A 249,767-nucleotide genomic window follows, 5' to 3' on the forward strand; every position below is an offset into this window, starting at 1 on the left:
TTTTGGCGAGTCTATTCCGTTACTTTATTTCATCCCGGAGATATTGTTCTATTTCCTCGATTTTTCTGAGTCTGAAGACCTGCCCTTTATCCTGTTTGGCGTTTTGCGCAGGTGCGCTTGGCAAACTCGGATATAGTTTGCCGATATCACCCATTTATTCTATAAGGATTTGCATGGTTATACCAATGAAAGTGACATTCTTCTCATGATGAAAGACGTCAGTTAACATGAACTCTAGACGATCCGTGGAGCCTTTCAGTGGAAGGTAGACAGGACTATCAAAACTCAAGGTCAGCATATCTCCCCAGGCATTTAACTTCTTAGTAGGAAGTAGGGCCAGAATCTTCGATTATTTCCCATCCAATAAGCAGTCGTCTTCATCCAACTGCGGGCACACAAGTCTCAATTTTTGGTAAGTATCGGTTCTGTATAAGGCGTCATAGTCACCCTTCGTGTAATACTTCTTACTAGGGTCATAAGGCAGGCCTAAAAGATCTTGCAGTGGTCGATGAATCACCACCGTGTACCGGTCACTGACACGGAGCCTACAGTATCCATTTTTTAATACAAATAGGGATATCTTACCCTCTGTCCGGCCATTTACAATAGTCGCGATATCCTCGATTTTGTACAAGCCGTTCATAATGTCGATCCGGGTCAACCTCTGGTCAGGTCCCACTTTTCGGATTGTAATGTCGTTGTTGCTGTACAGATTCAGCCATCCGGGCCTGATACTGATGGATTTCAGGGCTATACGAGTGTCCTGTCCCAAGTAATCTTCGAATATAGTAGGTTTTTCTATATCGGTAATATAGAGTTGTTTCATCTCTTTCTTGTTAGAAGAAGAGGATGAATATTTACTTATACAATCCGAGAGCCAGGTACAAGTCTTGGAGCACCAGGATCTCTACGTGGGTACAGAGTCCCATACTTCCGTGGTATTTCCGGAGTTTACCAAGTATGCTATAAAGGTTCCAACAACCTACCTCAATGACCCTGTTCAACTGGGTTGGAAAGGACAGGCGTTGGACTACTGGAATATCCAGGTTAATTTCGCCACCCATTGTGCAACGACGGCCCTAGGCATATGTGCCAAGCACATGACAGCCTCTGTAACCCTCATAAACTGGATCTTCAAATTTCATGTCTATTATCACATGCGTCGTATCTTAGCAAGAATGAAAGTACCCATGCCCTATGACGACGGCTTCGAACAGTATAAAAACCCCTACTCAACCTTCGGGTATGCACAGGTATGCAGCGAGTATGGCGCAGATAATAATAGTCTGTATAAATTCAAGACTGTCATGTCATCGCTGACGAATGGCGGATGGTGGCCCCAGGTTGATGGGGATTGGGAAAAATTCATCATGCCTACAAGTCAAGGTCTACCCTCCGAAGGGTTGACCAAGCTAAGCGAGAGTATTAGGGCTTACGTGGTCTTATTGCTAGGATCGCAGGCAGGGGCCAAAGCATTTTTAATCGGGAGCGACGCGGACAATTACACGGCCAGGCAAATTCTACTACAGAAGTTCGAGCCCATGGTACAGCGTCAGGAGAATGTAAGTTGGGATATTACTGAATTTCAAAAAGTACTACAATATGCCCGGACCCCGGTGAACTTCGCGGTGGTGCACGGCGCATACGTGCTACCATCGGACATGAACCTGCGCATAGGAAAAATCGTGGGATATAACAATAACATTCTGATTGCCCCGGCAAACGCAATTATTGGTATCCAACTTGACCTAAATAACAAGCCCATTGTTGGGCATGCATATGCCACACCCCCCAAGCATACTGCCAAAACACCTGAATATATACCAACAAAGCATGAAACACATCCTATACCCCAAAGCATACAACGCCTCCTATACATACTCCTGATCATACTATACAGGCTATACCATCCATACCTCCAAAACATGCTACATCGCCTCATATACCAAAGCAACCACCACAAAACCAGCATGAGGATACCAAGAATATTATGATAATAACAGGGGTCAGCCTCATCCTTGCATATCTATGGCTTAGAAAATAGACCTATTTCACGTATAGCACGACAAACCCGGCAGCGGCCGCGGCTGCCATGTACAGATGCTTGGCCGCATATTTCACGATAGTTGACGCTACCCTCAGAAAGAAGGATACCACCGTACAGATGATACCGGGTAAGGCAGCGCCTGCCTTGCCTGCCAAATATTAAAGGAAGTTCCTAAGCCTTTCAAGTTGCTTCTCCACAACGCCTTTTTCACCACTTCCTGCTGCACCTCCTCCTGTAGCACCTACCGCCGCACCCCCTCATCCTGTAACGGCAAGTACAATGGTGGAAACCAGTAGACCGATAGCAGACACTATGCTGGCTATAGTCAGACCCTGCTTCCAGAAAAGGGTTTTAAGTTTCTCCAGCAAAGGCATATCATCTCCGGCAATTTTCATCAACTCGGACTTAATATTCTTCAGATGCTTAAGAATCCCGGAGGAAAGCAGACCATGTCTATCCAGTGCAACCTTCCTATCCCTCTTTAATTTATCAATCTCCTTCTCAAGATCGGTGATGTCCTGAAGCCTGCGCACCCCAGGCTTCTGCTTCTTGAGTTCTTTCAGTCTGCCCTCCTTTTTATATATTTCACTACCATATTTAATAATCTTATCCTTCACTTCCTTGATATTATTCTGCAAGGTTTCAATTTCGAGTTTCAATCCCCCTATATCAATATCCTCCTCATGGTCGATGCCGGTGAACGAGGTATCTATATAACCCTCTAAATCATGCGCAAAATTTTGAATACCGTCAATTGTGAAACTGAATTATCTCACCACCCATCAAAGGGGCCTTCTCTTCATCCTTATTCACAAGGACATTAACATCCCGGATGAGATTCTGGGCCTCTGCCCTACTACCTTTGTTGGGTGTTTGGTATTTATCGAAACCTATCGCTTTCATACGCTTACTGCCCAACCTACCCCAGAGCTGTTTAATAGTTGGAAAGGTACCGTTCTCCAACGTGAGTACTTTTTCCGGTAAGGTTTCTTCCCCCCTCACAACCTTTTTAATAATAAGTTCGTCATTCTCCCCAATTTTAAACATATCCCTATGTATCGCATTAGGCCCATCATCCAGATTAGCCATAAGATATGAGTAAAGATCATTAACCTTTGAACTAAGAAGATCGGCCCTGGTCTCCTCCGTACTCAACCCCGATCGCCTACGCGCACCTCCCTGCTGCTGTCCCGGAGTTGAGGTGCCGGATGCTCCGGGGAGTTGCGTCGATTGTTGTGTATCTTCCTAATCACCTTTATCGTCCCTACCGATGTCCTTCTCATGTGTAAAATCATATCCCGGGTTATCAGCCATTTATTACAACATTTTCCTCTATATATAATAAACAATGAACATATACGGAAGTCTGGTGGACCCCTATGCAGAGAACAAGCAGCTCCTGGGCATGAAAAGACGTCGGCAACGTGTCCAGATCTCGCGTACACCCTCAATCATGTGTACGTCGAAGAACGACGTCATTATCCCTGGTTGTCTAAAACTCCTATTTGATCTGGGGATAACAGGAACAAACGCAACGCGTACCATCGTCAGCAATATAGGCAAAAGTCTGGTAAAAAACCTACGTATTACCATGAACGGCAAAGAGATTCAGAACATATCGGATTAAAATATCCTGGCAGTCTATAGGGATCTCTGGCTGCCGAAATTCGATGGGGACAACAATCTTATTTTGCAGGGCATCAATCCAAACGACGGAACCATCAGAGCCCTGCAGGTAAGTGCTAGCGGCCACGTGGGGGCTGATGAAGAAAAGGCCATCGTTGCGGCCTATGGGAACACGTTTCCCATCCCTCTAGGCAAAATATTTGAATTGACCCGGGATTTCCCATTCTACCCGGCGGATTTATATGACCGCCTCCACTTCATCATAAATGTCGCGCCCTACGGTGACGTGATTAAAGATGGAGGAACGGCAGCCTCGAGGAGCACAGCAACCAAGGCGGCCGATTCTGCCTACAAGATCACTAATATTAGGCTGGAGTTCGACAAGATTACCCATGAAGTTCTGGCAAGTGCCATGATGTCACGGTTGAGATTGCCAATGCCCTATAAACGCATCCTGAGGATGAAGGTTATGAATATAAAAATAAACGACACTTCATACAATTTACAGATTGAGGCTCCTCCCAAGTCCTTCAAGGGTGTGCTGCTTTTGTTTACAGACCCCGGAAAATTTAGGGCTTACGCAGTCGTTAATGAGGTGTTCTACAATCCAAACATTAAGAAAATCAGCGTCATCGTTGAGGGTGAGCCCAATAAATTATATTTGCATGCCATTCTTCCAAAGGATCATTTGGAGCAGATCGTCAACATCTTCGGCTCACACGACTCAAGCGTCAGAATTGGGCAATTCTTCAACGAAAGGTATGCGTTGTTTATCGATTTCAGGACTTCCCCTGACGGAGTTTTGCATGGTAGCGGGAGGCCCCTGCAAAGGCTGAGTGATGGCATAACCCTGCATATCACAAAGAAAGAAGATGGAACTGGAGATTTTAGGTGTTACGTGTAACCTGTTACAGGATGCGCAAATGAATATCTTGGATGGCAGATTGGACCGTGTGGAGTATTAAAATAAAGAGACATGGCTACTATAGCCGTCATCATCGCGGGCGCCGCAATAAACGCCCTAGCATTCAGCGGAACAAATTTTCTATTTAGCAAACTTGCAGGACACGGTGAGGCGGAACGGAAAAGACATCAGGAAACGGCAGGCTAAATTGGACTGGTTCAACGAACAAAGAGAGATGCAAGTAAAGGCGAGCAAGAGCCTTCAGGAGCTGGATGATAGTATCTATCAATTCTACATCAATTCGGATAAAAAAGCACCGCAATTGAAGGATTTCTACGTACCTTCCAAACAACAACAAGATGGTGAGTTAACGTTCGTTCTTGGCTCGTTGTCCCTGCTAGGGTTCGTGGCTTATAAATACCTATAGAAACGTTTTTCTGACATATAATAAGCATGTCAGAAAAATCATCACATATTGTTACAGATGAGGAGGCGGAAAAGCTTGGCAATATCTACTATACCACAGAACATCTGTGGACCGGCCACAAAGCTATCGGGTTACTCGCGAAGGAGAGCAGTCTCTCCAAAAAGAAGGTTACTTATTGGCTATTAAGGCAGCTCCTATGGTTGAGACATATCAAGGGTCCAAAGCGTATAGACTACCCCCATTTTACCATTACAACACCGAATGAAATGCACCAACTCAATCTGTTGTACATGCCACATGACAAACTATATGGTAATACGTACAAGTACATTCTGACAGGCATTGACGTTGCCTCAAGATTTAAGGTAGCGAGACCCATGCGCACAAAGAAAGCCACTGAGGTAGCGGATATGCTCAAAGATATTTACAAAGCCGGACCTTTACGATACCTCAAAACCTTCCAATGTGATAACGACAGCGAATTCAAATCTGACGTAACCAAGCTATTTGAGGGTAAAGGGGTGGAGATTAAACGGGCTACTACCAAATATCACCACACGTTTACGGCTTTCGTGGAAAACTATAATAGGCTCCTTGCGGAAAGGCTCTTTAAGCCTCAAGATGCCCAGGAGCTGGCTTCCGATGAGACTAGTAGCACATGGGTCCGTCAAAAGCCTTAATAATACCAAGACTGCCATGATAAACATGAAATCAAACAAGGCCATCAAGCTCGAAGAAGTACTCGCATAAGGTGAAGAATATCCCGGGGAAAAGCCTCTGCCCGAGGATGGCCTCTACCTCTATCTTCTACAGCCCGGAGAGGAGCATGATGACTCGAAAAGACGCGCAACCGATGCTTTCTGGAGTAGGAAAATGTATAGACTGGATCGTATGGTAGCAGGTAGTCGGAAGAACTCATGCTTATTCCCCAGGACGTTCAGGTACCTCCGGAGCATGTGAAGCATTGGTAGACCCCCTCAATTTTACCTATAATTTTAACTACCCGCATGAGTAGTTAAAATTAGTGTATACTTATGACATATCAATGTCAAACATTCCCTCGAATAGATTACGCGTATCACCATCAGGTAGCGTGAATTGGTTTATGTAACAATTCTCGGTACCTAGGGCATCGTCCCTGAATCGGCACCAGGCATGTACGGCATTCGGATCGTCGCATTCCGGTTTCCTTACATTCATCTCGGGGTACATTGCCTTTGAGGTGCTTATTCTTGCAACGAGTTGCCTACGCTGGCATCGGATCATATAGTACCTATGCATACCTTTTTTCCATGCTCGTGGGGGTTGTTTTATCAACGACACATAGCACTGTATCATATTGATATCGGTGCGGAACATGCCTATGCCGTAGTTCCGAGTTTTCTTGTTTAAGGGCACTAAGTTTTTCATCCCTCATCCCCGAGTACCAGGAGTTGGTTGTCCCTGTCCTCAATTTCATCGCCGAGTATGGCCAATGCCCCATCCCTGTCCTCTAGTGCTTGACGCTGTTCTTTAATTACATCCTGTAATCTTTTGACGCCCGCCCTGGCCAGACATCTGATGACCCTTACGGCCTTTGGTTTTCGGGAACGACGAACAATCTCCAATGCGTCGTCCAATGTCACAAAAGCGTCATACCTATTTTGGTCTCCCTTTAGTGGTTGGTTACTAACCTATCCTATCTCATGGCGCAAAAGGGTGGAAATATCCCGATAGGACTCCGCAATCTTTTCGATGCCCAGGAAACGTCCCAGATCTGCCGTTTTTAAATAGGGGCTGATCTTGGTTGTTGGATAGTGTCTCAATGGCTCCTGCGTTATATCAACGTAAGCCAGAAGTTTCCAACATGCTCACTCAAGGATTTTTTATGCTCTAGGTTGTTCCAATCTCACATACAAGCATGCATGCTTGGATTTTTTCAATTCGGCCTTGATATCATCCCAGTTGGGGATCATATTGGTTTCCTCGTCTATCATTTTCATATCCGACCGCTCATGAGGAAACCAGAGGAAGAGCTGTTTCCTTTGACGAGGAATGTTCTTGGGAATGGTCGTATATGACTGTGTGAGTATCTACAAACCATGCCTACGATGCCTACCTGAAATAGACAATTCAAGCAAGGGCTGCCTTTTTTTATCTACGCTCTCGTTGGCTATTACGTCTTCCACGACGAAAAGACTCTCCTCACCCGCCAATAATGAGGACAGTTTCGCTACCCAATCAAACAGCTCATTTCCTGGGTCTATCAAGAACACGTATTTGTCGCGCCAGAGCGAGGCTCTTTCAAGATAGGTACTTTTCCACTGAGCCCGCTGTAATGCCTTGGTGACCTCAGCGAGCGTGGGAGAATTAAATGTCTCCTGATATCTGAATCGTACCTTGCTATGTACGTGCCTCTCGAAATTTTGCCAGGTATATCCTTCGGAAAATTCGGCCTGAATATGGTTCTGGAGTATATTTATTAACTCATGTACTGGTTGCATATAGATACGACGTCTAGTGTGACCTTTGAAATCCTCCTAAAATCAAGCCATGGAATGCATGTTTTTGTTAGTTGACCCCCTTTGCCTGCCTTGAACTGGTTCAAGGGGAGGGATTTTGAACAGCCGGAACATTTTTTGGCCTCTTCCATATTTCTATATCCCATTGAGATATAGAAATAATATCATGCGGTCTAGTTTGGGGCTATTAACGATTTCTTGTACCACCCTTGTTTTATCGCGTATTCGTCAAGCAGTATCGCTGTACTCCTATAACCAGCTAGCTTCAAACCATCCTCCATATCCATCTTAGCACCTGGCCTGGGAACCCCCAGCGCCTTTTTCTACCAATGGCTATCAGTATCGTGTATGAAACGATCCTGACAGACTCCCACAGGGCGTCAATAATCATGGTTTCCTTTGGACCCATATTTTCATCATGCTTGCTTGTCATTTATTAATTATTACTTTTTAGCAAAATTCATTGCATATTAGGGATGTCCTGAAGCTGGGTTTTGCTCTGTTGGGGATCTGGTGCGGGGTTTTGGGGTTTGTTTTTACCCCTTTTAAACATATACCAGACGCCTACTCCTATAACAAACACGGCTATCGTTCCGACTCCATAGATGTAGACACAGTCCATCGACCGTACGGTACTGGCCCCAGAAGAGGCTTTGACTGCAGGCTCTACAGTAGCCTCTTCTTGCTTCATTTCTTCCTTCCTCTTCTCCATAAGTGCCGCAAACTTGTGCCCCTGCGCAACCCTCCCGGATGCTTCGGTGGCTTTGTAATTCCTCTCTATTCTTTCTGTTCTTCTTCACTCATTTATCTTAAAGCACTGTCTCATCCACCGCCTCCTTCACCACCTCCTCCTGTTTTTTTTTGCTTATATGCTTCGCTGTATGGCCTGCCACCAGCAGCAGGACTAAGCACCTACCGATGGTGCAGTATACGAGGATACCAAGGTCCGTCATGGAGTCCCGGATTATGGGATCTTCCTCTATATCTCGACGTAATTCATCTACATTGCCGATGTCGACAAGATTTCCCATCAAATTTACATACAGGCTAATCACGTGAGTAGTCAACGCTTTTGCAGTCTTCTCTCCCTTTTCGTGGAGTTCTCGCTGTACATACTCGGTATGGACTTTGTCGATGGCCTCCTCTGGGGCCTTGTCAACAAACCTTTCTGTGCACTTCTTCTGTAGGAGATGTCCCTTGCCTCTTTCAGCACCTGACGCTTATCGATTGGTTTCTCTATCTGCTCATAGGTTTTGTCAAAGACTTGTGCAACATCAGACATCCTTTTTATTATACGTCGATAACGAAAAAGTATATAAGCCATCATGGCATATGGTAGGAGTATAGCGATTAGTAGGCATATGTCCATTTTATTCCCCCGTAGACGCTAGGCGGTAATGACCTCTGGCAAGCGTCTTAAACTGGTCCGGTTGTACGATCCGCTTATCATCCGCCCTGTTGAGTGCCACTTCGATACCTCTTGGGTGTATACCTGATGGTCTTTGTTTTGAATTAAAGCCTGGCTCTTGTAAACGTCAACGCCCTCTTCCAGGCATCGCTGATAGTCGTCGAAAGTGATTGATTTTTTAGTGACGCACCGCTTTACACCCTTCGCTTTGCAATCACCGCCCGTGAGGCTCTCATAGGCATAGAGTTTTGCCCTGAGGGTTATGAACTTGGTCATAATTTTGCCATTTAGCTCATCCTTTATAAGGCCTACCACCTTCTTGTTTTTCCCTATAGGAAGAGGCCTCCTATCATCCGGATTATACGCACTAGTATCGAAACTTCAACATCCTGTACAATATCTCTATAAAAGTCCTCCGTTTGTATATGGTACACAAAACTGTCTGTATTCATGTAACAGAGCTGTATTTTAGAACCATATTTGTCCTGCATGTAGCTATAATGGAACTCGTACATGACCAGCTTCGATATATCCAGGATGGCCTGACCAATGTATGAGGGCTTATTCATCTTCACTTCGGTCTTGCCCATTTCAACGCCCATCAGGTGCTCGCTGAACCTGCTTCCACCCTTAAAATTTGGTTTCATTGCGAGTTTCGTGTACTTTTCCTCGTTGGTAACCAGTTGGATGTTGCGGTGATTTCTAATATTCTCCATGGTCTTGCCAACCACCGAGAGGTTCATGAGCTTGTAGAAGTCTTTCTCGAACTCGTTCTTCGCGTTTGTTCTCAAATCGGTGTTGTGATCGATATAGCCCGCCAGCCATGCCTTCTGATTAAACCGCATATCCCTGCGCACTTTCTTCAATTTAAGCCCATGTTATATAGCCTCATTTAATGCCCTAATGTATACTACATACTTTCGCTTATTCTCCTAATTCGGTACCAATTTCTCTACCCTATGGACTATAGTGCGCTCGGGTAGGAACGGCAGCTCGTTATGTTTATTGTGTAGCTCCTTGGGGTAATCGATATCAACCTCCAAGATGTACCCATGTTTGTTCCCTTCAACGAGCTTCTCGATCTGCCTTTCAGTGAATGCCTTTACGTTTGATACCCATTTAAAGCCGTCTGTGGGCAGATCTTGACGCATTGCCCATCCATACAGGTTTTTGGCATCCAGATACTGCAGGTAGGAGGATTCAACCTCTGAATCGTACTTGTCTCCTATGTACTTATTGTTGGCTTTGGCATACCGGTTTACGGCCTGGGTTATGCTTCCTCCTATACCCTTCTCGAACATCAGGAGCATGTCCTGTGAGGAGCTCTAACTTTATCCCCATAAATTTGAGTGCAGCCTTCCATGCCAAGCCAGGTGCGCTGTAGAAGTGCGCGGGATCAAGCTTGTAGTTGTCCAAGCAGACGTTTAGAAATGTCTCGAATACGTCTGCCAACAGCAGTACGTCTATTGTTAGGTAGATGTCATGGTAGTCTCCCATGGTGACGTTATCACCCTCCGGGGTAATGACATCCCATACCTCTTTTGCGTATCCCATACCTCTTTTGCGTATGCATAGTCATTGTCGCTGATCCCCTTCATATTCAGCTTGCTGTAGAAGGGCTTCTTGGGAGGTAGCTCCGACTCCTCAAATCGCTGCCATCCATCCATGTATTCATACGGATACACGCCTTTTCGGAGCATCAGTCTGAAGGTATCATCTTTGTCGATGAACCTTGCCATGGATGGCACATTTGCCTTTACCCGGTCATGATTAAGCTGCTTCGTTGTATTTGAGTCACAATTTTTACAATAGAATTTTGCCATGTACTCAGCGTCTATTCTCTGGAATTCTAGACAGGTATCTGCACACTGTTGACATTTCATACCAGCAGCGTTTGTACCAATGAGGTTGCTTGCCAACTTAGCCAAGCTTGAGGCCATGATTCGACAACTATCTATAAACCGTATCTCTATGGTCTTGTATGTCTCGCCATCACCATACCCCATACCTCCAAGGGGTACCTTAGTTTTAACGCTGAAGCTTATATATTTCTTCGTGTTCTCGGCGATGCACCCAATGTCCTGCGTGTCGTATTTTTCCCCTTATTCCCGGATAAACAGGTGTGCATCATACCCTGAAAGGTTATGGAAGATGACGGGGATGTGGCTGGGTATCTTATATTTAAGATTGCAGCTGTTATGCGCTGCGCACCTATACAGACCTGTATAGTGACAATGGTCCCTGACTTTACGGTTATTCTCACAGCCGTCAAACGGCTTTAGGCAGATGTGGCATTTCGATGCCTCATCGTGTTCTTTTTTTAGGACCTCTGTTAGGGGTTTCTTGTCCTGCTGCGGGTAGGTATAATATAGACGTTTCACCTCGTCCTCCAGATGGTTAACGAACCTCGTCACACAGTCCCCGCCCCTGTTGACTGTTAGGGGATCTGGTACGTCCCCATAAGCAAAGGTACTATAGGTACACCAGCCGGACGGTACGTGCTTACTCAGCTTTTTAGTCTTTTGGCCTCTTGCATCTTCTACCGGGACCAGCAGACTCTCGAAGTCTGCATAAATAGCAAAGGTTAATTTGAATTGCTGTTGGCCATCCCTATAGTATAGCCATTTTCGGCCTCTGTTGGCATTGTGATCTTGACTGCCTCATGGTCCTTGCATTAGCCATGGTGCTTATCTCTCGATTCAATTGTGGGTAAGGCTTGTAAACAATTTAGGCAGAAGTGCATTTTTGCCGTATTTTTTGAGGTATCACTACCCAGGAGCCGTGAGAGATTTTTGACGGCTGTGTAGTGGGTCTTTTGTCATCTGTAAGGAGGATTAGATTCACCTGCTTCTTACGTCCGTTGTGCACCGATCGACGTAGGATATTGATCTTCTTCCCCGTTATATATAGGACGTTTACCGCAATTTCCTTGTTGTTATCCTCGAACTTGCTTATGATCTGGGTGCTTGTAGGGAACTCTATACCCTCCCAATTGTAGTGGTCTACATAGGGTTTCATCTGAGATATTCTATTTGGGTTCTTCCCTATCTCCTCGTGATGTAGGCCGGCGATGATGCCCATTTGAAACACTCCTCATCTTCATTCATCGGGTTAATAATGGCCTTTTTGGAGGCTATCCACTTAGGTGCTTCTATATACGATGAGCCCCTCGTTAGCCTCAATTTGTGGAAGTCTACGTCGAGGTGTAGGATTTTAGATATTGTAAAGCCACTCTGTGGCAGTGCTGGATTTTCCACATGTGTTTTAACCTGGGCAAACATCCTATCTAGCACGTCATCTACGTCGTTACCCTGGAAGACTGACGTCCTGTTGCTAGTGAAAACCTTATTCACCTCAATATACTCCTCATCGTTGGCCTCCCCCAGGTTCGTCTTCTTCTTCTTCTACATAATTCATAGGAATATCCGTACCTTTGCCAACCCCATATCTTCCACCTGCCCTTCAACCAATGTTTTCACGTTTGGTCGCACTATTTCCATTTACGCGTCAACGTCGTCTCCTCCTACGCCGGGAATGCGGAAACTTTGATACATCCTGTTATGAGCATGCTTATGTTCCTGGGGGTAAAATCTTGCCCCAGCCGATTGTAGAGATTTTGGATATCTTCAAGATAGTCTTCCTCAGCCTCTTTTTCCACCTCGTCATGATTATAGAGCCCCCTAACCGTACGTTTGAAGGCTGCATAGGTCATCTTGACCTCCTTCTTCATAGGTTTGGAAGCAGTATCAACTAACCAGTTGTACCATCCCTGCATCTTAGTTTTCACGATCGAGCGATTCTTCGACAGCTCCTGTTTCTCAAAAATATCCATGGCCTCCGGCGTTGGTAGTATAGTCACGGGCTTGACCGGCTTTCGATGTCCAGCCCTTCTGGGTGGCCTCTGTGGTACGTCCGCCAATAGGGCAACCAATTCGGCCTTACGTAGCCTGTAATACCCCGCAAGTCCACGGGTTTTTGCAATATCACGTAATTGTTTGACAGTGTATGAATCCATTTCTCTTTATTATATAGAATTTTAACATCGTCGGAAGATTTCATTCTGCTCAAAACTAACACAGTTATTTCCCCTCTACTCATTTTTTTATGATAGGGACTTCTCACTGTATGATATGGGCGTGTGCGTTTTAGGGAATTGTGCTAGAAATTTTTTGGACCTCTTATTCTGCCTATTTTGATGACGTCACTACATTGTAGTGAATATTAGGGATAAAACCATGGCTATGCAGTGATTATTAGGGATATACCTTGAATTCCATGGCTAAGCATGGTATGGTATTGGATGGCGCTGGATTTCTTGTGACTGACCGTGGGCGTGCGCGTGTGCGTTTCAGGGGCTGTGCCAGAACATACATTTCCCTATCTCTTATGCAATGATTTACTATAAAGATAGCGGATTTTGTTACAAAAACATTGAAAGATAAGAGGATTCTTTACTATCTAAAATGCTAAAAAAGATTGATTAAAAAAAAGTGAGTCAAACAGTAACTTTTAGGAAATATGTTACTTTGGCAGATTTCCATTGTTGACATTTTTCTATTTTAAGTGAAAATAAAGGTTCTTTTCAAAGCATTGTAAAAAACATGACTTTTGCCAACTTAGCTGGATGAGAAGACATGCAGCTAGCTAGCCAGCTTTCTTGCTAACATGAACATAGGCAGACAGAATTGGCCAATACTAAATAAAAATAGATCTTATTTTTTATTTATTTTCTACTTAAAAAAAAGTAGTCAGACCAGCTGAACGCATTTTCCAATTTGAAACAACTGATGACAGCTGACTACTTAACAAAAAGTTTAAAAATTTAATTGGCCTGTCATGTATAGCTAGCTAGCAGACACATCTTGTGCAAAATTTAGCCACGTGTAAGCTAGCTATAAAAATGTCACATTTCAAAACAAAATTTATATCTGAACACCACAAAAAGGGTTTACAGTTGAAAACGTACGAAGCAAAGTAACAAATAACTTTTATGTATGGCAGATATTTTTAGTTATTTTAGTGTATGATCTACATCTTGCATTTGTTTCTTGCCTCTGGACTTATACAAAAGTACTAAAAATGTCATCTTGTGTGCTAAATAAATGGCCCTGGTATATCTTTCTCTTATATTAGAGCACTAGTTTGTCGGATTATTTTTTACATAAAAGTTGTTGGTACTATGATGATGGTACTATGGAAATGAAATGACAAGGTCTTTAAATTTGAAATACTACGTAACAAAGGGGGTTAGATTTGTTACGATGCATTATAAGGGGTAGGGTGGTGGTTTGGTCGCACTATTTCCATTTACGCGTCAACGTCGTCTCCTCCTACGCCGGGAATGCGGAAACTTTGATACATCCTGTTATGAGCATGCTTATGTTCCTGGGGGTAAAATCTTGCCCCAGCCGATTGTAGAGATTTTGGATATCTTCAAGATAGTCTTCCTCAGCCTCTTTTTCCACCTCGTCATGATTATAGAGCCCCCTAACCGTACGTTTGAAGGCTGCATAGGTCATCTTGACCTCCTTCTTCATAGGTTTGGAAGCAGTATCAACTAACCAGTTGTACCATCCCTGCATCTTAGTTTTCACGATCGAGCGATTCTTCGACAGCTCCTGTTTCTCAAAAATATCCATGGCCTCCGGCGTTGGTAGTATAGTCACGGGCTTGACCGGCTTTCGATGTCCAGCCCTTCTGGGTGGCCTCTGTGGTACGTCCGCCAATAGGGCAACCAATTCGGCCTTACGTAGCCTGTAATACCCCGCAAGTCCACGGGTTTTTGCAATATCACGTAATTGTTTGACAGTGTATGAATCCATTTCTCTTTATTATATAGAATTTTAACATCGTCGGAAGATTTCATTCTGCTCAAAACTAACACAGTTATTTCCCCTCTACTCATTTTTTTATGATAGGGACTTCTCACTGTATGATATGGGCGTGTGCGTTTTAGGGAATTGTGCTAGAAATTTTTTGGACCTCTTATTCTGCCTATTTTGATGACGTCACTACATTGTAGTGAATATTAGGGATAAAACCATGGCTATGCAGTGATTATTAGGGATATACCTTGAATTCCATGGCTAAGCATGGTATGGTATTGGATGGCGCTGGATTTCTTGTGACTGACCGTGGGCGTGCGCGTGTGCGTTTCAGGGGCTGTGCCAGAACATACATTTCCCTATCTCTTATGCAATGATTTACTATAAAGATAGCGGATTTTGTTACAAAAACATTGAAAGATAAGAGGATTCTTTACTATCTAAAATGCTAAAAAAGATTGATTAAAAAAAAGTGAGTCAAACAGTAACTTTTAGGAAATATGTTACTTTGGCAGATTTCCATTGTTGACATTTTTCTATTTTAAGTGAAAATAAAGGTTCTTTTCAAAGCATTGTAAAAAACATGACTTTTGCCAACTTAGCTGGATGAGAAGACATGCAGCTAGCTAGCCAGCTTTCTTGCTAACATGAACATAGGCAGACAGAATTGGCCAATACTAAATAAAAATAGATCTTATTTTTTATTTATTTTCTACTTAAAAAAAAGTAGTCAGACCAGCTGAACGCATTTTCCAATTTGAAACAACTGATGACAGCTGACTACTTAACAAAAAGTTTAAAAATTTAATTGGCCTGTCATGTATAGCTAGCTAGCAGACACATCTTGTGCAAAATTTAGCCACGTGTAAGCTAGCTATAAAAATGTCACATTTCAAAACAAAATTTATATCTGAACACCACAAAAAGGGTTTACAGTTGAAAACGTACGAAGCAAAGTAACAAATAACTTTTATGTATGGCAGATATTTTTAGTTATTTTAGTGTATGATCTACATCTTGCATTTGTTTCTTGCCTCTGGACTTATACAAAAGTACTAAAAATGTCATCTTGTGTGCTAAATAAATGGCCCTGGTATATCTTTCTCTTATATTAGAGCACTAGTTTGTCGGATTATTTTTTACATAAAAGTTGTTGGTACTATGATGATGGTACTATGGAAATGAAATGACAAGGTCTTTAAATTTGAAATACTACGTAACAAAGGGGGTTAGATTTGTTACGATGCATTATAAGGGGTAGGGTGGTGGTTTGGTCGCACTATTTCCATTTACGCGTCAACGTCGTCTCCTCCTACGCCGGGAATGCGGAAACTTTGATACATCCTGTTATGAGCATGCTTATGTTCCTGGGGGTAAAATCTTGCCCCAGCCGATTGTAGAGATTTTGGATATCTTCAAGATAGTCTTCCTCAGCCTCTTTTTCCACCTCGTCATGATTATAGAGCCCCCTAACCGTACGTTTGAAGGCTGCATAGGTCATCTTGACCTCCTTCTTCATAGGTTTGGAAGCAGTATCAACTAACCAGTTGTACCATCCCTGCATCTTAGTTTTCACGATCGAGCGATTCTTCGACAGCTCCTGTTTCTCAAAAATATCCATGGCCTCCGGCGTTGGTAGTATAGTCACGGGCTTGACCGGCTTTCGATGTCCAGCCCTTCTGGGTGGCCTCTGTGGTACGTCCGTCAATAGGGCAACCAATTCGGCCTTACGTAGCCTGTAATACCCCGCAAGTCCACGGGTTTTTGCAATATCACGTAATTGTTTGACAGTGTATGAATCCATTTCTCTTTATTATATAGAATTTTAACATCGTCGGAAGATTTCATTCTGCTCAAAACTAACACAGTTATTTCCCCTCTACTCATTTTTTTATGATAGGGACTTCTCACTGTATGATATGGGCGTGTGCGTTTTAGGGAATTGTGCTAGAAATTTTTTGGACCTCTTATTCTGCCTATTTTGATGACGTCACTACATTGTAGTGAATATTAGGGATAAAACCATGGCTATGCAGTGATTATTAGGGATATACCTTGAATTCCATGGCTAAGCATGGTATGGTATTGGATGGCGCTGGATTTCTTGTGACTGACCGTGGGCGTGCGCGTGTGCGTTTCAGGGGCTGTGCCAGAACATACATTTCCCTATCTCTTATGCAATGATTTACTATAAAGATAGCGGATTTTGTTACAAAAACATTGAAAGATAAGAGGATTCTTTACTATCTAAAATGCTAAAAAAGATTGATTAAAAAAAAGTGAGTCAAACAGTAACTTTTAGGAAATATGTTACTTTGGCAGATTTCCATTGTTGACATTTTTCTATTTTAAGTGAAAATAAAGGTTCTTTTCAAAGCATTGTAAAAAACATGACTTTTGCCAACTTAGCTGGATGAGAAGACATGCAGCTAGCTAGCCAGCTTTCTTGCTAACATGAACATAGGCAGACAGAATTGGCCAATACTAAATAAAAATAGATCTTATTTTTTATTTATTTTCTACTTAAAAAAAAGTAGTCAGACCAGCTGAACGCATTTTCCAATTTGAAACAACTGATGACAGCTGACTACTTAACAAAAAGTTTAAAAATTTAATTGGCCTGTCATGTATAGCTAGCTAGCAGACACATCTTGTGCAAAATTTAGCCACGTGTAAGCTAGCTATAAAAATGTCACATTTCAAAACAAAATTTATATCTGAACACCACAAAAAGGGTTTACAGTTGAAAACGTACGAAGCAAAGTAACAAATAACTTTTATGTATGGCAGATATTTTTAGTTATTTTAGTGTATGATCTACATCTTGCATTTGTTTCTTGCCTCTGGACTTATACAAAAGTACTAAAAATGTCATCTTGTGTGCTAAATAAATGGCCCTGGTATATCTTTCTCTTATATTAGAGCACTAGTTTGTCGGATTATTTTTTACATAAAAGTTGTTGGTACTATGATGATGGTACTATGGAAATGAAATGACAAGGTCTTTAAATTTGAAATACTACGTAACAAAGGGGGTTAGATTTGTTACGATGCAATATAAGGGGTAGGGTGGTGGTAAAATATAGCTAATTTGGGTGTTTATTGAATCGTAATTATTGAATCCCTCCCTAGCTGTACAACACATATAAGTGAATAAACGTAAAAGCAATGACAAGAAATGTTTTATGTACGCAATACTATCAGTGCTTCACCCACAACCCAAAGACCAATAAAGTACAAAAACTTGCCTCATCTTAACAATCCAACTTCAACGGTATAACATTCACAGTAACTGTTGGATCCCGGGAAAAGAATTACGATCAGACTGAATATTAAGTTTTCTTTCTCAAACATAAAGTTTCAACTATTACCTAGTTCATCACACAAAAAATATCCAAAGTGAAGGAGGCTCTCCACCAGAGAGATCTGACACACTCCCCCCTTGAACAAAAGTGTTCAACAAGTACTACGTGAAGATACATAAAAACTAAAGAGTATATACAATGTCAGGTTTGCCCCAGAATACGTCGTATAAGAATGCTATTGTCTGCTGCAATCCTTGTGGGGCGTTCTGTTGCATTGTCATCGGCTATAACTGTCATATCGCTGTCTATAATTTTTATACTTTCTTGTTTCTCCTCGTAACTCACAGATTCAACGCTCTTTACCTCTAAGGGATACAATTTTTCAATTGGTCGCTTCATATAGTTAATGACTTTGGTATACGGAGTAAACAATTTAACTATACCTGCACGGACGTTATTGTCCCTGCTCGTAATAAGGTACGTAACCTTTCCCATACGCCAATTGATGCGCTTCTTATCAGAATGAATAATGACTATTTCGCCAAGCTCAACAGAACGACTATGACTTGGTCCTTGTGCGTAAAGCTCTCTCAGATTGGTTATGTATTCGTTACTGAATTGATTCCAAAAATGCTCCTTTAAGGTCTTTATGTACATCATTCGTTTTGAAAGTTTTGCCTTGCTATCAAGTTCGTCCGCATCTCCAGACTGAACACAAGGCCTACATATGTTGCGACCATGCATTAAATGTGATGGAGTGAGCACCTCTTCAATGTCATCGTTATAGGTCTACAGTTAAGAAGGCTTTCAACTTCGCATTAGCACCGTTTGAAGTTCTTCATAAGATATACTACTTCGAAACAAGGCCTTTGTTAATGACCTTTTAACAGATTGAACCAAACGTTCCCAAAATCCGCCCCACCATGGGGCTGCTTCAACTATATATTTCCATTTTACGTTTAATTTAGATAACTCTTCACTTAACCTAAGTTCTTCGTTTTTAAAGCACGTTGCGTTGTCGGAAATCATTAACGTAGGTATGCCGCGTCTGGCTGTAAATCGTTTTAAAGTTCGTATAAACGGCGAGGCTGACTGATCGGGTACTACATCCAGATGGACTGCACGAGTAACAGCGCAGGTAAATAGTGCAACATGTACCGGAAACATTGCGCTTTGATCTTCGTTAAATATAGGTTTGACCATGAGTGGTCCCAAGTAATCCACTCCTGTAGATTGAAATGGATAGCTTGCAGAAACACGAAAGGGGGGTAAGTTGGCAGATTCTGTAGACTTGTAAGCCTTCCCAAACAACCTTTTACAGTAAACACATTTGTTTACAATAGCACGTACATATTTTTGACATTGCAGAATCCAATATTTTTCTCGAATGCGACAAAGCGTGTGTTTCACACCTGCATGAAAGGTTTGTTGGTGGACTCTTTGTATAATTAACGTTGATAGGTACGAGTCACCAGGCAACAAGATGGGATATTTAGAGTCGTAAGGCAAGTTGGCATGCAGAAGTTGTCTTTTGCAGCGGATGATGTCATCTTTGTCAATAAAAAGCCCAAGAGTATTATTTAACTGATTTAAACGGCTTGTTAAGTCCTTTTGACATGTTTTAACCCACAAAAGTTCTGCATGTTCCAGATCTTCAGTTGACAACAAGGTTTGTTTCGATACGTTACCATTAATTCGAGATTTTAGACAATCAATAAATTTAATCTAAAAAATACGCTGTAACGCGCAAAAGTTTGTGCATTGAGCTGAATCGTTTGACGTCAAATATTCGTCGTAGGTTTACAGATGTGGAGTTGATCAGCTCCTCGATAGGTAGAGTTCTTGAATTTATCATGCTACCTGAAAAATAGGGCTGTTGACCTTGGGGTCGAACCCCAACGTCCACAGTCCGTTGTCTAAGGCTGGGCCGTTGATCTTGAAGATGATCCTCAAGGTCCACGGTCCGTTTGCAAATAACAGGACATTCATCAGATAGAACAGGCTCAGTAGAACAAACATTTTTTACATTGTCTAAGTTCTGGTGGGACAGTACAGAATGCAGGGTAGAAAATTTATTAGGAACACTGTTGGGCCGTTGATCCTTGACTGACTGCCCAGGATCAACGGTCCCGGGATTAACACTTGTAATTTTTATTTTATTATTATTTGGTTCTTCCGGCCATTGTAGTTGATCTTCATATATAAAACTAGGTCCGACAGTCCATGTTTGAAACCAATTGTTTTTATTTGCCTTGTTCACACCACGAGATGGTAAATCAGCAGGATTCAACTTTCCGGGACAAAATCTCCACATAGCTGGAGGCGTTAAATCCCTAAATTTTGTCACTCTGTTCTTAACAAATTTCTTACTAGAATTATTATTTCTAACCCAACATAGGGCATCAATTGAGTCGCTCCAACAAAATTTCAAAGCTACTGGAACGGCGCTACCTAACGACTGACTAATGCACGCAATTAAGGAAGAAAGAAGTAAGCATGAGAGAAGCTCCAGTCTAGGGATAGACAGTTCATTGAGAGGGGATACTTTTGTTTTACTACACACAATGCGTCCAACAGAGCGTCCGCTTGATAACGTTCCAATAATGTAGACAACAGCAGAGTATGATCTTTTACTTGCATCACAAAACCCATGCAGGGTGATGTCTTTCAAATCACTTAAAGGATAGTTAGCGAAGTAATAACGTTGCAATCGATATTTCGACGAGATTGAAAATAACTGTATTAACGAATTCCATTCGTCCTTTAATTCCTTACTAAACTCAGTGTCCCAATCGTTTACGGTTGTGCATAACTTCTGGAAGAATACCTTAAACGGTACAACGAGGGGCGAAACCAAACCGACTGGGTCGTAAATCGATGCGATGATTTTTAGGATGTTGCGTTTAGTTAGAAGGACGTCGGATTGAGCTAACTGTTTTTGTCTTGACAGGTCTATTTCCATTTCGTCATTGGCCGTATCCCATTTGATGCCCAAGATTTTTTCATCGGGAGGAGCTGGATCCTCGATTTCGAATTTGGAGATTTGCGCTTGGAGAGTTGGACTGTTAGAACGCCATTTTCGTAAGATTAAACCAGCATCCTTAAACCGTGCTTTTGCCTTTTGGTAAAATGTGAACACCTGATCGCTGGTATCTCCTCCGCCAATGCTGTCGTCGACATAAAGGTTTTCTAAGAAAGCTAGCACAAAGTCAGGGTCGGCACTTTGGTATTTCTTCAAGTGCTTTATAATTGATGCAGCTAAAAGGAACTGTGAAGCGTTCATTCCAAAGATTACACGAGTGTATCGGTATATCATGAGTTAAGGATTTTCTTTTGTTATATCGTCAAACCATAGGAAGCGTAAGAGGTCACGATCAGGTGTGTTGTTTGCCACATTTAAAAATGCTTGTTTAATGTCGCTTGCTACCGCAACCTTGTAGGTCCCAAAACGGATAAGGATGTCCATAAGTAGAGGAAGAAGAGAAGGACCCTTTTCCAAGCAATCGTTGAGTGACGGAGAATTTGAAGAAGCATCGTAAACAATGCGCACCTTGGTTGTGGACTTATCTTCCTTTAAGACGTAATGATGGCGCAAGTAATGGACTTTACCTGGCGGCGGTGGCGGCTCTGTCACCTGCTCGATGATACCGTCACATTTTTGCTGTTTAATGATGTCGTCGTATTGTTGCAGAAGCTCGGCCTTAGCCTTGAGTCGGCGGAAGACTGATGTTAACCGATTTCGGCTGTTTTGGAAATTGTCCGGTATCTGTTCATGATCTTGTTTCCATGGTAATGGGACGGAATATCTTTCTCCATCGAAATCAATTTTCTCGCTGAATTTACCTATGGTAAACGTAGTGTCTACTTCATTTATGTCCTCGACTTGCCAAAATTTCTTTAGATTATCAGTTGACAGTTCGTGCCCTTTATGCGAAAGTAAAACGTTTGCAACGTTAACAGTCGAAGAAGATACCCGCACATTTCCGTTAAGAGTCCAACCAAGGATAGTTTGAACAGCGGTAAGAGCGTTCTCGGTTTTTATAATTTGTCCTGTTACAAAGTTCCAATAATAATTTGCACCTATAAGAACGTCGATCTGTTTTTTGTCAGAGGCGTTGTTGTCAGCAAGGCAAATGTTTGGGAGAAGGGTTTGCGCTAAATCGACTCTTTGGTTAGATAGAGGTGAGCATATCATGTCCATAACATACGCTTCGATTACGGAATAATCGTTAGAATGGGCGTTTTTAATTTTAACCTTTACGACGTCTAATTTTCGAGGTTTTTCAGAGTTGTCGCCAAACACTTTTACGTTTAAAATCTCGCTGCGGATGATTTTTAATTTTGATCGTTGTTTTGCGTTACTTGTGATGAATGATTTTTGCGAACAGTTATCAAAGAGCACGCAACCAGAAAAAACAACGGAATTTTTGTCAGTATTTAACAAGTGCGCATTTGCTGTTTGCAGCAGTGTACTGTCATGGCAACCAACGACGTTCACATTTGATGATTGATTTTGTTCATCATCCTGAGAATGCGGAACCTGTCCATCGTTGTTGTTTTTGTTTCGCTCTCCTCCACCCTTAGCGTCACAGAGGGAGATATGATGTCTTCCCTTGCACTTAAAGCACGTGTTTTTAGAGTTGCAATTTCTAACGAGATGTCCGGATTTTAAACAATTAAAACATCTGTTTTTAGCACGAATGATTTGCTTCCTTGCTGTGACTGTAACTACGGTACACCTGTTAGAATTATGAGAACCCTTACAATAAGAACAGGAGATAGAGTTGACTCGTCCATGCTGCTGTTTCCGAGGGTATCTTTCAGCGTTATATTGCTGAGCAAAAAGAGTCGAAGAAGGGGATGTGGAAGCAAAACCTGTGTTAGGGTCCATCGCACAGCAGCGCTCGCGCCATGAGTTCATTTTTAAAGCAGTTTATTAAGTCGCCTATTTTCCATGTTCCCTGCGGCATTTTACGAGTAATATCAAGTTTAAAATCACCTGGTAGTTTATTCATTACAATAGAAATTAAGACTGGACCATACGCCTTGGATTCAACATCAAGAGACTGAAGATTACGGGTATGCACTTCTATCAAATCAAAAATTGTGCGCAATTCTGTCGTATCACAACTTTTACCAGGTGCGATATTGAGGAGTGCATCCATGTGAGCACTGATAATAGTTTAAATATCGCCAAATCTTTCCTTTAGAATATTTACAGCCACCTTGTAATTGTCAGTTGTAAGCGCCAATCCTTGAAGGCTCAAACTAGCGCTTCCTTAAAGCAGTCCTTTTAAGTAATTAAATCTCAAAATATCATCTAGCATTTCGTTTGAGTGTATAGCGCTCTCAAATCCGTCCCAAAATGACTGGAAGCTTAATGGGTCGCCGCTAAACTTTTGCAAGGTTAATTTAGGAAGCTTCGCGGACTTAGAGAAAGAAGTGGCAGAATGAAAACTACGCGCTTCGTCAGCCGAAATAGTAGACACACTATCCAAATGAGTTCGCTTCAACCAAGATTGAATATTAATTATACCTTTCGTTACACTTCTTTGAAATTCGTAACAGTCCAAACTAGCGTTTTCCATTTCATGTTCTTCATCAATATTCGATAAAATTTTCTCATCCAGATCCTTAAGAATGTTCATCTTTTCGTTAAGAATTTTCTCATTTGTCAAAAGTTCTTGTTCTAAGTTATGAAATGTTTCTGTCGTTACGTTTTGCTGCAAAATAGCATGTGTTTCAGAAAGACATTTTTTAGCGACTACTCTGTGCATAACACGTGATCTTTTCCATGTTTTAATTTGTTCTTCCATCTTTGTGAAGGTTGTGAAAAAAAATTTCTCCGGTAAAAAATGTCCAAGTAAGAAAAGTAAAACCACGAATAACTAAACACGTGTTTGTAAAATATAAATCAACAACAATAAACTTTGGTAAAATCTCCAATCAACAAGAATAATCTTCTGTTTAATTTTAATCACTAAGATTTCCTATATAATTATGAACTAGATATTTTAAAAATTTCCCGGGTCTCGGCACCATTTGTTGGATCCCGGGAAAAGAATTACGATCAGACTGAATATTAAAGGTTCCCTCCGACGTTTTAATGATGCTACCTAATAATGTCCTATTCATATAAGTATTAAAGAAAATAACATTCGTTTTTTACAGAAAAGTTTAGTACAGCAAATAATTGTAAATAAACTTTCAAATTTTGAGCCACCTCACTTCATGCGGCTTTATCATGCTCACGCTTCTTCTCGAACTTTGAAATTCATAATGGCTGCATAATTGACGTCACAAGGACCAAAGAATTATAGGATACCTCACGGGGATATATTCTACTGACTAATTGTGTTTAGAATGCCTTGTTGATATGTTTCGAAGTATTAAGTATTTATGAGATATAGAAGTTCCATTAGCGCTAGAAAAAAATTTTGTTGTTTGCTTAATGCAGAATTATTTGTTTTCTTTTAAAAGCAACACGTTTGTTAAGTACACTGTAACCTGAAATATGGGTTATAAGAACATAAGTTTGATATTTCAGGTTAACATTTTTCTTTTAGAGCATATTGCTATGCTGCTTACCGACAGTTTACGTGGTGGGTTCACAACAGACAAACAGACAGCAAATCTGTGCGAAGGGTCATGTCGTCACGTGCGGAGACAAAAATTCGTGATGCTTATCCAGAGCCTGACGGGGTATACACAGGATATATGGAAGGGCGTGTAGTTCTTGAAAATGAGTTAACATGGGTTTTCCGTGATGCCGAAAATGTATTTTAACTTAATTAAAAAAATAAAAAAAATAAAAAAATAATATGTACAAATCACATAAAATAAAAAGTAAAACAAAATTATGTCATTCGTGAGTATTTAATTAAGTTTTCAAAAATATCCTCTCTACAGGGCCTTTCGTCGGCAGGGGTAATAAAGGCTCGTTTTTTTCCCGGACGGCAATTACAGGTGCCTTTCACCTACCAATTATATTTACCCAAAAAATCACGTGACTTAGTCTTCTTTAGCAACAAGACAGCACATTTTTTTCCCTTTCCTTTTCACCAATCACTAACCAAATCTGTCAAGCATGGTCAACAAACAAATCGAGAAAGAATTATTTAGAGGTAACCCTTTCGTTATAAACAGATCCTTCGTAATGACTGACCGCTTACGCCAGAATTACGATCAGACTGAATATTAAGTTTTCTTTCTCAAACATAAAGTTTCAACTATTACCTAGTTCATCACACAAAAAATATCCAAAGTGAAGGAGGCTCTCCACCAGAGAGATCTGATAGTAACCATCAAAGACATGCTCAAGTTTGAAAAACAGAACAGCCTAAAAGTTAACGTGTTCAGTTACGATAAATAAGTCAACCTCATAAGACTTACAGATGATAAAATAACAATCGACATTCTACTGATATCTACCGAGCAAACCAATTTTTATTGGTTGACAAGGAACTTCCAAAGACTAGTAAAAGCACAGATAAACCACGGCCATCCAAAATTTATATGCAAGAAATGCATCAATTCTTTTCAAGTTAAATCCTAATAATAAAAAACACGTTTAGTCATATTCGGCCAAAAAGATGATAACAGTCGATATGAAGAAGCCCGCTTTAAAGCTAATGTTTACCAACTTCAACCTTGTTCCCAGGGCATTTTGCCTTGTTGATAAAGTTTTCAGGGGTCATAAGACCCTGTGGACGAGGTTGAATTCTTATAGTGCAACAGAGCCATGTGTTTTATTTTTTTTCGGTATAGTTAATATGTTTTTTAAAAGTTTTTCTTTGTCGTTAAAACACTCGTTTTACTCAAGCGGCGCAACGGATGGGTTTCAAAGGAGCCCGTAAACAAACTTGAATAGAACTTAAATAGACGTTGCATAAATGTACCTTCTTCTCTTTTTAAACCTCCTTGGCCTTACAAAGTAGGAGTCAATCGTCAAAAATCTGGAACAACTAACAAAAAGGATATACAGCTATGAAAAAGACCATCCAAACTACGACGACACAAACAAAAGAGGTGTTAGGAAAATTTAAGGATGAGTGTGGTAAAAAAGTCATGAAAAAGGTTTGTCGGTCTAATATCTAAGTTTTATGCATTCGAGTTGACTGAAATGAAAGAAAAAAGGCAAAGGTACTGTAAGAGAACCGTAAGAGATAAAATAGCATGTGGTGCGTATGGAAACTGTATGTTCAAAGAAAAGGAAAACCGACAGTAAATGACCGTCATCAAGAGCTACAAACATGAATGATACACAAGATTGAACAAAGATAAACGAATCATCAGAGACGACAAAACAAATGACAAAGCCTGCTGGTCACCAATAATCCATCTTTTCATTATCTTTCCATGTAATTGACGACGACCAGGAAAAACCTTGTGACAGATAATATATAGCCCCACAAAATGGTTTATAGTATATAGTTCGCGCCATACGCCCTTTTATCCGTAGATCCCTTGGGAAGGTATGAACCCTAACCACTCCTAAGCTTTATCTCTCCCTCACCTGTATATATGTTATTACAACTGTATTGTGTAGTATTGCTATACCACTTGATACGTGTTCATTAATGTATGAAATGTTTCTTTATATCATCGTCATACCCCTTCAAGATATGGTTAGACAAATCACTTATTGCATATTTCTGTTTATATCACGCACGTACCTTATAGGCCTAATGTTATTCTTTGTAGCCATACTCGAATCACGTTTACAATGCACCCACAAACCGACACCATCGGCCGACTGACAATGTTTATCCGTATACTGCGAGACGAGACATGTAGCCTACAACCTATCATTGTATATTCCCTAAAAGACTTACGAATAAACTCGGGATCCGGATTTCGCAATATCCGTACTAACTTCAATATTGGGTGGTGTTGGACTGCCCCTGACAATTCTCAACACACCATAGGCCTTTAAAGGTATTGGATTATAAACAACAACCTTCCTAACCCTACTTTTATCCACCTTCATCGACATCTCACGATAAACCTTCCCAACCAACTCCTCATCAAAATTATGCTCCTAATCAACAACATACGTTCATCTTCTACTTGACAAGAAAATCCTTCGTTAACATAGACGCTCCAACAATCCCAACCAACTTGACGGAGTCACTGAAATCAACTACTTAAATTCGGTGCAAAGACCTTAAAAATACTTTTCAGCAACATCATTCTTAACTTCCCTAACTTCACTCATTTACATTGGAATTTTTTAAACTATTTTTGAACTGGATTGGATTTTTCCTTTACAAGCTTCTGCACCACGACAGACTTCGACACCTCCACATTACGACTCTTTCTAAAATACCAAACACCTTCACACAATAAAACAACAAAACCACAAGCCAAATAAGTAAGATAACCATTATCCCTCTCATATTCTATTTCCCTCTTCTCAATATGTTTCACACCCATCAATATCTCATCCTCTATCTTTCCGATTGAACTACGCAAGTCTCTTCCCCTGTTTCACCCTTTACGAATTCTTTTTCGTTTTTGTCACATTTTCTGTTTGCTTAAAGGTGCAAGATATGTACCAAACCTGTAATACAAGTCACACGTAACTCTCTGCAAAGCTGCATTCAAAAAGGGATCATTTCCTAGATCATCCTCCAACTCACTATCGCCCAAACCAAGAGCATTTAAAACAACATTTGAATAAAAGCAATGATTTCACCATTAAAATCTAGACTCGTATTGCCCCATCGTTTGAATGAACTGGTTAGCATCAATTGGTATTTTATGAATAGTATGTGAGAGATTAGATTTAGTTAGAGATATAGAACGAGCTATACCGCAAACTGCTAGGTCGAGCTTTTAGGCTCGGCCGATGTCAACAGTGAGTGGTACGCTCTGGAGGCACTGCGTAGTTATGTTGGAAAAAACAAGGATTTGCCAATAAATATGGTGTTTTTCCCGTATCTATAATCACATTTAACTACAAAAAAGGCACCTTAACACTTTTCTAAGTAGAATTTGCCAATGCAAAAATCCTGTGTATCTAAAACTAGTGATACGCCTTAAATTCAACGCAGATTCTATTGTAAGCGTTTAATAAGGTTCCTTTACGTCCAGGATCCGAGTTATTAATTTTATCTCCACTCAGAAGTTTTCGCTGAGGCTTGACTCCCCTTTGATGTTTTCACGGTAGTTAAACTACAAATTGCCGCATTTCGCTGATTTTAAAGCTTCTGGCAATAGACACTCTGAACGATTTTCAACATGCCTTGAGGCCTATTAAGGGAACACAAGTTTTGGGAGGAAAGCTTTGACAAGACTTAACGATGTTTTGGTTTAAAATCACTAACGTCATATCAAAATAATTCGTGGAAATGGTGCTAATTATTATTAGTCGAGTATTTATACATGGTATAAACATTTCGGAAAATATTAATAACATAAAATTTTTGTTGTCAATGTGTGCGCAATTACAATTCAAATACAATTCGAATAAGAAAATTCCATGGTTTAATTTGGTGGGTGAAATGGCAAAAAATTTTCACATATTTAATAAAGAAGTTGTCATGCTGACAGGTGTGGAAAATGTTTGTGGTTCTACCAACATGGCGAAAATGACTTATATACTATTGCAACACTATCATGGACAGAAAAATGGAGTTAACGATATCCGTTCTTGAATGATTTTGGATTGTTAAAAATTTATAGTAATTATAGCATAGCAGCTACAAGTATTTTTAAGTTTAATTCAACATTTTGAAAGTTTGAGCCAGAAATGGTTACTGAAAAAAAATTATTTTTATTGCTATTAAACTAATGGGGTTAAATATTTTTCGACTGAATGTTGTGCAGTGTTCATCCTTTTGTTTTTGTGAGTTGTTGCGTTGTAAGTTTGTTTTTAGCTATTATTGCCTCCTTTTCATGTTCTTAAATATTTCCATAGATTAATGAGAAAAACAAAAAACAGTGGCTTTTTTTGGCTCTGAGAAAAATGCATGTATGTTTCTTTTGCCTAGAAAATTTGCATAAAATAAAAAATTTAGATTCACCCTGTGTTCCTCCATATAATGTTTTCCGAGGTATTGCTTCACCTTACCACCAATAACACGTGTAATCAATCTTTCATGTTTCACACCAACACCACAAATATTAACAAAACCTCTGCAGCTTAGCAATTTACTGGACATTCCTTTCCATCTCCTTCCTATATTGATGACTAAACAATACCCTGACTTCTATTTTGTTTTGGAACGCTTCGTTGGATGGATGGGGAATGTTTTTTTAAATAACCTCCTAACATCAACGCAAAATTTTTTTTTTCTAATCGAACATTATTAGGTTCGGGTATGTCCATAGTGTTGTCTTGTATATTTTTCGAACACAGCCATCGTCTCACTTGTTGTTTTTTATGTAGGTTGGTATACTGTTTTGTATCTGGATGCAATATCAACAGTACTCAGAGTGTATTTGTATGTTTTTCGTTTATATTTGTCATGAGGTATAGGAGGTCAGCCTAACTTCGTTTAGTTTTAGAAAAAAGTTATATGACCTCCCTATTTTTAATGACACCCGGATGACGGGCACATGTAATACTGGAAATGTAACTTGTAAACACATTATTGAGTAACTCAGTTTCAAAAATTGCTTCGACGTATCCAATGTTTATGTAAATCCTTTACACTTAACGGGATAACCGCGAATTCTATAATCCTTTACTTTCCCAATCGGATAAATTACACCTGGTTTTCTTGTAAGATATAATATAACTATTCCCCTTATACCAGCAAAACAACTTATTTCACCGGCTCTAGTTTTTTTAACTTAATTTAACTTAATTTCTTCTAACGAGTTTTGTGTCTTTTCTAACCTTCTCTTACCTAAGACCTTAAACAATGGTCTCGGAGACTTCAAATTATCATCTTTATTTGTCAACTCTAACGTACGCTCGCCTTTATAAAACAACCTACTTTCTCTATCTTTAAAACATAATAACGTTTGACAATGGGAACGGATGAATAACCCAACTTATCCCCATTCCCTTTATAAACATCCTCCATCTTAGTTCTACCCTCTGTGGTCTGTTGTGACAAACCCAACGTACTTTCCTCATCCCATTTGTCCGGTATCAGTCTGCAAGGATCAACAGCAAAATGGTCAGCTATATTATCAAGATCCTCATCATCAAAATCCTGCATATCTATTGGTTCATCCATCGCTTTTTTCCTAAAAAAAATAAATAGGAGTTAAAGAAATTTGAAAATTCCACAAGGACCGGAAGAAAAACTAGCAAACTTCAAAGCTGTGCACCACAGTGAATTGAGATTAACATGGAAGAAGTGAGTATTAAAAACATTGCAAGAGATTGAATGAATAAATGCTGAATAAATAACCACTTGGTCAGGTATAAATGCATTAGCATCAGCACCTACAGTCATCGCCTTACCTGCTTCTCTAGCATTTAGATCGCTATGGACAGTCATCGGTCTATCAATTCTACCGGCATCAAAATTTATCACAACATGTGTAAAAAAAAAATTAACAAGTATTCAAACTTGATCGGTAAACTGAACTCTTCTATGGTAATAATTGAGACTCTTATATTACAGTGTTTAGATAACGGTAAGATGAGTAATGATGACTTAAGGAAGATAAGGGATGGATATATTGCGATTAATAGGGAGATAGTAATGTCAATCAGTATTAAGTCAAAAAACGACCAAATAAGGCTGATATTAAAAAGAATTGGCTGCCTGGAGTCAAACTTTATATGAATTTATAAAAAGTGGGAGCAAATTTATTATGAGGTGGTGAGATTTGAAAGGTTTATCGGCAGTGGGTAAGTTGAAAGAATAGCCGATTTTAGCAGGATAATGAGGCCGAGAAACGGTTAAGGAAACAACACAATTCTAATTATATATCATTATCAAAATACATACTGCGACCAAATTCATGTGAGTTGTGGGTCAGTGATAAGTATTTTGGTTATTGGTCTCTTCAGCTGGGTTTGCTATTTATTGTGCTTTTACGTGTTTAGGTGTTTCTGCCGAATATTTGGATAATTGCAGTAGGATGTTAAAGGCTGTTTTTTTGGTGTTATTTGTGGGGAAAAAATTCGTGTTTTGTTTTCGTCGTTTCGTAATGCTCTTCGTCGTGGTGTTTTACTCTTCGTCGTGATGTTTTACTCTTCGTCGTGGTGTTTGATTTTTTGTTGCGTGGTTTAGGTTTCGTCGTATTACTCATTGTGGTGGATCATAATAGTGCAAATTTTATATGAAATTACTATTTGTACTGCCTGCCTTACGAAGTTCCACGAGACGAAAGAAACTGGAAAAAATCATAATCTTTGACTTATACAAATTGTGCGTTTTACAAAAATTTTTGTAGGCTAAATGTTTATGTTATTAAATGTTAAAAAGTTGCATAATTTTTTACCATTAACTATTTCATATTGTGAAATTAAATATTTCATTTGGGTACTGTACTTTATGCACACTCCCAATTTCACTTTTTCTATTTGTTTTTATTAAATAAAATTTTTAAAGCTATTTAATTTTATTCTTTCTACTATATCTGAACCTACTTTCATTTTTTTCTTTTAAAGCTAGTAACTTAAAACGCTTAACCTAAACTTTACAGGCTTCTGTGGTAATTTATTGAAACTTTTTCCATGTAAAAGGAGTATATTTATCATCCGGATGTCAGAAGGGGATATCTCAAAAACGTGTGGGGGTAATTGTTATGAGAAACGTTGATGTTCATGGTGGTGATATTGGGAAATATGAGAGTTTGTTGTAATGTGAGTGGTTGTAAAAAAACATAATCCGAGAGACAGTTAAAAACACAGAATGAAGAACACAAGCATATATCAAACAATAAGGATAATGAGTGCATGCTGATTATTAGAACATTAAAAAAGACAAAACACGAAATTATTGATATAGTAATTTTATGTAAAAAGAACAATTATTTGTCATTAAAAATATAACAGGCCATTATTAGATAAAAGATGAGATAGAGTACTATTTTCCATTATCAAAATTGTTTACAAAATTGTCTTCAAATGTGTGCGAGTGTTAAAACTAAATAAATACAAAATTTAATAAATATGATAATCATATGTATCAGTGTGTAATCACAGAAAAGAAATACAAAATCATAAACTGCTAGTCAGATGTAAAATTAACTATGCAAGTGTAAGCACAACCATCATCTTAAATATCAGTATTATTGTCTGATTTATAATATACTTTACGTATAAATAAATGGTGGCTAGTGTTAACAAACATGGTCACGATTAACATAAACTCCTTTTTTTAATCAGGATAACACTAAAATGCAACGAAAGATTTTTAGAATCATTGGATTTCTTTTTTTTTATTTTTAAAACACACTATGTATTTTTCACGACCAAATTCCCTACCAGGTAATGCTTTTTTTAAAAATTTAACCCTTTAGCGCATTCTATCCAGTTCAATAGACTTGTGCATATAGCTCTTGTGGCTTATTGGCTGGATTTGAAGTAAAAATTTGTGTCTTGTTAGCACGAAGCCATAATTACAGTTACAAATGGAGATCAAGAACATTCACAGCCTGTTTTCCCTGCGTCACCAGTACCTGAGATATGAGAAAAATACACCGCCACGCATTGAATAGTCACAGAATAATGAGGATGATGAATGGGTTGCACCAAATGATTCAAAAATTGTAGAAAAAAAAGCTTTCCTTAAAACCAGGCATAAATTTAACGAAATATCAACAGACTTTATAACTATTTCACGAACAGACAAGCTTATCCAAAACATTCCAATCTATGACAAATAGCGCTGCCAGGAAAGTTGACAACGTAACAATAGAAGATCTCAAAAAGGTCTTTGGCATTATTTTATACTTGAGCATTGTAAAACTACAAAACCGTAGGATGTACTGGCAAAGTCAAACCCAGATCGACTTGATTGCGGAAACCATGCATGTTAATCGATTTGCTCAGATTTTGCATGTGCTGCATTATAACAATAACAACTTGATATCAAATGCAAACAACCAAGACTATAACAAATGCTACGAAGTGCAATCACTGGTTGACCATCTGCGTGAAAAGTTTGTCGGTCGATGAACAAGTGGTCCCATTCTAAGGAACCCTTAATATATAAGTTTTGGAGACTTCCTAGCATGTCTGGTTTTGTGTCTAACTTTAAGATAGATGGCGAAAAGGGTAAAACCTGCTGGTTGCACTGCACCCAAGAGTGTCGGTGAAAGTAGATTTGTTGTTTTACGCCTCTGTAAGGATCTGCAGAAAAACAAACATAAACTGTCCTACACAAAGTATAATGGAGTTTAAAAAGAAGGAACGTGGAGCCATTGCCGAGATCCTTGATAAAAACAAATTACTGGTTTTGACAGCGTGGTTTGAATTGGAGAGTGTGTGCGGTTTGATCGCAAAAACCTTTAAAAGGTAGCCGTTGCTCAACCTGCTGTTGTCCAGATATATAATTCGTACATGGGAAGAGTGGATAAAGCATTTGTCTTTGTACCAAACCGAATATCGAACAAGAAAATAGTATCAGCGAATTGCTTTCCACCTTATCAGTCATAGTGCTGTCAATGCTTGGATAATGTGTCGACCAATTGGAGGAAATGATAGTTATGTCAAGCCTAGATAATGACGTGCCAGAGTTTTAAGTATCTACAAAAGTGTCAAACCAATAATATCCTTGATGATGTGAGATGCAATATATACAACCATTGGCCGATTCTGATGGACATACAACAAGCAATGCGATGGAAGAACAAGGGCTGTAAACAGATGAGTGTGTTCCAATGAAGCAAAAGCAATAATATCCTTGATGATGTGAGATGTGATAAATACAACCATTGGCCAATTCTGATGGATATACAACAAGCAGTGCGATTGAAGAACAAGGGTTGTAAACAGTTGAGTGTGTTCCAATGAAGCAAAAGCAATAATATCCTTTATGATGTGAGATGTGATAAATATAACCATTGGCAATTCTGATGGATATACAACAAGCAGTGCGATGGAAGAACAAGGGTTGTAAACAGATGAGTGTGTTCCAATGAAGCTAAAGCAATAATATCCTTGATGATGTGAGATGTGATAAATACAACCATTGGCCAATTCTGATGGATATACAACAAGCAGTGCGATTGAAGAACAAGGGTTGTAAACAGTTGAGTGTGTTCCAATGAAGCAAAAGCAATAATATCCTTTATGATGTGAGATGTGATAAATATAACCATTGGCAATTCTGATGGATATACAACAAGCAGTGCGATGGAAGAACAAGGGTTGTAAACAGATGAGTGTGTTCCAATGAAGCTAAAGCAATAATATCCTTGATGATGTGAGATGTGATAAATAAAACCATTGGCCAATTCTGATGGATATACAACAAGCAGTGCGATGGAAGAACAAGGGTTGTAAACAGCTGAGTGTGTTCCAATGAAGCAAAAGCAAACTGTTTTTATGCATGAAAAAAAATACCTATTTTTTTTACTATATTCTTTTATTTGATTAGTTATGGCAAATGTAGCATTAGCAATTTGAAACTGTTTTGCATTTTTCTTATAAATTTCATTAATTAAAGGAAACGTTTCTATTGAAATTTGTATTTTCCTAAAATATAACATCCATAATGCACATGGGCCAATGCACTGGACAAATGTTTTAAGGAGACTGGGACAAGTTTTTCAAAAAAAAAATATGGAGATCCGTTCATATGACATTTAAAACAAACCAATTTAAATATCTTGTTCATTAAAGGTGAACACGTTTACTGTAGTAAACTACACTCTGGAGGATCCAATATTAATTTCAAATGTGATGCATAGTATCCCATTGCAACGGAAGTGAGATGTTGAGAGCATCGACCTAAAATAAAGCATGCAATTTGATTGCACATTTTTTCGATGGAACAATTTTATAAGAACAATTGAGAAGCTAAAATGCTACTGATTTTCAATTTTTGTTTAAGAAAAAAAAAGCATGATGAACACATCTTCTAAGCAGAAATTTTCCTAGATTTTCTAGAAAGATTTTGCGAAACTTGTACTTGGATTTTCTACAGCAAATATCTGTAATGCACTGTAGCACAAGTAAGAACACCTCAGGCGGAGTTCAAATTTCCATGTTCTTAAAAAAAATACGATTCTTTCTTGGAAAAGAATCGTATTTTGTCGCTAGTAAATTATTTCGTCAAACAAGTTTTTCCACTGGAGTGCACAATTGCGATTTCTTCAATTATTTTTTTTATTTAAAATAATAAATGGCTTTTCTGAAAAATAACAATGATATATACGGAATGCAATTTTAGCATGAGAGCCAGGAGATTAGGATTTAAGAAATATAATTTGCAATGAATCTTATTTTTCTTGAGCTTACCGATAAATGCTTCAACTCTTTTCTCTATTTTTGGTTGATTTGGATCGTAAATACACCCAGTACGGGAAACCCATCGCAACGCTTTTCTTAATTTGTCCATCCGAAAACAATCCACGACGCCTAGCGTTGCACAGATAAGTGCTTGCTCAGCGAATATATCTCTAGAATCTGCGTCATTCCTCACTTTCATCTTCATCATCTGAGAGTAAATGTTGCTGCCGAATTCATTATACAATTCACCTAGTTTATTCTCGCTCCCAATTCTTTTTACTAAGTGGTCATGGCAACCTAAATAAACATGACAAACATCTTTTAAATTCCAACCATTTGGCATAACTTATGAAACACCACAATCAGGGTCGGATGGAGGTATAAGCAAGATAAGCGCGCGCTTACTTTCAAAATCATAGAGAAAAAGCCCACGCTGGTCTCGTGTGTAGTTTTCCTTGTATTATTTAGGAAGTCTGGTAAGGAAGTTGTGTTTTTGCTTATTGAGCTTATTCAGTGTCCTAAACAAAGTAGATAAATACTTCTCTGAGCAAACAAAACGAAAAGCAACTTTGCTTTCTCGCTTATTAAAGAATAAGCAAGTAAGCGTCTCAAAGTTGATATGTTTGCTTTTTTGCATGGAGAGAATGCGGAGATGAAAAACTACTTTGCTATCGCGTATAAGCAAATAAGCAAAAAAAAGGCAAGGTAGACAGAATTTCTCAACCTTGGCAAAATTAATGTAAACATAAGTCCACTTTGTTTGTGTTTATAAGCAATCAACAATCGATGGACGGTAGAGGTACTGTGCTACTACTTTAAGGTTTCTGGATGTCTTTTTCACTATTTCTTATGAATTTTAGGTACCACGATTTAGTTTTTGGCTAGGGAAGATTATTCTAGGGTAGCTATGCTAGGTTTCTCTCTGCAAGAATATCTTTATTGAATGAGATACTTATTTATTCTTCACTAAACCACTAGTTCAGAATGTGTGCAAACTAAGTTTTCCCACTGGTTTTGTTCTGTATGAAATTTCTGGGCGGTGCTATATTTTGTGAAAAAATGGGTTTGTATAGCTAGTGCTTTGTGTTGTGTTGTTTTTATCCTCAAACCTCCCCACCACACAAATAAATACATCAAATGAAAAGTTGAAGTAGAATACACTCAAAAAACATTCTTAAGTGTTCATGTGGTGGTTCATTTGTTATTTTATACATAATAGCAAAATGCAACATATTACGCTGAACTCTCCAACAATCTCCTAACAATATTTTTGTGCAATGTTTATCGGATGTTGGTTGTGACGTGTACACAAAGACGCAGTCAAGAGAACAGGCGATAATTGAGAAAGCAAAACATGTTTCAAAATCCTTCATTTGGTCATCGTTTATGTACGTTTTATCAATTTGTAATTTTATTGAGGTATGTTGAGTTTTTCATGGAATGTGCACATTTGATTTTTTTTATTTATTTAATGTCTAAACTCCTGTGCTCAAATGGTATGATATTTATGATACAATTTCGTAAATGGTTCAGGTTCGATTCCTGACAGGATTAAACTATATGTGATGCAGGCAGTACCTTTAAAATTTGTGTCACTCTATATATTTTTTAATTTTGTAGCATCCTATTACCACCTATCAAAGGTTGTGATATAAACAAATGGGCAATTTATTCAACACATTTGTTGAGCCCAGGACAGGTGTTGCTGGTATTTCTGTGAAGGTATTTTGGTTTAGCTTGAAGGTTAAGTTTAAAGAATTCCTGTGATTGTTTGTGAGTGATATTTCAGCCCATAGTAACATATGCCCAGTTGAATGTATGGGGGATATTTTGGAAAAGGTGTTCACCATCAGATATCTCTTTACTTAAAACTACATATATGTACACATTTCCATCAATTGATGAAATTTTGAGAATTTTGGCTACAATTCCTGTAACCTCATGCACTTGTGAGAGAAATATCTTTCAGCGTGTTTAAGGACTCAGATGCGAAACACAGAGGAAAGGTTAAGCAGCCTAGGAGTTCTAATGTTTAACAGGTCAATCACTCTGATGAAGTAATAGATGAGTTTGTTAAAAAGAATAAGAGATAAAGGGTTTTTTAAATATATATACTTGGTGATTGATTTATACTGATTGAGTTTATTGGTTTATTTATAAATAGTTTACATGTTTTGTATATTTCAGCTGTATATTTTTCATGTATATTGTTACATAGTGTACTTTTTACACTTGAAAAAGCCTGAACAAGTGATAAATTTTGTTTCTATTAGGTCCGACCATTTGGCGTATTTTAACGCCCATTATGGGTGGTAATTTCCCCAAAAATATTTTTGCTTAGTTACATAAAAATCCTGGATCCGACCCTGACAATATATCATTTTTTCACGACTCTCCTTTTGTATTATTATAACTTCTTATCGCGGGACCAGCAAGAGGTTCAAGGTCAAGCAGAAGAATGTTTACAACTAAATGATTTACCGTGAGTTTCTCCAGATAAAAAGTACAGCGCCTGGTGAGTCAAAGTGTAGCCTGAAGTTTTTTTCATTCTCTCTAACTTTAAGCAGTTGGCTGTGATTTTACATGGATGTTGATTTTTATCGCCAAGCAACAGCGAAATACATTTGTCACTGGCACTTTCATCAAATGTCTTCCCTAAACAATAAAAAACAAAAATTATAACCATAATGAAACAAAAAAAATCTTTATTCTACCGCCCTAATATAAAAAGAAAACGAACATCCGCCATGGGAGGTAGGGGTGGGTTTGTCCAATCACTGCCTAAACAAACAACTAAACGCTACATTCCCTGAAAATTTATTATCAGAATTCTCAAAATGAAACATAAATATTCTAGATAACTTTGTTTTCAATTAGAAAGCGAACATGTTTTTCAAGAAAGCACTTACCCTTAACTACATTCCAAACTAAAGTTTGGTTGAATCTTCTCCAAGGTCTCTTAAAATAAAAGGGGCGATCCATAATTTTTAAAAATGTTTGCACATAATCGCTTGATTGCTTTCGAATGTATTCATATGTTCTTTCACTTACATCATGCATGATGTTGTATAACGCGCTTATTTTTTGATAATAAGAATGGCCGCGGTTGACGGAATTCATTGCAGCCTTTGCAAAGCCTTCTGCCACACGCATTCCAAATAAACCATCCACTATAATTTTTTTGTAGTTTCTCTTCCAAAATAAAATCATTCTATGCAAGGTATTAATTATGGTGTCCAAATCCTGTTCAGTAGCTTGGAAAATTGGATTAGACTTGCAATTAGCTTTTTTTCTACCTTGATCAAAGAAATTTTTCTTCTCGTCATCGAAACGACTATCGAAATATGCATCTCTTGGGACGCTCGAGTAAAAACTTTCCTCGTTTATCTGCTTTTTATAATTATCTTTAACGTTAACAAGCCTATAGTTATCCATGTCTACTTTTCTATCCTCGTCTTCCTTGTCATAGAAGTAAGAGTATTGACGTTTAAATTGACGGAAATATTCTCTTGTGTCCGCGTATCTTCCAGCCAGAATTGTTTTTGTGATGTAAAGACATAAAAGTAACGTTACAGTTTTTGTCGCCATTTTTATGTGTTTTACTCAAAAGCTTCCATCATTTTCTTCCAATCTTATCACAACTTTATGATATTGTCTTGTTAGTAGCTCTCAACAAGTGAATCAATTTTCTGACAATTGCTTTTTATCCACAGAGACAGCCAATTATAGATCAAATTTCAAATTGCGTAAATAAACAGACCTCCACCGCAGGTAATAAAAATCTGAGTATTATACAAGCGGAAACTTGCTCAACTTTAAACAGGTAGTGTGCCAACGTCGCTTTCGGACTTGCGAAAAAAGTATGGCAATGTAAGGAAGGGTCTTTATTAGGAATATCAGAATACGTGTCAAACGTTAAGTGCTACGTGGCTACTACAAATTGTATGTCGTCACGTACGTGATACTATTACACAAATTACTGTTAAAAAGAATTGACTTGGGATGGAGGCAAGTCAGCAATTGAACAGCACGCCTCAGATGAACCTCACATTGACTTGAATAACTAAAACAACTCGTTTTCTTGATTACACGTTTAACAACAAAACAACAAAACAAGAAAAGTGAACACAAGAAACTTATAAACTTAGCTAATTTCTTCGAACTACAAACTTTTAACTTCTTGCTGAAGGATATTACAGGCTGTGTAACAAAATTTTATACTACTTTAAGGTGAGGTGCTTGCTGACGAAACTTTTGCAAAGAATTCCGCTTTTATGACTCAGATTTCATAAAAAACTAGTTAAAACTGGAGTAAAAATTTTGATGAACCTCTAAGGTTTTTTTTCACAAAAACTTCTAATCAGGTACAACCGCGAAAGTGTTTTTGCCCTGTAAAGACGCAAAAGTTCTTCTGCAAACGCATTTTTTCCCTTAAAGTATTAAAAATGTGAATGGCAAGGCATTGGTACAATTCTATTTGAGGTATGCATGAGTAAATCATAGCCTGCAGTCTGAACAAAAAAACGGTGTGCAGATAGTCACGTGATGTTTTAACAAAGATCAATTCAAAACAAGATGTTTATTTATCGAGTAGCAACATCAAATCTAGTTTCATTGATATGTTTTGACCTAACCAAGAAGAAATTTTTTTTAAAAATTTTTAACTTTCTTGATTAGGTAAGGATGCATCTCTTGAACAGGCCTTCCTCATCATGGTCGACAAAGTAGGTTATGTATGGAGGGAATTAAATTTTAAGTAAACTAATGTTTCCGCATAAGTTCGACGGTATCTGAGTGAAAAAACCCGACTATTTTTGTGACAAGTTTATGTCAGCTTTTGCCCGCTTTATGCGAGCATGATTACACAATCAATATCTTAACAAAATCATCGCGTTATAAAATAAAAAGTAATAATAAAATTAATGACTCGTATAAAAATAGCTCAAGAAGCATACTTAACCGACCTATTAAGGAATGGTCGGTCTCGCTCAATGAGCAAACTCTCCTTCAGCGTGACTTTAAAACTATTAGATCCACGCGTTAGAATTTTAAATTTAACAAAAGATGGTGGAGAGCATGAAGGAGAGTCCAAAATATGAGCAGTAGGTTGCGAAACCTTAACTTTGTTACCATACCAGTCAGTGACGAAACTCCATGTGTTCAGACATGCAAACCTTAAAATGGCGAATAGACTACAGTATGTATTTCGTACGTTCAGCAAAAGTAAGAATTCTTTGCTTAGAAGCTGAATAATTGTGCCGTAATTTGGTAGTACGGAACAATTTTGAAAAAATCGAGATTTCAGGACTAGTTGATGATTTGGCATTCTTTTTATGCCTATTTTTGGTATTTCGGCGCTCATCTCATTAGTTATGAGCCAAGCGATAGGAAGTAACTAGCAAGAGATTTCAGATAAAAATCAGTAAACGGAAGCATGCGCAATATGTCTTGATTAATAGCGGATTTCTTTCTTCTTGGCAAGCAAATGTCTCTTTATTTTGTAGAAAAATCGGCAAGACGACTCAAGTGATTTTTTTGTCTCGATTATTACAATAAGCCTTGATTTTGTCCCAAAGTTAAAAGGTTAAAGCACCGAGACACCCGAAAACAAACATGGCGAAATATCAAGCAAGCACATGTTAATGTGCAATGGGTGAACTTTATCTCTGTCTGATGGATATGATTTTTTGATCTTTGAATTAGAGAGCCTTTTCATTGCTAAAATTCGTTATTGATAACTTTGCTTTGTTTTAAAAAAGCCAACAGCATTTTTTGGTGAAAAGAAGTTTTCTTAGCTTAGGAACATAATATTGATATTGTGGCCAGCTAGCTATCTTAACAAAGTAGCTATATATTTTTAATCTACATAGTAAACATTGAATATTTAATTGGAATATGGAACACAAATAAGAATGATGAAAAAGCCTCCAGATTTTTTCAATTTTCTCTAGAAAGAGGATGTTCTATTCACTATATTTTATAAAATAAAAAACTAGTTATATGTTCTTTGTCTAGTGTCAAAAATGTTACATAATGGTGCTGACGGTTCTCTTAATTTCTTAATTTCGATACTTTGTCTAGTGCAATAAATTTGCTAAATACATATATATATTCTATTCCAATTATTTAGCGGTGTCCTTGATAAATCTACATTACAAACGATAATTTTCGGACGGAAAAACTTTCAGATTTTTTTTTGTCCAAAACTTTTTCCGTCCGATAAATATCTTCAACTCCTATTTAATTTTTTTAGGAGAAAAGCGATGTATGAACCAACAGATTGCAGAATTTTGATGTTGAGGATCTTGATAATATAGCTGACTATTTTGCTGTTGATCCTGTGCAGCCTGATACAGAACAAATGGAATGAGGAAAGTACGTCGGGTTTGTCACAACAGACCACAGTGGGTAGAACTAAGATGGATGATGTTTATGAAGGGCATGGGGATAAGTTGGATTTTTTATTCGTTCCCATTGTTTTACTCTTCATCATGGTGTTTGATTTTTCGTTGCGTGGTTTAGGTTTCGTCGTTGAAATTACTATTAGCACTGCCTGCCTTACGAAGTTCCACGAAACGAAAGAAACTGGAAAAAGTCATAATCTTTGATATGACTTATACATTCGTGTGTTCTACAGACCATAAACTGGGTTAAATATTTCATTCGGGTACTGTACTTTATGCACACTCCCAATTTCACTTTTTCTATTTGTTTTTATTAAATAAATTTTTAAAGCTATTTAATTTTATTCTTTCTACTATATCTGAACCTACTTTCATTTTTTTCTTTTAAAGTTTTTAACATGTTAGCTAGTAACCTAAAACGCTCAACCTAAACTTTACAGGCTTCTGTGGTAATTTATTGAAACTTTTTCCATGTAAAAGGAGTATATTTATCATCCGGATGTCAGAAGGGGATATCTCAAAAACGTGTGGGGGTAATTGTTATGAGAAACGTTGATGTTCATGGTGGTGATATTGGGAAATATGAGAGTTTGTTGTAATATGAGTGGTTGTAAAAAAACATATATTCGAGAGACAGTTAAATACACAGAGTGAAGAACACAAGCATATATCAAAAAATGAGGATAATGAGTGCACGCAGGATTATCACAAAATTATTTTAAACGAAATTATTGTTATAGTATAAAAATTAGTAAAAAAAGCCATCAAGAAATCCTTATTCAACAGAAATACTACTAAGCATAATATGTAAATAAATAAGAAAATAAAAAAGAAAGTATTTTTCGCAGTCAGTATTTTGGCGAGAGCAGAGTCACTAAAGTAAACAGGAAGGGATGCAGGATTTTTTTCTCCCTAGGCGAAATGTTGAGCGGAGCACATCTTTTGCAAAAGCTAAACATGGGCGTACTGCTTGGGATTTAGGGCGTGCAATTGCCAATTTACATATTTTGCACTGACATTTTTTTAGCGAGGATCTTTTTAGGTCTGTTTTTTAAGTTATGCAAATCACGATTCTGTAAAACAGCAGATCCGTTTGTAAAATTAAGGTAAAACCTCTACAATCCAGAATTAAGAACAAAATACTATTTTTTAAATCTAGGCTTATTGCGCCCCGCCAAAGGGGCGCACATTTGGTGGACCACGGATATATAGTGTTTGTGTTGTGTATGGAAAAAATAAAATTTCTACTCCCTACTTCGCGGGGGACTTCTGCTTGATCATCCAACCTGGCTCTGATACAACACAAAAATCTTGATCGAGATTCTTTTGTTATGTTAATATAGAGCTTTGTACTTGTAAATGTCACTTCAGCCCATGTGAATTTATCTTCAGGAATAGATTTGTATTTCTCTGAACCACGTTGTTGCTAAACCTGTTAACAGTAAGTAGAAGGATTAATTATATTTTATATGAAATTAAACTCAGAACGGTTCCTGGCGTTGATCCAAAGACCACACTTTATAAATGCATCAAAATTTATAACTGGGAATTTTTCTTGTGCCGTTGATACATTTTTTAAACTTTTTAATAATGCTGTATGTCAATACTTGCATTCTTGTGAAGAAGGATGTTACATGTTAAGGTTGTTATCTGATGTTAAGGTACATTATGATGTCAATTATCTCTAAAGATTTGTCTGCGATAAAAAAAGTCAATTGAGGACAGAACATTTCGGGTATATACAGCCATGACTAAAACTGCTTACATTTTGTTGGTCTTGCCTTCCTGATCTGGCTTGTCGTAGTAGCTTTAGTGATGTAGCTAGGGAGCTAAATACTATTCTTAAATTCTTCTAAAATTACTTTACTAGCTATCAAGCTAGCCAGCTACACAAAATAGTACTTTAATTATCTTTAAAAAAAACTTTGTCCTGTTTTGCATAACTTCACCAACAAGGGTGCTGATAAGCCGCATACGCCGTAAGAAATTAAGGGCGACAGCGTTCTGAAAAAATTCAAGTATTAGCCCGAAAAAACTCGCATAACCCAAAAAATGCCCGAAAAAAGCGACTTCTTCCAACTGTCGGCCGCATTGTATGTTACAAGGAATTGCATTTCGGGAATGCTCTGGGTAAGTTAGGGCGAGTTCGGGAAAATGCGTGCAGTTTCAGAGGACAACCGATAATTTAATTCAAAAAGCCACCAAACTCACCCTTTTATATGCGGGCGTTTGCAGCTTATCGGCACCCTCTTTTTATCATGAGGGGCTGGATACCCGACTCCTGTTCTTTTGAGAAAAATGGGGCTAAAATAACTTCCAAAGGAACCTTTGTGAGGCTACTGCTATCAGGTAAAAAGATATTTGTCCCAGGATTTTTTATATCTTCTGAGGAAAAGTTGTCGAAGCCTGGCAAAAATTTATTGTTGCTTGCACCGAACAGTCAAGGTAAACTTATAATTAGCCAATAACATGATAGTTAGCCGTTGCAGTATAACTATGCGCTACCCACAGTATAATTGTTGTTACAGGCTTCTTTGTGTTCTTCACTTTTTCATATTTTTTCTTGAAATCAGAATAGTGTGTTGTTAAATAATGACATACTGCTACACTGAAACTATTATCTTCTTGGCACAAGCGTTTCTTGTTCCTATTTTTGGTTTTCATTGAAGTACAACTTATGTGGATCTATATAAATATAGATGGCTATGGGGAAATGGATAACGATGAAATGTGTGAAAATTTAAATCAAAAAAATCTATATCGTATAATTTGCTGTATGAGCGACTAATTATACTGTACGCAGCCTATATATAATTATTCTGCATCGGCTAACCATTCTGTTACTGGCTAATTATCAGTTCTCCTTGAGTGCTTAATACCCAGATATTTAGTTGAAAAAAATTGACCCTAATTTGCTTGAAAAACTTTCTTGACCTTACCTAAATATCACAATATATTTTTCTAAGATTTCTTAGAAAAAACTTTTCTCATGAAAAGACCATCAATTTATTAAATTTGACATATTTATTAATTGTGTGTTTACCCTTTTTTGTTTCAACTTGTTGAATTCAATTCGAAATTTCAAAAGTTAGACAAACAAAACAATGACCAATAAATTTCCCCAAAATCAAAAAAGGATAATAAACGATCAAATTTGTTCAATTCAATAAATTGATTTCGACAAAATAAATCCTTTATTGCCCACAGGTTTGAAAATCATGTTTTGCCTGCTTAATATGTTACTTGTTTAACAATGATATCGAAAGCCAGCTTAATAAACTTATATACATATAGTGATATAATATACCTTGTGCATCACATGGCATTGATTTGTATCTTTTTAATAAATTCTCACTTCAAATCAAAGAGAGAGACAATAATTACACAACCTGGTATTAATTCAGTTCCTGGTGAAATTGTATTCTTGTTTCTCATTTTTTTAATGTACTTTCCTTTTTAGATTAACTGTTATCAAACCATGCACCATCAGCATTTTTGATAAATCTTTAACGAGAGAGTAAATTTTGAAGAATTTTATTGGTAAATTAATTGAGTAATAATTCATTGAAATTGAACTTACGGCGCAACGTCAATAACACTACTTTTTTTTTTTTTTTTTTTTTTTTTTTTTTTGACATTTATTCGGGTTCCATTATACAATGGTTCTTATCCCTATAATAACATAATAATAACAACAATAAGAATAAAAAGTTTAGAATAAAAATGATACAAGAAGCATGGAGATCTAGGTTTCAATAAGAGTTGTAGATTTAGGTTTTGTTAAATGGTTGTTGATAGATTAAATAGAGGAAAGGCATAGGCTATAGTTGTATATCGGCGGAAGGTCTCCTTCGACTCTGAAAGACTTCGTTAGAGATAAAACGTTGGCTGTGTTGAAATAAACAGCTCATTGAAACCGTAGCAGCCAGCACTTTTAAGAAATGTGATAACTATATATATATATATATATATATATATATATATATATATATATATATATATATATATATAAAAAAAAAAAAAAAAAAAAAATTCTATAATATAAAACCCAAGCATAGGAAGGCTCACTGTGGAGGCTCAGAGATTTTCGTATGTTTCGATATGTCTAAACGAGATTTGGAAATAAGAAAATCTTGGTAACTTGGTGGAGGTTGAAAAAGATGGAAACTCGGACCCGCGCTTGATAGAGTTGGTTTAGCAGAAATTGATAAGGAAATGCTTATACAATCGGAGAACCTAGCCTTCCCTTGCTAAGGCAATGGCGATTGATTTATCTAAAAAATATTTTTTCGTTTGACTGTAAAATGTTGAAATTGAATTTAGGTTACGTATATTTTTTGGCAAATCATTAAAAACTTTAGACACTTGGTTGTTGAAAGTGCCATTTTCACCAGGTTCAATCATTATTCCATTATCAATAGATCGGAGAGTCCTTTTGAACTTGAGCTTTTTCATAGACAAGTAGTCCGGCCACTTTTCATCGTTTAAAGCTTTGAAACCTGCGATCGAGAGGTCCAATTCACAACGTTGCTCAACAAGAAGCCAACCCAAACTTGTCACATCTTTCAGGGTGCAGTAGCGACGGAGAACGTACCCGGCTGCACACGACTGTACACGTTGGATGCGCTTTTTCAAGTATTGCGGAATTTGAGCGTACACGGTATTGCAATAACTCAGTTTGGAGAGGACAAGAGATTCCGCGAGTGTTTTCCGAACTCTATACGGGGTGAATCTCTTGAACCTTTTTATCGTTTGTAAATTTGCGTAAGCTGACTTTGTTGCATAATTCACTTGAGGTAACCAGGAGAGGTTTTCGTCCATTTGGATACCGAGTATCTTGACATACAGTTCTTGTCTTACTGATCGGCCTTCTGAACGTAGGAGGTAGGATCGATCTGATGGCAGTGATCTGGGTTTTCGAATAACCATCATTTGTAATTTGTCGCTGTTGAAAATCAGACCATTATCTCTTGACCAGTTGCATAGTGATGTTAGGTCTAGTTCAATTGCCTTGATGGATTCGAAAAGGTTTTGTTTGGGACATGATTTGCAGAGGGTCGTATCATCGGCATATTGGATGGAGGGTGTTTGGATTTCATTTGGTAGGTCGGCAACGTATATGTTGAATAAAATCGGGCCAAGGATACTTCCTTGCGGCACTCCGAAGAAAATATTTTTGGTTTGGGATTTTCGGTCATCGACCTGTACATATTGTTTTCTGTTCGACAGATAACTGACGATAAGTGAAATAATTGATTGTCCAAATCCTAATCGGCTCAGTTTGCGTACCAATATTGAATGGTCGATGGTATCGAACGCTTTGGAATAATCGATCATTACTGCGATGATTATGTCATTTTTGTTCATTGCTTTTACAATATCGTCACGCAGTTTCAAGAGAAGAGTGGTGGTGGAATGTCCTTTTCGGAATCCTGATTGTGTCGTGTTGTATACTTTGGATTCGACGAAGGTTAGTATTTGGTTCAAGATTACTCTCTCGAAGATTTTTGATAGGATTGGTAAGATGGAGACTGGACGGAAGTCTTTTGCCACTGTTGGATTCGCAACTTTTGGAATTGGACAGACGCGTGCCAGTTTCCATAGATCAGGGAATGATCTTGTGGTGATGCAACTGTTTATGATGTGAACAAGTGGGGACGTGATGTAGTCATGGACTGGCTTCAGGAATTTGACAGGGATGTTATCATGGCCGCTCGAGCAGTCACTCCGAAGATTTCGAATGATCTTGTTTACCTCTTCATAGGTTGTTTCGTGCATTTGTAGTAACTGTTCGGTATCAAGTGGTAGTGCAGATATGAGCTGTTTGGGATTCAAGGGAACGTTTTCTTTCTCGCAAAGACGAGATGCGAGTGTGGTATAGTGATCATTCAGTTTATCAGGATCAAACTTTATTCTAGCGGTTGGTGGTTTGAGAATCCTGTGGATAGTTTTCCATACTTCCTTAGGATTACTCGATGATAACGATTTTAGAATGAATTTTGACTTGGCTTTTCTGATAAGTTTTTTGTGGTTGTTTCGGAGCTTAACGTATTCACTGTTGTCTCTAGATTTGGTTTTTCGTATCTCTTCGAGAGCATTTTTGGAGTTGTTGATTATAGGGTCTTGCATCCAGGGAGCAGGAGGTCTTGTGAATCTGGTACGTTTCAATGGAGCATGTCGTGATAAACATTCAGTAATCAGATGGTTTAGCATTGATACTTTGTCGTTCGGATCGTCTACTGCGTAAACGATGTTAAACGGTAGTTGCGAAAAGTCAGTAATGTAGTCATTTAGCGAAAAACGTTTTTCATCGCGAATGACTTTGTATCTTGGTTCGAACCGCTGTTTGCGAATGTTTATAATGACGTAACCGAGGTCATGATCACTTATTTCGTCGGTTTTGATGACGTTCTGGTGGATGATTTTCTCAGGTAGGTTCGTCGAGATATGGTCGATTAAGGTCTTATCTTTTCTTGTTGGTTTTGTAACATGCTGCGATAAGTCAAACGTATTCAAAATGTTCATATATGTTTCTTGACTGACCGATTTAGTGAGAAGGTCGATATTAAAGTCACCACAAATGACAATTGGACCGTGCCATTTTGTGTAAAATTGACTCAGGAGATGTTCGAATTTGTCACACCATTCTCTTTTCTCGCCTTCTTTGGAGCTTGGTTGGTATATGCATCCGACGAGATAGTGAGAGTTTTTGTTCTTACCGTTGACTTCAACCCAGAATTGTTCGATGGAAGGATCAATTTTCGGAATATCAGTTCGTTCTTTAAAGGTTATTGATTCTTTTAAGTATATTCCTACACCTCCACCCTTTCTTCCTCGATGGTTACCTTTGAATACATAGTCTGGGATTTGAACATATTTTTCTTGAGTTTTGTTCTGGAGCCATGTTTCTGTTACGCAGACGATATCGAAATTGTAGTCTTCAATCATTTGTTTGAATTCGGTGAGAGATGAAAGAAGACTTTGTGTGTTGATGGTCGCTATTGATGTGTGATTTCGATTATCACGAAGAGCTTTGATGTGTTCGCTTGAAACTTTCCAGTCTGCAGTAGGTTCTACTTCAACAGGTGGATTCTGATCAGTGGATATATTTTGGAAGGGTAGTTCTGAATGCGTGCATTTTGAACAGATCCAGGGTGTTTCCTCTCTGGATGGTAGCGGTTTGCGGTTGACTGTTGTACATGAAGCGTGACAGATGTTCATGCAGGAAGTACACCGGAGTCTCTTTTGATTGCAACGAACAGTTTTGAAGCAGTATTGACAGGGTGAAGGGCCTGGGTTTGGTTCAATATCGGCAGAGAGGTAGAGGAGTAGATGAAGTAAGTGTTTATTGTTTAACTTTCTCGTTTGCAGTTTCGTACCTTGAGCCCATAATGAAGTTACGGTAAATGTTTCTCAGATGCTCCCGTAAGTGGTTTCGTGAGATTCGATACCATTTGAAGTGATCAACTGACACTTACGGATTAGAAGTTGCGAGAGGAAGATTGTAGAGAGTAGCGTCAATCTCAAGGATGGTCTGTTTTCTGACGTTTTTCTCATTTTTCTCTGGAACCGTTGGACGAATTGATGCCAGAATTTCGCAATATATGCACCTCACCTTCGAGCAACTTTTTGAGTACTTTTTGTGTGCAAACGTCAATATCCTATATTAAATTAATGAAGCCATTACAGTGCACCTAAAACTTTGAGGTCAAATAACTTGGAAACGAGGTGGTGACGTCAATGATTTTTTTCCTAGTAGGTAACTAGGGACCAACTGGGACCAATTTGGATAATTTTCCCAAACCTGGGTCCCCGAATCCGTTTCAGAATGGACGGGTTGATGCGTCACCAAAAAACCTTCAAACCCTAATATCTCTGCAACCGTTTGTCAAAAGTACACGATCCTATACATTTTCTTGATCAGCGTTTCAAGATCTATACAATGAAGGCAGCAGGTATACAAATTTCTAAAAAACATTTTGGGGAGTTTGACTGGCCATTGCTGACGTCAGCAAAATTTTGAAACTCTTTTATCTCATTAATCGCTCATCAAAAGCACATGATCATATACATTTTCTTAATCAGCGTTTTAATCTCTGCACAGTACAGGCAACGAATAAACTAAATTTCGCCAAAATTTTTTTGTAATTGCACTGCTGACGTCAGCAAAAAATCTAAAACAACCTATTTTTCATTGTCCTTCTGCCTAAGTGGATTTCTCCACGAGCCTTATCGACTAGTTTATGATAATATTTCGACACATCTTGACTTTGACTTTTTCAAATCTAAACTGTGGCGTAACGAACTGAAGTTATTATATTGCGTTATTGAGTTGCAATTTTTTCGCGTTTTCTTTTTTGCTAATATGTCGCATCAGTGGCTTCCAAAACGAAGATGTAACGTATGAGACACCGTCCTTATTCAGATCATTTTCGAAACTGTCATTCCTTTGAATTTCAAGAGCCTCTCGTACTTTACGGTTAAATCTATTATTATCAATGCACATTGTTTTTGCCGAGTTCCAGTTAAATGCTCCATGACAAATTCGTGAGTGTTCATAAACTCCCGTGTTTACTTGGCCATAATTACAAGCTCGTGAGCTTGTATTAAAACGCAAATGTGTCCTACAAGAATAGAAATTTTTGCCTCTCTGAGCACCGACACGGGAGTCGTCGTGTGTTCGAATCTCATCGTGGTAACTATTTTTACTTTTTTTTTCTTTTTTAAAAAGATAAAATAACTGCGTAGTATGTAAAAAATATTATTGCGTATCTGAATAGTAGAATATGTCGTGTCTAACTTCGTAACAAAAATCACAATTTTATAGACAGCTTTTTGTAAACTTTATTCGCAAGGTTGTTTACGTATACCATACGTCTTGTTTATCATATAAGCATGATGTGAAAGTTTAAAAACTTATATACTTATGAAAACTTATATACTCTCGCACAGGTAGCCATCGTAACGACATAATATTCGATTCATTAGCATAGCGTCTCGAAATGTATCCTGCTGTCACATTTTGTATTCTTTGTAAACGATTTAGTAAGTATTTAGTTGAATATAATGCTGTAATTTCTTTTAAAAGAACGAGTCTTTCAGCTAACATCTTTCTAACTCTCTGTGTTGTGAACCTTTGGAATAACTTCAGAGTCTTTAAAGTACCAAATGACGATTTAACTACACTATTAACATGCTTATTTCCAGTCAACACATTCGTCCATATATAAACCCAACACTTTTGCCACGAAATTTCGTTTGACTGTCCTACCAACCATGATCTATGGATCATGTGTCGTCTAGGTTTAAATTATGCTTTCTACTCGTCTGAACGATGGAAAATATCATGCGTTTCGTTTTTCCATTATTAAACATAAGATTTTGATCAGTAGACCATTGTTGCAGGTCGTCCATAGTTCATTGCTTCAGAACATTTTTTAGACTTACAATGCTGGTATAAAGTTGTATTATCAGCATGCTGCAATGATTGTGATTTGATGTTTTCTCCTAAATCAACAACATATATATTGAAGAAGATTGGTCCCAATATGCTTCCTTGCGGAACTCCAAAGTTTAATGATGATGTTTCTGACAACTTGTCATCTACTTGTGCGAATTGTTTTCTTTCACTGAGATAGCTGTTCAAAAGCTTTATGGTATCAATTGAAAAATTCATGTTGTAAAGTTTTTTCAGTAGAGTCTGGTGATCAACCGTATGGAATTCCTTGGAATAGTCGATAAGAACACCTATGGTTACCTCATTGCCTAATGTCCTCTCATTCTGATTTTAACAGTGTTGTGGTAGAGTGTCCTCGCCGATAACGTGACTGCGTATAATTAAAAATATCTATTGAGTCTATATACTCACAGAGTTGCTTCAATATCACTCTTTCAAATACTTTGGACAAAATTGGTAATATAGACACTGTTCTAAAAGGGTTGTCAATCTTTGTTGAAACGTTAATTTGTCTATACATGTATTTATCACATGAACTAATGGTGATAAAAAATGACCATTTGATGTATTTGATCACCTTTTTAAGTTTATTTCTAGCTGCTTTGCTGATACATAACTCCCAAGAGAAAGGAGCTATTGATGTTCAATCGTGTTGCCATAGCGTTGATGTTTTACGCTCCTTAAAACTAATATGCTCTTTTATGTGAAATCCAACTCCACCTCCTATTTTGTCGAGGCGATTCCAAAAAATAGACTCATATCCGTCTACGTAATTCTTGGACGTTATTCTGTTGATAAAGATTATCCTGTAACCAAGTTTCTTACAAAAATTCTCTACAAAAAATGTAAAACTGATAGGTAGTTAACATATGTGAAAACTCCGTGAAGAAAGATCTTAAACTTTAGTATTAATGGTGGCAATAATAGCATGTTTCCTATGTTCGCTTAACAACTTTAAATGCTTATTTTCATAAGTGCGAGATAAAATTCCGTCCTTTTTATACCGCATTGTGCGCGTCTCCTACTCGCGCAGCTAAGCTACCATTGTGCGTGACAGACACACGTATACGGGTATTATAATATAGACTAGCCGGTAGCCCGTGGAAAAATCCACGGGTCGCCCGTCCTTTATATATCGCATTTCGTGTTCCGTGACATGAATTTTTTCTCACGCACAAACAGACAGACGGAATATGGCTATTATTAAAGAGAAGCCGGTAGCCCATGAAACAAATCCACGGGGTCGCCCGTCCTTTATATATCGCATTTCGTGTTTCCATAATAGAACGCCGCTTTCGCGGACAGACAGACAGACAGACGGAATACTGCTATTATTAAAGAGATATTCTCCCCAGCGTGGAGATGAACATATGTTATACAAAAATTTTATTTCTTTGAAAAAAGTCCTTAAGGGTTAAAAATACTCGAAAGATTTTATTGTTAAGCGTGCGGAAAATTTTGACCTTATAACGGGGTGTTTTCACCGATCACTTTATGAACAACCCGCTTTTAAATTACAGTAATAAAAAATGCTAGTTCCCTGCTTGATTTTCCTCATCTGGGCTTTTATGCATTTTAAACAAGCGATTTTTTGCGCTTAACAAAAAACGCCCTTCACACCTTGTGTAGTTTTAACGCCCAGCTTTGCCAAAAAGGACTAACTTGTTTAAATTCCTGTATCAGCCTTTCATTGCATGTTTTTACTAAAAAAGGTGAGAACTATAACGACAGGCCGTTTTAATATGCATACAGTTTTGTTCTATTTACATCTTTCTCTGTGCATTCTCTTCTTCTGCTGTAGTAATAAAAAGTTCCATCACGGCGTTGTAGTTTCTTTACATAACCACTGTCTGGCCAACGATCAACCTGAAACCAGAATCGTAAATGCAGTACATGTTTTTTAATAAGCAATTGAAATTCCAAAATGGAGCTTAAAGGGGCTACGGAACGGCTGTTGGTTTTCGACTTTAGTGACTTACACGAAAATCGAGTTATTGGCTATTTTCCCGGCATGTATGTAATTTACCGACTCGAACATATAGATATATCTGAAATTTTTAGCCTCCAGGTTATGTTTTCACCCAATATGAGTCTTGCTGAAATAATTCTTTGTAATATATTTTTCGAAAAAAAAATATTGATTGTTGACTGTTCATTGCGCAAAACGCGTTTTCCGGATTTTTAATATACGGGATATTAGGAATGTTAGCATTTTAACCGGTTCGTAGTCCCTTTAAGGATGCTTATAAAAAAGTACTTTTTTTAAGCTCAAAATATGCATAGGTTATGCTTAATAACAAAAAGATTTATTGAAATATGCTTATGAAAAACACATGATCAGGTTCAAAATATATTTACTTGAAAAAAAATTTAATTTTTAAAAAACAGTAATTACAACTTAAATCTCACGCCTATGGATGCTTATGTCTTGCTTATAAAAAAACATGTGATAAGTTGGTTTGCCATGTCTCATGTTGCTAAAACTTGGCAACCATGTGTGTACCCATTGCTTGGACATTAAGCAAGAATCGTAGGTCCAGTTGGAATTATCCTTCAAAAATGTATTTCCATCATTATATTTAGAAATTTTTTTGACAATATTTTTTGATTCAGAAGACTTACCCCATCCTTTTTTATTTCTAAATATTCTTTTTCATCTCTGTAACCGGCTAGTTGAAACCTGTACGCTGAAACGAGACAAGAAAATGTACTCGGATACACTCACTCGCAGAAAATGAGAAATAAAAAGTTTGTCATGAAATATTAATGCAACTAACCTTCTTCGACTTCCTCATCCCATCTTTTCGGTCTTAGAATCGATTTAGGTTGTGGAGATAATGGAAATTTTGAACTTTTTTGTTTGCCATAACCTGAACTTTTGACTCGTGCATATGACATTACGTGAAGCTATACTTGGGCTAAAAAATATAATATTTTCATATCAAATAAAAAGATCATTATTTTTGCGAAGTATTCTTTTTAGGAATTTAGCATTTTCTCGCAATTGTAATTTATTACAGGCTTATTTTTGAATGTGAGACTGTAATTCATATCACAGAGGGTGGCCAATATTTTATCAACTGCAAAAAAAAATTAGCGAGAAAATCTAAAAAAACCCGAAAAAATCCTGTTATCGTACATTCAGCTATTTATAGGTATTTCATTATACGGACACAAAGATTTATAGACTAAAAACCTTGCTATAGTCATATTTAGTTATAGTAGCAAGTAGCAAACTATAATATACATTGGAGAATTAACTAGGTAATACAGATACATTAACTTTTTATAAAACACGCATAAAAGGGGAAAGTAGCTATATGGCTGTCTAAAAAGAAAAACCTTCTCATAGCTAGCTAGCTCAAAGTATTGTCTTAAGCATAAAACACTATAAACAAATCTTTAGAATAAATAAGTTCTCAAAATGCTTATTTTACATCAATAAGTGCAAAATTGTTGAAAGAACAACTAAAATACTCCTCCAGAAACCAACCGTCATTTTACTTTATTAGGATAAATTTTCGCCGGGATTAAATTTCGCGCATTTCGCAGATTTGGGTACTATCCGCGAAAATATGTCCCTTGGAAAATTTGGAAACGGTTATCCGCGAAAATTTGTCCTCGCGAAAATTTTGAAAAATTGGTCGATCCGCGAAATTTCAAATTTTTGTTTTTCTTTGTTTTCAAAGTCTGAGGCTTCATTTTTTGTAGGCCTACATTTAAACCAAGTAAAGAAGATGAAAAGATAAGGGAAAACTAAAAAAAGGTCTGGAATTAGTTGACCCTTTCAAGGATATCGAACCTTTGCTCCCAGCTTCTAATGCAGATGATTAACCACCGAATTTTAGTTTTCTTTCCAGCCTTGCCGATAAACAATTCAAAGCTCCTTACACCCCACAAAGTGAAATAGTAGTACTGGATGTAACAAATGCAGAATCAGCTTTTCAATTAGAATTTCGTTTCGTTTTTTATCTAGTTGTGTTTATTCTACCTGACGTTATAGTTATGTTAAAAGAGCTTAGATCTAACATGCAAAACCACATTTTGTCTCGGTCGGTGTAGAAATAACCAGTGTAACAGCGTTATTCGTCCCCGAACCCTTTTGACAACTTATTTTACTTTCTTCAAAAATTGCTATTATGACTTCATCCGCGAAATTAAATCCCCGCGAAAAATTAGAACATCCCTTATCCGTGAAAATAAGTTTCCGCGAAATGCTAAAATTTCGCGGATGAGTTAAGCCGCGAGATATTATCCCCGCGAAAATTTATCCCATTAACGTAGTTGTTCTACAACAAAACACTTCTTCGTTATTTAATGTCAATCACTTTACTTAGGATTCCCAGTGTGTAAATATATGGCCCGTTGTTGTTGCTATAATACAGGTATTTCACTATAATGGACATACATACGCATACATACATACGATACATACGATAGACAACAAAAAATTAAACTGCTATTCAGTCGCTGAGCAAAAGGTCCCTAAGTTTAAGGGTATGTAAGAAGCTGCTGAGTATAAGAAAAGTAAAACAAAAGGCTGGTTGAGTATAAAATCAAGATATCTGAAGATAAATGTGGCAAATGTAATAAATCTGTAAAAAATGAAGGACTCTGTTGTGACTATTGTGGAACTTGGTACCACCTGAAATGGGAAGTTATAACTAATGAAAAGTTTGCCTTGCTGTAATCTGATCAAATAATACGTTGGTATTGTAAGTTCAATCAATGTTATGTTAAAGCACCCAAGGTTATGAAAGTTTTAAAAGAATATGCTCGTGTTCAACATGAAATCGAACAGAAGGTAACGCTACTAAAAAGTAAAGTAGAGGTTATACAAGAACTTGAAGACCCTAAACATAATCGTAAACTAACAGAGTATATTAACAACGAAATATCAGATACGAAGGAAAGAAAAGAAAAAGTATGCAATGTTATTATTACTAATTCCAATGTAGTTGACAAAACTAATGTAAATGGCGACGATCAAGATAAATTTAAAAATGATTTGGAACTTTTCGTACACATTGTTCACAATATTCTTGAGCAAAGACATTCAAATAGTGTCAGCAGAGAGAGTGAAACAGAAACCGAATGATGTAAACCCCTCAAAAGTGGTTGTTAAACTTGGAAACAAGCACTAAAAACAGAAACTGTTGCGTACTGGAAACACGAAAGGAACAAAAGAGTGATTTTACTCTTAGAAAGGAACCTAAAGGTCGCTTGACAAAAGGAGAGAGAAACTTGAAGATTTGAAGAGGGAAAATAATAACCACAAATCCCCCGTCACCCGACCAACAAAACCAGTGAACTCTTCAAAACCAACTGTAAATATTAAACAATGTGTTACCAAAAACAAAAAAGTTCTGTGTTGATAATGAACAAATAAGCTATACATATACAAAATCAAAAAAAATAAATAAATGTTCTCAAGTTGAGAAAAATTTTGTTTTTGTGAATAATACGAATATACAAAATACAATGAAACTGCAGTACATAGTAACCATGACCCACTCACTTGCTTGCTACTAAATGCACGTAGTATCATCAATAAATACGAAGAATTAAAAGCATATATATATGAAAAGAAACCAGATATTATATTAATCACTGAAGCATGGGCGAATGATAAAATAACCTATGCTGAACTTAAATATAGGGTATGAAACATTTCGCAAAGACCGTACAGATCACAGAGAGAGAGGGGGGGGGGGGGGTTGTATTGCATATGTAAAAGAATCATTAAACGCTAAACAGAATGAAATTTTATCTTCCACACCAAACACTGAATCAATTTGGTTTAATTTAACCACAAGTAAGAGGGAAAACATTAAATTAGGAGTTTGTTACAACTCGCCTTCTAGAACTGAAATTAAAGAAGAAGCCCTGCTAAACATCATTCGAAAAGTAGCAGAAAATGAAATCTTATAATTGTGTGGAGATTTCAATTATAGATCGATTGACTGGCAAACCCTATGTGCACAAAACGATGGTTAAAAATTCCTTGATCTTGTTCTCGCTAGTTATCTGCATCAAAATCTCAGTGATAAGAAGGAAACAACATATTAGATTTAGTATTTTCGACTGAAAAAGAAATGATTTTTGATGTTGAAATTACTGAGCCTTTCGGTTCTAGTGATCGTAATATAGTCAATTATAAATTGCAAATCGAAACATGTTTTCACAACTCACAACAAAAAGTACTATGATTATAGAAATTACAAAAAAAAATGAAACAACATTTTGGAATGGTTGATTGAAATTTTGATGGAAATCCGTAGACCAAATATGGGATACCATTAAGTTGAAAATAGAAGAAGCGGTTAAATTGTATGTACCAAAGAAAAAAAGAAAGTCTTTGGACAAACCACTCTGGTGGAATTATAAAGTGTATCAAGCAAGAAAAAGAAAATTACGCTGGTGGAGGGTCTATAACAATTCCAGAGATTATCAAGACTATGTTAAATATATGTATAAAATGTATAAAAGAGCACTGGACACAGCTACTGAGGAAATAAACATGTTAAAAGATTTGAACAAAAATTAGCTAAAAACATTAAAAAAGACCCCAAAGCATTCTACAAATACGCAAAAAGCAAAATGAAAACCAAGAATACAGTAGGGCCAGTGCAGGACTCAGACGGTAACATCCACGATTATTTAAAAACTGCTAGTATGTTTAACAAATACTTCGCCTCGCTTGTTACAAAAGAATTGTTGACAGAGCTTCCTGAGCCTCACCAAATGTATATCGGAGATACGAAACTTGAGTCCATTGAAATTAAAGTTGAAGGTGTCCGCAACAAACTAAATACATTATTACCAAACAAACCACTAGGCCCTGCCAACATATCCAACTGTACTAAAGGAAATGTCATCGGAATGTCAATATTATTTAAGGAAAGCATTAAAACATAATTTGTACCTAAGAATTGGTTGAAAGGAAACATTACTCCAATTTTTAAAAAGGGATCAAAATGGCTAGTTAGCAATTATAAAAGTCTGACTTCACTAATCTGTAAAGTACTTGAGTCAATCATACGTGACAACTTAGTAGAACACTTAGAAAAAAACAACTTGTTTAAAAGACTCTCAGCATGGTTTTAGGAAAAAAAGATCCTACTTAACAAATCTCCTGACATTTCTTAACAAAATCACTGAATATCAAGATCAAGGCTACCCTGTTGATGTTGTATACTTGGACTTCAGTAAAGCTTTTGATAAAGTTTCCCATAAGAGACTGCCTAAAAAACTCTTAGCACACGGAATTGGAGAAAATGTTACAAACTGGATTGACTCCTGGTTATCTGGAAGAGAACAGAGGGTAGTTATTTCTGGTACAGAATCAACTTGGTTACCAGTGCTTAGTGATGTTCCACAGGGATCTGTTTAGGGACCTGTTCTTTTTATACTTTACCTTAACAACATAGATGAGGACGTAATCAGTCATGTTCTCAAATTTGCAGATGACACAAAGTTATTTTCCAAAGTGAAAAACAGAAGTGATAGAGATCAACTACAAAATGGTCTTAAAACTATGTTTAATTGGTCAAAAGACTGGTGTATGCTTTTGAATTTTAATAAATGTAAATGTCTACACATTGGTTGGAACAATCAACACCATGAGTACTATATTGATAACCACCAAATTGAAGCTGTAGAAGTAGAAAAAGACCTTGGTGTGTATGTTGATGCAACTATGAGTTTTAGTAAGCAATGTACAAAAGCTGTGTCAAAAGCAAACAGAACCTTGGGCGTCATTAAATGAACGTTTGAATGCAAAACCAAAAGCAACTTGTGTATATTATACAAATCCCTAATGAGACCTCATGTTGAATACAGCATACAATCATAGGGACCATTCCTGCAAAGAGACATTGACAACATAGAAAAAATCTAGAGAAGATTTACACTAATGATTAAAGGTGTTGGTCATCCACCATATGAAGAAAGATCTAAACAATGTAATTTAATGTCTCTAGAAATAAGGAGATTAACAGCTGAACTCATAGAAGTATTTAAAATAAGGAAAGGGTACGAAAATTTGAACGCGAATGACTTTTTTGAACTGAGTGAGAATTTACTGACAAGAGGACACACAAAAAATATGAAAAAAGCCTTATTGTATAGCTGGATAAAAGAAAATTTTCATTTGTTCCTTCGGTGATAAATGAATGGAACATTCTACCAGAGAAAGCAGTGTCTGCCACTTCAATAAAGATTTTTAAAAAGTTTATTCAACCACATTTCAAGACTGTTAAAGGGCTCTATACAAGTCAAAGAAGACTGTATGGTCTGCCCCAGTTCTAAAACGACCATAGATGTTGGCGTAATAAAGACCATACCGGTGGATCAGGTAAGCTATCTGGTAAGTTATAACAACGTAAACTGTGAAGAGGTGTATTCTATTCTTCGATCAGACTTGATATTCTTGAAATTTTCTAAACATTTTTAACAAAATTAAATAATTTTAAGTACTGTTTGTTTACTTATTTAATAATTTATTCTCATGCATAAAGGATGTTTATTTCTACTCTTCAATCACAAAGGTACAGGTTTGTGGCGCCGTAGATTAGTGGTTATAGCTCTCGTACTCTGTGCGGGAGACCGAGGTTCGATTCCTCTTGACGGCGATTCCACATGGGCGAGTGAATGTTACCATAGCCCCGGGTTAACCCAAGCCATGTGAGGGAAATTGGGAAGATGGCACACTGTGTGGGCCGTTGGATGTTGCCGGGAGTTGTCTAGTAGAGCGCGGGCCCTAATTGGGTCTGCGTCGCTTAAAATGAGCATTAAATACTCTAGGACTCTCCATCTAAGCCATGGCCCCTCCTGGAAATAATAGACAGGGTATATCCCTCGATATTTGTGAGGCTAGCCATGTAAAATATGCACATCTATCTATCTATAACCACTTAATCTATGGTGCCACTTTAGCTCATGTTATGTTAATTGTGATGACTTCAGTAAACCTTCTAGCTGTCCTGTAGAATGACAGGCACCACTCTGCCCCTGGCCTAGTACTGCTTCTCAAATAAGGTTTGAGAATAAGGCAATAGTAAAGTAAAGGGCAGGGAACAGTAAACTCATACGCTAGATATATATTTGTTAATTACTCCAATTATGACGCTTATTAAAAGATTTTTGTTTTCTGTTTGAAAATTGATGATGTTAACCCGCATCCCAAAATAAGTAAATATGAAAAAACCTTTTTTATCACTTGTAAACCTTGTAGCTATTGAGCTATTGTCCTTTTCCTGTTTTTCCACTCGTAAACTGTTTTGGGCAATCACGGCGTTCTCAAAATCAGAGCTGTTGCTAACGGAACAGTCAGCAAGAACGATATCGACCACAGCTATGGTCACACATCCTGTGAACAGTTAGTAAGTAAAATTTTTTGGTGCGTTCGTAACACAAAACATTGGTCATATCGTATCTGTTCAACCATTATAAAAGACATTGGCGAGTACTACTTGTTGTTTATTTTTCAAAAGAACGTCACAGCTTTCACGATTTTTAATTTTTCCTCTTTTCCTTTTGGGATGATTTTTTAATATGCCATTGACAACCCAGAATCTTTAAGGTATCAGAAAAAGATAGCTAGTTAGAGCATCACTTTAACTTTTATTTTATTCCCACCCTCGTTGGAAGCATAATCACAACTAGAAATTAAAAAAGGTTGCGAAGCATTACGCAAGTTGCAAGCAAAATCGAAACTAGCCAATAGTTGACCCTAGTGCTTTTGTTTCTCTTTGATATAACACGACGAGGTGCTTACATCTTACTGTAGCTGATATCTGGGTAATACACCAAAACTGAATATCATAGACGTAGAAAACCCTGGGGACGAGGTTGTAAAATAAACTCGCCGCGGAACAACAACAACTCGTTGTGCAAAAGTAGTGATTTTTTGGCAAAAATACAATATATATATGCGGAATATTTCTTTTAAGAAGGTACGAGAAATTTAGATCGCGCGAAACTAAACATAAACGATAACTAAGAAACTTCGTAAAACCTCCTTTTCACAGAATTATAAAATTAAATAGATAGGAATGAAACCATTTGCTTATTTATTAGTATGCATTGTTGAATCTGAAAACAAACAATAAACAATAAATACAACAGTTCAATGTTCATTACTCTCTATCTCCCCCCAGTCATTAGGAGATGTGCAGTATATAATGACGATTAAATGTATTAGTTCATAACATAGTCCTCGAAACGAGATGGTTGCTGACGTTCTCTTGTAGATCGACGAACCGGGGACGGATAAGGCGGTGACGAGGAGGCGGTCGGTACATCCAAACGGTTGTCAGCAGCTGGCTGGTCAGGACCAAAGTATGTGTCACTATCATGCGATGCTTGTGGAGGCGGAGTGTTGTCGGTCGGATTTGAGAGGGGTGGTGTAGATCCCTGTGGCAAGTCTTGAGTGGAGCGGCTGTCATCGATGGGTTGTTCCACAGCTTTAGAGGTGATTGGCGGCCTAGAGGCTGGTGGGATTGATCGCCAGGCGTTCATAAGCTGGTCCAATGGTAAGTTTGGCCGAACAGGTGTGAATTTCCGAAGGAATTTACGGTTACGTAGTGTCACCCGTCTTGATCCATCAATTCGAACCACATATTGGTCATGCGGGCGAACTTCGATAATCGAGCCGGTTTTGTCCCATCGAAGAGGATGGAGACCAGTCTGATTTTGGATTCGCACCTGATCTCCCACACAAAGTGGGTTCAACTGCTTAGAATACAGAGACAGTCTCTCAGCGATGGCCATATGACGACGCCTTAGTGCCTTTTCGCGATCTTCAAGGACACTCACCCACGTAGGGTGGGGGAGGTATTTACTTGGCAAGATGGGTACGAAATCCTTGATGGGTCGTCCAAACAAACATATTGCAGGTGATAACTTGGTGGTTTGATTTGGCGTGTTTCTATATTGTAGCATGGCTTTTTGAAATGCGTCTGTGTCAAGGTTCCCATCAGAACAAACATTATCCGTTAGCATACGTTTTACTGTTTTCACACCAACTTCAGCTCGACAATTGCTGTGTGGATACGCAACTGATGATATTCGGTGGTGGACACCCCAGTTACGCAGGAAAGTGGACGTGGAGGATGCACACAGCTCAGGTCCACCGTCTGAGGAGAATTCGTCCGGTATACCATAGGTTACAAATGTTCGGCGGAGGCAGTCGATTAATCCTTTCGCACCATTTCTAGCCTCCTCAACAATCGGCCAATTGGAGTATCGATCAATGCAGACAAGATAGTTGTGGCCGGCATAATGAAAGAAGTCGCCACAGATTTGCTGAAACGGATAATCAGGATATTGCAGAGGCTTCGGCGGAGCTGATGGTTGCGATGGAGCAATACGGTCGCAGCTTTCACATCCCTGACGTAACTTTACGATATCTGCAGATAGACCTGGCCAGAAGATGGAAGATTCGGCCCTCAAGTTCATCGATGTGACACCATGGTGTGCGGCATGATGGCTGGATAGTATGTTAGGCCGTAGGCATGGAGGTATGATGACCCTGTCCTTGTAAAGTGCGACTCCATCAACAGTGGACAATTGATCGCGATATTGATGATATACCTGCAATTTCTGGGGCCACTCCGTCTGGTGTTCAGGTAAGCCAGACTCAATGGTATGAACTAGATCTCGCATTTCGACGTTGGCTGTAGTTGCTTGACGAACATCCTCCCAGGTTGTGGATTTAAGGGAATTCAATGCCGATGAAGCAGCTATAAACGAAATGTCGTCAGGTAATACCAGTTGTTCCGGAGACGGGTCGCCAGATGGATGGCGCGACAGAGCATCTGGAACTCGATTCTTCAGGCCAGGAATATGTTGCATGGTGAAACGATACCTCAGTGTGCGTTCTTTAAGATTCCGCAATCGGTTGTTAGGTATGTCTTCCAGGGATCTGTTTGTAAAGAGTCCGAGCAACGGCTTATGATCGACTGCAATTATTAGGTCCTTGCAACCCAAAACAAAATGTCGACACTTGTCCAACGCATGTGCAACGGCTAATGCCTCACCTTCAATTGGTGCATAACGGGACTCAGCTGGGTGAGTGAACCGACTGCCAACTAACACAACCTTCCAACCACTACGACAACAGAAGAGAGATTTCCCTTCACATAGGCAATGTTTTTGGAGCAGCCAAAAACCAACTCCGTTCTTTGACCAGTCTGTTGCTATACATGTGAGCCTTGACTTGTCAAATATGCGTACACCTTCCTCAATCTCACTTAAGATTTTTGATTTAGAGGCAGCAAATATTTCGTCGAGTTCATCGCTCCATTGAAACGAAGACTGAGGTTTCAGCAATTCGCGTAGGGGTAGCATTTTGTCCGTCATACTGAATGTGTATGCTACTTGGTTGACCAGACCGAACCAGGAACGGATGTCTGTTATATTTTGCGGTACAGGAAAATCGGCAATGGCTCGCATAAGGCTTGGTGCTGGACGGACATTGGTAGGGGTAACTTCAAACCCAGCAAACTCCACCACATCATGGGCAAATTTGAACTTTGAGGGATTTTGAATAATTCCGTTTTTCCCGCAAGTGTCCAACCATTTGCAAGTGTGGAAGAAACATTTCTCGATATCGGTAGCCCATAAAAGAGAGTCATCGGTTACCTTGATTTTGTCGGGAAAGTCTGATACAATGGCGTCAAACCTTCGAGAATAACCATCTCCAGATGTAATGTAGCCCTGAGGTAGGGTACAATACCTGTAGCGACCCCACGGTGTGATGTAAGTTGTATAGTGGCGATCTTCCTTGCAAAGAGGAACGCTATGGTACCCATTCCAAGCATCTGATACGGTCTTCTTGGTGTGGTGAGGTACCGTGCGAACCTGATGGAATGGTGACTGTGTGTGGTGAGTTTCTCTGGTAGCGTGTTTATTAAGAGCCTGAAAGTCAACACAGCGTCTCGGTTTGCCACTCTTTTTTGGACACACTACCATTCTGTGGCACCATGTCACGGGTTCACCAATGGGCACTGGTTCAAAACTCCAAGAGCTACATCGCGGTCTAGGTCGGCTTTTACTTGTTCTTGCCAGTGGATCGGTACAGGTATTGGCGAATGATGTGTAGTCGGCTCAGCATTCTCATCGATCATCAGCTTCATGGGTGGCCCGGACATCAATGGCAGAGGTTGATGTTCGCATACATTGAAGGTGCTGCTTTTATAATAGTTAAGAAGCCATTGCTCCAATCTTTCCCGGTTCTCCTCTGTTGGTGGATATGGCAGTTCGGTAGGAAGTGGTGGCGGTGCTGATCGTTTTGGACATGAACACTCATTAGTTGGATCAGGTACAGTGATGGTATTCGCACCAATCATAGGGAATTCAGGTGATACAATGCCAAGATCTACACAGGCACTCTTACTGAGGTAAAACTTGTCAGAGTCGTTAGTCACATACGTAAACTGCTTCGTTTCTTGTAGTGACCCGTGGCAATTGATACCAGCGATGCGGATGACGATAGCCCCTAATATTTTGATAGATTGTCCATTGGCGGCGTCCATTTTCATTCGGACCGGGATGAGATCACTTTTAGAAAGGTTGAATCGCTGAATCCATTTGTAACCAATGAGACAACTTTGGCAGCCGGTGTCTGCCATTGCCGGTATGGTGATAGTTGACTCGTTAGTACCATGTGGAAATTTAAAACCCAGCTCGCTGTAGTAATCTTCCACGATACGCACGGACAAATCGAGAAACGGTTGTGGAGGAGATGGACTTTTCTTCCAAACATCTTTAGATTTGTTGTGGCAGTGGTGATCAACATGATCCGCAGATGCTGTGTTCAATGAGCATAGTGAGTTGAATATCGTGCTGGATTCCTCGACAACTGCAGCATTATCAGGCTTTCTCTCCTTGTTTTTTCGATCTTTGCTCCTACACACGTGATCAAAATGATGCAGACGTTGGCAATTCCCACACTTGTGATTATATGCAGGACATGTGGATTGACGGGATCGTGATGCGCTAGTGCTGTGGCAGTTTGTTCCGCAGTACCCACATTTTGAACCAGAATCGCGTTTGGTATCACGGTTGGTGTCATTGTCTTCTTTTGGCTTATTGAAGGAGTCTCGTTTACCCCTTCTGTACTGGCTATGGACGGCACCAGCCTGGTGGTGATCGATGAGGCGTGTTGCAGAACGTTTCCCTGCTTCCTTTGTTTCAACGAATTTGAGCACTTCTTCCAAACACATGTCCTGGTTCGTATGTCCAAGAAGCTCCAGCTGAATATCAGGGTCGGAGATACCACGACCAAGAACATCACATAATATTTGTTCGGTATAGTCCACGTCGTGGCTGCACGAGGGGCAGGGAATAACATATTTACATACACCAGCTTGACCTTTCAATCTAGCCCCAAACGATCTTATTGGCTCATCAGGATCTTGATTCATATTGTTTAAGGCAACTCGTGCAACCATAACGTTTTCCTCCCTGACAGCGAGTGATTTCATTGAAGCAAGGATGACATCCTCACTTTTTTCGGCCAACATGCCAGTGGTGGATCGGGTGAGGTCTCTGCGCAACTGCTCGTCACAGCATTCAAGGAGTTGGAGAACAGCATCTCTACCTGTGATTTTGGTAGCGGTCTTGTACTCAATCCAGCGGGTCAGGAAGTATTTCCAATCCTCAGCGGTTCCGGCTAAAGTAACAGTGGGACGTCTCACTCGTTCAATCTTGGCCGTGGGTGATACCGATGTAGGTTGATTCGAATGCGTGGTAGCATGGGTTGTCAGTAGTGCAGCAATGATGACAGCATCGAGGTCTGGCGTGGTGTAGGTGCAGCCAGGCACTGGACAACTAACTGATGGCATGTCGAGGCGTTTCACTTGAAGATTAAAAGATTCAACATAGATAGGAATGAAACCATTTGCTTATTTATTAGTATGCATTGTTGAATCTGAAAACAAACAATAAACAATAAATACAACAGTTCAATGTTCATTACTCTCTATTAAATATTGACAATAATCACAATATTGTCAGTGGTGGCCGACGTAAATCCAACATTGATGAAGCTTTTAGCCCTAAAAATCCATGCAAAGTTATACTTAAGTTAAAACCCTTATTTTGAAAGAAATGCAATGCATCGAGTTGTACAATCCGTAGTGTGCGAAAATGTCACGAATTAAGGGGATGCGCATCGTAAGGTACACTCTTTCAACCGGAAAATAATACTCGGAACACAGATAATAATAGAGACTTTCGGAGACAAGAAGGCGAACGAAGCAGCATGTGTTTTTTTTCACTTAAAAATAACGGCACTAGTTATGAAAACCGATTTCTTGAAGCCAATGAATCTGCTACAATAAATTTTGTAAACTCACGGGAAACAATAAACAAAAACAAACAATCTACAGAAACGAAAACAATTTATTAACTTTATTAAGATTTATAAAACAGCTTCAAGTTTTTGACAGAAAAACAATAACAACGCGGGATGAGGTTTCGCTTTCTTCTTTTTATCTCACGTATTGAAAGATAACATCTCTCGCTCTCATTGTACGCAATCTAAAAAGAAACAGAAAATATTTTTATATAGTATATTATATTATATACATAGTAAAGTCTTTAAATACATTAAAATCCAGTGCCTTTGAGAGACGATATTTAGAGCTAAATTTCTGAACTACAAATATATATCATTTTGGGAAAGATTGCTCAAAAACTATTTACTAAATACAATATGATTGATACATGTTTGATAGAATTAATAAAGTCATGCTCTGTTTACTTTGAGGGTTGTCTTCTTTTGGGGATTGGTAGTTCAGTCGGTAGAGTGTTCACTTCATATTCATATGGGTTCAATCCCATATAACAGCTGTTCCTTATTGAACAGAAATTTAAAGGGTTTTGGTAGCTCAAATGGAAGCTTTTTAACACTCTAGAACCGTCATGTTGTCCCTCCTGGAACAATTGACAGGGTAAATTTATTGCAATTAATGAGGCTAACCACATAAAATATAGATCACTACTTTTTGTGACCAAGACAACAGAATTGAAGGCACTGTTTTCCATTTTGAAAGTACAAATTGTACTTAACAATTTGCTCAAGGTTGCCCTCATACTTATGGCTTTTTTGGCCAGTTGACACGCATACTAATCTACCATACTGAACACAAAAGTTACGAAAAATATAAAATTTGATTAAGGTGTAATATGTGGTTTCACATTCCTAAAGGGTCATTCAAGAGTAGTTTTTACATATCATAACTTAGCAATACCACATTATTGTAAGCTCATGAAACACAATGCAAAAACATAGGGTCAGAAAGAAAATGATGAAGCCCTAAATTTTTTTTTATCTTTTTTAAATATTTTATATATGTCCAAACTTAATCTCACAAAAACAATAATTACATTAACCGTTGCCACCATTATCGAACAAAAGTCCAATTGGTCATTTGTGACTTCACACGTCGTACATAAGCTAACTTCTTGAAAAATTTATTGCTATAGTTTGAGTGTTGAAGAATTTAACAACATGCGAAAGTAGGTAAACAAAGTAGAATTTCCAGGTAAAGGCACCATTTGATAACATAGTTCAGATTTAGAACATATATCAGTAAAAAGACCCTAGTAGCAAAAGTACAAAAGTTTTTAACCACAAATGAGCAAATACCTTAAAGAATTAAGAGGTATTTTCCCATTAGTTTTGAATTGGTGACTTAAATTTATTTCCACGATGCAACAAAAAAAAGAAGCAACTTGAGTTTTATACGGTGGCCCATATATGACATTTTTAATAAAACATTTTTTTTAATTCCTAACTGGCGGCGCTAGTTATGCCGCCAGTTATAACTGTCGCCGCTAGTTATGCCGCTAGTTATAACTGTCGCCGCTAGTTATAACTGTCGCCGCTAGTTACGCCGCCAGATATAACTGTCGCCGCCAGTTATAACTGTCGCCGCTAGTTATAACTGTCGCCGCTAGTTATGCCGCCAGTTATAACTGTCGCCGCTAGTTATGCCGCCAGTTATAACTGTCGGCGCTAGTTATGTCGCAAGTTATGAAAAGACCATGCGATGGAGTGCAAACTCTCCCCCTCTGATGAAACAAAGATGGCGGCTCACGTGGATAAGCACGAAATGCCTTCTTTAGCAGTATCTCCTCCTGATAATGATATAACTGAACAATGTGATCACTTGGAGAGTGTTAATCGAGTAAGTTTTGATAACGTTGATTGATACGACAAATAAGAAAAATATTTTGTGCGCTAGGCAAAAATAATGCTTTACCAGTTTATATTTAGCTACTAGCTAGGTGTGTAGCTAGCTACGCTCTTTAGTAGAGCTATATTGGCTATTTATTCAATTCTCATACCTTTTTTAGCTAGCTATTTACCCGAAGTGATACCATAGTTTTTTTAATTTTGGAATAAACGCTTTTTTAGGTTTGTGCACATTTGGAATCAAGGAAAGTCAAGAAAGAAGTCATAGAAAAGTTTAGGGCAAATAGTGTTAGTGCTTGTTTTTAGCTATAGTTCTCATATTCATATGTGCAGTTAGCTGTATTAATAAGATCCAAATACTCTTTAAGTTAAATTGTGTTCCTTGAAGAAGACGAAGTGACTCTATATATATAAATTGTGTATGCTTTGTTTAGATGGATGAGGGTGCAATTTGGAATTGCACAGATGTCGATCTTGAAAATCTTGGCTTGATAGAACGTGGACACATCATATCTGTGAAAGGATTCTGTATGCCTATGGGGAAAAACAAAGATAAAGAAGTATTAATAAATAGCATCCGAGCTACAGGAAAAGAAAGACTAGAGCCTTCTTTGAAAAAACGTCGTAACTTTAGCACGAAAAATGTGACCTTTGGTTGGATGCATTTTGATGCAGTAAAAAATCGTTATGTTTCGGTACGTTTATCGAAAGGAGGAGGCACAAGGAATACATATTTTTCAAATGACAGTGGAATGACTGATTTGTTAGAATTTGGGAAAACTTTATTTTTTCCAAATGGCTGTTCTATTCATGGGCATTTAAGTGACATGGTAGTACATCTAGGGAATTATAAGGGTGACATTATTATGGATGAAGACTTCAAGCTTGCAAATTATATATACGATAACAAACTTTCAAAGACAAGACTGTACTTGTTGACTAAAGTAAAAAATAAAATACAAGCTCTTTTGGAGGAACTAAGAAGCCCTATTATACCTGTGACTGATGACAGTGATAACAGTGATCATGAAGAGAAGACAGTAATTGATATAGATAAAACAACATCAGAACGCACCAGGAGAGAAACCAGCAGGTGATTTTAATTTAGTTGAGATTTTTTTAAATTAATTAAAACTGAATGGATGTATATATACATTGATTTGATGAATTTTACATTTTTAAGATTTTGTGATTTTTATGTAAACTTGTGGTCTAGGCCTATCAGATTTCGTCATTCAATTGGTTCTCCAAATCTATCATCCTTAACATCATCGCTTTCCACTACAGAAGACAAAGAGCAATCGGTACTATGTTATGAATTAAATAACTGTTTCTTTGCATTACTGTGCACAATTAATGTCTAAAAAATTTATTTAATCATTTATTTATTATAACTTTAGAGCAGTGGTGGTCTGATTGGAAGTACAGAAGATAGAGAACGGCTCAGACAAGAAATAAATGATGCCTATCAGCAGTCATTAGAAATTGATCAGAGGAAAGAGAATCAGAAAGAACAGGAAGAAATAAAGAATCAAAGGCAAGCAGATTTAAAGGAAAGAAGGTTGTCATTTGTTCTACCCGAACCAGGTGTGGATGAAGATCATGTTGTAATTAGTGTACGGCACCCTCACATTGGCAACAAAGTGAGATTATTTAGAACTGGCTCCAAAATGCTAGATGTGTACAACTGGGTAGGTAGCCTTCACGAAATACCAGAACATTTCCAATTGATAGACTATAGTGCAAACAACATTGTAGAACCAGACCAGGAGGTATGTTCCTTAGCTTTAAATATGAATGAAGTTACAAATCCATTTATTTCTGCTGTACAAAAACCCAATGGTGAAAAAGAAACTGAAGAGCGTGTAGAAATTACGCAAGGTGAATGTATGACTCATTTACAAAAGGTGGAAAATTGCAGGAAAATTGCACTTGACAAATTGATACTCCAAGGAAGACATATAACTGTTTCATTTGATAATGTTTTTGGGGACTTAATTTCGCATTATCGCAAAATTGATATACTTTCAGAACGGATTAATTTGTCATTTTCTGAAGACTTCGGGGTTGGTGATGGTGCAACCAAAGATGTGTATGCAAAATGTTTTGATGAATTTTATAAACAGTGTGAAGGAGAGCGTCAAAAAGTACCAATAGCAACTATGGACGAAAATGACCTTGAAACCTTTGGTAAATTAATAACTCATGCCTTTATCCAACATGGACTTTTTCCATTACAAATTTCCAAGGCATCGATCGAATATTCTCTTTATGGAAATGTTGATGATAAAGACCTTGTTTCGACTTTCCTGTTATTTTTACCGGAAAATGAACGTGCTTTGTTTGAAAAATTTAGTGAAGTTCAACCTGTTCTTGATATTCTAACTGAGTATAAAATCTTTGATTCACCAAATGCTTCCAATATACTGGACTTGTGTAAGAAAGCAGCAAATGTTGCTCTTATACGTCTACCATGTTTTGGGGTAAATTCAATTGTAAAAGGAATGGGAAAGTTTTGGTCTGGATTTTCGCGTGAAATGTTCCATTCCATATATTCATGCATCGTACCGAATCCAGAGCGTGTGATAAATTCTTTATTAGTAAACGAATTGCAGCAAACAGAGGCCAAAATTGTAACATGGTTGCATAGATTTATCAGAAATTGTACACCTGCGCAACTGTTTTCGTTTGTTCGTTTCGTCACTGGTTCCCCTAACCTGTGGCCAGATGATATCATTAAAGTTGAGTTTGTGGATCAGGCAAAACAATATATCAGACCAACTACACAAACCTGTTTTAAAATTTTGCATTTACCAAGGCAATATGTGTCATACACAGAACTATCATCGAACATTATTGACAATATGGCTTTTGAAGAAAACTGGATAATTAGTGACAAATTGTGAAAGTTTACTTCTGGACCTTTTACAAGTTTTTCTCACCGACTTTTGTAAAGAATTGTGTTTGGAGATTTTTTTATTGTGTTAAAGATTTTATATTTTGTTGAAAAAGGACTCTGTTATGTTAATATTTAAAGGCACGCAAAAAGTTTTCATTAAAAGAATAAATAATCCGTACAATATCTTGTACACATTTTATCAAACAAGAAAATTCAATATTCTTATGCTTTGTTTAATGTTATCAGCTAGAAAAAGTAGCTTTTAAAGGTCTAGCATCACATTTTCTTGAGTTTCTTCAGTCATTTTAAGTGTTTTACATATATACGTTTGGTTTTTATTACATTTTTATCGTATTTAAGGGAACGTTATACCTTTGTGTGTATATATATATATATATATCTTCTTACTAATTACAGAAACTTCGTTTTATGTTTTACAATAAATTATACATTTCTTCTGTAAGTACTTTAAACAGTTCTTTTGCTTTTTCCGTTGAATTGGGCAAGGTCATCTGTTTTTCATTCATTATTATTGCAAGTAGTTCGGACATTACCTCAGAACACCCAAACAATAATGGCTGCTGAATATGTATTTCGGCCACTGCAAGGTCGTTAGAATTTACTGAACATTTATAGTCCTCTCCACCATCCCTTTCAGGCAAATGATACAGCACATTAGGACGGCCGGCAGGACTTTCCGAATTCCTAACTTTGCGTATGCGATGGTTATTCCATAACGAAACAGTCTGATCTAAGTCAGTTTGCAATAACGTGAGATATGAAAAACGCAGGCAATCTAGGTGGTAATCAATGCTCGTGTCTAGCGTACCTTCGTCACACAAATCTTTAAAGTAATTTATCCAATAGTTACAGCGGTTTTTCCTGAATTGGCACCACCAAGATTCTATGCGCTGATTTCTAGTGGAAGGACCATATCGAAAGCTTTTTTCACCCGAAGAATCATCTTCGCCATCTCTTCGAAAGAATCTTTGTATCCCACCGACAACTACATTCTCTGACCCGCGATCAGCTCGAATGCAACGAGAAGTTGATTGCAGGCGCGTGACACACTTTAGGAAATAGGCAGCAATTATTTTAGGATTATTATTACTTGCGCCGACATTTAGCCATAGTATTTTTCGACTCCAGCCATCAATTGCACCATGGATTGCAAATCCGAATGGCTTTAACTTGTCATAACCATCCATGTGCCAAACAAAGTTAGGACCACGGGAAAAATATTTCCGTCTTTTAAAACGATGCTTACTTCTTTCCTCAACACCGGATGGATCCATAGCCTTCATAGCCATGCGCACGGTTTCTCGATCTACGTTGAAGCTATCAGATCGGAGTTTCTGTGTCATTAAACGATACCCAAATCCTTCCCCTGAGCCAGAAATTTCTCTTTTGATAGCAATCAATACCGAATTTGTAGTGGATGGTTTGTATCGCCTAAACAAATTCATACTTCTTAATACGCGGTTGAGTTGTCTGATCCCAATGTGCACATCATGTTTTGTAAATAAAAACGTTCTGATTTCTTCATAAGATAATCCATCTAAAAAGTACTGTCTGATCAAGCACTTGGTTGATTTACTGATAACCATTCCAAGGATCTGAAATTGAAACTCATAATAAGGTATAACTTTTATAACGACCAAGTCGCAACTAAATAGCACGAGAGTTTAAAATATTGTTTTACCTCCAAAGAATCACCTCTTTACTTGAAGCTTTACTTGAATCAAAAGGCCCCCCACGTTTCCCTTTAGTGTTTACCAGCACTCGCGCATGCGCCCAAACACAAAATCACGTGGAAGGCGTTTAAATGGCGGCATAACTAGCGCCGACAGTTATAACTGGCGGCATAACTAGCGGCGACAGTTATAACTGGCGGCATAACTAGCGGCGACAGTTATAACTAGCGGCGACAGTTATAACTGGCGGCGACAGTTATATCTGGCGGCGTAACTAGCGGCGACAGTTATAACTGGCGGCATAACTAGCGCCGCCAGTTAGGAATTAAAAAAAATGTTGTATTAAAAATGTCATATATGGGCCACCGTAGTTTTAGGAAATATTCAAAAATCGTGTAACAAAATTTAAAAAAAAGGGTTTTGTTAATCATTATGAATTGAATTTTCTTCTTCTGACTGTACCTAGAGGTAGCTATCTAGCTAGCTAGTCAATGATTCGATTGAAGGATGACAGCAAAAATAATTTTCCATGGTGGCCATAGGCACCAAAAAGTAACTTAGTTAGCTAGCTACATCAAATCAAGGAAAAAAACGTAAATATATAACTTTCAAATCATCCATACCTTCGCAACTCACTTTTCTTCTGCTGTATGAAAAGAATACCACAAACATGCCAATTCAAGCTGATAATTTGGTACTTTAAAATTTTTTCTTTTTAATGAAGCCATAAATATAACACGTTTTTGCGCATTATAAACGTTCAAATTAATATAATGTGCCTTCAAAAGCTTTCCAATCCAAGTGCAAATATTAAGAGAAATGCCAGCTAAGCCAATTATTATCAGGACTTGGTATAAACTATGTATTTGTGTTAGGTTTGTAAAATACACGATAATTCAATTTAGCCGATAGCCGTTTTCTGATTGCTTGAGTGTACTTCCCAGTCTTTCGCTTCCGGCAAACGGAAAATCGGGAAATAACGGGGGGGGGGGGGGGGTACAAAGCCTATTTACTGGCATTTTTAGCTACTAGAAATTAAAAAAAAGGTTGCGAAGCATTTCGCAAGTTGCAAGCAAAATTAAACTATCCAATACTTTGTCCCTAGCGCTTCTTGTTTCTTTGTCGCTAACATCTTCCGAAATACATCAAAATTGAATATCATATAGATGAACCCTGGGGACGAGGTAGGAAAATGAACGCTCTGCGGAACAATTCGTTGCTCAAAAACAGTTTTTTTTGCGAATAGACTGCGCGAGTATTTGATGTGCGTGGCATATTCTTTTCAAAATGTGCGAGAAAATTAGATTACGCGAAACTAACAAAAACGAATAACGCGTGTTAAAATTTTGTACCGCCTTTTCCCACAGAATGGTAAAAGTAAAGAGCGCAATAAAAAATTACACTTTTAGCAGTATTCCGAAAGATATGTGATACATCGAGTTGTACAACCCGCAGAAGTTGGTCCTAACGTTAACGATTTCGTAAATGACCTCACAACAAAACAGTAATTTTTTCACGTAAAAATACCGGCAGTAGAAGCCACAGAATCCGCTGGAACGAATTTCGAAAACTCACGGGAAACAATTAAAACAAAGACAAACAAATCAAAACAGTTTTTTAACTTTATCAAGATTTATTAAATAGCTTCAAATTTGGGCAGAAAAACAATAACGGATTCGCCTTCTTTTCACCAAACGCATTAGAAGATTACATCACTCACTCCCATTGTACACAATCTAAAAGAAAAAGAAAACATTTTCATATAGTGAAGCTTCCAGTGCCTTTAAGGGATGGCCAAGTCAATGAAATTGAAAGCACTGTTTTTCATCTTATAAATAATTAAGGCTAATTCGGAAAAGTATAAAAGAAAAAAACTAAACAATTTGGCAACTTTACTAATTTTATACGCAAAGTTCCAACCATACCAACAGTTTCCAAATCTAACAAAATCATTTTAGAAGTGTTTATTTTTTTCAGAATTTGATTGATGCAAGGCCAAGGGAAATTAAATAAGTTTATTGTCCTAGACCCATTTAAAAACATATGCTTCTCATCATTCAGGTTTTTTTTCAACCAACATTAATGTAATCACCCAGAGGAAATTATAATGTCTCTTGTGTGTGTTTTAGAAGCTGAGTACACAAATACACAAATATTACAAGTGCTGAACTTTGGCAATCATATTTTGCAATCAGACCCTTTTAAAAACTATGCTGAACCATGTCAATTATTAAATTCAGCACTAATAGAAAAGCACCTTGGATAGGATTCTTTGTTGGGCGAATAAAATGACTGACAAATGGTTTATCGTGAATGAAATAGTAATTTTTACACAAATAATTTAAAAAAATAATGAACTTTGTTATGTGGGTTGTTCTCAAACACACGTGGGCGGTGGACAAAAAACTGTGATGTAATTTCTCTTGGTCTATTATTCAAAATAAGAGGGTGTCAATAAGCTGCAAACAGCCACAATTAAATTAGTGATTGTCTTCCAAAACCGCCCGCACTTTCCCGAACTTGCCTGGAGCATTTTCAAAATTCAATTCCTTGTAACATACCTTGTGGACGATAGTTGGAAAAAGATGCTTTAAGAGAAAGAAGTTAATAAAAATTAAAAGTTATTTATCAAGTAAATTTTATCAAAAACCATCAAAAACAGTTCTTTTAAGAACTTTACTACCACATAGTTTACTTTATGGTCTATGCCGGTTTTTTAAGGTGAATACTTCAATTTTTTTGCAAAACGCTAAACTTGCCCAAAAACGCCTGCACGTTATACGGCGTATGCAGCTTATCAGCACCCTTGTTCTAAAATTACAAGCAGTTTCGAAGACGTGGTGCGGCTTGGGCATCCTTGAAGTTCTGTTTAATGACAGTTTTAATGTCGTTTTAAACCTTGTTCTCAGGGAGGGTGTACGGAAAACTAATTCCTATTGACAATTACATTGCTGTTGGTTTGATAGCAAAAGTGGATATTTTTTTAATTACTGTAACAGGTTACTTATATAATAAATAAAAAATGATAAAAAACGGTTGGTCAGCTCACTCTAGCGCCCGGAGCTATTTGTTTTGTCTGCGCCCTAGCTACAGGTTTTCCTATATCTGGCTATCAGTTAGGTAGTAATACAGCTTCTCCATATGATTTCTACAAATTACTTTTAATTCTTTTATACAAAACTGAGCTCTAGCTAGCTACCTTTCGTGTGATTAAGCCTTACCTTGATTTGGATAAAACCAATTAAAATTGATAATATTGTATTCTTACATCTTCTTAGAAACAATAAAATAAAACACAGCTCGGCGCGTTATAATTGTACAAATTACTTCAATTTTTCTTTAGGAAAGGGTACCTTACACAGGAGCTTTCCAATCCAACTACAATCTCCAGAAAAAGCACAGCAGCAAAAAAGCTTAAAATACACAAGTAAAGTCGATTAGAAACAGGACTAGCAATAAATTTTTTCAAAAGAAGAAAACCCTTTTAATACTATTATGTTTCATTAAAATACAACTATAATAGTATTAGAAGCAAAATTGCAAAGTAATTAATTAATTATTTATACCATAATTAGCTATAATACAAAGAAATAAGGCATATTTTGGGTCTGTAAAATAGACGTGTCTAAAATGCCGACTACCGTTTCTTGTTCACGGCATATTCCTCTTTGTGTGTTCAAGTTCGGCGGACGTATAATCCGGACTAAAAGACGGGGGGGGTCAAAATCCGGGGGTGGGGGGGTACGAGCCGTACTTATTGCATTTTTTACTAAACTTATACTTTAACCCCTTGGTCCAAACTTATTTGTTTTATTAGAAAAAAAAATACCCTAGCTTTATGTGCAAAAATATCAGTCCTATTTCTTTACGCTGATTTTATATGATTTTTTTTCTATCGAAATTTTGAGAATCTCAATAATTCTCTTGGTATACCTCGCGTGTAGCAAACGTGCTCCACAATTCCGCTTCGCTCGCTTCGCTCGCAAAGCTCAATTGCTTCGCAAAAATTTAACATCTTGGTATACTTAGAGATGTGCATATTTTACATGGCTAGCCTCACAAATATCGAGGGATATACCCTGTCTATTATTTCCAGGAGGGGCCATGGCGTAGATGGAGAGTCCTAGAGTATTTAATTCTCATTTTGAGCTACGCAGACCCAATTAGAGTCCGCGCTCTACTAGACAACTCCCGGCAACATCCAACGGCCCACACAGTGTGCTATCTTCCCAATTCCCCTCACATGGCTTGGTAACATTCACTCGCCCATGTTGAATCGCCGTCAAGAGGAATCGAACCCCGGTCTCCCGCACAGAGTACGAGAGCTATAACCACTAATCTACGGCGCCACTTCGCGTAGCAAACGTGCTCCACAATTTCGCTTCGCTCGCAAAGCTCAATTGCTTCGCAATGATTTTATTAGCTAAAAACATTCTCTACAGCTAGGTATTAAAACCTCCTTTTGATGGCCTAATTATATTTTCTATAATATTTGTGCTATCAGAAGATATAGCGTTTAGTTAACCCAAGCCATGTGAGGGAAATTGGGCAGGTGGCACACTGTGTGGGCTGTTGGATGTTGCTGGAAGTAGTATAGTAGAGCGCGGGCCCTAATTGGGTCTGCGCGTAGCTCAAAATGAGCATTAAATACTCTAGGACTCTCCATCTCAGCCATGGCCCCTCCTGGAAATAATAAACTGGGTATATCCCTCGATATTTGTGAGGCTAGCTATGTAAAATATCACATCTATCTGTCTATCTTTTATGGCCACAATTGCTTGTATATGTAAATAAAAGGGCTGTATTTTCAGTGCTGTATATTTTCAACATATGTGCATATACAGTAATGCTTAAATGTAACTTTACATGTGCACGATATTTATCACCTTCACACGAACCTTCAGTAGCGTGAGAACTTTGGTTGTTATTGTTAACCTATTGTTAGCTAAATACATGAGCTATTTTTGCATGTTGAAAACAATAGAGTTCATGTTTCACATGCGAACTTTAATTAGCTCATGTAAACTTCGTGTAACTCTTTGTTGTATTTAATTGATAGGGATTACCTGGAAAACCGTAACAAAGCTTTAAGTTCTTATTGTTTCTACTTATGAACGGCAACGTATTATCTTTTGTTTTTACATGCGATTTATTATGATACTTTGATTTTGTTGTTTTTACACAAATCAAAATGTTGGATTTTATTTAGGAACCATCTCCACCATCGTTTTACATTTTATACAAATTGAAATAATCATTTCTACGATTCCGTTTTCATGATTTTTGACCGATCTAGGGCGATCCTTTCACATCCTAAGATCCCGCTCTCATGATTTTTAAACGATCTATGGCGACCTTTTCACTTTCTATGCTGCTGTTTTATCATTTTAAACGATCTATGGCGACCTTTTCACTTTCTACGCTGCTGTTTTATCATTTTATAAGATCTATGGCGATGTTTTTGCTTTCTACACTAGAAATTCCCCACTTGAAATGTTTTTTTAAATCACATTTTAAAAGTTTAAAATCGAAAAGCAGCGATAGAAATGTTTTTTTAGATCCCATTTTAAAAGTTTAAGAACGAAAACGCCGATAATGTTTTTTCAGATTGCATTTTAAAAGTTTTAAACTTTTTTAAACTTTTTTTTAAACTTTTAAAATGCGATTTAAAAAAACATTTCTATCGCCGCTTTTCGATTTTAAACTTATAAAATGCAATCTAAAAAAACATTTCTATCGCCGCTTTTCGTTAATAAACTTTTAAAATGCGATCTAAAAAAACTATTAATTACTGCAATTAAAAATTTCAAAAGAGTTCGCGCAAAATAGATTGCTAAAATTGATCTTGTAACCTATTGTGATTAAACAATCGATCGCGTGGGGTCATTGTTTATCAGTGAGGCAATTATTTTCTTAAAAAAACAAAAGCTCTTGCAATGTTATTGTTCTATGTAACTATTCATGCGAGTTTCGCGTCGAATCCTGTTTTCATGATTTTTAAAAACTTGGGAAATGGCAAATTACTTCTTTAAGGGCAAATTACTTTATTTATTTAAATCTTCGTCAAGCAAGTTTAATTTGATCGACCGAAACTAGTATTTAAAAACTACTATTTTTAACCGCATGCACAAGAATCAAGGCACGTGAGTATTAAAACAGTGTTCTCAAAATAGAAATATAAAAAACATGGAAGCAATGCGCAAGGTACAAAGCTATTATACAAAGTTTTAGTATGATCGCTTTGAATTTACATTCTTCGCATAAACATGATTTTACATTAAACACAAAATCTTTAACGTTGTACGCATGTTCATTCCTTTTTTTAAAAGATATATATCTTTCAATAGCTTTCGTGACCGTTAACACTTTTAAACAATAGCATTCATGTTACATGTAAGAACAATAGTATTCATCAAATCTTATTGTTATGACTCGTGCATGACAATAACAATAGAAAGCAATCCAGTTCATGTGTAAACAAAAGATATACAAAGGTTCTTTTCGTAGTCATGACATCGTTACACGACATCGTAAAACTCGTGCACATGTAAAGTTACATTTAAGTGGTACTGTAGCCTAAAAAGTCTATTCATCACCTAACAAGCCAATCCGAAGACTTTTAACATGTAATTTTTAGTCCTGCTAAGGAATCCATACAAAATTTTGCTCAAACAACAAAGATGACCTAACGAGCAACTAAACTCTAAAAAAAGAAGTGCAACCATAGACCTTTTTTAATGTTTACATTTTCCACGGTAAGCCCTTCTGCTTTGCTAAAGAAAATCTTTTTCAGCCCATTTCTTTCTACATATACATTTTTGAGGCTATAAACTATTACCAAGTGTAGATCAATAACTTCTGATTGACATATATTTATATAAAGTTGTAATGATACCTTTGTGCGAAAAAACAGACTAAAAAGGACCTCACTTCACCTAGCACCGGCATCTTTTCGCCTGCCATGCAATTGTTAAAGCCCAAAGGGCTTACCGCGGAAAATGTGAACATTCAAAAAGGTCTATAGACATGGTTATCGAGATAATTGTAAAAGAAGAAAATGAACCTTCAAAAAAGAAGATGATCTCCAAACAAGTCTATGGAAAATCTCTTAACTTCATAAGTGTTTGTGGTTTTTGCTCAAATTACAAAAGTTTATTTCCACAAACTATTCAAAGTTATTCCAGTCACAAAATTATTTTTTGCAAAAATAAATTTCTTTCCTAATTATTAGAATAGTGACCACACCTTGAAAGCTTTCTTTGAAGCAGTTTGTTAATTTCCTATATTTCAATAAGTGATTTAAATTTAAAAAAATAAGGATCACTAATCACAAAAAGTTAAAATTTATATAGAATTGGTTTATGCCAATAAGGATTTTAACAGCTGAAATTCAGAGGGGCTATACTCTACTGGACAAAATGCTTTTAATACCTTTAATATGAGTTATACTCACAGAAGAAAGCACTTTCTTTCTTGTATCAAGCATCATTACTGTCTGACATCGTTTATTGAGAAAAAGGTCCAATCTTTAAAAGGTACAAGCTTTAAATTGAGAATGGTCATTTGACCAGTTTCATCATTAAAGCTTGCTGCCTTGTTATCATCATGATATATTAAAGCGTTCCTTTTTCTGTATCAGTTAGCATCATTTTTACAACCTGTTGCTTTGATATGTTGGCACACTATAGGATAAAGATCATAAAACTTTTTCAAAACACAGAAGAATTGAAGGTGTAATTAAAGGTGTATTTTGATATATGGCAATGATATCTATTCTATTCTAAATATAGTAATAATTTGTCCATATATGTTTATTCCTAGATCATCTTGACTTAAATCTGTTAAAGTATTACCTTAACTTTGTATATAATGGATTTATTTGTGGCATTGGTCATATATACATTGTGTTTTGCTTTAATTTCGATTGGAATTTTGATTGGTAGCAGAAATGAAAAAAGCATTATCATGAAAGTGGGTATTTATGTTCTGATGTTTTCAACAAGCATAAGTGCCTGAAAATTTTATGATGTTGTAGAAACTAAAACTGTATTTAACCATATCGAGACAGAAAGGCAGTTTTAATCAATAAATTCCCTACATTTTGCCCATATTTACACTACAAAAGAAGAAACAAGAAGCCACTTTAAGCCATTGGGCAATGGCTTAAAGATTTTCGTTAGCAGGATAGATGCTATATGATTTACTTCTAGTACAACAAAAACGTGATGCATGTAATGTCTGAAAACAAAGTCAACTAAGGATTTCAGGTAAACACAATGAAAAGTGAAGGCTCAGGTATCATTTGTATTAAAAAACTGATTTAAAAAAAATTGGAAAACTCAGAAAACTGACGTACATGAATGAAATTACCAATTACCTTATCTGTAACAGCTAGACAATTTTTTATAAGCAACTTACTTAAACTTAAAAAACAACTGCACAAGTATAAACAGAAGCAACCAAAAATCAAACTCTAAGAAAGAATTCCCTTCTTACATAAATTATGCATCATAAAATGTTATTGTTGGCTGTGAGATGAACCAAAAATGCAATTGGCCCCTCTCTCTCTCCCCCTCCCCCATGATTAAATGCAACTTTTTAAATAAGATGTCTTTTTTTAAATATTATTTGAGATTTACAATATGTTATTTCACATTTTGCGCAATTCTCTGCAAACAATTTGTGGGAGGAGTACCAATGAATAACAAGTTGGACTTTGTTGGGAATTGTTTACTTTGAATGTGTGTAAATTTTTTCATCTTCTTGAAAAACGATTATCCAGATTTTAAGGAAGGTCGCGTAAGGTAACAGCAACAAGACTTCCACAACCTTCCTCTTTGTGGACAAAAGTTTTGTGAAAAGTTATTTGTGTAAACTTTAAAATACACTAAGTTATTGTTAATTAATTTGTAGATTATTAGATTAGATTATAAATGAGTTTCGACGTGACGTTATGATTTTGCATCGAGAAGAGTGGGCATGCGCACAGGCAAAATATATAAGTAAGTAAGTAACGGGAAGTTTTACCATCCTTAGGGATTCCATCCTAACGGTTGGCTCTTCCTCCCCTCCGACTGTAACTATGTTACATTACAAATTCTGCTTTAAACAGAGAGATAATAGTTCAGAAAAAACAACACGCTTTTCCCTAATTTGTTTTCTTTTATGTACCGCTGCTATAATAAAATTTGTCAAACAAAATGAATGTGATTTTTGAAATACTCACCTGAAATTTGATAGAATGTAAAATCTGCAGGTTCATACAGCAAACAACCTGTTTTTAATTTTGTCCTAATTGAACTCTGCTTGAAACCGACGTTTATTAGCACAAGTCGAAAATGAAGCGGCGACAGTTATAAGTGTCGAGTCGACAGTTATAAGGCGCGGCGACAGTTATAAGTGTCGAGTCGACAGTTATAAGGCGCGGCGACAGTTATAAGTATCAAATCGACAGTTATAACACGCGGCGACAGTTATAATTGTCGCGTCGACAGTTATAATTATTAATACAAGGCTCAAAACTGTGTCAAAACATGATAAAAACGACCACAAAAATTTCTACAAATAATATACACGCTTTTTAAGTAACGTAAGTCATTAAAAGTTAAGAGTTATAAAATAAGTATAAAAATGTATAAATTAGGGGTTAATAAATTAAATATAATAAAAATTAATGTTTTCTACAGAAATTCCCTTGTAACACGTTCGGCACCGTCTTTCCGATAAGGAGTTTTTGTAACTGTAAGTTATAAAGCGTTGGCCAAAACTCAGAAGCGTGTTTGTTATTGCATATCAATTTCATCAAAATTACATTGTCTTTATACATACTTAGTATAATATTTTTTATGCTTGGATATATGTTAACTTGGCATCTTTGCAGCCACAACAATATCTAACCGAATTGACTCACCCAATCAGTATGTCACCATCATATTTAAAGTTATCCTCCCAAAATCTTGGAATACTATGGGAATTCACAACGATGTACTCCCGACTTCGAGTAACATTAGTTTGAATTTTGTCATCATAGAACGTTAAACTGAAACACATACAAGCATGCTGGTCTGGACACACACGTCGAGAATTACTTTCAAAAAATAAAAAAATGTAGCTAAATGTTACTCTTTCCATGGCGACCACTTGAGTTTAAGGAGAAATAAAATATATTCTAAGCATGTCACCTATGGGCCACGGTAGGATACACAGCAGCAAAATAAATTTGCAGTATTTAGCGTGCAACACAGCGCACGCTTTCCAATTTAAATTTTTTTTAATTACTGTTAGTATGAGTGTGATATGTAAAACGTAGACATCTAAAAAACATTGGAAGATATTTTTTAGGGTTTATTAGCACTGATTTACAAACAAGTATTTAGAGAACAAAAATTGGAAGTGTTTTGAGTCTATCATGTACTTCTATGTTTTTTCTTCGACTTTCGCCATTTAGAATATTTTTAAAAATGATTGTGATTCCCAACAGTTACATTTTGTCAAAAGTATGCTATCTTCTTAGTTTTTCAAAAAACATTGTGTTAAATGGCTGAAAATTTATGGAGGAACTGCAACATTGTATATCATGTATATTATTGATTACTTTTAGGTTATGCGTTCCATTATACAGAAAATATCAAATCTTCTTCCTCAACAATCGCAAGCTGTTTTAACATCTGTTTTGGAGTACTTATTTTATACCAGGTGAGATCATATTTTACCTCACTTTCATTTTTTGTTCAGCTCATATTTCAGGTCTGGCTCGTGTTTCATATTTGTAATAAATTTGACGTGGTAAGATTTTTTGCCGAACTTATTTTCTTAATTAAGAGGCCTGAAAATATTTTTTTTGCGGAATAAATATTTATAAATACTGCGGAACTTTTTTTTTGGGAGCGATGTTTGCGTTTTTATTTTTGAAAACTATATTAGGGAAATTATAGCAAGTAAATTATATTCTGTAAAGTTTTACTCGTTTTATTTAATAAAATTATTTCTCTGATTTTCCCTAAAAAGCACAGTTTTCTAGAATTTCATTTTGCGAAAAAAAAATTGCGCATAAATTTCTTTCCGCGAAAATATTATATCCTTATCTTTTTTAATTTAACCTTATATATCCAATTCTGTGTTATACAGAAAGTCATCTAACCTATGTGATAAGCATTTTTATTTGTATGCAAAAGCGATCTATTGGAAATCAGTTGTTGCTGCTTTTAAAATTCGAACGCTGCAAACATTTTCTTGCTTGCGATACCATCATCGGCTTAACGTCCTCCACCATGATAGCATTTGTTAAACAATGTATGACCTGCTTTAGCTCATCTAAACTATTTCTTAGACTGCTATGTCTCATTACCATACAACACCACTTGCGTTTGTAACCTTAAAGAAGGGTACTAAAGCTTGCTTTCCACTGCGGTACAGATCTATTTTATTTGCACAATTTTGTTTTTTTAGAAACCCTGTCATGCAACTAGTTTATGTACTTTTGATGAGCATTGGATATATGTCTTATATGGTTACAGCTTATCCTTACGTGAACGAATCTTTATTCGGACAACTGCCGTTTCTACTCTTAGGCGTAAATATGTTTTTCTTCATCACATGCTCTTGTGTTGATCCTGGTGTCGTCGACAAAAATAACTTTGTGAAACATATTAACCGATTTCCATATGATCAACATATGTATCATGTGAAGAGTTATTGTGAAACTTGCGATATAGAGAAACCAGCTCGATCAAAACACTGCAGTATGCACCCATTTCTTTTATATTTATATTCTAGTTGAGACCTTTTTCTGACCGCTCAATAGTTTGTCATGAAATTATCCTTTGAAATTGACTAGATTTTATGACGCATAAATGTAAATATTCGTTAATTGGGCGTCCAGCGGCTTAATAAATCTTCACGCTTCTACCTTCGATGGCCTTTTTATTTAATCAACCTCATCAATGCATTACAGTATATAACATTTTGTTTTGTTTAGGTGTGTGCAACCAGTGCGTTACAAGATTTGACCACCACTGCACATGGGTTAATAATTGCATTGGAGAAAAGAATTACAAATTCTTTCTCTTGTTTTTATCCACACTTGTGTTGATCACGTTCTTATCAAGTTTTCTTGTTTTAATGGTGTTTATAAACATAGTCGACACGAGAAAACTTTACCGTTCCAAATTTACAGACCAAACAGGAAACGTCTTTTCAGCGGACTTGTCCACCATTATTGCCGTACGTGTATTTACAGAAATTTAAACACACTACTTCCACACGTAACACTGTATGAACTCCCTACGAACCTTTTATGACTCGCTATATGATTTAAAATAACCGTATATTTTGTGGCAAAATTATGATGAGGCGTACAATTTTCTTCTTTGCTTACCATAATCACTGCATTCATTACGTTTTATTGGGAAATATATTGTGATTTACAGGCCAGAAAAGCAGAATAACCTGTAGAGTGTTTGAGGGAAATTTCACCTCGTGCTCATTCGCCGTTATCGCGTAAATGAGGAGAATGCGGAAATACTAATCTCTGCAAAAAGCAAGTTTGGCACGCTCGCACAAAACAAATACGTCATTTTTTGCTTCTGTGGCTGCCACAATAGTAGTTAAAATGTGAAGCATTATAAAGACGATATTTTCTCAGTTTTTTTCCTTTCATTTTTGATTACCTAACAAGTTATTCATAATACTCTATTTTGACACGTTTTCTTTCTCCAAACTGTGTTGTAAATCTGAAGCGTCTGTTTAGCCAAATAATGTTCCGTATGTCGTTGGTCTACGTAAAATGTTTTACGAAGTGAGTCGACCAAAACTTAAACTTAAATTATTTTTTTAGTTTCTGGTTGGCGAGTACAAGCTGATGTCATTCTTGTTCATGTACTTATTTTTGTTATTCATCGTGCTTGGATGTTTCTTTTGTTTTCATCTGTTCCTTCTTTTAACAAATAAAACCACCAATGAGATTTGTAAACAAAAGAAAACTGATGAAACGAGAAGTGGCACGAGTTATGCAAAAAAGATGGTAAAGAGAAACAAAACGAATAAAATGTGCAGAAAAACTGAGAATAAAGCGCACGTGAACTATGGTCAAAGCATGTTTAAGACTTATAATCGTGGCGTACTTTTAAATATATTAGAAGTTTTTTCTAGCTAGTGTGCATTATAAATCTGCTATGACATTTTTTAGTTTACCCTCACTACAAAATATAGTTCAACTTCTTACCAACACGAACTCAGTACATCACGGAAGCAGTAAAAAATAATAAAACTGCGACGAGAAATAGCGTACATGCAGCGGTGGAGAACGTCAGTCGCAGCTCTCCATCAGCTCTTATGCACACTACTTCTTATATCACCTCCCCTGTTGACTACAGTACATCAGTAGTCAACTGAATAAAATAAATATATATAATATAATATAACATGTAAATATATTATATAAACGTAAGTAAAGTACTTGTTCGTTAGTCTACGTGTTTTCTGTCCAACTACTGTCGCTCTTCGACGTGCGCGGCTAACAACATTATCATTCGTATTTGTTTTATCTTCTGCGGGCGTAACTTCAAACCGTATGAGTTTTTGAAAACGTCTCGCGGCCCGTAGCTTTGCCGTCCTTTAAAGTAAGCGAAAGTTCGGCTTCCCTGACAATGTCATCTCGAACAACCACGAGTTTATCGAACCTACCGATTCTCCACTGTCCGCGGGGTGTGTTGTTGTTACTTTTACCAAAGTGAGATTTACGCTGAAGTTTGTGTTCTCGCAATTCGATCAAATACGAATCATAAAATCTGTCCCATATGCCATGGAATAATTTCCGCATATGCTTTGTTCTGATGGAACAATCGCTTGGGTAGGAACAAAAGGGTATATCTATGTGACAATCGTTCATGCGACGAGATAAATCTGTACCGAACATAAAAAGGAACGGTGTCAAAGAGTCGCATAAGTCATCGCTAACATAAATTAAATAAGTCATCGCTAACATAAATTAGGTGTCTTTGATTGATCGCGTGCTCGATCTTGCATAACACTGTAGCAAACTCATCGTACGTGACAAGGGTCTTTAGTAAGGTTTTCTTTAAGCATAGTTTTACAGAGCGCACCAACCTCTCATATAATCCCCCCTTGGATGCAGGTAGAATGAATTGCTGTTTGATATTTCGACGTAACATAAACTCCCGACCTCGTCCCCAGGGCATCTTTTATCTTTTTTGACATCGGGACGGCGATACGAACATGTTCGTCTCGCCGTCCCTGTTATAGAAAAGAGACAACGGGCGCTGGGAACGAGGTTGATATACTCCTTTACAGGTGTCGACTAGAACGTTTTTGCGTTATCACTGATGACCAGATCAAGCCTGCCACGCCTTGTTATGAATCGACGAAAAGCACGCAGAAAAGCAGGTGTTTGTAGACCTGGTGTTAACTGAATTACTCTGCTTGTAGCGCAAGCTGGTAACAAAACATACACTTTTAACGCAAGCAATGGACCCGCGTAATCTAAACCAGTATATTGGAAACTTCTTGCTGACTGCATTTAAAATATTGGTTAGTCAGGTTCCGGCGTTGTGGTTACAGAGCGTCCTTGAAACAATTTACAAGCAATGCACTTTCGCAGCACAGATTTTACACCCTTTCTTCCTCGCGTAATCCAATATAACTTTCTGACTTCGTTTAGATTGTTTTCGACGCCTTGATGTAAAATTCTGTTATGCGCATCAAGGATTATAAGACAACACAAATAGCTTTCACCAAGTAAAAGAATAGGGTGTTTTTTATCAAAATTTGAGCGTTCGTTATTGGCGTAACGTCCTTTCAAACGTAATACACTATGCTGATCTTCAAATAAATTTAAAGACACTTTAGTTTAAATAAAGTTCTTGTCACGAAGTATTTCTTGTTGATGTTCATTAATCCACAAATGTAAGCTGTAAACGAATTCTCCAACAGTTAATGTATCGTTCATAATTATTTCCTCGTTTAAACCTCGTAGTCTCTTATTCAAGTTTATTGTAAAACGTAGAACATAAGCTGTGACTCTTAAAAGTTTTTGTATTGAGCTATACTTGTTTATGTCAATTACCTTAATTAAGAATAAATAACCTCCCCACTTAAAAATGTAACAGGCAATGACAAATTATAAACAATCGCTGACTGATTAACATGAGTAGACCTCTTGTCTAAATGATAGTTCTTTTCATCCTCAAATTTTTCCATTACTTCATTTTCTTCCTTAAGAAATGCTGGACCTTTAAACCATATGCTATCAACTAAATGGGTCAAATTAAATTATTATTAATTATTTGGCCGTGTAGGAATATCAGATGGATTGTTTTCACTAGCCACCAAGTACCAGTTGTAACATCTATCACTTCCCCAATCTTCACTAATCCCTTTTCTACCCATAATTTACAACTATGTGATTTACCCTTGATCCAACATAATGCCACAGTATAATCTGACCATGCCACAACCCTCGATATGACAACCCTCTCACCGATGAAACGCTGAATATCCAAAACTAATATTGAAGACAAATAGTCGGCTAACAGTTCTAACCGCAAGATGGGCAGGTTTTTTTAGGAGCGACTTTAGTCTTCGAAGACAGTAAAATTGTTCTTGTACTAATATTTGTCAGTGTGCGAGCAGAAATAACAGAAGCGTATGCTTGTATGGAACTGTTCGAAAAGGCATGCAATTCTATGGATAAGGTCCTCTCTTAATTCTTGAAAGACGTATCGAGGAAAACGAATACACCGGATATCAGTAAGCTGGCTTAAAAAGACTTGCCACACGGTTTTAATGTTGTCGGAAATTTCTTCGTCCCAATCTCTCTTATCCTTATAAAGGAGCTTGAAAATATTTCATATCTCAGAAATATGTTGGTATTACAATAGCACAGTTACGTAAATTTGAGAAGTTACAAATCAAAGTCAACAAAGCTGGACTAGATGTCACCTTCCTGAAAAATTTAGTTTTTGACATTTCGTCTACCCAACACGAATGACGAAGATGTTAAATTTATCATGATTATGACATTTGTAATATATCGAAACTAGTCAATAAAATTGAATATGAAGGTTAAAAGTGTTTTTACTTGTTTCAAGCTTAAAAAAAGACGCGTCTAATGACAGGTGATATCAGTGCGATAGGATCATACAGTGATGCAACTATACGCAGTATCTTTCTTTTTGCTATGGGTTATGTTGTCGCTTTCTTCATAGAGATATGCTTTTTTTCTTCTTTCATTTTTTAAGAATATGTCGAAGTCAAACACAAATTCGTCACGCCAAATATCCCAATTTATACCCAACACTTTGTTGTAGCCAGACGTTTGATTGTTCATTTGTGTTTAAGCACATGTTGTGTCATTTTTGTCGTCAATGTTGGTATGTTCGTTATCGTTCGTGTAACATTGCAATAAGGGATTGTTGGATTTCCATTTCTTTAACTGAAACCCGCCTTTTAGCATGATATCTTTGGCTTTATGGCAATATGCAACACCTTTGTCAAAGCTATTAGACCCACTCACAGAATCGTCAACATAAAAATAAAGTCCAGAGCAAATGATACAAATGAAGACAGCACGAACCTTTGTTGTTTGTTTATCTTCACAAATTAATGACAGGGTGATGTGGCAGGTAAAATACAGATGCAGGTGGCCTTGCAATTTCATTAACAGGTAATTGCTCGATGATACCGTCTTCCAGGTACTGAATAAAAATTTCGTATTACTGTTTTGTCAATTTTTCGCTTCAATTCACTCTTTTAAACAAATCTTTTCAGCGCTTTGTTGCAATGTCAAAATTTTCTGGCAACATTTCATAATCCGATTTGAATGGTAGTTTTGTTACGTAACGCTTTTCATTGAACTGGATGTCTTTTTCAAATTGATGCTTGGCAACATCGTCTGACCCACCAACCGACTCAATTTAACCAACTGGGTTCTTTATTCCGGGTCATCTACGCGAACTGCACTGCCCTTCATGAAATGTTTAAATGACAATGTATATCAAATGGTACAGACAACCCACTCTCTCTTACATAACAAAATCAACCCAACGACGATTCTATGCCAACAGAACCTTTAGAAACACGAACCAATCGACCCAACATAAATGTCCACATTTATCGTTACACTAAACTCATTATCTGCTAATTCTAAATTGTTAAAATGGTTGTAAGTATTAAATAAAATTTGATATGTTTTGGTTTTTTATAGGAGAACAAACCTGTGGAATACACAACGCTTCTATGTATGTCGATCCTCCGTCATTATTATGTTTCAGATGAACTTCAACGCCGTCACGTGTATGTAGTTTCCTTCGAATTTACAAATGTATTATTTAACAACTTTTTCTTTCGCAATGTTTCAGTTTAAATTGTCTCGTAACTCTTCAATGATGTATGAAAATTGACTTTCTGTATCAAAAATTATACGAACAACTTCATGCTGTTGTTTATTGCTATTAGATACACCAGCCTTAGCCGTTTGACGAAGGAGAGAATTGTTGTTTCTCACAGAAGCATGGGTTGCAGTCGTTTCTCTTCCACCAGATTGTTGTTTTCGGCCTTGGTAAACATTATTCTCTCCCTGTGGTAATTGCTCTTTATTTTCTTCATCTGTGTTGCTATTGTTACGAGGGATCTTCCTTCCTACAAATTGAAACATAGTATCTTAAGGAACATGAAGAAATTAGTGACTTTGTTGTGCAAGCAAAACGTTTTATTTGCCCATCCAATCATTTATTTCAAAAATAGAGCAAAAAATCCATTCTGTCAAAACATTGTCTGATTCTCGTTCCACTAGCTGTAAGGTGCAAATTACCAAAACCAGACATCCAATCTTTTGATAGAAGTCCGTTAATGTGGTATTCCTTTTTGGGACCAGTTCAATGCTACTATCAACGATGACGATGCATTAGCCGATGTGGACAATTTCTCATATTGAAAGAGTTACTTAATCCAGGCGGCATTATCAGCGGTTGAAGGACTGACGTTACCTAACGAAAATTATAAGAAAGACATATTTTAAAGCAACGGTATGGCAATCCACAAGTGTAAACATAACAGCACAAATGGAATTCTTATTGAAAGCACGTTCATTATAGAGTAGCACATTATAGAGTTTTCTCAAACAATTGAGAAAACTCTATAATGATATCGAAAATTGCGTTCAAAACCTCAACTCCCTAAAGAAGGACATTCCAAGTTATGGCTGTCTCTTTATTCCTATTCTTAATGAACGCCATACCTTAAAATAATCATATCCAGAAAATTTGGCAGCGATATTTGAAACTAAGTTCGGCAGTTACAATTGATGATTTACTACTCAAAATTTACATGTTCAAGAAGGAAGAAATTCAAAAGGTTGCCTTTTTGTCAGGGTAATCATTCTCCCTCAAAATGTCGTGTAACTAATGTGGAGGGGCGTGTGGCCACTGTTCGACGATTAGGGAAATGTTTTAGCTGTCTTAGAAGTGGTCATTTAAGCAAGGAATGACCAACAAGTTCAAATGCAACAAATGTGGAAAGAGACTAATTATTTCCTCCTCGAGCTCTTTTCAGTTTTCAGTATCCTTAAATTTACGATCAGGTCATTAGTCTCTGCAGTAAAACAGGTTTCAATTTCCGCATTAAGTTCGTTAATGTTCTCTTCCCGCGATTTTTCTGTTAGGCGCCATAATAAAACTCAAATCAAAATTTACACTGAATCAAACAACTAGAAATGGTAAGGCAAATATAATACACCATGTTGAATCTACCCCAAGTAATAAAATATGATAGCACACTTTACGCATAAAGCTGAACTAACAACACGAGCAAAACGTAACAACAACAGACGTGAAATGAAGAACCCTAGCTCAAAACAGTAATAATCCGACCTCAAACTTACGTAAATTCAACTCAAAACCTGTGATATAAACAATCTCACCTAAACATTCACAATAACAGCAAATAAATAAATATGGAAATGACGTCAAACTCAACGCTAGATAAAACAACAACAACTGTCGTTTAGCTCAATAAAAACAATAACAAAAGTTCACTAAAGTAATTTTTGTAGTTCATACGACGTTGCATAAATTGTAACGATACCTCACTTGTTCTGTTCAGAATGTAAACATATAAATCGCAGTAAAATGGTTAAGCGTATAAGGAAACCATACAAAGTAAATAAATTGTGACTTGTAATAACTTCTGTTCTTTCTTCTGTAGCGGTGGAGACAGGCAAGGTATGCTGTCAGACCTCAAATTCAAAATATGCTTGGAACTGGTTGGTTATTTCTATTAACTCTTTTGCTTTATGGCTACGTTACTTATTCAAACGGAACCATTCTGTGAAGTTTGGAAAGGTGCTTAACCCGACTTTCCGATTTTTTATTTTACCCGACAATCGAAATTTCACGCGTTTTTTTATGCGAATTATGTAAAAACCAGAAAATATGGTACATTTGTTTTGTTTGGCTAACAGATTGTTTAAATTTGATCTAGAACTAAAGCAATTAAATTTTAAAGTTATATTTTAGACAAATTTTAAGCTTCCGATGACATCACGTTGATATCAGCAAACATTTATTGCTGCATTTTATATTTTCCACGACTGACTAAACAAAGTTATATATAGCACTTCAATGTAAACTGATGTAGAGCAACCAGTTTAAGTATTTTTTATTGAGTAAGTGAAAATTCCAATTCAGGCTGGGATATGCTTCTGCCAACAAGGCTTTACGTTAGTTAGTGGAGAACAAGCTAAAAACCTCGTTACCTTGTGAGCTATTACAAGACTAAGTTCAGACAACAGTGTAGTTACGTTGGCCCATATTTGCCACTATTGTAGAGCAGCAGAAAAAGATCACTACAGCGCAGTAAAAAGTACTCTACTGCACAGTAGTCGTAAATCTATTGCGCAGTAGTCACAGTGCAGACAAAACACTTCGTTACGTCAATTATACGAAACAGCAGAGAGCTTGATAACAAGGAAGATATTTTTACATAAATGCGAAAGAAATTTTATATAATTGGTTTGTAAATGTTCATGAAAACTAAATATTATTGTTTCAAACACCAAAACAAATTGTTTCATGTGTTTCGAATGCGTTTAGATGCGATATGGATGTCACAGTAGAGAAAGTAAGGTTTATCTGTTTATAATGATAATCTGATTATGTTATTATTAACGGAAGCCAAACTTTTAATGTCAAATATTTTATATTCTTCTTGATGTACACTCACATTTCAAAAATCTTGTCAAACATTATGGAATGCCGGACAAATTGTGTAAAAACTTCAAAGTCCCGTATTATACTGCGTAATAGTTGAAGTTCTACTGCACAATAGTCAATGTCCTACTGCGCAGTGGACCAAATACTACTGCGCAGTAGAACATGTGCTACTGCGCAGTAGAACTTTGGCTACTTCGCAGTAAAACTTTGACTAGTGCACTAGTGCACTAACTATTCTATTGTTCTTTGTTGCTTACTGCGTAGTAGACGCGTTTTCACTGCGCAGTAGAACGTTGACAACTGCACAGTGAAAACTCGTCTACTGCGCAGTAGTCACAGTTTTACTGCGCAGTAGAAATGTAACTACTGCGCAGTAGAAATTAAATTCTACTGCTCAACATTAATTGGCAGATAGGGGCTTCCGTGTAGTGGCCTAACTAGGCCTTACAAAGAATGTCTAAATATAACACCTATAAAAAAACGCATCTTCACTTCCAAGATTGCCTTAAGACAACCGTGGAAATAAATTTTGTGACGTAAAAAAAATTGTGCATACCCTAAAGGTGTGTAAGGAACAGTTTTCATAATCTAAAATCAAAATGCTGTTGTGTATTAGGATCACTCATTCAGTATTTATAAATAACACATTATGAACAGAATATTTCTTCGTCTTATAATATACAAGGTGCAACTCAAAACATATAGATCGAAAAGACATTTTGCAGCTAATTTGTTAAATTTACAAATTTAAATGACATTAATTTAAACATTGTTCGGCCTAATTCGTCGAAGGACGCACAATCAATTTTTGTTGCGAGTTGAGAAATTCGGAAGGAGCTAGCTGTACTCCGAAATCACTTAAAATGTCATCAGACACGACCATCAATACGGAACCTTGACATTAAATGTTCAAGAAAAGTAAAAAAAAAAGTTATAGCAGTAACTTATTTAGAAAATAGCTAACAAAACTTTCGCTAACAAACATTGGCTGCGGGACAATGGTGAGAAAATAAGATATGACTGTAGTTTTGTCTCAAACGCCCCAAATATTGTCAAATTTCTTAAGCAATTGCAAAACAATCTGCATGGGTCGAATAAATGGTCGGCAATGAAACAATTTCCATGGTGTCAGTTTAAGTCCTATTTACTTAACTGACAGTTACACTACTTAAGAATTTGATACACGGAGCAGATCTAAGAAAAAGACAGAATCTGTTTGTTTTTTAAACTTCAAATGAATATAGAATTAAACAAAATATATACACACTTAAACTTAAGCCTGAAGCTTCGTAGATGGCATGAATCAACGTTAAACACTTTAAACTCGTTTTAAAAAACTTTGGAAATAAAACATTCACCGCGTATAATCTCACCCCGGTATACAATTACTACACAAGTTTTGGGTGTTTTCCCCGAGTAGATAACAGTGTTTGGGTGGGGGGGGGGGTGCAAAAACTCTATGGCTTATAAAAACTATTTATACTGGTCCCAAAACTTAAAACAACAACAACAAAACTCCTGAAGTGGTATGTAAGGAATTTTTATTTGGAATATTTTCACGCTTAAAAATTACAAAATATAAAATTTGAAACAAAACCGTATTTACACTATTTTATTTCCGTTGAGTTGTCCTTGGCTGTAATTTAAGATTCTGGAGTATTTTCTACCTTAAGACAAGTTTTAGCAAGAAAATTTACGGTGAAGCGCTCAAATAGCAGCCGGAAAGCCAGGCATTGGAAATTTTAATGAGAACTCCTCCACACGTGTTCTAATTTCGGCAATCTCATTTTGCCATTTCTCTTTATTTAACACAGCTTTGAATTCTCGCAACAGACACTGCTTGTCGGTAAGACCAAACGATCTTTCAATTTTCTGTGTTAGTTTAATACAATCATCCATGAAACCTGCAACGATCTGCATATCAACTTCTTTAAAATTTCGAGTTGTCAATGCAGGTAATCCAACTCGAATTCCACCCGGACGGAAAGCGCTTTTATCGCCCGGAACAGTATTTCGGTTAACTAAAGAGAAGCAAAACTTGGACCAAATGCCAAATATTTTATCCGGAAATTCGTTAGCGCGTATAACGGGAAATTGCCCAATATGTAGACCGTTTAATTCAGCTTTTACTTAAAAACTCTTGAAAACTGTAAGTACCAAGTACCTGCGCCATACACAGTGCAATTATAAACGTCAAAGCCGGTTTGCATTTCGTTTAGTACGAAGGAAGAACATCGATGTTTTTGTGACGTCATTTCAGTGATGCAAACGGAAAATACGTACCACTTATACTTGCCAATTCCATAATGGTATCCACTTTTGCACCGTCGATGCCAAAACTTCGAACGTCGAGCAAGAACATGTGCGTATCCGTTCCATCAGTCACAATTTTGTAATCTTAAAACAATTCATTCAAATTAATGATGAATTATAATTTGCAAACGAAAGAGCTGTAACAAAGACTTGACTCCGAAATTAGTTAAAGTAGCGCATGTACTTTCGTAGTTTTATTTATTTTGAAAATTACATTGTAACAGAAAAATTAATCGCAAAACAATTGCAAACACCAGACACAAAAAATCAATTATATTGAGGTGGATTCCCCTACAACGAGCGGCGGAATACAAAAAACAACATAGTTTAGGCAGAAAAAAAAATCATTTTTCTAAAATATCATGGAAATTAATGCTGCCAATGGCGTTTGAAAATTGAACAGGTTATAACCTATATTTGTTAGCTAATCAATGTTTATACTCCATCACTGTTGTTTGTTCTATTAAATTTCTTCATTCTAAATCAATTCATGCAGCTTACATGGTGGCCAAAATGTGTTAATGGGACAACTAGCATTACCTTTTGTTTGAAGAGCAGTGGAAAGAGCTTTTGCGTTCTTTATAATTTGGACAGCATATTCCTTGAATTCTGGTAACATGGCCTGTTTTAATGCCACAGCGACTCCTGCGATGTTGTTATTGTGAGGACCACCTTAAAAAAAAAATAAAGACGAAAATGAATTACTGAAACAGTTTGAAAAGCCATCTTCACCGCCAGAAAAAAAAGTTCGTGGGTTAAAAAAACGTAAAATATTTGCGATTTCACTGCTGACGAAACAAAATAAACATTGCGAGAATTAATTTTCGCGTTTATGTAAAATTTCCGTTTTTTATTGTACAATGTCATAACATCCCTAAAATATTGTTTTAAACAAAATTAAATTCAAATAACAGAAAATCCAACCAATTAAAATTCGCATATAGAAGCCCGATCAACAGACTTGGAGTGGGAATTAAATTTTTACTTTGACACTGGTGATAAATTTAATAATGGAAATCAATAACCTTGCAAGGCTGGAAAAACTGCTCCGTCGATTTTCTGTTCAAAATCATATTTAACTGGGTTTCCTTGCTTGTCAACCGACTTTTCACCAACGCGATAGAAAATCATCCCAGATCTTGAGCCACGCAAACTTTTGTGTGTCGTTGTTGTTACGACGTCGCAAAATTCAAACGGACTTGGTATTGCACCAGCAGCAATCAATCCACTGTAGTGAGCAATGTCAGCCATTAAAATAGCACCCACCTCCTTGCAAATAGAACGAAAGCGCTCATAATCAATAAGACGAGAGTAAGCGCTCGCACCAGCGATTATTAACTTCGGTTTAAATAGCTTGGCTGTTTCCAGCAGTTTGTCGTAATCGATAAGTCCTGTAGCTGGATCAACCTTGTAAGGCATTGATTCAAAGAATATAGACGAAGCGGAAATTCGTTTCTTCTCTGTCATGTAACCATGAGTTAGATGACCACCATCTGGTAAATCTAAACCCATGATGCGGTCGTGAGGTTGTAACAACCCAGTATAAACTGCAAAATTTGCAGGTGAACCAGAATAGGGTTGAACATTCACACCCCACTTATTGTCGTCCAACCTAAATGAATTTTAATGGATGCCTTGCGCTAGTAGTTTATAATTTACGTAAGGTAAAAATATACAGGCCTCAAAATATACAAAAATATACAGAACGACTTCTGCATATAGACATAATCATATTCTCTGTAAAAAAGGATAATAAATAAATTCCATAAGGTATTTGCTTCAGGAATGGAGAAGTTGAAATATCCCTAGTCCAAAAATACTTGATTTTTTTTTAAAGCTTTAAAAATATAGGTTTTAAACAAATACAAATTTATACAGTAAGAGATCTACAAATTAAACGCATTTTTGTAAGCATGGGGTGATTTAGCTGCAACTCAACTATACTTCGGTCTGAGCCTGAATACATGATTATGTTATGATTATTTTAAACCAAATTTTAGAGACGCAAGCAATTGTTTTTCTTATTTAAATACTAACAAAAATTGACAAAAGAAGATTTCATTTATAAATAGACCATTATGGAAAATTCTCACCCAAAAGCTTTTAAAGCTCTTTCCTTGCACAAAATTTCCATTTCATCAATGAATTGATTTCCACCATAATAGCGAGCAAGTGCTTTTCCCTCAGAATATTTATTGGTGAAGCACGAACCTAAACATTCCAAAACTGCCCGACTTGTAAAATTTTCTGATGCAATCATCTCCAAGCCACTACGTTGTCGGTGATCTTCCTTCTTCAAGATCTCATACATTTCTGGATCATTGGTTGACAGTGCTTCTTCCAAATATGCTGCCATTTTGTTTTTAGTAACTTAAAAACAATTATTTTAATATTAACACCAACTATTGACAACAGTCCTTTACAATAAGAATTGAACTTAGAATAACTCATTTATTGCCACATGGTCCTAATTTTTTAAATTTTAACCTTGAATGGCTTCTAAAACCAATGTAAGATTTTTTTAAATTTCCTAATGCAAAAATGCATATACAAGATAAGAAAATAAAACTTGTCTAAAAACACAAAGAAGTAATTTAGAGTAATATACAGAGGAATACACCTTCCCCCCAAAACTTTCAAATATACATTTTATCATTAAATGTAACCGCACAAGACATTATGATATTGCAATACAGTAGTCGTGAATTTGTATGTTTCGCGATATATATATATATTAGTATAATGGTCTTAAGGTTACTGTAAAGGAAAAAACTCACTTGATGAGTAGTCTCAGAAAAACCCTTATAATTTATCAATACTTTTATATTTTTTTTATTTTTTTTTGTTTCTGAATGCTTGATGAAAGACTTTTTTGATAGTGTTACTTTTGTGAGATGTTAATATTCCAAAAAAAAAAATATAATTTAGTTCATTTGTTACTTGTAATTTTGTAGAGGTTGAAACGATGAGCAAAATAATGTATAGGATCATATGTTTTAGACAAACGCCTAAGGAGATAAAGGGTTTAAAAATTTTGTAGACGTCAGCAAAGACCCGCTAAAACACAAAAAAACATTTTTCAGTAATTTATGTACCTGATGCATTCCTCGTATAGATCTTAAAACACTGATTAAGGAAATGTATAGGATCATGTACTTTTGACAAACGTTTGCAGAGATGTTAAGGTTTGAAGGTTTTTTGATGATGTCATTAACCCATCCATTCCGAAACGAATCCGGGGTCCCAGGTTTGGGAAAATTACCCAAATTGGTCCTAGGTGGTCCCTAGTTACCCATGCGATGAAAAATCATTGACGTCACCACCTCGTTTCCAAGTTATTTGGCCTCAAAGACAAAAACTTTTTCCAACTACCCTTAAAAAAGTATGAAAAAATGTGTATTGCCCTTGCCAAGCTTGTGCAATATATACATTGAAATTGTCCACATTGTCTGGTACCTCACAAAACAGTTATCATCATAGGGTTTGCATGTACTAGCTACATGAGCAATGAGCATATATAGCTAGCTGGCTATGTGAATCTTGTGTATTTAAAAATAAAAAATACGAATTTCTAATTTTGTTTAAAAATATGCATATTTTATGGAATTTGTATTTTTAAAATACAAAGTTAACTATTAGTTATAGCCAAACATTTGATAAGAAATATAATGATCATGTAAATGTTTCACTCCAGTTGAATATTACTGTACAGTCGAACACTTATAAATTTAAAAAAACTTACAATAAGTCCTGTTTTAATAATCAAAAAAATTTAATCTTATATATTTCCTTAATAATCCAAATATGCCACTGATTTCCCCGAAAGTTTTTTTGTTTTTTCTTTTAAAATTTGATGATGTTAACCCAGATCGTGGCCAGCCTATGCAAAAAATGTGAGGCTAGAAAAGAAAGCTAGCTAGTTATACAAGAAAAAAATCTAACATGGTAACAAGCTACCTAGGGTAGGAGCTATCTGCTAACTGCTCAAAATCTTTGAAGATAAGAAGATACAAGAAACCTATCGCTTTTTCCAAACATGTTGCGAAGCAGTTGGAAATCCCGCGAACGATACTGCTAATGATACTCCCTCGTAGAGACCATAAATGAAAATGTCACCAAGTGTAAAAAACAAAAACCACCCTCTCCTGTATTCTGTCTACTGTAATGCTTCGAATAAACGCCCCCTTCTATTAAACGTCCCCTCAAATAGACACCCCTCCTTTTGTGTCATTTTTTAAATAAACGCCTCCCTCGAATAGACTCTCCCTCAAAAGGCGAGTTTATGCGAGGCGATAGTAAAAGTATACTTACTTACTTACTTTTTTCCTAAATCTTAGGTTTAAGGTTGGAAATTTAGCTTTTCGCTTTTGAAATTCATTCTCTAAAACATGTGAGTATCTTTTATTTTCTGTTGTGAAGATATGTATTATAGGTATCCTTAAAAACTGCAAAAGAGACGAAGTGTAAAAAAATTAATAAACTCTTTTAAACGCCTCACCCGAATAAAAGCCCCCCCCCCCCAAAAAAAAAAAAAAAATGTCAAAAAATTTAATAAACGCCCCGGACGTTTATTCGAAGCATTAAGGTATTTAACTTCCTGCTAGGCGTTTAATTAATCTTCGAGATTTTAAGGCGGGCGTTAATTGAGGAGGGGCTTTAATTGGAGAGTGGGTGTCAATTGAAAGTTTTAAGTCATAGATTTTATTTCCTTAAAAAATAATTCAAAAAATCTTAGATTTCTACAAAATCATTCTCATCCTCGTCTATCGGAGAAACGGTGTAAACTTCTAAAAAAAAAACCTTTACATAAAGTATGGTTGGGCGTTAATTCTCTAAATACAACACAAAACGACATTCGACTAAGAAAAAATAAAAATGGAAAAATTTTAATGGTTTTCGACTTTCATAGTTAACTAATAGTAATTTTCTGAAGTTTTTTGTTAGATGTATTAAAACGTTCTCGTAAAGTTATATTCGGTAGAAAAGAAACTGCTATACATAATTTTGCCGCATTTGAGGGAACTTTGTCGTTACAATTACGTGCTTATTTAAAGATTTTAAAATTATAGGGTAGATCTTACATTGTAAATTTTGGAAAATAAAAATGACATTGATTTTGACGCGTTTTTGTGTCAACACCCATTATCAAGACATAACATAATGTTTACAATTTCAATTATTATTAATTATGTATGAACTGCAATAAAGCGTGAGTTTAATAATTCTAGCGGTATGAACGTATGTTCTTATTTGAAATAGGTATATCACGCATAATGAGCAGGATCTCTTTTAATTCGACGTCAAAATATATATCCCCGTAAGGCAAAACGGTGAAATCATCCAACGATAATTAACGATTTTCATCGATTATCCCTACTTCATTACAACATTCAGTGGAGTTGTTGTAACCAGAATACCAGATTCGAGAAGCAGATTAACCAGACTACTTAATAAGTATCTTAAAGATGGGGCTACAGAGTTAGTTAAATCATGTGTAAATCTTCCAGCTGATAAAGGATATGAGAAAGTCAGACAACTGCTAAAAAAGAATTATGAACACCAGCACCGAATTATGAGTGAATATAGGAAAGAATTAAAGTCCTGCCCAAAACTTAAACCACGCGATAAACCACGGAATTCCAGATAGCTTTTTAATGAAGTAAAAATCAACAATAATGTCCTTAGGGACATTATTACCAACGTTACGATAGTCCAGAGGTACTTCAAGTTGATTCAGTTGATATTCTCTGAGAATTTTAGCGGTGTCAATTCGACACTAAGAAGAGTCATTCGCCAGTGTATATATCAGCACGCCTACGAGAGTCTTTTTGATTCTTCTGAAAAGTCATTTGTGAAACTTGCGCGCGAGACATTTTGATTCTTCTGAAGAGTCATTTCAAACTCGACTCCAGCACCTTTTACCAGAACTATCAGAAAGCGCAGCGCCGTTGAAAAGCAAATAGTCCTGAGGACGAGGTTGGAGTTATTTGTGAAACTTGCATGCGAGTCATTACGTTGATTTCCGTGGAGAGTCAATAAACTAGACTCTTTGAAGAGTCAAAATAACTCTTCATTTAACATAAGAATAAGTAAGCATTAAAGTTGATCAATATTTATATATATTTCACATTTTTTAATTTTTTTTTACAGTTTTCCTATTTTAACATATGTTGTAAAAAATCTTCCAAATTATTTACAGAAATGGTAAAAATGTATTTTTTTATTTTTCGGTTAATTAAGCAACCAATCGATAAGCAACTAGTGTTGGGATGGTGAATTTTCAAGCAACTTTTAGTGTTTCGTACCTAGCAACTATAAAAAGTAAGAAAAGCTTTTTATTGAAAAAGTAATTTTTTTTTAAACTAAAGTTACCCTATAGGTGAATATTTATCATAGCACATCCGTATTTCATTCTCAACAGAGAATGCTTCACACTGAACCAGACCTCTGATCATGATGGGCGAGTATATTGCGTGAGTCATATCGAAGAAGAACTACTTTGTTCATCACTAACATACTGCCAAGCAGTGAGCGGGATTCGATCCGCGATCCCCAGAACTTCTTCGTATTACTTCTAGAATCGTGTGAAGAGAAGTAAAAGGTCAATCGAATCCCTGACAAAGAGTCAGAGAAAGCGTTATGTATCTAAAATAATGATAGTAGTAAATTTTTATTTTTTGTGTCAAGATATTGTTATTACATCTTGAGATTAGCTTTGTTTTATTTATATTTATATCCATGTTTGTTTCTGTTGTAAGTATGTGACTTAGTTTTTTGTTTGTTCGCAGCTTCGCAAATTGTGTTTAAAATTTAACATGGATACTGCGATTCATCCCGAATTGTGATACTAGCATTGTCCAAGTCTGTGAAAAAGAGTTTCTTGTGCAGGGTATGTAGTACGATACTACATACATGCACATCTTTACAAGATAATTAGGTAAAAGTGCAGACAAAATCGTTTCTACAAAATTTGTTTTGAGTGACATATAAAACCGGACCTCGAGGTCATGGAATACTTTCAATGTATTAAATTTCCCAAATGTCCTTAGGGCGCTTGTTGTTCAGAGGAAATGTCTTGAATTCGTTTTAGCAATAGGGGCAATAATTGTGCCGCCAGATCTTTGAAAACTCACAGAAAATTTCGTTTCACTTCCTGGGAATGAAACGAAATTTACAACTGAATTACAAAGTATTTCATCAGAGGTCTCTAGAACTAAAATTAGAATGCATCTAAAATATATCCTAACATGCTGTAGAAAAAGAAAATTTTTTTTTTTACAAATTTATAATTTAAAACAGACATTATAGCACTTGTTTTTCTAAATTGTTCACCTTCGCGCTTCTTGACCATCATCGCCATGTTGTGTTTTGACGCGAAAAAAGGAACTGGGCAATTTGCAAAATTACGGAATGAATGAGTTAGAAATAACAGAAGGGGAAAATTTCCTGAAAACGAAGATGCGGTTCCAGTGTGGACAGTCATCATGGGTTTAGTTCCCGTTCACGAAAACTCATTTTTGAGAATTTTTTTCGCGAGAACTATAAAGAAAAGATTCGGACGACATTTCGTTCTCAACTTATACAAGTTATCCTCACCAATGTTCTTCACTTAAATTTTGAACTTTCATAAAGCTAATTTTACACTGGAGAAAAGTTTCGTGTAGCGGAACTTTTTGACCATATATAGTAACCATAAAATAATTTGTCGCACAAAAAAACTTTCGGACACAATTTTTAATTTCAGCAGAAAAATTTTTGGACAAACATTTTTAAAGTCGAAAAATGCATTGGTAAGTTTTTTGAACAAATTTTAACCAAATTTCAAAAGTAATGATTACGGGGAATGACAAATAAAGAAGGCTAGAAGCATTTATATTGTACATATATTTAATATCGAACATTTAATATCGAAAATTTTTTTGTTCCTGATGTAAATTCATACTACTAAGACTTGAGGGAACACACGTCATTGACCCTGAGACGTGTACGTACAAACACCAACGATACCGAACAGACCTTTATTATAGAAAAAGAAGAAGAAAGTATGCACAATTTCTAACTCACCGAAAGTCGCATATTTTGAAACGAGAATGAAGTTTTTTTAATTCTAATGATTGGCGTTACACTTTTACAATGATTTAAGATTACTCATCTAAGACAGGGGTGTCCCATCCATTACGTTTCAAAAATTCATCTAACGCATCGAGATTGACAGGAGGGAAGTAAGATCCTATTTTCTTTCTGCTCCACCAGTTACTTCTAGCTTCTTCACTTCCTATCCTTGTGTATTTATATTCATAATGTTCACCACGAATGTATCTAAAGAAAACAATATTTAATTTGAACTATTGATTTTCTAATTTGCAGACAAATGTAAATGATTTGCCAATGTTTACAAAATTTTGTACATGTGCGCGTATTCGGGTAAGTCAAAAAGCAGGACCACATGGATGCAAAACGGCATTTAAGAAATTCATAGGTCCAAAAGGTACTGAAATAATTTTTTTTAACCATATTTTTCCCCTTTTAAAAATGTTTCCCCAATTGTAAGCGAATACTTCTTTTTCAAAGAGTTTACTTCACGCTGACCTAACCCTGCTGCGGTGTCTTGTTTCTCCATATAATCTAATCCAGAAGTATTGGAGGACAATCTCACAGTTACTAATCTTCTTTTTTTAAAAAAACTAACAATATACTACCTAGGTGGCGGTCCATCTTCGAAAGGATTATGGGCGAGCAGTGACGTCACATTAGGATCGTTAACTAGCAGTTTTGCGGTGAAGTGTAACAACCATGGGTTCTGTTGATAGTTCTAAAACAAAGTTATGTTGATGACGCGTAAAAAAGTGAACTTATTACAAAGTTCATTTTTATTAGAATCTCGTCAAAACAGAAATTAGCTTGTATTAGATCATGTCATATTTATTTCCAAATAAAAAACACAGTTATATATATGTTTCAATCATCAGCAAATCTAACCATGAATGCTGCAAACCACATCAACCAGTCCAAACGATAATGGTACGGAGAAATCAAACATGGCCGCCTTGTCACAAGGCCTGGTTTACACTTGAAATCGTATTCTTTCCACAATCCACCATGCTCATCAGGAATAAGTGTTAAATTTCTTGTTCCTTGAATAATAACCTCAGTTCTCGTTTTCGTGATACTGAAATACAAAAAATCAAAACATTAAGCGAAAGTATGTTACGAGGCTGCTCAAGCGATATAGCAGGTCATAATAAATCAATCTTAAATAAGCGGGGCTAATAAAAATATAGCTTTGCTAAACAATTTTTGCTACTGCAAACGAGTAGTTCTACCAAATGAATTAAACGCTAATAAATATATATATATAGCTGAAAATTAGTAAATATTTGATTAAAATCTAAATAAAAACAATATGGGAAAAAATAGAAGAAAATGTGAAACAATAGGCAGAGAAAATGATTGAGTGTGGCTCCTCAAATAGGACACATCTAGAAAACAAAGAAACAAAATTTCATAACATACACCTAAATATAATATTGCTTCAATTTCTTTTTAAATGTTACATAACATTTTTCTTTTCTAATATCTAATGGCAACTTGTTGTATGTATCAGCACCCACGTAATAAAAACCACTGTTGCCAACTTCCAATTTAACTTTTGGCAAGCGTAATGGTAACTGCTTGTTCCGTGAAACCCTTTCGTGATTCATTAACTCGAAGTAACTGTTGAAGCTGCTACAACTCTCTCCGTCAATACATTTACGAACTACGCAACACACATTTCTTATTATAATACTTTTGATTGTTGTAACTTTTGCATTTTTTGTGACATTTCTCGCTCTGTTGTCAAGAGACACCAGCCTTTTCTTTTGTGTATTTGTAAATTTAAGTTTGATGATACTGTTAAACGTGATAAGAGGTAGTATCATAATGATAGTAGCAGTCTCAATGCTGATAGCGATCTCAATGCTGATAGGAGACGAAGCCTTGTTGAAGCTTTCTTGTAGGCTGTGTCAAAATTCACCTGCATGGATAGTTTTGAATCCAGAGTCGAACCCAAATATTTATACTGGCTTGTCTTGTTGACTTCCACAAAATTGTAAAATAGCTTGAGCTTGTGGGATACTGAATTCAACTTTTGACCAGTTCCGAATTTAATTATTCATTCTCGATTAGGTACTGTTCGATATTTTTTTAAAATCTGAGTTAAAATATCTTCGATATAATTCACATATTGCTTCCTGCAATATAAACCACTGTGTCGTCAGCGAATTGGATAGTACGTGCTCTAATAAGCGAGGTCTCAAAATCATTGAAGAAAATTAAAAATAAAAGCGGTCCTAAAATAGATCCCTGAGGGACTCCGCATTTTACATTCTCAGTGTTAGATCTGATGTTATCAATAACCACCTGTTGTGTACGGTTGAATAGTTAGTGGGTAAACCATTCTAACTCTTTGCCACAAAGACCATATGCGCGAAGCTTTTCAAGCAAGATGCTATGTGAAACAGTGTCAAAAGCTTTCGACAAATCAATGAAGATTGCACCAACTAAATTTCCTTTATAACCTCTTTTCTGATGTTATCAGTAAATAACGTTGCAGCTATGTCCGTGGATCTACGTCTGCGGTAACCAAATTGAGCACGATATAATAAATTATTGTCTATGAACTGCTTTCTCAAGTATTTTTGATAGGCTTGACAATATGGATATTGGTTGGTAGTTATTTGGTTCAGATGGTGATCCTGATTTAAAGATGGGAGTGATCAGTGCGTGTTTCCAATCTGATGTTACTTCTGAGTTTTCTAATGATAAGTTGATTAAATAACACAGTGGTTCAGCAATCGCAGATGCACAGTGCATCAATAAAGCTGTCGAAGATGATCCCAACCAGTTGACTTTTGACGCTTAAGCTTTTTTAGTTCTTTCTCAACAAATATGCGTGATACATAGTTAAATTTAAATTTCATACATGTTCTTAAAAGTGAATGTTTTGTTCCAGATAAAATCTTTTACGTGAATAGATTTTAATTTTAACTGTGCCACGTTAGAGAAAAATGAACATAATGTATTTACTTTTTCGAATTTATTGGTAGTTGCATCATTAGTAACTTTCCTCGTCTTGTGTACATTATGGTTTTTTTAGTGTCCCAAAACTTTTTTGGATTTCTTGAGTTTCGACTTAACAGATCCCTACTGTAGTTACCTTTATCTGTTCGTAAGTCAGTGGCACATTTGTTGCGAATTTTTCTGTATGCTTTCCAATCTGCTGCTGCGTTTGTCTTACGAGCTTTTCTAAGCGCTTTATCTCTCTCGATCATGAGATATCTGATGTTGTGCAGAATTGACCCTTGACCCTTTTCTCGATTATCGGTGCGTGTTTGTTAAATACATTAAGAAGTGTATTCTTCAGATAAAGCCATGCTTCGTTAACATTATTCATTTCGTACATTGGACTCCAGTCGTGATGTCTAAGCTCTTCGTTCATGTTGTCGCTGTTGTACTTTGCGTAGTTCCTACTTGTAACAATCATTAAGGAAAATTACTTGGTAGGTATTTCGAACCAGCCGGGGGTCAGTACAATGATCCAACAAGAAATGTTTTAGAGTTTTTTTGAAAGATTTCAATCCAAATACACTCCAAGTCACGATGTTCTAAGTCAGATCTACGTTTCCATTTGATGCGGTTGGAAATATACATGCCTACATCTCCGCAAAGTCCCGTTTTCCTGTTCCGGGAGATAAAAGTATACCCCGGAATATGATAAAGGTTAGGATTCTCTGTATACGCTTTCGTGTTTATGTGCGTCTCGGATAAAGTTAATATGTCAATGTTTTTGTGTTCGTTTAACAAAACTTTAACATGGTCTATATTCGCCAACAGTCCTCGTACATTAGGATGAAATATTTTCATACCTCTTTTTGATAACAAATTATACAGTTCTTTCATATATTCAGGTCCAGGCTGAATCTCAATGTTACCAGCGTGTAGTAAAAAAAGACATGAATGTTTACGTCTTGATCCCAGTATTGATATTTTACGTTTATTAATAACTTTCTTATTCCATAAACTTGCTGAAATATATGTTTCTGCCCCTGGCATCAGGTGTTTCTCTCCACAATATAAACCAATAATATCTATATTGAAAAAAGATTTTCTTTTTATCATAAAACAAATAATTATAGCTAACAGTATACGAGCAACACAAAACACGTCTGCTCTTGCCGCTATCTTGCTATATAATAAAACGCGTTTATTATTAAATATACAGTAGATTCCCGGTTATTCGAAGCTTCATGGGGGATAGGAATTTACTTCGAATAACCGAAATTTCGAATAACTGAAAATTTTCTTATTTTGGTCCAATTTTCACTCTGACGGATTTTTTGGAGGGATTTGAATAAAAAAGTAGTCATATCAAGTTTCTACTCTACAGTTTTAAACGCAACGAGTTTTCAAACGTTAAAATATACAAATATAATGTTTACTTAAAACAAATATCAGCAATAACCATTCTTCATACCTATATTCTTATGAAGTGTTTGTGAAATAGTTTTCAATAAAAGTTTGCTTTTTGCCCTCGGTAAAGTGCTGGTTTCATTTGTTGGTTATCGCGTGTAGTTTTTTCCTTATTTCATCACCATCTTTATCAAAAAGCGACCAGCGATCGATCAACACCAGGGCATCCTCTATCTCCGATAATGTTGGTTTTTGTGGAGGCACATCGTTTACTTCGATTTCTTCATCAAAAGTATTCAATGAAATTTCCTACAGCAGTCGAGGAGAAGTAACAAAATCATTATGGATCTTATGTCATTGATAGTAAACAATGAAGATCCGATGGAGATAATTATTCTAAGGAACTTTGAAACAACTTTAACAGTTATGGGGTTTCATGTGTACCGAAGCAAGTGGCAACCTGTTATTGGACAAGTTCTTAAAACACGAATGGAGCCTATGAATGAAGTCGACAAATATGCTGTGACTGTCCTTGACGATAAGGAGAATAACATAGTTAACGTAGTTACCAAAGGGACAAAGTGGAAAATATGCAAAGACTATATCATACTTCCTAAGATCAGATCCATTGAATAGTTGTTTTATGAAAGTCACAGGTAAGGCGATAAATATGGGTGATGACAAAGGAATGCGAATCCTTTTTTTGCTTGAATTTTCTGGAAATGGTGAAAGCATTTAACTTTTAAAAAAATTGCTTTGTACATAGTTTTATTTTTAGGAATAAAGACTATTTTTCTTTTATAAAAAGTGTTTGAAGTTGAAAATTCTCACTTTTACTCCAGCTGTTGTCAAGAATTTTGAATAACTGACAGAATATTGAGCCAATGGGGTTAGAAAACCACTTCAAATAAACGAATTTTCGAATAACTGAAGTTTGAATAACTGAGAGAGATTTACTCTAAAACGAGTTAGAAAATTCAAGGGGAATGAAAATCGCTTCGAATAACCGAGAATTTCGAATAAGTGCAGGTTTGAATAACCAGGAGTCTACTGTATGTTTATTACTAAATTTATTTTTATTTTATTTAATTTAAATTTATTACTTATTTTATTACTATATGCAGTAAGGTGCGTTTACACTGAACGTAATTTTAGAACGAAAGTCAAGATTTGTATGAACGTGGACAGCGAGAAAATTTTAGAATCAGGTTATCTTTATTCAAATATGATAAAAACTAATTTTTAAAAAAAAAAAAAATAAACACAAAACCTTGTTCATGCCCTAGTTTTTCAGCTCTCTCTCTCCAAGTGTTTTCTTTTCTGTCTTTTTCTTTAATTTATTGTCAACTTTATCATAGAGACAGACGCAAAGTCTCACCAGCTTAGACAGTGCCTCCACTGCTACTATTCCTTTTTTCGATTTCATTACGTATTATTATTTTCGTTTTTTGTCACTGTCGTTCTATCATTTACTCGTGCAATGCTCTCATGAAAGCCACTCTCACTTTGAGCTTTGGCGGTAGGAACAGAAGATTTCTTTGATGTTGAAAAAACATGTTAAACGCATGATTTTAATATCAAAACTTTTTGATATTAAAATCATGCGTTTGGATAAACATTAAATCTTAAACACGTTTATCAATAAACGCATTGGTGGGAACCTTAAACATTCACGAATTCGTTAAAAATAATCACGAGATTTGCTTAAATTCTTGCCAACTTTTTAAAATCGTTGCATTCCGAGCTTTTTTGAAATTCGCCCATTGTGCTAATTTACACCCTCGGGTTAATCACTATACCGACGCACAAAAATTTAATAGGCGAAAAAAAAAAGGTATACCTCTCAAATGACAATAATTACTAACTAGTTAAGAAATAGTCACAGGTTGTATTTACGAGGATTACTAGAAAATATAAAAAGTAAAAAGCAGTGATATAAGCTTAACAACGTACCTTCCAAATGCACCGTACGTGTTTACGATACGAAAAGAATCGAACGATGTATTCATGGCTTGATGACTCGACAAGAGATTTTGTACGACAGGTATACTGAGTACGATCAACAGACAGGCTAATATGTAATCCAACACAGCACGGACAGAAGAACCTGGAACAGTGGGTGTATGTTGCAATGCCACGTAACAATAACAAATAATTCTCTTTAGTCAGTTTTAAGAAGACAACTATTTTTTTAAAATCAATTTCGCACAGATAAAAAGTGTATTTGTTTTGATGAATAGGTTATTACTACTATAATTTCACAAATACTATTTCTAGCAAAACGACCAGTCAGATTAATTTCCTTATTATAATTTTTACTTCGTACTTTTTAATAATTACAGAGATGCTGCGTCGTTTGAAGAAAATAATAAAAGACAAGGAGAAAGCAAAAGGGAAAGCAAAAACGTTTTTTCTTCGCAATGGCTGTTGTTGCTCCTGCAAGGACTTTTGTTAGTCGGCTATTTTTTTAAATTCTAGCGGATAGCTAATTTGGAAAATTTTCGCGAAATCTTGCTGAGCAACTTACCCCAACTTTTCATAGCTTTCTTGTCAGCGTTCTTTCGGAGTCGTCTCGCTTCATTTTGACTTCGTGTAGAGAAAAATATACACAAAAAGTGATCATCGAAGCAAGCAAGGCTGGGTAAAATTGTCAGCCAATTCAAAAAACTCAGATTACCACTTAGAATAAGAAGGACCTAAAAAGAAAATATATACTCTCAAATCTTATTCTTATTTTTAAAATTAAAAGTTATAAAGAAGTCTAGGATCGTTTTTTAGTTAATTACAATGCTATGCAGTGCATAGCGAGCTGCATGTAAATTGGTTACTTAAATTTCGCTGTACTGCCTTATTTGAATAACATCTTTAAAAGGTGAGATAGAAATTAGATTTACAAGAAATAGAAATAAAAAAAATGAACAGAGATGTGTGCAAAGATGCAAAGAAGTGTGCAACTGACACAAAGAAATATAACGTGGACATATTGTAGACACACTAACCTGAAAAAATATTTGTAGCAAGCCACTAATAATTCTAAACCTTCGTGTGAGCAGTAAAAAGAAAGGTGCAATTAACTCGATAAAATGGTTACCCAGTGTCTCGAAATTGTGCATGAACTCTGGTGTTTGATGGAGATAGTAACTGAGTGGATTTGGCACAGGTTGAGTCTGTAAAAAAGAAGAAATACATTTACAGAAACTTAATGGGAGACACAATTATCAGCAAGTTAGTAGAGTAGAAATCTTCTGAAAAAAAAGTAAATGAGGAAACTCAGGACTTACAAGACACGTACAAGTTAACGGTTAAATAAAACGCACTGATTACACACAAGCGTTATTTAGAAATGTGTCAATGGAGTCAATTAAGGTGTTGCTTAAACGCTATAACGTGTAATTAATTTTTTTGCATTCAAAGATAATTACAAATTTTGTCAGATGGAGCTGTTAATGTTAAACGTGACTTGACTTTCCAGCATTTTTAATAAAGAAGTTTTACACTGTGTAGAATGACTACAATTATTATTACACATTTTGTGGTACCTCGTAATGATAGTTCATACAAGTTAAATCTCTCCAGCATTCGTCGCTACGTATTTTGATGAGACCCTAAATGAAGTTGCAGGAAATGAATACTGATCAAATGATCAAAGGGTTTGGGAGTCCTATTTAACAAAAATTATCTAATTAATGCTATGTTACAGTTTCCGATAAATACAAAATTCTTGTTTAATATGCAAATACTTTCACGGCCAAGTGATAAAACTTTCTTACTATTTAATACGACACACTAGAAAACATCCTTATTATTATCCAGCCACATTAACTTAATTCTTTCGCATATTTCGCATATTCAAAATATTTTTACTTGACTGAGTGAGAAACCTAATACACACATATAAATTGCGTCTACTCACAGCGCCAAGCATAATGCGGAAAATGAGCCATCTATAACCCCAAATGACAGTTTTCGAAGGCGGAGTGTTTTCTGGATATGGTGTAATATGTAGAAATGGGCAAAAAAAGATGGCAAGAAAACCAGTTTCCAAAAGTTGAGACTCCCAACCTAAGATGCAGTGACCAATATAGAACAATTTTAGTGAGGTTTAAAAGTAAAACAGAAATACAAAGAAAATGGAGAAATCATTTCAACGTAAAATTAGTTCATCTGACACTTACCAAAACTGTACCTAAAAAAGAAAAAATTTCACATCATGGCACAGGCTTGTATTTGGGATTCTTTCTGATGATATTATAGAACGGTTATTTTTCTCAACTTTACCAGCAAATAGCATGTGCAAACATATTTAGATATAAACATATAAAATCAATGGAATGTAATTCTCACCATCTTTGGCCAATATTAACAATTGAGTGATACAACATCCACAAGCTACCCATAATTAACATATTAGCAGCTCCAGTTAGTAACACAAAACCAGAAAACATTAAACCAGTGTATGCCAATGCATCTAACCACCAATCAATGTCGTCATCTTTCGTGAATAGCAACAGAGTGGGTATGTTGACAAATGCAGTATGTAGATTTTTGGAACCAAAATGATTCTTTATAAGTTTTAGGTATTTATCAGTGGGTAGTAAGCCATTATTACCCAACAACGCTTTGTTTTGGTGAAGTGCCACGAGAAAAGCAACAACTAAAAATTTAAAAAAAAAGGGAAAAAAATTGTTTTTCTTCATGATAATGCCTTATTAAAATTATTGAAACAAAAGAGTAATTATATTTGGGCGAATTTTGGACTGGGAGGCGAAAACAACATTTTAGTTTCATCATGATCATTTTGAAAGTTAAGGCTTCTGAATATCTACAAAATTTTCTCTGTGACTGGTAAGTTTGTAAACAGTGTCCACTTTTCCCGCTGTCAAGCAACATTTTATTTCTCTGTGGTTCAATTCCTTACCGATTTTAGTTCCGTGACATCATTTCCCAACAATTTTCTTTTAGAAACTGAGGAAAGTTTGAAGAATTGTAGGAAGAAAGCTGAACTTATTAAAAACATCACGTTATATCTCTTTAATAAATTGTAATTATTTGTTTGGGAATATTTGGTACGTGATACAACTATTATGCATGGTCAGAGTAGTTATATGTTACTAAAAAGCAGTATATAGATTGTCTTTAAAAACAGATGTTATTATTACTGAACAAGGTCGCGGTTACGGCCAGGGGCTTTAACAAGAAAAATAATAAAAAACTACTTGCACTTTTCATATCTCCTAACATTTATGTTGCTTTTTTTGTTCACTGTGCCAATTTTTATCGAAAATAAACCAATTTTTGCCTCCACTTTTTGCATACAGTAACAAATGAGAAAATAAATCACATCTTACAATATATAAATGCCAAACTTCTCAAAAAAAAGACTCTGTTTAACCAGTAACTATCTTTAAGAATTGCTTCATCTACCTCTGTGTACTTCTGTCGTCCTTTCTTTTCTTTGACTGGTTTTCCAGATGTATCAGTAGCATTTTTTTTCTTAATATCAGCTGTCATAATTACCCAGTAAATAACTTTATTTTTTATTCTATTCACTGAAAGTTATTCACGTTTTGGTGTATTAGTTGAAAACTTTGTAACACAGAGAAATGGTTTAACCTTAGAGTCCTTGTGTACTCAATGAGACCTGTTACAAAATATAATTGTTTTTAATTTTATTTACATAAAAACAACGAGAGATATATTATAACAACAAAAACAATAGCTGAAAACAGCTGAATATCAATGCGTTTATGAGCATAATGTTTTTGCAAGTGAGAGTAAAACATGGTTTACTGTATGATGGATGAAAGTTGAATAGTAAATAGTACTTTTGCTTACACAAAATAATAAAAACATTCAGATGATAAAAACAATCAAAAACAAACAGGTAAACAAATAAAGAAAAATAAAAATAAATTGTATTAGTAACATGTTATAAAATCTAACAGAAATATATATAATAATAAATACAATTTTTCGGTGAACGTAATGTATCATATTTTTGTTAAAAACTAACATAACAGTACCGTTTTATCAATCGTACACAAACGAGAGTACTTCAGAAGTTTTTACTTCATTCATAGTGATGACATTATACCTTGGTAGGTAATAACAAAGATTGTAACCACTTAACAAAATCTTTTTAAAAATCATCCGATTGACGATAAATATAAAAAGACAAACATAACATAACAAAGAGTAGGGAAGCATGTAAAGAAGAACATGCAAAAAATACAAGAATACCAATAGCTTAATAATGTCTGAAGAATGGTTGACTTTTAAAAGTCATTATATCTCTGTATAAATGGCTTTGCGTTATTAAATGATTTTATGATTCTATATTTTCACAATAAATAAAAAAAAAACGATGTGTTACATATGTCCATAAAACGCAACTAAAAATCTTCCGCCCAACCATTTTTCTCAAGAAATTCGTCTATGACTTCTTTTATTGCCAAATTTGGTATCAACTGACTAGCTTTTAACGCAGCACGAGTAACCGGGTCGAAATGACCGACACGCTAAAATAAAATAAGATATAACTTAAGCCACTTGAGTCAACTTGCAAGACATATACGTAAAATAAAATAAGTGATTAATTAGACACTAATATTCCATTCCATAAATTGATGTTATTCAAGTAATCACAAGTAAGAATGCATCATCAAAAAACAAAAAGTTGACATGTAAACCAACCTGTAAATGCTCTTCTATATCTTTTTTATCATAACTGTATATTATTTAGTTAAGAAAAAGGGGAGAAATTGGAAAAAAAAACACTTTTAAACCAGAAAAAAATAACAATTAGGTATTCTTTAAGTATCTGTAAACAAGGCTAATAATCTTTAAAATCATTGCCGATTTTTTTTCATATTTAAAAAATATCCACTTTTGCCAAGGTAGTGTACATTGTGATCCTGTAGAAACCTTTGCAATGATTGCAAAATTTGCAAAATTACTTTTTATAATGGCAATCGAGAAAAAATAGAAACCGAGAGCCTATAATTTATTCGGGTTATTATCAACTCTTTGACACTTTCACAAATTTTGAGGCTGTTTTTTATAGAGAACCCTTTTACATGTTAAATTTTGAATTTATATACTTTTACAAGTCAAATATTAACAATTTCTGGAGGCCAATATGACATAATTTTTGCAAAAAAAAATTGGCAAAATCTTGATACATAAATATCTTAAGACCAAAAAAACGTTTTAAAGATTTAGACTCGGTTAACAACTTGTTTAAGGTGGCAGTAACCCTTTTAAAAATCGGATTTTTTTTTTTTACATAATTAGTTACGAAAGGTTATTTTCAGACTATAGGCCGGTTTCCATACAGCTACATTTTGTGCCCAGTCGTAAAATGCGCCGCGACTTTTATCACATACCGAACCATTTCCATTTAGCGATTTTTGCACACGTGTTTTTTGCAAAACATGGCTGATGTAAACAGACAATATTTGTTGCTGCAAAATTTGAGAGCAGTCCTAGCAATATTTTTATGGCGTAGAAATAAGCAACGTTGTAAAATACGTAAGAAAAACATGTGGATGAGACAACTTTCCATAGAAAGAAGAATCAAAGGACTATACAACGTTTTGCTTATGGATTTAATGTCGTCAGATCACGAGTAGTCTTTTTAAGTTTGTTTACAATGTTGTTTCTTTGTGCCTCCACAGACTCATTAATGTTATTCTGTTTTTCATCTACTTCACTTGATTGATATATATTCTGATTCTCTACATTCATTTGGCTTTGACAAAAATTTAACACAGAAACGAGATGTTGCTAGCCATATTGAAATGTTATAATTAAAAATTCTTTCGTAATTCATGTAGATTGCTACCTTTTGATTGGCTGTTAAGCTGCAGCGCAAAAAGTAGAGCCTGTTTAACTTTTTTTAAATCGCCCCAGCGCATGCAAAAGCGCGAGGTCAGCGGAATTATTCTGATAATGCGCATGCGTAGATCAAAAGTCACGGCGCTTTTTACGACTGGGCACAAAATGCAGTTGCATGGAAACCGGCCTTATATATCCATATTTTTCTGTTGTAACACACTTGTCACGATTTTACAGCTAAAATACTATTATCCTTTACCAAAAATATTCAGCCTCAACAATTCCTCTTTTAAATAAAATTTATGAATAATTAATTAGTTCTGCCGAATATAGTTTAAGTCTACGTGCTTGCAAAATTGCACAGAAGGAAATGACGTAATTATTAAAGAGATACGTTAATAACAACAAAGATGGCGCATTATGTAGAAATTTAAGACGATCTTCATTATGCTACACTGCACGAGCTTTAACCTTCGATAGCATTTTCGTTTTACTTTAAAATTTTCAGACATGCTTGGTGAATCATGCAGCCATGATACGGTGTGCGGAAATCTTTTTATTCGGAATTTTTTTCTTTTAACAGCGTTCGATGCAACAGGGGATGATAACAAAGAATCTTTTGAAAAAAAACAAGACTATTGTTAAAAAAATAAGAATGAAAAAAAAAATCTGCACACCGTTTTAACAGGGTTAACCCGAGGTTCATTTAAAAACAGAAGCTGATGAAAAATAACGAGATTGTAAAAAGTTAGAGCTCGTAGAAGCCGATTTTTTTCTTGTTGATACATTTTTAAAAATAAATTTCTGCTGACTCAGCAATTTTAGTGTTAAGTTAAAATCATTTTATTATGTATTAATATTAATAATAATATAGGCTATATTTTTAGGAAATAGTGAAAAAAAATAGTATAAATAAAACACTGAGTAAATAATTCAGCTATTTGGACAGCTAAAAAAGGGTTACTGCCACCTTAACAACTTTTTGAGCGCTACACCATAAGTTCTACTTAATTTCTTGGTCCACTGGCAATACTGATGGGTTAGAACAGAGGCTTTAAGAATTTTCTACAATTTCATTGTTCAGTGCAGGCTAATTGTAAATATGTGGAAGGTTTAGATGCTGATTTTCACAGTCTCTTTGAATTTGTTTTGATTGTATTTTGTGTATCCCATTCGTCCTTTGGTTTCTTTTTCCTATATTTGATGAACCAGCAATACGTTTTTGTTGTTGATATTTCGATTTTAAATATATATATTTTTACATCTGTATTTGCATAAATAATTTTATTGAAAAATTTTGTTTGGGCCATTAGTATGAAAAAATCTTGTAAACCTCTTTACAAAAATTCACTTTAGTTGAAAATTCTGTTGGAGAAGACAAAACACATAAATGTTGAACAACTATTTAATGGTCTGTCAACATAGCTCCGAGAGGGGGTGTTGGTTTTTGAAGCCCATATATTTTGCCCATATTTCATTTATAATACATGAACTGTTTTTTCTCCAATATTGCTTTCATCCATATGAATATTCATATAACATAAGTGTTCTTTTGAAAAGACTCGTCTATTGCAGTTGACATCATTTTTTATTAATTCATCTTTGTTTTTGCACTTTTTCATAGGTAAGGCTAAAAAATGAGGAGTTAAAACCAATTTATACATCTTTTGTACATTATTCAAACATTTAGACGCTGTGGAAGAACACTAACTGTTTAATAATTTATCCTTATCTTTCGCAAAACATTCGATTTGACCCGGTTAATGGAATCGACTTGGATTGTAAGCCGCATGAAAGTGATGGCTTTGATATCACTTTAAGAAATATGTCAGCAGATTTGAATTGTTTGGTCCAATTTTTATTTATTTCCTAATATTTCTTTTCTTTGATCTACAAAATAACTAGCTATAACAGCGGCATCCATGAAGTACTTATACAATAAAAATCCTTGAATTGCTTTCCCTTAGTATGGAACTTCATGCTTTGAATCTGTTACTGTGTTAATTAAAATCAATCGCAGAGTTTATTGAAGTTAATCTTTTTTTTTGAAATCAAAATGTATTGTCATCTCACAATTATAATAGTGGACACTATTATAATTGTGAGATACACTACAGTAATAATCAGCCCTTCTTCTGTAAACACTTACTTAGTTTTGGAAAAACCCTTTCCCTACCTGCAGATATGTTATTAAAAATTTTGTTAGCTATTCAGGAAGCCAAGGTATTGCTTGAATTAAAGTCAAAGAAAACTTTCAAAGCTTACTTGCAGTAAAAATACAAATGAGGATTTCATATACTAATCTTTAATCAAATCACAAACATTATAACGTAGGAGTATTTGTTTATAAAAGTAGAAAAGGTTTTATGTATAAATAAACTGTTGTTGCACAAGTAATAAAACAGTTAGTACCACAAAATAGGCCGAAAAGATCACTCTTCTTTTACCAGCATTGTGACAAGATCAGTCAAAAACAAAAAGTCCTGGGGACAAACCCTGCGCACAAACCTGTGAACAAGAAGCTGCATAATCTAGAATTTTTTTTGAGTATAATCTCCAAATTGATTTTTTTAACAACAACAATACATTTTCTGCTAAAATCAACACCGCTGGTGGTACTATAAAACTTATGTCAGAAGTGAAACAAAGAAGAAATTTTGAACAAAATTTGAGTTGGTAACATTTGATGGACCAATAATCTTTCAAAAATTGGGGCAAATTTTATAGAATTGAAACAATCATTTATGCAAAAATACAATTTCTGCACAAGGCACTGAGAAATTAAAAATCTCAAAAAATTGAAAGCCTTTTCTCTTTAACTTTTATCTGGGAAATTTTATATTGCTGCAAATGACATGACAAATGAATTATTTAACAGGCTTGTGAAAAACAACTTTTTCCCCCTTTGCAGACTTTTTTCCAGTGGGTGTGAATGGTTCTGCAAAAAAATATGACTATGTAACGAAAAAACATTTTTATGCACAAAAGCCACACAAAGAATTTAATTTTTATTCCCTATCCATATAATTTCCGCTGTGGCATGAAGCAAAGATGTAAACCAAACATTGGTGATTTAAGCTGTAACAATTTCTTTATCACACTTGCTTGATTTAAATAATGGAAAAAAGGTTTGCTTTTATGCCCTATTAGGTATATGTGTCAGGAAAAAGTTTAAAATTGGTCAGCATTTATTAATAAATTCGAAAACTTGAATGTTGGCAAAACATATTGTATTCTGTGCAAATGGTACAAGAATAAGGGTTGGCCAACAAGTTATATTGTGAAGATATTTTAAGCAATAAGAAGGGTTTTCATAAGCATAAAGAGGATGAAAAATACACTATTTATGTTATATATTTTAAGGTTTCTCTATTAAAGGGAAGATGATGAACATGTCTCTTCTTTTTTACTACTTTAGTGAAAACTAAAACAATTTTTAGAAAAGGATACGTAATACCACTTGGAGTTATGACTGGGTCTCGCATAATTTCGAAACTAATTTTGCCGCAGATTTGATCAGGTACCTCTCTTTTCTGCAACAGCAAAAAATATGATATTAAGGAGGAAAACACATATGCCTAAATAAATTATTAACAAAAAGAAAGGAAAAGAAATACCTTTCGTCTTTCATCAATTTCAGAAAATAAATTAGTTACTTCAGACAACCTTTTACTCTACAGAAAATAAATTTCACAAAATCTTATAAATAACAAAACACTGTTTATTTCAAACCATGTCACTTTGTTACTTTTGATAATTACAAGACATGAGAATAAATTATCTGATTGACACTGATGTACAAACACAAATTTGATTTTTTAAGACTAACGTTGTCTTTTAAAAAAACAAAAAAAAGAATACACAGGAACTTGTTTTTACACACTTTTATAAGAACCATATATTTTTTTCAAGCATTGTAAATAGAAAATTAACATTTTTAACCTTGATGGTGAAAAAAATGAAAAAAAAAAGTTATTGGCCCAAAAGTTGTAAAATAGAATGACTTCACTATTCTTAGTTACTGTATTGATGGTAGTCTTTTGTATTTACATTGAGACATAACATCAACATAAAAAATAACAAATAAGAAATGCAATTTTAACTTGTTCAAAGAAAAATGAGAACATGCTTAATCAGTTTTTTATCATATCTTTCTTTTCATTAAAATACATCCAAAGTCCTTACAGTGTCAGTTTCAATAGATTTGACTGCTTCTTCATCACTACATCCATCTTGCTGTAGTTGGACGATTTTTCTAAACAAAATATTTAAATTTATGCAAATCATAACAAGCAGATACTGCAGTATAGGAAGAAGTGTAAGTGATTATTAAAAGTTAAAAACCGTTCTTTTTCTTCTAATATTAATCTGTTTAAATAGGATTCTAGCTCAATTTCTTGTTGAATTCTTTTTTCTTCCATTACATTCCAACGCTAAAATTAAACATACGTTATAGGGCTTATCTCACAATGATTGCATTCACTAAATAATTGGTACTCCAACATCTTACCTTTTTTTTTGCAGCCCTTAACGCAGATGCAATATCATCACCAAAATTCAACTTTTGGTCTTTTGCCAATTCATGTGCTAAGTGAGATTTAAAAAAGTGTCATAAATAAACCATGTATATTTTTCAAGTGAGCACATCTTTTCAATTAGTTGAATTTATAATGTTAAAAATTAAAGAAATTCTGGACTTATACCTAAATGATTTGCACGAGAAATTCCCAAAGATATACCTACTTTTTGTTAAATTTAGTGCAACTCTAGATATAGCATTTTAAATATATGCTTTTTTTGCCACCTTGACCACCATTGCAAACTTCTTCTTTGTTAAAAATTTGTAACAATCTTTAGTCTTTTTTTGTGGCATGTGACTTGTTAGGTATGATGTTAAATTATTACTGACTGTTATAGCCTAAACAGATGCCTTCTCACCACAAAATGAAACAAAAGTTCTGTACTAACAATTATTTTAAAAAAAAACTAAAAATAATTCTGCATCAATGTTCTCACATACAGCTAAGCAACCAAACGAAAAATTAAATACAAGTGCATGATTTTTATTTTAAAAGAATTTATATTTTGGAAGACAAGTTACAAAATTTATTGGTGGTGAATGCTACACTGCACTGATAATTGCTCAAATTAATATGAAAAAAAAGCAAATCAATATTTTATCATAAATTACCTAGCATCACAATAATTGCTAAAGCCCGTATAGAAAATCCACCATGGGATTTTTCCCATTATCGCTAATCGCAGTTACCATCTAGGCCTTTGCGTTGTGTTTAGCTAAGCTTTGTTACTAATGCGGAGGTGAACACAAGTGTGCAAAATTATTGAATTTAGTTTCAGAACAACTAATTTTACCCTTTTCTTGCAGCACTCTAAGGGAAGAAACTTTAGCAGAAGAAACTTTCATGGTATCAAAACAACTACAAAATTTTTTTGTAGAATTTTCAGGGGAATAAACTTTCACAGTTGAGCAGAAGTTTCTTTTTTTTAAATATGCTCTTACCCGAGAAGGTCAAACTGACTTGTGGCATTGTTTGAAATGGTCATCCTTTTTGTTTGAGTATCAGGAGCAAAGCAAGAGGAGCATAAGAGTGACAGCATTAAGGGTCGTTGGCTATAATGCTCTATGCAAGCTTTAGAAAGCTCTTATCATTAAAGTGCAGCATAGTTGAGAATAAAATAGGCCTGGGAACAAGTTTAGCATATTCTAAATTTTAAACTGGTTACCTCACATTTTTGTATCTAAACGGTACAACGGAACACACAGCATTGATTTTTGTGCTACACATTGGAAATATTAAAGGAAAAGAAACTTTAATCAGAAATTAATTTCTGTCTCTTACTGTATGTTCTTTAATATCGTTTAACTTAGCTTTAGCAGTTCTTTTTTATTGATTTTTGAATTCCTATTATATATATCAGGTACGTTTTTATTGCTGGGTAACTTAGGAGACCTTGTCTCTAAAAATTGCTAGTTTTCTTTATATATACAACAACTCCCTGAAAACAAGGTTGATGACGATACAAACTAATTTCTATCATACTCATTTGAGTAATCATACTCAGCTAGTAAGGCAAATTGTAGATCAGTAAATGTCTCAACCTGTTCTTTCAAACTGTTTTTTGATTTGAAAACTCATGCAAACATCTGTTGCTAACACATTAAATTTTCATTTCATTGCTCAGCTATGTGACTTTATCATGTTGACTAATTCTCTTTAAAACAAAAATCTTCCGTACGATGTTGAAAATTCGAAGAACTTTTTCTAACCTTGTTGCATAGGCACCTTGTTGCATAATTAATTGTTAAGTGTTTGGCTATGAAAGTCGTTAATTCTAGTGGATGAAAGTCAGGGTGCAGTTGTTAATTTCACGTGATACGGTTACGTGCCACAAAGACTGGATCTAGTTTGAAATATTTTAACAAAGAAGGTTGAAGCAACAGTCAAGTGGCAAGAAAAACAAATATTTAAAAAGCAATATCTGGAGTTACATGATGAACATTCAACGAAAATTGAATATGTCATTAGGAATTTCTTATGCAAATTTTCCAGGAAAGTTTAATGCTACTAACTTTGAGGGGTATATATTTTCGCTTCACAAAAGAAATTACACTTCACAGGTATTAACTTTCGCTGATGATTGTTTATAAAAAGTTTGTGGGTATTTTCGCAAATGTTGTAACAATATTCAAATATTTTTTTTAATACAATTCACACAAGAACAATTTCACTGATCCCTTGTATAAAGATACTGAGTTCAATTATTTTCACTACAAATGAAAACAAAGTAAATGTCTGACAGAGAACATTGTATATGAATCATGCATAACTTCAAATGAAGAATCACACCAAAGTAAAAAATATAAATAAAACAACTTTTAAAAAAAGATTCGATAATCACAAGGAAAATTAATAAAAACGCAAATTATACAGAACTTTCAAAAGAGTACCATATAATTATAAACTCTGGATTTATTCCGCGAATCACATGAGAGTACTTAGAAAGTGTGCACCATACAATCCAACAACCAAAAAATGTAACTTGTTTAAATGACAGACTTGATATGGCATTATCTAAGACGACAACCTACTTAATAAACGATCAGAATTTATATCAAAATGTATAGGCACATGAACTAGTATAAGCTAATTAATTACGACACAAGGGGCAGATGTCAATAGAAACCATTACATTGTATATAGTTTAAATAAGAAGACATTAAATTGTAACGTTCATATCTCAACTGGCGATTGTTAAAGAAATACATGAAACTCTGAGTCTTGAGATTTCTAGTTTTTCTCTTTTTTATTAAAAATGAATATTGCTCCACCCATTTAAAAAAGGGGGTTGAGCACTCTACTTGAACAAGAGGTGTAAAAGGAGAAATTTAATTTATATATATATAATATATATATTTGTGATTTACTTTCAAAATATAAAACGAAATGTTGGCAAACTTACCTCATTTTACTAACAAATTCATTAATTATTTTTCTCTAAGATTAGGACAGTCACTTTTTTATAGAGCTAAAATTTTTATTCTTGTTTGAGATGACAGTATTTTCACAAAATAGATTGGAGGGATTCGGGGACATTCTTACATTTTTCAAAAAAATTGAGAATATTTAAGAAGATTTTTGGGTGATGCTATGAGGTGAAGAACAAATTGTTGTAAGTAGGTTTTAATACTAAAATTAAGGAGATTTGAGGATAGTTGTTAAAAAATCTACTTGTAGAGAAGATTTGAGTAGACTTTTTAAATTGAGGAGAATTGAGAAGTTTTGAGGAGGCAAGGCACCCCTGTCAGAAAAAGTAATGTTTGGAATAATTCCGGTTATCGCATATATATGCAATATTTAAATTTATTGGTGAAATACGTGTTTTTCATATTTTATTAAACAGCCATTTTTTAAAACGAAAACACAAAGGCAAACTAGCTTCTATAGTTTTTGTAAATGATTTTGTCGATGATTTTTTCCGTTTTAACAGATAAAATTATTATATATATCTTTATGGTAAATAAAAACATAAAAAAATTTGCAAGAAAAAAAACATTAGATGTTGGGCACAGATAAAAACAAAAGTTATGCATGCACTTAAAGCTAAAAATATTTAACGATCGATTTTTCACTTAAAGTTTTTATGGCTGAATGATCTTAACTACGAATGAAAAATCTTAATTACGACAAATAATCTTACCATGACAAATAATTGCTGATATAAGATATAATTTATAAACTACATGTTCAATTACGTTGACAACTACATAGGCTACTTCAAACCTTTAACTCTAAGTTTCCTGGTGAATTTATATGCAGTTTGTCAAGAAATGTGTTTAAATAGAAATAAAACATTTAAAACCACAGGTCTAAGGGAAAACATGCACATACCTTGTTTGAAATTTGCAATAGCTTCATCATACAAACCATTCTCAAAGTAGGCTTGTGCAAGAAAGAAATGTCCCTTTACACTTTTGGCATCAACTTCTATTGAATGTTGACAGTCAGCTATCGCTAAAGCCCATTTTTTTAGCTTTAGATAACAAAGTGCACGGTTGTTGTAAAAAGTAGCTGAAGTTGGATTTTTAATCTAAAAATATAGAAGGAAAAATTTTTTCCTGTTCTTAGGAAATTTTAACTTCATATTTTAACAAGCTCTATATATCAGAAATTAAAACTGTTTAAAATGTATATACACAGTATTTAATCTTTAAAAGTTTAATTGAATTTTTATTGAATTTTTATTTCAGTGATATAGATACAGATAATATATAGTTACAAGTTTTAAATATGAAGGCCGTCAAATAGTTGTATTAGCTAATCGGGTGAGGCCACCAGTGAGAAAAAACCTACATATAAAAAGTGATATAAATATATGTATATATATGATGACAAATGTAGATATTAACTCAGATTGAGCTCAGTTTAAGTTAAACAGATCAACACACTTACAATTGCTTTTGTGTAACACCCTATAGCATCATCATAACTTCTAGCAGCAAATAAGCGATTCCCCTGTTCTTTTAATTCTGTTGCACTCATCTTTAGTTTAATTCATGTCAAAATGTCTTCTCACAATGTATACTGTATTACAACACATGGAATAACTGTAACATTAATTTTTTTTCTGTAAATGTAAACAGACAAGTCTGAAGAACAAACAATAACTATGATATATTTTAAGAACAAGGAAGGAGAATTCAATACGTTTTTCTTTTTAATGCAGCTATATGAGTATGCAGCTCATGTTAATTGTGGTGACTTCAGTAAACCTTCTAGCTATCCTGTAAAATGATAGGCATCACTATGGCTCTGACCTATAGTACAGTACCTCAAACAAGGTTTGAGAATGAGGAACCTTTGATGCAGTTAACTCATCAGGTAGCCATGTTGTATTATACATGCTTTGAGTATTGTGTCGTTTGCCCCAGGTCAACATGCCTCTGCTTTGCCTTCCTTAATGAAACAAGTCAACAAGTACAGGCACATAAGTCAGTCCATTTTTGAGCCATAAAAAACTGATGTTGCTAGAGACTAAAACTACTCAGATTTTATACCTACAAGTATCTGCCTACTCAAAGCAATTTAAGTAGCAGTTGGAAATCCAAATCAATCATCATCTTTGTATCTAGCCAGCTATATTGGATTATATGGCACAGACATCAGTTATATTGGATCCTTGTAGCACTGGCGTCAGGGAAAACCTTTGGATATCTTATCAAGGGAGATATTGCATGTACAGTGTGTTTCATACTATTTATTATATCATTATGTTTTGATCCAAGAAAATGTCACTTTTGAACTATTCTAGTAGTTATTATGGATTTTATACAAGTAGAGTATAAGTCCAACTTTGGACCTCATGTTCTTACTTTGTAATTTTCTTGCATTTGTTATTACTAAGTAATTACAGTAAGGGCTACAAAGGCTAACATTGCAAGTTTGTGGCAAGGTTCCTATTTTTAAGGTATTCTATTTATATTAGGCAAATATCCATGGTGACAAAGGGGTTTTTTCAAAGGAAGGGACTACACACAAAACATTTGATCACATTTTTTTTTACATAAAATTTTGTTTCATAAGGTGGTTCTTTTGCTATAGCTTTATGATTCACTGGATTATAGAAATAGTAAATGCAAAATTTTTTTTGGCAATCGTCACACATTTCTTTTAATTATAAAAAAATAAATTTAACTGATTGTTAGGATCTCAAAAGATAATTTTATTTGGCACATATAAAGCACACATCCCCGCAATGGCAAGGGTTTTTTTATAAAAAAGATAATGAACATTAAACATTTGATCCTGCTTTTTTCCCAAAATTTGTTCAATCAGGCAATCTTTAAGTTATGGCTTATAACACTCATTGGATTTTAAGTATATTTAGATACAAATTTTGTTCTGCAATCGTCACACTATGTAACTGAGTGTTTGAAAATCAAGAAATAATTACTTTCATAGGGTCCTTAATGCAGAGTGAGTGGAAGTTAAAACATGGTCTGGCTTTCCATTTTTGTTTAACTTTATTTACATTAGCAAACATCTATAGTGGCAAGGGTTTTTTTTTTTAAAAAAAAGGAATGCATATTAAACACTTCATCATGCTTGCATTACACATTTGATCATGCTTCTTTCACCAAAATTTTAGCATAAGAATAGTAAATATAATTTTTTTTCTGCCCTTGTCACAAATTTTCTTTAACTGAGTGATTTAATTCAGATTTAACTGAGTGCTTGGAGATAGGTAATAAGTTAATTTGGCAGAGTCCCTGATGCAGTGATGGGGGGTGGGAAGGGGGGGATATATAAATGGTCAGTTGTTAGGTATACGTGAAGATGGGACTAATTTTCTGGATATCCTTGGAAATCACAAAAGCAAGACTGGAAAAGTGAATTAGACCGACATAAAGTAGGCCTGCTTATTGAATATATATATATTTGATGCATTAGTTATCTAATTGCATCAAACAGCTCATTTATTTTATTAGACAAAATTAAACGAGCCAAACTTTATTTTTATTTCAGCTATAATCAGCTATTTGAAAGCTGCAACAGTTGTCATTTTATTGGTTATAATTTTAGTCGTTACTGCTTTTAATTGGTTATTATATTTAGCTGCTGAAATCTTAAACAAAAAGGAAAAATAGATGAAACTTCTCTGTTTGCACAATATTGTTCTGTTGTTATTTTATTGAGTAGTGTTGGTTTGTGTGTTCATAGTTTTAATATTGTGGAAGAACAGTTTTCAAACTATAAATCAGTGTTCTATTCAGGTGTATCCTGATATTTACATAAATTTAGTGATTTTTTCAATGTTATTTATTTTATATTAGTTTTTTACGTGTAGCTATTTTATTTTATTTTATTTTATTTTACAAACTTATTCAAAACGCACTGCAATGTCATCTAGAATGTTTTTTTCATTGACATCGCAAAAAGTAAAGACCTGAAAAGTAAAAAACAAAGCAACAAGATAATTTTGATCTTAACCCAGAATTTACACTTATGCAATATTATAAAAATATTTAAGCAAAAAATAATCTATTGTATACAATAAAATTATTTTAAAAAAAATCAAAGATCTGAGTGCTCATTTTAAATTAAATTGAAAAAATCCAATTTAATTGAATTAAATTGAAATGAATGAGAAACAGTTTTTTTCTTCATCCTGAAAAATGTATAATTTTAAACTATTTTCAAGTATTATACACAGAACAATTTTTAAAAAATTTAACATTTTTATTAATATCCCACAAGTGTAACTCTTCCTAAAGTGTTAAAATTTATATTTTCAGATCTTTTTATCTGGCATTTAAAACTAATTTTGAAAAGGTTTTTTATTATCACTTAAGTTTTTTTAGGATTAAACCTGAAGTATAATCTCTTTTTTATGTATATTTAAGTCTTCCTTGTATAAAAATAAACAAAATAATTAACACGGATTGTCTCTAACATATACAAGATTTTTTTTCTAGTGTATAAATAATTTTGTTATCCATTAATATCTCAGCAATCACAGTGTATATGATATAATTAATTGCAGCACTGGGAAAGATTGTCGTATTTTCAATTTATTTTTCATATTTTTAATGGTCACCTGTTACTTGAAGGTACCGAGGATTAAGAAGAAATTATCTATACATTTAATTTTAAGGTTTTTCAATATTTTCAACAGCAATTAAGTCCTGGACATAGGTTGTTAAAAAGATGTCAATAACACATAAAAGCATTTTAATGTACTCATTGTGTTTGCAAAGATTATGTGAATATGCACATGTGCATAGTAGCCTTTACCTGTTGTTTTTTTCATAGATCAGCACATGTGGCTATACTACACACAACATAATTCAAGGTATGCCTGCGAAGTATTTACAAAAATTCGTGTTTTACAATTTAAGGTATGTTGTTGCAATCTTAGCCAATACAAACAATTTTTACGATAAGCAAAATTTGCACTATCAAAAAGTTAGCTTGAAGGTACTGTCCGATTAAATAAAACGTGGGCCAGGCTGGTATTTTAATATATGTTTAAAAATTTTGGTAATTTTAGCCCCTGAATTGTGAAAGACCGCTTTTTATGAATTGTTCATACCGAATTAAAAAATCGAAGGCGAGAGATGTGTCTAGACCTTAAGGTAAACACACACTGCTAATTCTGTACGAACTTAAGTGCGAAGCATTCGCTAATAAAACTTGAAGTTCAATATGACTTTAGACTTAGGATTGCATAGTTGTTTCAGCTACTCTAAAGCCAACCAATTAATAATTAAAATTAGTTTCCTCTTTACTAGAAGTCCTGCCACAGAGAGATTAGACTCAGATCGCACATTCAGTAAGGGTGATAGGCAGAATACTGTTGTGGTGCGCTGTTGTGAATTGCACTAACAGTCGAAAAAAACAGGATAAAAATTTTTTTTCGCTGCCCAAGGATCAAAAAAAAATCTTCCGTATAAGGAAGAACCAAAAGTCAGAGAAATATCTGAACGGAGGAAAGAAAAGGATGTTAAGGAGTGTCTAAATCAGGTTTTTGCTGTCTAACTTCCGCAAAACTTCAAATGGATATACGACTTTGTTATACTCTGAAACGCTAAATTTAACAGAACCTTTCAGTGGAATGACATTAGGAGGCCAACACAACATCGCTTTCTTTATTGGAAGGGCTAAGGAATTCCCAGGTTTTCTGCACACTTTCTATAACATTTTCTTCCTGCTTTTCACTCTCACTGCTATCAGACTCTGACTGATCTGTCTCATCCTCTTCTTTGGATTCGATATTATCTGTGTCATCTTCACTCTCAGCAACAAATTTAGTGTCTAGTCTTGTACGTCTTTTTGTCACAGGTCCAGCCATAATCATCACAGGTGGTCGACCATGAGTTTGTTTACAACTAGTCTTGCTGCAAATTGATTTTAGAATGTCATGTCATGATGAACATTTTTTTAAACTTGCTGCCATGCATTTTTTCTGATGACAAACACATATACTTCTTTGCAATGGTAAAACGCTTTCCTTTCTTATATCTTTTTTTCTGATCACTCCTCTTTTGCTATTTGTTGCTCTTTGTTGTCTTTGATAGATTGCACCAGTTTTAGTACATCTTTTCCTTCCAAAGATCCGTGAATCTGGGTTACCCTTGTGTTGGTTGTTGCTGCTTTTTGCTTTATTATTATTATTATTATTATTATTATGAATGTTTATACAGGATGGATATAATTCAGTTTTTAAAAAACTGCTCTTAATATATGTCTTGTGAAAAATAAAATTATAAAATATTATTATTATATAACAGGTAAAAACATGAGTTAAAAATACTAGCTTTACAAAAAGGCATAAAATAATTTATTACAGGTTAAAATAGCTTTTAGTTTTTCTTACGAAACTTGGTAAAGTATCCGATTTTCGAATTTCGATTGGCAAGACATTATAAATCTTTGATCCCATAAATTTAAAACCAGATCTATTTACTTCAAGTCTCACTCTAGGTATTGTCAGTAAGTAATTGTTGTTTCGGGTGTTTCTACTGTGCGATCTTATCTCGAAGAAATCTTCAAAATTGCTACACACTGCTTTTTCCAAGCATTTTCTGACAAGCATGACAGCATGTTTCTTTATTTCATTCATAATTGGTACTTGACGTTTCTCTGCATTCCGACATTTGGATTTCAATGAGAGTAGTAAACGAAGCTTGGCAGACATTTTCTTGTAAAGACTTATAAAGTGATGGTTCATTGACAAAGTCTGGTCGAGAACAGTCCCAAGATATCGATATTCGGTGGTTGCGTTAATTAGCTTTCCGTTGATTTCCAAGTTCAAGGTTGATCCGTTTTTATTCAAATTTTTGCGAGTGCCGAATATCATCGATTCGGTTTTTCCAGCCAAGTTCGTTTTCAATGAAGTACCTGTCTACGTTTTTCAATTCAGCGTTGAAAGCGATCTCAAGTTGCTGGCTTGTTTTTCATCCAATGTATAACACGGTATCGTCCGCAAAGTTTAGTACTCTAGAATGTTTCAAACAATTTTGAAATCGTTGAAGTAGATTTAAAAGAGACAGGGTCCGAGAATGGACCCCTGTGGTACACCACAAACAATGGGGTTGGGTTTAGACCATTGACCATTTACTTCACAAATCTGGGCGCGGTTAAACAAGTAGTCTGCGAACCAGTTTAGTGACAAACCTTTGACTCCATAACTTCTTAGTTTTGACAGGAGAATGGAGTGGCTTAAAGTATCGAAAGCCTTCGACAGGTCAACGTAAAGCGCACCTGTTAAATTCCCTTTTTCTATCTCCTTCCTGATTTCCTCTGTCAGATAGAGTGTGGCTAATTCGGTAGATCGTTTCTTCCTGTATCCGTATTGGTTGGGTGTTAAAATTTCATGTTCTTCAAGATAGTTCACAAGTTGAACATAAACAGCTCTCTCCATTATTTTAGATATGACCGGTAGGATGGAGATCTGTCGATAGTTTGACATTTCGTCCATTTTCCCACCCTTGTGGAGTGGGATGACTTTCACCAACTTCCATTCAGTTGGTATGGTGGCTGTTTTTAGCGACAAGTTGATGATGAACGATAAGGGACTTGATAACGCTGTGGCTCCGTCTTTCATAAGTCCTGATGGTATTTGGTCATAACCTGTAACTTTGTTTCACTGCAACTTCTTCAGCTGACTTCAACAAATACATTTGAAACATAAGTGAACGCAAAAACAGAATTCGTATTTTCATTTACTTGACTTGGCTTACTCCATATAAATACCTTCATTGGCAGTGCAACAGATTTAAGTTTATTTGCACATGTGGAAAAATATGAACAAAAACTACCAGCTTTTGTTAAGTTTTCTGCAGCCGATGTACATGTGCCATTGTTTACCGACTTCCCTTTTGTTGGAAAACTGCTTTTAATAATTTTCCAAAATTTTGTTGGGTTACTCTTGTTCTCGATAAGGAGGTTTTTGTGAAAACTGTTCTTTGCATTTTTTTATCATGTTATTGCATTGGTTCTTTTGGTTTTCATAAAGACGCCAATCAGCACTGTTGCCTGATTTTCGTGCCTTCCTCAAGACAGCATCTCTCCGAGACATAAGTCTCCTAACCTCCGTACCTAACCACGGGCACTTGCCTCCCTTCACTCTTTTTTGTATGAGCGGCATATTTATCGATTACGGTTAACAAAATATTTTTAAATTAACTCCACGCACTAATTACATCAGTCAATGTGTACAGATGCTTCCAATTTTGTTTATTTAATTCTTTTAAAAAATCGTCATGGTTGTAGTTAATATAATTACGACAAGTAATTACTTTTGGTGGAAGTTTTTGACCAGTGTGTCTTCGAACGCAATTGACGCAATCGTGATCGCCAATACTCAAGGGTATAACTTTTGTGGAACGAATTAGCGAGTGATTGTTTGTGTAAATCAAATCTATAAGGGTGCTTGATTCTCTTGTTGTTCTCGTAGCCGGTGTTACCAACTGTTTAAATCCCTGGACAGCCATTAGCTCTTTAAATTCTAAATGATCATTTTTATTATTTTAGTTAACATTAAAGTCGCCCATAATGATAACTTCTAGCGATAGGTTGTTAACGGTCTCAAGCGTATATTGAAAATATTCTTTCCACTTCTTGTGTAAGTGAAGTGAATTGTCCGGGGGTTGGTACATACAGCAAATTAGATAATGTTTCGCTTTTTCCAGGCATATTTCGATCAAAATGTTTTCTAAAAATTCACATTCAAGGTCTTCTCGTTGTTTCCAGTTTATATTCTCCGATAAGTATATAGCAACACCTCCTCCTAGGCCAGTTTTTTGTCTCTTTTCTACAAACTGGAACCCCGGAATACAAAACAAGCTATCGCTTTCGTGTACAATATGTGTCTCTGAGAGAGATAAAATTGAGTTTTTCTCTCCCGAAAATAAAGCCGTAAGATTTGGTAAACAATTTGTCAAACCTCTACAGTTTTGGTGAAATAACTTTACTCCTTTTCTGAAAGTAAAATCTGTTAATCTACCAACATTTCAATCAAGTTGTGGTCCCGGGCACGCTTCAATATCTCCTGCTATCAATAAAAGTAGCAGTAAAAGCAAACTTCGTTTTACGTAAGCTAAATTCCTGCTCTTTTGATACTGCCATAAACAACCAAAAGAAATTGCAACATCCACTCGTGTTAGATTTGTTGAAACTTCACTATTTGTGAACAGTGGCTTCTTTACAAGTATACCAATAATTAAAACAACAGGAGTATTTGTCAAGAGCCAACTTGCGTCCGCTCTGGCCGCCATCATCCTTTACAGTATCAATCTTTAGAAAACCAGGAATTTCATCCAGCATTAAGCTTTGCTCATGACTTTCATTGATTATACTTTGTGCCATTTCATACTTGATCTTCCAATATTTGGCTAAGTTCTTATGGAAATGTTTCGGTGACATAACCACTTCATTTGTTTTTTTGACAACTTCATGAGACTGCAGGCATAACTCAGCTTGGGAAAATTTATCTTGCTGCATATTATTAACATTCAGCCCACTTTGTGATACACCCACTCGCCTGGCTGACCCACTCGCCTGGCTGCTGCAACAAGTGTCTCCTTTGTCACCCAACAACTCCACATCTCTGCAAGAATCTTCATGAATCCCTCACGATTGATGGTATGTAATGTTGTGAACAGACTTGCTTAACCTAGTTCAAAAGTTGAGTACAACCTGAAAAAAAGAAAAAATTTGTTTAAAAAAGAGCTCCCAACATTTATGCAGTACATAATGTCTAAAATACAGTACTGTACATACTGGTAAAATATACTTAAAATCACTTGAACAAGGATAGTTAGTTTGGCTGGTTATCTTGGTTTTTATTTTCAGTTTACTATTAACAATTTAACTATAACATTGCAATTCAAATAACAAACCTGTTGTGTCAGGTGTTGTTATGAATAACCGAATTTCATGATCACGTAGAAACTGGAGAACATTGTAATCGAATCTAGACGAATGACCACCACTTATCACAACAACTGGCTGCTGGATGTCCTTTTCTGTAAGATATTGGTCAAACAATTTGTATGCTGCAAGGAGTGATTCATGATCTTGACTACCACGTTCCGTTGTAGAAATCAACAAATTTCTGATCTTCTGAACTGCTTCTTTAGGGGCCACATGGCTTGTGATACCCTTACCAGCAAATATAATGTGACAGAAGCATACCTCACCTACAACAAAAAATATAAAAGTTATTTTTAAACTGGTTCTATATGAATAAAATGTTATTAAATTTCAACTTCATAATTATTCACCTGAAAATGAGACAAATGGGTGTATAGTTACACATTCCCTATTCTCTCGTTGCATTTTCTTGCAAGATTCACCTTTTGCAGCATATACGAGTCCATTTGGGGTGCCGTCAACACCATAATTGTGGTGTTTCATCATGATTATATACTCTTGTCAAGTCAATATCACCATCCCAGATACGAAGTTCAATTTGCTCTGCATTCGTGAAGCAGTTTTGAGTTCATCAGCAAGAGCATCTGGAAAATAAAATAAAATATGTAAACACTAAAAATAACACATGTACATAAAAAGAGTATCAAAACTTTAATTACCAAGGTGGCCAATTGCCATTTCTTTGGTACAATTGAGGGCTCAGTTCATTGATACTGTACCCTGTCTCTTCAATGTCAAGCTAGCATGTTTGCTATTCCACCTTCGCCAAAACGATCTTCCAATTTTTCCAGTTGCCAAGGCTCTCTTTGCTGGCTCAGACAATTTCTGGAATTTCTGCCCTGCTTTCTTGTTAAGTCTGCGAATCTTTAATGTATCAATAATGAGTTTTGTAAGGTCAGACTTATTTATACCTTGGTATGCTCGATTTTTATTCTTCACATATTTCACAAGACATTCTTCTTCTGGTGTTAGCACGCTACAATATTGTTTTTCCTGTCCAGTAATTATGTCACCATCAAGTCTTTTATCTATAGTTCTTTGATTCCCGATCAATGGAAACAAGCCTGATTTTATAGCTGAATATCCTTGACATTTTTTTCCTTGCACCAATTAACAGCTTGTTTCAACTGCTCCTCTCTAGATAATATTCTTTTACAAGATATTTTTGCCTCTGCCATGTTGTTTGGATCGCTTAGTCTTCTTTTTCTACTTTCACTGGACCAAGATGCTTAAAAGGCATTATGAATTTTTTTGGTGTATTCATCACTAAATTTCTCAAGTTAACATCACACAACAAAAAACATTCTGACAGTTAAATTTCATGTGCTTTTATATAGCATAAATAATTCTTAAAAGAAATGGAACATTAAGTCTCAGAGGATGCTATTTTAAGATGCTTCTATTTAAGGAATCTTTTGAGACTTAAGTGTTCTTAATTTCTAAAATAGATGGAACACTGGGTCTCAAGAGATGCTATTTTTAGATGCTACTAATTAAAGAATCCCTGGAGACTTGACTTTTACTAAAATAAACTCTCTAAGGATGCTTACTAAATAAAAAAAATCACTTGAGGATGTATACCTTTCCTAATGTCATGATATAAAAGGATAAAACTTATTTCACAAAAAAAACAAAAAAAAACACACTAATCATGTCAGTGGGATTTTATTTTGTATTAACTAATCTAATTACTTGCAATATCCATCCTCAAGAAGACTATATTTTGGTACAATATGATAGCAAAACTATCATATAATCACTCTAACTAAACACAGGAATGATTCAATAAACCTACCTTCTAAAAAATCTTTTAGAATAACTGGTATTTTGCGGTACCTACCACTGGTATTTTGTAGTACATTTTGGTATCTAAATTCAACCTAAACTGAAAAATATTTTTGCAGTAAGGAAATTATTCAATACTGAAACCCTATACCTAATTTTAGATTCATTCCATCTTTTATTCTCCCATTAGATCAGATTTTCTACACTGGTATTTTGCGGTACCTATAGGGATTTCTTTATGCAATTTCAAAGTAAAAAATAAATAATAAAACAGTATGAAAAAATATTGAAGGGTGCCAGGAAAGATTTATACTATGTAAAACTGCAATAAAAACATAAAAAATATTAGTTACATATCAAGACCAAATTATATGGCTAATGTAAATTTCTGTGATATTCTGCGGTACTTCTACCTGTAAAAGAATGTGATGAAAAATAAGTGCCCTTGCCCAATAAAATAACCTATAATTTTTCATGATTTTATAGCTTATTAAATATGAATTACATGTATCTGTAAGATTTAGGCTTTTCAGCAGATAAATTTTGGTTGCTCTCCATTACTGATAAACGTTGCGTAGAGGAATGTATTTGCGTCAAGAGTACAGACTCGTTGTCTCTGCGAAACTCCCTATTTATTAGAGACAGTCAAGACATGGGTCAGTCTAAGGACTCACAAACTAAAGCAACATGTTTACTCCGTATAGATGCAAATATTTAGTGCAAAAATATGAGCAGCACAGACAGCTTTAAGAGTATATACTGGTTTGGCTAGACATTACCGTTGAAGTCTAAACTAAGCATTCTTATCCAGGCTTCTCATTTTGTAAATATGTGCTTACGTGATCGATCTAGCACCCCAGTTGACCAGGCGATTGCGTAGTGTACCTAATTTGCTCCAGGTTCGTAATTTTTAAAATGGCTATTTATTTGTTTAACAACGCACGTGCAAAGGATGTTACGCATGCGATACGGGCTCCAAGGTTAATCTTTGTTGTACATTCATTTGTAAGTGGGGGACGTTTTAAATCGTGAACCCAAAACACGATGATTGAGCGTCTACTGGTATAGCGACTCTCTCAATCTTAACTTCCTTTTCTACATGTCTGAAATAGTATGCATGACTATATTGTCATTTTAATAAATGGTTTCCAGTTGTTTTGTCAAATGAAGAAATTATCTACAATTAAATCCATGATAAAATGTCTGTTCCGCCTGTTTTAGACTTGCTTTATCTGTGGTCCGTCAGCGTTCACTTTCGCATTAGTTAAGGACCGCATGACTGGATTTCTTGTGTAAGATTTTTGTCTACGTAGTTCTTTTAATTAAGTCAGGGGTCAGTAAATTAGCTAGGATGGTCAGGTTGGCTATGAATAGGCTTGCTCGTGGATTATAAGGACCAGGATTATTCAATAATTTTCAGATCTAAAAGTAATCTGTCAACGAAGGTACGCGGTACTTCCCATACCTCACATAATTCAGGTACGCGATAGGGTGTAGGAACAAGATCGTGTACCATAAAATTATAATCCTGCTTATTACTGACTTTTTATTACGCAACTTTAAAATTGTGTACTTTTATACTAGCCATTGTATACCTTAACTCATACATCAAATTTTGTTCCTATCAAAGATGTCACACTTCCCATACTCAGCATGTCACACTTCGCATGACTAAGCCTGTCACACTCTATATAGAACACTTCATACATTAAGCATGTCACACTCTGTATATTAAGCATATCATTCTCTGTATACTACGCATGTTACACTCCGTATACTAAGCCTGTCACACTACATATACAGTACTGGAAAAATGTTGTTTAACATCGCGCTTCGCGTATCGCTATGGTATTCTCGATCCGCGATATATGTTTTTTTACTTTTAAATTATATTGAGAGGGCTTCGCGATGCATCTGTTTCGATATCATTCTCGAAGCTAGTATCGAGGCCATTAACACTTTCTTATATTAGAACTATTTTAAAAATAAGAGTGTATTCAACAATGATCGCGGATGTTTAAATATAATTATACTTCCTTTGTGTTATATTTTTAACTTATGCATAACAATCTAGGGTATACAGCTAGCGTTAATCTTTCTTTTTTAGATCACATTTCAAAAATTTAAGAACAAATAACGGCAATAGAAAAGCTTTGTTAGATCGCATTTTCAAAAATTTAAGAACGAAAAACGGCGATAGAAATGCTTTTTTAGATCGCATTTTAAAAGTTTAAGAATAAAGAACAGCGATAGAAAAAAAAGTATGTTAAAAAAGTAATGCGCTAGAATTACTTTAATAAATACGAAAGTTAAAAATTTTCTTAAATATACACTTACACACTTACAGTACTGGTAAAAGGTTGTTTAACATATCGAGCGCGTAATGTGCGCGGACTCCCTCGCATTTATGATAATAAGAAACAATTAAAATAAATTGTTGCGATCTATCGAGAATCTAGTATCGTCACAAAATCCGTCTCGATGTGTCACAATGGTAGGTGATAATGAGAATAAAGAGAAAGTTTTTTTTAATGAGAATAGAGAGAAAGTATTTTTATTTCAAACACATCTCTGCTTTATCTTTTTTTATTTTAAATAGGTGTATATTATAAGAAAATTTTTAACTTTCGTGTTTATTAAAGTAATTCCAGCGCATTACTTTTTCAACGTATTTTTTTCTAACGTTGCTTTTCGTTCTTAAACTTTTAAAATAGGATCTAAAACAACATTTCTATCACCGCTTTTCGTTTTTAAACTTTTAAAATGCGATCTAAAAAAACATTTCTATCGCTGCTTTTCGTTTATAAACTTTTAAAATGCGATCTAAAAAAGCATTTCTACACACAATCTATGAATACACACTTGAATACACACTTATTTTTAAAATAGTTCTATTATGAAAAAGTGTTAATGGCCTCGATAGCTTCGAGAATGATTTCGAGACGGATGCATCGCGAAGGCCTCTCGATACAATTTGAAAGTAAAAAAACGTCTATCGCGGATCGAGAATACCGTCACAATACGCGAAGCGCGATGTTAAAAAACCTTTTCCAGTACTGTATTTAAAATAAAAAAAAGATGTTGTGAAAAGATTTTCCCCTAACGTTATACATAACTTTTTTTCGTATGTTTTGAGTACTTGTGAAAAAGAAGCTTTATCCTACAGCTTAGATTATGCAATACCATCAAAGCATCATACACGAAAATTAGAAACTAAATTTGAAAATTTTTACCAACAAATACTTCCACATACCACCCATTTCACTGAAAGTGACAAGACTGCTCTGAAAACAAAAACGCTAACAATTTTCAGTCAGCATGACAAAACCAGTAACAGATACAAAGACTTTAATATTATGAAACGTCTTAGTAACAATCGTAATATATGTGTACTGAAGCAAGATAAAGGAAAAGGTGTAATTATTATAGACCGAACAAATTACATTGAGAATGTAATTTGCATTGAGTTCAGGGAGCACTTAGAAAAATTAAACCTTGTCTCAGTAAGCGAATACAAAAAGTTGTATCCACAAGGTTCCAGCCCGGCTCAGTTTTATGGTACCGCCAAGGTTCACAAGATACCACCTAATTCTACAGTAGCTGACGATTTACCATTACGACCCATCATATCGAATATCGGATCTGCTACCTATAACTATTATTATTATTATTCCGAATATTTATACAGGATAGCCACTTCAGTGTTTGAAACACTGTTATCAATGTGGGTCCTGGTTCGGAATGTATACATTAAGTATACACCGGCATTACCTACCCAATTTCCCTCACATGGCATGGGTTGACCCGTAGCTGTAGTAAAGACACTTGCTAAACATGCCCGCGCTGTGGACCGAACCACGGACCTTGTGATTGCGAAGCGAACTCCATAACCACAAGGCCACGCGCTACACTTCAAAGTACCTTGCGAAATTGTTAACACCACTGACAAAGTCAACACTGTATATTCAGGTTGATGGTGTAGCAATGGCCTCGCCTCTAGGACCAGTCCTAGCAAATATCTTCATGGTTGAGTTGGAGAAAGAAATAGTCCCAACATTAGAAAATTCAGTAATATTTTGGAAGCGATATGTAGATGACACTATATGTTTTGTTAAGGAAAACCAGATAAACAATGTGCTGGCCACACTTAATAGTTACTATTCGAATATCCAGTTCACATATGAAGTTGAAAACAACAATTACATAGCCTTTCTTGATGTGAAAGTGAAACATATGAATGATGGTTCATTCAACACATCCATTTATCGAAAAGACACGAACACTGACATATTCATGCACTGGAATTCATTTGCACCACGCGCATGGAAAGTTGGAACAGTTAAATCGTTGGTGTTGAGAGCGTTTAATATATGCTCTTCATCACAAGATCTAAAATACGAACTAAATCAATTAAAAAATGTGTTTATAAATATCAATGGTTATCCAGAAGCAGTTGTATCCGATGTAATTATTAAAACACAGCGAAATTTCAACATTCAAAATGCCGACAGTGTCTAATGAAGACACCAATGAACCTCCAATAACACCTTTCATGGTTCTACCATACAAAGGAGATCATGGTAACTGCTTAGTAAAGTGTCTAAACAAAACTTTTAAACAGTTTCTACCTGCCAATGTCAAGCCACGCATTGCTTATCGATGTTGAAAGTTATCTTCACTATTTTCTGTGAAAGATAGAACCAAGGATGAACACAAACATGGTGTTGTGTACAAATACACTTGTCCGGTGGAATCGTGCGATGCTACATAAATTGGTGAAACAGCGAGAAGACAAAATGAAAGAATGATAGATCATCAAAAGCGTGATAAGAACTCTCACATCCTAAAACATTCAGTCACTGAGAATCACCCACTTGCTGAACAAAAGAACTTCAGTATTTTAATAGATAATGTTCACCACTTTAAAAAGAGGAAAATAGCTGAGGCCATGTATATTCGCGATAACAGTCCCACGCTTAATGTACAGGAATTGTCTGTTCCATTAAAGTTGTTTTAGGATAAATATTATTTATAGTCAACAAGGGGAGGAGTGCATTTGTGCTCCGCGTGGTGGACGTTACCCTTTTGCGAACTGTCTCCACATTTCTAATTCAAACCCTGATATACTCTCTGTATCTCACAATCTGTATATATGCACCCTGTATAGCTACAATATACTTGTATGTTTTCAATGGATAAAAAAGTAGGAAAATGATGTGCTTTTCTTTTTAACTTGTTCTTTATGGTGATTTTTTTTCTTTCCAGAAATAGTTTTAAACAGTCATATATTGCAATATTAAGAACATTCGTTGGCAGACTCCATATAGCTAAACCAAACTCCGTATAGCAGCTATATAGAGTATTACTCCGTATGGAAACCACACTCCGTATACATCACAATAAACTTGAAAATTTGCATGTTTCCATAAATTTTGGTGCTGAATTTAAATATATATGTCGTTCATTTTTGTTGAACATGATCAGAACATTTGAAGAATGGTAACCCAGATTTAATAATTGAGAGAAATATACATCAACTGGGGGATCTCTCGATTATGGCGTTATCCCTCTGCTGACTCATAAATAAACGTACAGTCCCAGTCACAGAGAAAATGAAAACACAAAAAGAAATGGAAAATAGTGATGTTTGGATAATGGTAGTTACACATTGGTTAGGCATGCAGGAGATTTGCATAATATTTTGCATGTGGGAGGAGGATAAAACTAAAAAAATGCTGGAACAGCTATAGCTAATGCTTAATATTTACCCTCCTGATGATGCTTCTAAAGCTGCCTGTAGTCTGTTGTGCTGAACAAGAAAAAAACAAAGTAGCATGTATCATGTACCAAAAATGCACTTAAGAAAAGATAAAGCATTGGTAATAAATCAAGTAATAAAAGTTGGCTGGGTATAATGCATTGTTAAAAATATTTTTAGCCGCTAGCTATTGCAATAAAATGTTCCGTAAGATGTCATTCCTGTCGTTCACTGAGCAATGTTGGGCCTTTTTAAGTTTTTATGATTGTCAATTCAACTCCGATCAGAGTTTAACGTTCATGGCAAGTAATGGCCGTAGAATTTTATCATTGCCCAATCTTAAGGAGGATTTTCACGAAGCGAATTGAACGGCGAATTCGATGGCGAATTCCCTTTTTAATTTTCACGACAAAATAAATTAGGCGCTAAATTCATTGTTTACATTAGTTAACCGCGTTCTGATTGGTAAAAAACTAGTAGCGAAACCTTTAGCCGCGAAAAAGTAGGAACTGTTTCTACTTTTTAGCGAAGCGAATATTTCGATGCAAAACCAAAACAAACAAGAAGCCCTGGAGGCTCTAAGAATTTCCGCTCGCTACCAAAATATTTGATGAAAACCTGCTAATTCGTTGTGTTATATTGTGCTAAACATTTGAGGAGGTTTGGTGCATGAACCTCTGAAGATAAAGCACACAAGTGACATTATATCTTACAACAAACGCAAACAAAACGAAACGTGTCATAATAAACTCACATTTTAAAATAAATTGCTAACAAAAAATACAGCCTAACATTCATGGTAAGTCTTGCGATTGAAACGTTTATGGTCTTAAACGGCATTTAGTTGACAAAAAATCAAAATTTTGCTGTGACCATCATTTTCAGCATACTTTTTTTATTAACTGTGCCAATTTTTTTCGAAAATAAAGCAGTTTTAATTTTTGGTTAAATTTTGGCCTAAAATGACATTTAGGTGACAAAAATCAAACTTTTGTACCATCATCATTTTCAGCATACTTTATTTGTTAACTGTGCCAGATTTAGCCGAAAATAAAATGGTTTTAATTTTTGGATCAATTTTGGCCTAAAATGGCATTTAGGTGACAAAAATCAAAATTTCGATGTCATTATTATGTTCACCATACTTTTTTTGTTAACTTTGCCAATTTTTGTTGAAAACAAATACTAATTTTGTCCTGAAACATCATTTAGATGAGTTCCCAGTAGTTGGGGAGCTTGGGTGCGAAGTTTACATCTGTGACGGAGGAACGTGTATTTCCAGGGTCGATTTTTTCTCAAAAAATGCTCTAAAAAAAAAGAACGACGGTTTTAAAGAATTTCCTACGCCTTCGGGCGTGGAAATTCAACAAAACTGCGCATGGTCAGATACAATTCGCCGTCGAATTCGCCGTTCAATTCGCTTCGTGAAAATCCCCCTTTATGACTATGGGTATACGTTGCACGCAGTATTTAAGGCAACAAAACTCGATTACCCCATAAAAACAAAACTATAGCTGAAGCCGAAATCAGGAAATGGCGAAGATGGTGGGAGCATCTCTATATTAGAAAGAAAATAGGTTTTATTAATATTGCCTGTTTATTAGTTAGCTGCATTTTTTACTGCAAACTACTGCTAGTAGTAGTATATTATTAGTAATAGTAATAGTAATAATTTATTCATCAACAGACAAAAACTACATGATTTTATAGAAAAATGATTATATAAGTATTGTTGTAAATAAGTCTATTGAAAGGGGTTAGCAATAAATAACAGTAGCCAAAAGTACACGGGATTTTTTGTAGAAACCCAATTTTACTGGGCTAAATAAAGCTTCCTGTGCCCCTTCACCTCATCCCAAAGGCTCTTAAGCTTGGACTTACGCGGGATACACAACAACTTAGCGAAGACTATGTTTTATTTTTAAGTTACCATCAACCGTCTTTTTTACTTATATTAGTGAAACAACAATAACAATACCACAGACTCTTACAATTTTCCACTTCAAATACAGAGTCCGGTATCCGTTCACACATTCTGTGAAACCATCCTCCACAGTTACTACATTCAGCCATTTGCTTGTCTAAAATATAGCTCTCTGCGGCTCTCCATGGCATTCGGCAACTGCAGTAGAGGTCGATGAATATTTCCTTGGACGCACATCTTCGAGCTATTATGTGGCTATCACATTGAGGAAACTTGGTGATTTGATTTGCAGCTAAACATTGCAGCATATGGTTTCTCATTTTTGATGTTTCAAAATTGATATCTGTAGAAAGTTTTTTGGTCGCGACAGTGTGGTATGCAAATGCTACTGCAAAAACCCCACAGTCAACCCCTGTTTTTTTGTTGCTGAACGGGAATTACTTTAACTTTTAGTTGATCCTCACAACAATTAATAATTGAGCATATTTGGATTTTGGTGTGATCAGCAACCTTTCCACGAAACATGCTGTCCATCATATGAACCTCACCTGGTTTGCATCCATATGTTGAAATAGCAATCCAGTGAAGATTTCCATCGTGCAATACCTGTACAAATGGCATGCTACGATATACCCAACGCTATAAAACGAAACATAACATTAATGGTAATAGTAATAATTCCTATAAGTAAATTATACCTTAAGTGGATTTTGGCTATTTTCACGAAATTTAGTCCACACGAAAATTTTGAAGGCCCTTGATTCGCGAAAATTAATCCACGCGAAATTATTTGAAATACTACAATCGCGAAATCAAAGAAAAAAATCAAATTTTTGTACTTGATAATATTTTTACGTTTATCTTTCTCAGCAGAACATGGAAAATACTAACAAGTAGTCTACATCTTTCAAGTAGATTATAAATAAATCAAACTCAATCTATAATAATTGTATTATTCTTGTTCTTATTTTTGGCTGGACCTCCGTTCCTGTTAAAGAAGGACCGAATAACCTTTGATTTCGGTACGTTTGTTTGGTCAGTCGCTTTTCTCTTCTTCTTCTTCTTATTTCTCTGTTGATTGATATGTTGATTTGGGCAATAACAACTGGTATTTGTTCAATAAATGATCCCATAATGCAGTCAAATTCTCTCTTGGAAGGCTCAAAGTACATAAGTGAATCTGGAAGAAGAAGTTGTATTACTGTTTACAGAAATTTCATATCTAAAGAAAAAGAAACCAAAATGTAAAACTACCGGATACTCTGGAAATTCTATCATTTCTGTGATGATAACTTGTGCCGGACAATCAAACTTTTTACAATCTTGAACCCGAGTGTGTTTCCTTCTACACCCATGATCGTTTTGCTGTAACAAGAAGGGATATATTATTCTGTGTAACTCTTTTTAAAATCCAATTACATAGTGAAAATCGTGAACCTTACCAGTTCCTTTTCCCTTTTTTCTTTAACTGATAGTTTTAAATTTAGGTTCCTATCTTTTCCGTGATGACAATCCAAAATTTTTGTTCCAACAAACATAAATGGCAAACCGGAAAACTTTACTCCATCACTTGACCAGTAAACCTTGTGTTTTTTCCTTCTTAAATCTGGAATTAATTTTATAATGTCTCAAATTATGCATTTAGTTTAGAATGTTCTTTAAAAAGAAAAGCCTGCCAGTGGATCCAAAGTCTTTCATTGAGAATATGGTACTAAATCGAACAGTGTTTTCAATTTCATGTGTTTTGATTAAATCGAGTGCTTCAATCAAAGACAGAGCAATGTGATACTGTTTAGTATGACTGCTGCCACCTAAAAAAAGTCAAAGGATTAAGTACCAAAGTTGAACGAGACTCACCTTCGGCATTTGAAAAGAGTTATAGTAAAGGTTTATTATTTTATAGAAAAAAATTCAAATTTTTAAGTAAATTTTTAAGAATAATTATAATAAAATACGCAATATAATAAAAAAATGTGCTACTTGTAAAATTATTTGATGTGCATAAACATTTATACAATCATAGTCACAAGAAATCTTATGACTATGATACAACACATCTTAGCTGTAACAAGGAAAACAACTCCATATAAAAACAGAAGTATTTTTATCATACCAGATAATGGCGATATTGTAGAAATATCTTCTTCATTCATATTGCATACGTATTTATTTAAAAAATAATCGAATAACGTGATAGTCTTTAAATTTTTAAGTTACTTGACTGCTCTTCTCTGTAATGTTAACAGAGAGCACATGCTGTATCTACCATTTACTACAACTTTCCCGCGTGTTGTTTCCGTTACGTAATCACATTTTGACATTACGTAATTTTTTTCGGGAAACAAGTGTACTTTTGGCTACTGTTATTTATTGCTAACCATTGAAAGGAGATCACCACAAAGCAAAATAGCTTAAATGATATTAACTATATCTATCTTACACCTACTTACACTTACACAGCCTGATTGATATCCGAAAATGGATTTGTGTCAATTAATATCCAAATGCGGATATATGTCCAGATTTCGTGAAAAAAGCATAATTTACCTTCTTTTTCTGACAACTTCCTCTAATATAATATCTTAAGCCGGATAAAAATTGTTACAAAATATATCACCAAAAAAGATATTGTCCAACGTTTCTTTTCCAGTTTCCCCCCGCGTGTTTGTAGCTTGTTTCAATCAAACAGAAATTAATTTTCAAGTTGGTTAACAGTGAGCATAATATTTTTCAAAAGTCGTCATTTTACTTAGCTATATTTCATACAAATTATTCTTTAATAATTTTTTAAAATAGTGTAGGAATTGTATAAGGTACGCTTTTTTTTATCCAAGGTGCGCTTTTAGAAAATCAAGTATAACAATCCACCAAACCGCCCTAAAACCAGCCCATTTTGCCGTTTTTTCTGTGATTAGCTATGTTTTATCCTGTTTTGCCCGTTTTCTCCTGATCGATGGATGGCTGGTTATCTGCTGGCGTTGCTACGCCCATTGCGAGGAAGACTGGGTCAAACATCAAAATTATATCCGAAAGTGGATATATTCAAAACATATCCAGTGCTGGATATCGATTAGACTGTATATACTACTTATCTAAGTATCTAGCTATGAACCGTTTTGAATGTTTACATTTTTCTCAGTAAGCCTTTCTGGCTCTAACAACTGGTTTGCAGACAGAAAGATGTGGAAGATTGCTAAAGAAAGGTCTTTTTCAGCTCATTTCTTTCTACGGAAACATTTTTGAGGCTTTAAACTATTATCTAGTGTAGGTGGTAACTTCAGATTGACATACAGTACTGTGAAAAGGTTTGTTAACATTGTGTTCGTGTAACGAGCGTGGTGCACACAAACCACGATAAAATTGTGGTCTTTATGTATACAAAATTTCAAACATTTTATCGTGGTCACCAGGCTAATATTATTATCTCCATGAAGGATCATGTGTCCCACAATTATTTTCGCGAGCTCCACGATTTTTATAGCCAGTATAATTTATATCGTGGGCTATCGTGGTTCGTGCGTAACATGAAATAAACACGAACCACAATGTTAACAAACCTTTTCACAGTACTGTATATATCGATACAAAGTCGCAATGATACCTTCTTGCAAAAAAACAGACTAAAAAGGACCTCACTTCACCTAGCACCTGCATCTTTTTGCCTGTCACGCAATTGTTAAAGCTGAAAGGGATTACAGAGGAAAATATAAACATTCTTAACCCTTGTCATGCTTAGTAGGGGTGCTGCACAAACCAATTTTCCATGCTTAGATTTGCAGCCTCCTTTCCTGCCCCTCATTGTATCCAAAATTTATAATGCTAAGTTGGTAAAAAAAGCTAAAATACATTCACACAGACAGTGTCTCTTCCTCCTGCAATCTGTCCTTTGCTATTTTTGATGCTCAAGTTTTAGTAGTGCTTCTTCCAGGATATTAAATTCAGTTTTTTTTTAACGAAAGCTTAGACGCAAACAAATGTCAGAGCGAATTCTTAAAATTCGAATCTACGTAAATGGCAAACCCCAAATTACAATGTACCCATTAGCACAAAGTCGCCGTGATCACGTCTTACCCTCTTACATAATCAAAGAAAATATTAGATTTGTTCAGGTGAGTGAGGCAAATCGCACTCAGAACAAAGGATTTTCCAAAAATTAACCACTCAAAAAGCAGCGTCAAGTTTTCAGACCAGAAAAAACGTTTGAGACCTGTGTAATTTACCCAAACTTAGCAATTCCTGGTGGCAAAAAAAATTATGCTGAGTCCTCTGGCTAAAGTTTTAGTGGTAATTTATACACACCATTGAGCTTCTGGTAAGAATAAAAAGATAAGTCAAAAACACGTTGTTTTTTTCCGAAAAAAATCTTGGAGAAAGAGTTAAAATATTGGTTAGAAAATATTAATAAAAAAAGAGCTAGTCACTGTTATTCAGTTTCTGTCGTCGTAGGTACTCGTTCATCGCAATAACTGCACCTGCCCAAGAAGATTTTTAGTTGGTTTGTGATACATTGAAATATCGAAAAAACAATCTGTTTTATGTATTCTACTTTTTTTCCTGTCTAATTTTCCATAGACCATTTTGTTCATTCTAAAAAAGTTTTTACCTACTCTCTCCTCTATTGATTTTGCGCATACACTACCGCTTAAATGTAACTTTACATGTACGCGAGTTTTACAACGCTGTGTAACGATTTCATGTCTACATAAATAACCTTTGCATATCTTTTGTTTACATAAGAAGTTAATTGCTTTCTATTTTTATCATCATGCGCGAGTCATAACAATAAGATTTGGTTAATCCTTTTGTTCTCACATGTAACATGAATGCTATTGTTTAAAAGTGGTAACAATTACAAAAGCTATTAAAAAATATATATTTTATAAAAAATGAATGAACATGCGTAAAAGGTTAAAGATTTTGTGTTTAATGTAAAATCATGTTTATGCAGAGAATGTAAAATCAAAGTGATCATACTAAAACTTTTTTAGCTTTGTACCTTGCGCATTGCTACCTGTTTTTTTATTTCTATTTTGAGAACACTGTTTTAATACTCACGTGCCTTGATTTTTGTGCATGCGACTAAAAATAGTAGTTTCGAATACTAGTTTTGGTCCATCAAATTAAGCTTACTTGACAAAGATTAAAATAAATAAAGTAATTTGCCAAAGCAAAAACATCGTCATAGATCGCTTAAAAATGATGAATACGGGATAGTAGAAAGCGAAAAAATTGCTGTAGATCATTTCAAAATCCTGAAAACGGGATCGTAGAAATGATTGTTTCAATTCGTTTAAAATGTAAAAACACAACATTTTAATTTGTGTCAAAACAATAAAATTGCACCCTAGGTGCTATATTTTATACTTTTTTTCTGTTGATCCCTTGACGGCTATAGCAATTAAATACAACAATGAGTTACGCAAAGTTTACATGGGCTAATTACAGTTCGCATGTGACACACAAACTATTGTTTTTAACGTGCAAACAATGAAAGTTCTGACCCTACCAAAGGTTCGTGTTAAGGTGATAAATATAGTGCAAATAGCCAACATCTTCTGCATTGATGAACCCTATCGAGATGGTGTGGACAGACCTAAAAATGCAAGTAGGTAAAACCTTATTAAACATTATTAAGTTTTAATCCTTAAAAATCTCTGAAAAGCTTTATTTACGTTGCGCAACCCTTGCTAGTCTGTTTAGTTTTTACGCAAAACTTTTATATAATAAAACTACTATATAATGGCTCTTAAATCCAGCGATATTTCATCATTCTCTGTATACCATCTCTTGCTCCAACTAATACTAATGCCATCAGATACTAATGCCATCAGATAAGGATTCAGTGGTGGTTCCATTCCAGAAAATATGTGATTCTTTTGAGCGAAAATCCTCCTCTATTAATAACTCTCTCCTAATGGTGCTCCTGAAAATACAGTCATCAACATGACCGGATTGAACAATTTTATTTACCTCTAGGTACTCCTCTTTTGCTTTTCGAGCAGTCTCCCTCAAACCTCTTTCAGCTTGGTTGCCACTTGATTTGACTCCATAATTTAATGTTTTTGCAATTGTTACTTGTGGAATTTTGTTGGGGTCCAGTTCTGCTTGCCGAATGTGTCCCTGTAAGCACTATTCATTTTCTATCAACTTTATCAGTGTGAAAAGTTGTTTAGTGCATAGACCATCTGACAAATATTTCCACTAACTGTTTCATATTCTTTCCTTGCGTAAGAATATCTTTCGGGCCTGATCCACTACTTGTTGGCTCATAAGCAAACACGAGTCTACATGGGGTGCTAATAGAGTTACCATTCCAGATAGCCCGCCGTGGGATGAAATTTTAGATGAAATTTTCCTTTAGTTGTTGCTGCTGGTTATCGTTCAAATTTTTGAGGTATTACGTGACCAAGATCCTAAAGTTTCTTTTCTAATGCAAGAAACTCCGCTTTGTCCTCATGAGATTTGTTGAGTTTACGAAGCTGCTGATTATAAAACTGCATTGCTTTAGATTTGTTGTGAGATAATTTTTAAAACAGGATCATACAGTAATGGAAGTAATGCAATATAGATATGGTTAACATGGTCAACACTTATAGATTTGTTAATGCTCCATTTCCTCCCCGACTGATTCAATTATTTCATTATGTTTGCAATCCCCGCAATGTCTACAACTGATGCTACGATAATTACTTTTGCTTGCTGCGTTTTTGACATCTTTAAATATTGAGTGATTTCGATTGACTAAAGATGTACAGTTAAATTTTGTTATGATGGTTGTTTGATCCATCAAAATTGACAATAAATCATTGAAATAATCTTTCTCACATTTGACACCAAGCATTGCTACGTCAGGGTTAATTTGGTAACCATTTTTGAATTTCCGCGCCCGAAGGCGTAGGAAATTCTTTAAAACCGTCGTTTTTTCTTTCGGAGCATTTTTTGAGAAATAATCGACCCTGGGATTTCACGTTGGTCCGTCACAGATGTAAACTTCGTACCCAAGCTCCTTAACTACTGGGAAGTCTAGTATTGTGGGGCCGTAGATTAGTGGTTATAGCTCTCGTACTCTGTGCGGGAGACCAGGGTTCGATTCCTCTTGACAGCTATTCAACATGGGCGAGTGAATGTTACTATAGCCCTGGGTTAACCCAAGCCATGTGAGGGAAATTGGGAAGATGGCACACTGTGTGGGCCGTTGGATGTTGCCGGGAGTTGTCTAGTAGAGCGCGGGCTCTAATTGGGTCTGCGTAGCTCAAAATGAGCATTAAATACTCTAGGACTCTCCATCTACGCCATGGCCCCTCCTGGAAATAATAGACAGGGTATATCCCTCGATATTTGTGAGGCTAGCTATGTAAAATATGCACATAATAATCTTGATTTTTGTCACCTAAATGTCATTTTAGGCCAAAATTGGTCCAAAAATTAGAACTACTTTATTTTCAACAAAATTTGGAACAGTTAGCAAATAAATTATGCTGAACATGATGGTGACATCAAAATTTTGATTTCTTCTTACCTAAATGTGATTTCAGGCCAAAATTGGTACAAAAATTAAAACTACTTCATTTTTAACAAAATTTGGCACAGTAAACAAATAAAGTATGCTGAACATGATGGTGACATCAAAATTTTGATTTCTTGTTACCTAAATGTCATTTTAGGCCAAAATTGGTCCAAAAATTAAAACTACTTTATTTTTGACAAATTTTGGCACAATTAACAAAAAAAGTATGGTGAACATGATGGTGACATCAAAATTTTGGTTTTTTGCCACCTTGAATGTCATTTTAGGCCAAAATTGGTCCAAAAATTAAAACTACTTCATTTTCAACAAAAATTGGCAAAGTTAACAAAAAAAGTATGCTGAACATAATGGTGACATCAAAATTTTGATTTTTTGTCAACTAATGTCGTTTAAGACCATAAACGTTTCAATCGCAAGACTTTCAACCATGAATGATAGGCTGTATTTTTTGTTAGCAATTTCTTTTAAAATGTGAGTTTATTATGACACGTTTCGTTTTGTTTGCGTTTGTTGTAAGATATAATGTCACTGATGGGCTTTATTTTCAGTGGTTCATGCACCAAACCCCTTCGAATGTTTGGCACAATAACACAACGAATTAGCAGGTTTTCATCAAATATTTTGGTAGTGCGCGGAAATTCTTAGAGCCCCCAGGGCTTCTTGTTGTATTGTTCATATTGGGTTGATGAGAATGAATAGAAGTGCTGTGAATTCTGATAAGAAGATTGAATCTCGGTGAAAACTTATAAATGGCAAGTCGTTTAGGAAGTTAAAAAATCTTTTCTGGGTAATATATACCTTAAGTATTTTATGCCAATCATAAAGTCAATGTCACCTCCAATTGATTTTGGTACAGTAGGAAAGTTATTGGAATTATTACCAGCGGCTTTGTAACCAACAAATAAATTATTTAATACTGCTCGGTATGTAGGAATAGTCGATGTGATTCTTTCTAAACAAAAACCAGACTTTTTTGCTACATTCCCATCAAAAGTAGTCAGTTTCATTGCATAAATTTCATATGGTGTTTCAGTTGAAACATCCCTAACTTTTCCTATTTCGATTGGTCCAGAAAAATCGTGTGTAGCGTTGTTACCAATTCTCTGCACAGCTGAATATCTAGAGAGAAAAATCACCGATTGATTATCTACCTTGATATTCTGTAACATGTATATGGCACTATTGTCTACTGAAGAATGGTGGATTTTGGACTGTGATGACAAATTAATTTGACTAACAGGTTATGTTGTATCTGGTTGTTGTTTTTTTGGTCAGAATTGAAATGCAAATAACTTGGAAAGGAGGCTTTTCCATGGCAAATTTATCAATTTTTTTCATTATAAAGTTGTCTTTACAATGATCAAATAACAAGGAAATGAGGCTACAGTTTTACTACGCTACATACAATGCACAGTCAAACCCTTATAGGTATGAAATTGTTTGTATTATACATGATGTGGCAACCATCGTATAGGAACCGCACTGTAGCTACATATTAACCCATCTAGTAAAAGTGATCAACTTTACACAGAGGTTCAGTTACGCAAAGGCATCAGGTCTGCAAATTATTATGGAAAATTTGAATATAGTGGTAGGAGCTATGTGTTGTAAACCAACGTTAAGGGTGAAACTTTTTTTTAACAACTAGGTGCTAAATTTGGTGTGTTAAGCGACCTAAGGGCTGTTGTATTGCAGTAAAATCAAATCTATAATGTATATTTATAAAATATAAGCTTTGAATATGAAAATTAAGCACCCCAACCACTACCCTAATTAGAGGGTACCCCATGTTTTCAATTATTCCTGGCATGCATTTGTTAACTCTGGCTGACATAAACTTTTTAGAGAGATCCAGGTAGAAAATGAATTAGACTTCATAGAGCTTAAGAGTCTTTTTTTTTAAAAAGTTCTTTTCATTATTAAGATATTTGCATTTAAATATTTTTAGATATATATATATATATAATTATGCGGCATCTATTTTGACATTTTTTGTCATAAGTTTTGGACCTGTTAAGGGATGTGCACTTAAACGTTGTCAATGTAAACCAATGCCGTAGTTTCATTTAAAAATGTGCTCATCCACATTTTTTTTCGTATTTTGCACAATTTTGGAAGTTTTATCTGCAAACTTCAATTCAACAATCTTTTCTTCGGTAAACAATTTCTTCCCTTTTTGAAACTAGTTTTTTTTTACGTTTCACGCTGGGTATGCTGTAAATCAATTATTTAGCATGTAGTAAGTTATCACACTCAGCTCATGAAATGTATAAATTACTAGTCAGTAGTCCATGGGTAAGTAGACTGATTTACTTGTCCCTTTTGTTCTGCTAGCCTAACCTGTTTATTCTATTGTGTAACCATTCCATGAATATAAAATGACGCAAAAACAGATGAAGGGTATTAATATAGATGAAAATCTTTTTTTGTCATTTAGAGCAATGTCATCAAGTTTAAAAATAAAAGAATTAAATGAAAATTTTATATGTATCATTTGCAATGGTTATCTTATTCGACCAGTTGCCATAACAGAGTGCTTGCATTATTTTTGTCGCAGCTGCATTGTAAAGTATTTAGAGACAACATCTGAATACAAGTGTCCATTTTGCGAAACACTTATTCATGAGACCAACCCATGGGATATGTTAAGGGAAGATAAAAAATTGGAGTACATAATATATAAGCTTGTTCCAGGTCTTGCCCAAAATGAAAAGAAACGGCGAAAACTTTTTTATTCGCGGAAAGGTATGGAAGATCCTGATGAAAACGATACCGACTCTAATCTGAACTTGTGCATTCAAGAAGCTGCTGGAAGTACAAAGAATGACAAAGAGGAGCAAAAAGAATCTGAGCAGCCTCAAGATTGTCAGAAACAAGTATTTCTTGATTCCTCGCAAATTGGATTATGTTTGAATTATATGGAACCGGAGGGAAAAGAAAAGAAAGACAAGTCAGACAGCAATTTTCGAAGACTTGAGAAGCCATATTTGCGTACTTCTTCTCACATCACTGTTGCTCAACTAAAAAAGTTTCTCCGTAAAAAATTAACCTGTTCCTCGTCATTGGATATTGATATATTTTGCAATGGTGAATTAATGGGCAGACATCATACGTTAGAGTTTATTTATATGACAAGATGGCGGTATAAGGAGGGTGTTTTAACATTAGATTATCGTCCCAAAGTAGAGTTATCGTGAGCGTGTATACAAAGGCATAATATTGCCATTAAATCTGTGTAATTATTATTTTCTATATGTGCAAAACTCTTTTTCTCAGTGATTTTTTTCTTTTTTTTTCTGATTTTCTGAATTTATTTTTCAGACAGATTTCAGGATACCAAAATGTAACAATAATTAAGTTATTTGGTTATTGTTTTTTTTTAATTGTAAAGGTAAAATATTCTTTACACAAACCAGTTTACAGTTTTTTTCTGAACCACGTTGTATCATTCTTCATACTTTTTGCAGTTATTTAGTATATCTGAGGACTTTTCCTTGACAACAGACTAAGCAGTTGTGGTTTTTTATATCTGTCACGTGTGTGACAAACATTTTTAATTATGAATTATTGTCCACTTTCTTGTTGAATACGTTTTACTATAATGCATTTAATTCGGCACCTGATAGAATGGCTGCTTATTATAAGAAGGGTATTGAAGGGGGCTTATTCGTTTTACAAGGTCAAGATGCGCCTAACAATATTCGAGAAAGTTTCTTATACTTTAGTGTAAAATATAGCGAATGGTCCTATTTAAGAACTTTATAGATTAAAAAAAAAATTATTTTTGCGAATTTATTAGATTTTAAAATCGGCGAATTTTTTATAAGTCTCCAAAGGAATTTTTGCAAAATTTCATCCATTCAATTGAATATTAAGATGTGTCTCAGATGTGTTTGCGTTTAGATCAGGCGCAAAACATGATATTTAAACTCGATTTTACTATTAGCCAATCAAATACTGACATGTCAATTCGCGCAACTTGCTAAAATTTCTGATTGTAAAGATCCTAAAATTTAAAATTTCAAACATCTTTTCAACGTGAGTGTTTACTTAAAGGGTATAGGTGCTTAATCAGTGCATTGTGAATACCAGATACCTTCATGCAACTATATGTTATGTGTACATGTATTTCAGAGAAAAAATGAGTTGGCTACCGTTCCGAAAGCATCCCAAAAAAGCTATTGCTGAGTTAATTGGTGATAATGAATTTGACTTACAAGTTCAAAAGTTTGCTAAAATCGAAGCGAACACTCGTAAAATGTACAAAGATGTAAAGCACAACGTTGAAGATAACTCAGGACTTCTGAAAGCACAACAAAAGCTTGCTCAAGAATTAACAACAAACGCCAATGCGGTGGAGGGTGAGTTAGCTTTGAATTCAGTGACAGAAAATATACAACGAACTCTTTTGAAACAAGCAGAATGCCAAACAGAACTTAACTCGAACATTCGTAAAGCTGTTATTGAGCCTATGAAAAAATTTAGTGGAAATTTTAATTCTATAAACAGTGCAATCAAAAGACGCGAACAGAGCTTGCAGGATTATACTAAGTACTTGAATCGACGTGAAAAATTTATCGAGAAAGATGGACAACCGCAATCTGGTAAATTCGACGCAAACGAACGATACCTAGCTTTAGCGAAAGCTGATTTTGAGCGCAGAAATACAAAGCTACTGCAAGAACTTCCAAAGTTTCATGAGTGCAGATTGACTTACTTCGATCCGTGTTTAGAAGGGTTGATAAAATCGCAGTATTCGTATTATAAGCAAACACGTGATATATTTGAAGAACTATCTGAAAAAGTGGATTGTCCAACTGAGCAATGGACAGATGAACAGTACAAAGAAGAAACTAGAAGACGCCTAAATGAAATCAAGGCTTTATCTATTGTTGCAGAAAAATAGTTCTATCTTCAGAGCAGCAAATCAAAACTTGAAAATGATAATTTTTGCGAGTATTAAATGGCACGATTGAGAATGTAATATTTTCCGTGTCTTTTAAAAAACCTTACATAGAAAACATAAAAAACCGTAAAAGAGCCTCTTTGGAACCGCAAAAAAAACAAGGAAAAAACGTAAACGGAAAAATACACAGAAAACGCATGGTAGCTATTTAGTGCTCGCAAAAATGAATTACCTTGGTAACGAATTTTATAAATTTGACATTTTTTTTGTAAAAACTTGTAACCCAACTTCTTGTATTGTATTGCATCACGCAGACCTTGCTTTTTTGTACAAATTCGTAAATGGGTTTTGCGCCATTATTGCACAGGACCGATAAATTGTTTGTGACGGTGGAGAGGCTAATATAGTGACTCAGCCATTCTCAGTGTTGAGAAAATTGTGTTTTTGAAGCCAAAGCTATATAAAACAGCGAGGAAAGCTCCTCGTCCCAACCGGATTCATCGGCCCTGTTTCCTAGCTTATAATTCACCATAAAGCTCTGCTATGGCTATGGTTTTCACAGAAGCGAATCTATATTACAATACCCGTATACGTCTGTCCGTCTGTCTGTCACGCAAAATGGTAGCTAAGCTGCGCAAGTAGCAAGACACACGCAATGAGGTATAAAAAGGACGGGCAAACCCGTTTTTTAGTTTTATTTTAGAATTACATAAAATGTACTAATTTATTCAAGCATTTCGAATTTAGAATAAGCCTTTGTTGAATTCAAATCTCGAATTTAAAATATAAATTGATCATTTTCAGTATATTTATCTATTAATTTTTTTTATCCTTATCAATAAAGAGGCGTTGCGTACTAGTTTTGTTTTTGGCAGTTAACTATAAAAACTGTGTTATATGTAAATAATAATAATTTCTTTCAGGAAATATTATTAAAAAATTTGATACGGTGATATTTGGTTTAAATGTCTTCCTTAACATTCAAGTTGAAAAAAAGAAAATCAGTGACATCCAAATATTTCTCATCGAAAAAAACGAAGCATTCGTCATACGAAAACTCGTCGTCAACTAGAAATGAAGTTGTAAAACATGAGCAAGACACAGGCAGTAGATGTGACGGAAGTAGTGCTGTGAGTTGTGACAAACTCGTTTATAAAACTGACAGTACTGAATGTAAGAAGAAGAAAAGTCAGCAACATCACCATTTCATTGTAAACGACACCATTGAATGGAAACCTTCTCTAAACGATACCGAAAACAGCGAAGCTCTTTCAGAGAATCTGAAGATTCCACGGCAGTTATCTCGAACGGATTTTCAAAAAACTGGAATACCTTTGAGCAAGTATTTACTAGGTAAAATATTAGTGCGCAAATCCAATAATCAAATATTAAGCGGACGGATAGTAGAAACGGAAGCTTATCTGGGTGAACCTGATAAAGCCTGTCACGCTTATGGCGGGAAGAAAACAGAACGAACGAAGACAATGTATATGGCGGAAGGAACTGCGTATGTGTACTCTATATATGGAATGTATCATTGCCTGAATATATCAAGTTCTGATCCGGGTGGATGTACTTTAATACGAGCTTTAGAACCTTTGAAAGGTACGTGCATGCTATGCCAACTTTTTTTCCAACTTTTTATATTTAGTTAGAGAATGTGCAAATTTATCAATTGGCTTGTGATTAGTAAAAACATTTTTTCTTTGAAATTCAAATTCTTTAGTAAACTGAATTATGGTTATACTTTTCATGTGTGTTTTATAAGAAGCGAATTGTTCTTACTTTTGCAAGTCTTAATTGTTAGCAAATTTATACTGAGTATTAACATAGCTACTAGTTTTTGCACTGAGTATTAACATGCCTACTAGTTTTTGCACTGATTATTGACATAGCTACTAGTTTTTGCACGTATTAATAATTGGCGCTACTGATGTGGAGTGTATTTTGACTGTTTAACCTAGCAAGAATTGAGCATAATTTGACGCGTATTACTTTTTGCGCAAGATCATATAAACAGATTTTTCTTCCTAAATCTGTTTTAATAAAAAAGGAAAAAGGTGGTTAATTTCAACGGATGAAGTACATTAAGAACTAAAATTTTTGGCGGAAAAACTTTCGAACACAATTTTTTATTTTAGCGGAAAAATTTTCAAACAAGATTTATAAAGTCAAAAAATGTGTGGTTAAGTTTTTCGAACGAATTTTAACTAAATTTCATAAGTAATGATTACGGGGAATGACACAAAAAGAAGGCTAGAAGCATTTAAAGTGTACATATATTCAATCAAGATCTAAAAAAGAGGTCTTCAGCCTCGGCCAAATGAGAAAAATAACGAAAATAATAAGTTCAAAAACTGTAGTTTTTATTGATTTTCTGATTAGCCTATATATAATTTCCATGCACTGTTCCTTTTTTTTTCCGTCCAAAAATTTTCGTTTCTAATGTATTCCCTGAAATTACTTGAAAATTTCGGTTTCCGCGCGAATTTATATTTAAATGCGCAAAAATTAATACGCACGGAAAATACTCCGAAGGCTAATTAAGCGAACCTCTCGATACGTCAGGAATGGATGCTATGCTGAAGAAGCGGTCTGCCAAACGTAAAGACACGTCGCCAGCTTTGAAGGATCACGAGCTTTGCAATGGGCCTTCCAAATTGTGTGTAGCGCTGGATATAACAAAACAAAATTTAAATGCTGTTGACATGGGAAAGTCTTCTGTGTTTTATCTTCTCGATGAAGGTGTTATTATTAACGATAACAAAATTGTAACATGTAAGCGAATTGGGATTGATGGTTACGGCGCAGAATGGGCTTCGAAACCGTATCGTTTTTACGTGCTGAACAATAAGAGTGTGAGTGTTCGAAATAAAGAAGCGGAAAACAAAGACTGCGACAGTGATATATAAAAATACAATCCCGAATATGTTTGCTTTCTTCGTGCAATAAAAGATGCAGTTTTTCGTCCACCGGTGTATTCACAAAATTCAACTAGCGATTTTAAGGCGATGCTAGGATTTTAAACTCAAATTTTTCTTGTGTTTGCATTTCTATTATCCGCCGAAATCGTTTTGTGGGTAAAAAAATTGAAAATTTCTCAGGATTTTGGTGTGGCTTTAACTATTAGCATGGAAAACATGTAAATATATTACAATATGATTTGTTAAAAAAATTTATGTGTTTAACTTTTATTTCCATGATCGACTAATCATTGGGATGTATGTGCGCTGTTTGGTTATACCAATACCAAACTTAATTCGTACACTATGAAACAATAATATCTAAAAAAGGTTAGTACTGGTGCCGACAGAGTATTTCGTAATCAATAAATTTTAAAGAATCCTAACCACTCAATTTTTAGGCAATGGACCATCCTACGCATTCCTTTTTTAGAGACAATGGACTATCCTACGCATTCCTTTTTATAGACAATGCACCATCTTAAGCAGTACTTTTTATAGACAATGCACCATCTTAAGCAGTACTTTTTATAGACAATGGACTATCTTAAGTAATACTTTTTTTATAAAAAATGGATCATCCTTAGCAGTACTTTTTGATAGACAATGGATCATTCTAAGCAGTACTATTTTATAGACAATGGATCGTTCTAAGCAGTTCTTTTTTATAAACAAAGGAGCATTCTAAGCAATACTTTTTTTATAGAAAATGGATCGTCTTAAGCAGTTCTTTTTTATAGACAAAGGAGCATTCTAAGCAGTACTTTTTTATAGAAAATGGATCATCTTAACCCTATTTGATATGGGCTTTTTTGACCCTTGTAAGTATGGGGGGGGGATAAAGTGCCCGCGGGCTGTATCTTTGTTCGGTTTGGTTTTAAGTGATGAAACTTGGCACAAAGAAGCATCAATATGTTGTGACTTAATTAGTGACAAAATATTTAGGTTGACATGTCATCACAGGAAGTGGTGACGTCATAATGAGACAATGGTTGAAGAAAATGTCTTTCTTGGAAATTCTCTTTTTTATCTTTTTTAAAACTATTTACAGTACTAGTCATTAAAAAAGTAATATAAGAATGTAAGATATTAATAGAAACATTAACAGGTGGTATAAAGACAAAGGATTTCTCTAAGTAGAAAATGGAAATCGATCAAAATCTTTAAGAATTTTTTTGAAAAACATATATTTGAGAACCTTAGTGTTAGTACCTGTCATGGAATAAAACTTTGTATATCTATTAGCACTTACGTCAGTAGCTACTCAATAAAGACAATTTGGATTGACATGGGACAAAATGACCTATGGCGTTATCATATGACAATAGAGAAATAGGAAATTACAAACATTCTGGTCTGTAAATTACCAATATTCCGGTCTGCAAATTACACAGTGTGCATGTCATAATGCATGATGACCTTTTGTGACTATCACATACATAATCCCATATTCATACAACTGGTTAGTTTAGAAAGCATTTGTTTTTAGCACTACAATAAAAAAGTTGATATGACCACCTGTTAAAAAGGACAAAGTGACATTGACAGGACAATTTTTGGAAATATTTTTTTTTTCCGAAAGTCCAATAAAATTTAGGAAAAGTCACAAAATTTCAGGTAATTTCATCCAGTATTTAAAAGTTATTAGACTTTGAAAATGCCGCCGGCACTTTCAGCCCTCCCCCCATACCAAATAGGGCTAAGCAGTACTTCTTTATAGACAATGGATCAGTAGCAGTACTTTTTTATAAAAAATTGATTATCCTAAGCAGTACTTTTTTATAGACAATGGAGCATTCTAAGCAGTACTTTTTTTGATGGACAATGGATAATCCTAAAAGCAGATTTAAATTTAAGTTCATAAAAACATTGAAAATTTTGTATTATTGGAGTACTAGTCCATAAAAACCGTGGAAACATCCACTTAAGTAGAGGAAAAATGACAAAAAAACCGTCATTTAAATTTTGATGACGTCAGCACTTTCAAGTTCTTACTTTTTTTGAGAATTTTGTTGACCCGCATAGAATCTATTGTAAAGATCTTAAATCTTTGATCAAAATAATGTATATGAACATGTAAGGAAAAGTTGAGGAGATTATACGTTTAAAATTTTTGCTGACATCAGTAGGGGGCCGTCAATAGACTTTTTTCGGTAATTTGTTTACACGTTGCCTCTATTGTGTAGAGCTCGAAACGCTGATAAAGTGCCCGTGTGTCATAAATCCTGAACCACTTATGCTTAAGTGATGAAACTTGGCACAGTTGTAAGATGTCTTAGCAAACTTATTCCAGGAAAAAAAAATTGATGGCGTCATGGGAATCAGAAATGACGTCATATATATGACTAATTGGGCGTTTTTGGGTAAATTTGAATAAATTATTAGTTATCAACCATAATTTTTTATACTCTAATGTAGAAGCAAAATATATACATAAGGTGAAATTATATAAAATAAAAACAATATAGACCGTTTTGGCCTTGGGAGAATATGTCTATTGATCAAAACTTTGTAAAATATGTTCAAATTTTTTTTTTCAAATAAGGTTGATTACGCGTCGTAAAGGTAATTTCACCATTTTTGAAACATGGCTATTTTAATACATGCTATAAAAATCCAAAATATCCACGGGCTTTTTCATGGTTAGGTTTTAAGAAATTCCGTAAAATATTTCACATTTCTTTATTTGGAAAAGTTTATAACTAAAATATTCAACATGCACACTTCACCTTTGGAAACGAACAACACTATACAATATTTTCTACGTAAATATCAATATAAAAGGGTACATTCAACTTTTTGTTTAAATGTTTATTAAAAATACATAAACCATGTTATCTTTTCCAACTCGCAAAAAAATTCTCTCGCATATTGCATTATTTTTCTATATTTGCAGTCGTCTGAAATAGTTACAAATTTTTAGATTAATTTTGTGTCAAATAATTTTAAGACAATTCCAGAAATTTCTCTTACGTGAGACAACAAGTTGTGAGGGATAACGTTTCAGGACATATGATAGACCTTTTGAAATTGAGGTTTCATTATTTGTTACAAAGAAAGTAAAACAACTGTTTATTTCATTTGTCTTGATTAAAAACAAAAAATAGATATCGATTTGCGGTCCTGCACGATATTTACTCGCGCTTTTTTATCATTAAACAGATTTCTACTTCTGTATTAATTTTAGCATCAGTGTCAACATTTTGAAATGGACACGAGACTTGGAAGTTGACGTAAACAGAACTTGCTAACGATGAACTAACTCCTCTTTGTCCTTTTTCCCGTTGCAGTATTCCAATATTTCTAAAAGTAAAGAAAATAATAAAAAACCGAAAACAAACAATAAAAAAATATCCATACTAAAATATAGTTTACATTTGTAGTCTCAGGTGGAACATGAAAACTGCGGGGGAAGGAGACACCGCGGCCATAAATTCAACTTTAAAAACCAACTTTTAAGTTATATTTTGGCACTATGATGATATAACACAATTAAACATATTTTATAAAATCAACATCATACTTGTGACAACTTGTTGATAAGCAATTGCAGCAGGCGTATCTGGATACTCTGTAAGAAATGATTTTCCTTCATCGCAACATCGCCCTGTATTAAAAAACAGACAGATACAACAAAATACACCTTAACCAAAGCGAAGGAAGATTTTTTTGTTAATCCAATAATTTATAGGGTTAAGGAGAACAATAGTCAATGATGGTTCGATAAGTACACTAAGATATTTATACGTGGATGTTGGCCTCACAGTTTGGTAGCCGTAAGTTACGTTTAATGAGCTGTTTTGTTTTTCGAACCAAATAACATTGCTTCAGTTTTTGCTCCAAGATTTGAAATTAATTCATTTTCCAAACACCATGCAAGTACACAATTGATGTCGGATGAAAGACGGGTTTCTATGATCTCTAAGTCCTTACCAGCAACAAATAAAATAGTATCGTCTGCATATTTGACTACTTCAGAGTGTTTCACTATACGGTACAAAGATCATTAAAAAACATAATAAATAGTAGTGGGCCCAAAATTGACCCTTGTGGTACTCCACTATTGACTGGATGTTCATCAGACAAAGAATTATTGTATTGAACTTGCTGAAATCTACCAAACAAATAGTCTGTGAACCACTCGTGTTCGTCTCCAACAATTCCAAAACTGGTTAATTTTGACAGTAGTTTACCATGACTTAACAATGTCGAATGCTTTTGTGAGGTCTAAAAATACGGCAGCGACCCTTTTGCCATCGTTAACCTTCAATTTCACAGTGTTGATAAAGATTGTTGCAGCCAGTTCAGTTGAGCGACGAGGCCTGAAACCGAACTGGTTGTTGTTTATTAAATTCTTACTTTCAAGATATGCAATCAATTGTTCATGCACAACTTTTTCAATCACCTTGGATATAGCTGGAATAACAGATATTGGCCTATAGTTATTAACAGATGACTTTGCTCCAGATTTGAAAAGTGGTAACACTTTGGTGCGTTTCCAGTCACTTGGAAAAGTTGAAGTTTCAAAAGACATGTTAATAATGTATGTCAGTGGTAAAGCGATTACCTCCATGCAGTCTTTGAGTAACCAGGATGGTAGATCATCTAGCCCCACAGACTTTTTACGTTTTAATGATTGTAGATGTTTCATGGTTTCATTAACAGTGATTGATTTAAGTCGAAATTTTGGGTTAGATTTACTCGTTATTTCTTTATGATATTTCCAGACGGAGTTTGTCAACACAAAAGCAGATCTTTTAAATGAATTTACAACATTAGAAAAAATCTTCAAAATGTATTAGCAATAGAATGTTGATTTGTTACCAATTTCTCGTTGATTTGTAAAGCAGTATTCACTTGAGAGTTCGATCTAAATGGAAATACTTTTTTTATCGATCGCCAGAAGGATTCTGGACTTCCGGGGTTCTCCTCAAATAACTGTCGCTGATACGTATTTTTATAAGCGGTGATATCTGCTTCTGATTTGGTTTTACGCGATTTTCGTAACAATTTGTCGCGTAAGTTCATCTCCTTCTTGAGATCAACAGTCATCCAATCACATGGCTTAACAGAGCCATAGAGCCATAATTAAATTCATCAAGTGTTGCCAAGCCTTATGCACTTATAAAACATATTCAGGCATCCTTCCACCAAGGTGACAAAAAGTTTGGAAGCACAAGAGAAATCCAATGCTGATGTATATCTTTGTTTTACATATGCTTTTCATTATTTAAAGCAGTCAGTCAATGGACAATAAATGACTTAAAATATGTACTAGCACAAGGCGATTCTTCAATGAAACTCAAAATACAACAATGTCCGCAGCAGAACTTCCCAGATCTGCTGTGATACAAAATTGAACTGTACCTTTTTCTTTTACTAGTGATTTTTGCATTGTGGTTCCAATGTTCATTCAGAATTTATTAACAATTTACAAAAATGTAGATTTTACTGGTATAATCGTGTTTATAAGTGGACATTTTTTTTGTGCTAACAAGCATCATTATTATTTGGTAGATTCCCATAGTCGCGATGAGAAAAGCATGTCACGTGCTATAATTTTTCAACATATTTCAACTTCTTTATATATTTTCAAATTATAGTACAAAGCCTTATCACATATAAAGTATGAGATTTAGTTTGTTAAGGTAGAAGACGATTCGATATCTGCTGCTGAGAAAAGCAAAATAGTTACAAATTACAAGTATGATAGAAAGTTTTAAGGAAAATGTTCATGGGGGAGTAAGAATAAAAACATTCAACGCCAGCGTCACTGACTTAACACAACTGTGAAGACAAATCCTACTTCTAACTTGAATTGTTCGAAAGTCAATGTTGGAACTGCAGCTATGACAAAAAATATATTTGTTTTACTTGTGCATCTAAGATATCGATAAGTAAAATTCCTTGTCAGGCAGTTTCAACAAGTCTCCTAAAAAGTTGTTTAGATTAAACAAATTAGAAACAACTTTGATTTCAAAACGATTACTTTTTTAAAACGTTGTTATCATGTCGAGAGGTCAGATGTCAAAACATAAAGATGGAATTTGCAATGTCCCTGTTTCTGAAGTGATACAAGTAAAACTCTTTACTCTGCCTTTCTAGTAACCATTGGTTAATCCTTTGTCAAGCTAACGAAAAAACTTATTTTCAATAGTCATGTTTATTTTGTTCCACCGGAGGAAAATTCACAATAATCAACTTAGATAATATTCCATTGGAGCTCACGAATCTTGACTATAAAGTTCCTAGTGATTCTTCTAGTGATTCCAAAACGGATACCGTGGCTAAAAATACACGTCAAGGAGCTTCAAAAGTTTTCGTTATGCATTCTGAAACAAATAGTCAGTTATTAAAAATAGCGCCAGGTGAAGGTAAACTCCAACAAGCACTTCTGTTAGGAATAGGTTTTTCTAATCGTCGTTACAGCTACATTGTTAAAAGAGATACAAAGTTGACCCCAACAAAGTATTTTAATCAACGCTTACAAATTATAAGCAAAAACTTGCAGCCAATTCTATTTCAATTCTTTGCACAATTTATACTGCAACAGTTGAGCTTGTCCAGCCACATAAATAACGCCATGACATTAAGTAAGGTTACAGCAGGAATTACGTCCTTATATCTTACTGTAATAGTTCATTCAGTGGTTGCGTCTGACTCGACGTTCGTGTTCATGGACACAATCAAAGGTAGTTCAGCATATTAGAAGAGGTACCAACTTGAAGTATTCGCAAATGATCAGTCTACTAGTTTCTTTACACCTTCTGCAGCTTATCTTTGTTGCAACGAGCACTTATATGGAACGCTGTGATATTTTTAACAGAAATCCAGTTTTTGTAGCTTTGTATTTCAAGTATCGTGTTGAAAATTTATTTGCTGTATATTTTTTATTTATTTTGCAATAGGATCACAACCAAACAGAACTTGCTCTTATAAATAAAGTTCCCACAGTAATAATAAATACTAAACAGAAAAACAGCTATCTTTTTTATCTATTAATTTCAACGATTACGTGGGTACATCTCCAATGTTTTTCTGGTAAATACTTCGATTTCACTCTATCAACTGAAGAAAGGTAGAAAGCTCGGTTTGTTTCACTCCTGAGAAACATAAACTTATCAATGCTAACAGTATCAAGAAAATAGGCTATGAAAACTGCAAATTAATACACCTAAGCACGAAATGTCTTACAAAGCAATATCTGAAGTTGTGAATGAATATTTATTGTTTGAAATTGACAGTGCTGTAGGAGTTCTAACAAAGATCCATGGTGAAGAATTTGTGGAAAAAAATGGAAAGACATTGAACTTTGTTAAAGCTGTGGTGCAAGACAACATTCCAAATCCTATATTTGATGGTTTAATAAAATCTGTGGAAGTTAACGCTGTCATTCCATAACACGTGTAAGAATATCCAAGTACAGTATCTAAGTACAGAAATTACTACAAACAACAGAGTTTTCCACAATTGATGTCAATCAAACAGATATCCAAGAGGAGCAATGAATTCTGGACATATCCAACAAAGTACATGCAACAATAACAAATATTGACATGAAATCCTTTAATATTAAATTACCTTGCCTTAGTAACGCTGACAAAATAGAGATATCAGATGATAAACCATAATATTTTGTTCAAGTTTGAAACAAGCTATTTAACCTTTTTCTTACTTTTCTTTGAAATGCGTTCTAAAAATCGTATTTGATAGCTGCCGCTGTGTTTTAGAATGAACAAGCGACTCTTTGTTCTGTTTTTAAATTTCAAAGACTGTACCAATCTGTCACCAGTGTTATTTTGCTAGTGCAAAAGTCAACCATGAAAATAACAATTCTCGTCGTACATAAGAGTTCTTTTGTATTTATGTTGGGAGTGTATTTTACATTCTCAAAGTTGAAGCATTTTTCACAGCCAGACTGAAACAATAGACGGTTCAACTTCAATTAACTAAAATAACCGCCATACTTTTGTTAACTCTTTCAGATTTTGTCTAGAAAACGTTTTGTTTTTAAGTTTTATTTAGAATTAAAATCATCACTGCAACTTTACATTTTATTACCTGTTGTCAAAACGAATCTCGATCAAGTTTATCCATTGTTCCACGGTTCTTTAACCTTGCTAATATTTAATATCACACGCTTTTTATTTATAAAACACCACAATTTTGACTGAGGAAGAGTTGCTAACTTTTTTTTCTTTTTTGTCTTTGATTTTCTAGGCTGTTGCGTCAATTATTATTAAACATCAGTTTTTATCACGTCTGATGCTTAATTCACTTATTTGCGCGAAATAATTTGAAAGACGAATTATGGAGGAAGATTAAAAATACACTTTTGATAAAGGTACAAAAGAATTCAGGGTAACCCACGCGATTTTTTATCAAATAAAAATAGGCACATGGAAAACGTTCAAAGCAAGGTCCAGGTTTACAAAAAAACTCAACATTTGAGTTTCAAATGCAGTAAAATTCCAAAATTCATCAAGACGTATGTTGAATCTTTCATGTGTAAAATAATGAAGGAATTGTGATCTGTGGCAGACTAGAGAAATACACAGTGACACCTGTGGAACTTGTTTTAAAGCGTGTCAATTTAATAAATATCATTGGGTGAAAAAGTTTCCTTGAATGTGTTACCTGAAAATGTGGTTTTCTTAAAGGTATTTTACAATTAATATCTCCTAGCTAATATTAAGTTTGTAAAAAACATACCTTACGACATAGAATAAGTTTCGTGTGGTGGATGACTCGACATCCACCACAAGACATAAATTCGACTATTTAGTGTGATTACTACTTAGCGAACCTATAAAGTGTTAATTTTTTTTTTCAAGAAAATACTGAAGACAACATTCAAGTTATTAACTGGGTGCATCGAAATGTTAAATTTCCCAGCTTTTCGTCTTCATACCATCCAGCGTGAGACAAAAGTTAAATAACTCCCGTATATACTTAATTCGAAAATCTATTACATGCTTTTTTTAAGAAGATACAAAATTCTAAGAAAGCTGGTCATTGTTCTTATTTATTTCTTCTTATAAATAATAAATCTATTTTTTAACTTGAAACCCAGGCCTGATATTCTTATAAAGCATATTCCTAAAAAATTCACTTACCTAAGCCCCCATTCTCCAGCATTTCTTTTTGTTAGCAACCTTTAACACTTTTTTTTGTTTACAGATATATATTTCGCCTAAATATCATTAATTTTTAATATAAATGCTTGATGTTAAAAAAGATGGCAAGAGCAAGTAGACGAAATTATCATGTTTTGATCATCAAGCAAGTGGGCTAGACAATAATTACAATTACTTTACATACGATTGCTACTCTTAATACAAATAAAAAACACTTGTAAGGATAACCACCCCAGCTCCCTTATTAATTTTGGTTATCCTGTATCAATACACACTTTTTGATAAGAATATGGTTTGTAAGAATATCAGGTATTTCAGGATAAGGTCTATTGTTTAGAACAATAGAGATAGGTAATCTATATAGATAATACGCCAGTTCCGTCTGTCTGTCTGTCTGTCTGTCTGTCTGTGACTGTTACAAAGACGATATTTTTTACCACCTGAATGCGCGAGTTTGTCGAGTTTTTTTGTTTTGTTTACATTTGTCTCGCAACCGTTAAAACCACGTGATAGAAAATAAGCAATATGATTCGCTCAAATACGTACTTTCGAACGGGAAGGCATTCAAATAGAAAGTTCCCTTGGCGTAAAAACAAACAAACATAAAAATTTCTCAACAAAGTTCTCGACAAAAGGCAAATAAAGAAGCGGATAAAAAATGTCTCATTTTCGAAGATCCCTTAGTCAGAAAAAAGTGCAGATATTAAAAGCAAGAAAAGTCAAAGTGGAGAAGTAGAGTGGATTAAAAAAAACATATAATTTGGGACAGGGTTACCATCGACACACAAAACAACAACAAAAGAACGGTCCCTTCGTCTTCAAAAAGTGCAAAAAGTGTTTCAGAGAAAGAAAAGTCCAAGTGAAGAAGTAGAAGCACGAAAGTAAAGTAAGAAGCCACAAGAAGTTACTTCGAAAATGAAGAGTGGAGCTAGAAGTAGTAAAGAAAAGTTAGAAGTAGAAAATGAAAGCTTGGGTTTAAAGTCGATTTGGATTCACAAATAGTAAGAAATTTGATATTTTATGTATATTATATTTTACCACGTTTTTTATAAAAAAGCTAGCTTATTTTTTTACACTTTTTTGCATAATTAATGTATCCCCTGGTGCGTCACTAATGTATTTGTTCTAAAATTCAAAATACTACATAAAGCTGTTAGCTAGCTATCAAACAAATGTGCTAGCGAAACTTTTGGTTTGTTGAACTAACTGCAAATGTTATAGTTTTTATATGGCTATTGTTTCTCTTCATATGTGTTTTACTAAGCATAAATAGCTAGCTGGCTATATGTGTCTTCCGTGTTTAACTATATTTAACTGGGTATCTGTCTTATCTAATGTTACCTTCAAGCTCCATAGCTAAACCTAGCTAGCTAATTAATGATTAGGTTGTATGAAGAACTTATCATAACATCAATGCTGTTATTCCTCTTTTAGCCATTATATCCACTTTAGTAGTCAAACTTAGGGATCTTGAGCATGAATTATGTTGTAACAAGCCACAAAATCTTTTAATGACTTATTGAACTTTTAGGGTTGTGTGAGGAATAATTTTCTCATGTTTTCTACAAACTTTACTTTAAAAGATGTGGTTTTGTAAAACTAAAATGTGTGCGTTAATTGGAGTAAGTTTTATAGTTTTGTTGTTGACATCCTGTTAAACTTCTGTTAGCCCGCATGTAAATTACCAGGTTATATATTTTTACAACGGTGGTGGTTGATATTTTTACAAAGTAGCGGTTTTTTACATTTGTGGTTAAAATTTCTCAGCAGAGAATAGTATGTTGCCGTTTATATTGTTAGTGTTGCAAACTGCTGTTTTTTAAATGCTGTGTAAACTTTTGTGGAAAAAGAAAAAAAATACTGAAAGAACAAATTGTTGTACAATTAGACTGAGCTGTTGTGTAAGTTGATTTTCTTTATATTTTGTGTTATAAACTTTTTTTAAACTTTAAACTAACTAAAAGTATTATGTCAGTTTTGCTGGAAGAAAAGTCCACGGTTTCACGTTTTTTTTTTTTTAAGAATTTCAAAAAAATTTTGCGGGAATAAATATTTAGTGATGAAAAAAAATTACTGAATGTTCAGACTGAAACTGTTTAACTGTTGTGAGGGAGGAGCATATGCAAGTATATATACTAAAAATAATAATTTAATATTTTACACTTTCCAAGTTGTATTTTTGCATGCATAAAATGACTTCTTCTTCTGAGTTGAATTTGATGGGTTTCATATCCTTTTTGTGGAAAACTTTATGGGTAAAGACAATATAGAACATGCCAATTGAACTGATTTTTGTTCATATTTTGATTTGCTCCTCAGAAACCTTCGTGTTCTACATTTATTGTTAACTTTTGTGGGGAAGGACCATATATACAGTGTTTTCAAAAAATTGATTTTTGGTGATTTGAAATTTACTCCTTGCTCATTGCTTTTTCGACATTTCAGTTTAAAATGTTTGGTAAAGTCAGTACGGATGATCATTAGACAAAAAATTGTTTTGTTAACCGAATAATTTTTACATTTTGTGCATATTTTTGAGGGAGAGGATGGTATGGAACCGAATAAATGATTTTTTCAAAGTTTAACTTTTCGTTTTTTGGTGTTTCGTGTTTGTTTAAGTTTGGCTTTTTGATATTGTTTCAGGTTGTATTGTTGTATAAGCATTTGAAAAAGACAATGTTTAAAATGCGTAAACAACTTATTTTCATAGATCTGTGCTTACTGTTGCAAAGCCTTTCTTTTCGACAGTTCAGATTAAAATATTAAAGGTTTTCAATATAATCACATAATAAGATGTATACATATTTATAATGTGTTATTTCTGACATTATTATTATTGTTGTTGTAACTGTCTGGGTTATGACTGTCAATGTTGTAACTTTCTACCAACTAGATTTTACACCTTGCACGCCATTGTTTTTCATATTTTGTCTGAAGTTTTGTTGTTGGGAGGATTTCATGCGATTTGACATTTGATATTTTGTGTTACATTTTAAGAATTTTTTTGTTAAATTATGACTTACTTTCTTTTCATGCATTTTCAAATATTTTTTTTTGGTAAAAGGCAGTATTCAGTATACTGCTGATATTTGCTGATGTTATCAAAATTCAAATGACAGAACTTTTCAATTGTGTGTATTTCTCCATGGGCCTAATCTACTAGTCTATAATAATACGCCAGTTCTGTCTGTCTGTCTGTGACTTTTGCAAAGTGGATTATATTCTTCACTATTTTTTTTGATAAAGTCTGTAAACATCGCCCATAATATTGTTCTGTAATTTACCAAACTTTAATGTTAAAATAATATTAACGTCAAAGGAAAGTATATTAAATTAATGAAGCCATTACAGTGCGCCTAAAACTTTGAGGCTAAAAAACTTGGAAATGAGGTGCTAACGTCAATGATTTTTCACCGCGTGGGTAACTAGGGACCCCCTAGGTCCAATTTGGGTAATTTTCCCAAACCTGGGTCACCAAATTCGTTTAAGAATGGGCGGATTGATGACGTTATCAAAAAACCTTTAAACCTTAATATCTAAATATCTGATCTATCTAGATAAAGGCAACAGGTATACAAATTTAAAAAAATTTTTTTTGGGTTCTGATAGTCCATTACTGACGCCAGCAAAATGTTTAAAACCCTTATATCTCCTTAACCCTTCATCAAAAGCACACGATCATATACATTTTCTTGATCAGTAGTTTAAGCTCTACACAATAGAGGCAGCGTGAAAACAAGGTTCAAATTTTTTTTTGTGGATGGGTTGCTAAATCATCAAAATTCAAATGACTTTTCTTTTTCATTTTTACCCCGCATCAGTGGATTTTTCCACGGGCCTGATCGACTAGTAGATAATAATAATAAAATTGAACAAACTTAGTGGCTATCTCTAGCCTGTTTGTCTATCTTTTTAATTTTGACATTTTTTATAAAAAAAACGTTTTACATTAAAAAATTTTTTTAAAAAATATCACTAATCGCCTCATTTAGCCCTTTTTCCTTTTTTTTTTATTTCCGTAAAAGTTTATTTAGTAACTGGTTGGAGTCATTAGATAAGCTTCAAAACCTAACATGATTTGCAGCCACTGCCCGAGTAGGATACACCATCACTTCTAAGTGTTTATTTATTAAACAACAGAATTGAGCTGTGAATGTATCGCACCTTTTTTAAGTGAGATAGTACATGCAGCTCTTGTTTAGGCTAGTTAAGGTAATATTTAAATAACATCTTTTCAAAAAAAACCAAAAAAACAGGGTCTTCAATCCATTTAAGCACGTGACATATCTGCGTGATGATCGGCCTGTAAAAGCAGGACTTGAAAGAAAAACTACAGCAGGAAACTTGCTGGTTCCTTCATGGAAGTCTCTTATTCAATAAATCATCACAGCTTGGTGATCGTTATTAAAAGACTTTATCAATCAGCCATTTACCACAGCTTGTGCTTAATTACTAGCTTTTGATTTTTTAGAATAAAATTCTTACAGAATCACCCGAAGATGATAAATGAGAAGACGGCAGATTTCATGCTCCTCGATGGCAGTCAAAACGTTAACGTAATGAGTTTGGAGTATTGACTTGGTGTTTATAATATACAGTACAAAATTACAAAAATTAAAACAGACAAAAATAACGTGTTGAGAATATACTACTTATATATATTTCACACCCACAATAAGCACCCAGTGCTAATTTACCACCCATGTAGATTAGGCGCATACCACTAACAAAGTAAGATTAAATAATAGCCCAGGGCGCCTAATCAGTTATTTACGGTAACCGTAACAAAGACTTTAGGTGGTTTAATCTGCAAGTACGCCACATCAAAAAAATTTTACATACCAATTCTGGGATCAAGGGGAAGCTTCCCTAAAAATGGTAGATTTAGTTCCACAGCCATTATTGCTCCACCTCCAGAGGTTGCTGGAAAGGGCTGTGACTCGTGCTAGAAAATAAATTTAATAATTCAGTGTTGATGTACGGCTCTACAGGTTGTTATAAAACATGGCGCGAACACAAAACAATAAAACACAACAAAAATCAATTAAGGAGTGAATGTAAGGTGTCAAATGATTTACCTGACATTTTGGACAAGTAAACCCACTCATGTTCTCCACAACACCAATTATAGGAAGCTTGACTTTTTTGCAAAAATCGATTTCTTTTCGTACGTCCAGTAAAGCTACCTCCTGCAAAAACAAAGCAATGACGTTTAAAAAGCACATGTTTTCAAATCGACATTTCTACTTTGGAAAATCGCTTTTCTTTTAATTAAAAAAATACCTTAGCACACCCAAAAATTTAAACTCTACAAATACATTTTTTACAACCATAACGTTTATAAGCATATTTAGGCTCAGGATTAGTGAAAAAATTAGCATATTACAAGCATAACTGTGAGCCCTTCTTTTGCTGCATACAATGTGTTTGATTGCTTTAGTCATTTCTGTCTGTTTGTGTTTTAAGAGAAAACTTTTAAAAATGTGAAACTTTGTTCTTTATTTTGGTTATTGGGTTTAGAACGGTAACGAAAATAAGCATATTCCTGTAAATAATGCTAAGCATACCCGAGCCCGATTTCAAAAATTCATATGCTAATAGAAAAAACATGTATGTAAACAGATTAAAGCTTGCAGGGACTTTGCAGTTAAAACATATAATGACTTGTAGAGTTAACACTTCTAATGGCTTGCAGATAGTTATGTAACCTGCGGAGTGGTAATCACAACAGCTCCATCGATTTTCGTTTGACTAAGATACTGAACAAGTGACAGATGTTCGTCGGAAGTTCCAGGTGGCGTGTCTATGACCAGAAAGTCAAGATCGCCCCAGTCCACATCCTTGAGAAATTGTTTGATTAAGCCTAAAACAGAAAAACTTGAAATTAGAGTTTCTTTTAAGTTGCACAATCATATTTTTTCACTGAATTACTAATGAAAAACCCAAACAATTTGTTTAGGAAAATTATGTAAGGAATGCTGACTAGGTTTTTTGTTTACACAAAAAAAGCTTGGTCCTATCAAAATTTGGGGCAAATTTAATGAAAAAATTTACCATGGCTTTCTTTGCACTCTTTTTGTTTGGACAAGCAGTCAAAGGTTAACAAGAAGCACTATACGCAGCAAGACTATACGCAGCAACACAATCGGGTACAATTAACAAAGTCCCAGCATTACTTTCAAATCTAAACGTCAGTAGAACAAAACGGCGTCTACAAACAAACCTTCCTTACCCTTGCCAGCAGTAAAAATTGTAATTTGGAGACAAATACTGAAATCAACTAATCCAAAAACAGATTGTCAGATATCCAGAGCCTACAACAGACTATAGGGGCATTTGATAAGAAGCAGTTTCACTTCAAAAGAAAATGGGCAGTGAAACGGGGAGGTTTGGACTATTTAAAAAAATTGATATGAGAATGGTTAGGTGAATGTGTAATACCAGTTTGAGAGACAGAAAGAGATCAGATAAGCTAAGAAGCAGGCTAGGTATCCATAGCATTACAGATATTATTCAAATGGGAAGATTGACTTGGTTGAGACACTTGGGAAAGAAAGTGTAAAGACTTGATAGTTCCTGAGGCAAAGCCTAAAAGGTAGACCGAGAAAGACTTGGTAGGAGGTTATATGGACAGACTTGATGCAGAGGGATTTGAGTTTAGATCTATCATAGTCTAGATCAAATTGAAAGAGGTTTATTAATATACCCTGTTCAACCCATGCTAGCATGGAAAACTTACGTCAAGCCAAGAATGATGATAATAGTGTATACAAAGCAATCTTATCCGTACTTACAATAACACTCCCATAATCATTAAACGGTAAATCTTTAGTAAATCTCTCAGATAATCCAGATTGATGAACGGGCATAGTACTGTCAAGCTACTCATTCATCTTAACAGCATCCTTTCCACCCACATTCAACTTTCTTAGATTCCAACTAAAAAAACCCTGACGAACCCTGCACCCCTCTGTCCACTTGTCATCCATAAATTACTCAAACAAATCAACTTATCAAAATCGGCAATAGACACAAGTTCATGTGACTCTATCTTAACGACAACTTTCTTAAAAATCGCCCTACCCAAATTATTAACAACAGTTGCATCTCCATTCTTCTTTGTGAGTTAAATATTGAACGATAACCTCGGCGTACCAGAAGCAAAACATCATCATTAGATAGGTTGAAAAACCTAATTGTCAAAAGTTGATTCTGGCCAACCGTCCTCGGATTATCAGTGAGCGACATATGCTGTTTCAAACCTTTAATTCCACGCGAGTTATTTCCATACATTTTCTATTCACCTAGATTTTTTTCTAAAATGCAAAACAACCTTGACAGGATAGTCCATGCTAATTTTATGTCATTACCGTCTACAATAACAACATTCAAAGAATGAATACACGACCATCTCAACCTCTTATACAAAATTGTTGTTACGCTCCACATTAACAAAGTTTCAATACCAAATCTCTTCCTTACCTGCATGCATGCAAGTATATAAATCCGTACACTTCACACCATCAACTAAACTATCACAAATTCAACTCTTCCAATCTAAATGACAACGACCAAAGACCATCAAACGTATCCAGCTTCACAATCATTTCCCTCAAATATTTAGGTATAACAACATCACCATCAATATTAATCTTCCTATTTTGCCTATCAAAATTAATACCTCCAACAAGTTTCATAAGCTCGCCAAACGTATTAAATCCCACGTTTAAGATTTTTTTTTACCTCCAGAGGAAACATCCACAAGAAAGTTATAACACGAAAAAATACAGCTCAACCTCAATATCCACCAACAACACTCTGATTCAACTCAGAAGTCTTTAAATCCGTATTCGTCACATACACTTATCTCCTCCACAAATAACATACCAACAATCCAATTCCACGAACAACAAGCACAATCTCTCCAATCTTCTGTTCTTTGCTCAGCATATACTAATTACTCAACCTTAGCTCCTTCAATTTTGGCTACCTAACCCCAACGTCCTACTAATCATATCAATCCTTCCAGATCTCTCGCAGTTAAATCTATCCCTGGCCTCCGAAGTCTCTCCAAAGCCTTATCATGTCTAACTCTTTCCTCATGGCTACCACCAAACATTTCCGCAATCACGCCACCACCACTGAAAGCAGCAGCATTAAGCACAACAGAACCAACCATCATCGCTATTGCACTCGCCATTTTCTTAAAAACAAAAATAACCCAATTCCCTCGCAGACCAACAAAACCACTGCTGTCTTGTCCTCTTCGCGCTCCTTACCAACATTCGAAGTTCTGTTTAACTTGGGAACATGACGACTACCAACAACATCAACGTTATGAATGGCAGGAACATCATGATTTATCTTCAAAACGTGAAGCCTGACCAACATATCCGACGGCAACAAATTGCCTCCATAAACTATAGGAAAATCAACTTTACTTCTGGCATATTTCAACAAACCTCCTGGCATTCGGATGTCAAATACTCCTCTTTGCACCAACCTGACTTACGATCACAAATAACAATATTTCCTCACACTTTGGAAATCAATGGTAAAGCATTCCTCATCAAACTTTTACTTTTATCAATTATCCACCTCGAATACATAAATGACCTCTCAGGACCATATTTCACGTCCCTATCAGCACCATATTCATCATAAACACTGTTACACCCTCCTCTGACCAAACATTATAATATTGGGAAAACCCACTTTCACTAGATAACTTCACTTGAAGAGTGTGTAATATCCTTCTGGCATGATAATACATATAAAACATATAAACAACCTTTAAAATCCCATTACCTTTCTCTAAATGTTCGGCAGAAACACCTAAACACTTTGAGGCACTGTAGATACCAAAGCCAAACTGAACAGGCCAATAACCAAAGTACCCATCCCTGCCTCACAACCTAACTTAACTCCTCTATTTCACCAGCAACCGGTATCTTATACACTATCTCCTCCATTTTAATTTCTTCCAACGAGTTTTGCCTCAATTTATAACCCATAATAATATCATCGGATGAAAAGCCAAGAGTTTTTAGTCGCCTCTTACCCAATAACTGAAACAATTTTCCCCTAGCCTTCAAAGCTCCGCTTTTATTTGTCAACTCCACAACATATCACCAAGCTCATAAAACAACGTATTCCCTTCTGTCTTAAAATTATAATAACATCATTCCTAATACTTTTATAAACATCGTCAACCTCAGTTCTCCCCACTCTGGTCAGTCGTGACAGACTTTCATCATTATCTATCTCCTCAGTATCAATCTGCAGAATTGGCAAGAGAAGTTTCCTGGTTGACTATACCATCAACATTTTCATCATCAACATCATCCTTATCATTAAAATCCTGATTTTTCCTAACAAATAATTTTTTCTTAACAACTAAAAATTTCATCAATCTCACATGCATAAAACTTAGGTATTAGACCCACAAACCTTTTTCATGACTTTTTCACCACACTCGTCCTTAAAATTTCCTACCATCTTTTTTGTGTCGTCGTAATTTACATGGTCTTTTTCATAGTTGGAGTAGTCATAAAGGTTTTTATCTTCCCATAAATCAAGATACACTTTGTGTGTTTGTCTTTTGTAGCAGAGAAAATTGGTGTCTATGAATAACAGATTTGCTATTGTATTTCTTCTTCATCACGGTGTTGTGGAAGTCGTAGATCAATGATTAAGATATACCTAGGATACACGCTCCAACGTAGACAGGCTTGTTGAAAATTAGTTTTGTTTGGAGTAGATGGATAGCAACTAGGTTCTCGCTATATATTGTCCGCTTAATGTAGTTAGGTTTCAAACAGAGCTTTACTGTATTGTTGTGGTTGTTATTATACTCACCTGGTTTCTAATGTTTTCCATTGTTTTACTAAACTCCGAGTTGTTCATCAGTTTGAAGAAGTCTTTCTCGAACTTGTTATTGGCTTTTTTACCTTAGTTGGATGTTTTTGTCGATATATGATTTCATCCAAGGTAAACTTTGATTCCGCAATGTATTTTTGTCAGTTTCAGTGCTAGATAGATATATTGTTTTAGGTTCTTGTAGCGGAGTACGTGTTTTGTTTTCGATCGCAGATTCAGGGTTTTTTTTTATCTTGTTTACTTATATTCTTTGTGGGGCCAGTGGAAAATTGTAGTGAAGGTCGTGTAGTTTTTCAGGTATTCGAGATCAACCTCCAACATATACCCCTCATCCTTGCTGTTGAAATTTATGTTCCCTAGTTCGTGTTCCTTCATCCACTTAAATCCTATTAGTGGTTCTGACAGCCAACGCATATAGATTGTTTGCGTCTGGATAAATAAGACATTTTGATGGTTTTTCTTTATCGTATTCTGTTAGGTATTTTTTGTTTGCTTTGAGTATCTGTTTAATATCATGGATACTCCGCCACGTATTGAGTTTTCAAAAAACATTAGCATATCAACGTTGGATAGAAGCACTAGTTCTACAGATGTGGATTTAATTAGAGCATTACATGATAAGCCAGGTACTGAGTAATACTTAACTAAATCTAGTTCGTAGTTTTCCATGCAATGTTTCGGAAGTTCTCAAATACGTCGGCTGGTAGTAGGACGTTGGATTTTAGATATAGGTCGTGATATTCGCCCATGTTCGTGATGTTAAACATTTCTCATCCGTTCTTCGCATACTGATCAATTTCTCCGGTTAGGTGTGTTTTTTTGTATAGTTTACTATAAAACTCTTCGATGGGTGGTAATGACGCCTCCTTGAATCTATGGAAGCTATCCATGTAATCATATAACACCTTTCTTTTTTATCAAGTCCAGCTGCCTACCTTCATAGTGACTTGAAATTATTTTGTGTCCCATGTCTATAAATCTTAATTCGATGTTTTTCTTGTCGTCGACGGGCATCTTTTTTGAAAATGAAATGAAGTTTATGTCTTCTTCAATTTCTTCCAATTGGTTTATGAATAGGTGGGAGTCATATCCTTGTTAGCTGTGGACTATTACTGATATGAATAATGGTATTTTATAGTTTAGGTATGATACGTGCTGGACCTCTAAACTTTCCCGTGATGTGGCCGTGATCCTTTACTTTTAGATTGTTTACCAGTTGTTACATACATTGCAGTTAAGTGTGGTATAGGATTCCTTTTAATCAATTGTCGAGGTATGTTCATCTTAACATATTTCATTGGTTATACATGCACTTAAATGGAACTTGTTTGTGCCCTATTGGTTTCTTGCAAAAGTGACAGCCTTTATTCCAACATCTTTTTCAATCGACTTTTACCATTTCTTTGGTTTTATAGGTGGCAGGTGCTGGTGGTAAATTGTTTTTGCTAGTTTCTCTAGAGTTTTGATGAAGACCTATACAGCATTGTCTTCGCAATAGAGAAACTGCCTTGTACTTTGTTAGACCTTCAACGTAGATGCAAAATCCGCATGGCTTGTGATGTTGGTACCTTGTTGTATATGAGCCATCCCTATCCTTGTTTAGATTCAAAGTCAGCATATATCACATAAGGTGCTCGCATGGACCAAGTTAGTAAACATTAGCTTTGAATATAGCCTTGTAATTTTGACCACAAAAATCCTTTTGTCTAGCACGTCTCTATCATATGCAAATTCTACGTGAAAAAAGATTGACGCAACACTCACGTAAAAATTCTGCAGTACTGTGGTTGTTTATCTGCGATGATAGTAGCCTTGAGAAGTTCTTTATCCAACAATAATGACTAGTTTGTTCGTCGGAGAATAGTAGAAGGTTGATTGCAGCTTTGTAGTCTGTAAGTCGTAAGGGGTAGATTATTTTTTCATAACCGAACACGTTGACCATTTTATTGTTCTGTTACTCAAACTTACTTATGTCTTTGATGGCTACCGGAAATTCAATGTTGTATAAGTTGAGATTGTTGAGGTAGTTTTTTATATATTGTTTGCCTTTGGGGTTTTTTGTCTGGCGGATACAATGCTGATAGTATCGCGTATATATAAATTTTGTTGTCATTGTTTTTAACGTTTTGGTTGCCTTTAGTTTTTGTGGTAGATCGATATAAGTTGATATTCTTAGTGGTTTAAACACATCGAATTCCACATCCATACCTACAATCCTTGACATTTTCCAACCAGATCCATTGGAATCATCTAGTTTTTCCAGCCTGTTGAGAATATGGTGTACTAATTCCTCGAAAATATCATCAAATCGATGGTCATGTAAACATTTTACCTTGGATGTACGAAGATAAAGGTTGTCATATTTGTACTCACCTGTAATCGCGTCTAATTTTTTAATTCTGCTTTCACAACGACCGTATTTTCTTCCTTTATAACCTTACACAAACCTCTTTTACATATTCTTACGTACCAATTAACATCAAGACTGAAGGTCTTGATGTTACCATTAAAACGAAAGGTTTTTACTGCATCTGTCGCTTTTTCTTTTAATTTAGGTCTTCTCCAAAACTTAAATACCTTCTTTAGACCTTTGATTACTCCTTCATGATATTCTATTTCTTTAAAAGGGTTTGATTGCAGACCAAACAGCACTTTTCGTCGGGTCGGGTAGTGGGTGTTTAGCTTAGAAATTTTTTTAATTGTGGCACAGTTTTTATTATAAAACTCAGGATCAGAACAGTAAAGGACCTGAGACTGTCTTAGCTTAATTTCGTCAAATTATCTGTATGAGTAGAGAGAAGTAGATAGAAATGGCAGATTCCAACATAAAAACCGGTCGGATTCTAATTTATACCACACTTTGCAAATGAAGTGCGTTAGAATCAGCTGCTTGCCTTTTCTATCTACTGCATTACTCAAATAAAGGTTTACTATTTTAGTAAATACTTATATGCTGACATACTCCTACTACATCAGTATATAAAATAGCATAGAAATCATACCATTTTTTCTAGGTCCTCTCCAAATAACAGCATCTTCATCAGATTGCAGAAGAAAAGCAACCGACATTACAGAGAGGTTGTCATCTACAAACTAAACAATAACAAAATTACAAACATTTTAAGATATCCCCAAAGGAATGCCGCATCATTATTGGCAACAACTAAAAAATATTCGGAGTGGTATGAACTCAATATTGCTGGAGAAAAATTAGTTTTTCTGCTATCTTAAAGAGAAAGAGAGAAGAGAGAAATGCTTACAACAGGTGACCAGCCAGATCCACTTTGATGAACCTAAAAACACAAAGAAATTACGAGTGTGTAACTACTGTTCCTCAAAGTCACGCCACAAAAAAAAATGAAACAAACATCATTTTAACTTTTTACCTGCTCTCCTTCTACACCTAGGATCTTTGCCATAGATGGGCCACAAATATCAATATCTAAAACTCCAATCTAAATGACAGTAACCACTTCAAGTCATTGCATTAATTTTTGTCAAGAAGATCAGAGAAAACAAGCTACATTTCCATAAGAGCATTTAGATAACAAAAAACAAACTTTCACCTGCTTTTCTTGATCCTGTGCTAAACCATGCGCCAAAGTTGAAGTAAAAGTACTTTTACCAACACCACCTTTTCCAGAGAGCACAATAATTTTATGTTTTACTGATGCCAGTCTCCATTTTACTTCTTGGATACCTAAAGCAAGAGAAAATAATATGAGTAGCAAAGATAAAAAAAATTTGCTGGCAATTTTAAGATTTCGTATACAAAATAGGGAAGATTGAATTCTGTGTATATAAGTCCATATTAAATCAAATAGTTACAAAAGAAATACAAGAAACAGATGTAACCGATATCAAGGGAAGAGTTATTACGCACATATAGAGGGAGAGTCTCACTTCCTATAATACTAGCAACAAATTAAACTTTTGCTAAAGCCAGCAACAATATCAGTAACACTACTAACCTGGATCGGGTCGTTTATTTTGACCAGATGCACATATCTTCTGATTTGGACAACCTGCACATGCAGATGCCTTGCCAGCGTTATCACTTTGTGTACCAGGACATGCTGAAATAAACGCAGAAAATACAAAAAATAAGTAAACGTTTTCAAATCACAAAGGTGTATTTTAAGAATAGATTTTTTTGATTACATTTTAAAACATTTTCCAAATTACAGTTTAAACAATTAAAAGCAAAACATCTACCTTCAGGCGCATCTTTTGGCTTCTCAGCCATTTGTTGTTTATAATTTTATGCTATCAAATATTCCTAAAATATGGAAGCCTGAAATTTTCATAATGTACAGCATTATGGAAAAATGTAGCATTGTTAATAAATTTGCTAGAATGCTATATAGGTGCAGCATTGAATTATTGAAAATATGGTTTACAATATGCATTGAGATCCGTACAAAAAATCTACAGATGCATTGCTTCACAGAGCAAATTAACCATCCACAGATTAAAGTAGAATAATTGAAATGATAGCTAAGTAATTTACACAGAAATATATGCATTATATTATAGAAGTTGTATTTTCTAAAACAGTTAATTTACCTAAAATTACAGAAGCAATTACGTTCTATATTAAAAGATTACATAATAAGTCTGGAATTTTACATAAGTGAAACACTCTTGCAGTTGTGGTTGTGGTTTCTAACATGTATAGTAACAAACCTACTTAGTAATTAGGAAGGAACAAAATGTACTTAGGTCATAAAAAAGAAAGGATGAATTAAAATAGTTAGATGCCAACACCTTACATTTCATTGGATGTTACAAATTGCTTTGAAGCAGTGCCTTATTACTAACTAAAAAATCTTGAAAAAAAAGAGACTTTTTTTCAGACGTTCACTTGTTGTTGGCTACACAAAGTGGCATTTACGGTGCATCGATCTGGTGCCCAAGGCCAGGATACTTTATTATTTCATAATTATTTTTTGGACAGCATTTTGAATATCATGTCTGCATAACACACTTTTTCCAATCATAATCGTCTAGACCAGCAATAATCAATAAATCTGCCTTTAAATATTCATATAGAGATTTTGGCTCATCATTTTGGTTGCTTAAAACATTTTCAGTATTAATTACGTCTTTTTCAACAAACTTTATGTTCTCAATGTTTTAACCAAGTATCTCTGCTTTACCATTATCCAAATGAGACATTATACCAAGGTCAATGAAACCACCACTGGAAAAACTAATGCACCAATAGCACTTGGTATCACCTCCACTCTACCTTCTAAATAATTAACAGTTTCTTCAAAATATGTAATTCTTTGTGGTTGTGATTGATAACTTCACCATAAATCATCAACACTAAAATAAGTGATGTCAGAAAACCATAATTTGCTAAAATCGAATCGGGGCGGGGGATAACGTCCTATGAAATGAAACTCTGCACAGTAGTAGTCATAAAAGGAATTACACACTCAAAATTTTTCCTGAATAATAATGTTTGCTTAAAATCAAATTAAAATAGTTTTAACAAATTTAACATTCTGTTTAAGAGCTAAATGAAAGTTATTTAATATTGCAGTTTTTGCATATTTCAGAGAACAAAATATCTAAAAAAGTTTTGTGTCAATTGGAAAAATCAGAAAATCAGGATAATGAGATGTCAAGACTTTATAAAATGTTTTTCCTTTGTTAAAAAAATGTTGAAAGTTTTAAGTTCAAAGCATAATCCCAACCAAAGATAATATTTTTTACCAATTATGGAAATTTCATGGAGATTTTAGAGGTAGTTTCTAGTAATAGGAGGTACGTGAACTAAAAATAAGTGTGATGTAAACAAAAAAGAGTATGCTGGGAATAAGCTCACTTCTCTAAAAGGTTTTTTGGGATACAGTTTTCACGATTATTAAAAAATAATTCCCTTTGTCTTTCTTTTTTTTATTTTATAAAGGGTGTGTTATATTTTCTATTCTTAAATGAAAAGAAAATGTGTTGTTAAAAGGTTTATACTACTTAGGATTAAAATAAGCCATGCACAAGTTTTTGGAAATATCTACATAGTTTACAAGGAAATGTTTGAGCATGGTGTGTTGTTCTAATGACATAGATAACAATAATGTACACTTTGTAAGAAAATTGTATTGTGAGAAGCTTCTTAAAATTTTGCCACATCAACATATATTTATCGTGACTAGTGACAAATCAATCCCCGCTAGAGAAGATCTTTAACATACATATTTGACACTTTAGCAAGTCGAGAAATATTTATTTACTTGTAAACAAACTTTTCTCTGAAATATTTTTTTGAATACAGATAAAATATTTAAACATATAACTATTTAGTCCCAGGTATTATGGAAGGTTAGTAGAGACACACTGGAGATATCTGATAGTGGTGGGAAGAAGTGTTGTTCCTCAACTTGTTTATGTGAGTAAGAACTAATTTCGTAAGTTTTTTAGGTTGTGGTTTCTAACATGTATAGTAACAAACCTACTTAGTAATTAGGAAGGAACAAAATGTACTTAGGTCATAAAAAAGAAAGGATGAATTAAAATAGTTAGATGCCAACACCTTACATTTCATTGGATGTTACAAATTGCAAGTATCTCTGCTTTACCATTATCCAAATGAGACATTATACCAAGGTCAATGAAACCACCACTGGAAAAACTAATGCACCAATAGCACTTGGTATCACCTCCACTCTACCTTCTAAATAATTAACAGTTTCTTCAAAATATGTAATTCTTTGTGGTTGTGATTGATAACTTCACCATAAATCATCAACACTAAAATAAGTGATGTCAGAAAACCATAATTTGCTAAAATCGAATCGGGGCGGGGGATAACGTCCTATGAAATGAAACTCTGCACAGTAGTAGTCATAAAAGGAATTACACACTCAAAATTTTTCCTGAATAATAATGTTTGCTTAAAATCAAATTAAAATAGTTTTAACAAATTTAACATTCTGTTTAAGAGCTAAATGAAAGTTATTTAATATTGCAGTTTTTGCATATTTCAGAGAACAAAATATCTAAAAAAGTTTTGTGTCAATTGGAAAAATCAGAAAATCAGGATAATGAGATGTCAAGACTTTATAAAATGTTTTTCCTTTGTTAAAAAAATGTTGAAAGTTTTAAGTTCAAAGCATAATCCCAACCAAAGATAATATTTTTTACCAATTATGGAAATTTCATGGAGATTTTAGAGGTAGTTTCTAGTAATAGGAGGTACGTGAACTAAAAATAAGTGTGATGTAAACAAAAAAGAGTATGCTGGGAATAAGCTCACTTCTCTAAAAGGTTTTTTGGGATACAGTTTTCACGATTATTAAAAAATAATTCCCTTTGTCTTTCTTTTTTTTATTTTATAAAGGGTGTGTTATATTTTCTATTCTTAAATGAAAAGAAAATGTGTTGTTAAAAGGTTTATACTACTTAGGATTAAAATAAGCCATGCACAAGTTTTTGGAAATATCTACATAGTTTACAAGGAAATGTTTGAGCATGGTGTGTTGTTCTAATGACATAGATAACAATAATGTACACTTTGTAAGAAAATTGTATTGTGAGAAGCTTCTTAAAATTTTGCCACATCAACATATATTTATCGTGACTAGTGACAAATCAATCCCCGCTAGAGAAGATCTTTAACATACATATTTGACACTTTAGCAAGTCGAGAAATATTTATTTACTTGTAAACAAACTTTTCTCTGAAATATTTTTTTGAATACAGATAAAATATTTAAACATATAACTATTTAGTCCCAGGTATTATGGAAGGTTAGTAGAGACACACTGGAGATATCTGATAGTGGTGGGAAGAAGTGTTGTTCCTCAACTTGTTTATGTGAGTAAGAACTAATTTCGTAAGTTTTTTAGAAATAAAACAACATTTCTGCTGTCAAAGCAAGGCGAAACTCCCAGTGGTCATGTTGTAGTCAACTTTTTTGCTAAGATAACTTTGTGTTTACAAAGAATTAACTAAATTGAGAGGGAACTTGTTTGCAATGAAAAGAAAAAGTTGGGCTTGTTGTGGTAGCTAATAAATAAATCAAGCGTTCCAATTTTTTATAAATTTTGATAATAAAACATTGAATTTTTATTATTAAAGATCAGTTTTAACGTTTAACGCTGGTTAAGGTATAGAACTCCAACTAAATAAAGATTAGCTGGCCTAAATTTTGTTTACAACACAAAAAAATAAAAATTCAAAACACTAAAACTAAATAAGAAGAATAACAAGATAATAATAAGAACCAAGTAAAAAAGGTACATTTTTTTTGTTCTACCATAGCATTCAAGTGTTCATGTCAAGGTTATTTGCCTTATATTCAACTTTTCTGTTACTTATATCTTCTAAATAACAAGAAAAAAATCTTTATATATTCGCTTTTTTTCATTGTGAAAACAATTTTATTAAACATTCAGTTCACATTTTAGGTGGGCTAGTTCATATCTTGACAACACATAAAATAAATTGTTACTCCTCAGTACAGCCTTTCTGGTTGGCTTATAAGGTGTTAACTAAAATTATTGATATAAGTCTGCAAATCTTTGCCACTATAGCAAGTAAGTGAAATTTCATGTCAGCAATTTTTTTCTAATTTTGTTATGATCAGTAGAATTAGCCTGCTATTATATTGGCTTATACGGCTTGAGTTTGTGTAAACCTGGAAAGTTTTCCTTGCCACTAATGTTGGATAAATATTGTTCGCACGTCAACATGTCCTTTATAGTTGCAAAAGCAACAATGTTAGCCTGTAGGCCTGGTGCGGCCTTGATTCTTATAACTTCTAAAAAAAAAAAAAAAAATGAGAATACGTATAGCACCAGTTAAAACCTTGCAGATTGTACAATTCACTTGCTCTGTTGGTTGAGAACGCTGGTACTACTTCGAATACCAATACATAATTACCTAAGACAAACTTTGCCACTAATTTGATTTGATTTATTGGGTAAGAGTGACCATTCGAAATTAATTTTAACAGCAGAGTAACAAAAGTGAAAGCAAAGCTGCTTATGTTTGTTGTTGTTAAACTTATTCAAAAGTTTTTGGACATAAAAAGAATTCTGCTTAAACACTTTATATACAGGTTGCTAAAATGAATAAAAAATTATGCAAAAAAAAACAAGAAAAACTTTATAAACAAAATTCTTCTTTTTTAACTTTGTTTACTGCCATCATTTTAATTTAGTTAAAAATTTTTTAAAACAATTAGAATTTATCTGTTTTAATTTCTAACTGTCGTTGGGGCTTTACAAAACTGTTCTTGTCTTTAAATGTTGTATTATAAATATCAGAGTCTAAAAAATAAAAAAATACTGCTCATGAAGACCAAATACAGTCACTTAAAAACAAATATTTATATTCATTTTTATTTATCATTGATTCAAGATCAAAGGCAAGATCTAGATAATTTTTTTTGTTTTGTTTTCCTCTTTGAATTTCAGGTTATGAAGAGTTTACCAGAAGTTAAAGCATATTTGTATTTTCTCTTTTCATTGAAACGATAGAGTACTAACCTTGTGATTACAATGCTAACAATGGAAGATCATTACCTATAAGGGTATTCTGTTATTGTCAAGGATTTTTCATATCTTTTATTTTATTTTAAGTTTAAATAATGCTTTTCCTAAGAACGTCTTAAATTAATTTTTAGTGTTCTGTTTTCCGACTCAAGTTTAGTTGCAGGGTTGGTGGGTTGGCAGATTACTTTTTTAACGTTTTTGTCAAACAAAAAATTAATTTCCCGTCTGGTCTTCTCACGAGGGTCGCTTTACTGTATTCCGGGTCTATTTTTGTACCTCTGGGGCATGTCCATTACAACCGATACACTTCAGAACTGTTGCTTACATCAAAAAAGATGACCAATGTGAAGGCAGTACTTTGGGGCATGCTGATTTAAATATAATTTTTGTTACGGTTTGTTCTCCCTCAACCTTTAATAGATTGTGTTTAAGATAGACTTTCAGTCAGAAAACGCCAATAATGCCAATAATAAACCATACAAAGAAATAAAAAGAAATAAAAATTTTTTCAGAAAATCATCATAATGTGAACATATAAAAGCATTACCATTCCTTAAAAGATTACAAAAAAAACTAGTGAACAAAGTTTATATATTGGCATATTATTTAAAAATTTAATAATATTTATTACCTGTTGCAAACAAAAATTAAAATAATTCTGATTATCTAATACTAAAAATGCACATGGGTCAAAAACATTGCCTATAAAGGAAAAAGTTACAGAATGTCTTTGGATCAACATTAATATAATTAAATATTGGTTATAAAAATATTCAGGGAATAATTCATAAGAAAATTATTTTTCTGCTTAAAAATCGTGGTTCAGATTAAAAAAGGAGTCTAAAAGAAATTATTGTATTTCTAATAAGCAATGCCTCAGATTAGATCTTTAGTACGAAAACATTGCATTTAATATAGTTTGCTTTAAGCCAATCAATTTTTTGTAACTAATGAATCCTGAAAGAAAGAGATAATTTTTTGCCACAGCTTTACCTGTTGTTGGCTATGAAACTGTTTGTCTTTACCAACAAAATAAACTTTAAATTCGAAAGGCAATAAAGGATGGAAGTCAGTTGTGCAAGGTGGCATGTAAGGTGCATCGACTAGATGTCCAAGACCAGGATACTTAAGTATTTCATAATTTGTTTTTTTGACAGAATCCATTTTAAATTGAGCAATATCAGTGTTATGACAACTTCTTAAAACATAATCGTCTAAACCAGCGACAACCAATAAATCTGCATTTGAGTATTCAAATGGATAAATTGATTTTGGTCTATCACTTGGATTGTAAAAAAACTTTTTAAGATCAATTGTGTCTTTTCCTATGAACTTAATATTTTCTATGTTGTAATCAAGCATCTCGACCTTTTTATTACCATAGGTTGTGTGGGTACGTACATTTGAAACACAAGCGTTTATTGCAGCAACTGCTTTAACTTTATCCAAATAAAGACATCATACCAAGGCCAATAGAACCACCATTTGAAAAACCCAACACACCAATTGCACTAGGTATCACATCTGCTCTACCTTCTAAATAATTAACAGCTTCTTCAAAATATTCAATTCTGACAGTTTGATAACTTCTTGGTAAATCATCAACACCAAAATAAGCAAGTGCTAATGTCACAAAACCATAATTTGCTAATATTGCAGCTGAATCCTCGACAACACTTTTTTGTTTGATGCCACCATTCAATGTCACAATAGCAGGAAATGGACCATCACCAGGAGGAGAAAATAACATAACTCTGATATTGCCTGCTCTAATTGGGTATCTTTCAATGTCTTTTGAAGTAAAATATCTCTTAACTACTGCAGTACAAAAAGGCTCAGCTGTGGTAGTTTCATTTAAATGACCATCAAAAACTTTGAAATTGTAACACAATGGTGAACTGGCATCCACAGTTTGTAGTCGAGGAAGATATCCTTCTCTTTTAACCATTGACCAAAAACAAACCCATTTTAGACACACCAGTATATGTGCCACCAAGAGACTCTGCTTCTTTTAAGTTGAAGGCACCAGAATCATTTGTAATAAAATGTCCACATGAATCAAATGCTATATTTTCTGTTTCGTTCTTTATTGATGCTTGAATGGTAACTGGTGAGAATTTCTTAAATCCATCACCTTTGATAATTACAGAATCCATAACAAGTGATGAGACTGGCTCAACATAAATTCTTCCAGTCGAAACAAGGTGTCTACCATGTTTTAACGATTATATTACATTACATTACATTACTACTATTATTTACCCAGGATAGCCTCTTCAGTTCCTATTGGTACTGCTATCAACGAGGGTCCTGCGAAGGGGGTCCTAGCGCATTTAAAGCTCCCATTTGAGCTACGAAAGTCGTGGAAGCACAACAATCGCTTAACTAGACAACCGCCTAAGATATCAATCCTATTCTCATGCTGAGCGCTAAGCAGAAAGGATAGATTCACACTTTTATAGTCTCTGGCATGACTCGGCCGGGGTTTGAACCCAAGACCTCCCGATACTTTATGATACTTTATTTCTACAAAATGAAAACTTGGTTGCATCACATAAATGTACCATGTCTTTCTCTCTAATACAATGGCTATAAAAAAAATACCTTAAGACAAGAACAAATCAAGGAAAAAAAATTTGCTATTTTTTGCGAAGGTTTCGCAAAAAAATTTCTCACAAAATATAACAAAGGCAACGATTAGTAAAAATTACATTAGTTACACTGCACACTTTTCATTTTGCTATTAGCATTTGTTTTGCTAGTTCTTTTTTATAATAATTATTATTATTGAAATTATTTACCCAGGATAACCTCTTTAGTTCCTATTGGTGCTGCTATCAATGAGGATCCTGCGAAGGGGGTTCTTTCCTTACAATTTCAAAAATTAATTCCCAGGAAAAATTGGTAAACTCAGGATTCGCAAAAATTCTTCTCGCAAAAAAAAGATTACTTCCCTAAAGGTGTTGAGTCAGCTCTATGTTAAAATACACCTTGTGCCGATTTCAAAAAAGTAATGCGCGCGCATTTTAAAGAGACAATATTTAACCCTATTCGGTCCGGGGGGGGGGGGATTCCGGGGAAAGGTTACTGAGGGTGGAATTGATGATTTAGCAGCAAGGTATACATTTGTTAAAGAGTTTTTGAGGAAGAGAAAAAGGTAGGAAGATTTTCTTAAACTGATTCTTGCTAGGCCTTTTTTAACACGCTATGAAGAAATTTCAGAAAATCGAACTCAATCAAATTTTATTGAGCGCTCAATTAGGCATATGGTTAAATCCAGGATGTATTGAAGATGGTGGTAGATATTTAACAGCTCACCACTGTGATATATTATCTCAAGATTTTTAATACAAATTACAAAGAAGTGAACATAAAAAATCACAAAAAAAGTCTAAACCGAGTATATAGTTTATAAATGAATGAATGAATGAAATAAACATATATTTCAGTTTACTAGGAGATAAATATACATTATTAATTAAAAATTTTTTTGCCCTAGTAAACCCCGGAAACTGCCAAAGTTAGCAGAGCTCGAAGTATGACAGCCAACGTGGACAATACAAAACACACAACTTACACAGACAACACTACAAAACAAGACAGACAAGCGAAAAAAATGTGAAAAATATTGCAATTGCAAATCCCAAGAAAAAAGTGGTGTGAAAGTGATTGTGAACAATAGTAATTTTAGGTATATATAAATTAAACATAATTAGACAACAATGTATGCTTTATTAGAGATTTAAGTCTATGCAAAGGGAGATCTAAAAGTCCCATAAGCGTCCCATAACTTCAGTAAAAATTAAAATATTGACTTGAGATTTGGTATGATATGGTTTTAGATTGGTTTGATGAAATTGAGCCAAAAAATAGTTCTATTATCATCATACATTCTGAGTTTCAGAATTTAGCCCTTTTCAAAGACTCCGATAAGCCGTTTTGACAGCATATCAATTTTGACCAAGATACAGATTCAGAAAATTTTAAAAGCTATTCTAACCTCAGAAATGTCAGATAAGATTCAACCTAAAATTATGCTAGTAAACAAAAAATTTAGTTGCAAGGAATGTCTCTTTGCTGACATCTTTTTGTGATAGGATGCTCTTATGAGAATACTGAATTAATCTTCACGGTTAGCTAGTTTGGCATTTTAAATATTTTCCAAGCAGAATGATAACAATAAATAGATGTATATATCAATAAAAATCGATTTTTGAACAGCAGCAGAATTTTGATGAGCTCTAAAAAGTGCGAATTTATGAAACTAATTTTGGTCCAAAATCCCCAAAATAATTTCCTCAAAAAATTATTCCCGAAACATTTTTTTCTCAAGGTAGCAATACTTTGCTGTTCGTAAAGTCGTATATCAATTCTTTCTAAACTATTAAGGCAGTGATACATTAAATCGAGAAAACAGATCACACGCAGACTTGTCGTTCTCGATTTTCAAACCAGCATAATGCTTTTGATAAAATTTTTGAATTATTTATGTTTTAAACAGAAAAAAACCTTGTTTTTGTATAAATTAGATGCAAATTAAGTGTATATACAAAATAAATGTGAGCTTGCTGAGTAAAAAATAAAAAAGCTGCAAGGCGTTTTAAAACATGTCATTAAGAAAAGAAAAAGCAGAATTTATCAGTAATGGGTGGCTTTTTGGAAATGTTAAGGCCACAAATGTAAAAGAAAAAAATACTTCTAAAGTAAATACTCTTCTGAAGCCTTTTTCACCCAATATAACTGCAAGCAGTGAGTCCACCATAGTTGAATTCAGTTTCAGCTAAGTATTGTTTAAATACAGCAAAATCTTTGTCATCATATAAAAGCAGTAAGGCAGACACAGATATGAACTCACGGTAAATGAGAATTCTAAAGTTCAGCCAAAATGAATAAAAAATGTAAATGTTAATATGAGGTTAAATTTCTGCCTAGCTACTTTCAGTCGGGCACCTAGAATGATACGAACATTTATAAATTATGTAGCCATATCTGCACCTTAGAGAACCAACGAAGTGCTATGTTCAGATGGGCAAATCATTTACTAATTTCCAAGTTTCCCCTAGCTACAAGTTTTGCAACCCAATGCTTGCTAGTCAACCAATTCAGTGAAATACACATAACTAAATTGCTTGAATTTCTTCAAGTAAACAGCAGCCTAAATAACATTATTGTATATTTATACATTTACACAAAACAATCAAGGGCAATATGCGAGAAGTTTGTGTGTTGCGATGAGAGGAATCAAAACAAACTCGCCGCACGCATCTGTGACGTAAAAGGCCGATCTCGCTTAGCTCTGCAAGGTTATATTAAAACTTTGGTACATTGAGACAAATCTCATTAAATATTACACACAGAAATACTGTGTATTGGAGGGTCACGTGACGAGGCCTCCTCCAGGGCCATGTTCGTATCGCCGTCCCGGGGTCAGAAAAGATACAAGATGCCCTGGGGACGAGGTTGGGTAAGCATTATATAGTTTATAATTGTTATATTTCCTTAGTCATTTTATTTTTACTACATACATTTTTTATATATTGTAGTTTGAACACGTCGTTACAAGCAAGAGTGTGAGTGAAACCTGTCCTTTTTTTTGGTTAACCCTACATTCAAACAGCAGGCGATTGTTTGTTAATGAGGCGTAGTGAAAGGATCGCCAATAAAGTTCGTATTGACTACAAATCATTACATGCTACTGGAGCTATAAATCAAATTTCTTCTTAAGTTCAAGATACTCCAGTAGATGGAAAAATTGTAGTAATGGCATCCGAAGACACTAGTATCAGCAAAAACTCAGACCCAGTTATTCAACTATCAATCAATGAATCAATACTAGCTGATGACATTGACGATTTTGTGGATGAAAACCAGTCAGGATATTATGGCGAATCAATTGAAGATATAGATTCGAATATCAAGCAAATGGAAAATTTACGCACCCAGTATAGGCGAAAACACAGGGAACTATCAGCAAACTTAAAGGAACTTTACGAAGGAACGTATGGTAAATCATATACTCTCACAATCGAAAGCATGAAGAGTTTCGTTATGATGAAGAGAGAGCGTCGACAGAGATTACGAGAAAGACAAAATCTTGGCAACATAGAATCATCAGAAAGAAAAATGAAGTTCCTTGTCAATGAAATCTTTCAGTTAATTTCGTATTTACAGGAATCTTTCACATCATCCCTGTCCACCTTGGATGATAAAGAAATCAAAAAGAGAAAAGAGGATTTGCCGGAGCAGTTAAGCCAGATGGAAACATTAAGAAAATTTTTAAAGAAATGATCGAAACCGCGAAAGGGAAGGATGAAGGTAATTTAGATCATCTAAATAAAAGGTATGACAAACTTGTTGATCTCAAAAACTGTTACATCAAAACCCTTGATCAGGAATATCAGGATAGGGAACTTTCAAAAGTAGAAAAGTTTAACTCATCAACTTTAAATATAAAATTACCTGTATTTAAAGGTTATGGCAGTGTTTGTGATATATATACATTTCAAACTGACCTGGTGAGAAATGTAACTAATATCAATGAGATCTGGAGGAGACTTAAAGATGCATATGGAGATTAGAAAACGCTACTATCAAAGAAATTGGCAGAGTTGAAAAAACTGAACTGAAGCACAAGGATCCAGAAAAGGTGGTTGAAGGTCTTAGCCACATTGTCAACATCATGAAGGATCTGATACACTTAGCGAAGTGTCACAGAATTGAAAATGAGTTATTCTATGGTGATGGTCTGGAAAGGATCTATAAATTGATCGGTGATAACAGAGTGACAAGGTGGTTGGCTGCTAGTTGTGATGATGATTCAGTAGGAGAAAGTAAGTAGCATAAACACATCACATTCTTGGAAAAAGAATGTGATGTTCCATCAAAATACGGTAACCGACAGTCGCATTATACTGGAAAGAATGATCAAAATCTCACCGATTTTAATGAGGTACCAAATTCTTGTTTTATCTGTAATCAACCTAATCATGTGATGACCAATGGTCCCGGAGGCACAAAAATTGTACAGTATTTTGTTTGTGAACCCTTTGTCAATATATCACCAGCTGAACGACAACCCTTGGTGAAGTCGGAGGGATCATAACAAAAACACCTCATGGAATATATAGTGTCAGACTGCCACTTGCTAATGGAGGAGATGCTGTGATGTCAGGATTATGCATGGAACAAATAGCAGCAACGTTCCCAAAATACCCACTTGGTGGAAAAGTAGAGTCTGATATTAAAGAATCATACCGTCAATCAGGAAATGATGTAAGAAACTTACCTTCTTTGTTACCATTCGTCAGTGGAGAACCAGACTTCATGCTGGGCGTTAAATACCTACGATACTTTCCTGAAACAGTATACCAGATGTCATCCGGATTAACAATTTATAAATCACATTTTAAAAATACTGGTAGTTATGGTGTGATTGGAGGGCCGCATGAAGTATTCACCCAAATTGAAAGGTATCACCATTTATCTTATTGCAAATCCTTTCTATCAAATCAACATTGTCTTTTTAAGAATGGGTATCAAGTAAACCCAGATGTTTCCCTGTTAGGATATAAAAATGATTTATTTGACATTTCAGTAAATGACGTTAATAACTTTGACTTTGAGAATAATCACCACACGTTTGTATCAAAAAACATCAAATCTTTTAATCAAGTGGAAGCTGCAGGGAGCGAAATAAATTACAGATGCATCAAATGTCGTACTTATTCAACTTGCAAAAACCATTACCAAAATGAATCGTTGTCAATCAAGGAGGAAATAGAACAAGAGGTTATTAATAAATCTGTGCATGTTGATGTCAAGAACTGCATTACGATCGCTAACCTTCCATTCATGCGAGACCCAAGTATCAAAGTCCGAATCGACACAAAGCTCTGAACGTATAGAAACGATTGGAGAAAAATCAAGCAGACAAAGAATCAATTATAAAATCAGAGGCCAAACTTCACTCGCTTGGTCTTGTTGAACATGTTAAAAATCTACCAGCCAATATTCAAACATCACTTGCTAAAAATCAAATAAAAAACTACATCCTTGGAGGGTGGCATGGAAAGATAATTCAACAACAACACATGTCGCATTGTATACAATGCATCACAACCAACATCGACTGTATTCAGCCTTAACAGTATCCTTGCCAAAGGTCGAAATAACATGAACAATCTTGTCGAAATCTTCATTCGATGGAGAATACACAAAGTTGGATTCCACACAGATATACAAAAAATGTAAAATGCAGTCAAACTTCGTGAAGAGGACTGGTTCTATCAACGATACTTGTGGCAACAGCAGTTAGATCCAAATAAACCGCCGGAGGAAAAAGTTATCAAGACAATCATCTATGGTGTAAAATCATCTGGAAATCAGGCAGAACGTGGTCTACGAGAAACTGCCAAATTATTTCAAGAACCATACCCGGAGGTATATGAAACCGTCTGCAAAGACATATGCGTTGATGACTGTATGTCAGGCTGTCCAACAATGGATCAAACGTTACCAAGAGTAGATGAACTGGAACTAGTTTCACACTCAAAGGTGTCACAATATCTGGGAAGAACACACTAGAAAATTTATCAAGTGATGGACTCACGCTATGTGTGGCTGGTCTTCTTTGATATCCAATGGTAGATGAAATTTTCCTCGATATCAAAGATCTCAACTTTGCAAAGAAACATCGTGGTCGCAAAGTGAAGCAGATCACACAAATACAAGAGCAACTCACCAGACGGAATTGCGCATCGAAGGTGGCAGAAATCTTTGACATCTCAGGAATGTTAACTCCAATTACTGCCACGATGAAAACGGATCTGCACGAACTTGTGAAACGCTTCTTAGATTGGGATGACATAATTCCCGATTCCTTGAGGTCGATTTGGATATCACACTTTCAAATGATGGATGAAATAAAAAACATCCGATTTCAACGAGCAGTTGTTCCACATGATGCGGAAAAGCTTGACGCATCCACATTAGATTTTGGAGATGCCAGCCAATCACTGGTTTGTGTTGCCATCTACATTCGATTCAAAAGAAAAAGTAAGGGATTTTCTTCTCAACTCATTTTTGCAAAATCTCGCTTAATTCCAGACGGTATGTTACAGCCTCAAGCAGAGTTATTTGCAGCTATTGTCACCACACATTGTGGTGAAGTGGTAAGAAGATCTCTTCATAAGATCCACAAGAAAGCCATCAAATTCACAGATAGCCAAATTGTCCTGTACTGGTTAGCGAATGAGAATCGAGCTCTAAAGCAATACGTAAGAAATCGAGTTATAGAAATTCAAAGATTCACATCTATTGATCAATGGAGGTATGTCAGATCAGAAGATATGATTTCAGATATTGGTACCCGAAGATGTATTTCCATTAGCAATGTTCTATCTGAATCTGTTTGGTGTAGATGTTTCGAGTGGATGAGAGGTGAAGAGTCCAATTTTCCAATGATGGATGCTAAGGAAATTGTTCTAAATAACCAAAATCTTCAATTGATTAAACGTGAAACTCCACCAAAATACGAACCAGAACCACAAACCACATACGTAGCTCTTGATTCTACCATCACAAAAGAAATATCTGACAGATATCAATTTTCGCAATACCTTATCGATCCCAACAGACATCACTGGAAAGTAGTGGTAAGAATCCTATCAATCATCAAAAATATCGTTGTGCTGTCAGATGTGGAGATAAAGGACGCAGAAAACTATTTCCACAAGAAGGCAACAATGGAAATCAAACAATTCCTGAAGTCAAATCAATAGGAAAAAATCAGTCACGAAAAGGATGGAATTCTCCTTTACTCTGGAAGGATTCTTCCGACAGATGAAGTTACGATTGTTGGACAAGCAACAAAAGTTATGAAGGACCTGTCATCAACAACATTTTGTGTCCCAGTGGTCGACTCACCGATAGCATACAGTGTTGCAAACGATATTCACTGGCATGACAAAACTGTACGTCATTCAGGGGTCCAGACAACATGGAGATATGTATTAAAGCAGATTTACATCATTGAAGGAAGATCATTAGTAAAAAAGGTGAAAGCTGCTTGCGCAAGATGCAGGTACTTGGAGAAAAGGAAATTGGAAGTGGTTATAGGACCTGTATCAAAACAAACTATTGCACCTGTGTTTTATATTACGCAGCTTGATCTTTCAGGTCCATTTCTTTCATACTCGATGCATCATCATCATAGTTTTTTGCTGTACAACAACGTCAACGGTTAATATCAAGGTGATGAAGATTACAGCACTTCCGCATTTCTACAAGCCTTCACAAGATTTGCATGTGAAGTCGGTTATCCAAAAGTACTCCTTCCAGATGAAGGCAGTCGGTTAGTGAAAGGTTGCGAATCAATGCGATTGGATTTTGTCAACATTGAATATCAACTTCATCAAAACGAGGCAGTCGAATTTAAAGTATGCCCTGTTGGTGCTCATAGCATGCATGGTAAAGTCGAGCGTAAGATTCGTCAAATAAAAGTTTCACTTAAGAAGAATTTACATAATTCAAGATTGTTGATTATTCAATGGGAAACAATAGCATCGTCCAACGCAAACAGTATTAACAACCTTTGGATCTTGGAAACAACAAATCCAATTTTGAAGCCATGGATCTAATAACCCCTAATCGTTTAAGATTAGGTCGAAATAACGAACGAAGTCCGATTGGAAGTATGAAAGTAATTAACGATTACGATAAAATTCTGAGAACGAATAAGAAGATATTTGATACATGGTATGAGAATTGGTTAATTTCACATGTTCCCAAATTAATGGATCATCCGAAATGGTTCAGATCGGATGTGGATGTTCAAGAAGGTGACGTAGTTTTATTTTTAAAACAAGAATCAATGTTAAGTTCGAATTATCAATTTGGTATGATCACATCAGTCGATTATGGTCGAGACGATAAAATTAGACGAGTTCTTGTTAAATATCGAAATAACAATGAAAACGTTGATCGCGAAACCCATCGCTCAGTTAGAAACTTGATTGTTATTCATCGAATTGACGAATTGAATTTGTACGAGGAACTATAGAAAGCTGCACAGTATTGCGATTCCAAGTTTCTTAATGACTCAAATTGTTCAGAATAAAGTACAAATTTTATAATCGTTGGGGAGTGTTGAGTCAGCTCTATGTTAAAATTTGTCTTTATGTTTTGTCTGCCATGTTTGTTCTGTAATTTATTTAACTATCGTGTTGTCAAGTGTAGTTACCTAAGTGTATTTAGTGTAAAAATTTAATCACCTGTTTGTGTCTTTGTGTTAATTAAATGTCAATTTGTGCAATGTTAATTTAATTGTAAAGTATACTCTATAGGGAATTTATATTTATTTATTATTAAAGCAGATTTTTCAGTTCACTTGTTCACTTGAAGTCAATAATTGTTATATTTCCTTAGTCATTTTGTCATTTTTGTAATGTCGTAAAGACATCGACGATGGAGAGGACTTGGGCAGAAGAAGAGGGACGATTGTGATGACACGAGAGTTATGATAGTGAATAGGGAGAAAGAGATAAACAGAGATATATTGTAAACACGTGTTCTTATTTAACCTATTCTCCCGATATTAAACTGGCGACGAGGAGAAGGGAATAACAGACGAAGATTAAATTCGACAAGATTAAATTCGACAAGATTTAATTCTTATCTGTGAAGTAATTTTAAATTTTTATGCACTTGCGATGGCTGTTCGAAATCTTAATCTGCCAACCTTTCCAGAGTTTTCCACAGAAGATGTGTCTACATTCAGTTCGCGCTGGAAGAAGTATAAACAAAGATTTGAACTTTTGTGTCACGCTATTGGTGTCACAGATGAGTCTCAAAAACTAGCTATGTTGTTTACTTACGTTGGAGATAGCACGTATGAAATATATGAAAATGTTAAGCCTGAACGCGAAGAAGATGTAACATATCCGAATGTCATCGCGCCGTTAGAAAAACACTTCGAACCACAAGTAAATAAAAGTTACGAAACATATTTATTTCGCAATATAATACAGCAGGAAGATGAAATGATACATCAGTATTTTATACGATTAAAAGAACAAACAGTAAAATGTGACTTTCACGATAAAAATTTGGAAATCAAAAGACAGATTGAACTTTCTACTACTAACAACAAGTTACGTTTATATAGCTTCAGAAATCCTGATAAAACCTTGGAAGAAATACTGGTGACAGGAAAGACTTTAGAAAGCACCATACAGCAAGCAGAAGTTCTTCAAAAAACACAGGCGAACGATACAGAGCGAATCAACGAATTGCGGTCGGTTTACACCGACCGCCAAGGTAAGCCACATTCTTTAAACCGACGAGGAATGAGTAAAAGAGGCCGACCTCAAAATGCCAAATGTTATCGTTGTGATGGACCATTTCCCCATCAAAACAGATGCCCTGCTGAAAACCAAATTTGTAACGCATGTGGAAACCAGGGTCACTTTTCAAAATGTTGTAGAACCAAAACATATCGACATCAAAACACCCAAGCACGTCTGGGGAGGGGATCCTTTTACCAATCAAGACAGCCCTTGAATAACGTTACTCATTCGCCGTTAAACGATTTTTCTGCTATGCAAAATACCCTTGAAGCTGAAAGTGATGATGAAATGTTATTTTCTATCCAAACTTTGTATGATTGTGAACATCCTATGATTAATACTGTGTCTTATTCGTCTGATGTTGTGAATTCTCCATTCGATAGCACAGAAAACACAAGTAACAGTAACCACAGTTATAAGAATAGTAAGCAAAATTCTGATTTCAATACTGTTGTTAAATTAGAAGGAGGAAAAGTAAATTTTCTAGTCGATACAGGAGCTAGCATTAACATTCTCACATTGCGTACTTTCAATCAGTTAAACGAACGCCTTCCAAAAAAATTAAATCTACTCAAAACAAAAACAAGCGTCGTAACGTACGGAAGTGACACTTGAAATTTGAAAGTTTTAGGACGCGTTAACCTCTTAGTAGAAACCACCTCTAAAATGATTAACGCGCCATTTTTCGTGATCGACACTTCTTGACGTCATTCAGATGAAGAAACAAGTTTTTTCTTTACAAAATCAGCGAAGCATGCAGCCAAACTACAAAGCACCTGATAAACTAAAATCAAAAGAAAACATTCCAACACACCTCCGCAGAGTTTTAGAAAGTTATAAAGATACCGTGTTCAGTGAGAAAATCGGAAAACTGAAGGACTATCAAGTGCATCTTCACATAGATAACAACGTACCCCCAGTAGAGCAAAAAGAAAGACGCATACCTTTTGCTTTACGAAAGCGAGTCAATGCAGAAATGGCCAAAATGGAGAAAGCAGGCATAATAGAAGATGTCACAAACGAAGCGACGCCATGGTTAAATCCGCTAGTTATTGTTCCCAAACCCGAGGGAGGAGTACGAATTTGTCTCGATATAAGAGAAGCAAACAAGGCTATTAACCGAACAAGATATCCAACCCCCACCGTAGAAGATTTAAAAATCAAGCTAAGTGGTTTAAAAGTATTTACCAAGTTAGACATGCGAAGTGCTTTTCATCAACTGGAATTATCCGAAGATTCACGACCTATCACCGCTTTCCAATCCGAAACTCGAATAAAACGTTACACCCACCTGATTTTTGGCGTGAACTCCGCGTCGGAAGAAATGCAACATGTGCTTAGATCCTTAATAGCAGACATCAATGGAGTTGAAAATATTGCGGACGATTTATTTATATTCGCAAAATCTCAAGAAAAGCACGACGTTATTTTAAACAAGGTGTTAAAACGTTTCGAAGAGAAAGGACTCACATTGAACCTGGAAAAATGTGTATTCTGCAAAAGCAATTTAGAATTTTTTGGGCATATCTTCTCAGAAGAAGGTATGAAACCAAGCCCAAAGAAAATTGAAACCATTACAAACATGCCTCAACCCGAAGATGTCAAGTCACTTTGAAGCTTTTTGGGACTCACCAACTACATGCAAACATACATACTGGACTATCGTACAATAACTTATCCACTTAGACAATTGATCAAAGAGAACGCCGAATGGAACTGGACATCCGAATGTGAACATGTAGTGAATCCTGCTTAGCATATTTTGATGAAAACAAAGAGACATTTATGTTTACAGACGCTAGCCCATATGGTATATCCGCCGTATTGTTGCAGAAAAGCAAGGGTAAAGATGATGTTAAGGTTATATCTTATTCATCCAAATCCCTCACAGAAACTGAAATGAATATCTTAAGAATATGTCCAACCTCGATTGTTTGTTTTAATATAAAAATAATTTGCCAATAGCTATAGCAAGTTTTATTTTATTAAGGCATTATATATTTTCAGGACATGGACATGCTAAGAATATATTCAGAATAATGAGGATAGTATTTGTCCAGAAAGTTAAGAACTTTTTTTGTAAGATTATATATACTTTAAACAATGGGTCAGAAGTTCAGAATATTTTAAGAAATTGTCTAACCTTGATTGTTTGTTCTGAATATAAAAAATTGTCAATAGCTATAGCAACATATAGCAAGAAAGTTAAGAACTTTTTTTGTAAGAATATATCTAAACAATATGTCAGAATATCCTAAGAATATGTCTAAGCTTGATTGTTTTGAAATAAAAATTTGTATGATGCACAAATTTCAGGGGCGGATCCAGTGTACGTCAGCGCCGTCACGCGACTGACATAATTTTACTAAGAATCGTAAAAAATAATAGGGTACTGTGATCCTTCAGTCCCTGCGACCGTTGACCTTTATTTTACGGACCTTTCTCTTGTGTGACTGAGTTGATGGATATGGCAAAAAGCGACTGGCATCCGAAGAATTCTCATGTAATGTGATTGGCTTGCCGGCCGAAATAACGTATTCTGATTGGTTTACAAAAAATTGACGACTTTGACCCATATTTACGGCATTCGAAATGTGACACAGCATGTATTTTTCAATAATCTTTGATTTTTTTTGTAACTGATGCCGTGTAATTTGAATTTCGGACCAAACGAAAGCAATTAGGAGGGTTTTTTTGGGACCAACATGCGAGACTAATAAGTAACCAGGCATGGTGACTCACGACATGTGTGCTGCAATAAGATACAATAATTTTTTAAATGTGCAAGAAAGATACTTAAAGTTATTACATTTAATCAAGTCTTTATGTCAAAAATATAATTAGAGTTGTGTAGCTATAGATATTGGAACATATGTAGCTAGCTAGCTAGGAATTTCAATACAGAGTGGGTTATTTCTAAAGTTGTAGTTGTTGACCAAAAACTTAGAGGGTTCTACAGTTGCTTTATGTTAAGAAGATAATGCTTTATTATTCTTGTTATCTTTAACATTTGTAATATATAGTTAATAAAAGCATGCACCACCTAACTTTCATATGAAAAATCCTTTTTATACTTAATTTTTAATTTTCACGAAATAGGCCCAGAGCACACATAGACTGATAATAACTTCCTGCAGATGTTAATAGCTTACTACTAGGATATATCATCTGAGGAATCTTGATATTAGTACAAGTCTGTGAATTTTTTAAAAAAAATAATAATTCCTAACCAATTAGTCAAAGTGGCAATTTTATGAGTGGGTAGTATAAAAAAGCATACTTTTCGCTAATGGTAAAAGTCCAATAACTTGTGCAAAAATTAAAACAATGGCTTAAAACTTGATATGGTATAGTTTTAGACCAGATCGATGAAAGAGAGCCCAATATACATTGAGCTATCATTTTAGTTCTTATTTTTTTTAATTAAGGCATTTTTTACAGCATATCTGTTTTAACACAGACACAAGTGCAAAAACCATTAAAAGCATTTTTTCTGATTGAAGTAAGTCAGATAGGAATTGATAAAACTAGTTTAAGCCCAAATTTTTAACCAGTCCAAAGAAATTGTAAATTACCGGAATGTTCAACTTAAATTATGTTGGTACAAAAGTTTAATCATGATTACGACTACGGTTTAATTGATAAAATTTTTGTTTGTCTTTCATTTATTATGTTATCAATTGAATAATATTTGAGCAAACGCATTTTGCAGAATAGGCAGTGACCAACCAAAAGGGTGCATATATGTTTTATTCTGTAGTCCTACATCCAACATGTTGTATAACACAGAAGTTAGTTTCGACAATTTACTTATTTCCTGGGATAATTATTTTTAGCCCTTAAAGTCACTGGAGATTTGTTTGTACAGCTACATGTCCTAGCTACATGTTGGTGACAATGCACTGGTTGACGTGCTGCAACATTCCATCATTAGGGTTTTTCCTTTACCCTGAGGTATATATATATAGTAAGAATTCTGTTTTACTTTCTTGCTAAGAAGAACATCAAGGTAAGTCATTTATGTATTCCATCTTTGATGACGCTTTGTACAATTAAACTGGTGTAACACAATAGAATTTGTGGGGAATGAAGCTGTTTTTACTTGTACTATCAGGCTTGGCTTAGTTTGTTTTGGTAGACTAGTTGCGGGAGCATGGTTAGTACTCTGAACACAGAAAATTTTTGCCACCTTTCGCCAAATACTTTAATTTCCCAGTGGTAAGAAAAATTATGCTGCGCCTCCAGACTGCACAGATACTTCAAAAACCAAAAACCAAATTTCCTATTTTCTTAACTGTGCAAAGTTGAACGTGTATTTACATCATTAAATGCTAAAAATACTTATTCTCAAGCTCACGTTCTGTTTTGTGTTGCAAGGTGTTGATGAAGGGTGTGATAATAATTTTAAAGCCAACCATTTTTGTAATTCTGGTTAAAACAATTCAGCTTCCCCTAGTTAAGCCTACTTTAGCATATAGCAGACTGTTCATGTCTGGAATAGCTAACATTACGTTATTAGCCATATCCTAGATATGCTGACGAGCCCTGATATTGGGCGAAACAGTCTTTAAATATTTGAATTTAAACTGTTGTTTTTAATTTTAATACACTTTTTTTGCAACCCTTTAAAAGACGGTTTGTTATTTTCTTGTCCATTCGAAACTTTAGAGCAAAAAACGTCTCTACTAAAGCTAATAATTTGGACATTATTTAGGCCGTTTATAATGCGTAGAGGCTAAAAATAGTGAAAGTTTCCGGGGCTGGGCCCCGGACTCGCCATGGAGGGCTTCCAGTGCCCCCCATGACCCCAGCTGTTCTGGGCGCAGCAAATTGCTGCGCTTTTTTTTTTTGCTTCGCAAAAATTTGACTGACATGTTAAAAATGTTGGATCCGCCCCTGAATTTAATTAGAAATTTACTTTTTATTCCCTATATATCTCACAGACTGAACATTTAATTTGCCATTAGCTATAACAACTTATAGCGAGCTTTATTTTATTAATATAGCCCTGCTAAAAATGTATTAGGAACAATAAGAATAGTATTTGTCAAGAAAGTTAAGAACATTAAGGCTAAAACGGAAAAACACAATTCTTATAAAATACACGGTGTATATCCTAGATAAGAATTTTATAAACTATAAAAAGTAATTTTTCCGTTGTTACTGGTTTTAACGCGAAGACGTGGGTTATGTCGTTATAATAAACCTAATGTAAACAAAGTTAAATTAATGTTTACATCTGTTACGTTACCGTTTAAAATATTATTCGATTCTTAAATTCGAAAACACTGCATTGTTATCATGCACGGCACATTTGCGCAATGGCAGGATTGCTGTATGCAATAGACTAAATAGCTAATTTGGTATGATTTTGCAATAACCTTTTTTGTCTGGTATACCATTTTCCCTGGTGTATTTCTGGCATGGCAAAGCAAGTATATAGTTTTAGCAGATCTAGCTTTTTACATAGCCGCAGATCTAGCTTTTTACATATTTTTATTTTGTTGTTGGACCTGCTTATATTTTTAAACGTGTGAGCAACCTCAATCCCAGGGCTTTTCTCTTTAATTTTTATTTTTTTAATGCTGCACATGCTATTTTTGGACGTTTTCTTTCAGCGGTTAAAGATATAGAATAATGCAAATTGTGACTTTTAAAAATTCAAATTACTGTGTTCTATGTTCTTATTTGGCACCCATAATTAGGACTCGATGAGAGATTCAGTGGATTCTTCCACGAGACTTCGGCTAGTAATAACATAATCCACTAGCACTACTTTTGTTAAAACTCGAGGTCAAAATCCGAAACAGTCGTGTCTAAAAACAAACATTCAATGCAGAATTCGGAAGTCCCTATAGAATAAATTTTGTAAACAAAACATTACCAGGCGCGGATCCAGGGTTAGTCAGATAAGTCGCGTGACTAAGTGTAAATTTGACGAAAAATGTTAGTCAAGTGAATGATGTCGACGATCCAGGTGTTGCAGACGGAGGGCGTTAAAAATTTGTTTAGACTGTAATTTTTTTACGGCGAAAAGCCACGGTTCACAGCCCTCTCCATTTCGGCTATAGCGATGGTGACGTCAAAGTTGTGACGTCGCTACCATATAGACTGAGAGGGTTTCAAATTATAGCTTACAGATTTTGTCTGATTCATTTTGACTAATTAGTCACTTAGTCAGTCAAAAATCAAATAGCTATGGCCCGCAACCCTCCCCATCTCACTTAAGGGGCATGTGACGTCAAAATTGTGACGTAATTTTTGCACTCTATGCGTAGTCCAACAATGTGTGGCCTGTAGCCGGCCTAGGAAATTAAGGTTCCGTACAGCGTGGTTACTTATAACCTGTTAAGCTATAGTTGCGCCCCGCCGAAGGGGCGCACATTTAGTGGACCGCGGGTATATAGTGTTTGTTTTATGTATGGGAGAAGTTTTTTTCTTACTCTCAACTTCGCGGGGGAACTTCGGCTCGAACATCCAACCTAGGTTTGATATAACACAACCTGTGTGTTTGGTACCATCAAGACAAAAATAACACTGATCGAGCAAAACTTATCTTGTCTCGGTTTCTTTGTTGTCTCTGAAGATTTGACTGCCATAAAAAATATTAATCGAGATTCTTTTGTTATGTTAATTTAAAGCTTTGTAATATTGTCTCGTTTAATATGCTTAAATGTCACTGCAGCCCACGTGAATTTGTTCTGCCCGGATAAAGAACATTGGCCTGATTAAGTACGGCAGCTTGCCCCGGTTAAGAACAGGGCAGAAAATACATAATCAGGGCAACGTAATCAGGACAGGGCGGCTTAGTACTCAAAAAAATATTATTTGGCACTTTATAAAAGGAACATAATCAGGGCAGGCCAGTTTATATACGACAGTCTAATATCATTTCTCATTTATTATAGAACGCACATAATCGGGGCGGGCCGACTTATGTATGACAGTCAAATATTATTCGAGACTTATAGAACAAATATAATCGGGGCCCACCGCTTTTATATCATTTGTCATCACTTCTGACAAGCAAATAGCCCTGGTGGCAAAGTTGTTGTTGTTCTCAAATGAAACGAAATTTCGTGGCAAATACTAAATTTTGTAATTCGCAAGTTTAATAATTTTTCACCAAACTCAATTCCCGCAAAAAGAATAATTTAGGTTCCGTGAAATTTAATTACTTCAAAGTATATTATGTTGAAATGTATTTACTACAAGAGTAGTTTATATTAAGAATTACATCGATACTTTTTTCTTTCGCCATGTCTAGATTTTAGGGGTGTTCTATCTTCCAAAAAATGCTTAAGTCACAAAAGTTCGAAGAAAATGACAATCGCAGCCTGATGCGGTCAGCCATTATATCAGCGTTCATAATCCGGTCACCACGACATAACCAGTGAAAAAAAACATAATCGGACCATGCGTACATAATCCGGCTGTCCCGGTTGTAAACAGGCCGTTTTCGCAATCTGGGCAGAACAAATTTATCTTTAAGAAAAGGTTTGTTTTTCTTTGTCCAAGTTGTTTCGAAACTTGTTAACAGTAAGTAGAAGGATTACTTATATTTTATATGAAATTAAACTCAGAACGGTTTATGGCGTTGATCCAAAGGCCGCAATTTATAAATGCATCACAATTTAAAGTCAATCAAGAACAGAACATTCCGTGTATGGCCATGACTAAAACTGCTTCCATTTTGTTGGTCTTCCCTTCCCGATGGTCTGGCTTGTCGTAATAGCTTTAATGATGTAGCTAGGGAGCTAAATACTTATTTTTAAATTCTTGCATTTTATAAGTTAATAGTCGTAAAACTACTCTCACTTTTACTACAGCTATCAAGCTAGAACTGCACAAAATAGTGCTTTCATTAGAGTCCCTTTTTCAGAAGCAACAAAAAACTTTTATCCTGCCCTGTGTAATTTTATCAACGAGGGTGCTGATAAGCCACATACACCGTAAAAAGTATAGGCGTTTTGGGTGAGTAAAATAACTTCTAAAGGAACCTTTGTGAGGCTGCTATCATGTATTCTTGCGGTCAGAATGTTCTCCTTCGTTGCTATCTGATGGAGAACAAAGTGGACTTTTCACGGTCAAACCTTCAAAGTAGCAACCTTACTTAAACAGAATTTACAAGTAAAACGTTAAAATGTCGCAAAATGGCAAAAATTAAGCAGTATCTAAAACATATTAAAGATTTGACTAAAAAAAAAAGAATTCCTTGAAAAATCCAGTATTGTATTTATGAAGATTTCACCACAAAAACAATAATTACGGCATTTGTACCCCATTTCATAATGGCTGCCCGTGATTGGTTGACACGAATCCGACCGCAAGAATATATATAAAAAGATATTTGTTGAATCATGAAAAAATATTGTTGTTCATTGCACGGAACAGTCAAGTTGAACTGATAAATTAACCAATAACATAACATAGTTAGCCCTTGCAGTACAACTAGACGCTACCCACAGTATGTTAGGTTTCTTTGTTTTCTTCCCTTTTTTATGTTTTTTCTTGAAATTATAAATGATGTTGTTGATTTATCAAATCTGACAAATTTATTAATTGAGTGTCTACCCTTTTTTGTATCAACTTGTTCAATTCAATTCGAAAGCAATGACCAATCAATTTCCTCGATAATAAACAATCAAATTTGTAAAATTCAATAAATCGATTTCAACAAAATAAGTCCTGTATTGTCCACAGGTTTGAAAATCTTGTATCGCCTGCTTAATATTATACTTGTTTAACAATGATATCAAAGCCAGCTTGACTAAATTTATATATATATTTTTATTTATATAGTATACCTTTTGTGTATCACATGGCATTGATTTGTATCTTTTTAATAAATTCTAACTTTAAATCAGATAAGTAGACAATAATTAAACAACCTAGTATTAATTCAGTTCTGGTAAAATTGTATTCTTCTTTCTCAATTTTAAATATACTTTCTTTTTCAGATCATTTGTTATGAAACCATGCACCATCAGCATTTTCGAAAAATCTTCAACGAGAGAAATTTTTAAGGATTTTATTGGTAACTTAACAGAGTAATAATTCATTGAAATTGAAAAAGTTCAGAAGTTATTATATATATTCGAATCGTGAAGTTCATACATAGCAATCCTGCATCCTGGAATTTTCGAGATCAGTTATAAAGAAATCCAGTTAAAGTTTTAACTATTGTTTTAGAATATATACTATATATATGTAAAAAAAAATTATTTTTTATTTATCAAGTTGTATTTTACGTTAATTACAATAATAATTGAGAATTAGGATACTTATGATGTGTTTATATACCCCATTGTTCTCCGTTTTAAAGTCTACTTCAAATTTCAGAATCTTTTAGGCTAATGACGGAAATCTTCAAGTCGCAAGGCTTCTTATTTAAAAATTTTCCCCTGGGCAATAAGCTTATTCACAAGCCTCTATGCAATTCCGTACTGCATTTCCATCATATTCGTCATATTTGGCGGAAAATGTTTCAGCAGAATAGCTTTCAGACACAATTTGTTATTACAGCACAAGAATTTTCGGAGATTTGATAAGTCAAAAATGTATGCGTAAGTCTTTTGAACGAATTTTAACCAAAAATCAAAAGCAATGATTACGTGAAATTACACAACAAGAAGGCTAGAGGCGTTTAAAGTGTACATATATTTAATCAAGATCTAACTTTATAGATAGAGCCTTAGCCAAATGTGAAAATAACGAAAATAATAAGTTCTAACACTGCAGTTTTTATAGATTTCAAACGTCCACCATTTTCCATTTTAATTTTAAATCCCGTTCTAAATTTGAATGTTTGAAATCGTTATTAGTAATTCGGGGCGCATTAGTGGTAACTATGGCTAGTTTTAACTCATATCCGTGAAGATCAGTCATAAATACTCACACCATTTGGCTTGGATTCTTTCCGTACTATCATGACTGCTGGCAGACATGTTGTTGTGGGTTCTTGCTGATTTAAGGTGGGCTAATGTTGAATCTCTTCGTGAAATGCAAAAAGAACTTTTAGAAAGTGTTCATTGTCAGACATTTTTGTTTTCTGGAGATATTTATCCCTTGGTCGGTATAAGTCTGCATCCAAATCCAGGTGCAGACATATAGTTAGCTACATTCCAACTGAGGCAAGGTGTGAAGATAAAGGAATTATTGCTTTAAGGTGAGAAGTATGTTTTTCACTCTCCAACACACCTTGCATTATTATAAAGGTTTTCAGTATATTAGCTACGAAAAGCTAGTTAAGGAGAATATTTCACAACAGACTATTAAAAATGAATACAAAAAGGTTTAATTAGCTAGCTAGCTAGCCAGCTAGCTGGCTAATTGTTTTTGTAATATGAGCTCATTGAACAAATTTTTTGTCATTGTGGAGGAGTTCTTTCTCGATTAATGTTTGTGTCGTTATTAGAACCAAGAACTTGACATCTGGATAAGTAAGGTCGTTGATAAAATTAAACAACTCTTCGAATGGCTATTAAGAAACAAAGTTTGTTGAGTGGAAGGTCATGGTAAAATATATTATTTTTAGATCTAATTCATTAGGAGACTGTCTATACAGCTTAGCATCGTTGGTATTGGTAGGTGATAATTCTCTTGTTGATGTTTTGAGAATCTTGACATCCATAGAACTTTTCTTGCATCCTTCCTTTTATTCCAAGCATCCTTGTTTTTTAATATGCTTTTAAAAAACAAAAAGAAAATATTTTTATATCTGAAAAAAGTTTATTCAGATTTTCCCTGTCCACTATTGTTTGTGGTTCTTTCTCCTAGGAAGGCATTGAAAGCAGAAACAATCAACAACTACCCCTAAGACATGGTCGCCTTTTCTATCAATACTTGCCTTAATAACAGTAATAAAAAGAAAAATTAATACGTTTTACCCACAGATCAGCTTGTTACGGTTTCGAACTCTCTTTTTATACGCAGTGTATATTGCCACGCCCATCTATTTTTCTTCCTTGAGTCGGCTATCATTTGTAACCTTGAACATAATTGAGTAGTAAAAATTAATACCCAAGATGATTACGTATGAACAAATATTTGATCTTTATCGCATAACAAAAAAGTAATTTATGAAAAAAATTTTTTGGGGGGATAATAATCTATCCTAAATACATTTTTTTAAAATATTTTTGCACCATTTTAAAGCGCAGATCTTATTCTATCTAATCACTGAAAAATATTTTTTTTTTTTAAAAAAAACCCATTTATTTCGTATACTCACGCCTTAAAAAAATTATTTTGTTATAAAAGTATTGTTAAGTCTGGTGTAGACATCGTTCCTGTGCATCTGAACAAATACATGGGTTGAGGTGTGTATGTATCATATAACATTTATGTACATTTCATCTTCATTATCCTGATCTTTCTTTATTCTTATTGTTTTATTTTGCTGTCCATGGCTGGTGTGATCATTTGATCCACCTAGTCATGCTGATGAAGCCTGATATTGGCAGAAACAGCAAGAATTTATAAATATTGAAATATATTCACAATTGTCTCACTTAATTGTAGTTAATCCCTGTTAATCTCTGCTGTTCTACAGTTTTTAGTGACATTAGTGCTTTTATTTATCTAAAATAAAACGTGTAAGACGGAGAGTTGTTTCTTATAAAAAATGTTCTTAGGAGATTTTCTTATAACTTAGCGTTACTTTTCCTCAATTTTAATGATAATAAGCCAGTCGTTTCGGCAGAAAGTTTTACGGCATATTACTGATTTATTACAGTCCTATACGGCACGGGAAAAGAAAAGTATGAATGTAAAAAATGAATTCAAGTTTGTAAACACTGATCTTATGAAACCTAAATGAAACGTAAAAATCAATAAAAATATTTTTTTATTTATTTCGTTTTCTAAAACGAATTTTAGCCTGTTGAAACTCCTTGTAAGCAAATTCAAATCTAGCTTCATAAAGTTTCAGATCACAAAAAAATAACAAACGACCGTTGTAGCTTGGTGAAACTGGCGAAACCAACTGAACGTAAATTAATAATTCAAAATGATTTATTTGTAACAATAAAAGGTTTTTGTACTTTTTGTACCGTTTAACAGGGTAGTTCTGTTATGAACACTTAAAAACTATTAATTCACCTACCGCTACACTAGACTGGTACCCTCCCGTGTTTCACTAGTCTTGATTGTAAAAACGGTGACAAAAAAAGAAGCCCATTTTAAAGTTCTACCGGCTAAAGCCGTAGAACAACAAGATGAATCAAAAGACAATTTTCGGCGATTTTTGTACCCACAAAGCTTAAATAAGCAAAAGCCCCCAGCTGCTAAACTCAAGCCCGGTCCAAATATTGCTGCGCAGCAGCAATATTTTGACTAAGTCTTGAAAAAGTCTGGATCCGCCCCCCCCCTGATTACTTAATTAATTAATTTAGTTACAGCGAATATTGAAGTAATTGTTTTAACTAGCTAGCTAGCCAAGAATAAAATGGGCTTTAACGAGTTTTATATTGACTGAGTAACCAAAAAGCCGAAGTAACGAGTCTGAAAATGAGAGGAGACGTATTTGTTATAATTTCGTTGTCCTGTATTTAGTATTTTTGATAAAACTGGATATCAGATCATCGTTTTTTTTATGGACAATGTAGCTAGTTAACTAGCCATGTTCAAGAAGCATTCAGACAGAATGTCGCTGAATTTGGTTATTTTAACAGTTAAACTTGACATTGTTGTTGTTTCCACCCTATGAAATTGTTTTATCGATAAATTTATTGTAGGAGTAATATATATAATCATTTCCAATGCTTCTTAAGACTTGTTTTCGTGCTTGTTTACAATTTAAGCTACCATTATTCTTGATGACGGGCAATACCGCTCCATATCAGCAACATTTATCAATTTGCCGATGAAGGAAGAGATAGCAAATGCATTACAAAAAGATTTTGATATAGTATTAGAATGGTCGACACGAAACAACTTGGTATTTAATGTAAAAAAACGATCATATTTTCAACTAATTAATTAAGTCTAGCGCACAACATGTCGCAGGATGTTATATACAGTGTCCATAGCTACAGCAAAGATTGCGAGAATGGCTGATATTAAAGTTTTATGGATAACTCTCGATAACCAACTACTTGCTCCGCTCACATTAAAAACATAGTAAAGCCATCGTACGCAACGATTTTTTCACTTTGAAGCGACACATGAGGAAGTGCTTGACTAAAGTTCAAAACGTTTCAGCTAGTTTTGTTTCTCGTTACAACAGATTCTAAAATGATTGCCAAAACAAGAGCGCTTACAGCTGCCCTTTTTAAAAATATGTCACAAAGGTATTTACGATGTGAAAGCGCCTAAATTTGTTGCCCTTGAGCCGTTAGGACACAAGCGAAAAAAGATAGTGGTGGACGTGATGGTGATTGTTATGCTAGCGGTGGTGATGCTGGTGATGGTGACAATGGTGGTGGTGGTGATGGTGACAATGGTGGTGGTGGTGATGGTGACAATGGTGGTTGTGGTTATGGTTATGGTTTTGAAATTTCGGCTTGAATAAGGTTAATTACCCGAACGCTTGTTTTTAAAATTTATATTTCAAATTATATTTTCTGTTTTATTTACTGTAGCGTCTATATTTCCTCTGTCTTTTTTATTTTTGCTCGTGTTTTAAAATAAAACGTGTAATCACTTAATTTATTTCAGAGTTTACTGTGTTTGACAATACAATGTCATATATACCATGGAGGTATACTAAACTATTTACAATATTGCGTCAAAATTTAACTATATTAATTTAGAATTCAATACGTACAATACAGACAAAAACACGACATTTTTATACATATTTTAGAGTAAAGAAATAAATGAATTTTTATATGTCGAATTTAAAATATGTTACAAATACAAGGTTTATCTTTTTCCAGGAATTGACTGCGAAGTATTTATTGCAAATTACAGTAAAACAGATATTTTGCAATTTTTTTATATAATTTTTATTACGGTTTGATAGGTTCCCTTTTTAATAAAGTTCAAGCAAGTTCCTTTTTTCTTTTAAACACAAGAGTTTGAATGGCTGAGCACAAAATTATTTTTTCTATAAAAAACGCAGACTATGCGCGAAAAACTACGCAAGTTCTGCAGTTCCATCGCGCTCAGAATTGAATACAAGCATATTAACTTTTTGGTTGACCTAATGCTTTGATTGTTTTTCTCTTGTCTTTGATATTCAATTATAAACTTTCGGGTATGCAGCCATTTGGAATGATCTTTGTTAATCATCGTCAAACTATCTGCTTATACACACAACTCAATTATGCCTTTTATCCAACTTTCATCGAGTGATCTGCATGTGGTACGACTTGTGACGTCACTTCGCTCATACCCATATTTCCCCACATACCTCCATTTATGCTAGAGTAACCGCCAGAACTAGCGTACCCATTGGACCCGGGACGACTACTGTAGCTTGACAATTGTGAGTTGCTTGAATCGTTATATCCGGTCATACCAGCAGTTTGATATGGCCAAGAATTGTTTATTGTGCTACCATTTTGATAAGTTGTTGGCGTACTTCCAGGACTCAACGAGCATGCGCTATAAGGTGAGTTATTTGTTATAGGCGATGTATCACCATTCATTAACTGAGTGCTATCACTGGTTTGGTACATCGGACCCGTATTAACGTTATAACTACTCAAGTTATTATAATTATAATCTGTTGGCGTCATATTAGCACCCACTCCTGTTCCAGTAGACTGGGAACTATATTGTTGGTTATATTGTTTCATTCGTGGTGATTTCGGGATGGATGAGGGTGTCGTACTCATTTTAGGATACTGTGCCATTTTGGAACCACTCATGCCAGGGGAGTACATTTGCTTTTGAAATAATGACCTTTAAAACAATAACATAAAACAGGCTTAGTAACGCAACAACAACATTGTCACAACGTAGAAAAAGTGAAGTTTACAAATTAAAAATTTAAGAAACATGGCCGTGAAATTTTAAGTGGATTATAAGATTGTTCTGATAGTCTGGGGGATAACTTTTTAGGCCTCTCAATTTGACGATGTCACTTATAATATATTTTTGTATTTTCTTTAAATGTATTTACTTATTCTATTGTCGTCTTTCCTGTCTGAACTTTCGTTTCCCACTAAATAATAAACTATCGGTGAACTGAAAGAGATTAAGTAAACAGATCGCTCCTTTTTTCGATGCCGGTTGTTTTAATTATTTACATAATGTAAACAAACACATTATGTTTTCTAAACTGACCCCCGAGATAACAATGGCGCTGTGATCTTCGCGCTTTTGTTCTGTGACGAAACAGGTGTGTTTTATGCTACGCAGGTGCACTTCATCACAATTTCCTACCATTTATATTAGCGAAAATTTCGTGTATACTCTACATGACTTTATAATTTCCGCAGGTTTGCATCTTGCTCACCAATAGTTGTTTCATTTAAGAGTTGTTGCAGGTAAACCACTTGGCAGAAATCCCCCCTCCCCCTTCTTTTAAACTATTATTTATTTTTTATTTTACTCCACTTATGACGCATCGATTTAATTCAGCCAAGCTTCAGCTTTTATCAATGTTTTCCATTTTTTAAAAATTTGCATTCTGCAATATTTTTATTTATTTGGAAATTGTATTGTTCTCACGCGCATGTTCTTTCTTAATCAAGTGTTTTCCATTTTAGATCTTAAAAATTTGATATATAAATATTCTAATAAATAATTGAAAATTGTGAAATTACTTTTTTATTCAGTTTCTTTGTTTTTGTATCTTATTTTATCACTGTCTGCTTTAAAAATTGGATTATATATGTTAACAAGTCTCGTTTCTATGCACACTAGCCTGTAAACTGCAATGGCACTAGCCATATTTTAAAAGTCATATCATTTTTTAACAATTATATAAGAAGCACTTTTACTCATTTTTTACGATTCTTGTAAAAAAAGTGTGTAATAAGCCTCTTCTAAATCACGAATATCCTTAACATTGATAATTCACAGTAAAAATAGAAAGGGATTTTTAACTTGTTTCACAGCATACTAATAAGATGGTCACGTGATCATTAAATTTAAGATGGTGTTAAGTTATTTTTCACACGTATCCTGTGAGTTTTCGTGTGTAATGAAGGTTGCTTTATGTGATGCTATGCAAGATTCTCATGAATTTTTAACCCTCTTTTTGCCAGGTAATCAAATATTAATGCTGCACTAAAAAGACAGGGGGGGGCTCAAAATGCTTCCAGATAATCATAACGCGAGTTAAATTGTGCATAATTTATACCTTTATTTGTCGCAATTTAAAATTAGTTTTTCTATATTCATTTTTCTTATGACTTATATGGTTCTACATGTTTGTATGTAGAACGGTTGCTTTGTGTTATTATCTGGAATTTATAAAAATGTAAATTCATAATAGCCACTACGCCCACTTCCTTCCCAAATAGTGTGCTTGTCATATTTTTATAAGACGTAAGAATTTTTGCTTCGACTTGCTCTCATCATACTCCCGAAAAAATTCTGAATGAACTCTGTCTTCATATTACTACAAATATGCTTTTTTATATATGAAGGAATAGTCAATAAATACCAGACCTGAGAAAGGTAATCAAGATTCCATTATAAAACTGTTCCTTTAAAAGAACCCACCCCTCTCAACCCATAAACAGGCGTACATCACGACTTTCAATTTTCGTTTACTTTTGTTAAATAAAAAGAAAGATATTGAAACATGGTCATCTGCAAGGTTTGATTTCTAACACATAAAAGCCTAAGCACTTATTTCGTTCCCAGGTCAATTATATTACGAAAACGCTAGAAAATTTGTTTTCTTTTTCTTTTTTTTTTAATATAAGATACTTATTCAGGAAAGGTACTACTTTTTATTGCGGAGCATTTGTTATTTATGGAAAAGAGGTAAAAAGTAACCTTTTAACAGAAATTAGTTTGTGTCCTCAGATCCTACTGCCTAAGTAAAATTGTCTTATGGTGTAAAGATTTGTATAGAAAAACTTCGGAGAAGTGTAAGTATGTCCTAAGTCACTGTTCTTGTATATAAAAAACTGTCTTTAACAACAACAGAAAAAGCTGAGCAACGCAGCTACCGAATTTGAGGAAAGCATTTCTATTATTGTCAAATTTTGGAATAATTTTTACTCCATTTTTTTTCTCATAAATAATTGATCTTTTTCATCATGAAGTGCAGATGCTTTTGGTGAGCACTCCATCGTAGTGAATCGCATTCTCCCACGCGGTGCAGACAATGACCCACTTTTCTTAAACTGAGTTTGTTATTTATGACTGCGTAATCTATTCCAGTGCTTTTTTATTCACTATATACTTGATGCTAAGTAACCCTGCTACCCTTTTTTAAATATGAGTACCAGAGAATAGTGCTATTTGTTGTGGAGGTAAAACTTTATACTCAGACCAACAAATGAGAATTTTTATATTTGTTATTAAAATTCAGCATACCTCATATACGGCTGGACAGAGTAATCCGGGAAAAACCCGTTTGATCCGTTTAACATGCTCAAACGCTTCTCTAAAAAAATAACATAATTTTTACTATCCTGTTATTCCTTAAAAACATCAACAAGTAGTAAGACGTACCATGTTCCCGCTTCAAGACATTGGTTATACTTTCTAAGCGTTGAATATAGTTAATTGCTTCGTCAAGTATTCTTGCCTAAATAACCAATGGTTAAAACAAATTAACTCAAATATTTACACTCGCATTTCTTAAATAACAAAAAATATGTTCGACTCTACCTTTGAAACTCTTCTTTTATCTTTCACTGAAGGGAGAACACACTTTAACCTCTCATAGCCATCTGACAGTCGGCTGTAACGGCGTTTTTGCGTATTTCTATCAACGCCAAGCTCCGTGTCGGCAAGCGACGTCATATCATCTTCTCCATCTAAGAAGTTAGGTGGTTAAAAATGTACTGTTGATTTGTGAATCAGTTTCGCGTGCTTCTTTTTCATACATTTTGAATGGCATGGTTTTGGAAGAGCAAGGAACCATTTGTTATTGGTTATGCTGTGGAACCAAAGTGATCTGTGATGTGTGCGGATCGACATTTAAATTTTCTTGTGATATCAGATATTGTTTTTATGATATTGTTTATATATTGATAAATTTTCTTTTTCTCTGATATTTTATTACCAGATCAGTAAAAACACTGTGCAATAATTTGAAGATAAGGAATAACCTTATTCAATTTTATTTTTTGTTTTAATTATCAGAGAATTACGTTAAAATTTTTCTTCATTATTTTTAAACTATCAAAAACATTTAATTACACTTTATCAAATAGATTTCATAAAATAAAAGATAAAAACAAAGAAAAAGGAAAGTATGCTTAAATATAAACTTAAAAATTGGTAAATTTATCACGACGAAATTAACCCAGTCGCAGATAATTAATTATTGACACAAAAGTAAAGCCGAAAATAAGAAATATAAACGTTATAAAGTGAAGACTACACGATACAGATTAAAATATATGCATGTAAAAAAAAGAAAAAAACTTTTGGGCTAAAATTTTTTAAATAGTTTAACATCATCAAGCAAAAACGTTAACCCACGAGTTTCGTGTTATTTACAAATTTACCATAATCAAGCCAGCTGCGCTGATGCGAAAAAGCAAGGTTGGATGGGACGAGTTAAACGTATTTCCCACCCTGGCTGCATATGAAGTTCATTTGTTGTTAGATCATCCTCGTCCCCAGGGTGTGTTGCCTATACCAAAGCCGCTAGCGTTTACTTGACGTAATTGGTAGATATAAAAATTGTTGATAGATATAAAAATATTGTTTCTAGGTGAGCATATTTTGAGAATGTTTTTTTACGAAGATAAAAATCATTTAATATTGTTATTGCTGCGAGAGACGATCGTGTTAAAAACACGACTTCTGATATTGCTTCGTTTTTTGTGACTTGCTACTGGCCGTAGTTGAATAATTTGGTGTGCTAAACAACACTAATTACCATAGTTGGCAAGTAATCAAGTTTACACATCAACTGGTGCACCAACAGATAGCTAAAAGGTTTAAAATAAGTGCTGCTACTTCATGTACAATGGATTTAATTGTTCGTTTCTTTTTATTTTTTACGAATATCTCCTCCACCTTGGTATGTTATTCCTAATAAAGCCTTATTTTGCGTTGTAATTGATCAAACCTCGCAATCTGCATTTTATTTGTGGAGATTATTCTTAATCAAACTTTTATGTTCTTTTTTATAATCGCATGTAAAAACAAACAGTTTGACGTTTTAGAGACCGCGATCGGGAAAGACCGTGCTATTTACGATAAGATCAAATTAACCTTTCATAGATCTTTATTTATTTATCTATTATTTTATATTTATTATATAACTATTAAAAAGACATCAAAACGAGGTAACACTGACGAATAATAACTTACCTTTCTCCTCCTCTGCAGTGTCATCCAGTGAACCATCAGGACTTCTACGTGAAAACTTTCCATTCATTAGATGCGTGTCGGGAGCCACTAACTCGTTTGGTCTCCAAAACTCGTTAAGTAACTCAAAAATTTCATTTGGAAGAGGACCGGTAGGATCCAACGAGTTTTGCGTCATACCGTTCGCGCCGGGATACTGAGAAGGTATTCCGTTTGACAGCCCATTTATCGCATGACTGTTTCCGTTGACTGATGGTGCACTGTTATAACTGCCCGTGGTTATCATTGAATTAGATCCATTGCTACCAGTTGTCAATCCGGTTGATGTTTCTCCCGGAGAGGGACTATAATCCATATCAGCATGTGATGAAGTTGTTGAACATCCACTTTGATTTGTTTGATTTGTAGGAGCGTTTCCTTCTGGATTTTTTGCGTTTGTAACGTAAGGATCCTCTTTTTTTACCTTTTTTGACAAAGCGTAATCATTAGTGTTAGGTTGAGGCGACGTTTGTTTCACTTGCGGTGGTGATGATATCACTTGAGTGTTTCGCATGCTTGCTGTAGCGGCAGACATTTTTTTCTCTAATTTTCTTTGTATATATATACAGACTATAAATTGTTTCACTAAAATAAACAATTAGATAATTGAATACCAAACTGGCAAGGAGCAGATAGCTATTTTAACACTTCTCTTCCAATTAAAATCTTTCGTGTTATCTACTGAAACACGCATTAGCATAAAGGCGTAACTTGCTTGATGCATATCTCAACATAGTTAACAAAACGTATATAAACCCATATAAACAGCAGCTACAATATATATGTATATGTGTAATATCTATATGTATGTATGTATTGTCACAACTATTTGCATCAGATTAATGATTGCACCTCGGTCGTGACAAGTAACAAGAGGCAATACAAAATTTCCACTTGAGAAAAAAAAGCAAAAGCGCACTAGTTTATAATACATCAACAATTTGACAGCTGATTTTTCTTCCTTTGTCTTCATCTTCTTTTTCTTCTGATCTATTCTTCTGCTACAACGTTTTTTACACCTGTCATTTGAAACGAACCAATCAGAGTGCGTGTTGTTTTGCGATCAACAAATCTATTAAGCCTCTATTAAAATAAAAAGAAAAAGAAAGAAATGATTCAAACAAAAGAATTATATACTTCTCTTCGTTTGATTATCACGCAAAGAACACAAAAATAAATAAATAAATAAATATACCAAAAGATATAAAAACTGCTGACTTAGCATTATGAGCAAGTATTTTTATTTCAAACGACAATGTACCCATCTCAAGTTTTGAGCTATCGGCTGACTTGTGTTGTATTAAACATTTAAATTTTTTCCTTCCATTTTTTTGTCGATTTTACTCGTTTGCACATTACCCAGCAGCTATCCTTTAAAAACAGTCAAATACTAAGAATAAAAAAAATTAAAAATAAAAAACTTCGAACTGGTTTTCCACACGTATTTTCTTTTTAACAACAGAAGCGAGGAATATTTGACAACTTTCTCCCTTTGAGAAAAACAGGCCACCAAAACGTTTTCACTTAAAGTGCAAATTATGTATCACACGCATTCAGCAAAACACTCCAAAAATATCGACCTCCTCACTGTTTCACAAATAGCCTTGTGAATGACCTCAGATTTACTAGAAGCTGCTATTTTTCAGGGGGGTGGATAGGTGTTCAATAAACTAACACTTATTTCTTTTCATTATTATTTTAAACTTCATCTGCTCAATATTCATTAAACTTTATTTGCTATTAATATTTTTTATGCTTATTTTTCATTTTTACAAAACTGATTTAATTTAACAATTTTTTTTAACCGTAAAATTATTTTAGGTATATTTACTATTTGGACTGCCACTATATCTCTTAGCCAAACGTTCCAACTGCGCTGGCACTATTGCCATGGTGACGCATATCCAAACGACAACCTTACGTTTTGTATACTTCTTTAACGACAAACGATTAAACGCGAGAGTCAAAACTGCTGCTTTTGCTGCAAAAGAATTTTCCGATATTTTCTTAGTTGATGTTTCGCAAGTAACAGAGTATTGTGAAATATTTCTTTTAAGCGATATTTTCAAATGACACCATTGTAGACTTTCTTTCATTCATTTTTTTAATTAAAATACCTACACTACGAGTTGTTGTTTTTTTTCATTAAAAAAGTATACAGAGTAAATAAACACAAAGTATTGATACACATGGATGGCTTATTTCATTAGCCTTGCCACTGAACTAATAAACTTACTCAAATTAAATTAATCGTAGTTTTTTAAAAGCTTTTTGAAGTGTTCCGCAATTTGCACAGCTATATGTACTTAATCTTTGGGGACCATATACCCTTTTCTGTCGTGTAAACTTTATAATGTGTGCTTCGATCAATCTTGCGCCGGTGGCGTCAATATCTCTTTGTAGAAACTGTTGACTCATTTGAGATTGACGGAAATTTTTTTAGCCAAGCAAACTATGTGCCCTTGTTTTGTTTGTTTTTGCTTTATGAGGTCAAATAAACACTCGGAATGTGTTACTTATGTTCGTAACGTCAAAACAAATGGGGTTAACGCCAAATAAAATTTTGAAATCTCTGGGTTAATGTTTGTAACACCAAATAAATTGCTGAAGTTTCGGGGTTACCTTCGTGACATAAAATAAATTGCGTGTATGCGAATTCATCATTTTATGCGAATTCTTCATAAGAAACGAAGTAATTCAAAAAGTTGTGTCCAGGATTGTTGTAGAAGAACATTTTTAAGAACTCGAGCCTTTTGTCATAAAATAGGTGCAATTTTGGGCGGAAATTCTTGCTGATCTTTGTGGACATATTCACGGACGTTCCGTGGATAAGAACAAAACGAAGCTGTGTTCTGCAGGTGCGTTCCCACTATCATAACAAAAGAGGCTCGTGTTCTTAAAAATTAAAAAAACAATTTTACGAGTTCTTATAAGCGTGTAATTTCAGATATTACTTTTTCAAAAAAAAAATAAACTCTCAACTAAATTCAGTGATCATGTTTTGTCCACCAGAGTGATGACTAAATAAAAATAATGAGAGTGTTTGCAAACAAAATTGTCTCGTTCTTCGTGCTCGCTTGTGACTGCACCTTGTGCCACCCACCGCTATTTTAAGAAAAGTCCTCAACATAATAAAACCGTTTATCAAATTCGTCGACGTAACACTTAAATCGACAAATAAAGCCTCACATGTTGCATGCATGTTCCTGTTTGGCAATTAGTTACCAGTACTTTCATTCCTTATATTTATTATATTTTAAAGCATTGGATTTGCAGACTCATTCTTGTTTTGTAAACTTTGAGTTTCTCAAAAATAAAAACTCTATGATTCATGCGTTATATTAAGCACAAGTTTGAAGCAAACACGTGTCTCTAATTACTGTGATGTTGTGTTGTGAACAAAAACACCTGCACATAGTTACGGATAAAACAATACTGGCCTATAGATAACAAACAGCGAGTTTAATAAGGAGGTCACTGGTGGATTTTTTTATGTAGAATGTGCGTTCAAAATTGTCTTTAAAATGTCATTGGTTAATAAGGAGTTATTTTATAACAGCTCGTACAAAAGCAGGTGAGGTTGTTTAGTAATTCCTATAGCAACAAGTAAACAGCAAATTCAGTGAAATTACCACATGTGGATAGGGCTGACCGTTAATTTTATTTTAGTAACCTCTCTAAACCCCCTAGCTATGTATTGATTTTGCTTTTAAATTGGTCTCATCTCAGAACATATTAAGATAACAAAGGCTAACGAAGACGGGGGTCATAAATAATTAATATAATACTTTAGATTCAGCTGCTATCGTTCCGCTTCTTCTTAAATTATTTATCAATTTTTGACCACAGCTCAAAGGAACAGAAATATCTTGTTCAAATTACTACATTACTTCCTACTGCTTAGTTGTTATACCTTAAAACCACCCGTGGACCTAACAATGAATTTATATTCCCTGGAACTCGCCATTTATTTCATCCTTTTTAGATGAGGCTTTTATATACTTCACTATACTGTATTTAATACACTATTATGTTTATTTGTTCCATGATAAATCATAACACATTTTAAGGGTAGTAACTAACAGACATGGTTCCTAGATCTAAAATATCATTGAGTTGTGTTAACGATATAGGTTGCAAAATTTAGACTCGATGTTGTCTAAGAGACTTCATTGGAAGAAACTTCGTTGAGCCTTTTAAAGAAGCAAGCAATACAGTACACGCCCGTTAATTCGATCATTTCGCTAATTTGAACAGTATTTTTAGTCCTTAGGCTCAAAACGCTGTTAATTCGAATTTTTGCGCACTGACAATCTTAATAAAAATTTCCTTTTTTTAAATAAATAGTAGTAAAATTTTTTATAACTTTTCACTAACATTTCCTGTAAAATGGAGTGTGTAAGGCATCTGGAGTCCTTCCCCATCACCAAGAATAATGAAGGGGAGACGGTTCAATCATATGCAAATCAAACAACAAAAGATAAATGATTTTTGTAAAGAATTTTCAACAAATTCTTATACATGCAGTCCTTACTGAACAATTTTGACAAATTATATCCGAATTCTTATTTCTCCCTATTATCCGATAATTCAAACATTCACTAATTCGAACAAAATTTTTGACAAATTAATGGTGCGTACTATGTATGTTGAAATTGGCTACCGCGAAATTTAAAATTTAACGAATTTGTTGAATTGCAAATTACTTCTGTATCGCAAAATCATACAATTATGTTATGACTGCACGAATTAGCGATCCAGAATGTACGACGGGTGTATTCCCGTGAATTTTTTTAGCCTGTTACTGCAATTCTCCTATGGATTTCAAATTGCCACTTTTTACTATTACATACACCAAAAAATGTTGTCTGGTATATGTACATATGTATAACGGGTAAACATGTGGATTTTTTTACTAACGATTAGTCTCTTCTTATTAGTCTAATGTAGTCTCCATTTACCCTTATATTCGCAAATCTTTCGATCTTCGTCGGATTTGTTCATTATCAGTGAAGGGAAAAGTGCCCTGGGAGCAAGGTTGGCAAACGACTAGTCTAACCTGATTGTCCAACAAAAATGTATGTAACATATTTATCGATAAAATGCCAGAGTGCAAATAGGGTTTTATCTACATAAGCAGTGTACACAAGGTTTGTTTGCATTGCATGTTTTTTTCTCGTTAATATATAAATATTTTCTTCAAGGTTGAAGAATTTGTTTGGAAGTCTGTTGTAAAAATAAAGAATGCTAATTAAATATTTCATTTGACCGACATTCTCTATCGAAGAAGAAGCGTTATTAAAAATGAATTTATTTATTTGCTTTCCTGATGCTTTATATTGTTGCTTTCAAATCCAGTTATTTTTCTTCTTCTTCTTCTTCTTCTTCTTCTTCTTCATTTCTTTCTTTTTACAGTTTTTAGAGGATTCGAGCCTCGTGGACGTCTAAGAAAATCTTTAGAAAAAAACTCTCCTTATTATAATTTCTTGATATGTTGAAATCAATTGTTAATTAAAATATAAAGAAATCCAAAAAAATTTAATAAAGCCATTTTTGTTGGTGATAAAAAATAATGCAAGAAATAATGAAGTCATTATCGAATTTTCGATCACAAGCTCCATAGTCATAGCATCTATCCCTGCTGAATTAAATAGGGTGGTAAAATTGCCACCCCTCTCCCTTTAAAATCATAAACTGAAATACACAAATTCATAAATCGGGTTCACTAGAACACTAAGCTTCAAAGAAGACTAGGAGACTTCTAATTTATTCCCTTCAAATTCTGAAACAAAAAAAGAAAATTTTTATATTGCGCCATCTAAATGTCATTGGACGTGGCTTTCTAATTGGCAGACATTAACTTAATATTTGTTTGTATTTTCTCAAAATGTTTACATCTTGATATTTGTACTAAACACAGTCAAAAGATCAACACAAAGTAAAACAGTTATGTTAAAACTTTTTCTTTCAAGCAGTCCAGTTTAACGTATCTGAATTAATGTCTTTAGCTTCTGCAAAAGATTAATAGTCTATCGCGGTTTTCTTTTCTTTTTTTCTCGAGAGATTTTCGTTCGCCGAAATTAATTTTTTTTTTTGCATTTCGGAATGTTTACGCAGTGAATCATGACTGGCAATGTAAATCATGTAGACTACTTAAAGAGAAGTATTTTTTGCGGAAACAAATTTTCGCGATTTTTTTACAGCTCCTTTTCTTCGTTTCGCGAAAAATATTTTTAACGAAACAGATGCTCGCAATTTTTTCTAACCAGTACACACGAGCGATATCAACCTCGTCCCAAAGACGTTTTGTATCTGCTAACATTGAGACGGCGATACAAACGGGACCTTGGCACAGGCCTCTCAGTTCTATGCTCTGATTGGGCAGAGACCCCTCAGTTCTGTGCTCGATTGGACGGAGCGACGTCGCTAATTAACAAGATTAAATCGTTCTGCCCCCAAAGATGCTATGACTATAAAACTTGCAACAGTAACTGACTAAACTACAATCCATAAATATTATCGAAAAAACATTTTTTTCGCGGTTTTTGTATACAAGTGTGTTGTATGTGTCTGCGTCGGCTTAATAGAGAAAACTCGCACTAATCAACACTACAATCAAGGGTGGGGGCAAAAATATGTACTTTTCGTTTTCGCGATGATTTTTGCTGACCATTATTCTTTGCTCACGTCATCATTTTTCCAAAAAGTGCTTTGCACCATTTTATTTCAGATTTCTTTTTCGTTTTAAAATACGACCCTCTCACCACCCTTCACCTAAAAAAGATCAAGATAAGGTTGATATAATTTAAATTTCCAAACTTTTACATCAAGCATCAAAGCGTGTTTGTGAGCAGTGAACTCGCACACAAAAACATTTCTCCAAACCTAAACAGCTTCACTAAATTGTGAAAATAATGCAAGTATCGTTTAATTAAAAACATACACGCTTAAATAAAATGTACACACAGTCTAACCTCGTCCCAGGGTATCTTGTATATTTCTAAGATCCGGACGGCGATAGGAACGTCACCCTTGTTCACAGGCTTGTTCACGTGACCATTTTACAACCCAGAATCTGGGTTGCAATAATTATTAGGATTTCTCTTAATAACCCAGGTTTTTCTTGCTTGCTAGTTACCTATATAAAAAATAATAAAAAATAAATATAAATAAAAATATATAAAAAAAAATAAAACAGTTAAGTAACTGTCACTTTTAAATATTTACATCAAGTTTCTTTACTAAATATCCAACATTAACTGAAGTAATAATTTTTCCATGTTTTAGGGTAAAAACAAATTCAACCATCGATCTCAAAAGTTTTTAGCTAAACTCAAGACCGAAAACACTATTTGTTTTGTTTTAAACCTCAGCGGGGAAGAGCAATTAAAGCAACCCGCATAAATTAGTGACGTCACTTTGTCCAATCACAGCACAGAACCATAGTCATAAGGAAAACAAATAGTCTAGAATCCCGGGCCGTTTGTATTGTTATTGAATCGGAACTGCAACTTTTGAATTCGACGGCCACATGGGGCACAGATTTTTAAAAATAGCTGCTGCGAAGGGCGATTATCTTGCTAAAAATTATTTCCAGGATCTTATGAGTTGTTAGAAAGGGAATTTCTTGATGATGATATAGAATTTAATGCGGCATTGGATATGTTGGTATCCGAATTAACAAGCAATGATGGAAAGAAAGTGTTATGCAAATGTAATAAGTGCTCCACGACGTTGACTTACAAGACATGTCAACATCAAGCACATGCTAGCTACACCAAAAAAAGAAAGGAAACTGTAAAAGATTTGGTTGTTTCTAAATTCGATAAAGTATTATTAAGAAAGCTTTATCCAATAGAACTAAAAGTGATTGTACAGTGTTTTGGTGGAAGAGTTCACTCGTTAGAATTTGTATGTTTTCTTAGCAAAGAACATTCGTGAGAAACAAAGCTGCTAAAAAGGAAACATAAAAAATCACTACGAATTAAGTTAAAAATATTAGTCAGAATCAGATAAGGTATTAGTCTTTTTTCAAAAACAATAAAACAGCGTTTCAGTTCTATTAGAAGATGCCATTTATGGTAAACTACAATCGTGGACAAGAATATTGAGACTAAGGCAGTTTTTTACTCGTTATCCAAATATGGATAAAACAGTCAAACAGTCAATACACTGCAGCCGGCAGGCTGCAAAGTCGCTACTTTTGCACACAAGTAGGCCAGGCAGAGAGGGTTGAAAAGTTGCTAGTCACTTAGCACGCCCGCACACCGAAATAATTCACGTCGGGGACCACGAAGGCCCCGAAATTCGTGATTAATAGCCTTGCTGACGTCGGCAACAAATAGCAAATTTTAAGAATTTTGTATTTACCAAATAACCCAAGAACCGAAGTCCTAAGTCTCTGAACAACTCTGAACAACTCTGCACATTGGCAAGTTCAAAATGTGTGAATCTAATATAGAATGAGCCTACGCAATTACTTGTGGTGGCGAACTTCGAAATTCGTTGTCTTGTCCCGACATATTGTGACCACGATTGTAGGTGCAATTTCTAACTGAGACTATTTTCTTCAAACTTGATTACATATAAAAACGAATCTTGTTTGAAGTACTGTGTTTTATTGTGAAAAAAAGTTTTTGCCCTGTCTAGGATTCGGACCTAGCTCTTTTATTTGTGTCATAGCCATTAGACCAAGGGCGTACAGGCATAAATACAAAAATAGATTATATACAACAGTTACTTTCATGATCAATCTGACACAAACGCAGGGGCGGATCCAGTGTACGTCAGCGCCGTCACGCGACTGACATAATTTTTACTAAGAGTCGTAAAAAATAATAGGGTACTGTGATCCCGCAGGCCCTGCGTCCGTTGAGCTTTATTGCGAAGCAATTGAGCTTTGCGAGCGAAGCGAGCGAAGCGAAATTGTGGAGCACGTTTGCTACACGCGAGGTATACCAAGAGAATTATTGAGATTCTCAAAATTTCGATAGAAAAAAAATCATATAAAATCAGCGTAAAGAAATAGGACTGATATTTTTGCACATAAAGCTAGGGTATTTTTTTTCTAATAAAACAAATAAGTTTGGACCGAGGGGTTAAAGTATAAGTTTAGTAAAAAATGCAATAAGTACGGCTCGTACCCCCCCACCCCCGGATTTTGACCCCCCCCCCGTCTTTTGGTCCGGATTATACGTCCGCCGAACTTGAACACACAAAGAGGAATATGCCGTGAACAAGAAACGGTAGTCGGCATTTTAGACACGTATATTTTACAGACCCAAAATATGCCTTATTTCTTTGTATTATAGCTAATTATGGTATAAATAATTAATTAATTACTTTGCAATTTTGCTTCTAATACTATTATAGTTGTATTTTAATGAAACATAATAGTATTAAAACGGTTTTCTTCTTTTGAAAAAATTTATTGCTGGTCCTGTTTCTAATCGACTTTACTTGTGTATTTTAAGCTTTTTTGTTGCTGTGCTTTTTTTGGAGATTTTAGTTGGATTGGAAAGCTCCTGTGTAAGGTACCCATTCCTAAAGAAAAATTGAAGTAATTTGTACAATTAAAACGCGCCGAGCTGTGTTTTATTTTATTGTTTCTAAGAGGATGTAAGAATACAATATTATCAATTTTAATTGGTTTTATCCAAATCGTGCTTAATCACACGAAAGGTAGCTAGCTAGAGCTCAGTTTTGTATAAAAGAATTGAAAGTAATTTGTAGAATACATATGGAGAAGCTGTATTACTACCTAACTGATAGCCAGATATAGGAAAACCTGTAGCTAGGGTGCAGACAAAACAAATAGCTCTGGGCGCTAGAGTGAGCTGACCAACCGTTTTTTATCATTTTTTATTTATTATATAAGTAACCTGTTTCAGTAATTAAAAAAATATCCACTTTTGCTATCAAACCAACAACAATGTAATTGTCAATAGGAATTAGTTTTCCGTACACCCTCCCTGAGAACAAGGTTTAAAACGACATTAAAACATTAAAACTTTCATTAAACAGAACTTCAAGGATGCCCAAGCCGCACCACGTCCTCTAAACGGCGTGGGCATCTTCGAAACTGCTTGTAATTTTAGAACAAGGGTGCTGATAAGCTGCATACGCCGTATAAGTTTAGCGTTTTGCAAAAAAATTGAAGTATTCACCCGAAAAAACCTGCATAGACCATAAAGTAAACTATGTGGTAGTAAAGTTCTTAAAAGAACTGTTTTTGATGGTTTTTGATAAAATTTACTTGATAAATAACTTTTAATTTTTAATAACTTCTTTCTCTTAAAGCATCTTTTTCAAACTATCGTCCACAAGGTATGTTACAAGGAATTGAATTTTGAAAATGCTCCAGGCAAGTTCGGGAAAGTGCGGGCGGTTTTGGAAGACAATCACTAATTTAATTGGAAAAGTTGCCCGAACTCGCCCTTATATATGTGGCTGTTTGCAGCTTATTGACACCCTCTTATTTTAGAATATTCTCAGGAATAATAGACCAAGAGAAATTGCATCACAGTTTTTTGTCCACCGCCCACGTGTGTTTGAGAACAACCCACATAACAAAGTTCATTATTTTTTAAATTATTTGTGTAAAAATTACTATTTCATTCACGATAAACCATTTGTCAGTCATTTTATTCGCCCGACAAAGAATCCTATCCAAGGTGCTTTTCTATTAGTGCTGAATTTAATAATTGACATGGTTCAGCATAGTTTTTAAAAGGGTCTGATTGCAAAATATGATTGCCAAAGTTCAGCACTTGTAATATTTGTGTATTTGTGTACTCAGCTTCTAAAACACACACAAGAGACATTATAATTTCCTCTGGGTGATTACATTAATGTTGGTTGAAAAAAAACCGAATGATGAGAAGCATATGTTTTTAAATGGGTCTAGGACAAACTTATTTAATTTCCCTTGGCCTTGCATCAATCAAATTCTGAAAAAATAAACACTTCTAAAATTATTTTGTCAGATTTGGAAACTGTTGGTATGGTTGGAACTTTGCGTATAAAATTAGTAAAGTTGCCAAATTGTTTAGTTTTTTTCTTTTATACTTTTCCGAATTAGCCTTAATTATTTATAAGATGAAAAACAGTGCTTTCAATTCCATTGACTTGGCCATCCCTTAAAGGCACTGGAAGCTTCACACTGCACTGGCACTGGAAAATGTTTTCTTTTTCTTTTAGATTGTGTACAATGGGAGTGAGTGATGTAATCTTCTAATGCGTGTGGTGAAAAGAAGGCGAATCCGTTATTGTTTTTCTGCCCAAATTTGAAGCTATTTAATAAATCTTGATAAAGTTAAAAAACTGTTTTGATTTGTTTGTTTTTGTTTTAATTGTTTCCCGTGAGTTTTCGAAATTCGTTCCAGCAGATTCTGTGGCTTCTACTGCTGGTATTTTTACGTGAAAAAAATACTGTTTTGTTGTGAGGTCATTTACGAAATCGTTAACGTTAGGACCAACTTCTGCGGGTAGTACAACTCGATGTATCACATATCTTTCGGAATACTGCTAAAAGTGTAATTTTGTATTGCGCTCTTTACTTTTACCATTCTGTGGGAAAAGGCGGTACAAAATTTTAACACGCGTTATTCGTTTTTGTTAGTTTCGCGTAATCTAATTTTCTCGCACATTTTGAAAAGAATATCCCACGCACATCAAATACTCGCGCAGTCTATTCGCAAAAAAACTGTTTTTGAGCAACGAATTGTTCCGCAGAGCGTTCATTTTCATACCTCGTCCCCAGGGTTCTTCTATATGATATTCAATTTTGATGTATTTCGGAAGATGTTAGCGCCAATTAAACAAGAAGCGCTAGGGACAAAGTATTGGATAGTTTAATTTTGCTTGCAACTTGCGAAATGCTTCGCAACCTTTTTTTTAATTTCTAGTTTTACGGACCTTCCTCTTCCGTGACTGAGTTGATGGATACGGCAAAAAGCGACTGACATCCGAAGAATGTTCATGCAAATTGATTGGCTTGCCGGCCGAAATAACGTATTCTGATTGGTTTACAAAAACTGACGACTTTGACCCATATTTACGGTATTCGAAGTGTGATTCAGCCTGTATTTTCTTATAATAATTAAAGCTTTCATAAACCGATACCGTGTAATTAAAATTTCGGACCAAACGAAAGCAATTAGGTGAGCTTTTTCGGACCAAATGAAAGCAATCAAAGGCTTTTCGGACCAAATGAAAGCAATCAAAGGCTTTTCGGACCAAATGAAAGCATGCAGGACTTTATAATGGGTGATCAGGGCGTATTGTTTCTCTTTTCGATAGAAAGCATGGCGACTTACGACATGTTTGACCGAATACGTGCTGAAATGAGAAGTAATAATTTTTTGTATATGCAAGAAATCTATGAGAAATCATTAAAAAAAATCAAATCTTTGTGTCACAAAGATCTTTACCAAAGCTTAAACGATGGAACAATATCTCGAAATTTTAATGCAGAGGTTTATTTTCCAAAGTTATTGTGGAGGAAAGACCCAGGGAGTTCTGCAATTGCTTTGTGGTGAGATAAATAATATTCTTTTGTTATCTTAAACACTTTTTTATTCAATAAATTATTTAATAGGCCATTCAAAGTTGTTTTCTTTGGCCATCTGCCAAATGATCTTTTGCATAATTGTTTTAATAGCTTTGATTCAAAAGAATTTCGGCAAAACAAAGTAGCTAGCTAGAGATTAAAAGGATCATGTTCATGCTGTTGTGTACAAGATTTTTTGTTATAATATTGCAATAATAACATATAATATTTAAATATATTTTTAAATTTGATTTAATAACTATAGCCTAGCTAAGTAGCTAAACTGTAAAAAAGTTGAACCAATGAAGTAAATATATATATATAGTAAATAAACCACAGGCTTTTAAGAACATTTAGAGTGTCATTTTGAAGTGTGGCTATGTATTCTTTATCTAGATTAGCTTTTAAATTAATATTTGCATGAATGTGAAGTTAGTTTTGACAATTTACTTTTTCGTTGAATAAAATAAGTTTGTAAATGGTTGTGACATAATGGTTAATCATGCATGTAGTTTCCTTTCTTGTTTTAGTTCTGAAGCCACTGGGAATTGTTTGTACAGCTCCATGTCCCTGCTTCTTGTTGGCGACAACACACTGGTTGACGAGCTGCGACATTTAACTTCGTTAGAACTTTTTCTTCACCCTGAGGTATATAGTAAGCATCCTGTTTTAGTTTCTTGCTATGAAAAACATCAAGGTAAGTCATTTAAATCTTTTAATTGTATTTTACATATGAGCATGTCTTTTTCTGCAACTGAAACTGGTGTAACACCAATAGACTTTGTGAGAAATGAAGCTGTTTTGAACTGTACTAACCAGACTTGGTGTAGTTTGCTGTGCATGTTTGCTTTGTCTACGGTAACATTAAAAAACATCTTTTCCTATTTCCCTGACTGTGGTGATGAGAGAGATAAACTTTTATTTAACTGCAAAATTGAACCCATGTTTACATCATTAAACGATAAAGTTACTGATGCTCATATTTTGTTTTGTCTGCAAGGTGTTCATGCAGAATGTGGTCAGACTTTTAAAGCCAACCATTTTGTGCCAGTATTATTTCTTCCTAATGGTACCAAAAGGAAACTAATTCAACATTCCAAAAAAATCTTGCCGCAGTCTAAAAAACCCTGTTTGTTCCCAAAAGATGGGAAGGTACAATCAAAGTTGTCGTTTTGGACAGACCAGCGCAGCGACAAACTTATTTTGCCTACTTGTAAGAAAAAAGACTTACCCCAAATAAAAGAGGAGCACAAAACTGTTGTTGATGTTTCTTCCATGCCTCCTTTTGCTGGTAGTAGTAAAGTTAATTCAGATACTGTTGTTTGTGATAGTGCATTGTCCAATGCACCAGACACAACTACTAGTCATCCTCTGTGTTCATCTTTAAACTATCCTCAAACTTATTTTGATGTCTCAGATTACACAGATAAAGTTTTTCAAATAAAGGATGATCCATTAAAAGTTCATGAACTTATCCAAAATGTTTATAAACCTGATCATTCTTATAAATTTCCGAAAACAAATAGGTCTTTTCGTTTTGAGTGGTTAACAAAGTTTTCCTGGTTATGTTATTCACCCAAGGTTGATGGAGCTTATTGTCTGCCATGTGTTTTGTTTGGACACAAGTTTTCTTCCAAATTAAGTAAAATTAAAAAACTGTTTTCTGAACCTTTTAAGTACTGGCCTGATGCTTGTGCCAACTTTGTGAAACATGAGTCAAGTACTGGCCTTCATGCTTACACATCTGCTACGTTTACTAGTTTTATGGCTAACTATTTTGGTAATTCTCAGCCGATTGATGTGCTTCTTGATACTAACCATCAGAAGAAAATTACTGAGAACAGAAAGAAATTGATACCAATTGTTCAGGCCATTATTTACTCTGGTAGACAAGGGCATGCTTTAAGAGGTCACCGTGATGACTCACAATATCATGGTGAATTAGGAGAATTTTCTGGTGGTCGGGTAGGAAATTTTGTTGAACTTTTGAATTTTAGAGTACAAGGTGGAGATACAGCTCTTGCTGACCATCTTAAAACTTGTCCCAAAAATGCTACATACATTTCTAAAACTACCCAGAATGAATTAATCAACTGTTGTGGATCTGTAATTTTAGATGAAATAATCCAAGAAGTAAAATCAAACACTTTCTTTTCTATTCTGGCAGATGAAGCTGCTGATTTATCTAATAAAGAGCAAATGTCCTTAGTTTTACGTTTTGTTGACAGTAATTTGAATATACGTGAGGAGTTTGTTCAATATATTCATCGTGATGAGGGGCTGGCAGGTAAAGACTTGAAGTCTGTTCTCTTAAAGTCACTTCATAACCTGACTTTAAATATTAAGGATTGTCGGGGTCAAGCATATGATGGTGCAGGTGCTGTTGCTGGGTATAAGAATGGACTTTCTGCCCATATTCTTAATTTAAATAAAAAGGCTATATATGTTCATTGCAACAGTCATCGTTTAAATTTAGCAGTTGGAAAATCTTGTACAATCAGCTTAGTTGCCCATGTGATGGCTAAAATAAAACACATTTCCTATTTCTTTAACTATTCTCAAAAAAGACAGCAATCCCTTATGATTAACATAGATAAATATAGTCCGACTTCTAAAAAAACTAAATTAAAGGATGTTTGCCGTACTCGGTGGGTTGAACGAATTACTGGTTTAGATCTCTTTCAAGAGTTATATGTGCCTATTTATATTACTTTGGAAGAGATGAAATTAAACTTAAATCGGCAGTTCAATTATGACACATCAAAACAAGCTGTTGGTTTTTTTCACCAAATAGCTAATTTTGAATTTCTTGTCACTCTGGTGATCACAAGGAACGTATTTGACATAACACTTCCAGTTACTCAATTGCTACAAAATAGAACAATTGATGTTATGGACAGCATAGAGCTTATTCAAACATTAAAAAATGTTCTCCTTCAAACCAGAAATAATGTGGAACATTTTCATGATAGGTGGTATGAGGAGGCTCTTTCTCTTTGTGAAAAAGTAGGAATTGTGGAGGAGAAGAAAAGGACTGTTGGAAGGCAAACCACAAGAGATAATCATCCTTCTTTTTCAACTTCTGATTACTATAAAAAATCAGTTACTAATCCTCTTTTAGACCATTTAAATAGTGAAATGAAGAATCGTTTTCAACTGTTTTCTCTAAATGCTTATAATGGCCTATGCATTGTTCCAGCAAAAATGGTTTCTTTGATTTCTGGAGGTAAAACAAACTGGAAGGAGAAATTCAAGTCTTTTGTCTCTTTCTATGAAGATGACCTTCCAAATATACTTGGGCTTAATGCTGAATTAGAAATTTGGGAGAAGTATTGGATTGATTTTAAAGGAAATAGACCCCAAACTATTGCTCAAACGTTGAAGTCTATTAATCTAAATGTCTTTGTTAATTTGCATGTGGCCCTAAGAATTTTAGCCACTATTCCTGTCACCACATGTGAATGTGAACGCTCTTTCTCTGCTATGAGAAAACTTAAAAATTATACTCGCACTACTATGGTATCTGAACGCCTCAACGGGCTAGCGCTTATGTATATTCACAAAGAAATAGTGCCAGATGTTGATAAAGTTTTAAATAAATTTGCTAAAGATAAAAGAAGACTTGAATTAATATAAATTTTTCCACTATACAATCTAGAACAAATTAATGAATAAATAAATAAATAATTAAATCTTACCCACTCCTAATTGAAAAAAATAGTAACCATTTATATAAAATAAATTCCCTTTCCTCTTGTTTACGTTGTGTCTTTATCTTTCTGCAGGTTCAGCTTGCTCCGGCTGATAGTACCTGTTCTAGGAGCCCCCTGTCAGGGGCTTTAATAACTTTCTATTTTTATATCAATTCCTTTTCTTTAACCCCCCCCCCCCTTTTCCGAGTTCGGCTTGCTCCAGCTGATAGCACTCGGTTGATTGGAGCAGACTGTCCATGTCTGGAATAGCTAATATTACGTTATTAGCTGTTTCCTAGGCATGCTGACGAGCCCTGATATTGGGCGAAACAGTCTTAAAATATATGAATTTAAACCGTTGTTTTTATTTTTCCTACACTTTTTTGCAACCCTTTACAAGATTGTTTGTTATTTTGCTGTCCATTCGAAACAAAAAACGTCTCTAACAGAGCTAATAATTTGGACATTAATTAGGCCGTTTATAGTGCGTAGAGGCTCAAAATAGCGAAAGTTTCCGGGGCTGCGCCCCGGACCCCCCATGGGGGGCTTACAGCGCCCCCCAGGACCCACAGCTGTTCTGGGCGCAGCAAATTGCTGCGCCGTTTTTTGCTTCGCAAAAAAAGTGACTGACATGTTACAAATGCTGGATCCGCCCCTGAAACGTATACACACACTTGCAAGTTGATAGAATTTACAACCGTTTTTCATGGTCATGGTCAAAATGTAGGGGAAAGAGAAAGGCATTTGTTGTGTTCAGTAACAAGTAGCATTGCTTACATAGAGTATCTATTCTTGATATAGCATCCCATATATATATACATTCAGACATTATGGATAACTGAGACAATGTTACAGAGATGAATGAGACAACAAGCACTGATGTGAACAAAGATGGTAGACAACACAGTGAGACAAGATGGTAGACATAAAACATAAACAAACTTTTACAATCATAACAGCATTTTATCGTGTTTTTCTATCTTTGGCAATAATATTTGTCAGTAGCTAGCTAGATGCCACAATCTAAGAATTAAAACTTTGTCCAAAAGAGGTACTTGACTTGTAAAATAGAAAATCTAGCCAGCTACTCAGCTAGCTAGTTATGTTAGCTATGTATCAGTATATCCCAACAAAATCAGATTCATCTAATCAAACGTTACCACAACCGTTTGTTAACAAGTGCATATATACTTTTATAATGTTTTTTTAAAGGTTCCCTCCGACGTTTTAATGATGCTACCTATTAATGTTCTATTCATATAAGTATTAAAGAAAATAACATTCGTTTTTTACAGAAAAGTTTAGTACAGCAAATAATTGTAAATAAACTTTCAAATTTTGAGCTACCTCACTTCATGCGGCCTTATCATGCTCACGCTTCTTCTCGAACTTTGAAATTCATAATGGCTGCATAATTGACGTCACAAGGACCAAGAATTATAGGATACCTCACGGTGATATATTCTACCGACTAATTCGTGTTTAGAATGCCTTGTTGATATGTTTCGAAGTATTAAATATTTATGAGATATAGAAGATTCATTAGCGCTAGAAAAAAATTTTGTTGTTTGCTTAATGCAGAATTATTTGTTGATTTCCGCCGCGTAAGGTGGAATCTTTGAAATCGCCTTGGAAGATAGAGAGATAGGGACCAAAGTATTTTACCCTGGGCCTGGAAGTTGTTTAATTTCTTAAAAGCCAATAGAAATGCGTTATTTCATTTTTTAGCCAATAGGGTCTCGGATTGTCAGAACCTGATATCGTGGCTTCCTGTGATGCTTTGTCTCGAAGTTCTTCGAGTTTCAGGTCCCACAGGCCAAAGTTTCTTGCCCAAAACAATCGGTTACCGTTCCTCTTGATATGTTTGAAACTCCAAATCAATGTTTTGTAAAACAGGATGTTTGGTCGATGAGACTTCTCAGGTAAAAAATGCTTTATGTTCTAGCTAGTTTGTTACTTAGCTATGTTAAAGTGATTTACATTTGCGATTCTTCAGAGTGTTTAAAGCTCTTACTTAAGCTACGCATTTCCCTAGCATTTCTGTCCAACTATAAAATGGCCTTCCTTATATGTAGTTAGGGATCAAACCCATTACCTGACTTAACAGTTTGGGAACCAAAACTGATGATTAATAGCCTAAAAGGTGCAGTAGTTTTCAGGAAAGTTTGACCGATTTAAGCTACATTTGCATGTCATGTAGCTAACTAGCTACAGACTGTATTGCATATGTGAGATATATTAGTTGTAAAACCTTGTTCCTCTTTCTTGTAGCTGGATACCATTTTGTTTTGGGTTAAGTCTACACCAGTTGAGTCTGGTACCCAGCTTTCCCCAGTTTTCTATCAAGTGCATTTTAGTATACTGTGCCTAATTTAGCTCACATCAGGGAGGCTAGGCCCAAGTAAGGAAACCTATAAGTAGAGGCACAGTAGGCAGTGCAGGTTGGTTGGTTGTAACAAAAAAATGTGTGCTAAGAAAGTATAGATGACAAGAAAGTAGTCTTTTATATGGACACACCCTCTAACATTTGGTGCCCTGTGTGAGGATTAAGAAGAAGAGGGTGTCGACAGAACAGAAGATTACTAAGTGATGGCTGGATTGGCTTGATGTAGGATGGCTGCTGCTCCACAGGAATTCGTAACATTTGAAGATGCTGTGCAAATTGAGGATGGAGAAGAAAAAATGGTATCAGAAGTATTTGGAATGCTGTCTGTTTTGGAGGAAAAAGACCTTGAGTCAGTTATGATAAGACTGGGATTGGATAGAAGAAAACAAGGTAAAACATTCTATTTACGAACTATCCTCAGATACCTAAACTCGGAAACGGTAGAAAATTTGAATGACCACGGAATGAGCCTGTTTGAAGATTTGCATGAGTCTATCAGCCGTATTCTAAAACCAGTCAGACTAAGTAGGGAAACCTTCTCAAGTGGCCACATGGACACAACTAAAGGTGTGCCACAGGATCCCTTTCGTACCTTTACTCTCAAAAGTTCGACTCCTAGTCATGGTGCCACCCTGGAGAAATCGTTGTATAATCCACACAATCCTTTTTCACCCCCAAGGAACAATTATCCATGTGATACCTTGATTCAACCTGATGATGTTTTCAAACCATTAGAGCACCCATCTAAAACTTTTGTCACATCATGGAACCAGCCCCAACTTTTGTCAAATTCGAAAATCAGAGAATTCAAAATCAACGGATCAATTGGCAGTCCAGGTCAAAAGGACAAACTAACCTACCAAAGTTTGGCTTTCCAAATAAAAAATGGGTTAGACCAAGGATATAGTGAAAGGGATATCCTGGCAGCCGTGATAAAATCGATCAACCCAGATAACCCATTGAGATCCTACCTAGAGTCGAGGTCCGGGTTGGGAATAAAACCACTACTTAAAATACTCAGAAGCCATTTTCTCGAAAAAAACGCAACTACACTCTTTACCGAAATGACAAATGCTTGCCAAACTATTACAGAAACACCCCAAGAGTTTGCAATCAGACTTCTCAGTTTACGACAAAAAATCATTCTTGTGTCTCAGGAGGAAGATTGCCCCTATGATGAGCAGTTAGTGGAAAAAAAATTCTTACATGCTTTTATTTCTGGATTACGGTCTGACAACGTAAGGATTCAAATGAAGGCTTTTCTCAAAGAACCTGCCCTAATTCAAATTGAAAATTTTGTTTCGGATGAAGATATTCTACAAAAATTGAATCAAGTTGTTTCAGATGAAACCGAGCATATTAATAAGCTAAAACCATATAATAAAACTGTGAAAATTAATGAGATTGCTGGGGAACAACGAAACCCTACCTTAAATAATTTGAGTTTGCAAAAGGAAATTGAGGAGATAAAAACCCAACTGAGAGATTTGGCATTCTCAAGAAAGTGGCAACCAAATTCAAATCAGTATAGGCCCAAAGCCTCTCGCTCTGCACGATGTAAGGAATGCATGCAGCGTAATTCGCGCGGCCCCTGTCATCATTGTTTTTGTTGTGGGTCCCTGGACCACCGCCAATCTGAGTGTGATCTTTTTCAAAAAAACTGACAAGTGCTCCCGAGAGGCAAGGAGTGCTTCAAAAAAAGCCCTCTCCTGTAAATAGAAAATGTCGGATATGTAATGTACATAGTTTAAAATTATATCGTTGTTCCAAATGCAAATCTAATGTTTTTTATTGTTCGCGAAAAGGCCAAAAGAAGGATACTTCTCATAAAAACATTTGTTCCGCAATCGAGGATTTTACTAATTTGGAGCGTGATAAAAAGTTTAAAAACTTTACAGTTGCTGATAACCAGACATTGCCGTCAAAGTTTAATTCGAGACTAATAAAGCTTATTGGACGCAAACCGATCATAAACTGCCGGTTAAATGACCGGACATGCAAAGCATTGTGGGACACCGGGTCTATGATTAGTTTGGTTGACCGCATCTGGCTTTCCACGCATGCCCCTGGCATAGAGCCAACACCGATTTCTGAATTCGCCGATGTGGAACAAAAAAACTTATCGCTCAAAGCCGCGAACAACACTGAAGTTGCTATTTGTGGGGTCGCGCCATTGTCGTTTCGCGTTTCAGACGCTATTGTATTTACTGTACCATTTCTCGTGACCCCGGGACCAATCGAACAACCCGTAATCGGATTTAACATAATTGAACATATCGTTTTAAATTTTCCAGAGTTAGATGTATCATCTCTACTGACAGATGTTCTACCGAGCTTGAATGAGTGCAATGTACAGTCAATGATTAAGATTATCCAGGACAACAAGGATTCAGAAGACTTTTTGGAAAACGTCAAAGTTAGGAATCGCACGGTAATTCCTGCTAGGCATCGGATTGCAGTGTCATGCAAAACTCGTCTTATGGTGGATGAAAAGGAAAGAAGTGTTTTGTTAGAGCCCATGGAAAACGGTGACTTTGACGAAGAAATAAAGATTCGAGAAACATTGTTGAGACTAAAACGCGGAAAATCGCCAATTGTGTCAATCTACATCGAAAACCCAACTAGTCGAGACATCATTCTTCGAAAGGGCACCGTTATTGGTACCATAAAGTCCTTTTCGGCAGCTATACCACTACAACCCGATCAAAAGACCCCTGGGACGACGACTAAAATCAAAACCCATTCTGTATTAACTAAGACTTCCGATAATTGGCTCCCAGACGTGAATCTATCGCATCTGCCGCAGGCCCAAAAGGTTCGCGTAGAAGCAATGTTACGTGAAGTAAACACAGTATTTTCGAGATCAGAAAGCGATATTGGGAGAATCGATGATTTTAAATTGAACATAAGACTGAAGGATGAGACCCCGTAAGTAAACCATATCGATCGATACCTCGAAACCTTTACTCAGAAGTAAAGGACTATGTGGATAATCTCTTGCTGAATGGCTGGATTAAAAAATCATATTCTTCATACTGCAGCCCTATAGTGTGCGTGCGAAAAAAAGACGTTTGCGCCTCTGCATTGATTATCGCGATCTAAACAGAAAAACTATTCCTGATAAGCAACCCATTCCCCGCGTACAGGATATCTTGGACGGTTTGGGCGGGCAATCGTGGTTTACAACACTGGACATGGCGAAAGCCTACCACCAAGGATTCATCGACGAATCTTCGCGCCACTTGACCGCTTTTGCAACCCCTTGGGCATTATATGAATGGTTGAGAATGCCTTTTGGCTTAACAAATGCGCCGCCTGTATTTCAGAGATATATGAACGAATGTTTATCTGGGCTCCGTGACCTAATTTGTTCAGTCTATTTAGATGACATCTTGTGCTATGGAAAAACATTTGAAGAACACTTGAAAAATGTCAAGACCGTATTGTTACGACTGCAAGAAAAAGGTATCAAGATTAAAGCTTCAAAGTGTAATTTCTTTCAGCGTAAAGTGAAATATCTTGGGCGCATTATCAGTGAGGAGGGATATCACGCAGACCCTGAGATGGTAAGAGATATAGATCATTTCAGAAAACCGCCTACCACTATCAGTGAGCTTAGAAGTCTGTTAGGCTTTTTAGGCTACTACAGGACATTTGTACGAGATTTTTCCAAGTTAATGAAGCCGATTTATGATCTATTGAAAGGACATGGACAGACAAAGAATTCGAAGTTAAAAATCAATTGGTTAGAATCACATCAAAAAATCTTGGATGAGATCATTCAAAAATTGCAGTCACCTGAAGTAATAGCCTTTCCAGATTATAATAAACCCTTCATTGTACATTGTGATGCTTCGCAAAAAGGACTGGGAGCTGTATTATACCAAAATCAAGGAGGCAAACTAAAGGTCATCAATTACGCCTCTCGAACGCTAACGAACGCAGAACAAAACTATCATCTTCATAGCGGTAAACTCGAGTTTCTAGCCTTGAAGTGGTCCATAACCGAAAGATTCGCTGACTACTTGGGATATGGCCCACCCTTTGAAATATTCACAGACAACAACCCCCTAACATACATCATGACCACTGCAAAATTAAATGCAACAGGTTTGAGATGGGTGGCAGATCTTTCAAATTATCAATTTACAATAAGGTATAGACCAGGCAAATTACAACAAGACTGTGACTACCTTTCACGAAATCCTTCACAGATATCCAATCTCATTCATGCATGCACAAAATCTATTCACTCAGACGAAATTGCTTCTATGATTTCAGCAGCAAAAGATCATCATAAATTACTGGAGATGGGAGAACAGGCTCTGGTGGAGATCAATTATCTTGGTATACATTCCTCAGTAATCGATGAAAAGGACTTGATTGCTGAACAACGACTGGATCCTGTAATTCGACCTGTTTTCGAAGCAGTGCTGTCTGGCGTAAAACCGTCTAGAAATCAAAAGCATCATCATAAAACAAAGATACTGCTGAGACAATTCGATAAATTGGACATCAAAAACAACATCCTTATTCGAAATAGCAATAAATACGGAAATCAAATTGTCTTACCGAAAAAGTTTCATGCCACTGTGTATGAAGAGCTTCACGGAAAAATGGCGCATCTTGGAGTGGAAAAAGTGGTTGAATTAGCTCGTCAACGCTTTTACTGGCCCAGACTGGAACGTGACATCACATTCTTCATTCGGAATCGTTGTCGTTGCCTGAAAGACAAAAAACCAAACCGAGAGGACAAAGCACCTTTAGTTCCTATCCAGTCGACACGACCCTTTGAGATTGTATCGCTAGACTATCTACACTTGGACAAATGCAAAGGAGGTTTTGAATATGTTTTGGTAGTGTGTGATCACTTTACACGCTTTACTCAGGCATATGCTACAAAAAACAAGTCTGGACGCAGTGCTGCAGAAAAAATCTTTAATGACCTGGTAATGAAGTATGGATTTCCAACAAGACTTCATCACGACAGAGGAAAAGAATTTAACAACACGCTATTTAAGAGATTGAACGAGCTGTCTGGGATCAAGTCATCAAAAACAACCCCATATCATCCTATGGGTGATGGAATGGTGGAAAGGATGAATAGGACATTCATAAACATGCTAAAGACTCTACCATCAAAGTTCAAAAACAATTGGAAGCAAGAACTACCAAAATTAGCTTTTGCCTATAATAGCACTATATCAAAGTCTACTGGGTACTCACCGTTCTATTTAATGTTCGGACGTCATTCAAGACTACCAATTGATTCAATGTTCGGCTTAGATAACATCCAGAAAGGTAAAACTCATGCAGCCTTCGTGCAAGAGTGGAAAGAATCCCTGGCTGCAGCAACAAAAATTGCTTCAAAGAGTGCTATGGACGGAAAACATCAATACGACAAGAAAGTTCGAGGTTTGGAGTTGAAAGAAGGAGACAGAGTACTGGTGCGAAATCTAAGTGAGCGAGGCGGCACTGGTAAACTTCGTTCCCATTGGGAAGCAGATGTACATGTGGTTCTACGAAAAGTAGAGGACCTACCTGTGTACGTGATCAGAAGAGAAAGTGGTAAGGGAGAGCCCAGATCCTTGCATCGTAACCTCATGTTAAAATGTGATTTCTTACCATTAGAGTTATCAGAGAACCTGAGTAGAACACCAAAGACTGCTGATCCAGAGATCGATGAAGAAATTGACTGTCATAAGAGAGCTGAAGACCGTCAAGAAATTGCCAACTTAGACAACACTGCTCTTGTTGAAGGGGAGAGTAGTGCATATGACACAAATTGTGCAGATGTTGCTGATGTGGATGTTCCTGTTGAAGAGGATGATGACTCCATTGACAGAGATGCTGCTGTTCCTGCTTTAAGTATTGCAGATGATGTTGATGATGTAAATCCTGAGGTCCCTGAGACTTCTGACCTCCCCAAGGAACCAGATGCAGACAATGATGCAGCAGATGAAACTATCCCATATCAGGTTGATGAAGTTTGGATGAGTGGAGAAAAGTCTACAAAACCTGAGGACACAACAGCACAACACAAACAAAATGAAATCCGAAGTTCAGGTCGAAATCGAAGACCTCCTCGGCGATTGACTTATGATTAAACGTATGTATGTATTACTGTATATAATGTTGTGTTGCAATCTATATGCTTAGAAGACTGCAAAAAGTTCTGCATGGGACACGATAAACAAGAAATGCTGATGTATAGAAGCAAAGTAATAACATGATGAACAACGAAAAAGACATGAAGAGGCATAAGAAGCATCAGGAAGAATCAATCCGTAGTTTGGGTGGAAGATTATGTTGTGGTGCTTAAAGCTAGCTGGGGAGGCTAAGTATTAATTAAATTATGAAATTTGTATGGCAAAGAAGTGCCCTGCACTGGATATGGCAGGCTGATCACTTGTCAACAGACATCCAACTGTTGCAGATGTTGCTGAAATTAATTTTGAAATTATTGTTCAGCACAATTTCTAATGATTTTTTTCTTATCTACATAAAAGATTCTCCTCCTCGAAAAAGAAAATCGACGATTTCAAAGTTCGACGAGCCTACGAGTGGCCACGATTCCATCAACCAGACAAAATGCAACAAGCAAGAAGTCCATGTCAAGCAACGACTAACTCGAACCCTACTACGAAGTAATAAATTACACGTAAAAAGGCTGACTTCTAACTAAGCAATGTGTTATATGAAGCAACAACGAAAAAGTGATAACTGAGAACGAATTCTCAAGATATACTTTGCTCCGACAAAACGTACAGAACCTTTAAAAAAAGCAGGGGCGAGTGTGAGATATATTAGTTGTAAAACCTTGTTCCTCTTTCTTGTAGCTGGATACCATTTTGTTTTGGGTTAAGTCTACACCAGTTGAGTCTGGTACCCAGCTTTCCCCAGTTTTCTATCAAGTGCATTTTAGTATACTGTGCCTAATTTAGCTCACATCAGGGAGGCTAGGCCCAAGTAAGGAAACCTATAAGTAGAGGCACAGTAGGCAGTGCAGGTTGGTTGGTTGTAACAAAAAAATGTGTGCTAAGAAAGTATAGATGACAAGAAAGTAGTCTTTTATATGGACACACCCTCTAACACATATAAAGTTTCACATAAAGAACGTAAAATAAGTGTTTTCTTATATTTAACTCGACCATCGTTATAATGCAGCATCAGCAGCAGATCAGAATTACAAACTTTGACAAGCAAATCTACAGTGCAATTTTTCTGATAATATTCTTCATGAACTTTATGAAAAGGGCTGTGTACTTTTGTACTAAGATAAAAAGTCCTTTATTAATTGCTATTTTGTTTTGTACACAAATATTCAAAAAACATTTTTATAAATTTGAATCCTAAATCGAACATTTTTTCTTATATATTTTGGCCTATGGACTACATTGTGTTACATTGTGTAACAAGCAAAACAATTTGCTCCATAAAAAACCTGACATACGAGCTTAAGTTGTATGTGTGTCGTAACTTACATAAATGAGGTTATGAATAAAAATTCTCCCTGATGTGCACAAAAACATGTGAATATAGCTTTAAAAAAGCATCAAGTATACTGTACATATTTACTCTATTATCCAGTTTCCCTGTTTTTCAAGTAATCCTGCCTTTTTTTGCCATGGATTGTAAAAAATATTTTCAAAATTAGCATACACTATCTGTGGAAGAAATTTTTGTGGAACTTTTTTTTGCAGAACTTTGGGCCAAATCTGTAAAAATGTTCCACAGAAATTTTAGAAATCAGTCAAACATCGGTTCTGAAAAATTATTCCGCAAAATTTTCCATTTCAGCTAGCCGCAACAATTAAAAATTTTTTTATTTCTTCATACTTTGATTTCTTTAGGATCTAAGTTATTGGGTTCTATGTTGCTCATTTGTAAATGCCCTTACTTCTGAATACTATGTTAGACAAAATACTGATTTTGCCTCTGCTGAAATAATTGAACTTTAGGCACCCAAAAATTAATATTGCACATTTCGCATATATATATTCTGCAAATTGAAGCATTTTTGTGTACCACTCACCCACAAAAATAAGTTTTAGGAAAATTTATTGTGCAAATAATTTGTACCCTTGGCAAGTTTAGGCTCTTGCAACAAGTTTGAATGCATATTGAAATTGAAAAAAAAAAGTTATAAAGGTATTGCTTATAGCCTATAAAAAGATTTGAGGTAGGTGTTTATACTTCTTATGCTTCATATTTCCAAACTTTGTTAAAAAATTCCTAAGTTTTGCTAAAAACAATACTACACTCAGGTTTTTTACCCCAAAATAATTCAACATATCCGGCCTATATATCCTGTAATATAGGATTCCTGCTAAACCCACCTTTATTTGTAGGTTAAAACACTAATCCAGTGGTGAAGTAATAATAGACTAGAGTAAATATGGTATTCTTGGTCACTGTTGAATATAACATTTTAGGGATGCTTTTAGGCAAGTTTAGGAACTTTCAAAAAAATTAAATATTTATAAAACTTCCAAAATTTGTCTTTGAACACGCAGGTATTCTTTTTGGAAAGACAGACATCACAAATACTTGGCGTTTCACAGTATCACCTGATTTTTTTTATTAAAACTTCATAAAATGGTGTAATATTTTATTTTATCTTGCATTTATACCTGTCATCTTTAAATATATAGGGCACAGAACAATATCACATTAATGTGCTAAGATTATTTTGAGTTCTTCATATATGTTTTTTTAGTATTTTTCTTTCTTTTTTAGGTCAGCCATAATCTAACACAGCCATTATCAGCATTTCCAAAAAAATGTTGACAGAGTAAACTGCAAACATTAATTTGTGAAAAATGAATCACTAAAACTAATATATATTTATATAATTTATTATAGTCTTATTTTGGTTAATAGTATTTACTTCATATTATTTTTAAGGGAAACTAGACGTCTATGGTTCTTCTATGATTTTACAAAATTTGTATCATGAAAATTTTTAGAACTTTCTAGGTAGATCCCAAGTTTTTATACTTTTTCTAACTGTGTGTAAATCTGTATATTTTTGTTATTTATTCAGGTGTAATTAAATTGAAGTATATCTAAATTGCGTTATTTGTCGCCCATATTTAATACTTTTCAGACCAGGTTACTTTAACCCCTTTTTTATATAAAAACAATGTTATAAGAACATGAACCTTAGACTCACAATCCCAGACTCAAATCATTGTTTTTACAACTAAAACTACTCAAGAAATGGAATAGTCAAAAAGCCTCAAAAAGCGGTTAAGTCACATAGTTTTGCGCAATTATTCAATCATTTATCCTGTTTTTAAATTGGAAATCTCAGCCTTGGGTCGACCATTGGACGTTTTGCTCTGTGGAAAGTTTCTCTTGACAAGGCGGAAATCTTCAGGCCTTGAGGCTTCTTGTTTTCTTTTAAAAGCAACACGTTTGTTAAGTACTGTAATCTTCGGATGAGTCGGAATCAAAATGTTCTAACGTTGTACTTGGCTTCCAGTTTAAACCTAAACGTAGGGGGGATTTATCGGACTCATCGTGGGTGACATATGACAGTGATAGCGATGGGGAAATAGCAGAATTAAGGATTAACCTTGACGCTACGTCGTGGTGTAAATGCAACAATTGCCGTCAAATGAGCACTGAAACTGAATGTTTTGCTGTCACGAATTGGAATCAAGACATATATATAACCTACAAGGTGTGTACTTTTTAGCGGGATATTCGAAACATTATATGTTGATTATTAAGTTATTAAAAATATATTCTTTAGAAATAAACTGTATAGTCAATCACGAAGATTTCGACCCGATTGTTTTAAGGAAAGGAAATCTCTGGACTGCTTTGGTTGGAATGTATGATAGAGAATAGACATATCTTCCTCCAAGAAATGACGTTCCCAATAAGTAAAAAGATGTTGTTCCAGTCAAAACGCGCTGTTTATAGAAATATGGGTTATAAGAACATAAGTTTGATATTTCAGGTTAACATTTTTCTTTTAGAACATATTGCTATGCTGCTTACCGACAGTTCACGTGGTGGGTTCACAACAGACTTGGCAAATCTGTGCGAAGGGTCATCCCGTCATGTGCAGAGACAAAAATTCGTGATGCTTATCCACAGCCTGACGAGGTATACACAGGATATATGGAAGGGCGTGTAATTCCTGAAAATGAGTTAACATGGGTTTTCCATGATGCCGAAAATGTATTTTAACTTAATTAAAAAAATAAAAAAAAATAAAAAAGTAATATGTACAAATTACATAAAGTAAAAAGTAAAACAAAATTATGTCATTCGAGAGTATTTAATTGAGTTTTTAAAAATATCCTCTCTACAGGGCCTTTCGGCAGGCGTAATGAAGGCTCGTTTTTTTCCCGGACGGCAATTACAGGTGCCTTTCACCTACCAATTATATTTACCCATAAAATCACGTGACTTAGTCTTCTTTAGCCCTTTCCTTTTCACCTCGCTAATAATCTTTCGTGGTTTGTTATCAATCACTAACCAAATCTGTTAAGCATGGTCACCAAACAAATCGAGAAAGAATTATATAGAGGTAACTCTTTCGTTATAAACAGACCCTTCGTAATGACTGACCGCTTACGCCAGGTCGGGTTGTTTTGATTCTATCACGGATCAATTTCACTACCCGAGCAAAAAGCGGTATAAGAAACAAGGCAGGTACGTCTGATGAAGCCCCTTGTTTCTTAGGTCATCCCTTTACCCACACAACATCCTTTCTTAATACGATACTTCGAATCCTCCACTGGAGAGTAGGGACACCCAATCAAAAAACATGTTTACAATATGAAAAAGAAAATATTTTTAAAGCTAATTAGAATTGTGATAGCGGAACAACTTCTTAATAATTAATTTCATATAGAAATCTCGCTTCGTCGTTTTCATGATGCAAGACGGTGTGGTTTTGGCTCTTGTGACGTCAGGGAGGTATCCTGATGTTTTTTTCAAGATTTTGAAGCGTGTTTTCAATCTCGTTCCCAGGGCTTCTTTTTCTCTTTCTGATATGTGGCTGGCGCGAAAGAAGTAGTAACTTTCGCGCCAGCACGCATATCAGAAAGGGAAAAAGAAGCTCTGGGGACGAGATTGGCGTGTTTTTAATGCTGCAATAATGGCGGTCGAAGCACAAGGTTTTATGAAAACATGGAATAAGTAAATCGTGTTTATGCTTTTATTTTGCAAGTAAATCATTAAATAATACTTTTTTCTATAATGTTTTAATGGTTTTTTTCGGTTAAGATGAACTTGTTATAACGTCGGAGGCAACCTTTAAAAGGAAAGTTGAAAAGAAATGCTTTATACAGAAGAGGTGTAATTTACCATACCGCTACCTTAATTTCTTTATCTTTTTAACTCAAAAGTTTGTTCAGTAAGATCAATTGTAAAATAATAAAAATATTCTCGTCACGTTGTTCAACAATTTTGCTATTTTGATTCACATTGTTTAATTATTTTGTGTCATTTGATCTGAGACCATCATAATAACGAGAGAAATATATTTCATTGTTTTTAAATTTAGCCACCCGTAAAGTAAAAACACTGAATCTTTCTTCTCTATAATAATAGCCGACGTCTGTCTGTCTCTGCGCGGACCCCCCGCTGAGTTAGAAAATGATGGTACGGAAACACGAATATCAAATGCGATATATTTTGGCTCGGCTGAGAGGGATCTCGCTGCTATTAAGAAACACATGAAAAAATAAGAATGTGTTCATACGATAACCGAGCCAGCCCGCCTTGCTGAGATCTCGCTTGTTTGTACCGAGATCTCGGTCAGGCGGGATCTCGCTGTTCTTAAGAAACGCATATAAAAAAAAAATGTGTTCATATGACAGGCGAGCCTAGGCGAGATGAAATTAACAATAGATTTAAAAAATTCTGATCAATTATTTAAAGTTCGAAATATATTCTTTTGTCTTCATTGTTTATGAATCTTTTGTGAAATGTAAACAACTTTTCCATCCCGGCTGACCGAGATGTAAAAAACTTCGTTTGAACACGAGATGAAAATTACCCCGGCTAGCCGAGCCAGCCCGCCTCCATATGAACAGCCCCTAAGATTAGTGAAGCCATTGCATTGCACTTTTAAATTTAAGGCTAAATAACTTGGAAACGGGTGGAAATAACTGACGTCATCTCCTCTGCGTGGGTAACTAGGGACTACCTGAGACCAATTTGGGTAAGTTTCCCAAACCTGGGTCCCCGAATCCGTTTCAAAATGGACGGATTGATGACGTCATCAAAAAACTAAACCTTGACATCTCTGCAACCGTTTGTCAAAAGTACATAATCCTACACATTTTCTTCAGCGTTTCAAGATCTACACCACGAAGGCAACAGGTATACAAATTTAAAAAAAAATATTTTCGGTCTTGACGGGGCCATTGCTGACGTCAGCATAATTTTTAAACCCTTCCTTAACCGCTCATATCAAAAGCACATGATCATATACATTTTCTTGATCAGCGCTTTAATCTCTACACAATAGATGCCAACGTGAAAACAAAATTTTTATCCTGCTTCAGTGGATTTTTCCACGGGCCTTATCGACTGTCTCTATAATAATACGCCAGTTCCGTGTCTCTGTGACAGGCAAAGTGGATGTCTTCATT

The 249,767-nt window shown here is 35.0% G+C and overlaps 24 protein-coding genes and 1 long non-coding RNA gene across 36 annotated transcripts; 9 read left to right on the forward strand and 16 right to left on the reverse strand.

The window, feature by feature from the left end:
• Nucleotides 1–17,757: 17,757 nt before the first annotated feature.
• LOC130648503 (uncharacterized) lies at nt 17,758–21,359 on the reverse strand. Its single transcript, XM_057454556.1, has 4 exons — nt 19,848–21,359; nt 18,941–19,768; nt 18,265–18,832; nt 17,758–17,870 (listed from the first exon to the last, which is right to left on the reverse strand). Exons 1-4 carry the CDS (start codon nt 21,357–21,359, stop codon nt 17,758–17,760), a joined length of 3,021 nt encoding a protein of 1,006 aa, XP_057310539.1.
• Nucleotides 21,360–21,362: 3 nt separating this feature from the next.
• LOC130648504 (uncharacterized) lies at nt 21,363–23,208 on the reverse strand. Its single transcript, XM_057454557.1, has 2 exons — nt 22,940–23,208; nt 21,363–22,782 (listed from the first exon to the last, which is right to left on the reverse strand). The coding sequence occupies exons 1-2, from the start codon at nt 23,206–23,208 to the stop codon at nt 21,363–21,365; spliced, it is 1,689 nt and encodes a 562-aa protein (XP_057310540.1).
• An 11,540-nt stretch (nt 23,209–34,748) lies between these two features.
• Nucleotides 34,749–39,166, reverse strand: LOC130648857 (UPF0764 protein C16orf89 homolog). 2 transcript variants are annotated; one of them, XM_057454966.1, is made up of 5 exons: nt 38,463–39,166; nt 38,321–38,369; nt 37,893–38,066; nt 35,421–35,708; nt 34,749–34,910 (listed from the first exon to the last, which is right to left on the reverse strand). In XM_057454966.1, exons 1-5 carry the CDS (start codon nt 38,997–38,999, stop codon nt 34,813–34,815), a joined length of 1,146 nt encoding a protein of 381 aa, XP_057310949.1. In that variant the 5' UTR covers nt 39,000–39,166; the 3' UTR covers nt 34,749–34,812. The 2 variants fall into 2 exon arrangements, with proteins under 2 accessions (XP_057310949.1, XP_057310948.1); XM_057454965.1 differs by having other exon boundaries at nt 38,321–39,165.
• A 3,668-nt stretch (nt 39,167–42,834) lies between these two features.
• Nucleotides 42,835–60,636, reverse strand: LOC130649585 (meiosis expressed gene 1 protein homolog). 5 transcript variants are annotated; one of them, XM_057455888.1, is made up of 6 exons: nt 60,481–60,633; nt 59,618–59,713; nt 54,050–54,190; nt 53,895–53,959; nt 53,040–53,138; nt 50,563–52,092 (listed from the first exon to the last, which is right to left on the reverse strand). In XM_057455888.1, the coding sequence occupies exons 3-6, from the start codon at nt 54,168–54,170 to the stop codon at nt 51,916–51,918; spliced, it is 462 nt and encodes a 153-aa protein (XP_057311871.1). In that variant the 5' UTR covers nt 54,171–54,190; nt 59,618–59,713; nt 60,481–60,633; the 3' UTR covers nt 50,563–51,915. The 5 variants fall into 5 exon arrangements, with proteins under 5 accessions (XP_057311874.1, XP_057311871.1, XP_057311870.1 ...); XM_057455891.1 differs by lacking the exons at nt 50,563–52,092; nt 59,618–59,713 and adding an exon at nt 42,835–43,247 and having other exon boundaries at nt 60,481–60,635; XM_057455887.1 differs by lacking the exon at nt 59,618–59,713 and having other exon boundaries at nt 60,481–60,636.
• LOC130648505 (uncharacterized) lies at nt 58,250–59,040 on the forward strand. The gene is made up of 3 exons (XM_057454558.1): nt 58,250–58,256; nt 58,361–58,639; nt 58,703–59,040. The coding sequence occupies exons 1-3, from the start codon at nt 58,250–58,252 to the stop codon at nt 59,038–59,040; spliced, it is 624 nt and encodes a 207-aa protein (XP_057310541.1).
• Nucleotides 60,637–64,261: 3,625 nt separating the features above from the next.
• On the reverse strand, nt 64,262–76,477 carry LOC130649583 (uncharacterized). Its single transcript, XM_057455885.1, has 3 exons — nt 76,293–76,477; nt 73,695–74,807; nt 64,262–66,818 (listed from the first exon to the last, which is right to left on the reverse strand). The coding sequence occupies exon 3, from the start codon at nt 66,119–66,121 to the stop codon at nt 64,262–64,264; it is 1,860 nt and encodes a 619-aa protein (XP_057311868.1). The 5' UTR covers nt 66,122–66,818; nt 73,695–74,807; nt 76,293–76,477.
• Nucleotides 68,336–71,564, forward strand: LOC130649582 (uncharacterized). Of its 2 annotated transcripts, XM_057455882.1 has the most exons (5): nt 68,366–68,470; nt 68,701–68,766; nt 68,913–69,571; nt 69,695–69,782; nt 69,879–71,564. In XM_057455882.1, exons 1-5 carry the CDS (start codon nt 68,369–68,371, stop codon nt 71,382–71,384), a joined length of 2,421 nt encoding a protein of 806 aa, XP_057311865.1. In that variant the 5' UTR covers nt 68,366–68,368; the 3' UTR covers nt 71,385–71,564. The 2 variants fall into 2 exon arrangements, with proteins under 2 accessions (XP_057311866.1, XP_057311865.1); XM_057455883.1 differs by lacking the exon at nt 68,701–68,766 and having other exon boundaries at nt 68,336–68,470.
• On the reverse strand, nt 71,527–73,284 carry LOC130649584 (uncharacterized). Its single transcript, XM_057455886.1, has 2 exons — nt 73,080–73,284; nt 71,527–72,993 (listed from the first exon to the last, which is right to left on the reverse strand). The coding sequence occupies exon 2, from the start codon at nt 72,982–72,984 to the stop codon at nt 71,812–71,814; it is 1,173 nt and encodes a 390-aa protein (XP_057311869.1). The 5' UTR covers nt 72,985–72,993; nt 73,080–73,284; the 3' UTR covers nt 71,527–71,811.
• Nucleotides 76,478–77,456: 979 nt separating the features above from the next.
• Nucleotides 77,457–86,537, forward strand: LOC130648995 (palmitoyltransferase ZDHHC4-like). 3 transcript variants are annotated; one of them, XM_057455168.1, is made up of 5 exons: nt 77,457–77,517; nt 83,672–83,766; nt 84,520–84,812; nt 85,049–85,293; nt 85,907–86,537. In XM_057455168.1, exons 2-5 carry the CDS (start codon nt 83,675–83,677, stop codon nt 86,222–86,224), a joined length of 948 nt encoding a protein of 315 aa, XP_057311151.1. In that variant the 5' UTR covers nt 77,457–77,517; nt 83,672–83,674; the 3' UTR covers nt 86,225–86,537. The 3 variants fall into 3 exon arrangements, with proteins under 3 accessions (XP_057311151.1, XP_057311149.1, XP_057311150.1); XM_057455166.1 differs by lacking the exon at nt 77,457–77,517 and adding an exon at nt 80,121–81,042; XM_057455167.1 differs by lacking the exon at nt 77,457–77,517 and adding an exon at nt 81,050–82,073.
• A 95-nt stretch (nt 86,538–86,632) lies between these two features.
• LOC130648506 (uncharacterized) lies at nt 86,633–87,269 on the reverse strand. Its single transcript, XM_057454559.1, has 2 exons — nt 87,029–87,269; nt 86,633–86,973 (listed from the first exon to the last, which is right to left on the reverse strand). The coding sequence occupies exons 1-2, from the start codon at nt 87,267–87,269 to the stop codon at nt 86,633–86,635; spliced, it is 582 nt and encodes a 193-aa protein (XP_057310542.1).
• Nucleotides 87,270–94,820: 7,551 nt separating this feature from the next.
• Nucleotides 94,821–100,015, reverse strand: LOC130649529 (serine hydroxymethyltransferase, mitochondrial-like). Its single transcript, XM_057455822.1, has 6 exons — nt 99,567–100,015; nt 97,703–97,979; nt 96,635–97,221; nt 96,150–96,281; nt 95,580–95,693; nt 94,821–95,317 (listed from the first exon to the last, which is right to left on the reverse strand). The coding sequence occupies exons 2-6, from the start codon at nt 97,963–97,965 to the stop codon at nt 95,004–95,006; spliced, it is 1,410 nt and encodes a 469-aa protein (XP_057311805.1). The 5' UTR covers nt 97,966–97,979; nt 99,567–100,015; the 3' UTR covers nt 94,821–95,003.
• A 1,990-nt stretch (nt 100,016–102,005) lies between these two features.
• Nucleotides 102,006–113,642, reverse strand: LOC130649527 (lipase maturation factor 1-like). Of its 2 annotated transcripts, XR_008983060.1 has the most exons (12): nt 113,408–113,642; nt 112,404–112,713; nt 112,235–112,245; nt 111,973–112,121; nt 111,599–111,664; nt 111,059–111,226; nt 110,587–110,755; nt 110,013–110,166; nt 104,589–104,778; nt 104,309–104,421; nt 103,674–103,928; nt 102,006–102,254 (listed from the first exon to the last, which is right to left on the reverse strand). XR_008983060.1 is itself a non-coding variant. In XM_057455820.1 (11 exons), exons 1-11 carry the CDS (start codon nt 113,568–113,570, stop codon nt 103,754–103,756), a joined length of 1,668 nt encoding a protein of 555 aa, XP_057311803.1. In that variant the 5' UTR covers nt 113,571–113,642; the 3' UTR covers nt 103,479–103,753. The 2 variants fall into 2 exon arrangements, 1 of the variants encoding a protein (XP_057311803.1); XM_057455820.1 differs by lacking the exon at nt 102,006–102,254 and having other exon boundaries at nt 103,479–103,928.
• Nucleotides 104,785–108,344, reverse strand: LOC130649536 (uncharacterized). The gene is made up of 2 exons (XM_057455831.1): nt 108,124–108,344; nt 104,785–107,737 (listed from the first exon to the last, which is right to left on the reverse strand). Exon 2 carries the CDS (start codon nt 107,700–107,702, stop codon nt 107,175–107,177), a length of 528 nt encoding a protein of 175 aa, XP_057311814.1. The 5' UTR covers nt 107,703–107,737; nt 108,124–108,344; the 3' UTR covers nt 104,785–107,174.
• Nucleotides 113,643–113,871: 229 nt separating the features above from the next.
• On the reverse strand, nt 113,872–189,653 carry LOC130649533 (E3 ubiquitin-protein ligase CHIP-like). The gene is made up of 10 exons (XM_057455828.1): nt 189,644–189,653; nt 124,868–125,044; nt 124,307–124,505; nt 120,406–120,482; nt 120,240–120,328; nt 120,081–120,150; nt 119,513–119,569; nt 119,346–119,428; nt 114,753–114,786; nt 113,872–114,577 (listed from the first exon to the last, which is right to left on the reverse strand). The coding sequence occupies exons 2-10, from the start codon at nt 124,955–124,957 to the stop codon at nt 114,452–114,454; spliced, it is 825 nt and encodes a 274-aa protein (XP_057311811.1). The 5' UTR covers nt 124,958–125,044; nt 189,644–189,653; the 3' UTR covers nt 113,872–114,451.
• On the reverse strand, nt 115,715–119,333 carry LOC130649538 (uncharacterized). Its single transcript, XR_008983061.1, has 2 exons — nt 118,072–119,333; nt 115,715–117,525 (listed from the first exon to the last, which is right to left on the reverse strand). It is a non-coding gene; the product is annotated as an uncharacterized LOC130649538 (long non-coding RNA).
• Nucleotides 142,693–144,862, reverse strand: LOC130649537 (uncharacterized). Its single transcript, XM_057455832.1, has 3 exons — nt 144,261–144,862; nt 144,073–144,183; nt 142,693–143,998 (listed from the first exon to the last, which is right to left on the reverse strand). Exons 1-3 carry the CDS (start codon nt 144,354–144,356, stop codon nt 143,882–143,884), a joined length of 324 nt encoding a protein of 107 aa, XP_057311815.1. The 5' UTR covers nt 144,357–144,862; the 3' UTR covers nt 142,693–143,881.
• Nucleotides 151,326–189,704, reverse strand: LOC130649532 (cytosolic Fe-S cluster assembly factor NUBP1 homolog). 3 transcript variants are annotated; one of them, XM_057455825.1, is made up of 13 exons: nt 189,540–189,704; nt 183,778–183,990; nt 181,447–182,562; nt 181,203–181,307; nt 180,798–180,931; nt 180,618–180,686; nt 180,492–180,524; nt 180,234–180,324; nt 173,061–173,215; nt 172,431–172,541; nt 172,195–172,297; nt 161,739–161,822; nt 160,601–161,518 (listed from the first exon to the last, which is right to left on the reverse strand). In XM_057455825.1, the coding sequence occupies exons 3-13, from the start codon at nt 181,475–181,477 to the stop codon at nt 161,463–161,465; spliced, it is 972 nt and encodes a 323-aa protein (XP_057311808.1). In that variant the 5' UTR covers nt 181,478–182,562; nt 183,778–183,990; nt 189,540–189,704; the 3' UTR covers nt 160,601–161,462. The 3 variants fall into 3 exon arrangements, with proteins under 3 accessions (XP_057311809.1, XP_057311808.1, XP_057311807.1); XM_057455824.1 differs by lacking the exon at nt 189,540–189,704 and having other exon boundaries at nt 183,778–186,139; XM_057455826.1 differs by lacking the exons at nt 160,601–161,518; nt 161,739–161,822; nt 189,540–189,704 and adding an exon at nt 151,326–151,465 and having other exon boundaries at nt 183,778–186,158.
• Nucleotides 152,710–153,761, forward strand: LOC130649534 (polycomb group RING finger protein 3-like). Its single transcript, XM_057455829.1, has one exon. It carries the CDS (start codon nt 152,725–152,727, stop codon nt 153,541–153,543), a length of 819 nt encoding a protein of 272 aa, XP_057311812.1. The 5' UTR covers nt 152,710–152,724; the 3' UTR covers nt 153,544–153,761.
• Nucleotides 154,455–156,058, forward strand: LOC130649535 (bridging integrator 3-like). Its single transcript, XM_057455830.1, has one exon. It carries the CDS (start codon nt 154,470–154,472, stop codon nt 155,250–155,252), a length of 783 nt encoding a protein of 260 aa, XP_057311813.1. The 5' UTR covers nt 154,455–154,469; the 3' UTR covers nt 155,253–156,058.
• Nucleotides 156,137–158,452, forward strand: LOC130649530 (putative 3-methyladenine DNA glycosylase). Its single transcript, XM_057455823.1, has 2 exons — nt 156,137–156,857; nt 157,821–158,452. Exons 1-2 carry the CDS (start codon nt 156,218–156,220, stop codon nt 158,162–158,164), a joined length of 984 nt encoding a protein of 327 aa, XP_057311806.1. The 5' UTR covers nt 156,137–156,217; the 3' UTR covers nt 158,165–158,452.
• LOC130648508 (acyl-coenzyme A amino acid N-acyltransferase 1-like) lies at nt 188,180–191,500 on the reverse strand. Its single transcript, XM_057454560.1, has 5 exons — nt 191,435–191,500; nt 189,612–189,692; nt 189,323–189,327; nt 188,702–188,946; nt 188,180–188,610 (listed from the first exon to the last, which is right to left on the reverse strand). Exons 1-5 carry the CDS (start codon nt 191,498–191,500, stop codon nt 188,180–188,182), a joined length of 828 nt encoding a protein of 275 aa, XP_057310543.1.
• Nucleotides 191,501–198,446: 6,946 nt separating this feature from the next.
• LOC130648509 (uncharacterized) lies at nt 198,447–199,697 on the forward strand. Its single transcript, XM_057454561.1, has one exon. It carries the CDS (start codon nt 198,447–198,449, stop codon nt 199,695–199,697), a length of 1,251 nt encoding a protein of 416 aa, XP_057310544.1.
• Nucleotides 199,698–210,109: 10,412 nt separating this feature from the next.
• LOC130648510 (uncharacterized) lies at nt 210,110–212,591 on the forward strand. Its single transcript, XM_057454563.1, has 6 exons — nt 210,110–210,156; nt 210,719–210,797; nt 210,999–211,074; nt 211,886–212,022; nt 212,286–212,374; nt 212,423–212,591. Exons 1-6 carry the CDS (start codon nt 210,110–210,112, stop codon nt 212,589–212,591), a joined length of 597 nt encoding a protein of 198 aa, XP_057310546.1.
• A 129-nt stretch (nt 212,592–212,720) lies between these two features.
• Nucleotides 212,721–219,387, reverse strand: LOC130649528 (uncharacterized). The gene is made up of 5 exons (XM_057455821.1): nt 218,484–219,387; nt 216,825–216,973; nt 216,666–216,741; nt 216,528–216,597; nt 212,721–213,932 (listed from the first exon to the last, which is right to left on the reverse strand). The coding sequence occupies exons 1-5, from the start codon at nt 219,052–219,054 to the stop codon at nt 213,359–213,361; spliced, it is 1,440 nt and encodes a 479-aa protein (XP_057311804.1). The 5' UTR covers nt 219,055–219,387; the 3' UTR covers nt 212,721–213,358.
• An 11,168-nt stretch (nt 219,388–230,555) lies between these two features.
• Nucleotides 230,556–234,979, forward strand: LOC130649047 (52 kDa repressor of the inhibitor of the protein kinase-like). Its single transcript, XM_057455241.1, has 2 exons — nt 230,556–231,054; nt 231,600–234,979. Exons 1-2 carry the CDS (start codon nt 230,768–230,770, stop codon nt 234,703–234,705), a joined length of 3,393 nt encoding a protein of 1,130 aa, XP_057311224.1. The 5' UTR covers nt 230,556–230,767; the 3' UTR covers nt 234,706–234,979.
• Nucleotides 234,980–249,767: the final 14,788 nt, after the last annotated feature.

Source organism: Hydractinia symbiolongicarpus, chromosome 7, assembly GCF_029227915.1.
Source record: "Hydractinia symbiolongicarpus strain clone_291-10 chromosome 7, HSymV2.1, whole genome shotgun sequence".
NCBI lineage: Eukaryota > Metazoa > Cnidaria > Hydrozoa > Anthoathecata > Hydractiniidae > Hydractinia > Hydractinia symbiolongicarpus.

Excerpts from the sequence above, each read along its gene's own strand:
- LOC130648503 (XM_057454556.1), bottom strand. The coding sequence starts at position 21,359 with ATGATATACCGATACACTCGTGTAATCTTTGGAATGAACGCTTCACAG. Across the intron at positions 18,833-18,940 it reads GCGGATTTTGGGAACGTTTG|ACCTATAACGATGACATTGA; the intron begins GTTCAATCTGTT and ends TCTTAACTGTAG. Across the intron at positions 17,871-18,264 it reads CAATAGCATTCTTATACGAC|CTAGGGAGGGATTCAATAAT; the intron begins GTATTCTGGGGC and ends TGTGTTGTACAG.
- LOC130648504 (XM_057454557.1), bottom strand. The coding sequence starts at position 23,208 with ATGGATGCACTCCTCAATATCGCACCTGGTAAAAGTTGTGATACGACA. Across the intron at positions 22,783-22,939 it reads CTCATGGCGCGAGCGCTGCT|GTGTACCGTAGTTACAGTCA; the intron begins GTGCGATGGACC and ends TAATTCTAACAG.
- LOC130648857 (XM_057454965.1), bottom strand. The coding sequence starts at position 38,999 with ATGGCGACAAAAACTGTAACGTTACTTTTATGTCTTTACATCACAAAA. Across the intron at positions 35,709-37,892 it reads TTTATCTGGAGAAACTCACG|GTTGCCATGACCACTTAGTA; the intron begins GTAAATCATTTA and ends ATGTTTATTTAG. Across the intron at positions 34,911-35,420 it reads AAGAGTTGAAGCATTTATCG|GTCGATGCTCTCAACATCTC; the intron begins GTAAGCTCAAGA and ends GCTTTATTTTAG.
- LOC130649585 (XM_057455887.1), bottom strand. The coding sequence starts at position 54,170 with ATGTCATATGCACGAGTCAAAAGTTCAGGTTATGGCAAACAAAAAAGT. Across the intron at positions 53,960-54,049 it reads GGATGAGGAAGTCGAAGAAG|CGTACAGGTTTCAACTAGCC; the intron begins GTTAGTTGCATT and ends GTCTCGTTTCAG. Across the intron at positions 52,093-53,039 it reads GAGAATGCACAGAGAAAGAT|AAACTTGGTTACAGGATAAT; the intron begins GTAAATAGAACA and ends AATTTTTGTAAG.
- LOC130648505 (XM_057454558.1), top strand. Across the intron at positions 58,640-58,702 it reads AACTTGGTTACCAGTGCTTA|ATGAGGACGTAATCAGTCAT; the intron begins GTGATGTTCCAC and ends TTAACAACATAG.
- LOC130649583 (XM_057455885.1), bottom strand. The coding sequence starts at position 66,121 with ATGCCATCAGTTAGTTGTCCAGTGCCTGGCTGCACCTACACCACGCCA.
- LOC130649582 (XM_057455882.1), top strand. The coding sequence starts at position 68,369 with ATGGCGGCTCACGTGGATAAGCACGAAATGCCTTCTTTAGCAGTATCT. Across the intron at positions 68,471-68,700 it reads ACTTGGAGAGTGTTAATCGA|GTTTGTGCACATTTGGAATC; the intron begins GTAAGTTTTGAT and ends ACGCTTTTTTAG. Across the intron at positions 69,572-69,694 it reads ACCAGGAGAGAAACCAGCAG|GCCTATCAGATTTCGTCATT; the intron begins GTGATTTTAATT and ends CTTGTGGTCTAG.
- LOC130649584 (XM_057455886.1), bottom strand. The coding sequence starts at position 72,984 with ATGGTTATCAGTAAATCAACCAAGTGCTTGATCAGACAGTACTTTTTA.
- LOC130648995 (XM_057455166.1), top strand. The coding sequence starts at position 80,941 with ATGGATTTATTTGTGGCATTGGTCATATATACATTGTGTTTTGCTTTA. Across the intron at positions 83,767-84,519 it reads GAGTACTTATTTTATACCAG|AAACCCTGTCATGCAACTAG; the intron begins GTGAGATCATAT and ends TTGTTTTTTTAG. Across the intron at positions 84,813-85,048 it reads AGCTCGATCAAAACACTGCA|GTGTGTGCAACCAGTGCGTT; the intron begins GTATGCACCCAT and ends TGTTTTGTTTAG.
- LOC130648506 (XM_057454559.1), bottom strand. The coding sequence starts at position 87,269 with ATGCCCTGGGGACGAGGTCGGGAGTTTATGTTACGTCGAAATATCAAA. Across the intron at positions 86,974-87,028 it reads CGATGACTTATTTAATTTAT|ATTTATCTCGTCGCATGAAC; the intron begins GTTAGCGATGAC and ends TGTTCGGTACAG.
- LOC130649529 (XM_057455822.1), bottom strand. The coding sequence starts at position 97,965 with ATGGCAGCATATTTGGAAGAAGCACTGTCAACCAATGATCCAGAAATG. Across the intron at positions 96,282-96,634 it reads AGTTTTTCCAGCCTTGCAAG|GTGGTCCTCACAATAACAAC; the intron begins GTTATTGATTTC and ends TTTTTTTTTAAG. Across the intron at positions 95,318-95,579 it reads GGAATTGGCAAGTATAAGTG|TTAACCGAAATACTGTTCCG; the intron begins GTACGTATTTTC and ends GCTTCTCTTTAG.
- LOC130649536 (XM_057455831.1), bottom strand. The coding sequence starts at position 107,702 with ATGCCAGGGGCAGAAACATATATTTCAGCAAGTTTATGGAATAAGAAA.
- LOC130649527 (XM_057455820.1), bottom strand. The coding sequence starts at position 113,570 with ATGACAGCTGATATTAAGAAAAAAAATGCTACTGATACATCTGGAAAA. Across the intron at positions 111,227-111,598 it reads GTATGAACTATCATTACGAG|ACTCAACCTGTGCCAAATCC; the intron begins GTACCACAAAAT and ends TCTTTTTTACAG. Across the intron at positions 103,929-104,308 it reads GAAGATGGACCGCCACCTAG|ATACATTCGTGGTGAACATT; the intron begins GTAGTATATTGT and ends TGTTTTCTTTAG.
- LOC130649533 (XM_057455828.1), bottom strand. The coding sequence starts at position 124,957 with ATGAGTGCAACAGAATTAAAAGAACAGGGGAATCGCTTATTTGCTGCT. Across the intron at positions 124,506-124,867 it reads GGTGTTACACAAAAGCAATT|ATTAAAAATCCAACTTCAGC; the intron begins GTAAGTGTGTTG and ends CTATATTTTTAG. Across the intron at positions 120,151-120,239 it reads ATATTAGAAGAAAAAGAACG|AAAAATCGTCCAACTACAGC; the intron begins GTTTTTAACTTT and ends TATTTTGTTTAG.
- LOC130649537 (XM_057455832.1), bottom strand. The coding sequence starts at position 144,356 with ATGTTTGTTGGAACAAAAATTTTGGATTGTCATCACGGAAAAGATAGG. Across the intron at positions 144,184-144,260 it reads AAAAAAGGGAAAAGGAACTG|CAAAACGATCATGGGTGTAG; the intron begins GTAAGGTTCACG and ends TTCTTGTTACAG. Across the intron at positions 143,999-144,072 it reads TAGAATTTCCAGAGTATCCG|ATTCACTTATGTACTTTGAG; the intron begins GTAGTTTTACAT and ends TTCTTCTTCCAG.
- LOC130649534 (XM_057455829.1), top strand. The coding sequence starts at position 152,725 with ATGACGCAAAAACAGATGAAGGGTATTAATATAGATGAAAATCTTTTT.
- LOC130649535 (XM_057455830.1), top strand. The coding sequence starts at position 154,470 with ATGTATTTCAGAGAAAAAATGAGTTGGCTACCGTTCCGAAAGCATCCC.
- LOC130649530 (XM_057455823.1), top strand. The coding sequence starts at position 156,218 with ATGTCTTCCTTAACATTCAAGTTGAAAAAAAGAAAATCAGTGACATCC. Across the intron at positions 156,858-157,820 it reads AGCTTTAGAACCTTTGAAAG|GAATGGATGCTATGCTGAAG; the intron begins GTACGTGCATGC and ends TCGATACGTCAG.
- LOC130649532 (XM_057455825.1), bottom strand. The coding sequence starts at position 181,477 with ATGGCTGAGAAGCCAAAAGATGCGCCTGAAG. Across the intron at positions 180,687-180,797 it reads CACAGGATCAAGAAAAGCAG|ATTGGAGTTTTAGATATTGA; the intron begins GTGAAAGTTTGT and ends ACTGTCATTTAG. Across the intron at positions 180,525-180,617 it reads TAGGTGTAGAAGGAGAGCAG|GTTCATCAAAGTGGATCTGG; the intron begins GTAAAAAGTTAA and ends TTGTGTTTTTAG.
- LOC130648508 (XM_057454560.1), bottom strand. The coding sequence starts at position 191,500 with ATGGTGGACTCACTGCTTGCAGTTATATTGGGTGAAAAAGGCTTCAGA. Across the intron at positions 189,693-191,434 it reads GAAGAGTATTTACTTTAGAA|GGAAGTAATCTTTTTTTTGC; the intron begins GTATTTTTTTCT and ends CAACACCTTTAG. Across the intron at positions 188,611-188,701 it reads TACTGGTGTGTCTAAAATGG|TTTTTGATGGTCATTTAAAT; the intron begins GTTTGTTTTTGG and ends ACAATTTCAAAG.
- LOC130648509 (XM_057454561.1), top strand. The coding sequence starts at position 198,447 with ATGGCTGTTCGAAATCTTAATCTGCCAACCTTTCCAGAGTTTTCCACA.
- LOC130648510 (XM_057454563.1), top strand. The coding sequence starts at position 210,110 with ATGATTACGTATGAACAAATATTTGATCTTTATCGCATAACAAAAAA. Across the intron at positions 210,157-210,718 it reads CTTTATCGCATAACAAAAAA|GAGATTTTCTTATAACTTAG; the intron begins GTAATTTATGAA and ends AAATGTTCTTAG. Across the intron at positions 212,375-212,422 it reads TTTAAAAATATGTCACAAAG|GACACAAGCGAAAAAAGATA; the intron begins GTATTTACGATG and ends TTGAGCCGTTAG.
- LOC130649528 (XM_057455821.1), bottom strand. The coding sequence starts at position 219,054 with ATGTCTGCCGCTACAGCAAGCATGCGAAACACTCAAGTGATATCATCA. Across the intron at positions 216,598-216,665 it reads TGTCTTGAAGCGGGAACATG|AGAAGCGTTTGAGCATGTTA; the intron begins GTACGTCTTACT and ends TTATTTTTTTAG. Across the intron at positions 213,933-216,527 it reads TCTGTCCAGCCGTATATGAG|GTCATTATTTCAAAAGCAAA; the intron begins GTATGCTGAATT and ends ATTGTTTTAAAG.
- LOC130649047 (XM_057455241.1), top strand. The coding sequence starts at position 230,768 with ATGCAGGACTTTATAATGGGTGATCAGGGCGTATTGTTTCTCTTTTCG. Across the intron at positions 231,055-231,599 it reads AGTTCTGCAATTGCTTTGTG|TTCTGAAGCCACTGGGAATT; the intron begins GTGAGATAAATA and ends TTCTTGTTTTAG.